The 248,089-nt window shown below is 40.9% G+C and overlaps 22 protein-coding genes, 4 long non-coding RNA genes and 1 other non-coding gene across 45 annotated transcripts; 13 read left to right on the top strand and 14 right to left on the bottom strand.

Annotated features, from left to right (window-relative positions):
• The first annotated feature begins 7,834 nt into the window (after nt 1-7,834).
• Nucleotides 7,835-40,201, top strand: LOC6573097. Of its 7 annotated transcripts, none has more exons than XM_001999152.4 (12): nt 7,835-7,940; nt 18,246-18,869; nt 24,885-25,007; nt 25,667-25,806; nt 28,971-29,112; nt 33,606-33,788; nt 33,849-33,992; nt 34,051-34,311; nt 34,776-35,171; nt 35,946-36,286; nt 37,734-37,950; nt 38,141-40,201. In XM_001999152.4, exons 2-12 carry the CDS (start codon nt 18,644-18,646, stop codon nt 38,449-38,451), a joined length of 2,484 nt encoding a protein of 827 aa, XP_001999188.2. In that variant the 5' UTR covers nt 7,835-7,940; nt 18,246-18,643; the 3' UTR covers nt 38,452-40,201. The 7 variants fall into 7 exon arrangements, with proteins under 7 accessions (XP_001999188.2, XP_043863202.1, XP_015022235.1 ...); XM_044007267.1 differs by having other exon boundaries at nt 7,841-7,940; nt 17,963-18,869; XM_032731928.2 differs by having other exon boundaries at nt 7,845-7,940; nt 18,069-18,869.
• On the top strand, nt 29,127-32,032 carry LOC122756784. Its single transcript, XR_006356639.1, has 2 exons — nt 29,127-31,470; nt 31,543-32,032. It is a non-coding gene; the product is annotated as an uncharacterized LOC122756784 (long non-coding RNA).
• Nucleotides 40,202-46,339: 6,138 nt separating the features above from the next.
• Nucleotides 46,340-48,354, bottom strand: LOC6573094 (phenoloxidase-activating factor 2). The gene is made up of 2 exons (XM_001999149.4): nt 48,171-48,354; nt 46,340-47,666 (listed from the first exon to the last, which is right to left on the bottom strand). The coding sequence occupies exon 2, from the start codon at nt 47,663-47,665 to the stop codon at nt 46,403-46,405; it is 1,263 nt and encodes a 420-aa protein (XP_001999185.1). The 5' UTR covers nt 47,666; nt 48,171-48,354; the 3' UTR covers nt 46,340-46,402.
• Nucleotides 48,355-51,794: 3,440 nt separating this feature from the next.
• On the top strand, nt 51,795-60,141 carry LOC6573093 (fatty acid synthase). The gene is made up of 10 exons (XM_001999148.4): nt 51,795-52,116; nt 52,478-52,995; nt 53,065-54,882; nt 54,941-55,364; nt 55,434-56,714; nt 56,779-57,391; nt 57,449-57,723; nt 57,796-58,145; nt 58,204-59,299; nt 59,356-60,141. Exons 1-10 carry the CDS (start codon nt 51,967-51,969, stop codon nt 60,028-60,030), a joined length of 7,200 nt encoding a protein of 2,399 aa, XP_001999184.2. The 5' UTR covers nt 51,795-51,966; the 3' UTR covers nt 60,031-60,141.
• A 294-nt stretch (nt 60,142-60,435) lies between these two features.
• On the bottom strand, nt 60,436-67,583 carry LOC6573092 (DNA polymerase epsilon catalytic subunit 1). Its single transcript, XM_001999147.4, has 4 exons — nt 67,391-67,583; nt 67,196-67,322; nt 60,860-67,140; nt 60,436-60,803 (listed from the first exon to the last, which is right to left on the bottom strand). Exons 1-4 carry the CDS (start codon nt 67,459-67,461, stop codon nt 60,500-60,502), a joined length of 6,783 nt encoding a protein of 2,260 aa, XP_001999183.1. The 5' UTR covers nt 67,462-67,583; the 3' UTR covers nt 60,436-60,499.
• Nucleotides 67,584-69,495: 1,912 nt separating this feature from the next.
• On the top strand, nt 69,496-128,188 carry LOC6573089 (ETS-like protein pointed). 2 transcript variants are annotated; one of them, XM_015166745.3, is made up of 9 exons: nt 69,496-70,809; nt 75,580-75,883; nt 78,297-78,393; nt 102,844-102,960; nt 103,304-103,507; nt 104,858-105,079; nt 125,681-126,636; nt 126,711-126,868; nt 126,942-128,188. In XM_015166745.3, exons 2-9 carry the CDS (start codon nt 75,593-75,595, stop codon nt 127,003-127,005), a joined length of 2,109 nt encoding a protein of 702 aa, XP_015022231.1. In that variant the 5' UTR covers nt 69,496-70,809; nt 75,580-75,592; the 3' UTR covers nt 127,006-128,188. The 2 variants fall into 2 exon arrangements, with proteins under 2 accessions (XP_015022231.1, XP_015022230.1); XM_015166744.3 differs by lacking the exons at nt 69,496-70,809; nt 75,580-75,883; nt 78,297-78,393 and adding an exon at nt 101,875-102,742.
• Nucleotides 84,496-84,568, bottom strand: Trnak-uuu. Its single transcript has one exon. It is a non-coding gene; the product is annotated as a tRNA-Lys (tRNA).
• On the bottom strand, nt 116,228-118,012 carry LOC122756841. The gene is made up of 3 exons (XR_006356682.1): nt 117,549-118,012; nt 117,352-117,484; nt 116,228-117,286 (listed from the first exon to the last, which is right to left on the bottom strand). It is a non-coding gene; the product is annotated as an uncharacterized LOC122756841 (long non-coding RNA).
• Nucleotides 128,189-128,276: 88 nt separating the features above from the next.
• LOC6573087 (glutamate dehydrogenase, mitochondrial) lies at nt 128,277-130,159 on the top strand. Its single transcript, XM_001999143.4, has 4 exons — nt 128,277-128,658; nt 128,714-129,306; nt 129,369-129,773; nt 129,834-130,159. The coding sequence occupies exons 1-4, from the start codon at nt 128,277-128,279 to the stop codon at nt 130,056-130,058; spliced, it is 1,605 nt and encodes a 534-aa protein (XP_001999179.3). The 3' UTR covers nt 130,059-130,159.
• Nucleotides 130,160-130,248: 89 nt separating this feature from the next.
• Nucleotides 130,249-132,411, top strand: LOC6573086 (glutamate dehydrogenase, mitochondrial). The gene is made up of 4 exons (XM_001999142.4): nt 130,249-130,706; nt 130,766-131,358; nt 131,417-131,818; nt 131,883-132,411. Exons 1-4 carry the CDS (start codon nt 130,325-130,327, stop codon nt 132,105-132,107), a joined length of 1,602 nt encoding a protein of 533 aa, XP_001999178.2. The 5' UTR covers nt 130,249-130,324; the 3' UTR covers nt 132,108-132,411.
• A 419-nt stretch (nt 132,412-132,830) lies between these two features.
• On the top strand, nt 132,831-134,869 carry LOC6573085. Its single transcript, XM_001999141.4, has one exon. It carries the CDS (start codon nt 133,018-133,020, stop codon nt 134,671-134,673), a length of 1,656 nt encoding a protein of 551 aa, XP_001999177.1. The 5' UTR covers nt 132,831-133,017; the 3' UTR covers nt 134,674-134,869.
• Nucleotides 134,870-134,950: 81 nt separating this feature from the next.
• On the bottom strand, nt 134,951-136,077 carry LOC6573084 (zinc metalloproteinase nas-4). The gene has a single exon (XM_044007423.1). It carries the CDS (start codon nt 136,067-136,069, stop codon nt 135,257-135,259), a length of 813 nt encoding a protein of 270 aa, XP_043863358.1. The 5' UTR covers nt 136,070-136,077; the 3' UTR covers nt 134,951-135,256.
• A 1,238-nt stretch (nt 136,078-137,315) lies between these two features.
• Nucleotides 137,316-138,594, bottom strand: LOC6573083 (hatching enzyme 1.2). Its single transcript, XM_001999139.4, has 2 exons — nt 137,762-138,594; nt 137,316-137,670 (listed from the first exon to the last, which is right to left on the bottom strand). The coding sequence occupies exons 1-2, from the start codon at nt 138,536-138,538 to the stop codon at nt 137,476-137,478; spliced, it is 972 nt and encodes a 323-aa protein (XP_001999175.2). The 5' UTR covers nt 138,539-138,594; the 3' UTR covers nt 137,316-137,475.
• A 716-nt stretch (nt 138,595-139,310) lies between these two features.
• Nucleotides 139,311-141,046, bottom strand: LOC6573082 (hatching enzyme 1.2). The gene is made up of 2 exons (XM_001999138.3): nt 139,741-141,046; nt 139,311-139,675 (listed from the first exon to the last, which is right to left on the bottom strand). The coding sequence occupies exons 1-2, from the start codon at nt 140,554-140,556 to the stop codon at nt 139,430-139,432; spliced, it is 1,062 nt and encodes a 353-aa protein (XP_001999174.1). The 5' UTR covers nt 140,557-141,046; the 3' UTR covers nt 139,311-139,429.
• Nucleotides 141,047-141,140: 94 nt separating this feature from the next.
• Nucleotides 141,141-144,143, bottom strand: LOC6573081 (cell division cycle protein 16 homolog). Its single transcript, XM_001999137.4, has 6 exons — nt 143,955-144,143; nt 143,382-143,892; nt 143,041-143,323; nt 142,721-142,978; nt 142,016-142,664; nt 141,141-141,949 (listed from the first exon to the last, which is right to left on the bottom strand). Exons 1-6 carry the CDS (start codon nt 144,048-144,050, stop codon nt 141,584-141,586), a joined length of 2,163 nt encoding a protein of 720 aa, XP_001999173.1. The 5' UTR covers nt 144,051-144,143; the 3' UTR covers nt 141,141-141,583.
• A 395-nt stretch (nt 144,144-144,538) lies between these two features.
• Nucleotides 144,539-161,847, top strand: LOC6573080. Its single transcript, XM_032729127.2, has 12 exons — nt 144,539-144,948; nt 146,580-147,244; nt 156,714-156,918; nt 158,369-158,697; nt 159,039-159,175; nt 159,256-159,463; nt 159,516-159,545; nt 159,606-159,705; nt 159,817-160,375; nt 160,439-160,619; nt 160,697-161,082; nt 161,153-161,847. Exons 2-12 carry the CDS (start codon nt 147,227-147,229, stop codon nt 161,583-161,585), a joined length of 2,586 nt encoding a protein of 861 aa, XP_032585018.1. The 5' UTR covers nt 144,539-144,948; nt 146,580-147,226; the 3' UTR covers nt 161,586-161,847.
• Nucleotides 161,848-166,273: 4,426 nt separating this feature from the next.
• LOC6573079 (peroxisomal membrane protein 11C) lies at nt 166,274-168,996 on the bottom strand. Its single transcript, XM_001999135.4, has 4 exons — nt 168,770-168,996; nt 167,335-167,699; nt 167,211-167,270; nt 166,274-167,101 (listed from the first exon to the last, which is right to left on the bottom strand). Exons 1-4 carry the CDS (start codon nt 168,836-168,838, stop codon nt 166,885-166,887), a joined length of 711 nt encoding a protein of 236 aa, XP_001999171.1. The 5' UTR covers nt 168,839-168,996; the 3' UTR covers nt 166,274-166,884.
• An 81-nt stretch (nt 168,997-169,077) lies between these two features.
• Nucleotides 169,078-171,788, top strand: LOC6573078 (transcription initiation factor TFIID subunit 5). The gene is made up of 5 exons (XM_001999134.4): nt 169,078-169,316; nt 169,382-170,703; nt 170,764-171,064; nt 171,127-171,473; nt 171,540-171,788. Exons 1-5 carry the CDS (start codon nt 169,179-169,181, stop codon nt 171,691-171,693), a joined length of 2,262 nt encoding a protein of 753 aa, XP_001999170.1. The 5' UTR covers nt 169,078-169,178; the 3' UTR covers nt 171,694-171,788.
• On the bottom strand, nt 171,718-176,450 carry LOC6573077 (transcription elongation factor B polypeptide 3). Its single transcript, XM_032733748.2, has 8 exons — nt 176,048-176,450; nt 174,328-175,059; nt 173,852-174,265; nt 173,562-173,782; nt 173,410-173,504; nt 173,138-173,337; nt 172,787-173,078; nt 171,718-172,708 (listed from the first exon to the last, which is right to left on the bottom strand). The coding sequence occupies exons 1-8, from the start codon at nt 176,126-176,128 to the stop codon at nt 172,632-172,634; spliced, it is 2,112 nt and encodes a 703-aa protein (XP_032589639.1). The 5' UTR covers nt 176,129-176,450; the 3' UTR covers nt 171,718-172,631.
• A 100-nt stretch (nt 176,451-176,550) lies between these two features.
• On the top strand, nt 176,551-178,067 carry LOC6573076 (programmed cell death protein 10). Of its 2 annotated transcripts, none has more exons than XM_032733754.2 (5): nt 176,551-176,843; nt 176,946-177,123; nt 177,243-177,384; nt 177,449-177,613; nt 177,954-178,067. In XM_032733754.2, the coding sequence occupies exons 1-5, from the start codon at nt 176,772-176,774 to the stop codon at nt 178,036-178,038; spliced, it is 642 nt and encodes a 213-aa protein (XP_032589645.1). In that variant the 5' UTR covers nt 176,551-176,771; the 3' UTR covers nt 178,039-178,067. The 2 variants fall into 2 exon arrangements, with proteins under 2 accessions (XP_032589645.1, XP_001999168.1); XM_001999132.4 differs by having other exon boundaries at nt 176,555-176,843; nt 177,252-177,384.
• Nucleotides 178,068-178,635: 568 nt separating this feature from the next.
• Nucleotides 178,636-204,293, top strand: LOC6573073 (RIMS-binding protein 2). 9 transcript variants are annotated; one of them, XM_015166740.3, is made up of 19 exons: nt 178,636-179,388; nt 184,885-185,050; nt 185,115-185,213; nt 185,281-185,535; nt 186,746-186,878; nt 186,968-187,413; nt 189,521-190,058; nt 190,126-190,237; nt 190,327-190,472; nt 190,546-190,746; nt 191,019-191,209; nt 191,287-191,959; nt 192,026-192,264; nt 193,466-193,546; nt 194,841-195,425; nt 196,089-196,385; nt 196,448-196,739; nt 199,650-199,717; nt 202,875-204,293. In XM_015166740.3, the coding sequence occupies exons 2-19, from the start codon at nt 184,907-184,909 to the stop codon at nt 203,661-203,663; spliced, it is 5,289 nt and encodes a 1,762-aa protein (XP_015022226.1). In that variant the 5' UTR covers nt 178,636-179,388; nt 184,885-184,906; the 3' UTR covers nt 203,664-204,293. The 9 variants fall into 9 exon arrangements, with proteins under 9 accessions (XP_015022226.1, XP_015022222.1, XP_015022224.1 ...); XM_015166741.3 differs by lacking the exon at nt 178,636-179,388 and adding an exon at nt 183,045-183,222; XM_015166735.3 differs by lacking the exon at nt 178,636-179,388 and adding an exon at nt 183,045-183,222 and having other exon boundaries at nt 189,551-190,058.
• Nucleotides 185,528-186,453, bottom strand: LOC6573074 (FGFR1 oncogene partner 2 homolog). Its single transcript, XM_001999130.4, has one exon. It carries the CDS (start codon nt 186,321-186,323, stop codon nt 185,610-185,612), a length of 714 nt encoding a protein of 237 aa, XP_001999166.1. The 5' UTR covers nt 186,324-186,453; the 3' UTR covers nt 185,528-185,609.
• A 3,780-nt stretch (nt 204,294-208,073) lies between the features above and the next one.
• LOC6573072 (sodium-independent sulfate anion transporter) lies at nt 208,074-213,541 on the bottom strand. 2 transcript variants are annotated; one of them, XM_015166734.3, is made up of 6 exons: nt 213,344-213,541; nt 209,746-210,410; nt 209,348-209,684; nt 209,018-209,280; nt 208,765-208,950; nt 208,074-208,696 (listed from the first exon to the last, which is right to left on the bottom strand). In XM_015166734.3, the coding sequence occupies exons 1-6, from the start codon at nt 213,372-213,374 to the stop codon at nt 208,373-208,375; spliced, it is 1,806 nt and encodes a 601-aa protein (XP_015022220.1). In that variant the 5' UTR covers nt 213,375-213,541; the 3' UTR covers nt 208,074-208,372. The 2 variants fall into 2 exon arrangements, with proteins under 2 accessions (XP_015022220.1, XP_043863304.1); XM_044007369.1 differs by lacking the exon at nt 213,344-213,541 and adding an exon at nt 210,492-210,612.
• Nucleotides 213,542-214,802: 1,261 nt separating this feature from the next.
• On the top strand, nt 214,803-223,254 carry LOC6573071 (ataxin-2 homolog). 2 transcript variants are annotated; one of them, XM_001999127.4, is made up of 5 exons: nt 214,803-215,749; nt 218,673-219,088; nt 219,164-220,172; nt 220,241-221,733; nt 221,799-223,254. In XM_001999127.4, exons 1-5 carry the CDS (start codon nt 215,676-215,678, stop codon nt 222,233-222,235), a joined length of 3,429 nt encoding a protein of 1,142 aa, XP_001999163.1. In that variant the 5' UTR covers nt 214,803-215,675; the 3' UTR covers nt 222,236-223,254. The 2 variants fall into 2 exon arrangements, with proteins under 2 accessions (XP_001999163.1, XP_032585143.1); XM_032729252.2 differs by lacking the exon at nt 214,803-215,749 and adding an exon at nt 218,574-218,596.
• A 291-nt stretch (nt 223,255-223,545) lies between these two features.
• On the bottom strand, nt 223,546-227,016 carry LOC122756763. The gene is made up of 2 exons (XR_006356612.1): nt 226,731-227,016; nt 223,546-223,768 (listed from the first exon to the last, which is right to left on the bottom strand). It is a non-coding gene; the product is annotated as an uncharacterized LOC122756763 (long non-coding RNA).
• Nucleotides 227,017-227,479: 463 nt separating this feature from the next.
• On the bottom strand, nt 227,480-241,548 carry LOC6573066 (putative uncharacterized protein DDB_G0279653). Its single transcript, XM_032728084.2, has 5 exons — nt 240,541-241,548; nt 231,734-231,827; nt 230,341-231,577; nt 230,052-230,261; nt 227,480-229,986 (listed from the first exon to the last, which is right to left on the bottom strand). Exons 1-5 carry the CDS (start codon nt 240,605-240,607, stop codon nt 228,541-228,543), a joined length of 3,054 nt encoding a protein of 1,017 aa, XP_032583975.2. The 5' UTR covers nt 240,608-241,548; the 3' UTR covers nt 227,480-228,540.
• LOC122756764 lies at nt 231,543-233,183 on the top strand. The gene is made up of 2 exons (XR_006356613.1): nt 231,543-231,776; nt 232,936-233,183. It is a non-coding gene; the product is annotated as an uncharacterized LOC122756764 (long non-coding RNA).
• Nucleotides 241,549-248,089: the final 6,541 nt, after the last annotated feature.

Consider the following 248,089-nt stretch of genomic DNA (forward strand, 5'->3'; position numbering starts at 1 on the left):
TTCAATGGACTCGCAACTTAACGTGATTATCATATTGCTTCTAGATTGCGGTCGGTGCAAACTTTATAACTGTTTAAGCAGTTTCGCAGAACTGCACATACGGCGAGACTAAAGTAATTTACGAAGTACTTGAATCATTCTCGAATGAGACAGCTTCTAAAACTCATAATCAAACGCTGCTGATTAGTATCAGCTGCAGCTTTGGGCTTTTATGCGAAAATTATGCGTTTCATGCGTCTAATGACACATCGAATGGGCGACACGGGCGGCAGAGAGAGAGAGCTAGCTAATATACCTATGTGCACATGTATGTATGCATGCGCCATTAGGACCACCTTGTACACATTGTTCCACCAATTTCTCAGCACGCCGTGGCGTGCTGGGGCTCGACTCTGCTGGCAAGCACCAAGTCAAACGCGAAACAGAAGATGTACGCCATTCGACAATGGCACCATGCATGGTGTTTCTGCCTACCTACCGAACACAGCTGGGGTAGGCAACTCAACCGAAAACAACGACTATTACTAGCAGAAGCAGAAGCAGCAGCAACACCAGCACCAACACCAGCACCAGAGGTGCGGCATGCCCCATAAGTAGCAAGTAGCACAACGCTCGCAGACCTACGACAAACCGCAGACGCAGTCATCGAATTCGCACCAGGCCACCACACTCCCCAGCTCAGCCCTCTGCCTCAGCTCTCGGTCCTGCTCCTGTCTCTGCCTCTAACTCTCCTACTTCGCTTGGCCAAACAAAGGGCGCTGACAACATTGGCGGCTCAAACAAAGGCGTGCGCGCCGGTTCACAGTGCCAAGCCCACGGAGGGCATAATATGATAGGGTGAAACACAATGTATGCAAGCGTAAATGCATGTGACTGTATATTACTATATATACATATATTACTCTATGTATCGGTGCATGTGTGTGCATGTGTAATGTGCATAGTGCACACTGTAAGCCACAACAGTTGCTGGCCGGCTAGTTGACAAGTGGACTTTATTGACGGCAATGGTGTCAGAGCGTGCTGATTAAACAGTTTGAATATGTGTAGGTCCATTAACATAATTATAAGCTTAATTTAAAAATATAATTAGCTTTAAAATAATTCACTTGAATCACGGCTAGGCAAATGCGACCGCCAAAATAAATCAAAATTGAAAAATTTGTTTTCAATTACAATTTAACTAAAATATTAAAATAATTTCATTGCTCGAATTTCAATTAAAATAAATAAATTATTGATAGCCATTGTTAAAATGATTTATATTTATTGATTTAAAACATCTTAAATCCTTGATTTGATGTGGAAATTTCGTAAATTTTCTGCTTTAGCTAAAAGATAAATCAGTTTTTCTTCTACAAACTTAACGAATCGCATAAATTGAAACATCAACTTTGTGTTAAATGAGACTCTATTTTTTGCTCAGTGCGACGCTCCCCGACCCATCAAATCAACTCTAAACCAATCTGTTCCACCCAACGAGCGCCACCACATTTGTTGGTGCGACAAAGAAACCGCGCTCACCAGCACCAATGCCCCACACACTCACCACACATAAGCGCACACACACACTCACACACACACATAATACAGACACACACACAGGCACACCGCACAATCACATGGACGTAATTACATAGGAAAACCAAGGCAGCCAGACGAGTATGCTCAAAGGGAAGCAGTGCTCTATGCCATGGATAGAGCAACAGAAAACTAACCGCAGCTGCACGTGTGGGCCAGACGATGGAAGTGGCAAGTTTGCCGCACGTGGCTTCAACGGAACAGCGGAAGGGAAGGAAAAAACGCCAACAAGACGCTCCCGCTCATGGTTACAGCGAAGCAGCAGAGCAGCGGAGCAGCCGAAACATGTTGGAAAAAAGTCAGCAGACAAGCCCACTGTATGTGGTGTCGCATTGTAGTGAAAGTGTGTCCCACACACAGACACACACTCATACGCACACTCATACATACGCACAGCCGCACCCTCACTCACGTGTGTGCCTTGTTTGCTGGGAAAGAAAAACTACATGGCATGCTTCAACGTCAAGCGTGTCCCGCCTTATCAACAGGCGGCAGGGCGGGACTGATATAAACGAAAGGAAGAGCCCAGACAGGCCCACAAAAATCTGAATTAGGCGGTGTGTCGCCACCATAGTCCGACGCGCTTCTGTGTCTACCTTCCCCACCGTCTCCCCTTGCTTGTCGGCCGTCCCGCGTCGCGCGTCTCTTGTGTCCGTGTCATGTGCCATTACCCTCCACGTCGATCGGCAGGATTCGGAGCATGTCGCCTTAGGTACACATACATATCAGTACGCATATGTGTGGGTATGTGGATGTAAAAAAGTGTTCGTTTGTTTCTTTGTGAGCGGTTGAGCGGTTGATGGTGTCGGTGTCGCCCTCCACAACGTAATTTATTTTTGGCGCAATTGCGGAAGAGAAGGCAGCGCCAGTCACATCGCTCCTGTGTTCAACGCATCAGGAATAGGGCCCAGGAGCAGGCAGGTCGGACCAGGAGCAGAGCCAGGACGCTGACTGTTGTCGACGTAGCTTTCGCACTCTCTGCCTCTCTCTCTCCCTCTGTATCTCTCTGCCTCTCTCTCTCTCCCCCGCACTCTGTATGGCAGCATGTGAGGACATTAAGTGTATTCCACATGAGTGGATTTGCCGAGATTCGCGATTCACAGCGTGTTAGGTGTTTAACTTGGTTCAAAGCGAAATCACTTGCGGCTGTCTGCTGTCCCTACTCCAAACTCCGTTTGACACTCCACCCTGGTCCTGGTAGGATGCACCTACGCAAAGAGAGCTTAAAACGTCAACATTAATGTCATTATCAATTCGCTTCGAATACCCATTGGCATTTTCTCTCTCCATTTTGTAAAATTCTCTGATTTACTTTAGCATATGTCCACATCCATCCCAATATTCTATAACAGATCAGTGCTAAAATTGGTGTGAATCATCGCCTGTTGTAGCAGTACTATTTAATACAAATTTCTACTATAATTGTAGATCCATTCTAAAAGTCTATCGTCCTTTTCTGGTATTAAGAGATTCTACTTATAGTTTTGATAAGTTTGTATACCAATCAGTGAATAGGAAATGGAGTCTCCTACTTTGCCTTTAGTTTCACGAATATTTTAAACAATTTTTATACTGGGTTTTATATTTTGCATTCGATATTGCAATTGAGAGATAGACAAATACAAATTACAGATTTTTCTATTACTAAAATTTTTATTGCAGAATATGAATTTTCTAGTATGATGGCCTTTAGTTATTTTTGCTGCGGATAAAAACCAATATCAAAATCCAATCAAATTAAATCAGCCAACGAACAAATTCGAGCTCTGTTGAGAGATAATTCGCTCTAATAGAAACAGATGCGCTCTTGAATAAAATGCAAATTATTAACTTTTGCATTATGATAATGAATCGACTATCGAAAATAATAAAAATAATATTTAAAAAAATAAATAAAATAAAAGAAGTGAACAGCTGGCAGACAATAGACGATTAGGTCGATATAATCGATATAATATAATTGTACGCTTAATATGCTGAATAAACATCATATATATACATATGCATTTATTTATTATTTATACATGGCCATTTTGTATGTGGTGGGACTTATCGTTAACAATGCATTTGGCTTGAACACGAACAGTTTCCAATTTGTTTATTTTATGGCTGCCAATTTGTGCGAAACGTTAAGTAAACATGAATTATTTGTCGACTATGTCATTGAGGGGCAGCAGCAGGAGAATAGCTCTCTACTCTTTGCTGTACGTGTTGAACTCCTGTTTAAATGAGGATATTGAGCGCGAGTGTTATATAGCTCTTGGCCAAATGTGCGTCCATTTTTAGAAAATTGAGCTGCACTCGATTCATCTTTTATAAAGTCCTTGGGAGTCGGGAGGGGCTGGTGACGGCATTTGTATAGGGAGCCTCCGGCGTAAGCTTCAATTTCATGCCAAACTTGTCGCGCCGCCAAGCCAGCAGGCAGACAGGTGCAAATTTGTGGCATAGTCGACTCTGATGCCGGCAGCAGCATCATTATCATTGCCAACGACACTGCGTCATTAAACGAGATGTTCAACAGCCGGAAAGTCAAATGTCCTTGCGCATCAACGAGCTGATCGCAGTCCCAATTGCTGTTTACCGTCAGCACAACCATTCGCCTACCCATATATGTGTCTCTGTGCCATGTACTTATGTGTGTGGCGCATGCAACACTAAAGCTCTAGCATGTAAACTCAACTGCGATTTCACTTGCCTAAACGATTCAGTATGCACGAGAGTACATTTATCACAAGTTCACGGCACGAGCTGCTGAGAGTTGCACAGCTGTAAAGCTATAGGACTGTCGAGCTCATCAGGACATACTTTCACTAATACTTTCACTGGCCAGCCACACGGACCGCACAATTGCCGCATGGCGACTGAGCTGTGAATTTATGGCATGCATTTGTTTTGCACTCCCCGATTTGATTAATGTTGTGACAGCTTTACAAGTGTCGCGCCCCGAGCAGTCGCTGTGCAGGCGAGGCCAAAGTTCGTAAAGGGATTCATCATTTACACAAACAGTTGTGTGAATGTCCCGCTTATATACATATATATACGGATGCGTGTAGCACACTAAAAGCTTGTTGACTAGGTAGACAGCACATAAATATCAAATATAACACTTTGGCATACGCTCAATTTGCTTGAATGGCAGACGTATTCCCATTGGTAATTGTTTCCTTAATCGAAATATGAAGACTTGTTTGTCCGTTGAAAGTAAAGCAAAGTTGTATATAGAGATGTGTGTGTGTGTCTGTTATTGTGTATTTGGAAGACCTTCAGTTATATTAAGCATACGATCTTTCTCTCTGTGTAAATCATTTATTTTACCGTCCGTCCATCCGTCTGTCAGTTGGTTTGCTTGACATTGCCTTGACTTCTTGTCGCGGACTCTACGCTCTGCCAGAATGATTGAGGCGTTTATATAATCCGTTTGTCATGCCCTCTGACAAAAGCTAATTGTCGCTAGTGTCGGCTATTCGACTAAGTGTGTGTGTGTATGTGTGGGTGGGTGTGGGTGTGGGTGGGCTCTGACCATGTCTATGGGAAAGGACTCGCAAATGGTTTTATTGTGACATTTCATTTTTACGCCCTGTGAATGCAGATGGTCTTGATTAATTATCGCCAAACTGTCGAGCTGACGGGCCACTGGCAAAGAGTTGGCTGCCTGATTTTGGCGTTCTGCGACAGTAGACGGCAAATGTGCCCGATGTGGGCTTCCATGCAAACACAGCACATACACACACACACACACACACATAGAGAGAAACTCATACAGATGCCTATGCCAATATAAATTCACTCGTATGTATGTGTGCGTGTGTTGTAAATTGGGTAAGCTATACTTGCAACTTGTTGTTGCCAGAGCTGGAGCTCACGGCGTGTCAGCGATAATCAGTTGGCAACAAAAGTTTTAAGCGTGAACTCAACCGCAATTTCCGCTTCACCAAGATAAACGACGAGTCGTCAACGGCAACTCCGGCGCCAGATTCAGAACCAGGACTAAAGGCACAGCCATAGACATAGCCAGAGCCAAAGTCAAAGAGCCAGGGCCATGGACGAGGAGAGTAGTCGAGAGTGCGGGTGTGGCTTAACGTGTAGGCGCCACATTCAATTGTTTACCAAACAATAATTTATTCAAAATGAACATTTAAATAGGTGGCTGTCGTTGAATATTCATTATATGAACATTTAAACATGAAATCACTCGATGCGATTGAGCGCTCAGTTTGGTCACAGTTTTCATTTGCTTCCCTCCACATTTAGGGCTGAGAATAAATTCACGCATCTGCTTAACTGGGCCACGACTCTCGACCTTCACTCGGTAAGGCAGTACGTTTCACATCCTATATATACATATATACACAAAAATATATATGTGTACAATTTGTATATATGTATCAAATGAAGTCCATGCATGCTTGCATACATATGTTATATGCAAATACATGTCATCCGAATTAAATTCGAAATAAGTGCATTTACTTCAATCAGAGCTTACACATATGTATATGTGTGTGAGGATGGTCAAATGAATGTTGAATCGCAATTAAAATCCGCATCTCACAATCACAATTGCCAAACCAATCACTCGAATGCATATCGAATGGCGAAATTTCAATCAGACGTAACACCGCATCGATTTAATCACCGATGCTCAATCGACCCAACAACACAAATAAACAGGCTAAAGGCTTGGCCTCAGGTTCAACAAACACATATGTGCATATATATGTATGTGCACGTGGCGGCATGTTAACCTTTAACCGGTCGATCAGCGCCTGACATTGTCTGTGGGTCGGCAATCGGAATATATTTATCTTGGTCTTATGCAAATGACCCGGAGCGTCTGATAGTCATGAGAATCGCCTGCTTAGACATGATTCAAATTCATTTTATCAAGTCCTCCACTTACACACACATACAGTCGCCCAAGTGCACATAAGGACATTGTTGTATAGCTCTGTTTACATGTGGCAGCAACAACGTGTGCGTAAGTAGTACTTACCATTTAAGAGTTATATTGAAAGCCAGCCAAAATGAAGTTTGCATTGATTCATGTGTAATGCGTGTGCAAGAGAAACACATTTTATTATGAATTATTACGAAAAAAACAATCATTGTCAACATCAATTGCTTAGCTTTTAATGCTCAACTGAATTATTTCATGGAATAAGGAAAACGAACAATGGCATTCCATTAATTTAATTTAATGAATGAAGACTTCAGCTCACATTGTCAGGCAATCGAAGCTCTTCATTTAATTCACATCGGTCCAATTGGTTGTTTACAGTTCACACATGTGAAAAGAGTTTCTCTTAACACCCTGTTGTTGTCAATAGTTACATAAATTAGAATTAAATTAGGTCTTCAAAACGTCTAATATGGCAAGTTGGAGTGACCGTTAGAAAATGTGTTGCGCATTCTAGTATAAGAGTCTCCAAATAAAGTCTCTCTCTTTCTGACACTCACTCGGCAACATGCTGCGCTTAGCAACATGCTGCGGGCAACATATGCAGTATTCGTGCTACAAGCCTCGTGTGAGTGATAGAGGGAGAGAAGAAAATAACAATTACCAAGCATATACGAAAGCTTAAAATACTTTATCTCTGACCTGCACAACAAAACGGGGCTAGACATGTTTATAATAGTCAACAAATTAGTTGTATTATTTATAAACTCAAAATGCCTGAGTATACAAATAATCCAGCTAATGAAGAAAGAAATATATATTTTAAATTTTATTTGCGCACTTTAGATTGCCATGGTGAGAGCGTTACTCGTACGAATTAGATACTTCATTTGTTGCTTCATACTCATACTCTGAAATAATGTGATAATATGAATAATATTAATATAATAGACAATTGGGCAAACATATTTAAATCCAGTTACGTTTCATTGCATGTCATGACTCCATATGAATATTGTTTGCTATTTCATTTATAATTTTAAATAATTTTTTGATAGTATGACAAATTATCTTTTAATTGGCTTTGATAAAAATAAAATCAATAATTAATTAACTAAACATACGACCCATTCATTCTCTTCACATAACAACTTGCTATTGATCTCCTGCTTTCACTCTTGGATCATAGCAAGCGTTGGCAGCATGTTGCCGTGTTGATGTTGCTGAGGGTTGAAATCGCCTTTCGACGCTCTCTCTCTCTCTCTCCCTCTGTCACACTCGCAGCAAGAGAGAACGAGCGCTGGCAAGTTTGTTGCCAGTATCGTACGGCTCATTGTACGTGCTCGTGAGGGAAGCGCGCCAGTCTAACGGGACCACTGGATACGTAGACATCGACGCGCGGTTGCTGCTCTTCTACTTGATGTGTTCGTAATGGGCGCCCGACGTTCCCATCGTTCGTACTGTAAGTGTTGAATGCCTATCGCTGTGCTGGCTGTGCTGGTGCTGCTCCTGCTGCTGGTGTTCTTACTTCTCTGTCGCTGCTGCTGTCGGCGTGACATCAGCATCACCACAGATGCTGTTGACACGTTCGAAGGCCATCGGCAATGGCTGTCGCAGCGGGGTGGCCAAAGCTCGTGAATGTTCGGCGTTCGGCGTTTTTGGCAAGCAAAGCGTTTGCGGTCGCGAAATTCAAAAGTAGAGCGCCAAAATGCCGTGAGAGCCGCGTATCTTTGCCCGTCTCTATCAGCATCTCCACATTCGCGTTCGCCTCCGCTCCGTGCCTTTCCGTTCCGGCGTCGCCTTAAATCCTGCCAATAAACGCAATGCGGCAACTGCCTTCGCCCCGGTACGGTGCGGTGCGGTGCGCCTTGCCGTGTTATTTGTGCAATGCGTATAAAATATGCCACTCGGCCCAGTGGAAACGTGCTAATTATAATATGCTAATGCGTGTTGGTGTGTGTGTGTGCCTGTGCCTGTAGCTGCGTCTGTGTCACTGTGTGTGTGAGCGCGCTATCTCCGCAGAGTGCAACTTGTGAAATTGGCCAAAAATTGTGCGACCGCAGCCCAGAGGCGTCCACCTAGACTGAGGCGCTGCCTGCTCAGCCAGCGACAGTGGCTGCTGCCACTGTGGCAGCAGCTGCGGCGGCAACGGCAGGGGGCGATGTATAAATATTTGGCACACAACGAGCGCCGAGCGTCGAGCTAAAGCCGACAAAACGAAAGCAACAAAAGCAATTATGCAAATATTGCAAAAATAACGGCAACAGAATGTTTCATTGTGCACGTGTGCGTGTGTGTGAGTGAGAGTGTGTATGCTTGTGCGTTCGCGTGTGCATGTGTGTGTGTGTGTGTAAGTGTGAATGTGAGCTCTCTTATATGCGCTAGCCAACTCGAATTGATTAGCATAAACGGATGCGGTCCTGCCTGTTTTTTTACCCCTGCCCAACGCACTTTAACAAATTGTATATGCAACACTCAAACACACACACTCTCACCCACGCATACACACAGCTGAGCTGTTGTGTGATTGCGTTGTGCACAATTAGCGCCAAAGTCCACAAAATCGACTAATCAAACAAAGGGACGCCAACAACGGGAAACTCAAATTAAATTGGGGGGATTTTTCACGCCTCTGCTGACGTTGCCAGCATAGAGAGGCATAGAGAGGCATAGACGCCGACGGCCGACAGCGTCTGCGTTGCTTCGTAGGGCCGCATCATTCGCAAAATACGCGCGTAATCTATTTTCATCGCTCGACTTATTTTAATCTAGATGCGGCCCTCCACCAAAGTTTATACTCGGGCCGAGTGGCTGGCTAACTGGCGGTACAGAGGGCTTCTTCTCGCTGTCTGTCTCAATCTCAGTTTCGCTGTGCACCGTGCAGCAGCAGGAGGGTGAAACGAGGAGGCGAAGAAAAAGAAGCCCCGTCTGGCTGTGGCATCAATTTGAGGCTTTGCATTCTCCGTTGCGAAATTAAAAGTAATTTTTAAGGATTTATCACGGATTTGCAGCATCATCGCCGGCATCCTGACTGTGCAAAAATTCGTTTTTTTTTTATTTCCCGTTCGGTTTTTGGATTCAGATTATAAATTGATATTAATACGCGTAATTTACATTGCTGCCACTTACCGCAGTCGCAAACCAACGATGTCACTGTCGTTGTAGCAGTAGCTGTAGCTGTAGCTATAGCGATGCCATGGCCACTGGCAGTGGCAGTGGCTGTAGCAGCAGCAGTGGCACTCGAACCACTCCCAGTCATGTCTCTGTCACTGTCACAAATCCCGACGGCCGCCCTCTTCCCCCTGTCGGCGCCATCGGCCACGCCTTCGACTGAATTTATTGCGGGCAGCATCAGTTTCGAGCTGCGCGTGTAATTAAATTATCGCAAGTTTATCGCGAAAGATGAGAAAGTATCCAACGGAAAATGGGGACGCTTGCCGCCAAAGCCAAAAAGTCTGGGCGCCAAGCTGAAATCTCAGTCAGTACTGAGTTAATTAGGTGCTTGGATTTTCAGCAACTTTATCATAATCATATCATGCTTTCCTAAACAATCTTATTACGGACGGACAAGCATTCCGTAGCTAAGCAGCAAGCATGCAGCATGCAACATGCAACATGCAACTTGCAACTATCTACTAATAAAAATGCTGTTTGCACTCAAACGACTTACAACTTGAACGTATATAGCAGCGCGAACTCATTAATCCACTTGATATAAGATATATATAGATAATACGGAACTTATCAAGGCAAGCAGTTAATATCGGTGAAGTAGAAGTGACTAGTGGCCAGGATACGAACCACAATTACTACAAATTATGCTTCTCCATAAACACAATAGAATCTCTGTCTCTCTCTACTGTCATATGCAATCAGGCAGCTCAAACATTTACGTTGAACGCATTAATTCCTTTGAAATATATTTGGCCTTTATAAATTGAAAAGCTACATTAAATGGAATTATTATTAAATGTATTTTTCCATTAAAATAAACTACTAAAGTGCATCCATATTTTATATTACAGTTCTTTAAATACTTTTTTGTTTTTAAACATGTTTTTAACCCGAGCTTAATGCTTGCATTGATACATGTGCAAGTCAAATACCCTGTCAATGCATTAAAAGCGCAGGAGGTAGTCCGATTCGCAATATGAAATATTAAATAATAAATAGCAAAAGTTGCTTTGATTCATACAAATTTTATAACTGTGATATCTTTGGCATATGACAAGATTGTTTTTATCTAGTTTTTGGGTTTTCTCATCTTAAAAGTTGCCAGAAGATCCTCTATCTAGACGAGCATCCTGCAGCAAAGATTATTATTGGCTTTGCTTTACGTATATATAAATATTTATTTGACTCTATCAAACTAATTCTCATATAAATCACTTAACGACTCTGAATCTCACCTCCAAATCTATTCTTTTTGATCTATTCTCTTTTTGATTGAGTCTCAATTTAATGGTTGTCTACAGCTGCTCAGTCTAGGGCATAAGCAATTTCACCTTCTACTTTCCAATGTCTCCACCAGCTTACTTTTAAAAGAACTGCCATCTACAAATCGAGCATAATAATGACAAAAGTTGTCCCATTCTAGGGTATCTTCAAGGCGAACACAATGTAGCATAGGCAATTACTTCCTTTCTTTTACTTATACACAGTTATACACAGTCACTGTTTTTCCTGCCCTCCTTTTAACATTGTTTTTCTTTCATTGTACATTTGCGAATGGTTTATTTACATTATTATTATTTTTTTTTTTTATATTTCACTTTTTTAATATATATACACAGCATGTGGATGCGTTCAGAGCGAAATAAAGGAGTCGCCTTCCAGCTCCTGATGGGCATTTATATACATTTTCCGGGGTTTTACTTGGCTTGCACTTTTCCTCGTTCGCCATTTACTCCAGTTTTTCATTTTTTTCTGTGCCTTCTTTATTATTATTAAACCAAAATAAATTGTTCGATTATTTGCTCGACACAGTGTTACTTTTTAAAGGCCTCCAGTGCTGGCCAACAGTCGCCGGATCCCACCAGGCTAAGGGGAGCAATAGAAATATGATGTTCCCCTTTTCGGTGGCAAGGAGGACCCGCAGAGTGTGTTCACATCGCATTGAACACATGTTATATTTTCTTTTTGTTTTCGTAAGCAGTTTCTTGTCCCTTAACCAATTCTATGCCTTCGCATCGCTCCTGCTCCTGCTTCTGTTCCAGCTACTGCTCCTACTCCTACTCCTGCTCCTTCTGCTGGTTCTGCTGCTGATGTTCGCCCCAGCTTCTAACAATCACAATCAGACCCTGCCGTCGCGACGGTTGGTTTGTTTGCTTGTTTGCACATTCTTAACTGGCAATCAGGAGCTGCTTACCGAACCCCTCCAAATTGTGAGCCTACCACGCATATGCGTGTGCGCGCGTGTGTGTGTGCGTGTGTGTGATTGTTGTAGAACTTTTGTCATTTTGCTAATTTACCATTATTTACTTGTTGTTTTGTTTGGCATCAGCCCAAACCATATTCTCTGCATAATTGAGGAAATCTGTCATAGACGAATATGCAACAGCCAAGGGACAGCTCGCACACATGCGATTCCTGTCGAAAATCTGCTAAATCAGGCCAATTGAAAATAATGAAATAGCTTGACATGTGGCTGGATAAGCAATACCGTAAATTGATTGCAGTTAAATCAATTTCAATTTAATTGCCATTCGACTTTTGACTTTTCCCTTTTCCCGTTGCGCTTTTTGCTTTTCACTTTTGACTTCTGACTTCTGGCCTCTGGCCATGTTTGCGATTTGATCAGGTTGTAATCAGCTGTTTATTTTGTGAAGCTCTGCTAATATTATATTCATGCACTTGATCTGATAGAGACTCAGCAGCGATTCCCCATCGAGTTGTCTGTGTGGGTGTGTGTATGTGCGTGCTGAGCCAACGTAACTAGGTCAGGGGATTAACTTTGTTAATAATAAAACACATAATATTGCTCCTGCAGCTGCCTCGAACGAATTTGTTCACTTTAATCAGCAGCTGGCTTTAAAATGTTCGTTAAGCGCCAGCGTAGAAGGTGGACGAACTTTGCTTTTAGATGGAGTAGCCGAGCAGAAGGCGGGGCGGCAGGGATGGGGTGTATTTGCGGGTCGTTCTGATTTCGTTCGCAACGCAGAGTTTTCGACGCTGCCAAGGAATCTCCTGAATTATTTATGACAATTAAGTTGTAATTTCATTTTATTGCCTTCAACAGAGCCAACATTTCACCGCCGGCTTCCCCGTCTGGCCCCGCCACAGCCCGCTTGCTGCTTGCCTCAGCTGTTAGCTGGCAGTTCGTGGTGTTTGTCCTCCACTCGGCGCTTTCGAATATGTAGTAGTTCGTCTGCTCCAGCTTTGGACTCCACCAGTGTGGCTGCTGGTGCTTTGTTCTTTCGCCATTTGACGCAGCTGCGCAGCGTCCCGTTCGCATGACCATCGCCTCACGCCATCTTATGGCCGTTCCGGGCCCCTTTCATTTTACTTTCGCCAAATGCCATCGTAAAGCGGAAAATGTATGTTTTTGCCCTTGATGCCACGAACCACTTTTTGTTAAGTTTCACTCGTTTGTTTTCCTTTGCTTTTTATTTTATTTCATTTTATTTCGTTTTATGTTATTTTGTGGCTCACGCACTTTATTATATGAGCGCGTATATTTTCATATAATATGTGTAAGATGTGCCCAGGTAAGGTAAGGGTAGGGGAACAGGTTGAGGCACAGGTACCGGTATAGGTACAGGTTGAGGTGGCCACGATGTTACATTTTTAGCATTAATAACATTTTGGTGCACTTGTTAGGATGAGTTTTTCGTTTTCTTGGAAATAGCAGAAAGAGATACCGAATAATTCAATAGATATGCCAGAAAAATTCCACCAAAAGAATTTCAGCAAAATTAATTACAATTGTTTGGAAATGAAGTAAAGCTCGTCGCTACCTTTATTGAAATATCATGCCAAAGCCCCGGCACACTTTCATTTGGCGTAGCGAGAGATTAATGCCTGAGCCCGTGCATAAAAACCCACGCTGTAAAAGTAATAAAGGACAAAGGCAATTGTGGTCAGCATGACTGGACTAACTATGCCCTCATCAAGCCTAAGCCCGGGCAGTTAGCTCGCTCCCCCACTCTCATGCTCTTCCGTTAGCCCCCTAGGCCGCTAGGCCACATTTAATATGGGACATATTCCGCACAGCGCAGATGCTCCGAGATTTGCACGAACCCTGATCAATTATTTAGTGTGTGAGGGCAGTGGAAGCGTCGTCTATGTCTCTGGTCTTGTCACGTGGCTGGTTTGTGATTTTTGTCTACGTGGAGCATGTACCAAACATTATTTAATAACACATTCTAGTTAGCAATGAAGGCTGTACGAGACCCGCTAACCAAATTAGTCAGTGTCCGTACTTTGGACACCTCCAATACCCCCAAACACAGTCGACTTTGGCGTTTTCGCTGTGCTCTGTGCCGTTTAATAGGCCCGCAGCTGGGGCCCCAAGTTGCAGCTGGCGGCTCCTTGAGTCGGAGAGGCATTGCACTGTCAAAAGTTTTTGACACGTACAACGACTAAAGTTTTCAGCGGTGGGCAGGACATAAATAAACACGCCCTTGTCGTTGGCTCATTCCCATGCCCATGCCCATGCCCACACCACCGCCCACCGCTCACCACCCACCGCCCATACCCACATCTACATCCTCGTGCCTGCGTTTGGAACTCGGCGTGGGCATGGAGGGAATGGTATAGGAACAGAGTTCCGTCGAGCGACCGGAACGTGACCAGAAGCCGGCCAGCGGTTGCTCACGTGGCCAATTGCCTGGGCCTGTTTCGTCCGATTTGTCCTTTGATGCTGCTTGGCTCGTAAATTTTTCAACAAGTTTTTATTATGGCTGCGTGTCCTTGCACAAAAAAGTAACAAAAAAATAAACAGAATCCAACGCCCCCAACTCACTCACTCACACACACATACACGTACGTCTTTTTCGTGATTGCGACGGGCTTTTTTCGTTATTTATTTAATAAAATTTAGGAATATGCCTGGAAATAATTTATGGTGCTGGAATTTGCACATTAATCCTGCAAAATGTTGCCAAATTATTGAGCCAATAAATATTTACCTTGCTCACTGCCCAGCAGCCCCATGCAACCACACTCTCTCTACACCTCTCTCCCTCTCTCTCTCTCTACACCTCTCTCCCTCTCTCTCTCCCTAGCTTCATCTACCTCTCTCTCTCTCGCACACACACACAACCACAGGCACTTTCTCTGTAACCACCTACCAAAAGTTTTCAATCCCCGTTGGGTCTGCTGACGTTAAGCCATAATTTTGATTTAGACCTCTGAAAGCCGTTTCAGATTCCTTAAGCGTGCATTTATCTCTTTCGAACACTGTTGTCGACAGCCGGCATAGCAAAAGGGTTCTGCTTCTTCTTCTTTCTATCTATCTAAAACAACGAAAATTACCATATTCGGAATCCTATCTACCGAGGCCATCAATCACAGTCTGTGAATATGAATTTTGTGTTTTGGACCAATTTGCCCAGTTGTAAGAGATTTATGAGCGCACTGAAGAAGAAAATACAAATACATATATGTATGTATATGCACGTACCTTTTCAGCCAACCATATTTTGGCCAAATCTAACTGCATTGCATAGGTAAATTGCTGTTGATGCGAACTAGCTTGGCCTTATGCCCAATTTCACGTTACATTCGAGCCAGCTGCAACGATGAACTGCATCAATCAGCGAACAGTGCACCGACTATAATTTAAATTTACAGTCGCATCACGTCCAAATTTCACACATTTTTCGATGTATTTTCAACTGGCTGCGGCCAAAAACCGCTGATGAGTTTTATGCCTCTGAATTTTTGTGTTCTGTGGCTAACTAGTTCAGCGCATACGAATGTGTTGAAAGCGCGATTGATTTCAATCGTCTCTATATACAAATCGCACGAACAAACAAACAGCAAAAATACCGACAGGCTGGCGATTGTCCATGGCATTTTGGTGGCGGCATTTAAGTTCGCTGACCGACAAATTTCAATATGAATTCAATTTTCCGCTAAATTGAACTGAGCACAAAAGATGAGCAAATTACGAGCGCAAGTTTACGCTTAAATAAATTCAAATAAATAAACTATACGCAGCTCGACTTGTTAGTGGCAACAGCTAACATCCGTCTAGTTCGTACTTACCAGTGCGCCGCCCTAACCACAAGCCCAACTCAATAAGAAAACAGAAAAAAAAAAAAAAAAAATCAAAAACCGACTTGCTTTGCCCTCAAGTGGACTTGCTTGCAGCTTGCGGCAGCGGATGCCGGCCAAGATGAAAGTTAAAATATTCGTATATATTAATTTCTGTAGTTGCAAAAAGAAAAACATGGAAAAGCCATAAACCAAAGTTCAGCGGAAAGTTCATCATCATGAGTGGTGGCTGCAACAGCCACTACAAAACCTTCAACAAGCACCAATGGCCAAAAGCAAAATCAACTAAAAACGCCTGCGACGGCACGTCAAAATCCGACAGATTCAGATACAGATACAAAGGCGAGCCAAAGACAAGCCCCGACTGCGCTGCCCATGCCCATGCCCGAGCCCCTTCCCCTGCCCCTGCCGCATCCAGTGCCTCGGCCCGATGCCGAACCGTTTGCAGCTGCAGCTCCTAGAAGGATCTATAATGGTGTCACTAGTGGCAGCAGAGGGTTCTATGGCCGGGGCCGGGCCGGGCACGAAGCACTTTCCGCTCAGTTTGCAAAATATGAAGTTTGCTTTCGAAAGTTTGCGGTTTTTGGGCTTCTTGCGGGCGAACAATAAGAAAACGTTGAGAAATACATTAAGCCAACATAAAGAAGCATTTGCCAGCCAAGCGGGGCCAGCTAAGCATATGCACGTGTGTGCGTGTGCGTGTGAGTGGGAGTGGAAGTGGAAGTGCGAGTATGAGTGTGAGTGCTTGTCTAAGTGTGTGCTAGTGTGTGCTTTCAGCCAACACACTCAGTCATAGCTCTCAGAATAACAAGGGATTTGTTTGGTCTCTACACGCTTAATACTCAACCCGTTCTCCTAGCTAGCAAACCCATTTTCTCGGGTTCGGCTTTCATCAGCTTGTGCTCAGGCGTCGCTCCTTCAAGTCGGGCATCAGCTTTCCGGCTTGGACATGTTTGGGCCTGACGTCCAAAAGTGTCAGTTAATGAATGTTTTGTCAAACAGCTCGCATCTTTTACAGACTTAACAAACACCCCTACTCGATGTAACCAGTACTTCCCAATACTTCTCCCCACAAAAAAAAAAAGAAGAAAACTAGCCAAACAACAAATACTGAGCCTTGCATTTTGCGGTGCGTGTGCTTTTTGTTGGGCATGTGTATGTATGGGTGTTTGTTAGATAGATGCCCATTACTCATCTCGTAGGGTTGTGGCTGTTGCTGGCTAGCCGCACATCACTGTTAGAATTTCATGGATAAATGAACACAATTGATACCTTTTGTGTACTTTTAATCTAGCCAGTGTAGCCACAGCCCACATATGGGCAAGAACTTTGAGTGTCCGTCGCCTGGGATACTGAACTAGATGGAAAATCACAAAAAAAAGAGCAATTTAGTGAACAGAATCTAACATAGTTGCCAGCTGACAAAATACAAAACTGCAACTAGCTAAAGAAAAATGTATATTTTTGTTCGGCTCAAACTAAAAACAGAAAATCTGTTCTAGGCTGCAGAGTGTAAAAAACACGAGAAAGCCGTAAAGAGAATATTTGCATTCTTGTTGAGAAGTGGAATTAAAAGTCTGCTTTTATTATTTCATTTAAATTGCGTACGTTAGGCAAGCCCTGAGCGAAAAAATCGCTTAAAAAGTTCAACTCTGAGTTCGGAGAGGTGATAAGCATGCAGCTTGTCAAGCAGAGATAATTTTAGACGAAATTGAGTTTTTATCTTAATATGTAGGTTATTAGTCAAGAAAAGTCTTGTCGCCATTAGCCAAATTAATTAGGACCCATTTCAACTGGCGGTTAAATTTGTATGATGAAACAAGCCCAAAGGGGATTAAACAGAAAGTGACAGAACCAGAAGGATTCTACCCATAATCCTGCTCTACTTATTTGCTATTATAATTGTTAACGAATCGCTTTCAGGTGCGCAAAATACAAAAAAAAAAAAAAAAAAGACAGAAAAAAATCAAACAAAAAAAGAGTTGAAACCAAACTAATTAATTGTGATTTCAGTGGCGAAATTTGTTTTAATTTCAAATTAATATCGAATTCAATAAATACCCTCAAACCCAATTAAGACGCGGCGGGCAATTGAAAAAATAAATAATTTAATAATTTATTCCATCGTTAAGCAAATAAAAAATGTTCAAAGCGAATGCTGCGGCTGCCTTTTTCGCTTGTTCAATAATCGAGTTATCATCAGTAACGAGTAATGAAATTCAGTTTATATTTTTTGTTTTCATGTGTACCACGTACATTGTGCAGTAATAAATTAATATAAACAAAAAATATACACTTTAAGCAAATAAATGAAAATAAAAACCAAACCACGCCCGAAAGGCTGATAAAATGCAATTAATTGTTTTGGCAGCAGGGCGAATAGCAGCTATCAAACGCGCTACAATTTAAAGCATATCGAGCATAATGCCAAAATCACACAATGAAGCGTCATACAATTACGCTATAAAATAAATATTTAATGGCTGGAAACACACATTTGAAAAGTACATAAAACAAAGTGTTATTCATTGCAACTTCCCACCGACAGCAGATGGTATTTGATCGATCCAGCGATGAGAGCGCCATGAATACGCCGACTATGAATGCCAATATGAATATGAGCATGAGCATGAATGGGAGCACATATATTGACCAGCCGTAGGAGCCAACATATATGTATGTACGACGCCATCGTTGATGATGATAACAATAAAATATGAAAATTCAAAAAATGCAAATTGTCAAAATCTGAGGGTGCACAATAAAATCGACCATAAAGAACATCAAATCAACAGCGAACGCTAAGCAACGATAACATACACACAGTCGACACCAACGTCAGCCAATAGCAGCGCAACAACAAATAGCAACAACTACAACAGCAACAACAACAGCAGCAAGAACAGCAACAACAAAGAACAAGCAAATCAGCTCTGGCCGGTGGCAATGGCCGAGCCGGAGTCAAATCCCGCACAGCATCTGCAATGGCAGCGCTGCCAGCATCCTGCTCTGGATCGACCACAGCTACAGCAGCAACCTAGCAAATGTCGGCACGTGCACAACGAGTGCTCCTGGGGCCATGGCTGGAGTAGAGTCGCCTGGCTGCTGGCTGCTGTGTGCCTGCTGACGCGGCCCGTCATGCCGGAAGTTATTTATCGAGTTGATCCTTTGGGTAAATGTTTTGTTTTATTCTCTTTTTTTGCGTTTCCTTTTTATTTTGTTCACATTTCAGCCACATCTACATGTAGAAATTCGCGTCGGTTTTGCGTTTTATCTGCAGCAATAACCGTCCGCTATCGCTCCGACCACTCCGCTCCCCCAGCTGGGATGCTGTGACGCTTTTTAGCTAATGCCCGGCAAATGCAGGCGCCAAGTTACCCCACCCACACCGCCTCCTCCCTGCTAGATGAACTCATCTGGCGATTTCCCGCTACCAGATATACATATATATATATATTTATAGTTGAATATATATAAATGTTTATGTATTTGTATATAAATCATAATTAAGCACAAATACGCACTGGAAGTGGCTGTTTATGGCCTTTGTGTATTTCTCGTTGTCCAGTTTGTGTTGAAAGCGGCCAAAACCAAACATTTTCCACGGACAAAGTTTCACAAATGATCTGAAAAGCGAGAGCGACCAAATATTTATGTTCGTCATTAATGATTAATAGGGTAGCCGAAGCAAACACTCATAAATTAAACCACATTAATTAACTGCCCGTCAAGAGTAGATACTTGAATAGAGATGCCTGCCAATCTTCGTTCCATTGTCATGAATGTTGAATCATGACCATGAACTACTTTGCGATTACCAATCTCAATACTCTTATAAGCCTAAATACAGACAGATTTATATGTATGTATACATAACATGTATGTATGTACATCTTCTAATTTGAATACTTTTCTTAAGGGCATTTTAACTTTTTCATTGAGCAACCTATTTCTAGATCAACAATCGTTTCCATTTTAAGATAGTTTTAAAGACATACTTTATAGTATCGAAACATTATTTCATATGCCGACTATAGGAATTATTGGAATTATATCTACATATATATATATATATATATATATATATATATATATATATATATATATATATTTTTTTTTTTTTTTTTTAAAGCTTTATAGAAAGAATCGATTTAATATTAGTTTTCAAATATCTTGAGCTAATGTTATATAATATTATAATTCTATGGTCATAAATACTATTTATCAAGCATCTATGTGTATTATTCATCTATTTACTTCCGAGTCCAGAGTCAGGGTATTTAATCTTCAGTGTTTGTTCATCCTAATGGAAACTTTATTAGCCAGCAACATAAAATTTATGTTTTATTTTCCATTTGCTTTATTTCCCACACATTGTTTGCACTATATATACCGAGTATAAAAACCCGCTCACATATAGGATATACTTAGCTATAAAATTCATTTTCTTTTTTCGCTGTCGTTGCAAAAGATGACGCACTTCAGCATCTTTGCTTCTCTGTCAGCAGCTTTCAATATGCGCTGAGTTTATCGATTGGAGCCGTCGTCAGATTGAAAAAGTTTCTCAAAATTAATTATTCGCACCATCATTATGTCGATAGAGATGGAAATGAAAATATTTAATCCGTTTATTTCATTATTATATACATTATATTTTATTCATTCGACACTCGCACAGAAATATTTAGTGTGAAGCATTGGCAAAAGGTGTACTGTGTCAACACGATTCTCTTATACTACGCGGCTCGTATAACTGCCTGTATAAGAGAGCTGGCAACAACTTTCAAGTGCACTTGGAAGGAACTCGCAGGCATCGACAAATTTCACGCTCACATAAGCCGAGCCATGAACTTGGCAACGCGTGTAATTAATAAATATTTTTACCAACTTTCTTTTTAAGTGCTTAACGGTCTGGATCATTAATTTCAAGGCCGAGGTAGATAAACATGTCAGCTATACCAACTCGGTCGAAACTTCCGATTTATGTGTTGTCGCAGCAGCCATTAAATGGCGCGTCGTTAATAGCGAACTTTAGCGTCTCGCACTTGCCATAAATATTCAATTGCTGCTCGGATGTACATATAATGTATGTTTCTGTGTGTGTATGGAGTGTGTGTTGATTTTGGTTTTCTTTATTTATTTTTTTAATATTTTTAGATAGATAAGGCACACGTAGGCATTGGTATTTGTATACATATGCCAGGGGGACCCGCCCACCTAATCATAGAGTCCGGCGAGCTAGGACGAGCCGCCGTACTTGCGAGTGCGACTGGCGCCTTGGGTCGCGTTGATAACGAAAACTTTCACGTCCTACGCGCTTGTTTCACATTTCCCAGCGTCGGTTCGCATTAAGATGTGCTTTAATCTTTCATCTGTGGCTGGGCTGGGCTAGGCGGCAACAGTAGGCCTGGAGATGGAGGTGTCGGTGGCATGTTGTTGTCCTTGTGCCTTTGTCATATACGATGCCTTTTAGTGTCTTGCTTGAGCTGTAAAATTTAACTGGGGGCGACAGAATGCTGAACACTCGCACACGAGTGACTCAACAGTCCTTAACAATGGCTGAGTAGGCGGCACCATCTTCAACTCTCAGCCGCTTCAACTCTATGGCCTCATACACGCGCACAAGAAGCCGCAGGGTCGTTAATACCCTTCTTTTGGTTTACTCCCCTCGTCATACCCTGTAAACAACAACAAGGAAGCAAACAAGGATATGCCAGATGTGAATCTAAAAATAGAAACAATAAAAAAAGTTTTTGATAAACTCTTTGTTCGAGGATATATTTAGATTAGGAAAATAATTTAAATCACTTAAAATGCTTTAGTGCTTATTCGAGTGAGATTTCTTTAGCTACAGGGCATGGTATCTCGCTGGTCGTCTTGCGTTGCTTGCTCTCAATATTAAAACACTTCTGTGTGGCTGGTGGCGGTAGCTGTCGAGGTTTGTTCAGCTAAACAACCAGGTAAATGCTTACCAAAATTATGAAAAGTGAAAGAGTTATTATCATTTTATGTCGCATAAATTTGCATGAGCCGTCCAAGTGGAGTGCCTGCTGGGACTGCGTCCAAGGTAGGGCGCTCCTTAGCGGTCGTAAACTGTTGAGCAAACGTCGCCCGGCTACTGCTGCTGATTTAGGGGGACCATAAACGTGCATACGTGTAATGCGTACTTTGTGCCCAGTTACCGATGCTCCTGCCGGTGGGACTGTAACTGCGGCTCCTTAACAGAAGCATCTCTGCCTCTCTAATGGCCGCAACCAGTGCGCAATTACAATTATTAAGATGCTCCAGCAGGATTGTGATTCCAGGTTGTCAAAGTGCTTTATAATATGTTGGGGGTACAATTATCAAGTTCAGATTGCGCAATATTCAAAGGATCCCCATTCAAATCGTATTACAGTTGCAGTTTTGACAACTTCATGATAATATGATATGGCCTTTGTTATGCGACTATTCGCAATTCAATACACAAAATCGAACTATATGCCAGAGCGTGTTTGGGGCGGAAAATTGGTTTTCAATAATAGAAATGCTAGATGAACGTATACAAATGAATACAAATACATACAAATATACGCAAATATATACAAATTGTATATTATTCATGTGTGTGCCGCACATGTGCTACATACACTCACACACACACACATATGCATACATGTACCGCCCGCCATGCCGTTGGCGTTTTCTACTCGAATTGCTAGTCGCACTCGTAGCACACATTGTCAAACCACCTTCTATCCCCCTAATGCCCGTATTACCCCCTTTTTTGGCAGCCGTTGTAAGGCATTTGTTTTGTAGTGTAAACACTTACTCATGCATACACACATTTTCGCACACTTTTGCACACACAAGCACACACAGACACACATGGGCAAACAATTTGGGTAATGAAGTCAGTGGCTCAGAGGATGCCCCATCAACGTTGTCGCCTCTAAAGTGGATAAGAGAAATGTACAATAAACAGAAACAAATGGCACACCATTTTTTTCGCTGGAAAAGTGAAATAAAAAAAAAAGAAAAACACTTGAAAAATAATTTCACATGAAATTGAATGTCTGAGTTTGCTTAGGTGTCAAGTGTCAGTTAAGTTAGAAGACTGAACGATTGCATAATGGAAATTCAATTTACTTCAAGACTATTTTTCCATTAGACACTGCGGCATTACCTGCCACACTTCAGTGCGCATCAATTCCATTTCGTTTAACGTTCATAACAAACACAATTAATTTACTCGCTGTTGTATTTTGCTGTTACTTAACCACCGACAAAGCAATGAATTCAAAACCATTGCTCCAAATGACATTTCAATTGAAAAATACAGTAGCATTCTGTAAGACTTGTGCATTGTATAGAGAAGGACAAAATGAAAAAGTATATATATTTGAAGAAAAAAATATTCACAATATTCGACATGTCGATACCACATCTTCTTGCCACCATGTGGAGCTATTATAATTTAATTTAGCTTCATACAGTTTATTAATGTCAAATGCAATTCTTTGAAAAATAATAAAATTCTTGAATGTGTGCCAAATTTAATTGAATGATTTTTCTGTTGCCTTAAAAATACGAAACGATAAAATTGGTTGAATATGTTGACAGAAGCAAGAAAGAAGAGCAAACTTGATGAAACCGAAATGTGGATGCCCTTTGAGAGTAATATGAGAAACAAAGACTAAGATTTTCTATTAATTTGCTATAGAATTCTTCACATTGATGCAGTAAAAATATATATAATTTAAAAAGCTATGCAATATTTTAAATGATATCTATATCTACTGCATTAATAAATGAATTAATATGAAGAATTCTCAATAATATATTAACTATTCTTTAATTCGCCGAAAGCGACGAATAGGGAGAGCGAGCACAGGGCGAGCGAATACAGGGAGAGTGACATTATATCTCTTTCAACTACAACTTCAAATGTTGTTATTACAAGTTATTAGTATTTATTTAAAATGATTTACGAAGCAAATCGATATTGACATGTTATATGACAAAATAAATCTAAGCCCATTCAATGCAGTCAAACGAATAAATATTTTTTTATCAATACACTCACATTGAGATTTTCTAAAAGAACAACATTTAATTTTTGTTAAATTTAGTTTTTAATCCATCCGAATTCGAGTGCCAAAAGCATATTGGCGCTCATACCATTGATTTCGCTTTGAGCTGGGGATCTTTACTTTAACTAACAGTGCGGAATCCTACATGTAGCTGAATCAATGTTTGCATTTGATATGCGTTTTGTGAATGTTTTTTGTTTTTATACCCTGAACCCATTGAAAATGGGAAATCAGGGTATAATGGTTTTGTGAAAAAGTATGTAACGGGCAGAAGGAGGCGTGGCAGACCCCATAAAGTATATATATTCTTGATCAGCGCGACGAGCTGAGTTGATATAGCCCTGTCCGTCTGTCCGTCCGTCCGTCCGTCCGTCCGTCCGTCCGTCCGTCCGTCCGTCCGTCCGTCCGTCCGTATGAGTGCGTCGATCTCAGAAGTTATACGAGCTAGAGAGCTGAAATTTGGCATGCATACTCGTGTGTACCATACGCAGTACGAGTTTGCTTTATTTTTTCGATAATTCATCCGATAACTTTTTTATCGAGAATAATCGAAAAATCGGCATTGTTTTTTCAGCCTAATTTGAACATTTTTAGACCTGTAGTCTTCAAATTTTCGTTGTATATAAAGTTAATCGATACAAAGATTTTTTAATTTACAGATTTTGGATACCACGCCCCCTTAGCCCCAAATTTGTAAAAAACGCATTTCAAGTACTAGAGACTTGCGCTTTGGAATGTACACACATATTCATCATATGATTACACTTTGAAAGTTTCATTAAGATCTTATGTCTACAAAAGAAATTATTCAACAAATAAATTCTCATAATATTGCCCACACTGCAGCGCAGCCCAAGCGCAGTCGCTGCTTACTGCGCAGTTAGCAGAGCGCATGCTTATGCGTGCGTGTGGATGCATGTGTATGTATGTGTGCATAAAAATGCAGAATGATTAGAATATCAGCTTAGAGGGTTCAGGGTATCTCCTAGTCGAGCAGTCTCGACTAGAGCCTTCTTACTTGTTTGTTTTTAGTTTCTTTATTTCTCTTTTTGACTTTTGCTTTCTGTCTCATTCATATATTAATGCAGCCTCACTTTGGCAATGTTTTCTTTCAGCCCTGCTGGCGGCCACCTTGCGGACGTACCAGCGTGCCGGATGCGATTCAGAACAGCTGTCACTCAGCTGTCCACGTGGCACAAGCATTTCCATAGAGCTGGCCCAGTACGGACGAGCGGGCGGTAAGTTCGATTGTCACGTACGAATCAGCGAAGTGAATGCTGGACTGTAAGTGGCGACCGGAGTGGTGACGGTGCCGGAGGTGCAGTTGGGTCCGTCCAGCGTCAAGTGAACAGAACAACGGATGGTCGGGCCCTTCGACTGACTAGAGCGACTGCCAATATCGCAATTGATTGATTGTTGCCCAAAGTTTGTCCGTTACACGCGTCGATTGTACGCATTGTATTTTACTTATTTGTGTGCGCACGTGGCCATGTTTTGGCTCTCTGTGTACTTGTCGACGCCCCCTCGAGTGGCACTAGTTGTGGCAGTAGTTGTAGTAGTATGCACGCAAACAAGCAGACAATCACAATGAAAGCAAATGAGAAGCGAGCCGTGCTTCGCATACGCCCATATCGAGTATACGTACGGATGGACGTCCGTGGCGATTTTCAGAGATGCTCGCAGATTGAGTTGCGTTTGCATTGAACGCTATTTCCACTCGGCTCTGACCACATTCCACATGCCACTCGACCTCCGAAGACCACTCTGACCCACTTCACTCCACTTTGGCGCTACCCACTTTGCACCGCTTCGCATCACTTCAGCGTGCTTCGAAAAATCGACGACAACAATGCCAACAATAACAACAACAAATTTGCCCTCTCGTCCACTTGAACAGATTTATCCGACCACAGCTTGTGTCCGCCTGTGTCGCAGGAGGACCTCACCACGACCGGAAGTGCCGGCGATGCTGTCATCCACAGCGGCACAGAAATCGAAGTCAAACCGCCGGAAACGTGTACCGTAAGCCGATTACAGGTAAGCTGAATCAGTATAATTGCAATTCCATCATCGTCGCACTCATCATCGAAAGAAGGCTCAGCCATGTTCAGCACACGGCTGGCACCATACAGCCACACACACACACATTTATATATATATATATATATATATATACATATATACCCATAAACGTCCACTTATTCATATACATATGTATTAAGCTACCTATTACATACTGCAGGGACATCAGGCTGCTTCAACGACTCAGGTTCGCCTCGGCTTACCTTTTTCCTAAATGTATTTTTCCCATTTTCCGCACGATTCCACAGTGTGCATTCAAAGACATTGCCGTATATACAAGCGCGATAAAATAGCTTCCTTTTGGTCAGAACACACACACACGCACATACATCCAATCACACACACTCACACACCTCCAGAGCACATGTGAAAGAAGGCAGTTCAAATAAATCAGTGAAGTAGAACGATGCCATAAAAACAGCAATAATTCATAATGAAAATCGATTCGATTCACTTTGGCCAAGCTGAAGGCATAAATCATATAAATTTTTAGTTACTTACCCAGTCAAAGCTAAACCAACCCAGTATAGTATTTATAACTGCACACATTCACACACACATACGTGCATTTATGTTGGCGAACTCTCAAAATCGTTTAGTCCAATCTTTTTGGGCCATCATTAGACTAATACATATGTGTATGATTTTTCAGAAATTCTTAGCAGTAATATTAATTATCCAAAATATTTCACTATGTACATATGTAGAACGTAATCAGGAAATCAAAAGTCCTTAACTAAAGAGTCATAAATAATGATTTATCGATTGAGTGAAAATTCCAATTTTGAAATGAATCACCATATTGGCTTGCTAGGGCAATATGAGAAAACTCTACCAAATACAGAAACCAGAAAAATTCCATACATTGTTCAACATAATTTAGTTCAGCAAAAGTTGCCACAACATACTTGTGTGTGCATTGTATATGCATGAGAGTGTGTGTATGGATGCATATGTGTGTGTGTGTGTGAGTTGTGTGTGCTTGTACAGTGCAATTTGTCACATTTATGAGGTCGTTAGGTCTTCGCATGGAACAAAGTTGGCAACTTTAGTGGAGCCATTGCTGGGGTTAATTTTTCATTGAACCATATCCTTCAAAAATAGCTTGTGCTACAAAGCTGGCCGCCCGTTGCGTTTCATTGCGCACATCAATTGGAACTAAGACGATGACTTTATGTCTCATGTGTGATGTGTGACATGCGGTCGAGAGTAACCGCAACGGACACACGGCCGGGACATGATACTCACGCTTCATTTCCGGTGGCTTCTTAAAGCGGAACTAAATTGTACCCTAGCCACAATCTCGACATTTGACTCATTGCAGTTAAGCCAGCTAACGACATTTGCCAAGTGCGGTTGCGGCTCACCCGTAGAGCACTAAACGAGCATTGCGTATACGCTCGAGCGAAAATGGTAGCGAGTATAAACATATTATTATGCCTCACAGCTTGCACTCGTACATAAGCTGCCCTTGTCGATACACACACACACACACACACACACACACAGATACACAGACAATTGAATTCCTGAGAGAGTAAAACCTCAAAACACAATTAAGGCTCTTGCACATATCTGTGTGCGGTGTTCGATTTATTGAATACCTAACTAATTAACCATAAATTGAAATGTTTGACATATACTTAACCATCTATTGCCTATGTGCGGTATATTCTGCCCAATAGGATTTTAACTTAACTAACCTCACAATATTTAGCCACTAGCTTTAGTATGAAATTTAACTTGACAGAGAAGCTAATAATTTGAATTTGAATCATATATCATATTTTAAAAGCATAAAAGGAACATTAAAAGATCTACTACTAGTTTACTATTATTATTTAAAATTCTTCTTATATAACTCATGTCAATTGTCATGGCTCTCCATGACGTGCGTAGGGCACAAGTCATCGCCAATGTCTACATTTGATTGCTTTCACATTGGAAATTGTCATAAACTTCAACATTTAAAAACATATAAAACTGTAAAAGTCTTTGACCACATATATTTATTTTCCAACCCCCACCGAGCTGAAGTTTGTGATATTTGAGCTCTTTGTAAACAAGACGGTTTCTTTTGACTTGAATTCTTCGTAAGTTTGTTGATAGATTTTTTGCTTGGCAAAATGTTCAATGCGTTTTCTTTAATTTAACATAGAAAATTCTCAGTCAGCATTTTCTAATATTAAATATCATGAACTCTTACATATGTATTTTACAAAAACGTTTACAAGAGAATACATATTGGCCATGATATCAAACATGTCTGACTCCTCGACACAAATCCTCTTGCCTCTTTACACATTTTATATTCAGAATATATTTTCAAGCTAAGTAGATCAATTTCTTATTTAAAAGTAACAAATAAGCTGCTTTAAAAATCGATATATGATGTCTACCCGCGACCTAATGACATTTAAAGCTGTCTCGGTGACCAAGTATTTGCCTGCCACTCACAATTGACTTTAACACTGCGTTTCTCATTTATTTCTTTGGTTCTCTTATTTGCTCGTGTTAATTAAATGTAAGCCCACAGGAAAAGGTTTTTATTTTTTTATAGTCGATTTTGTGAGAATCATCCATTAAGTAATTGCTGAATTAAATCCATCTCAAAGCAATTTAAAGCGCTTAATCGGATTATAATTATTCACCTATGTAGAGCTCTCACTGGCCGAGCAATTGCTTAATTCAATGTAAACAGATTCTGCAAATTGCGCAACAACACGAAAGCTGCATGCAACATTACAGACATACATACATATGTACATATGTATATGCAACATCTGAATGGTGCTGCCGGTTTTATGCGCCTGTGGAATTGTCAAGGCTTATACAAAATGCATTCATAGCTTAATCTTGTAGGCGGACAGAGATTTACGACCTGCAGCTGAGGTGGCGCCACGCTAGTGCCATCGTCGCATTGCACTGTTGTTGTCTTGGCTGTTTTGTTCGCATTGGCAAGGATGCGGCTGCAGCTGCCATATGCGCCCAATAATCTATCAATAGCACCCTCATCGACCCCCAGCCACAACCAGGACACAGCACACACACACACACACACACACAAACACACCTTCCAGCACGATATCTTACTTCTGTGTGTATCTCTTTTCTTACAGTACGCCCTGCTGCAGACTGTGGTGGATGCCTGCCAAAAGAAGAGGCACTGTAAGTTCGCTGCGAATTCCAAAACGCACACAAGCACCGATCCCTGCTCGGGCATTCGAAAATTCGTCGAGATTGCCTACAAATGCCGTCCATGTAAGTATGCCAGCTCTTTTACCAGGTCAGTCCAGCCCCGTCCATACACTGGCTCTTCATCCCCCTGACAAAAAAAATAAAAGCGAGTATGTGCTACCGAGGCGACCAGGTTGGCGCTTTTGTCCTTGCCGCGTTAACCATACCATGATATATTTTATTTGCGCAGCGGCAAAAATAAATATTTGCCAGATGCAAAAGTGCCAAACATCAATTTAAGTTCTCAGGCAAACAAACAAATTTATTTTTACCAAAAGAAATAAGCCGTCATTTATTGAAGCCATGTGCAGATAACCTTCAAGCGCTGCAAAAAATATATTGCAAAAATCTTCTTAAAAGTTACAGAAGTTTTATGGATTTTTTGTATTTTTTTTTTTTTTTTTTAAATAAATTTTTAGTACATCAATTGGAGCTAAATCAATTTATATTTAAGGCAACGCTTATGTGTGCAATGAAATATCAAATCCCTTTATATAATAATCTATTTATTTGAATTATTTCACTTCTGCAATAGATGGGAAACGAAGTGTTTGTAGCTCTTATTGAAGCCAAATATAAGTGGGCACAAAATGGTTGTAGGATAAGTTATTATGCAGAGAAAGCTACTTATAATAAAAGCCTACAAGCCAGTGAGCAGAATGACCATTAAATAATTCACATTTCAGACTAAAGAGATATTTAAACATTTAATCATGCACATGTTATAAGCATTTAAAGCAACTTTTATACAGAAGTCAATTAAGCCCTGACCAAACAAGTATATACAGACAGTAGAGAAGGGCCCCCTTCACAGGTCACTCGTAACTAGCACCTGCATTTATATTAATAATGATCCAAGTTGAACGGACTGCACAACAGAAGGCACAATCATAATGTACTAAAATCTCTCATCTCACACTTGCACAATGGTGGCAAAACACAGAAAAAAAAAATAAAATAAAAAAATAAAAATAAAAAAATAAAAATAAAAATAAAAAAAAACAACAAAATTAATGAGCACTTCAACTCAACTAGAAGTTCGAGGCGATAAGAGTGGGCGGCAATGAGAATTGGGAAATGGAAAATGTGAACTGGGAACTGGGAACTGGCTGCAAATTCAGCTAGAAGCATAATGAAAAATGCAGCTGCGCTTTTGCGTTGTTTTTTTGCCTCTGCTTTAGCTTTAGCTTTAGCGAACATTAAAAATAGTTGAATAAACTTTTTGCTGAGATATTTGCATAGTTTTGCACTGTGCATTTTTTAGCGTGGCATCGCGATGGGCGAACGCCACCGGCGATTGGGCTAATGACACTCGATTATTTACGATCCACTAAGCAATTCATGTTTAATCGTAATCACTCGACAAACATAAGCCGATAAGCGAGCAGATGAACCACCTAAGTGCTGCTTCTCATTCCGGGGCACTTGACTTTCAGATTCAGATTCCAATTCACCTGGAACAAAGCGGCGTCGAAATGGTGCTGTTGCCAATGGCTGCAGCCATTGGATGAAAGTCGTTAAACGAGTTCTTAATGCCTCGCTCAGACAGTTCAATTCGACGGTATTCAGATTCTAGCTGCCAGTGCACACAAAGCCCTATGCATTCCTTGTAATTCTTTGGTAATTTGCGTCAGCCTTTTATCCATTTCCAGCATTTTTGCAGCTATGCTAGAATACTTTTTACTACACTCGAGACTGGCATTATTCCTTTGCTACGAAATGCGTAACATTGCGGACAAGATACAAAAAGCAATCGCAATAAGTGTTTATATTCTTGACCAGATTCAAGTTGCTGGAGTCGCAGGCATCTGTTTCTTAACTTCAAATATATCCTTTTATTTTGAAGAAGATGGGCTGCATATTTTCACAGGCAGAAAATAGTAAATTGTAATTCCATCATATATGATATATATGCATATGGAAAACGAACTTGAATGTAGCTTGAAAATGTTAATTTGCCTTTGAATCAGCTGTCAATTTTATAAAATATTTATGTGACTATGGATCGGATCAATATCATTCTTGCATATCATACTAGTCTGTAAATTATATTGGATCTTAAGTTACGACATGAGAGGGTATTTACGCTTCGCATTAAAAAAGGGAGTTGTTCAATTCCATTTTTGTTTTTGTGCCGGCTTTTTTTATTTTTTTTTTTTTTTTTTTTTTGACAAGTGACGCAGATGTTATCTTGTTAAAAAGCACACAAACACACCAAAGAAGTGAAGCAAACAGGAGAGAGACAAAAGAGGAGCGCCGCATTCAAATTAGAAAAGGGAAATGCACAGCGGGTTGAAAAAGGGCAACTTGTACTTGGTCCGCATAGCTGAGTACACTGAAGCTAGCTGGCACATGGTGGCCTACAGCGGGGGCTTGGCTGAGGTAATATAATTAAGGAGAGCCGAGTTTTTTTTTCTAAATTGTCTGTTATCTTTTGCTCATTATGGACACCAGCGACAAGTAATAAAACTGCAAAGTACGAGTGGAAAACGTTGAAAAATTACGGCCTGGTTATGTGAGTGGGAGCAAAAGCTACAGCATGCCCCCAGGCTTGAAGCGCATGCCCATACCCATGCTCATGCCCATGCCCATGCCAAAACGAAGCTCGAGGCAAGCAATGCACAGCACGGCAAGCCCAGCTGGCGCATGGGCCATGGGCAGGAAGGCAGCCGGAGAGGCGCGTGCCAGACGGCACATTGTGGTCATAAAAATATGGCAATTTTCAACTTTTCTCACGTCTCTCCATAATAAAACGTGCACTCGCACTCTTAAGAGGAGCAAGGAATCACAGTACCCAATACGAGACCCGTGCACGTATCATGTGGGAGTCAGATCCGCAAGGCCGGGGCAATGCAGCAAATGCCAGAGGCCCAGGCCTGTAAACAGGCTATGCAAATATTTACCAAATTTATTAAAGTTCATCTCGGACCGAGCTTTCACCACAGACATTTCTCTTCCTATGCATCAAATGTACATCTATGCGTATGTATGTATGTACGTAAATATGTATCTACATATATATGTGTGAGCATGTACTTGTGTATGTACATACATTTCATATATTTGTTATGCGAAACATTTTAAGGTGGCTGTCAAAGTGCACAGCAGAAGAAAAAGAGCGCCGCCAGCCCAATTCATAATTGCTTGAGCTTCGTCCTTTTCTGCTTGCTTTGGGCGAAACGAGCAAAAGAAGGAAATATCTTGGAAATCTTAGTCGACTGTACCTCGACAATTGCAAATCTCAACTTGGCTGACTTCCAACAGTTTGCTTTGTGAGACGTTAGTATATACATATGTGCATGTTAGTGTAGTGGTAAATTACTGAGCATGTGTGCCATTGAGAGCACACATACATATACACATGTGTTGTGTCGACTATCCATGCTCGACAAATGCCTTTAGATATTGAGGATACATAGTCAAACAAAGTAATTGGATATTAGACTTTTATTTGATAAATTTCACCATGACATACGAGTAATTACTTTTGCACAATATTGATGCAAAAAAAAAAAAATAAAAAAAATAAATAAAAAAAAATGAAAACTTTGTGGCCGATACAAAGGACTCGAAATAACATAGAATTGATACTAATTAAATTAAATTATATTTTAGGAATAACCCTTCTGAAATTTGAGACGTGATCGATTTTAAATTCATTGTTAAAGTCATCTCTCTCTCTCTATTTGATTATGTATGTGTTTCATCAAGTGTGAAAAATATATTTCATTTATTATCTCATATTTAAATGAAAATAAAGAATACATTGACTTTCGTTTTGTATAAAAAGTGAATACACTTTTTTCGTATTAATATTTCGCGCATACGATTCCTGTCACATTTGTGCAACATTTCCAAGCCAGTGGATGCTTTATGTTTAAATTATCAAAATAACCACATTTGCATCCCTGATTTTATTATAGAAATTATTTTGAATTTAAATTGACAACTTAAGCTCGATGAAACGTGGCGTATACGTAATTAATACAAATGAAATACATATAAACTTTTGTGCTCGCAAAGCAAATATTTAGTTTTCTTTTTCACTTGTTTATTTTCACTGTTATAATGACTGTAAATTGAATATGGCAATTCGAGTTGCCAGCTATCTGAAATTTGTATTAATTAAATAGCATCGAACACAGAAATGTAAGCAATTAGTTGCATATGCATCAACAAATCTGTTAAAATGTCACTGAAGTCTCAAAAAAAGAGTTGCAAATGAAAGTTTGTTTAAAAGTTTTTAATATTTTTGTAAAAATATATATGTAAATTGCTTCCTTATTTACTTACATACATTTATTTAAGTACATATATATAAATTATTCATATATTGTATTTTTGAGAGCGTTTTTCACATGAATGCCACAGCCACAACTCCCCGTCTGCAAATTCCAATGAACGCATCACAATCGTGTTTTTCTGCTGGTGAACATTTTTTTCCGAATTATTTTAATGGCTTTTGCTGTTTTTTTTTTTTTTTTTTTTTTTTTTTGCATTTTCCATCATCCATAAAGACGAATTCCGGAGCAAGTTGGCCTGCGAAAATGACAACATGCCGCTGATGTGCAATCCATACTCACGCATCGCCATCTACAGTGCTTCCTTTGGACACACGGAGCGGGAGACTGTGCAGTGCGGTGGACCGGGGACGCCGCCCGGCACCGTACGGATCAATCGGGAAGAGAATAGCCAGCCCAGTAAGCAGCAGCCGCAAAAGCCATACATGAGTTCATTGATCCAGTTTTTTTATTTACCAGCCTGCCTTGTGTCCTATGCCACCGAGACTGTCATGCAAATCTGTCATGGACGACGACGCTGCTCGGTGGCCGCAGACGCCGGCACCTTTGGACGTCCCTGCAAGGCCGATGTGCGCATGTATCTGAAAGTCGTTTACACATGCAGTAAGTCCTTAAGCCTCACATTTAATTCAACTGTCAGCTAATTCACACTTTTTCGCAGTACCCCGCAAAGTACTGAAGGATCGCTATGAAACAGCTGCGGAGGCGGACGAGCCGCAGCAAACAGACCTGGACATGGACCAGGATGAACTATATGACGAGGATCAGTTCTACAAGGAGTCGGAGGCGATTCCACCGGCACCGAAGCTGCAGGGCGCCAACGTCGGTCGTTCCTTTGACTTTGACACCAACAACGTTGGAGAAGAGGCAACGAGCACACTTCTGCCCCCACTGCTATCGCGCAACGATGGCTCGTTAGAAGGTAAGTGTTTGGGGAGCGCAAGGTCATACAGAGACTCGCAGAGATTTCAGGAATCGGTGCCTGGGGCGAACTATAGGTCCATAATTTGATTTCACTTTGCGTGCTCGTATCACTTTTTAATGGAGTCTGTCGCATCGGTATGTGCCATGCCGTTCAGTTGCTGCAAAGTGCCTCCCCAGCGCATGGCGCATACATATTTTAAGAGCATGCCCATCCGTCTTCATTAGCCAGCTGAGTTACTGGCGTTTGAGCCAAACGCTCGTACGGCTCGCATCCATTCAAGCCGTGCATTATCTATAGTAACATTAAGTAACGTCAAATCATGTTTGCTGACGACGTTGCGCCCGGGATATTCCCGTTTGCCCCTGATGGATGCAAGCCCGCCAGAGCTGTCAGAGCTTTCGCCAAAAAAGTGAAAAAAAAAGTACACAAAATATGTGCTCACCCAATGGCATATTTCGCAGAGCGTCTGCAGGCATCAGTGCGACTGTTGAACCGCATAAAAATGTCATTCAACAAGCAATTGGTAACTGAGTCGGCTACAACCACAGCAGTGGCCAGTGAGCACATCAGCACAACCGCTGAGGGGGCTTCAATTATAGATAATGAGGATAGCACCATTGAGTTGGCGACCGAAGGCTCGGACATCGGTGCCGGGAGCGGGACCGGGACCGGGACCGAGACCGCCAATACAAAATGGAGCTATGAGAAGGGCAACTACTTCTATCGCCGCAAGTGCCAGATGGTGGATGACTGGGGTACAATAGGTTTGAACTGCACCGAAGAGGACATCGTCACTGAACGTGTCGAAGTGGTTGGTTTCTTGGCAAATTGGCTGCACACCTATCTGCACATTCGAAGTGAGTTCGAGATCCTGTCCTCTTATGCTATCCCTAGCATGCCGTTCGTACAGTTAAGGCTTTCATGTGTAACTAATCGAAGTTTTTGTTCGCTTACACACACACATACGCGTCCACAAAGTCACATTCACCGGCACACAAGTTCGCTGACTAAAAGAACAACAACAGCTATGTCACGTCTCGCAGCACTGCAGACGATGTTCGACAAAAAAATATATATATGTATATATATTTATATATATCAACATATATATACATCTTCCCGCTTTACCATTTCCATGTCTCAAAAAGCAACTCGGCTGTCAGCTCAGCGTCTGTCATCAACAGAGCCGAAGAGAGGGCAACAGCGTTTGGACTGTGACAGCGGCTGCGGCTGCAGTTGCGGCAGTGGCTGCGGTAGCCAACACAAAGTTGCATGTGCTGCACGTTGCACCCAGCTCGTTGCTTGCCACATGGTAAAGTTTTTGATTTCGTTTTACTCATAAACAAAGTCGCCCGATTAAAAGTTTAGCTCACTACTTTCCGCCCACGCAAATGCAGACAACGCGTTGACGAGCACACAAAGTCAGTGAAGATCAGCCATGTGGAAAACTCATCATGCTGCTCCGCCAGGCTTACACTAACTATGTACAGGCTACGACGCGCCGTTCGGCTGTTGTTGCTGTACGGAAATTAGGAATTTATATACCAAGCCTCAAAATAAGTTATTTACATTACTTTTTGCTTTTGCTTTTTCTCTTTGCCTTTGCCTTTGCCGCTCACTTTGGCATGCAGAGCACCAGGAACAGTTTTACCTGTATCTAATCATATCGGTGACAGCGGGCGTTCTCCTGTGCCTAACGCTTGTCATCGGCCGACTCACCCTGCAGCGTCGGGGCAGCCGTTTGAAGAGGAGCTCCAGTGTCAGTGGCGTGGCGAAAAACTTTGCAGAAACTCCAATCGATGGCACAGGTGGAAGCGGCGCTGCTGGCGGAGGGGCCGGCAGTAATTTCCAACAGATGGCAACAGGTGAAACCCATCTGGGCGACACTTTCGGTGACGACATCTCCGACATCGATGTCGACGTTGACTTAACAGCTCCGATGCCATTGTCTAGTCTATCATCACGGAACGAGGTGAGTTGCAATTGGAATTGCTTAACAAAGCATGGCATGACCATGATTTTCGAAAATCCTTCTGCAGACTTGGGCATGAAATGGGGTTCAACTCGGGTTTAGCTTAGTCGGGTGCTCTACTGTTTAGACGTGCAATTACAGCTAGCTAAGCATACGGTAATTAGTTAAATCACCTTTCAATAGCTGCTAGGAGCTCTACAAAACTCTATTCTACTCGACTCTTTTCTGCTCCAGCCCCGAGGTAGTGGCCTGGTCATTACCTGTAGTCATTACCTAAGGTAAATAAACATCTCTAAATATGGAAATTTCATTGTTCTGGCTTAAGCCAACAATAGACAACGAGGGCGCATCAAAAGCAACGGGCTTGTTGTGGTTCTGTTGAAAGGAAATGAGAGGAAACGGGCGCCATGGAAGTTCCCTTGCCATTTAACCCATTTTGGGCCAAACAAAAGCGAGGAGTCTTTAAATCGCCTTCTGCCCAAACCCTAAACACCCGACACGCAGCCCCCTTGTCTTTCAACTCCCACCTCCGTTGGGAAAAATGCTAGTAGCCTTGCTCCGAATGCTCGTTGCAACAATTTTTGTACTTTTTGTTGTTTATTTCATGGGATCTGGGCAGTAACAAAACCATTGCCGCCTTATACAACCATAAGTACAATGTATATATATCCCGAATATATATACACACGTATATATGCATGATGGGGAGAGCATTCTGATGGTTTGTCGGACTGAGTTGAAGGGTTGAAAATGAAAATTACTGCACCTGTACAGCTTGGACAGTCGCCTGAGGGACTTTTCCACATAAAAGATGAAAATACCAAATACAAGCTCAAATGCAAAGATGTTTGCAACAATACAGAGCCGTCGATTTCATGTACCGTCTGTAGATTATTTTTAAGTCGGTTTGATTGAAAGAAGTTTACACAAGCTCAACCATAAGTACACGAACTTAAATCGACGGACAATAAACAATTTACAAGATGAAAGATGGACGAGTCCTTGAACGTCCATAACCTATGTAGCTAGAGTCTTTACATTTATGAAATGCAACTCAAGGAATTATTTTGATTTAAGAACATTTACTCAACCTGAACTGCGCACTCTGATTAACTTAATATGAAGATTTAAAATGCAGAAAGCTGTGAGGGCCACTAAGGTTACATATTTGCTCGTATGCTACGTACATTTTTTCTGATGGCCACCGATTGGGGGGCGGTGAGCAAGGTGAGCAAGGTGAGCAAGGTGAACACGGTGAGCCAGGTATCTGGTGTCTGGGCCTGCGTCATTTTCAATTGCAGGAATAAATGAGCAGCAGCTTAACTTTACTTTACTGTGCTCTGCCCTTTCATATCCTTTGTCGTCACCGTCAACAACTCGGCATCTCATCTGCATGCGGCACAAAATGGCATTCGCAACCGTCGGGCATGGGCCAAACAAACAAAAGACCTCCTACATGACATACGCACCAACGCCCAACTGTAGCTACGCTGGCTTAACAGGCGCTCAACCACACTCGCATCCACTGCCAGTGCCACATCCACATCCACATCCACATCCACATCCATCCTCTACGGCAACCAGTGTGCTGATGGCACCGCACACGCAGCCCAACATTTACACCAGCATGGGCCACCCAGCTGTGAGCGGAGCAATGACCATAGGTAAGTAGCACAGAGTGTAGTGTATATTTATATTAAAGAGAATGCCGTTAACTGCGATGCATAATTAAATACGTAATTAAAGTGAATTTAATGTTCATTTGTTACATATAAATTTGTCGTGTTAATATATAATCGCCGTTCCCATAATATCCATATCTATATACATATATATATATGCGTCTCTTCACAGGTCCTCACATGCTGGGCCCCTCAAGCTTGGGCGGCGTATCGCCAGCTTATCTGAGTGGCACCATCATGGTGCCCGGACACCAACACACGCACGGCGGCACCCTGCGTCGCACTCTAATACCAACCAGCATGGGTCTGATGAGTGCGCCCTCGCCGCCGCCGGCGATGCTGGGCGCAGGAGGCGGCATGACGCTGCCGCCGCACTCGATGCCCGCCACCAGCGGCAGCGGCGTCTACTACGATAGCACAGTGCCACGCAGTCTGGCGCGCGGCATGTCCACGGAGAGCGGCGGGCAGTATTTCCTGGGATGACACTCGCTCAACCGCAAGGCTTCACTGCCCGTTGCCATTGCGGTGCGGCCTCAGCCGCACTTGAACTTTAACATGCTGCCAATGTCGGCGACTGTGGGCTTGGGCTCACCCTTGGTGACGGAGTCCAGTGGCAGCCGCGCGGGCACGCCCACCAATGCTAATGGTAACAAAACGGATATACCAGCAATCACTGTGACGGCCTCGCCAGGGCCGGCCTCCATTCTGCTGGGCAACATGAAACCGCCGAATTCTGGCACTGACACTCGTGCGACCACGCCCACCGGTAACAGCGGCATGCCAATGTCCTCGTCTGGACGGAGCCAATGTTTCTAGGATCAGCTTAACAGTTCAGCAATCGATTTCAATTGTCTCTCTGAAACTGATCGGAGCCAAGGACCAGTGGACGAAGATCTATTCTACTTGTAAATAGCATAAAGACTCAATTGTCGCCCTGTTTTCCAATTCAAGTTAGTAAAATTCGAAATAACAATTTAAGCATATTTCTGCGATTAACCATAAATGAAGACGTTCAGAGGCTACCCTGTAATCATAACCAAATCAAATTACCTTCAAAGGGCTAGAATAGGCATGGATACTCGACACACGAACTCGTGCAACCGAGCATTTCCAATCGTTTTAATGCATCTAGAAAATTCAACATATTTAGCATCAATTTTAATGCCATTGAACAAAACGTATATTGAAGTCTCTCAAATACATTGGTATACTTAGAGTAATACAGTTTATAAATATAAATATATATATATATATATATGATACTCATCTTTCAAGAATTTCTAGTCTTAAGCGCATGAGGTTACATTAAGAGCATGAGATTAATTTTATTTGCCTTAAAACCAAAAGTGGTAAATTATAGAAAAACCCAGAAAATACTCTAAATTTGTATATCTAAAGTCTAAAGTAATCAAAGTTACAAAGTAGAAGAACATCAAAACAGTAATTCAATATACGAATTCTACAATCCGAAAAATTAAACTCTGCAGTGTCAGCGCAATAGAGTTACATAGAGTATAATGAAGAAGAACAAATACTTTATATATGTATAAACTTGTGACTAAGAGATGATTTAATTTATTAATCCGCCGAAAAGGAAACGTTACTTATTATTCGTAATAATAGCAGCCTTGAAGGAATCTTTGAGATCCATCAGAGCCGTAACAGATGTATTTGGCAAATTTAATCGAGCGTCAGGTTTCAAAGACCAAAAGCTGATTTTCTAGAGAAATATGTGCTTCAATGCAAGTGCACAATAAATACATCAATTACTACAAAAGAAAATATCCGTTCACATAATGAATGTGCTATCAATGTTAAATATAATCGTTCATAGTGAATCGTAACACATACCAGAAAAAATAGTTGAGAAACTTTAGAGATTGTTAAACGTACACAAACGCAAACACACACACATACCCAAGAGCGCCAAATAACTGCGTCTCTTTGCATTGGAGATGGAATTGTTTCCCATTCAGTCCAAAACCAATTTAATTTATTGTTTATAGTTGCATAGAGGCAAGAGCATAACACTATCTTAGATATGCTCAATGGCAGACCAGATCAAATATTGTTTAATAAACCAAATGGGATTATTCAGTTCGTAAAACAACAAATTGAAACCAATTGTCAACAACTTTGTTATTAATCGTTTATAATTTTTGGGGTTAAGATGTGAAACAGGGTAATAAACGAATATACGTATTATTATTAAATAAATTATCTGTGTTCTTGATACGGTGAGTATGTGTCGGAGTGAGAAGGCGTCAATCGAATCCAATACACAAATCGAATCATAGAAAAGTGATTGGCAAATGTGAGTGAGTATATTGGTGTTGGGGTATGTCCGTCTGCCTGTGTGAGCACAGAGCAATTCGCCGCAATTGAAGGTAGAAAATTGAAATATGAAGCATATGCTGCTGTGATTGCTACTCTCGACTCTAACAGTGACGTGGCAAAATAGAAAAAAAATTGTTTTTTGATATACCAGGTAAAGCGCAAATAAAGCTAGAGATGTATGGGCAGAGTGTGGAATTTAAGCTATGGCAGACAGCCCCCTCTAAAAATATATAAAAGAGCGAGTCAGAGACGTGCAGCTCGAAATGAATACACATGATGAATGATTCCGACGAAAAAATATAAAGGCGATTACTATGTCCCTGTGACATAGTAGAAGCTAAGAGCCAGCTAAACATTTTACAGCTGAAATACTACTATCGGATAAAGCAATATAATCCCATATTTGCCAGCTATCCAGCTATCCAAATATCTTGCTTTTTTAATTAAGTGAATCCTTTGTGGATTGCTCATTCTCATTCAATTCATAATTTCATCTGCTGCAGCATTTCTCTCTTAAACACTCGGAGTAGAGCAACAAAATATATGTAGATACCGATATGCTGCATGACGAATAATAATACGAAATAAAAGGTTCGTTTTGTGTCTGACTCGTTTGGAGCCGAGTTCGATGATGTCTAATGGACTGCAATTGATTATGTCTGTCTATAATGATGAAGCAGCTCGACCAAACAATAAGTATGCCAAGTGATTGACTGCTCTCGTTATGAAAATGTATTCACGAGCATTTTCTTTCTTGGCAGTGGCACGGCCAAAGTTAAGGGTAATGACGACGTACCAAAACCCTCCCAAGCCGCCCAACCACCCTGCCACCCAGCCACCTATTTGGCAATAAGTTGTTAATGGCTCTGCGGCACAAGTGGACGATCCTTGTAAGTATATTGAGGGAAAACTTCACCATTTGCAGCACTAGCACAGGGCTAATTATGATAAGTGGCTGCAAATAGTTGTCGCTGACAGCCGGAGCAATTTGGAGTAACGTTGCCAGCAGTGACCAAGCTATCTTTCCACGAACTGTGAATCACGAACAGACGCTAGAAGGATATTCCCTGAGAGGCTGGCACCAGTCGACCAGCGACGCAAACAAAAGTTTTTCAATTAAAAACGTTAAATAGCCACAAGCACTTAGCAATAAATTCCTGCTGCGTATGGAGTGGAGTCGACAATAAAACACCTAATGAAACGCCATTGCCTAAAAACAACAATAATTATAAGTCGAAATTGAAAAACATAGACGTAGTTATAAACAAGGCTCTTAAATTACATCCAATCTATGTTGGCAGAAAGAATTTCTTATATATTCCGCTCTCTCTCTCTCTCTCTCTATCTGTCTCTCTCTGAAATTAGAGCCCATCGTAAATACATACATATGTTTATATGTATGTACTGTGTCTATTTCGTATATAGATAATAATATATTGTATGTTCAGAGTTTGATTCCGCGAACAGCGGGGCGTATACGGGTTTTATGCAACAATTTAATGAATCCGCTGTTTAAATGCTGACAAAACCATAAAACAAGATTTGAATGGCCAGCAATAACAGCATTCACAACAACAACAACTGATATATCTGCACATATTTTTATACACATGTATATGCGCGCAGATAGAGATATATGTATGCTATATGGCAGCTACATTCAGAGGCGTAGCAAGGACTTGCTGTAGGGGTAAACAGAAAAAAAATTCAATTTATTATTGCTTTCAAAGCGTATTGATTTTATGCGGATATGGCTTTGTTCGCCAAATATTAAATGCCAAATAAAAATCAACTTTATGGTGTTTTACAGCAATATTTTCTTTTGCGAAAAACAGACAACAACTCTACAACAACAAAAATCGAACTCCGCCTTATATTTGGGTAATGAAAGTTTATCAAGTTTTTTAACGGCTAGGTCGAAAGATACGCAAATTAAAATAAATAGTTTTTCTGTGTGAGCCCGACGCGGATACGAATAAATTTATTGTAAAATTTTTCAAATGAGAATTCGCATAGCTACGCTCCTGCAAACATTCATGCCAGTAAGTATATTTGCGAAACAACCGCTCGGCTCAGTGGGCGCGCACCGCCCATTGGGCATCTACAATGATTTTCCGAAATATTTCGTGTTGCGTTAAATCGTTAAATGAAAAACCAAAAATGTGTTAAAGCGTCCAGCGTTCCAACTTGGGCCGCACATATGTATATTCCTAAAAATGTTTGCTCTCCAAATTGGTTCATTGCTCGGGCGAAATGTGAATGTGCTCGCAGGCATTACTAATTAGGGTAAACCAAATCAATGAACGTGGAAGCGAATCTATGGCAGTAACAGCACCAGAAGAGCACTATTAATTAATATGAAACGTCGAGGTCCTATTTACCAATTTTGAAGTAATCAGTGAAATGCCAGAAAATTTCAGGAAAAATACTATTATGAACATAGTGATGTGTTGCATCGAATCGAAACCATTCACAACTTGTAAAACGAATTTCATCGCACGTTAACAAAATACATAGAATTTCATAAATAATATAAAAAAAAATTCAGTGAAATTGCAGAAAATTCCATTGAATTATATTACTTATTTTTAAAATGTTTATAACTTGTAAAGTTCAGCTCATGCCATGTTTACAAAATATATCCATAGTTTTATAATTATTTCATCGTTAACAGCTGTTAAAAACATGCAAAATTTTATAATTATTTTATAAACTAACTTTTTTATTGATTCTCGGAGAGCAACAACGGTTTTGAGCACCAGTTTTATAATTTATGCACAAAGAGTTATATAATTAAATTAGTTTAGATACCGTAATGTGTGGAAATGAAGGCTTCATCATGCTGTCCGACCCTTGACCTATGCTGCTTGGTCAAACGCCACCAAAAATACCCACATAATATGTATATACATATATACATATACATATATATATATATAGTATATACGTAATTTAGTTGGTTTCGCCTTGTTTTAGTCTGCTGCTGCCTCTGCTGCTGCAAATGAAAGGCTAGCAAAATTGTAAGCGACTGACAGGTCGGCTTATTCATGTATAGGGCAGCAAAATGCATCTCAACTATCTGATTATGCTTGTATTTCAAAGATCACGACTCGGCCAATTTCGAAATCAGGTGGCAAAACGAAAAGTTTCCCATTGATACGAATGAATAATTCATTTCGTAGGTCAATAAAATCGCATTTGATATGAACTGTTTTATGTGTTAAGCACCGCCAAGGGTATATCATCATCGGTGTGTTATAATTTATTTAATTTGAGGCATCCTGCACGTTCCTGTTGCTGCCCACAGCTCCCTTATATATGTACGCTTCTTTCTCTTTTTTTTTTACAAATTGTTTTAGATTCTCTGCACGTTCCCAACGACGCTTTTCAGCTTCAGCACCAGCACATTGCATGCTGTGCTGCAATAGCGAATCCGAATGCGCAAACTCCCACCTGAGTCCCAATTCATTGGGAGCCCAGCGCTGCCCGCACTCACGTCTGCATCCCGCCCCAGCCCACAGTAATTGGCGAAGTCACTACCGCTGCTATTCCTGTTCACGCCCACGACGTTGCCAGTGCCAGTGCCAGAGTCAACGCCATCGCCATCGCCATCGCCATCGCCAGCTTCAACGCCAGGACCAAGAAGCGAGCCACCAAAAACGCTGATTCAGGTCATTGTATGTAAAAATTAATGGAACATTTTCCAGCAACGAGAATTTCATCTTTTCTTTTCACGTATTTGTACACGGCAGCTTGTCCGTATTTTCCGTACAGCTTCTGTTCGCCAATCACTTTTTGCTACCAATTTGCGATAGTTCGCCTGAAAAGTTTCATTTATTTCATTTGTAAGTCTGAGCTCTAAGCGAACATCAACCCGTTAAAGGTTAAACTCTCAGCCAAAAGAAAAGAAACTATTGTTCCTATGAATCATAAAGTGGTACAAAAAAGTTATGTTTACATACATGCACATACACATGCATATGAATATACATATGCATACATGTATGTAGTGGCTTCGTTAAGGCTTAGCGAGATTTGCTGGCTTTAAGCTTCACTCAACTTTCTGGGGAAACCGCAAAAATTTGATTTCATCCTTTAACTCGTTCACATTGAAAGAGATAGACAGAGAGAGAGAGAGAGCAATTTATATTAATAGGCATTAGCGGCGGCTTTCAAAAACTGAGCGCCAACAATTGCATATATGCAAGCTATTTAAGCCCTCATTAAGTCAGAAAAAGTTTCTCAAATATTTCAACTATTTTACGACGCCTAAGCACCGGCATCGGCGCATAGGCCGCGAAGGGTCTATGGCCCAGGGAGGGCCGGATGGGCCGGAAGGGCCAAAGGGACGTGGCGGATGAGGTGAATGAGGTGGACGCGTGAAACGCTTGACGGTGTCCTTATGGAATTTATGCAGCTCGTGATGGCCTTATGCTGAAACTTTCGCCATCGCCTGAGTCATGCCCCGAGGCAGCAGCCTCGCCAGAGAATTGGCGAGGTAATGCTGTTATCTGTTTGTGTGTGGGCCATAGATGTGGGCACAGCCTGGCGTGTCTGTTGGTAAATGCTCTTTAACTTATTACAGACGCAGCTGCTGGAGCATCGTTATGCCAATCATTTCTATTCCGCACTCGAGTGCGTTGCCAGCCGTCAAAGCTAAACAGTTTACTGCTTAAGCCCGCACAACTATCAAAAGACGTCGCGCATTAAAGCCAATACCATCTGACACTTGTCTGCAAACTTCGATTGAGGGAAACGGCGGTATTAAACGATACGATAGATACGTATCGAATTGGTAGCAATTACGCTAGCAGCGGATTTAACTTTCTTAAGATGCGAATTTGAACGTTTGCATTTTAATGCTGCTCGCTGCGCGCTGCTCGATGCATGCTGCATGCTGCATGCTGCATGCTCTGCTGTGATAATGGGTATTTCATTTAAACTAACGCTCAAGCACTTCCCTGGAGCGGACATTCCCATAGCATAAAATATGCTGGCTGGCTGGCAGTTCGCATCCGCTACCCACGGCCAATGTGCGCTTATGCCCCTTTAAGCCCTTGTTACTCCGATGGCAAAGGCGCCTTTAAAATTCCATGACCCTAATTTTTTCGGAAGCAACTGCAACATTTGAAAAACTGCAATTAGGCTGTAACATGTCGGTGGGGGGAATTGTTGGGTGGCAGTCGGCCAGCTGGCGTGTTTAGGGTGATAGGGTGCGTCTGCTTTTGGGTTAAGCACATGTTATGTTACAGTTACAGTGACTCAGTCACCTTATACTTCGCACAGAGCACGCTTAGCGAGCAGCGCGGTAGGGCCGGTGCGGGCGGTCACAACTGAAATGAGACTAGTCGTAACCAGGCCTGGCCTGGTCTGGTCTGGCTTGGCTTGGCGTTGGCGCTGGCTTGCCTTGGCGTTGGCTTCGTGCCACCAGCTGCCGCAGCAGCGCCAACTGCAGCAGGCAGCTGGATGGATGCAGCAATTCAAACGCAGGTGCAGGCGTTGCCAGTGTCACCATTTCAACCATCTCCGGCTCTATGCTGCTTTTTGCTTTAGATACGAACGTGTGTGTAAGTGTGTGTGTAAGAGAGTATGTGTATATGTGTGCATGTGTGCTTTGCTGGCTACCCGCAGATGCTGTGCATGCATGACAAATATAATTGCAACACTTTGTGGACTTGTTTGAAGTGAGAAGAATTTTGACACCATTTCGCTCTAAGGACGCATTTCTTTGCATCTTTAACTTAATTTGCTGTCCCCGGAGCTTTTAATTAAAGCCAAATGCTTTGTCTGCAAAAGTTTGTGGTTACATTCAACAAAAGAGCCAAGAACCTTGCCGTCTGCTTCAGTTTACAGCTCAAACCTACTACTTTGAGGTTCAGCTTTAGAAACTAGAATTCGCTTCGGGTTTCTTTGCTTTCACTAGTGCTTGATGTTGTTGTTGGCTGAGTCATCTTACAATCTATTCAGGTCAACAGGAAAATTCGCTCAAGCAGTTCCTTTTCATTAACTTCCATTTGTTTCACACACAAGTATATATATGTACATATACGAGTATATTATTTCTTTAATTTTAATGAGATATCAGAGCTTTAGGCAGTTAGGCTGTATATGTAGATGTATCAAAGCCATTGCCCAACATTTGCTGATCAATCCAATCACGAGCTAATGCGACATTGGCGTAGGCAGCGGGCACCTCATCATTACATCCAATGCCCCAAGCGACAATGCCGCTTTGTTGATAGCGATTGTCCGACGATAATCCGATTGGGCATGCGAGCGGCGCACCGCCATCGCCTTGACAGGTGTCGACACCTCGCTGGCCGCCTGCACACATGAACGAGCGATCCAAGGCGAATCTGGAACCGAGTCGCGTGCTACGCAGCCGTGATTGGCAGCTGTTGAAGTCGACAACCGGCAGCGGGACACGCTTCATTATAACGCTGTACTTTCCAGCGGCACCAAAGACATCCTTGCCCCAGCCGGTGGAGAAGCAGGTGGTGCCAGCCGTACTGCTAGCGCCCTGGGGGGGTAGGCAAACCACATTGATGTGATCGGCCAGTGTGAAGGGCTGTGAGAGTATAACCAGCGCAAAGTCATTCGCAACATTCCGGATGTTGAATTGAGGATGCAAAATGATTTGCTTGGCCGTTTGTTCCTGGTATGGCAGACGCTCTCTGGTTGTCTGTGCGTCCCATTCACCTGCGCGGATCAGGAATGAGCCTGGGGCATGCGGCAGTAAGCAGTGCACTGCAGTCAGCACCACCTGCGGGTGGATGAGTGAGCCACCACAGAAGTAGCTAAAATTGTTTGCATGCAGCAGCGCAACAGTCCAGGGGAACTCGCCAAATCCGGCCTCATTCTGTGTTGTACTCGGCAATGTGAAATCCAATCCGCCGACATTGCGAATGCCACAGCCGCGTGGCTGATTTGGCCGCTTCTCCAAAGGCGTAGGATTTAGGACCTGTTCGCGTGTGCGATTGCCAGCACAGCAAACGTCCACGGAGGAGGGACAAACAGGATCATCATCGCCAAAGCGAATGTCAATGACACCAAAGCCATCGAATGCGCCGTCCTCGGTAATGCTGTTCGTGGATGGATCGCACATATAGTAGGGCACGCAATTGCAATTGGACGTCTTGCCACTGATCGAAGTGAAGTCAATCAGCGGATTTGAAGCGCCAATAGGAACTGGTGTAACCACCTCAGCAAACCCGCCGCGTGCCGGTGGTAGACTTGGGTTCGTATTGAATATATCCTGAATGTTTCTCTCCACATTTGAGGACTGCTGGGGAGCGGCGAAGACAGAAGAGTAGCTGATAATGGCTAGAATAGCCCATGCGAGATTCTGGCGTAGACCCATCCTGTTTGCAATTAGAAAAACTTGTTAATCTAGTTTTGGCTTGAGAAGGTCAACATATTAAAACATACATTAAAAGAAGACCTGATAAGGTCCAAATACATTTTTCATAATACAAGAATTCTTATCAAATTTCAATACACTACAAAGCAAAAATAAAATTAAAATACACATTTACACAGAGATTATATGATGATGCTAAACATTTGTAATTGGAACCTGTAGAGCATGTTTGACTTGTTTATAATCGCATTTGAAATAAATAGAACACAAAACATTTTTGTTTTGATTGCTAACTTTCATTCCTTACACGTTCCATTCTATGTAAACACACACACTTGAAAAAAAAAAAAAAAAAAAAAAACAATGACTACACTTACGACTAAATCTGAGACGGGAATTCCAACTAATTAATGACGTCAAGTTATATCACAGTCACTTACGGGCAATTCCTACCAGCGGAATTTTTGCCAAAAAAGTTTAAAAACCTTTAGATACTCTTACTAACCTTCAGTTATGTAGTTTCGGTAACCTTGACTTTCGGCCAACCACAGCGGCTGATTAATGCGTTATTTCTATTTAATCTCTCTTTTGTGGGGGAAGCCAGATAAACTTTTAAGCCCGTATTCCAACCAGTTCCAAGAGCTCTGAACGCGAACGAATTTAATTCAAGACTACCTCCAAAAGCTTTGAGCCAGCCAGATACATGCGAACAAGTGCACAGCGATGAGCTTTAAGGTGAAAGCTTTTAAGCGTCTTAGCTCTGCCTCTCTGTCCCTCTCTATTTCTCTCTCTCCCTCTCAGTCGCTGTCGCTCAACGCCTGACTCTGATAAGAGATAATCTGCAACTTACAATAAGCAAGCAGCGAGCTCTCTTCACTGCGCTCGCTCAGTCACACATCGTGAGCACAATCCAGCTTGTGATCGGCCCATTAAAGAAACCGGTTTAAGGGGTTCATATGGCACACGCATGCACGCACGCACACACACACACAGACACGCAAGGCAGCAGTTGTGGAATCTTCAATTGTGCATATGTCGGCCAATATATGAATGCACTTCATATTTATTGTTCTTAAAACAGCTGATTGAATGTAAACAAGTATGAAAACAATTTAAATATAGAAAACCAACTTAATTCCAATATAATTAAATTATAAAATAAAATTACAAATTAAACGACGCATCATTTTAATGAATAGCCATAAATTATGGAGGGGGTAGAAGCTAGAAGGCAGAAGAGGTGTAATAGAATGGTGTGGAATACTTTAAAAGAAGCTTATGTACAAACGTTTATTTTTGGGAAAATAAAATATATACATATATATAATTTTCCATTGTTTTCTTTTTTCTTCACTTTGTACAGCTTTAGGTTTGTTAGAAAGTTTTCAAACTAGGAAAAGTCAAGTACAATTCATTGTTACCAAATCATGTTGGCGAGTGTTAGAATTGAAAGTATTATTTTATTTTTAGACAATCATAATTTTAATGTGATACGTTTATTAAGCATCAAAGCATTTTATAATAGTTAATGTTATATTTTACATAAATAATACATTTTAAATAATAACTAAAAAATTACATAATCAATATACAAATTCAAAGCATATTGATAAGCTGTCAATTATTTAAATAAATTTAGGAGATTATGAGGCTACAAGTCTTGTGTTACCTTGTATATCTGTACCTTACTGAACAATGATAATATATATTTATCTGTTTATCATATTATATATTTATTTATTTATATATATTTTTCTATAAACTCCAGAGTAAATATATGAAAAAAAAAAACTTCCCTCTATTTGATAGGGTTCACTATAGCGAAAGCCAACTATGCTTAAGCTGAACCTTGATATTTGCATACCTAACAATGGTCTTTTACAAAATATTTGAATTGACACCGACGGCTAGAATGTGTTGCCCGTGGGCACATAAGTGTATGTATGTGTGAGTATACACACGGCCCATGCATGTGTAGAAAAGGTATGCAAAATCTAAAGCGTTTGATTGGCATTGATTGTGGAAGGCCCCTGGGGCATTTCCTGGCCGCAATCAAGCTACTTCGGCAAATTATTAGCAACAATGATTGCAAGATTATTTTTTTGTTTCACACGTAAAAATACAGATATGAATGTACTCAAATGTATACATTAACTTTTTGTTAAGCTAAGTATAATTGTTCGAGTGCATGTGTCTATATTTGAGAGAGGAGATGAGCATATGCAAATAAAGCAAACTTTGAGCCGCATTTGTTGCATCGGGGAAGACGTCGGAGAATAATAATTAAAATACGCCTATGCAAATTATATTCAAGGTCTTCAAGAAACAACAAGGATAAAGGCAACAAAGTTTCGCAATTATGCGCGGCAAAAAGTTGGAAGCAGGAATCACATGTTTTATTATTTCTGAATAAAAGATTGTCTGCTTCGCTTTGATTGTCATCTGGGTTTACTGCGAAAGTGTCGGGATTACATGTTTTCATATGTTAATTGCTTTCAATAGAATGTAAATCTTGAAATCCAAATATATAAATAGAAAGCATAATTTTTATGAGACTGAAGGCTTTCACTTCAAGGAAATAATAGAAAGAAAGAAACCTACAATGAAATCCAACTTCAATGTGCTGAAGAATCAACTGTGACAACTGTGCCATATAGTATATAGTATATAGTAGGAGAATTATATTGGGGCTCAGACACGCCTCTTTCTGCCGGCGGCACACATGTGCCGACAACAACAATGTATGAATTGTATTTGTAATATTCTAGTACATATATAGTTTTCATATGCAGCTTGTGTTTGCAAATTGTACCTTATGAGCATACATTGTTATAGATAGGCAATAATTATATATGCAAACGCATTCAATTTGATAAGTTCAACGAACGATTAATTGATTTGCATTTTGCCGGTGGAAGCGGTTTGTTCAAGTTCATTAACTTTAAAAGCATTACACAAATTTAAGTCTAACCAACTATGTATATATATAGTATATATATATATAATATATCTGCACGTATGTATATCTGGTTGCTGTGCTAAAAAAAAATAAAAGAATTGAATTACGCCATAAAAGAATACTCTACGTCTGTCGCATATATAAAAATCTTCTTGTATATAGATATGCAGGAAAAACTTGAAATCTAGTGTGTTGGTTCAACATTCCATCGAATATCAAATATACTTGATTTGCTGTGATAAATAATACAATCGATCTTTGGTGCTTTATCTTTACGTATTTCCAATTATTAGCTATATCATATTATTATGACTCTCTAACCTTTTAACCTTTCAATGAAAATCAGCTTTAATTATCAAAAATTTTGGGTTCTATACAAAGGCCGCTCTGTATAAAAGAAGCGGCTCTGTATATAACATAAAGCTGATTTTTTATTAAAATCCAATAGAGCAAACTTTTCCTTCACAGACGCGTCTCTACAAAGCTTTCTCATACTTTTGGCAAATATGTGAGAATCGTTTTGAAATGGTTAGCCAAAACATATTTCGCATTTGCTGCAAAGTTTCCCAACTCCAATAAAAAGTGACTTAAAAATCTATTTAAGCATTATTGCCTCAATAGTCTATGTAAATAAAGAAACTGAAAGGAAATAACATAGGCTCTATAACGAATGCTATAAATGACTTACGTAATAGAGTTGTTTCAGTTGTCTTGATGGCTATATAAATTCAAAGACAGAGAGAGTGAAACAGATACAGAAAGAGAGAAAGCCAGGAAGCGTTTAACTTATGCATATTTAATATAACTCAAAGAACTGTTACACTAATTTATATATACGTATATATATATATATATTATATACCAAAGCTGATGTTATATATGTATGTATATACAATATATTGATAAGGGAAAGTTTTTGAAGAATGTATAGCCAGAGTATATAATTTATTTCCCTTCATCGGCGAACCTTAAGTCTAGCAGCAGTTGAAATATCAATGCATGGTTAAATGAATTGTTTATTTATGGAATTCGTTGACTTTAATTACTGACAAGTGTTTGTGGTCAAAGTATTCGCCATTTTTTATTCCATTCCTTCTTGGAATTTGTAATATGCCCTAGCAAAGGTATATAAACAGCCAGTGGTAAGTTCTGGCTTCAATTGCTATTTGTCTGGCAATTCGGACACGCACTCTCGCTGGATTACGCAAGCCATCAACGTATTGTGATTTATAATAGTGTTACAGTGAAAATAATTCGTAAAGGATTCCCGTAAAGGACAATCGAAATAAATTGAACATTTTATCCCTTTTGCTCAAAATCAAGTGCTTAAAAACTCAGTGCAATGGCGTCCGAAATGTCGTTGAAAAAGAACAAAAAGTTCTCTCGGGCCTATCCTGAAACGGATGGCGATGATATTGTTATTTCTGGCATGGCCGGTAAATTTCCCAACTCGAAAAATATATCGGAATACGAATACAATCTTTATAACAAGGTTGGTAAATATCACGTGTTATATCAATAAGAACAAGTGCGGGAGAAAAATTAATACTCTTTAATGCAGTTGACAATAAAGTTATTCAAACAACGCGAGTTTGTCAAGCTTAATAAATATATAGCTTAATAAATATATTTATTACAAAAAGCGAATTCGAGAAAGTTCTATGAGTCCAGCAAAAACAAGAAATCATTAAAAAGAACCTTTAGTGAAAAAGAAATTTATAAAGAAATCCACTAAATTAAAATACACTAAAAGAAAAATTATTTTTAAAATTAATTTCTCAATCAGAAATTAAAATTTTCACATGAACTATTGGTTGATGTTGGAATAACCTTTAATTCCTTGCTGTCCTTAGATTGATATGGTCGATGACGATGAGCGGCGTTGGCGTCACTTTAATCCAGAGATTCCGAAGCGTTCTGGTAAAATTAGTGAACTCGAAAAATTCGATGCGACGTTCTTTGGAGTGCACTTCAAGCAGGCGCATACCATGGATCCGCAAACTCGCATCTTGATTGAGACGGCCTACGAGGCGGTGATTGATGCGGGTATCAATCCAAAAACTCTACGTGGCACTAAGACTGGCGTCTATGTAGGCTCTTGTATATCCGAGTCGGAGAAAACTTGGTTCTATGAGAAGGTTTCATCGGGTGGTTTCGGTATCACCGGCTGCAGTCGCGCCATGATGGCGAACCGTATTTCGTACTGCTTGGGATTGGAGGGTCCATCCTTTTTGCTCGACACGGCGTGCTCCAGTTCAATGTACGCTTTGGATAATGCGTTCAGTGCCCTTCGTAATGGTGAAATTGATGCCGCAATTATTGGTGGCTCGAATTTGTTGTTGCATCCCTTTGTAACTATTCAGTTTGCTCGGTAAGCATCTATTGGTGTTCAAAAATGTCAAAATAGAGACTAATTTTCAAATACATATCTTCTTCGCAGACTTGGCGTTTTGTCTCCGGACGGTTTCTGTCGCCCTTTCGACAAAGACGCAAGTGGATATACCCGTTCAGAGACAATTAACTGCATGTTTCTTCAACGAAAGCGAGATGCGAAGCGCGTCTACGCAAGTGTCATTTACTCGAAGACCAACTGTGATGGATATAAGCCAGAGGGCATTACCTATCCATCGGGCAAAGTTCAACAGAAGTTGTTGGAAGAGTTCTACAAGGAAATCGACCTCACACCAAATGACTTGGGCTACTTGGAAGCGCACAGTACAGGAACTGTGGTGGGTGATCCAGAGGAGTGCAAGGCAATCGATAGTGTGCTCTGTAGCCAACGGAGCGAGCCACTTCTAGTTGGTTCTGTTAAATCTAATGTTGGACACTCGGAACCTGCCTCTGGCATCTGCTCCCTCGTTAAGGCCTGTTTCGCTTTCGAGACCGGTTTGATTGCACCCAATATCAACTTTACTGAAGTGAAGCCCTCAATTACGGCACTTGCGGAAGGACGTTTAATCGTAGTCAAGGACCCTACTCCGCTGCCCAAGCCATACATCGGAATCAATTCATTCGGCTTTGGTGGTGCTAACGCCCATGCCATCTTGAAAGCCTATCCAAAGCCAAAGGTTAACTTCGGCATACCGAACGATGATCTGCCACGACTTTTGACATGGGCCGGCCGAACGGAAGAAGCTGTGAATGTGATTTTCAATGCCATCGAAAAGAAACCGTTAGATGCCGAATTTATTGCACTTTTGCAAAACATACAGGAGGAAGATGTGTCCGGCATGGTGTTCCGAGGCTACGGCGTATTTGCGAATAACGGCTTGGAACCCAGCAAGGCTCTGGTCAAGGATGTGCAGCATTACACTGGCCTTAAGCGACCCATTGTCTGGGTTTTCAGCGGCATGGGCTCTCAGTGGAACGAGATGGGCTCGTCGCTGATGATAATCCCACGCTTCCGACAGTCCATTGAGATCTGCCACAAGACTTTATCATCCAAAGGACTTGATCTCATTGATATACTCACATCGAATGATCCAGCTGTTTATAAAAATATCCTGAACTCCTTTGTCGGCATCGCTGCCGTGCAAATTGGCCTTACTGATGTTTTACGTTCCCTGAACTTGGAGCCGGACTACATCATTGGTCATTCCGTTGGAGAACTGGGCTGTGCCTATGCAGATGGAGGTTTGACAGCGGAGCAAATGATTCTCGCTGCCTATTATCGTGGACGAGTCAGCGTGGACACTGACAAAATCAGAGGTGCCATGGCCGCTGTGGGCATCGGCTACAAGGCGATCAAGAATATGTTGCCCGAAGCCATTGAAGTGGCATGCCACAATAGCTCCGACTCCTGCACAATCTCTGGGCCAATCGATGATGTTACTCGATTCGTGAGCGAACTGAAATCGAAAGACATCTTTGCCAAGGAAGTGCCCTGCTCAAACATTGCATACCACTCAAGGTATATTGCGGCCATGGGTCCGTCATTGCTCAAATACATGAAGGAAACAATTCCACATCCGAAGGCCAGAACCGAAAAGTGGCTGAGCACCAGTGTGCCCAAGAGTGACTGGGAGCAGCCCCAAAATCAGCAATGCTCAGCCGAATACCACACAAACAATCTGTTGAACAGTGTGCTCTTCGAAGAGACTTTCTCGCAGTTGCCCAATAATGCCTTGACCATTGAAATAGCTCCTCACGGCTTGCTAGGCGCCATTCTCAAGCGATCTATGCCGAACGGTGTTCACATTGCGCTGACAAATCGAGGAAACAAGAACAATGCGCTCTTCTTCATGACGGCGCTTGGCAAGTAAGTATTGTGGCCTTCTATTGTGAATACATTTATCTCATTTTTCTTTTCATTTCAGACTGTATCAGAACGGACTTATGGTACCAGTTGCTAATTTGTATCCCAAAATCGAGTTCCCCGTGTCACGGGGCACACCGTGCATCAGCTCCCTGATCCGCTGGGATCACAGTGAAGATTGGTTTGTGACCAAATATGAAAACATGAAGACCAAATCAAGTGGCGAACGGATGTTCGCCATCAACCTGGCCAGCGACAACGAGGAGTTCATGAGCGGACATGTCATAGACGGAAAAATTCTTGTACCGGCAACCTGCTATTTACAATACGTTTGGGAGACGTTCTCGCTTATGTACCATGGCCCCAGCTATATGGATGTGCCAGTCGAATTCGAGGAAGTTCAGTTCCTCAGGGCCACGAATATGTCACTCAATGGAGAGGTAGAGCTAAATGTTATGATTCACTATGGCACAGGTCACTTTGAGGTAAGTGAAATCTAAATCACTAAAAATGAGTAAGGTTATTCATATACATATATATTTATATACTCTCAGATTACTGAAGGTGGCGCTTTAGTGGTTACCGGTAAAATCAGAGAGATTGAAAATCCCCCCATACCAGATATCTATCACTTCGAAAAAGAGTCCAAGTTCCCGATGGTATCCAAAAAAGACTTTTACAAGGAACTTAAGCTGCGTGGATACCATTACAATGGAGCATTCCGAGCAGTAAGGAGCGCTCGTTCCGATGGACAGTATGGTCAAGTCGAATGGAACTACAACTGGGTAACCTTCATGGATGCAATGTTGCAAATCCATATATTGGGCACTGACTCACGCTCCCTTCTGTTGCCAACGAAAATACGTAAGCTGCGTATCAATGGCGTCCATCATTTCGATTTGATGACCAAAATGGATCCCGAGAATCGTGTATTTGATGTGTATGTGGATCATAAATATGATCGCGTTGTAGCGGGAGGTATCGAGTTGATTGGACTTCATGCCAGTCCAGTGCAGAGGCGCAGACCACCAGGCATTCCCGTATTGGAGAAATACGAATTCGTGCCCTATTTGCCGGCACCCCAAATGAGTCTGTCGAATGCAGCCCGCATTTGCGTGCAACTCGCTCTGGAGAACGTCCCCACGCTTAAGATGAAGCTCGTCGAAGTCGACACTGATGGTAGGGATACCGTGTTGGATAAGTTCACCGATGCTATCGAGGATCTGCCCGTCGTCACTGGAGAGTATATGTTCTTGACGAATCGAAAGGTTGAGGAAATGCCCAGCGTACATGTAGAAAATGGGAAGTTGGCTAGCCTAACAAATTATCACTTCGTGGTGGGTGGTGGCATTTGCGGAGCACTCAATGAAGATGTGATTACGAATGCACAGAAGGTGCTCGTGGACAACGGTTATCTTTTGATCCGAGAGCGACCCACAACGAACATCAGCAGCTTAAAACTACCTGAACAATTCCATTTGGTTACGGTGATTCCCATTGACGGCAACGAGGAAGTTCTCCTGCTGCTACAGAAGGTCTCTAAGAAGTTGCATATGGAACCCACTGTCGTTAAGGTTTCGGATAAAGACCCGAGCTTCGATTGGATTGGTCAGGTGCAGTCCGCTATAAGCATGAAGACTCCTGTCGTTATGTATGCATTCAAGGAGGAGCTGAATGGTCTGATCGGCTTGGTCAACTGTTTGCGAAAGGAGCCCGATGGCAATTTGGTCACCTGTTTCTTCATTGATGATCCTAGTGCACCAGAGTTCGACCTAAAAGATCCATTTTATGCGAGTCAGTTTGCACTGGGCCTGGCATTCAACATCTATCGTCAAGTAAGTAGCATCTTGGATATATTTTACAAGGATTATTAGAATACATATATGATTATTGATGTAGGGTGCTTGGGGCAGTCTGCGACATCTGCATCTGCCTGTGAATGATGAGGTCAAACCTCGAGTGGATCACATTTATGGCAATGTGATGCAGCGCGGCGATTTGTCGTCATTGCGCTGGTTCGAAGGTCCCCTCGATCCCCAGGACTGCAGAATTAAAATAGCGTACTCATCGCTGAACTTCAGAGACATAATGCTGGCCACGGGCCGTCTGGCCATTGAACTATACGGCACGAGTCGCATCGATCAAAGTTGTGTGCTCGGCTTCGAGTACTCTGGAATCGATAAGAAAACCGGTCGTCGAATTATGAGCATGGTAGTAAAGGGCGGTGTTGCGTCGTATGTGGAGAAACCCTCCAAGCTGATCTGGGACATTCCCGATCACTGGAGTCTGGAGGACGCCGCTACGGTTCCCGTTGTCTACATTACAGTCTACTACGCCTTCTTCATGGCCACCGATATTCGCAAGGGCAAGAGCATACTCATTCACGCTGGCACTGGCGGCATTGGCTTGGCGGCCATTCGAGTGGCTTTGGCCTACAATTTGAATGTATTCACCACTTGCAGCACACCCCAAAAGAAAAAGTTCCTATTGGATACGTTCCCACAACTGAAAGGTATACACAGAGTGCATCAACTTTTTGGATGATACATCTAATCGAATTATTATTTAGAATCCCAAATTGGAAACTCGCGTGATACGTCTTTCGAGCTGATGGTGCAGCGTGAAACCGATGGCAAGGGTGTTGATTTTGTGCTGAACTCTTTGTCGGAGGATAAGCTGCTGGCATCTGTGCGCTGTCTTGGTATGTCCGGACACTTCTTGGAGATTGGAAAGTTCGATATGGCCAATGACACAAAGCTGGGCATGAGCTGCTTCCTGAAGGAGCTCACATTCCACGCTGTGCTGGCTGACAACCTGTTGGTGGCACCCGATGAGGATATTTGGGTAATCATTGCCCCCATATACATATATATGAGTCCATGTATTTAATCTAACTAATTCAATTGTTATCTGCAGCACTTAAAGAAACTAATTGATATGGATATTGCCGCCGGCATTGTGCAGCCCTTGCCGGTGACCGTCTTTCCGGCGCACGAGCTCGAGCAGGCCTTCAGGCATCTGATTGGCGGCAAGCATATTGGCAAGGTCATAATTAAAGTACGTGACAACCCAGAAGCAGCCGAAACGCTGCCGGTGCGTGTCCTCAGCCAAGTGTACTTTAAGCCGCACATGAGCTATGTGATACCCGGAGGTTTGGGTGGATTCGGCATGGAACTGGCCGATTGGATGGCGCTCCGTGGCGCCCGTAAGCTGGTGCTTAGCTCCAGCCGTGGCATCAGCAAAGACTATCAATCCTATCGCATTGCGTACGTAAATGCATTTGAATACCAAACATCCAAGTAACGTAATTGTATTTCGAAACAGACTTTGGAAGACTTACGGCTGCGAAACTGTAGTTAACACGGCGGACATATCCACAATTGAGGGCTGTCGCAATCTGCTGCTGGAGGCTGCCAAACTGGGACCAGTTGGAGGCATTTTCAATCTGGCTGTGGCGTTGCGTGACGGCATCTTTGCCAATCAGACCGTGGAGCAATTCATGCAGAGCTTCGCGCCCAAGGCGATTGCCACCAAACACTTGGATCTGCTGTCCCGCATTCTGTGTCCGGACCTAGAGCATTTCGTGGTATTCTCGAGCGTGTCGTGTGGTCGAGGCAATGCCGGGCAAACGAATTATGGTATGGCCAATTCGATCATGGAGCGCATCATCGAGTGCCGTCACAGAGATGGACTGCCGGCGAAGGCCATTCAATGGGGTGCTGTGGGCGAGGTTGGACTGGTCGCCGACATGGCTGAGGATAAAATTGACATGGAAATTGGCGGAACGCTGCAGCAGAGAATCTCGTCGTGCCTGCAGGAGTTGGACACATTGTTCAATGCAAAGTCACCGATTGTCGCCAGCATGGTGGTTGCCGAGAAGCGTTCGGGTCGTTCCGGAAACGAAAGTATTATCGATACGGTAATGAACATTATGGGCATACGTGACCTGAAGTCCGTCTCCCTTGGCACAACCCTCTCGGAGATGGGCATGGACTCGCTGATGGCTGTTGAAATCAAGCAAACACTCGAGCGTGACTTCGAGCTCATATTAACGCCGCAGGATCTCCGTTCGCTCACCTTCCAAAAACTGCAGGAGTTTATGGAGGCCAGGGAGAAGGATAACACGGATGCTGTGAAAATGATTTTCGCCTCTGACGGCCAGCCCATCGGCATGGACCTGATGATTCGCAATCTGGGCGACGAAACTCACTGTGACCAAGTCATGTATGCTCTGAAAACCCGTGCTCCGCCTTCCAAGCAAAGTGTGCCACCCAATATCATAATTCCCGGCCTGGAGGGTACAGCAGGCCAGGCCTGGTATAACATTGGCGCAGGCCTGAATAGCAGGGCCAATGTGCTGCAGCTCCATCGATTCGCTCAAGCGGAGACAGTCAGTGAGATAGCTAACCTGGCGCTGGAGGTAAGTCAATGTGCCAATATTAACGCCATCAAACCCTAATCAAAATTCTTTTGCAGCATGTGAAAACGCTTCTGAAGCCGGCTGATCCATTCTACCTCATTGGCTACTCCTATGGCTCCTTTGTGGCACTACAGCTGGCCGCTTTGCTAGAGAATGCGGGCTTCCGTGGACACATCCTGCTCATTGATGGCGCCCCACACTTCCTGACAAGACTAACGAACCTCCACTTGGGTGCAGACTACACCGATAACGATCTATACGACTTGCTCTTCTCAAAGATCGTCAGTCAAATATTCCCTGACGAGACTAATGAGTCCGCAGCCCTTATGTTCCATAAGCTGGATACTCTCAAGGAGAAAATGGACTTGCTGATGGAGTTCGCGGAGAAGCAGAAGATTTACAGCAAAGAATACTGCCGAGTTATAGTCGAGGCCATGTTCCACAGGGTTAAAATGGCCGCCCAATTTGACGTGGACAGCATAAAGGACTTGAAGTCACCCATTACACTAGTTCGGCCCGCAGAGGTCTCTCTGCAGGACATCGAGGAGGACTATTGTGTGTCGAAGCTGACATCGGGCAAGGTCACGCTCAAGGTGATCGAGGGCAATCACACGACCATGTTGGACAATCCAGTGTTGCCACAGATTATCAATGGCTTCGATCCCGGACTATTGGACGACAAGAACTTCGAGGAGTATATCCGAGATGTTAAGCCAGTGACCGTGGCCTAAGCATTCCATATTATCTTTTATTATCTTCTAATTATTTTCACTAAAACGTTGTCAAGCTTGCACATCACATCTTATTACTGTAATACTAATAAAACATGTTTTCTTCACAAATTTATGGCGTTTCACATTTGAAAACGAACCCCAGACAGATTTACTAATTTAGCCTAATTGCTTAATATCAATGCTGATGAACCTTTTGCGTGTGAACGCTCTGAACTGATCTTCGATCAGGTACTCAAACCACAACCAGTTTAACAATTTATGACTATAGTCGAATGAATGTCGTCTCTTCAATAAAGCAACTCATTAAAGATTGTTCTTAAGTTCGGAACCCCCGCAGATTATATGATATGGTCATCTGATTCATAAAGAAGAGGTTCAAATTCAAAATTGAACCGAAACTAATTTGAGTGAAAAGAAAATCAAATCTATATTTAAAAGTTTCTTTAAAATATCCAAGACTTAAAATCTAACGCGGCGTGTTTAGTGCCTGCTGCACCGTTTGCTGGAGCAACTGCATCTTATGGTAGCTGGCGACATTGCTGAAGGTCTTGAGCAGCTTCTCAATTTCATTGCCACCGATAAGGGGCAAAAAGTTGCCAGCACAGGTGCAAAACTCGGCTAAATTCTCGCGTTTGATTTCGTTGCAGCGCGCACAGCGCAGGTCCTGCAGAACAAAGGACATCAGCTTGCGCTGAAGCACATCAATCATGCGCATCTCGATCTCCTCATTGTCATAGGCCACATAGCACTGCGCACAGAGCCAGACAGGACTGCAATAGAATGAGGATAAATACGAGTCATTAAGGATAAATAGTAAAACCCTTACATGCCGTCCTTCATGGCGCGATGTTTGTCCTTGCACAGGTCCAGATCGCGACAGTGATTGCATGCCTTGCATATGACCTCGTTGATGATGTACGTATCACAGGGATCTGTCCAATCGGCCAGATCGGAGAACTCGCCCACGCCAACTAGACGCAGCATATTGCGCCGCAGCTCATTGATTTGGTCCGCCAGTGTCTTGTCCACGCTGAGCACCTTGACAAGGGTGCGAATGAGCTCCAGGCCCGGACTAGGCTTGCCCTTGCCGTAGTTTTTATGCAGCTTCAGCACAAAGTCGAAGGCACAATGCGAAATATCCTTGATGGCCTGTTCAGTTGTTTTGCGTTCCGCCAGCGCTTGCATGAAGAGCGTGAGCAGAGATTCAAATTTCTCGCGGCATTCATTCTCCTCCGGCAGCTGCTCTCCAATGGTCCAGTTTAATTCTAGAGCCAGCTCCTCTTCCTCTTCGTCTTGCTCCAGCTGCACCTCATCAGCGCCAGCTTCGACCTCTTCTACATCATCATCATCATCATCATCATCGTCATCCTCGCTGCGTGGCTTCTTCCGGGCCTGGCTCTGATGCAGAGTTGTGCTGCCCGCCGCTATGGCCGAGACAGTCTCATCAATGCCCTTGGGCAGGCTGCCACGTATGCCTGAGAAGTTGGACTGATCCAGCCAGAGCATGAAGTTCCAGCACTGCTCAAAGCTCAGCTGTATGGAGTGAAACATCTCCTTGTTGCGCAGGCTCTGCACAATGTAGTCCACATAGCCCAGGGCATCCGAGACGTTCCTCTTGCCCGAGCTGAGTATGATCCGGTTGAAGTCAGCATAGACTATGGTGGCACCCAGGCGCTTGAACTCCGCAATGATGCGCAAGAACATCTTCCGCATCAGATTGTTAAGAGATCTGCGCAGCGCAGGATCATAGAGCAGGGCATTGCTGGAGCGCACCCAGCGATAGAAGTGCACGATTTGAAAGTCGGAGAAGATGTTCTGATTGATGGACACCTCACGGAGCCAGCCATTCACCATGGAGCGCATTACGCGAAAGGCGGCGGAGCAGAGAGCAGTCTCGTCATAGCTGGGCAACGTAGCGGCCGGCACCGTGCCGATCATTTCCTCGAGAGATGCCTGCGGCATCACGTCGAATGTGATGGCAGAGGAGGCGCCCTCCATTTCCTGAATCCTGTTTGACTGCAGCAATGCACTGACGGCCAAGCTGTCCAGAGCCAGCTCGACGCACACATCCGGATAGAAACCGGGTCGATTCTGCACCACCGTGATGTTCTCCTCAAACTCGGCCAGCAGACGGCTGTCGTCCGCCTCGCGGCCGCCCAGATCCGGACGCGTGCTGGCCGACCACCAAAGCACAAAGTTGTGCTTCTGCAGCAGGCGGGCAAAGAACAGATCCGCACCAAAGAGCACCGTATCCGGCGGCATGTTGCCGATGGGCACTTGGAAGTAACGGCACTGATCCAGCATGAGCTCCAGCACGTTGTTCAGATTCAAGAAATGACGCACCACTGCGCGCGCTCCCTGACGCTGCCAGTCGAGGCCAGAGAGCAGACTCGCATCGTCGGAGATGTGTATCTGGGCCTGCGGGAACTCCAGCAGCACCGGCATGGCTGCGCTCAGTTTTCGTGCCTCGTTGGCCGTCTGCAGACAGAGCATGGTGGGACCCGGCTGCTCTTGCTTGTAGGCAGAGAGGGCGCGCTGTATGTGCCTGTAGATCTGCTTGACGTCCACCTCGATGAGCACTTCGAAGGTGAAGTCGTCCGGTGGAAGCTTCTCGACCTGTGCGGCCTGCTGCAGATTCTTGATCAGAGCCAAACGCTCCGCCGTGTAGAGCTGCTTCATGTTGGGCATCTGGTTGGCTCGCACGGTGTCCAGGGCGAAGACGAAGGCCTTCTTGCTGGGCAGCAGGAACAGCGCCCAGATCTCCTTCTTGGCCGTGGGTATATTGTGCTGGTAGAGATAAATCTTGCGCAGCTTGGTGCTGGCGTGCTGCAGGTATCTGACATGCGACTGTGGGCGCTGCTCCAGCTGCTCAATGTTGAAGCTCTCCAGCTCGCGCGTGGACAACTGGGCCAGGCGACGCGCCTCCTCGCGCTGCACGCCACAAATGCAGCCCATGTCCATCAGGGCGCGGAACTCCAGCGTCATGTGCGTCTCGTAGATGCCCTCGATGTCGGGCGTAGCCAGATCGGCCAGCATGCCTAGACAATTGTCGCGGAACAGCTGCTCCGGCACGCTATACCGATACAGATTGTAAACGGGCCGGGAGCGGGGCAGCACACGATTCACCTTGCGCCACAGCTGCCCCTCCTCGGGCGGCGCTGCACTGCGCTGATTCACGTAGAAGATGCGCGGCACTGTCAACTTGATGCGATGCAGCTCCTCGCCAATCAGCGCCCAGACATTGAACTGGCCCAGATCGTTGACCGGCACCAGCTGCAGTATCTGCCAGGGCTGATCCAGCAGCGTGCGCTGTGCCCGCCGCAAGAAGCCGCCCAGCGTTGCGGTGGCCGTGGTTGCCCTGCTGGCGGCCTGCGCGGATGCAGCTGCAGCTGCGCTGTCGTTGCCACTGCGATGGCGTTTGCTCTGCTGGCGACAACGCTGACGCTGCTCCTGCTGCCAGGCCCATTTGCGCTTCTGGAAGCGCACCCATTCCACAATCGTCTTGCGCGTCTCGCCAATGGCAGGCGGCGCGCCCAGAGCCTGGCGCCACGTCTTCGGCTGAGGCGTGGACTCGCCACCACTGCCCTCCCCATCTTCGCCATCGAGATGCACGCGCTTGCGCTTGGTTACCATCGGCCTGCCAGAGCCGTCGGCATCATCTTTGCCCGCCAGGTCCTCCATGTCGCCTAGCTCCAGCTGCTTATCCTCCGTGGTCAGCGCTGGCTTGGGCCGCGCCCGGCTGGTGAACATCTCATTGATGCGCCGCTGCTTCAGCACATCGTTCTTCTCCAGCATCTTCTTGTGCAGCCAGTCCGGATGCTGCACGCGCGGCACCGGATTGGCCAATCCCTGCAGTGCAGCGGGTATGGTGATGATCTTTTGGATGGTGCCGCCCAAGCGCTCGATATAGTAGTTCCAGTCGAGCACATCCCGGATATCCGCATCGCCCATGGTGTTGTCCTTGAGCCAGCGGCGCAAGTGATGACGCCGCACACTCGGCTCCGACTGGAAAATGGCCAGCGGAATGGCTCGCTCAGTGACCGGCGCACCCTCGGGCTTTTTGGATATGATGTACTTGCAGGCAAGGCCCGCATCCTTGACCATCTGCTCGCCGAGAAACTCGGCCAGTCGCTTGGCCGTCGATATGGATGTGCTCTTCTGAGCGCCGTATTCCTCCAGCTTCTTCGACATGGATTTGTTCTCGGCAATCAGCTCGAAGAGCTCGGAGTCTGGCAAATTGGAGCCGCGACTATAGAGCACATCCAGCCAGTAGTCCGCCACCTTGGCCACTGAGGCATAGCACTCCTCCAGCGTGCTGCCGGCCAAGAACGCTTCGAAGACGGAGCTCTGGAAGTTTTTGATCAGCTGCAGTTCACCACGTCGCTTCACCTCGAAGCCCTTCAACTCGGCTAAGGAGCCATCGAAATTGAATACCGCATAGCGTTTCTTCAGCTTCTTGCCCTCCTCCTTGGCGGCGGGCAGCACCATGGCCAGATACGGACCGTCAACCTCAAAGAATATGGAGTTCTCATCGCGCACATCGTAGCTGGGCGGCTCGCCTTCCGCTGACTTGCGCAGCTCGTGGTACTGATCGTTGGTGAAGTGATCCTTGACCATGGTGTTGAGCACAGCATTGGGATACGAAATGTTGATCTTCTTCTTCTTCTCGTGAGTAGTATGCACCGTGAACTCCTGGGGAAAGGAGCCCGGCAATATGCACCAAATACCATCCGTGTCCAACTCCAACGGACGCCCAACGCGCTCAATAATCTCGCGCGCCTTGGTGATAATGTTGGAGCCTGTGAGACAGACAATGCCCGCCATGGGCATGGAGTGCCAGCGCGCACCCCGCCGCATCACATAGCCATAGAAGGAGTTCAGAATGCACTTGTGGGCCAGCTGCAGTGAGTCGTAAAGCACCTCGCGTCCCTTGGCCGCTTTGATTTCGGCCGCATCACCCGAGGCGACAGCGGCATTAACCGCCGCCTTCGCCGTCTTGGTCAGGCCCTTGTATTCGTAGCGGCGATCTCGAAAGGCGCGCACAGTGTCCACATAGAAGCTGTTCTCCTTTTGGCAAATGGTCGAGGTGCGCGTCTCCAGTTTGGTGATCTTGGTCTTTTTGTACGCCTTGCGGCAGTAGTCCGACAGACGCTTCTTCTCATACGCCGCCTGGTCCTCCTTGGACAGCTCGTGGAAGGCGCGCGTTGGACCGCCTGGAAAGAGCGGTGGGAACTTTTCCGTTTCTAGCTGCTGCTGAATGCGCTGAAACTCGTTGCGGGAGGCAGGCAGCATCTCGCCGCGCCAGAGCCAATCCATGGTACGCTTGCAGCGCACACCAGGCTTGTTGAAGTCACACGCGGCGCAATCCAGTTCGGTGACCATGGCCGATGGCTGCAGCCGATTGGTTAAAATGATGTTCGGGTACATGGCGCCCACATCCAAATGGTAGATGACCGGCTGCTCCAGCCGATTGGGTATGTCGTGCAGCCCCTGCAGCGCCTGGACAATCTCCTGCTTCACGTCATCCAAATTGCTGACCAACTCCAGGGGTATGCCCTCCTCCACCTCGATGGCGTGCTTCAGCACAGCGTCCACATGATCCATTAGCTGCTTGACCATGCTGGGATCCAGCCTGAAGCGGCATGGTATATCGGCGCGAAAGACGCCCGACTCCAGCGCCTCCACGTGCCCGCCCACATACGTCTCGGAGTCGAGCACATGACCCTCGTTGGAGAGCTTGTTGAGCTCGCTCTGGTGCTTGTTGGGAAACACAATGTTCGCATGATAGGCCTGCACCATGAGCAGCGTCTCGCACAGTGTGCCGGAGCCCTTGCGCAGTATCTCGTCCGGCTCCATGGGGATAATCGTGTTCAGGGCGAATATAAACGGATGCACATACTTCATGTACAGGTAGTAGGTGGCCACCGCATCGGAGACGGAGTAGTTGGACAGCACTTGTGGCTGCTCGACGGCCATGCGGCACATGTCCTCGGGATCGAGCTCGACCGGATCGTAGCGTAGCTTGGCCTTGGCCACCGCCTTCAGACCTTGGGAGCCGACGGGCAAATAGGAATCTCGCTTCACCCAGCACAGGCAATCCATGTGTATGGCGGGACGACTCAAGTAGTTGCCGTCACGCATCTTGGAGAAGCCAATCTCCTGCTTCATATCCAGGTCGTAAACAGCCGCACGCGTCTCCACGAACGGCCAATCGAAAAAGTCACCGTTGTAGGTGACCACAATATGCGGACGCACCTCCATGATGTGGTCAAAGAACTTCTGCAGCAGCTGCATTTCGTTCTCCTCATTGAATATGATGAAGTTGCCCTCAAACTCGGGCTTCGGCGTGTACTCAAAGTCCTCTATGTCGGAGGAGATGATCTCCCGATTGGTTATCAAATAGCCCTGGCCATCAATCATGTACGAGATCATCATGATCTGATCGGTCTGGGCATCGGGAAACTTGAGCGGCAGCTTTGTTGTCTCAATATCGAAGGCCAGCACCACGGGCTCCGGCCGGTCCAAGATATCCGGCCTGCACGTAATGATCGGCAGCTCCACGCCACTGCGGCAGCGTATATTATACCACTGACCACAAAAGATGCGCAAATCGATGGAGACGCGCACATGGTAGGGTACATCATGCTCCCGTATGTCCATGATGCAATCCATATAGTCCTGTTGTCGCTTGCCGCTGCCATCGTCCGCACCACTAGCCGATTGGGCCAGCGAATTGGCCAGCATTTGCATGTAGTATGTGTTGGACTTCTCCCGCTCCATATTGCGACGCACTGCAGCCATGAGCTCGCGACGCACCTTCGTCATGGCCGTCTGGTTGAGAAAGGAGAGCTTAATGTAGTGCTGCTTCAGCCCCGACAAATGATTAGCCAAATCTAAGTCTTCCTTCGTAATGTGCTCCAGGCTAGCAATCTGCCCCGAATACTTGCGGCCCAGGAAGCGCGCCACCTCCAGCTGCATATTCGTCTCCGGGCGTATCAACAGATAAGGCTGATAGGCCACGGTGCACTTGAAGCGCGAGCCATCCATTTGTATGAAGAACAAATCCAGAGCAGCCACCAGGCGACGATCGTCGTCCAGCACTTCGTTCTGTGGAAGAGAATATATATATTTCTGTTTAATTCTCATTTATTCAGTGCCTCACCGTGTGCATGTTGATGAGATAGCCGGTTCGCTCTTGACTATCCTTAACCCTGTCGAAGCCATATTTCGAGTCGATTTTATCGTTCTCCCGCGACTGCCGGTAGCCTGCCTCATTGAAAAAATCGTCGCTGGCAAAAACGAAAACAAATCACATTAGGCTTGGTGCTCCACAGCATTTAATAGCCTACACACTTACCCCTCGGCACGTGTTTCGCTCACAAACTTGCCAGTGTTTTGCAGCACCTTTGCCCTGCCACTTTCTGCCATTTTATAAATACTTTTAAATATTATTTATATGTTTATTTCACATTTATATATCTTAGTAAATTACGCCTTGGTTTGGCGCCATTTACTGCAGCTGATGATGGACGAACGGCTGGCAAATATCGATACATCGATATCTTTCGCACTAAACTAGCTCAGCTGACCTAAAGAATTGCGCAAAGTGAAGTTGGCTCCAAAGACACAGCGCAAAACTGAGTCGCGTGAGGCTGCTTGCGCGCCAACATTTAAAGTTGTCTCAGCTTAACGAAACGTTATTGTAAAATTCTATACTAAAACACAAGCAATTACAACGAATAAAATTCTATTTACTATTGATATATAAATAATTGTTGTGGAAAAATAATTTTTTAGTAATAAATAGTAAATTGATAGAATTGTAAAGTAGGGCAACAAGTCATTTGGGTTCAAATTAGTAAAATTTGACAGCTGTATGCGGTATGTTGACAAAAACAAAATTAATGACCGCATGCTGCTGCTTTGTTTTAGGTTTGGCCAGACACTTAAAAATAAATTATGTTATGTCCTCATATAATACTTCCGAATGCCCCACTGACGACCGACAAGTTTTATACCACTTAAGTTGGCTAGTATACCAAAATATTTGACTAAAAACAAACCATTATAAATTTTATATGTATATCTCTCGTTATGTTAATTCCAGCCAGTTTAGTTTGCAGTCCGCTGCATTGTGCATGTTTTTGTAGCCTCAAATCAAATTACATACGCACACAACAAAATTCATTCATAAAATCCGGCTCACCTACACGCGTAGTAAAAATGCAGTCGGCGAGCAACGCATACATACATAAGTACACACACATGCAACACCATTTTCACTCACTCTCTCACACACACACACACTGTGGCAACGGTGCAGTGTTGCGCGCAGGCGCTCTTTTCGTTTCTGTTGCTCTGGCTCATGCGCCCTTGCGCTCTTTGTCGCTTAGCATCTAGCTCTCTTTCGTTGAGTTCGTCCTGCTGCGCCGTGCACTTGTCGCTGTGTCGGTATTTAATTGCTACCCCTGCCACAAGTTGACAAACTCTTTGTTATGGGCAACGCTGTCGCTGCCAGTCAACCATATTGGTTACACGTGTTCGTTATGCAAGGCTGCGCCTAGTGGAGGGAACAGGAGCCGCTCAATCTGATTGCCCCTTCCTGAAGCGCCAGTGCTGCCTGACAACGCACACACACACAAATATGTATTTGTGTAGGTAATTTATGCGAAAAGCGTTGCCAGAATATAAACACACATGCATATGTATGGGTCTGTGTGATCATAAGCGTATGTATGTTTGTAAACCTGTTTGCAGCCTTTCTGGGAGCGTTTCGTGTGGAACAGTGGGCATATCCAGCAATACATTTGCTATTCTGTGTCACTGTGCATCGCTTGCTAAAAATGATTGCCGCACACAAGTATAGCTACACTCACTCAGTCGCATACAAACACACACACACAAACACTTGTACGGTTCTGACCACGCAGAGGTTTTTTTTTGTATCGTTGTTGTTCTTCGCGTAGAATCACTTTGTTTTTGTTGTTTGCTTTATTCTGATTTGCTTTTCGCTCAGACTGCACATCGATGGCTTGCGTGTGTGGGTTCTTGCTCTTTGGTTTGCGGAAAATTGTATCTCTTGCTGCTCCCACTCGCGGTGCTCTCTTCTTTAGAATCTTTACTGCGTACATTTGACAGACTTCTTTTGCATATGCTCATGTTGTGAATGTAAATCTGTGTGTATGTATTTATATATTCTATATTTATTCTTTGTGTATTGTGTTTCTGATTTTGCACACCCATGCCAGAGTAGCGCAAAAAAAAACTAAAAAAAATGACTCTCGCTTTTTTGGCGTTATCAGTTCGCTTTTCGCCGTTTGCCGTTCGCTGTTTGCCGCTCCTTCTTCTTGTTCTGCTTCGGCACTTGCTCCGCTCGCTCAATTCCCTCTCTTCGCACATGTGTGCATGAGCGCGTCGGCGTCGGCGTTCGGCGTGTTGTTGTGTCTGCTGCTGCGCTGCCTGCTTCAGTTTGTTGTCGACTCTCTTTGCGTTTGGACGCGACGACGTGTGTGTTGTGTCTCTTGTCCACACTGCTCAACGGTTATGTGTTTTGAATATATGAATGCTTCTTAACTATACTCAATAACAACAGCAACGACAACAACAATCACCACCCCAACCAACGTACACAATTTAATTAGCAAGAATTCTGCTCGCTGTGATCGCGCAACTCGTGAGTGCGTCGTCGTCGCCCATTGCCAAAGAAAAAGCGGCACACAGAAACGCCAATCGATAGCCAAATCTTGTTATTGTTGTGTCATCGAAATGAGTGCAATTGAAATTTGAAATTTGAATTCGAAACAACAACAAAACAGAAACAATCAATAACTGTTGCTGTTTTTGTTTACACAAATGTTATGCATATTTAGGATAGAAAAGTGGCCGGTGCAAATATTGATAGATCCAAATATAGCAAAAGAGCAGCTCAAAGCGGCTAAAACGTTAAACCTTTGTCGTGAATAAAAAAATTAAAAAAAAACACAAATCAAACAAAATAAACAGCCAGAAGCAACGGCAAAGATTCAAAAATCTGTCTACAAAACCACAAAATCGCTTAAAAGATCGTCTGTGCGTGCGCGTATGTTTATATATGTGTATGCGTGTGTGTAAGTGTGCGCGAGTCTGTGTGTGTGTAGTCGGATCTGTCTGTGTGGGTCGCTCTGATCCGTTGTCGTTCGATCTCTGCCGCGTCGTCGTCGCCGTCGCCGTCGTCGTCAGCTGCAGCGTTAGCGGTGCGTCTTATAAGCCGAACTAAAGCCAAGACCCGATCCGATCCGATCCGATTCAATCCCCGATTGACGATCCCAATTCTCTGCGTTTCCTTTCGTGCGCTTTGTTTCAGGCACGTACGTAATCTCTCTCGCCGGCCATAATCAACCTGCCTGCTGATCCACGCGATATAAACATAGTTTCACAGATACAGATACACACTTCAAACTGAAAGATACAAATATTCAGAACGAAAGATACAGCAAGAGAGACAGGGAGATAGTGAGAGAGAGAGAGAACTTAAGCTGTCGGCAGCTCCTGCTTTCTTGCCGTGCGACTGACTATGTTTCCGATCAAGATTATGCGCCTAATTTGAAGTTGTAATTAATTTGGATACCCTAATAAAAAAGAGAATAAAAACTCGTAAGAAGAAAACAAAAGCCAAAAAAAAAAAAAAAATATATATATATATATACATATATATATAAAGCGAAGCAACCAAATAGCAGCAGCTACCTCTTCCAGCATTTGAGGGGCGTTACGCGCCTCTATTTTATTGCCCCATCGGTGAGTGAAGTGTTGAAAACAGTAGTTGAAGTATTTTGATTCAGCTTTGGCTACCAGCTAGAAACCCTTTCGATGTGTGTGCGCGTGCGCATGCGTGTGTATGCGTCTGTGTGTGTGTTGCCTGTTTTCTTGAATGAATCTAGGAAAAACCAGTTTGAATCAAGCTGCGCTATCGCGGCCCTAACTCTTACAACCATTCAGCTAGCTACCAGGATTGCTGGCGATCTCTCAGACTGTTTGCCTGCCGATGGTTGGGGGCCGGGCTGGCTCTTTTTGAACCTTGAGCATAATTGAAATTACAACTGTTACAGTTTCCGGTGCTACCTTTGATTGCATTTCTTTGTTTTCCTCTTCTCGCTCTTTTTTTACGGCTATCGATTCCTATTTCGTTAATGGGAATGTGTGAATGTTGGTGGTTTTTGTTTTTGATTTTTTTATTTTCTTTGGGGCCAGTTGATAGCTTTTTAAACCGCTACTGTAGAGTTTCCCTAATGTGCCCAGTATGTGGATCAATGAACGCTCAAGATCATTTACGATCATTGATAATATGGGCCATAAAAACACTCAGCATGTACTTAATTCACCTGAGCATTGGCAGTCCGCCGTGGGCTATCCTCGAATATCGCTAATGAATTGAACATATAGGATTTTTATGTATTCATCAAGTAAATGAAAGGATAAATGTTAATCAATACAAAAGAGATCATGGCATCAATAGTCTATTCAATTGTGCCAATGAAAACTGATTGAATTATTGAATATACAGTTAAATGATCGTGGGACATGTCTACATAGAGAATGAGTAGCGAAGAAGGAGAAAGAGAGGGAAAGAGATGGGGTTAATAAAAGAAAATCCATATACGTGTTCAATGATTCCTTTTAGATCGATTAGCATTAGGAATTATGAAAGATCTGCCAAGTTTATTTCAGCTGATTTCTTCAAATTGCTCAGATCGTCTGACATTTGACCGATTCCAAAAAGTACATGTTCCTCACTTACAGTTCACTGCATTTGAGGGCTGGTTCGTTGCCCCATGTCACGTTTAATGATCTTGGTCCTTGCTTGTGCTGGATATCAACCTGCCGCAGACAGACTGAGCTCAAGATCGATACCATTAAACACACACATATACTCAAGAACACACACACATGCGACTGTGCGCAGCCTCTGTGAGGGACCAAGTGGAAGAGGAGACAATGGGACAGACAGACAGCCAACACATGTGCGCAGGCGCACAAGCAGATGATCTGTGAAGATCCCTTTCCCAAAAAAGAACAGAAAGTGTATTCTACCGTTACGTGCACACAAAAAATTGCACCCCTATTGTTGCATGCCACGTTGTGGCATGTCTGGTCCTCTGATTCGGAGTCTGCGCAAGGAGTGTGCACCATATCGAAATATCATATTCGTTTACAATCTGTTTCTTTAGCATCTGCTGTCCGTTGTCCCGCCGCACAGTTGGCTGGACCATTTTTTTTTTTCTTTCATCTCTTTTCTTCTTCATTATTTTTGGTGCCTTCCATCTCTCTTCTTCTTTTCTCACTGTCTGTGACTGTAGCTCTGACTGTGTGTGTGTGTGTGTGTATGCGTTCGAAATGCTCCATGCATATTACTTTGTACTTTTCTAGGGAAAACATATGCTCAGATTTTCAATTTTGACTTCGTAGAAAGTTTCTCTCGATTGCTGCTACGTTATCTACTGCGCTCTCAGATAAGATCGTGTTTTCAAGATACCGGATTGTGGGTACAAAAATGACGTAGTTTGGTTTGGTAATGAACGCTCGTGTCTGTTGCAGGCTTTCCAGATGTGTATCTTTTAAGGTCTAACCGCTATTTAATTAGTTGCAAAATCAAGAATAGATGGAAAGAAAAAAGTTCTTATAAAGTCTGATGTTGGTTATACAACTCATGGTTGATAATTAAAAGCTGCCAGAGAATTTAATTATAAAGAGAATTATTAGCATCATTGACATCAACATTATTGATAAGCTAAAATCTATGTTTAATTATTTATTTATTGGCCTCCAATCTTCTTCTTTGTTAATGTGTAATAAGAAAACAGTGTAAACCAATAAATACTGGAGTGTGCGTAATTCCAGTTAATTGGATGATAGCGAGCTCTTATGCTAACAGATCGAATCAAAGTGTTCTCGATAATCGTTATCGTTTATTTCTGCCACTTGACCAACTTGAGTTAATCAGAAGTCCATAAACACAAATATTTGTATATAATGTTTATGTAACTGCAAAGGATATAAGTATGTAACTAACAAATTTGCAATTCTTGGATATGTCGGAGTCGGAATCAGTAACTGAACTAAACCTCAAGTTGAGACATCTATGATATGGTCAATTTTTGCCTCTAAGTAAATTTCAAAGATCAAACTGATCAAGCTGAACAAACAGTTAACTCATTGTATTACTGTATTATATGTACAACATAGATTATGTTATATATATTACGATTGTGTGCATGTATTTTCTTTATGATTCCTCCAAAAATTGCTTAATGTAGCTCAAATCTGTTCGGAGCCTAATCGTAAAAGTATGCGGCAAACACGTAAAATCAATCTGAATATTCATTTGCTTATTATTTCTGCCAATTTGATGCGTTAATAAATTATTTTCGTGTGAAAAGTGTACTAAGTGTAGATGTGCCGAAAATATATATAGATACTTTTACATGAATCAACCAGATATATATAGTTGGATTTGCATATATTTATATGTATATATGCGCTTTATTGCGCTGTCAAAATCAATTAGGTGCATATATAGCATATGTACTTTGTAAATGTCATAACACTTTTCTTGTTGTTGTTGCTATTATTATTATTGCTGTTTTTTGTTCTGCATTGATTTGATTGCACTGCGAATTTAATGTCATTCGCTGACTGCACTCGTAGATTTTATTATCCATTTAAATGTTGATTAACTTAAATTCGTGTTTACCGCACTCAATCACACTTGCTGTGTGACAGCCACTCAGTCCGTCCGTCTCTCTGTCCGTCTGTCTCTGTGTGTGGGTGGGTGTAACTGGGGTAGCCAGTTGGCCAGATCAAACAGAAACTAACGGCCAGGCAAATCAGCAAAGCAAATGAAAATTGATTACACAAGCGAGTAAATAAAAGCAAAGCAAAGCAATTTATGCAGTTAGATCAATGCGAATCCGAATTCGCTGCCGAGTCGAAAAACAGTTTAACATATACTCGTATGCAAATGCCTGTATATATGTATATAGATATATGTATGTACTATACATATATACATATGTATGTATATAGAGCTGTATGCAGATGGCAGATAACGTGTGCAGATAACGGTATTTGTCATATATACAGACACCTTCAGGCGTCCACGTCACACTTCATTTGCATAACGTATCTAATTAGGCACTGCCTCTGACTGCCGCACAATTCGAATCCCATTCCCAATCAGATTCAGTTACCTCTGGCCAATGCATAACTTAGCCTACGCATCCAGCACATATATGAGTACAAGCTATAAGTACATATGTTATATATGGCATGTAAGATCTTACAATGCCTATCACAATTCAAAATGCGTATTTGAGCTCCAGAAGTTATCTTTAAGTTGTATTATTTATAGAGGCAACTAAATATTTATATATAACACTTATATGAATATTTGTATAGTATATAGTGCGGGTCTGACTCTAGCTTTGTACAAATACATTATTCAGCTTTTGTTTTCTTTATTAAAGCGCAAAACGTCACTTCCGTTTGATATAATCTTTTCTCTTTTGTAGTAAGTATATATAAATAAATAAATATATATATATTTTTTCGGTAGCTCATTAGAATAGAATATTAGGCCTAGCGATCTCGGCCAGCTTATCTGCTAGGCTGTCGTAGACGGCCTTTGTCAGATTGATAACAACCCCACCGGAAGCTGCGGCGACAATTTATAGTTATTTATATTTTGCTATTGGTAGAAACACTCGGAGATTCTAAGCTCGATAAACGGTCTGCTTAGGCAAGTGCACTTGACGGAAGTGTAGAGCTATCTATATAATTAGATACACCATATATTTTATTCTCCAAGTCTTCTGATACCTAGAAGTCCAAGAAACTAACTAAATTGTATTTCCAAGATTATGTAAGATCAAAGAAACTTTTACAAGCCGTTTGTGGCAACAAAAACTCTTTGTGGTCTTGGCAAATATTGAAGAACTACAGCAGAGAAATATATCCATTAGATATATACATACGTATGCATATATATATTTAGAAAATCAGGCCCCTCGTATATCGAACTCTATGCTATGATGGATGCTGTATAAACAAAACCATGTTTTATATGCAAACCGTGGCGGCTCCTTTTGTTGTGGCCTTGTCGCCAGTTGAGGGGCGGACACTTTGATGTTGTGCTTGCCTCGTGTCGGAGAGCAGTTCTTAAAACGTACCGTACCGATGATCTCTCATACTATGTATACACTGTGCCCGACTATGGACGCTGTCTCACACCGAAGCGTCATAATTGCTTGAGTCAACAACATGTCCGTGGCTCAAATTGAGCACAAAGGTGCGAACTGCGGCCATAGTTGAAGGTGTGAACGAGGTCCATTCAGACCTACAGCCTGCTAAGTAATGGGCCAATAATAATGTGGGAAATTGAGTGTGTAGCGCCAGGGCAATAGCTTATAGGCCCTCTCACTTGTTTGTTTATCGAGCACTTTGCGCTTTTACTAATTGTTGCTTAATTTATTTACCCACTCTCACACTCTGTCTCTCTGTCTTTACCCTTAGATGAGTGCACAATATGGAACTGGCGATTTGTAAGACAGATCTGTCTGCAACGAAATTTATGCTGCCACCCGCGCTGCCAGCCGCAGCGGCGATTGCAACAACAACGGCAACGGCAACTGCAACACACTCATTTCTCGACCGGGCGGCACAAATAAACGAGCTCTTCAACTTCAATCCAGGACAACACTTGTTTAAGACCAACAACTCCTTTCTGAACAACAACAACAGCAGCAGCAACAGCAGCAGCAGCAACATGCGACTCAAAAAGAACAGAAAGGTTACATTTCTGTCCAGCATAGTTGAGGTAAGTTTACGATCTATACATGCAAATGATCTTAAGTTGATTTAAGATAAACACATGGGATGAGGTGAGAAGGACACAAAGATGAGCCTTTCACAAATAAGTGTCCGTTAAAAAGTCTTAAATTCGATCAGATAATCCTAAAGATCACACAGCTTTCATATATCAGTTCAAATATGGCATGATCAACTGGTAGTTCCAGGCAAATTCGATGATATATATACATATATATATACATATGTATAATATATAATATATTCAACTATTTATGTTGATCAGATGTATCTATCAACTGTCGATCGTTTATACTGCACTAGCGCTAGCATTGTGAAAACTTGTATCTCTGATCGACGATCAGTTGTCGATCGGTCTGAGACTTGCTAAATTTATACGGCCATAAGTATTTATAGTCCTGATCGTCCCCATGGCTTGTTATGCCTGTCGATCAGCTCAGTCTTTTCGCTCCAATGTCCATCGGTTTAGACGATCTTGAGGCTATTTCGATATGCAGAACACGTCAACTTATTCTAAATTTGGCTGCCCAAACAGAACGCAATTATAATGTATTATGATATTGTGTCTTATGCACTTTTTATACCCTACACCCATGACATCAGGCATACCAGACAGATACTATAAATAGCAGGTTGGCATATCAATTAATGATGATCAATATGATTGATTATAGAAATATTGTGCTTACGTATTCTGTCATTTATTATCGAAGTGATATGAAATGCAGGGTATGTGAATTTCGTAATGCTGTTTCGGCTAGAATCTTTTGTTTATGCGCTATAAAAGTAATGAGCGTGCCACTTAATTTATGACACAAATAGTCAGCCCAGCGAGACCTGCCCGTAATGTAAATAATCAAGAGTCTATACAGAAGTCTACCAAAAACGGCAGACAATGAGCGAGGATACAATGCGTACAATATGTGGGAATTATAAGGCTTCGCCCAACTGCGTCATCCCGATCGACAATAGCTCGATAAGCCGCTCCATTCATGTTCCTATAAGTCTTCCTACATATATAATCGTATATATATGTGATCTTCTAACAATTGTTCTGGAACCATTTAAAATGGATCAGTTGAGACTGTAGCTACGATCTATTACATTATTTTGTTTCCTTCTCTCAACTCTCAATCATGGGTACACAAATTCTTAATAGGAAAAGCTTTTTCTGTAATTTGTCTGGCTTTAGGTATCGGCTCCTTTTTTTTGATTATGTAAAGGTATTTTTGGCATTTGCCGCTGCCAGGGCTTGCGGTTAACATATCCGTTGAGCTGACCACTTTCATCCGGTCATGTCGGTCAACAGCCTGGCCTGGTCGAGCCTGGCGGAGTCAAAGGACCTGAGTTGAACCTGGCCGCATGCGCAGTCGCGTGGAAAATGCAGTCAAGTAATTTAATCTATAGTCTGGCTAAAAGTCGTGTCTTAAGTTTCTCCTCTGTATATAGAGAGTATATAGTTCTTTTTTGTCGCCTCTTTCTTTCATTCTTTTTTTTTTTTTGTCTCTTGACATTTGAAGCTAACCACGTAACAGAAGCTGAACTTTTTTGAGCGACTGTCGTCCGCTGGAGCAACGAATCAAATTCCAATTCGAAATTCAAATTGAATTGTCTGTTTGGCGTCAATTGATTACGATATTTATGAAACATTTCATTTGACTACTGTGACCTCCATTATCATAAACGACAATAAACGACCGAAGCAGCAGCCACAGACACATCGCTAACATGACGATCCCACAGCACTACACACCCCTCCTCCCTAATCATCGCCTGGTCCAAAGTGTGTGTGTCTGAGTGTGTGTGTGTTTGTGTAGAAGTCAAATGTACAATTCAATTTATTAGAACGCGTTTAACATGATCAAAGCCTGTGGACAGCTTCAGCAATTGGGGCAGTCGCAGCGCTCGCAACCCCCTTCTCTCCTCATCTCTCCCATACAACCTCTGCAATATGTTTCGTATCGCTCTGATTGTACTACGTTCTATTTTTTTGTGGAGGGGACTCACAGCTCAATTTTACTAACTTTCCTGAAAGTGCCTAAGCTCGAATGCAACACAGTCCAATGCTAGTTCTTTTTTACATCATTCATTAGGGTCGGTGTATCCAATTTGCTAGGGCAATATTAATTATATGATGTCGAGGTAGTCAAACTGTATAAATAGTTTTAATATGGGTTGCGTATTTATTAATTTAGCAGCAGTATGGGAACTCAAATATGAAATGTAGAAAAAATGATCTAAGTTCATTCATAGATCTATTAGATATATAGCTTATAGCTACTTCAGATGAATTTAATGATTCGCTTTCAACTTGGTCGTAAAAAAATTTAATTTCCAATATAAAATTTTAGTTTTACGGTTGTAATTATTAAAATTTTACTTTGTTTCTTCAAATTTGACAGTCCACAACAAAATATATTAAAGAGGAACCAGTCAATGGCTGCAAGGATCTGCCAGTTTGCAGTTTATCGGATATTTCAGATCATGAAGCCTCCCTGGGTAAGTGTGAACCGTGAAATTTTATTTTTAATTTTATGTCACATCGAATGGGAGTTTTATTTATAATATTTCGGTATAAATGTATCGCATTCTATAAAACTACGCATTAAGCTTTAATTTTAATCCACTCCACTCAAACAGTAGTTCGACATTTATCCCCAAAGAAACGAAAACTTCTGTTATTTCCAGTGTACTCGAAAAGCCATGGTATTGCTATTAAACCGATTGGTATATGGGTTCCAGTCTTAAAGACTCATTTGAAGATAAGAAATTTCTTAGAAATGGAAATAATTAAATAGCAATATGTCGTGCGAATGTTGCATATTTTCTTATATATGATTGTACTCAGTTCTTGGGCGCTATCTTTGCACTCAGAAATACGCACATAGATGTAGATATGTATATGTATTTATATATGTATGGTATGGTGTATACATACATATACAAATTAAAATATATATTACAAACACACACACACAGTCATACACATGAAGAAATGCCATCATCAGTCATGTTCAGACTCTTTGGCTGTGGCCGATTTGTTTTTGCAATTTTGTTATTCGCATTTGCCTTTTGAGCGGAGCGATAAAAAATATACCAAATACAAATTATTCGCGATAAGATAAGCCGCAGACGCACTGGCACATGTGAACAATTGTGATTGGACTGCTGAGAACAAAGCGTGTGTAAGAAACAGTTCGAATAGATGGTGTTCTATATGGTCTCAAAAATGTTTAAAATAAGCACTGCGAAACCCGAAATGTGAATTCTTTACTTCGGCTTACAGTTTGAAGTTGTATGTACATATATACCCATTCCAAGTTTAATATTTAAAGAAAATTAATAAAATGGGATTCAACTCGATTTATTTTTCCTTTCATAACTAGCTTTCGATTCCATCTTCAATGTAGTATAAAAGTCTAAATTATATAGTTCGGTTAGAGTTTCGTTTGAATTCCTTATAGATAATCTAGAAATAAAAGGAATTTAATAGTCTTAATTCAACCTCTTATCGGATTAAAATTTTAATGAGAAATTTAAATAAATATATAAAATGTTTCGCTTCGCTTCAATTTGATTCGGGTTTTGTTTCGGTTATTTCCCTTCTTTATGGTTCGGTTCGTGTTGTTGAAATAACTATATTGAGAATTTCAATCTTGATTTAAACATCACATGAACTATGCATTTATGTACATATGTATGTACACATACACATACACGTAGTTGGTTAATATTTTTTTGTGTAAAAAGTCACGTCGTTTATTTCCGGTGTCCATTCAGTGGCAGCAGCAGCAGGCACCGCGCCCCAAAATACGGGCAAAGTGCCAAGCGAACTTACAGATTCATTCATTCATTCATTCTTTCATTCACTCATTCGCCCCCAAGTCAAGTCATTCAATGTGAACACAAAAAAAAAAAAAAAAAAAAAGAAAACAGTCACACATACACACATTTGCATTTCAAATATATGAAATAAATATATCTTAAATGTGCACTCAGTTCTTGGCCCCCATCTCCACCAACGTTTCTAGATCGCCCCCTCTGCTCATGCTCAGTGTTCTTTCTAGCTGTTGCTGCTGTCAATCAGGCAATGCGTCAGTCAGTCACTCACTCTCGCAAAATACCTTACGTATACGTTATGTGACAAAACGTCGTCGTCGTCGTCGTTGTCGTTCGTTTGGCTCGCGTCTTCTATACGTTTTGTCCACTACTGTGCGACACACAAACACACACACAGCTGCATTTGCATGTTTATGTTTTTGAATGTAGCTGACAGCTTAATGGTAATTTGTATGCATCTTCGCTGTGTGAATGCTGATGAAAATGTTTCGCTTGAGCCATAATTGTGGGAAGCTTCTCTAAAGAACAAAAGGGTCTCGAAATAGATTACATAACAACAATTGCTAACTAACTCTATTAAACTCAATTAGTTTTCAGCTAATTCATGTGATAGTAAGGGTATCTTTTAATCTGTAAATTAACTCGAAAGAATGACGAGTTTAAATAAGAAGTCTACAAATGTTTGTAAAACTCATACAATAGTTTCAACCTTTTCTTTTGTAAAACATTTTAAATATATTAGCATCGAATGTATCTTACAGATATTTTATGTATTTTTTTGTCTTTCATTCATAGCTAATTTAAACAATGCATTGGCAGCTGTTGAAGTGTCCGAATTTATTGTTGTATATAAAAACAAATCACAAAATGGGATATTTTAGTCGCCACACACACACGCATACGCACACTCGCTCATACATACATATACAGCGAAACGTAGCGCCTTATCGTTGCGTCGAAATCAACAACAACAAAAAGTAAAACCAAAACAATTTCAATGTCAACGCGACGCAAACGTACGACAAAAGTCAGTGGCCAACTATCCCCCACAGTTTGTTGTTTGGCCCAGCCCCAGCTCCAGCCCCAGCCGCAGCCCCTGTCTCAGTCCCTATCAGAGTCGGCAGGCCCAGAGAGCTCAGTGCTCGGCGCGCAACGCATGAACTTATCTTTTGCCGCTAGAAGATCGGCCATAAAAATGGCAAAGAAATAAAGAAACATGCAAAACGGCGACAACTGCGCAGATGCTGGATACTCATTGAAAGGGAACAAAAATAATAATAAATAAAATAAAGGGGGACAAAGAACGGGGCACGTAAATTTAGTTTACAATATGCAAGCACATAAGAGCGAGAGATACGCACATTAAAGACAGTGCTACATATATGTATACATGTACAATGTGTATGTGCATCTACATAAGTATATAAACATACAAGCACGCATATACATATATAAATGTATCCAGCCTGCCCTTATTTGAATTATATATGTATGTACATATGTATGTATATGCAAAAGTGTGTACACTATATACAATGTTTTTAGCGCGCCTTTAATCAGCGCATATTAATCAAAAACTTTGAAAATAACTGCAAAAGCCGCCACAATGCTGAAAAAATAACAAAAATGTAAAGCAAATATAATTTTTTTAATATGCTATGATTCGTATGAAATTATTACATGCGCGCCTGTATTAGTGAGAGAAGAGAACAGAAACCGAAAAGCAGGCGCAGGCAGAGACCGCAGACCGCAGCAATGGCAGCAGCGAAGAGAGCCAACACTACTTTCATTCATTTTCGGCGCTCAGCTCGCTGCTCGTTTCATTCATTCATGCGCTCAGCCAGTTGCTCTCGCGACTCTCTCTGGGCAACGTCAAAAAAGCAAAAATAAAACGAAGAGAAAAATACAAAAAAGCAAAAAAAGCAAACACGTTCGTTTTCATTCATACTTGCGGTGTGAGTAGAAAAGTTTCTGGTTCTGCCTGCCCATCGCTGTTGTTGTTGTTGCTGCTCGCTCGATCGCCTCGCGGCGTTGAAATGCAGTTGATGAATGGGGAATAGCAACAGGCAACAGAAACAGAAACATTGGCTCGCTTTAGCTTGATGGGGCTGGCTGGCAAAGTTTTTGTTTTTGGCTGGCCAACGTGGGGAACTTGAGTTGTTTTTGATATTTTTTTTTCTTCATTGGACTTGCCTGCTTTGTGGAAGTTCTCTACTTTGCGCTCGTCAGCCCTCTTAGCATGTGTGTGTGTGTATGCATGTGTATGTGCACTCGCTGATGCTTGATGGTTGTTTCCTTCCTTTTTGCGTGTGCGGCCCCAAAGCAATATTCCTGCAAACCGGCTTCTTCTTTGCCTGCGTCTTCGGGCTGCGCTTTGGCTCTTTCCTCTGCTGCCTCAGTCGACGTCGTAGATGTGGGCGCGTCTTGCAGCTCGGCTTGAAGTGCATGTGTGTGTGTGTTTGTCTCTTTTGACTGTATTTATTTTGATTTTAGCTGTGCCCCGCCGTCTCTGTTGCTCTTTATTTATTCATAATTGGAGTCGGACTCCCCAGCCGCCTAACGCACATTTGTGGACAGCTGCTGCTAAACCAGTTGCTGATGCTGGGGCTGGGGCTGGGGCTGGGGCTGTCTCTCGACACTTGCTCCGTGCTTTTGATTTAAGTTTTGTTTTAATTTAAGTTTTTACCTTTCAAATTTCATGTTCACAGATTTCTTGCTGTTGTCTTTTTTTTTTTTTTTTTTTTTTTTTTTTTTTTTTGGTTTTTTTTCGTGGAACTGCTGCGTTAACAACTTTTTGCCTCTTTTCGAGTTTACAATTTTTCATTCATTCATATAAATGCTTGTCGTTGCGCTTGCTACAAATTCATATGTAGATCTGCGTGCCTGTGTGTGCGTGTGTGTGTGTGCCTTTGTTGTTTTTGCTTTACTTGTATTTGGCTCGCCTGTTTTATATTTCGTTTGCACGTCACTTTTCACACACACACACACACATACATGTGAGTATGTGTCGTTGAGTATATTTGCTTTTTTTTTTACGATTGTGTTTGCTTATTCATTCATAAGTTTTTGCATAAGTTCTTTTTGGGTTACAATTATTAATTGCTTAGAAAATTATATTAGTGTTAAATTTGATAAAAGTTTCAGTTAAAACATTTAACAATTGTAAATACTCTTTGCATATATACTTGCTATCTGTACATATGTACATATATACATACATATATCTTCATGTATATATATTCACTTTCTATATACATATATAAATCGTTATATTCATTTATAGATGTAGTCAATAAATAATCTCAAATGTCTTTAATCACGTATTTTGGAAATATATTAATAATAGAAATATAACTTCCTATCTAATCACGTACATTCATAAATTCATTCATGAAATAAAAAAAACAGTGGAATAAAACGTAGTTTTGCTTCTAGTGCTTTAATTTTGTAAATGTAAAGGGTTGAATTTGTTTGAGTTGCTTTGGAAACTTCGTTATAATACAAGCTTATGTAGAATCACATTCTAGTGTTCAAGTTACAAAGAATGGAATCAGAAGATTAATATTTCTTTATATTTTATTTAAATTTAACAAGAAACTAAGCATCAAAGTGTATTCAATCTTCGCCTATACATTTTTCTGTTATTTGATTCATATATATATTTTTTTATATTGTAAATTTGATTTGTAAAAACGGAAATGACTAAATTGATGCATCCCCATAATTTGCGCAGCTTATACTGCGGGTGCCACAAAGCCCCGAGCATGGCTATTCAGCACGCACCGAGAGATAAAAGTAGATCGGGCAATGTCGCACTGAGACTGAAACTGACCCAGCACAATGAAATGAGTCTGGCACGTGTGTTAAAGATGAAGTCGAGGCCCGCACAGCGCAGATAATGCTGACCAACCAAATACATATATTGGCATACATATGCATGTATCTAAATTGTTATCAATTGAAAAGTTGTGTTCATGTCTGGCACGTGCAACCTTGCCCCATCTGCAACTCCCCCACCAACTCATTGAGTCGGATGACCTTCAGGTATTCGAACTTAGCTGTCGTCTGCTATACTGTTCAGTTCGGGGTACAACAATGAAGAAAACGCGCACAGATATTTGTGGTTTGTTCTGATAAGGGTCTTATCAGCACTTCAATATTATACTACCAAAGACATATTGTCATTTTATTTATTTTTGGAATACATAACATAAAACTTTATAACAATTTGACTATTTGATTTATAACCAAAAGCTGCACTTAGGTAATGAGGATATATATATATATATATATACATGTATGTATATTCTTACATACATACATAAGTTAAGCTGAAACTTCTGGCGTTAAGTTTACATCTAAGAATTTTTAAATGGGAAAAAAATTGTTTCATGTCTTATAAAGAAAATATATTTATATATATTTACTATAGATTCGGGTACTGCAATTTTCTTTGTAGTATGTGTGGCAAATGTGTTTCTAAAATTCAATAAACCTAATGTAAAGTGCACGTAGAATTGGAATGGTGTGTGTCTGTGCTAAATGACAATGAACCGTTCAAAAAGTGTTGTATACACACGGGCGCGCTCATTTATGAGAAGCCATTGCCTACTTTTGGCTGCAGAAAAAACCAAACTTTTAGGCTCTGACATATTTTATTTATTTAATGATGCTCATACTCACATTTAGTATAAATTTATTATTGTAAACAATTATGCTTGTTACAAGAAAAGTTTAAAAAATGTAGAAAAAAAAAAATCTCGCCCGAGCAGGGACTTGAACCCTGGACCCTTGGATTAAAAGTCCAATGCTCTACCGACTGAGCTACCCGGGCATTTACGATTGCGTGAAGAAAGTACTCTTTGATAGTATCTTCGGCATGATATTTTGATTTATTAAATTAAAATGTCAGATAAGGCAACCAATTTAAAACAAGGAATACATTAACACTATTAGCTGCACATATGAATTAATTATTCATTAGTTAGCTAACGGATACTCCAGTCAGAGGCAGCTGCATAAATAATATGAATTATAAATGTTTTTTTTTTTTTTTTAACTTTTGTATAGTCAGAGTAATTAAGTCCAAGTTCCAGTCAATGCCCATCTTAAGCCTAATTCAATTTATCATCTATGCCAAATTTGGCCACCCATTAAACGCATATTCCGTATGGCGTATGGCAAACGGAATGCGAAATGTTGCCACAAATATGAATCAATTAGTTAGGCAACATGTACTCACACACACAAACACACACACACACACAGAAAGATGTATACGTGTATAAAGATACCTGGATGTGCCAACTAACAACTGCCATAAATGCAGCAACAACAAATTGCAGATTGAAACTCGTTCTTGGAGAAGCATCAATTGGCCAAGTAGATTATATGCTGTCAACTGGGGAGCAAAGCCGGGCAAAGTCGGGTAAGGCTGGCCGTCGCGACGTCAGCGTGGCCAATTGATAATGCAATGGCCAACGGTCAATTGACAAACGAAAAACGATGAAATACGAAAACGTATCTAGAGCGTGTGTGTGCATGTGTGTATCAGTGTGTGTGTGTATCAGTGTGTGTGTGTATCAGTGTGTGTGTGTGTAGATGCGAGTATCTAAATATCAGTCATTGCTGCATTTATCATTAGGAAATATGAGACACCTGCAACACACTCGCAATATGATACCAAATCGACTGCACAATTTTCCAGATGCCTGCGCGTTGGCCAAGAACACAAGCGGAGTAATTGGCGTGAGGGAGGGTGGACAGTGGAAGGGGTTAAAATAAGTCAGTTTATGGTTTATAGTTTATAGTTCTTCAGGAGCTATTGATCAATTGAAGCGTGTCCGCCATGGGCTCAGCATGCCTAACATGCCCATAAGCCTTTAGGCCAATTTAACGCTGCTGCCCACCCCTGGCCAGTTTGCTTAAAGCCCAATTGATAATTTAACGCTTCAATTGGCCCAAAGAGTAAAAATAAATATCAAAATTAACTAACATACGTAATTCCTCTTCTTGGCCCAGTGCGCAGGCGTCGCTTGCTTTTTGAACATCTCCATTTGATGGGCCTCCTGGTTTTAGCCCTGTCATAATTTTGTTGCCCTAAAAACTGTGAAAACTAATGTGTTTAATTTCCAATTGTCATTCGAATTAAAAGCCATGGAGTGTGTGTTTGAGAGAGAGGGAGAGAAAGAGAGAGTGAGTGAGTTTTTCTGCATTAGCGGAAATGCAAGTCGGATGCATGCACTTAACTGAGTCCATTTTCACCGTGCACATTGAATATTTCATCTTCTAGGGCAGATTGCGAACTATTTCGTAAGACTTGACAAATCTCTCCCCATGCACAACATCTAGTACAGATTAATAGCAAATAAATTTTGCTTACTTTCAGTATACTCATTTTTCTCGTACAGTTGCGCACAATAAAAATCAGTTATCGATAAACTTCAACTTCATAGATTGAAATTCAGATTCTGAATAAAACCCTAAGATATCTATTATATTATTTGATATGATCCTGGAAATTGCTTACTAATTTAAAATAGTATACATAATCTTTGTAGTGTGTGGGGATATTATTATCGATAAAAATCGGCATTGACTGTAAATATCTGTACATAATGCATACAATCGTTAAAGCTATAGGCAAAAAGTTGTATATGTTACATATACAACTTGCTTCAAACTTTTAGAGTCCTCAAGGTATAAAACTAAATGAACTGCAAAAATCGATTTTTAATCGATAATGACTTAGAGCTTTTATATATAAAAACTTGATAGACCTAATGTTTTTCTTAGCTTTCAATCTATAAAAAAATCTACAGGAGCACAGAAGAACATAGGCTCATTGTAATGTAAACTAAGAGAATTGCTGACCTGGATTAATTAGCTTTGCCCGCAGGCCATTTAAACCACATACGAGAGATAAGAGCTCCGAATATAGCTTTTTATGCCCATTAGCCAATTCACCTGACATTCGCTGGCGCTTTTGTGTCTATGGCAAGTTGTAACTGATTCTCTCTGTTCAATGCTCTAAACAAAAACAATCGATAAATTTTCATAGCAGATTGCAAGTGGCTGTTGATGTTGTTGTTGTTGTTGTTGGTTTTGTTGGACTGAGATCGGTGTGGAGCTGGGGAGCGCCATCCACGCACAGTGGGTTGCCGTTTGGTTCGCCTTTGATGCTCGGCGCAATTTATCAACGCATTTTATTGAGTGTTTTTGTTGTTCGCCTGCATTTTTAATTGTTGCCGCCTGACGCTGACCATAACACCAGGTCGGGTCCCGAGAGAAAGATACAACCGGATCGAGACCGAGATACATGGATGTACGGATACGTATATATATGTGTACTCGTCTGTATGTATGTCTATGTGTACTCGCCTCTGTGACTGAGCATAAATTTGTATACATTCCATTAGTAGATCGGAAGTTAATTTATGCTATCCATGTGTATATACTTGTAGGATCATTTAGTTTTGTTTATTTGAGCCAAAAGATTTGTTGCTGGGCGCATAAATTAGTTTGTCATTGATCGCACTGGCGTCTTGTTGAAACAATTCCTTCCCCTCCCCGCCTTTTGCTTTGTTTCTAGTTTTCCTTCGTCTCTTCTTTTTTTTTTTTTTTTTTTTTTTTGGGCATGGGATACAGGTACTTGATGCTCGCACCGGATAGATGGAGCAACAAATGCATTCTAGTGGAAGTTGTGAATCTCTTGCGCCAAACAAACACTTCAGCACGCAAGCTGCAAAATCTCCAACTGAAACTCGGAGCAGGTGAAACTCTGAGCTGGCCAGACCACTTTTGCGTCCAGCTAACTGGCAAACTGGTCTCAGTCGCAGTCGCAGTCTCAGTATCTCTATTAAAAATAGTCTAATGATCAATGTGTTGGCCGGTGGGGCTGCTGGGGCCGCACCGCCCGCCCCGCTGCAAGGCATATGCAAATGCTCGGAGGGGGGCTGGTGGGGGAGCAGGTGGGCGGTCTAAGGGTGAGCTGGCAGTTGGAATTGAATGCAATTCAGCGACGCGCAATTCAAGAGCAGCTTCCAGTTTGATCAGAGTCTCGACAGCCATCATCATCAGAAGGAGCAGGAGGAGGAGTAGGCTAGGGCAGAACGCCAGGTGTTATGCTGTGGATGCTCCACATTGCACGCCATTCAGCTGGACAACACTTGATTGTCCAGTTGGTGTTGTTGCCGTTGTTGCAGTTGCAGTTGCAGTGTTCTTTGTGGCTCGCGTGGGCTTATTACGGAACTCAAATTGCATCTTGATGCGGAATTATGTTATATTTGCGCGCGCTGCAAAAGAAGCGATCACAGCTGCCCACTAACAATTTGTAGCACGGAAATTAAACTGATTTCGTTACGGGCTCGCTTCATTTGTGTAGCCCCTTCGCCCCATATGTGGGCAGCAGGCGCCAGATGACTGAGGTCTTACTTAAAAAACAATTAATATTGCTTTTTATCTCGCGCTGCTACCGCTTGGCGGGTCTCGAAATGTTTTCCGTCACACATCAGCATCAGCTTCACCATCAGCCTCATCATCAGCATTAGCATCACTGACGCCAACGTCTACGTCTTAATTGTTATCAACTAATGGCCACATATTTGTCAAACAAACCAAACGGCGCAGCATCCACAAATAACATAAAACAAATAACGTGAAAAGCAAAGTATCTCAAAGATACATTTGATTTAAATTTCTTAATTTATGCAATGCCGTTTCCAAATGGTTGTTAAGAGCCGCCACTGACTTTATAATGGCTAATCGCTTCTATTATTGCTTCATTTTAAGTGTGTGAAAGCTATTATAAGTCGCTCAGCGATGCTCGCCGACTAAAAACCTGAAGCTTCAATGCTTCAGCTTAAATATAATAGTTAAATGTTTGCTAGCAGAGTCTTGCTCAGGTATAATTACAATAGAAGTATTAGCAAGTTGAAATTTTGAAAAGTATTCCTCTTATTATTGTTATGAAAATTCAGATTTAGTATACATTTTATATACCCACGTTAAGCTAAATGTTAAAAAATTTCATATTTGAATGTGGCGCTATTCTATGAGATGCAGCCATATATTAATATTTTATATTAGTCTTATTAGATAAGCAAAAACAAAATCATAAGCTTGTAAACCATTTGTAAATAGCTGAAGCTTTATCTACAATTCCCTCGATGTAGCAAATACAAGTAGATTGTATCTCAACAAGTTGCTGATAAACAAAACAAGAAAAAGGCCTTTGTCACTTGTAGTTTGGCTTTAGTCTTTCAGTCCGTTTGCTAATGAATAATTATTGCTAATTGATGTTGATAAAAATGAATTTATGAATGTGTTATGCGTTCTGTGTATGTGTGTGTGTATGTCGCAGCCTCGACAAGTTCTATCAATTAAATTGGCCTCCCAGCCAGTGGGCATGGATGAATAAACCAGTCGATTTGTAAGTTGATTGGCAAACTCGACTGCCAACTGCCAACGGGCAACTGGCGGAAGTAGCATTGGAGTTATCTATCTAACTATCTGGCTGGGTAAACAGTTAAGCCTATGGATGCGTCACAGTATCACACGATTAGCAACCGAATAAGATAGTGGCTAGATTCTTGAAGTATTCATTCATAATTTGCGCTGTGGCTTGGCGTAGAGCTATCTATCTATATATAAATAAATATATATGTATGTATGTAGTGTATGTGTATATACAGGCCATAATCTGCGTATCTATGAAGTACACAGCTCACAAACAAAAGATACACAACGTAACTGCCTTTATGCGAGCTCGCATATATATATATATATATACACACACACACATATATTTATATACATCAAGCATATTTAATTTGAGGCAAACTAGCAATGATTAGGAACATCCGGTTTACTAACCGAAAAAGCAACCGAACGAACAACGTAGCATCCATCCACAACAGCCATTGAACAGTAGCAACAACTACGACACTCGAGTTGATTCGTTTTCGTTCTTATGTCTACGACGATGATCGTCATCATCATCAGCATCATGATGAACATCAATGATGATCGCTGAGTGGGGTGCCAGCTGAAGCGCCAGGCATTGCCTCTTGCAGCTCCATACATAAAGCAGAGATAATAATGTTGTAGCTGTTGTTGTTGCTGTTGCTGTTGTTCGGTGTGGATGCTGTGAAGTTTCTGTTTGGAGTTGGAATTGTGTGTAATTTGTTTGCCGGCTACTGCTGCGGCTACTGTATTTTAGTTGCTTCGCCTGCTGCTGGACAAGCAGCCCAAGCATCTACACACACACACACACAGAGATTCGTTCGCTGGTCGCTGGTGTTGTTTGTTGTAGCCGCTACTTGAGCGGCAGCAGCAGCAACAACTGCGGCAGCTGATGCGATCCGATCAGCATCCCAGCGAGTTTATCTTGCGCTTTAAAATGCGGCTCCTTCCTTAAGCTCAAGTTGCTGCCAGTTGTGTCGCGCCTCTCTCCCATCTGCCCAACCTCTCTCCATCTCTCTCGCACCCTATCTTTGTTATGTCGCAGCTTCCTTTCGCTGCCTCATTATGTTTGCTCTATGCAAGAAATGATTTTTTATTTTAATTATTAAAAATATAAAAAGAAATCTATAACTATATTTATAGGATTTCCAAGCAGTATTTATTTTAAGAGGAAAACCCTATAAATGTGATTTGCATTTGGTTCATAAAGCCATATCCGTTTTAGTTAGTCTTGGGTGATTGACCGCATTTCTTATTTCTAATTCTCGAAAATCTCAAACTCTCTTCCCACTGCATAAATTATGCCAAAGCTAAAAAACTTGTGAAAATATTAAAGCGCGCTTCCCGAATCGATTAAAAGCCAATTAACGCACAGAACTGGCTCTAGCGTTTGGCAACTGAGCTGAGAGTTCTATGCAAATGATATTGGCTAAAATAAATGGTTAATTAATAACTTTGATAGTTAACCGATTGGCAAGAAGAAAACAAAATCGAGGCCAAAAACTCGTTTGCCACGGAAGCATATCCTGTGCGCATTAACTGTTTTGCACATGCTTGGCCAACTTCCGCAGTTGAGGTGGGTGTGGGGTGTGGGGTGTGCTAGGGGGAGTGTAAAGAAAAGCAACAGCTTTTCCAGTTTAGTTGGCTATTTTTCTGCTTCTTTCTTTTTATTTTCTTCTCCTCGGCTGTTTTTTTTTTTTTTTTTTTTTTTTTTGCTTTGCTTATTTATGGCCGCTTCCTTTACGGTTGCGGATGCTGAAATAGGTTGACTTGGGCTGGTCACTTGTTGGCAAGTTTTCCAAAGCTGATTTGAATGCCAGATACAATCCTGAGCAACAGCTTTCGCATTTCATTTGACGCTGGCACTGGCTCAATATCTGGCTAAATGATCAGTGCTTGGAGTGCAGCTCGGGTAAAAAGAAAAAGTTGCATGCGTTTCGTGCAATGTCTATTTTCGCAGTGTGCTGTTGTGTATTTTTTCTCACATTGACCGGATGAGCAGCTGCTGGGGATCAGGTGAGGATGAATATAATAACATAAACCCCAATATCAACAACAACAGCAGCAGCAGCCGCAGCATCAGCAACAGCCGCAACGGCAGCAATCGAACTGACGAAACCAGTTTCATTGAGAAAACGTCCAAACGCTGGGGGCCTCCGAATGGTTGGGGCCGGCACTGACCAGAGATAGACAAAGAGAAAGAGCGAAAGAGACAGATTGAGAGAGTGAGAGAGAGAGAGGACCAATACATGAATTAATCACTTCGTTTGTTGTGGACCGATCGAGCAGGCGGGTGGTTGGCATTAACCCAGCATGTGCGGATGTGTGCGAGTTTCCAGATCAGCCGAGCTGTGTGAATGAATCGCCAGTGGGGTGTGTGTGTGTGAGTGGGGGCTCCCTCATGCCGTGCTATGCACATTTTATGAATGAAATGATCGACAGCTGAATTGCGAAATTGTTAAACAACAACAACAACAATAACAGCAGCAGCAACAACAACAACAACAACAAATCTGAGCAACAGGCCAAACAACTTGTATTGTTGCTACAACTGCGGCCGGTCCATTGATCCAACAGGTCGAAGATACATATTCCACTTCGACTTCAACGTCAACGTAGCGCCAGTGGAAACATAATTTCTCTTAATTATATTGCCGGCGATCTCGTAGAGTTAATGAGTGTTGATTAAAATTTTGTTGCTCATGCGATTTATGTAGACATCACCGACAGCATAAAACCATCTACAACAGAGACGATCTCAGCATGTATGTTGATATATGGATATTCTCTACTCCATCATTGGAGCTGCTTTTGTTTATATGGCATTTTTATTGGCTTAACTCTGATCGATGCTGATTCAATTAACTGACTGAAAGATTAGCCCAATTGGGTGATCAATCAATTTCGTTACACTTGTCGATTTCCGCATATTTCTGTTGTGATTTATTTAAGCATTGAAATTGTTTGAATTTATGATTTATTGCCATTTCGTATGAAATGAGTGGAGTGAATACAATGGAATGCTAGTGAAGCAATCGTATCGAGTACATTTTATATACATTTGTATAAATACTTAAGACAACTTGGATAATATTATGTCTAGAAAATTGAACTTTCGTAAAATTCAACTCAAAGTACGGAAAGGATCTAAATGAAGTCCTGGCAATCCCAAAGAAATACAAATACACAATTGTATTAAATTGAGACTGAATTTAAATATATTTAAAAACAGTTTTATTGACATAAGGAAGACTTGTCCTTCGTTAACTTACCATAATTTAAATATTATGACTTGAAATAATATAAAAGTAGTTCAACATTAAATACTAAATATGAATATGGAATAAAAGGGAGTTGAAATCTATCTAAAATTCATTTTTTTTTTTTTAATTAACACTAGCATAAATGTGATATAATATATAATACCTTGTTGGGTGGTTTTTATTGCATTTCACTCGTCTTATAAACTTGTCAAAAAATCTTTAAATAAAATATAAAAAATATCATAGCTAAAGCTAGTTATATTAATATTGTATGTGTCATATCAACTTCGAGCTGCTAATCAAACTTACTAAAAATTATTGCTGATTATAATGATTGGCGTGTAATGTGCCAAAGGCGGTGCATTTCCTCTTCCAGCACTTTTTATTGCATTAGACCCATTAACGCCTGCATGCTCGAGTGTCTGTGTGTGTATGTGTTTGAGTGTGTATACAATATGCAGTAGGTAATCATAATCTCGATGACTGCACTTCAAACAGTTGCCAATGTGTCTGTTTGATATCAGACACTCAGTTGCTTTCCGTTGGCCCGTTTCTTCGCACCTTCACCCTACGCGCTGCCGCCCACACTCCGAGCCATGCGAGCGGCCCAGACGCAGTGCAGCCACAACAAGTGCAATGGCAACAAACATGAAAGCGAATGCTTTGATCTATCGACTGCAATAACATCTCAGCCCCACTTCCCCTACCACCACCACACCACCACCATAACTGAAGCCGATCCAAACACCGAAACCATTGTGGAACTCAAAATAGTATGTTATAATTATTTAAGATTTTCATTGCGACAGAATCATATAGAGATGAGTTGGACAGGAAGAAGCTGCTGTTGTTATACAAAACATAGTACATATAACAAATCGTTTTCGAAAATCATAAAAATGCGTATTTGTTGGCTGTATTTTATTTTGTTTTCCGATTTTTTTTTTTGTTTTTTTTTGTTTCTTGTTTCTGTGCTTTTCATTTTGCGTTTTGTCGTTTGATGTTATTTTTCAACTGCTGGAAAATCGTTGGAAAATAAACAATGCGCTTTTCCCTCTCACTCTCTCTCTCTCTCTCTCTCTCTCTCTTTAGCCTGAATTTATTGTGCAGCAATTTTCTGGGCAAATCTATTGCCACATTTAGTTAAATACATGTACATATATATGTTCATATTAAGACTAAATATATTTGGCAATTTCTTAATAATGTGAGCTTTTGTTGTTTGTAAACATGACAAGTTCCGTCGAAGACTGCACGCGAATTCAATGAAACGCAAACGCCGCGCAATCTGTTTGTATTCTTTAATGTTGTTGTTGTTGTTATTAGTGTTGCTATTGTTGTTGAAACAAAATACCCATAAAGTTGTGCTGTACAAATATGAAAAACAATAATGCCTTGCCTATGGCATACACATATTAAAAATGAATTTATTTCGCTTTTAGCAAGAACCCAAAAGGAGAAAAGAATGAAATCGAAAAACGAAATCCAACTATTTGACGATTGATCTTAGTTCCGTTCGCATACCCCGCCCCCATTCACCTCGATCATTGCCAATGCATTCATGTGAGAGTTTTCGTTTGATCATCAATTTTATTACATAAAATGGTTTGGAGCTGATTGCTGTGCCATACCCTGTGTGGAGTCAGCTGATGGGGAGGTGTGTCCTGCTTTAATAGAGTTGATTTGAGCTACCTCTAAAATTAAGATGTTTTTCATAGAAGTTTGAATCATTTATCAGTGCGATTTGTTTTATGGATCTGTAAAATATCTTTTATATTTTCAATTTTACATACATAAATTAATAAGAAAATAAGTGAAACACTACTTCACTATTTAGCTCTAGCTATATTTTTTTTTTTAAGATTAAACTAGTCCATTTATTTGGCTCTTAAGTTCTTAGTTTCCACACGGCTGAGAATTCCTCATTTCGTGCCTTTTTACTATCTTTAAAAGTTCTATATAAAATTTCAAATTTAATTATATTTCTAACTCAACATTTTTACAGGGTATCTTCCTGCCCTGCATCTAGCCATGCTTCAACGCAATTGTTCTTTTTGTATTCCTGTGTTGTTTTTTTTTTTTCTCCATCTCTCTCATTGGGGATTTCCAGTGTTCATAAACACACGCTGCACACATACACACACAAAAACACATTCAATACCTCACTAGCTATCGATTGACTTTGGCCTGTCTATATAAATTGTATTTTGTGTTGATCGTTTGCTAAATAAACATTTTTTATAGGTAATGTTGTTGTTCTTGTTGTTGTTATTGGGCATGTTTTATTCCTGTGAATATTTAGTGAGCGTGGTTGTGTGTGTGCCATTTGTCTTTTAAGATATGGTTACCTACTTAGCTGGAAAAAGCGCTGTATTCAAAAATAACTTAATTGATATTAATATTTTGTAGAATTTGCTATGTAAAATTTCTGGGAAAATCAAGAAATTGCTTATAAAAGCATAAAATAAAACACAAACAGCAGAGCAGATTTAGATAATTGATAAATGGATTACATACAAATGACTCATCAATGTTATCTATAAGATTGGAATTGAAGAGCTTAAATATAATTTGAAGGCAGTAATTCAGCTGCAATATGAACTTAGTTTGCCTCGCCATAAATAATTATAATGCTTTTATTACCCTCAGTCAAATGCAATTAGACATGGTGTTTGTACCGCCTACCCTTAATTAAAGAGCTGACTGGCTGACTGACTGACGAGCTGATTAACTGACCAGCTATGCACAATTAAAGATGTCAACGCAATGCGCACGCGCACAGCTCTTTCGAAAGGGCTTCTTCTTTATTTTTTGTCAGATTTCCATAGGCTAATTGAATCAAATGAAAATTGAAAGACGACAATTAAAGCAGCAACAGCAGCAGCTGCCAGAGCAGAGGAATGTCGCTTGAAGATAGTTCCCCGCAAATTGGATTTAAATGCCTGGCCATTGTGAGTGCAGCCAAGTTCTAATGCTATGCGCAGACAGCGCGTTATTGGGACTTGTTTTGATGATAGCGCGGCATTAGTCACAGAAATGCAAGTAGTTCTTAGAAACAGAAACTGCTCTATCTCCGGTGTTATCGCGCTATATCTGAGCATAAATATATAAACAAATATATGGACTCGGGGGGGAAACCCTATGGCCAGGCTCGATAGCTACCCTCGATGGTGGCGGCCAGACATTGAGCGGCTTTGTTATCAGCTTTCGTCAACGGTCAAGCAATTACTCTCGGATTGCTACCTGGTCAGGTGACTAAGCAGTTGGCGGACGATTCGTTTTTACTGAAATTTTCGCACAGCCTTAGTGGGAGTAGCGCACTGAAGGCAGACAAAAAATGAAATGAATTAAAAGATTGAGGGGAGACAAGCACCAGAATAAGAGACAGAGGGAGAGAGAGACAGAGAGCGAGAAAAAGTGTGCAAAAGACCCAACTGAAGCAGCTTGAGAATTTAGCGCAAAATTAAGCCAAAGGCAAAAAGGAAACCAAAAATCTTCGTATTCCCACGACTCTTGGAGCCAGACGCCAAGCGACGAGTCCTTGATCGGGGCATTGAAATGTACTCAGGCAGCTTGGAGTAAGTGATAGTCGCTTCAGATTAAATTGTATGCATGCTGGCGGAGAGGTCGAGCATGCCGACCCAACAACAGCTATGCAGGGTATTCACCTCATCTACAATCCCATCAAGATGCTGGGATTGCTTCACTCCTTGGGGGGATTAGCAGGTAAAGGCTGAGCGTGCAGAAAGGACTCGACAAAAAGGACGAATATGTGTTTGTAATTCGAGTCGCTTCATTCTTCATTTTCGGTTGGTTTCTTCATCTTTTGCCAAAAAGCAAACAAACATTTCTTAGTACATATGTATGTAAGAAAGGATCGCCAATAAAAAGAAATTTCAAGTTCAAGTGCGTGGGAATTTCATGTTCTGCGAATTTCCATTGTCTCTGCGAGCTGATGGTCAAATGAGAGCTTAGATTTAGAGCGTAATTCGTGTATGTCTATACCAATTGATATTGCTTAAATGTTCAATTAACACACAACTCAGGTGCAGCATTTTTCCATGGCTTTTAACCCTCATCAAATTCGCAATTAATTTGATCATTTATTACGTTTGTTTTCTGTTCGCTTACACAAAAATATTCGAAACGTTCGATCGTTTTGCACCCTGTTTGGTGGAGCACGCACCGTGCAAGCCACTAGAATCTTCAGTGCAGCATGCAACATGTGAGAAGCACACACACGCACACACCGACTCACACACACTCACGTGTAGAGAGAGAGAGGCGGGCATACACAATTTAAGTGTTGAGTGTGTAATTTTATATTTCCGGTGTAGTAAGTTTCATACGACAACTCAGCTCTCTGCCAGGGCCACATCTTTGGCTGGATTTCTCTGTCTTTTGCTGCTGCTGCTTCTGCTGCTGCTTCTGCTGCTGCTGCTGTTGCTCCTCCTGCACTTGCTTTTGCTGTTTCAGCTGCTAAAGTGCAACAACAACTGCAACTGCAACTACAACAAGTATCTGTCCGTTGGTTGGCGCTGCTTGTCAGCCAAACGACGTCGTCTCACACAATTCCTGCAATTATTTTTATATCGAAATAAAAAGCAAAAAATAAAAAACAAAAAAAAGTGAGAAACAAAAGAAAAATGAAAAATATATAAAATTAAACACCCCACCGCACCATCAGACAGCCAGACAGCCTGTCATGCATACATATTTATTTATATATGTGTGTATAAACGCCTCTGTGTGTGCTTTGTCGTAATTTGGATGCACATTATTTGATTTATTTGCTTTCAATATAATTCTGAAGGCTCCCCGTTTTATCCAGAATTGATGTTGTTGTTGTATTTCTTGTCTGATAGGGCCACAAAACTTAACTGCATATAAGGTTTTCGTAGAAGCGAAGCGTCAAGGCAAAGTAAAAAATAAAACAGTCTATACTAAGCAAGTATTTGTGTTTTGATTTTAGCCATAGCCGAAACGTGAATAGTCTAGAAATTGTGGGAAATAACCATACAATAGTTTTAGTTAGTTAGTTAGTATACTAGTAATAGATATTTATTGATATTTTAAATTTGAAGTTCTTCAATAAAAATTTTATTATATTTTATTTTAAATATTATTTTGTTCAAATTATAACTTCAATTTTTATGTAATTATACTTATTTTGTGCACTCTTCAAATGTTTTCTATATACAAGTTAATTTTTATTTTTTACCCTTTTTTAGAGTAGTATTTTCTTAGTATTCTTGAATATAGAATTTTAAAATTCTATACTATAAAAGCTTAACAAACATTTTCATTTACAAATTCAACTTGCCATAATATTTAATGTAAGAGTATTCAATCTGTCGCTAATTATGTATGCCTTTGTGAACTTTTCCAAGAACTTGTCTCATTTTGCCTCACTTTCAATTCGTATTTACATAAACTTTTATTTATCGCTCCCTTATGGACGTAATTTATGTTTAAAGAGCTTAAAAGCACAATCCTTGAATGCCAGCGACTGGCCACACCTCCATTAATTGGCAGTTGTTGTGGTTCACTTCAATCGTCATGGAATCAAATTAGTTTAAAAATGTTGCAAAGTAGCCTTGTATAGCCCGAGGTGCCTTAAGCTGAAATCAAAGGACATTGATGGCACAGAGAACAGGACATTGAAGGCAGATGATGTGCTTGCTAAACTGATTTCAATTAGATGTGAGACAGATTCGTTGCAGTCGATAAGTGCAGCGTATCTTAGCTAAGATCATTTCACATTATATTATTATCCGAGAACTTTTACAATTTAATAAAATTGAGCACTTTGTCTTTACTTGTCTCTTTTGTGTGTGTGTGTGTGTGTGTCTGTTTGTGCAAACAGAAACCCCAACTTCGAGCCAACAGTTCCAGTTGACTCCAACGCCAGCTCCAACTCGATGTTGGTAATGAAATATCTAACGACCGGAAGTCAATAGCAAATACTTAATAATGTTGTTGATTTGCCTCGCTTTGTGGCTGGCTGGCTGTTCGTTCGCCTGTGGCTGCCATTTGGCTGTGGCATGGCTGCGTGTTGTCTGTTGCACGTTGCCCCACCTGTCGCTGGGCTGGGTCTGGGGCACATTTATAAGGATGTGCCCGCAAATGATTTAATTGATTCCAGTTGCTCCTACAACTAAATCAAAAGCAAGTTAAAATTCTGAGCAGTTAGCGAAAGAAATACTTTCCACTAAGGCCACTTAGGCCATTTGGCCTAAGAAGTTTATTTCACATATTGATACGATATCAACAAATATTGATTATAACTTCCGTTGTTAACTTTCAAATCTTCCGGTTATCGCGAATTCCTATTTGAATTTTGAGAATTTTTAAATCGCTCCAGCTGCTTCAAGTTGGGCTGAGAGATTTGCGCGCTGAAATTCTAAGAAATTGCCAATCACTATAAAGTGGACTTTAAATAAATTGCCAATGTTCCGTTATGTTAGATAACGATCACATTTGCCGTTTTTACAACCGGAAGTTAACTTGTTCACACGCGTGCCAAACACACACGCACACACGCACACATTCCAACTGAAAGTTCCCACAAGACAGACAGTCAGGCAGACATACAGATATCTTTCTCTTCCGCATTTTGATTAGACAGAAACTAATTTAGATGCATTTAACATTCAATGTTTCTATAGTATATTGAAGTTTTGTGTTTTTGGCCTACTTTCATTTGGTTGTTGCTCTTATCAGTATTGATAAGCACTAAAATAACCTGCACTAATAAATTTTTTGCAAGTACTCCATTTCCTTGGCGGCGCTCTTTCTTGGAATTTTGATAAGCGTCATAGGCGTAAAATGCGCATGTAGAAAAAATCGTATAGCGAAAACAAGAGAAATGAGAAGAGTAATAAGAAAATAAAGATAAGGAGTCAAATACTTAATGTGAATCATTGAGCACTGGGCGTAATTCAAGTTCATTCGCAAGCCTTGATTAGTTTGGATAAAGCTTGAGGATTATTTTTATGGACTACGTGATATTTTGAATGTAGACCCTATTAGTTATAGTGATGCCAGTAATTCTAGTAATTCTTTAGCTAAGATATGGCCAATCACCCATGACATTTCCATGCAGCTTAAAGATGATTAGGAGCTATTAATCGAGAAAGTCACAAGCTCACCAATACACACATGTATGTACATACACACACATAATGATATAATTGTATCAAAAGTCTGCCAAAGTTGGAAGCTAACCCACTTGAATGAAAATTCTGATTGGAGCTTCGCATCTTGACTTCTTCATCGTCGTGCTGCTTATAATGATTTGATTGACCTAGTTCGGAGCGTGAAGAGCGAACAATGAACACCTCATAAGTACAGATATGTCTGATGATTGCCAACCGCATCTCAGCTAGCATGCAAGCCATTGGCCATTGGCCAGGAATGTAGCCGTAGCCTGGCATAGGCCGCAACACCCAAGCCGTCTGATCGTTGTGGTGTGTGTGGCCCCGACCATGGAACTCCATCAAGGCATTGTATGATGGGCCAGTCAGCAGGTAATTCATAATGAATTTCAGACACGCACAGACGTTTTGTAATTTAAAGTTGTAACTACTGCGTTTTAAAGAGTTTTCCCTTTTGGCCAACTAGTCGCAAGACATGCCACATACAACATACATAAACATTTGCAATGTCAAATATGTGTAGCTACCTGTGTAAGTTAAGCTAAGCCATTTCTTGAACACGCAGATGCGCCCACCCCGAAGGCTCATTCTCACATAATGCACATTTTTGTACATTTGTATTCATATATGTATATTTCTATGTATCTGTGTGTGTGTGTTATTTGAGTGCTGCGGTGGGGTTTCCCCCTGCGTTTGTCGCCAATTATATGCGGTTTTGTGATAATGACCAAATGATCTCAGCGCCGCTGCCCGCTGCCCGCTGCCAGCCACGTCGCCGCACGTAATTTCAATTCATTCATAGACTCGAAACACGACGCCGCATCGGGCGTTTGTTTCATTCATAAATTTACCTGGTCGCGTTGTCATAATAGCTCTATCTTATGGCTGTTGTTTTCCTACTCTTTCTCCTTCTCCTTCCTTTCTATATACTCGCCTGTATAGTATATATCGTACTTATAATTTGTGCGAGTCGCTGCCGTTGGCAACGCCGTCGCCGTCGCCGTCTTCGTCTCTGCCTACGTCTCAACGTCTGCGTTTCGGTTCTCCTAGCCGTTTTGCTTTATCACATTCACATGCATTATTTACCACGGGCCTGTGTTCGATAGCGATACGAATGGAAGGCAAAGCAAACGGAAGCAGCGGAAGCGGCGACGCCGACGTCGATCATTGTTGTTTCTTCTGCTGCTGCCGCTGTCGCTGTCGCTGCTGTCATTGCTGTTGTTGCTGTTGTTGTTCTTGTATATATTTTTGACGTTAAGAAAACGAGCCGAGGCGTCGCTTCTTCTTCTCTTCTACAACTTCTTGTTGTTGTCTCATTGTCTGTGGCTGGAGTTTTTTTCGAACGAGAATGCGCGTGCAAGGCAACATAAGAAATTCATTCATAAATGCGATGCCGTTGCTGTTGTTGCCTTTGCTCTCTGCCTGCAATGTGTGTAAGGAAACTTGAGAAGGCTTGCCATATGTGAGGTGCACACGTACACACAAGCATGCATGTATGTACATCGTACATATGCACTCGTAAGTATGCATGTGTGTGTAGGAATATTGAGCAGCTACTTCGGTCACCTGATCTCGTTTGTTCACTTTGCCAAAGTGCTTTTCGGCAGTAAAAGATATGCAGAGAGAGATAAACGAAGAGAAAGAGTGAGAGAGAGTGAGGCCAGCTAGCAGTAGGCAGAGCTTTTGAACTTTGCACACACTTGCGGGTTGACTTTTGTGCACCTGTTACACCCTGTACGCAGTGTCACCTGTTGCCTGCCTTTGCCGTTCGCCTGTTTTTGTTTGTTGTTTGCTTTGGCTTTCATTCCAAGCGATTTTTTTTTCTCATTGCTAAACAAACAGCTTGTTGTTGTGTTGTTTTACTAGGTGTAGCTGTTGCTCTGCTGTTGTTGTTGTCGGCACGATGTGATGGCCGTTTCCGTTCCGCACACACACACACACGAGCACACACATACGAGCATACGCACGCATATAGCTAAACATGCCCTCTCCCAGTTCTTACGCTCGCACGTAGCACTGCTTAAACAGTTTCGTTTGTGAATGAATTCCACTCGTTTCGCCTCGCTCTCAGATTTACGACGCTAGCTCTGGCATTTCAATTCCACTTGTTGCGCACTCCGCTCTCACTCTCGCGCTCTGCGCTTCTGTCTGTGTCTCTCTGGCTCGTTTCTTCTCGTTGTTTAGGATACCCAACGGACGACCCGATCGTTTCGTTTCAGTTTGGCTTCACAAATCCAGCAATCCAATAGATACACAGAGAACCAGAGACCAGTTACAAAATTTATTTCAGTTTCGTTTTTTTGTTGTGCATTGTGCAACGTACATTTTTACTTAAATAAATTTAAATAAATCTTATCGCTCTGCGCGCGCGTCTACTATGTACGCTATGTGTGTATATGTGCTCAATTGTGTGCGATTGCATCTGTTTGTGTGCGTGCATGTGTGTGCGATCTCTATGTAAAAGACAAATAAAGCAACGCAACTGATAAAGCCAACACTCGTTGCCAAGGCAATAATCAAATCTCATAAGTTAATAGTAGTGCTGTGATGACTAATTAGTGTTTAATGCCAGCCAATCAATTGTGTTAAATGTGCATTGCAAACAAGAAGAGTAACCAACCACCAGATACATTTGTATCTACAAGATCCAACGAGGCGAAAGGGTCGCGACTTTCACTGACATTTCGGGTCAAATTTGTTGATGCTGCTTTGATTTGTACGCCAATAAATTGAATGCAATTGAATTGAGCGATCGCTGGCTGCCCACCCTTTGTGTTTGTGTGTGAGTGTGCGATACGAGTCATCGTTAATTGGTTTGACTTCTGACACCCAAGAGAGCACAGCGATACTTAACCCATAAACAAGATACTTACATATTCATTTAAGCAGTTCTGAACTGTTGTGACTGCTAAATTATGACAAACGAATGGATCGATTGGAATGATTGTCGTATGTTGCCGCCGCTGCGATCGGCGAACTATAACAGCAACAGCAACAACAACAATAACAACTACAACAACAATCACCAAACGATTCTCAGCAATAGTTATCAAAGTTTAACAAGCAAATTTCACCTGAAAGCCCACAAGCTGCAACAGCTGCACACGAGCAATGGCAAACTGCGAGGTAATTGATTAGATATAATTAGGATAACTATATAGTAGAGCCTTTGAATATATATTGTAGAATATAATTACTAATCTGTATTTCCTTCAATTGATTTGCAGATGTGCCCACAGCATTGCCGCCCCTCACGCCTGGCACGAATCGCAAGGTGAACGAGGTGCTGAAAGCCTCGTTTGCCTCCTGGGAGAAGGAGGTGCAGAACTGTAATATAACCAAAGGTAAGCAGCAGCTCAGTCAGCAGTTAAACTAACGAATTCATTCATTCCCATGCACTTGTGTAAACTTCAATTGGTTGCATTGGCAACGCCAATGAAATAATAATTTACAAACAGTCCCATTCAAAGACGTGATCATAAATGAATATTAATCGTTTCCCACAGCAATAGACTTAGAAATGAAATTTGGTTTACAGCGCTCCCACGCACAACAACAGCAACAACATCAATAATAATAACAATAAAAATACGAATAACAATTAATTAGACAAGCAATGAATGCGGCATTAGAAAATGTTTATTAATCGAATTACGTATTTTCATGTTGTTAATTTATTCATTTCAGATCCCCGCGAATGGACGGAGGAGCATGTCATCTACTGGCTCAACTGGGCCAAAAACGAATTCTCGCTGCTTTCCATGGACCTGGGCCCGTTCTGCAAAATGACCGGCCGTGAGATGGTCGAGCTGGGCAAAGAGAAATTCCTGGCTATAACGCCGGCGTTCACGGGCGACATTCTGTGGGAGCATTTGGATATACTACAAAAAGGTGAGCACGTGACAGGCATCCAACATCAAGTGCTGGCGCCAGTCACACATTAAGTCAATCACTCAGGCATCAGTCAGCTAGAAACTACTAAATATTGCCCTCTCCGAATACAATATTCATTCAATAATTGGCTGTTTCGAATATACATATGTATATGAAAACTATTATAATTTAATTGGGTTTGCAAGAGATTTGAAAGATATGTAGAATTATTCAATATTGAATTATAAATAGATTAGTTGAATATTAATTTTTAACGGGCATTTCAGAGAATTTATGGCACATAAAAAACTGAGACAAGATTTTAGTATCAATTAAAATAATGAAAAGGCCTCGCTTATTAGCTTTCTTATTGAAGCCAACATGATTAGAGTATCAATAATTAAGCTTCTGACCAAACAAATTAATAGTTATTATAATTTTATATAGTTTTGCTTTTAAAATATGTTAGAAGACTTGACATTTAATTATGAATTTATAGAAATTTTTGGAGCTAATTAAAATAATTTGTTGTCGCTCGAGTTTGTCATTTGACGTCGAATAACAAAGTAGACGTCTTGATTATTTTCTTAGAGACTCAAATCCTCAAGTCCTTAGCTTACACTAACAAGTCTATCAATTTGCTAGAGCTTACGCTATATTTTAAATAACTTTGCATATATAAAATCAGCATATATAATAAAACCAACATACATACATATATACAGCCAATTTTTTTTCTGGTTTTTAGCAAATACATTTAATATTTGCTCAATCCATATAAAAGAGCTAAATTAGGATTTTATATATTTGAACTTATTTTTATTAATAAAAAAAAATACTTTACCTTGTTTGATTTGCTCTTTTTCAATTCTTCTTATTTACACACCCTATTTATAAGAGTTAAATTTGTTCAAATATTTTAAAATATGTTGTACGCTTTTATTAAATCACAAAACCTCGCAGGTCCTTTTTATCGTCCTTTTTTGTGCACGCTTTAACAAACTAGGTTTACCTGGCCATAAAGCTACAGGCCAAATTGGCAGCTGACTGGGCGGAAGTCGTGGGGCAAACGCTAACGAAATCAGGGACTAAATTGATTTGGGGCGGAATGCTGGCTACTAACTTAGTTGTGAAAGGGGTTTGGCAAACCTTGTTGCCAGTTACCTGTTACCTGTTGCTTTTTGCCCGTTGCTTCCTGTCCGGTGGTGCTCGGTCCGTTACGAATTTGATTTGGCCGAGCTTAACAATTTTTTTGCTCTCATAAACATATTGAATTTAAAAACCTAAATAAAAAAGCTTTTAGTTTAGGTCGAGCCCCTAATAAGGTAATGAAAATATTGTTGAACTAATTGAATTTCCTTTCCACAGATTGTGAAAAACCAAATGAGGATATTGTGCATGGCAATTCCTTTGAATCGTCTGCCAGTAGCTCGGTCTGCGGATCCAATTACCAGGCAGCGACGCCGACCACAACGCCCGTCTCTAACAACACCATTGCAAGTCGCCTGTCCATGGATTATGCGACAACGGCGGCGAGCAGTGATAAGAGCAACAGCTACCACACACCGACACCTGCCATGCCACACAACGGTAAGTAAACCATTAGCCATAGGATACACAAGCCCATGCGATACGCAAACAGATTGTATCTGTAAGATACAAATTGAATATCGAACCATAAATATATAGAACAGATTTGTTGCCACAATTAGTGTCAAATCCATGACATGTGATGATCATTAAGCCATCCAAGTTGTTTATGGCACATCCTCCCATGAAATACAAGTATGTAGATATCTTCTAGATAGATTGGCATATGTTTAGTGCATCCGGCGGAATGTTATTTCGGCAATAATTTGCTGGAGCTGCCTACGACTACGACTATGATTTGTATTTGAATTTGAATTTGGATACCGATTACGATCGATGATTACGCTTATGTATGGCAGCAATGGGCATATCCAGATCTTTATTAATCGCTAATGCGCTCTGCAATCCATTGAGTGCGGAGTGCGAGCTGCTTTTATTTGTTGTATTTTTGGATTGGCTTTTAATTTATTTATGTGAAATTGAAATTGAAACGGAAATTAAATTTTAAAACAAATAGCTAAATGTTGTCGGTGGCGGTGTTGGTGCGACCGGCGCCAGCGTAGGCTGCCGGAGACCACGTCGACAGCATATCTAAATATCCATTTAATTTTGTTTACATATATGGCGGCAGGCGGCAGGCGGAGCATGCGGCGACCCCGCGGCACACAGCTTGAGATACATTTATTAAATGCGCTGCCTGCCGTACAAATTGGAGCGACAGCGTCGCATCATTAATGCATTGTATCTTTCGCATTGTATCTGTATCTGCATCTGTATCGGTGTATCAGCATCTTTAGCTTCATTTGCATCGGGATCGGCAGCGGCATCGACAGCGGCATCTGCTGAGCCAGTGTTAACATGATGTAGCATGCGCCATCGCCACAGATATTCATTTTTTTTTTTTGAAAACCCTCTGCCCACTGCCTAGCTGGAGCTGCAGTTACTGTTAGCCGACTGGCTGCTGCTGTTGACATTATAATAAATTAATTGAATTTATGGTCTTTGACACATTATGACCATAAATGTTATATATATTTATACACATATTTCCATATGCGTAGCCATAAGCGTGCGCAGCTAATGAAATAGTCAACCAATTTGACAAAAGACTTATTTTAATAAGTGCCTTTAAACAACTTGGACGACTTTAGCATACGCTTCTCAAAGTCAAGTTGAAGATATAGCAAACATAGTTATAGTATATATAGAAAAATGTCTATAAAGGAACCTATATTAATGTTAAATCAGATCATGTATATAATATTATTTCTTATATATAAATACTGGACCAATGATACTTAAGGTCAGGGCTAAGAAAACAATATATGCTATATATACACTTTCAATGGTTATAAGGTAACTTCGAGCATTATCAATTGTCGATCTTCAAGTTGCATTATACAGATTTGTGTCTGCAACTTACTCAATTAGTTAAGCAACTCTTCTGATCGTTAAATTTAGACTAATTGTAGCGCTTCTAGCCAGTCCAAGTTAAGTTCTATATTAATGCCTGTTCGTAAATCGTGGATAGTGCTCGGTCTTAAATGGTTTCTGTTAGTCGCGAACGTCTTCAATTTGATTCAATAATTTTGTATATGGACGTCGAGCCGCATGTGACTGTGTTTTATTTAATTTTTTCATTTTTTTTTTTGTCGACTCTCATCTTGCGGATCGTTTGCCCGCATACAAATTATGCGAGTCGGCTTTTCATCGTGCGGTGTTTGGGTCTGGAGAACCCTCCTGCTGGTTTTGTAGGTTGTTTGCTTAATTCGTTTCGATTGTCTTTTTGTCAGTCATTAATTTGCTGCATTTACATATTATTGATGTTCAAGCTGGCCCGCACACCGCACACCGCACTCCGCCGCCGTCGCCCCATCGCCCCATCTCTAGTTTGACCATTTGCATACATGAATTTATGTACACGTCTCCGTGAAACTCCAACTTAAGATTGTGTGAAAATTGTTTGGGAATTGAAGGGATATGTTAACTGAAGTGCCATTGCCCCGTTGACACTTGGACTTTGACTTGCGTCCTTGAGTGCATTGGCAATTAATGTTAATGAAGTCTTGATATTTATATCAACCAGGTGTTCGTCTGGCTGGCGGATCTCGGCTTGACATTCGCAAACGGCAATTAAAAGCGTCTCTCCACGAAAATCGTATATCGCCATCAAAACTAAAACAAATTATGATTAATTGTACCCATTAAAATTGAGTTTATGCCTTGCCAAGGGTTTTCCAAATTTAACAGTCGAAGAACCAAGAAACAGTGTCATGAACGCTCAGCTACTAACTTGAATTTATTTTTATGGTCGTTTCTTTTACTTTTCTTCTTCTTCTTCCTCTTCTTCTTCTTATACACTGTGTATTCTTTTGTGAAGTTTGTTTTAATTTGAGCTGCCGCTGCCCGCACCTACAGCTCTTGACTGGCATCCAGCAAAGTCAAGCAACACCTACAACCGAAACCCAGCGAAGCGCAAAAAAAGTTGAAAACGCTTCGAATTTCGTCATCGGGCAGCAATTTCTGAACACATGCACAGAGCCGATATACTATAAACTATATATATCACTCTCAATAAATATATAATATATATGTGTATGTATTTATATAATTCATGCTGAATGATTTACAATTACCGGCTACATTCTGGAACGCATTAGATTGAGGTGCTATGTGGCATACGACGACGTCAGAGCTCTTGCCTCAATACAGATCACTTTCGATGCAGCAACTCCCTTCTATGATGATTTTCTTTAGATTTTCTCGAATCAATTTTGTACAGCTAACGCTTAGTCATCAGTGTGTACAAAACGCCCAGATACAATAACTCACATATGATTATAGTTGCGCGTGTATTGGTGGCTGTATGGACAGCCAGGGTCTTTCAGTGTTTTGCTTGAGAGCGCATCTGGGCTAGTGTATCTTAGATATTTGCACGCAAAATTGTTTCGTCTTTTTTATTAGCGCTGCCTTCGCTTATTGTTCTCTCAGCGGATTGCAAAGATTTGGTCAGAATCATATGTTAGCTTGGCTTAATTGGAAGCCCTTACAGCTGAGCGAGGAAAGGCCAGCCACCTTTCGACACCCAAGCGACGCCATGCTTGCTTTCGTCTATTGTTAAACGAATGTTTTGCGAAAAATTTGTTCTATTTTCACTGCAGATTGTTATTGGTGGCATAGTTTATAGATATATATATATATATATATATATATACATATGTATAGCTATACATATATTTCTACACAATAAAATGCCTGATGCGTGAAATGTTTGTCCAAGCTTGAAGAGTTGCCATTGTTGCCGTTGTGTGTGGCTGTTGATTCATGTTCATCATCATCAGCAACAGCAGCAGCAAAAGCAACATCATGCCGATGTCGGCATATAACCTCAGCCCAGCCAGCCAACCGATCAGACAGACCCGAGAGTCAGTCAGGCAGTTTGTCAGTTAGCCTGGTGAGTGCTCCATTCGCTTTTCAGATCGCCTGGCCAAGCGAGCAGTGTCTTTGCTCGTGCCGCGCGTAGGTTGTTGCCACACGAAATGACACATTTAATGCATATTTGACTTGTAGATACATTCGAGTGCCCATTCAGACGTCCCATCTCCACCTTCAACTACTCCATGCCACGGGGTCAGAGTCAGAACTAACGCCTCTGATCGCCATATTGCGTGTCACACACACACACAGACACACACACGCATATACAACACATATTTATATCTTGCTGTGAACTCTGGCGACGATCGCGAATATAAGTACAAGCACTCGCGTGAGTGTATTTGTGACAGTTGTGGAGTCTTGAGTGTGTGCCAAGCGTTTTAGTTTAGTTACAGTTTGTTGATTTTGAAAGCGACAATGGAATTCTTTGCATGTGACAGATTACACGAGTACTTGTTTACACATGTCTACAAGCATATGTGTGCGTGTGTCTGCGTCGGTGTGTGTACGAGTGTGGGCTTATAAAAAGTTAAGGTCAATTTACTTTGCATTTGCTTGCCAGAAACGGTGTGAAAAGCTGAACTGAAAGATGTAATTACAAACAACTCATTAAATTGAAAGAGTATCAAGAGCTTCATCTAGACCTGAATAGTCAAAGAAGATTGAATTTAACTTAGCAACCATTGTGAATCGCGGAGAAAGGTGCACATATACTATATGCTATTTATTGTTTACCACAATATGCTTTCATATAAAGTACTATGGGTGTGTATAGAAGGGGCATTGCAATGTGTCAAAAATGAAATATTTGTTGGTCATATATAGTTGCAAACAAAGTCTATGATTGATGTAAGTAAACGAGGATCATATATACATTCCTCTGGGTTGAGAATCGGCGAGAAAAGCACATAGATTACTTATCTGTTGATTATTGAAACAGACTTGTAAACATGTGATCTATTTAAATGATTGATAGTCACGCCCTAGATAAATGTTGTGCTAATACCGACAATCGCAAAGAAGGGCATATACATACATTTAGATTTCATGATTACCTGTTGATTAGCATACAATGTAAGGCACATAAAATAAATAAAATGAACCTTTAGAGCCATCCGCCTATATTAATTACTCTAAATTCAGCCATTAACGCAAGACAATTTTCACCTCCCACAAATTATGTGGCAACGAAGCAGAACATGGCGACGGTCAGAAGACGAGATGGGACAGAGACAGATAGATGGATAGAAAGACGGCCGGCTAATATACGAACCACGCACCATGGCCAAGACGGAGCACATAGGGCCCTTCAGTCATAACAACTACGACTCAACAGAATTATGTTGATTGCAAATTTGTTAAGGTCATAAAATTAAATTTCGTTTTTAATTTTAACGCCATTGTTTCTGCAGCGAGGCAAAGCAAAGCTAAGTAGAGAAAAAAAAATTAAAATGGGAATTAGCTACTGGGGCATCCACTAGATGTTAGCATCGGACATCAGGCATATTATTATAGCATTTAGCGGAATTTAATGCGCCCACTTCAGGCCGTGGCAGAGGCTACACTTAGAATAGCATATTAATCATACTCTCGCAGCAACAATGGTTAGGGCCAGGCTGGAAGGCCTTCAAGCCAGAAATCACATTGCTGCTAATTAACATAGTCGCAACAGAGTTGAAGTGGAAGATTTGTACTGTGCGCCTGCGCGCTTCGTTGGTCAACTATTGGTGGTGCTGGTGGTGGTGGTGGTGATGGTGCTGCTGGTGGTGGCAGAGCGCGCCAAGCTGTGAAAAGTCAAGTGAACGGTTTCGGCTTAATGGTATTATTCAGTTTTTTTTTTTTTGTTTTTTTTCTTTTGCATGGTTCAAAAGCCGCACAACCTAGAATTTTGCTCTGCTCTCGCGTATTGGGGGAGTTGCAGCTATGCGGTTTCCCTTTTCTAGCCTTTTTTTCTCTCTTTTGTGGTTGGTGCGATCGGCAGTTAGTTAGCTACTGCCACATTGTAGTGTTCGCAGTGGATTTCGTTTAATTTATTATCATATATTCAGCTGAATCTGACGCGCGCCAAAGGCAACACCAAGCGCTGGCATTGGATCTAATATGTTCTTAGTGTGTGTGTGTGTGTGTTTGCTGCACCCCTCGACCCGGCCGGTTTTACGTATTCATAGCTAAAAATTCAAATGGGTTTCGAGGCAACGCGCTCGACTATGCTGGCAATATTCGTCTACCCAGTAGATTTTTCTATATACGTATATACCTTGGCTTTATATACCCATTGTTGATGTCGACGCCGGTGACGATGACGGCGTCTCCTCGATGTTGGGACTCAAGCTGCCTTTTTTTCAGTTTTCAGTTGTTTTTTTGTGCTCGTTTTATTTCGTTACGTACGTAGATGTAAATTTACGCCATAGAAAAGCGTTACGGTCGAGTTAATTTAAAACAAAGAACATTCAAAAGAACAACATCAACGGCAACTGTGAGTTGGACTTTTTGTTGCTAGTTGTTGTTGTTTTTGACTCGGAGAAAAAAATAAAACATTAAATTGTATAATGCGAAAGCCGCTAATAGCATCAACAACAACAACAACAACAGCAACATCGACCAGAGCCAAAGGCAATGAACGAAACGCAGCGACGAAAGATACGAATTGCCTTGCATAGCAGTATACATACATATGTACGAATACATTAATAGTTGCATTCATATGTAACACTAGCTGCGAATGAATAAGCTGTTAAAATCTATTCACAGTTGTGCTATGAACTACCCTGAACTTTGATTGCAATTTGTGATAAACTATATATATCGCCATACAAACTACTAACGCTCTATAAAACTAAAGAAAAAATTGAGTTAAAAATGCTTTAATCAAATAAGTATATTTAGAAGACGAAAAAAATATATATAAATATGTAATTAAAGTAATTTATATAAAACAAAAACAAAATTGGAATACGGGTTAATAAAATTAAATAAATATATAAATATTTATTTTATATTTTATATAAATATAAATATTAATTAATTAATATTAATTTGAATTTATGTAAATTTTTACCAAAATATTTCTATATTTCCATAACTATACTTTAATGAAAAAATTATTTATTAAATTTCCTATATAAAAATGTGATACTTTAAAGTATTTTTGCTTTACAGTTCAGTCTTGCTAAGAAAAAAAAATATATATATATATTACAATAATAACACAAAATTTTAAAGTCAAAATTTAGCACGGTTCAGTTGATTTTTCTTTAAATAAATTTCTCCGTTTTGCAGCTTGCAGTAATAAATAAATTCCGATTCCGGGTTTGAAGAACGTGTTTCCCGCTGTGCTTAAAATTTATATTATATACGAATAAATTTCATTTTGAATAATAGATCTATTTTTTTTTATATAAATATCTCGTCATTTCTAACGAAAACTCTTTTAGGCACTGAACCAGAGCGAAGCACAGTTTCTGTTGCAATGCGAATCATTGAAACGTATCCACAATAAGTTTGAAAAAGTTCAATTCAATAAATAGCATTTATTCACTCAACGCTTTAATCATTGTAATTATATAAATTAATTACGCAAATCACTTTTAATGGTAAGAAACATTAATTGTTTGACTGCATTTAAAGTGCACTTCGCATTCAATTAAAAACATGAACTAAAATTAATTTTCATAGTTTTTATTGGATGGCCTAAACAAAAACTTGCCACATGCGCAAATTAACCCATTTAGATTATGCATAGCTAATTGCAAAGATCTATTCGCTGTTGGCATTGCAAAAAGCGTTTGGTAAAACCTATCAAAGTCTTGCATGGGGGCAGCTTGGCAATTAATTTGCAATCAACTTTCAACATTTGATTTGCCAAGCAACGGCCAAAGAGCGACAAGCAAAGCACTTTATGCATCATTAAGAATTAGGCAAACAAAAACGACAAAATGGAGAAATATTGAGATACACACACACACAGAGAGCGAGAGAGTGAGATAGCGAGATAGACAAGCACATGCTCAGATATCTAAATGTATCTGTAACTTTTTTGCTGTTCAGTTGGCCAACATACGCCAATTTATAATTATTAACTCCGGCAAACGAATCAAAAATAAATAAAATCGAATTATGTTCGTGAGTGTGTTTAGTGGGGGAAATCGTCTTTGGGGCACCGATTGAGATTGAGAGACTAAGACGTCGACTGAGAGCTGTAACTGGAACTGGAGCTGCGGCTGGGGCTGGGGCTGGTGCTGGGACTGGAGTTGAGGCCCCCTAAAAGAACTACGCGAACATCCGCTCGATGAATGGGGCACCCAAAGCCGGTTCGTTGCACGATTGAATGAATTAATGGAAATGAATGAACTGTAACTTGTTTTAGATTTGCGCTTAACTAAACAACGGACAACGGGCCATCTGAGCAGACTTCAACTCCGAATTCAACTTCACTCTACGGCCGCCTCTATATACGTCTACATATGTACATATATCGTATATACTTATATCTCACTATTAGTTCGATGGTGTGTGTCTTTTTTGTGCAAGAGCTTCGTGTAATTTGGTTTACCTCTTTTTTTAATTTCTGCTTTATTTGTATCTTTTGCTGTTGCCACAAAAGAGTTCACATGAGAAAGAGAGACGGCAATGGCGACAAAATGTTGACCGGATGTGAGGCTGCGCTTTTTTCTGCCATTGCTCCTGTATGTGTGTGTGTGTTTCATTAATTATATTATTAATGCGAATTTCAAGTCTGAAGCACACAAATTAATAAATATGTTGAAAACAGCTTCAATTATAGCAAATTAAGTGCTTAAAGGCAAAAACTAGGTTTTGCTATTTGAGCAATACGAAAATCATTTTGTAAGCGCCTTCGTTTGCCTTTGTCTATGACATTTATTGTTTCTTCTATATAGTGATTCTTGAGCGTGTTTCAGGCTACTCATTCAGCAACGGCTTTGGCTAACCTGACTCTGCCAGCCACAATTTCCGGGCCAACTCCCCCAAATATCGACGTCCGGATTGTTGGGCCGCCCAACGTCTGAGAGCTGGCGCCCATCATTCAGTCAGCGTCTTTGCAATTTCCTCGCATATTTCCGCTGTTACAGTTTTCAACAGGCTTTTTGGCTTTTCCCCATTTTCAATGCATTTGTTGTTGTTGTTGTTTATTTGCAATTTTCATTAACGCAATTTCGTGGCCGCCATCTAATTGAATTGTGTGAATTTTTCATTTTTCGCCGTTTTCCAGAGAATCGCATTATTCGCTAGACTTGAATGGAAAATGCTTTGATTCAATAGTTTATTTGTACAATAAATGCAGTATAAACTGAATTTCTTTCCGATGCGCTTATAGGTTTGAAAAAGATTCGTATCTGTAAGATAGTTTGTATATTTCTTATAAATAAAGCTTGGCTGCTTTATATAGTAAAGTGATTGAATATCTTAAAGATATATTTGGATATTGTGCGATTGCTACTTAAAGATGTATTTGATCTATGAGATATAATCATATCTCAAGGATACATTCGAAACTTAAAGATTATTTTGTGCCTTGAGGAAGTTGTTTTGCGTTGTAATTATTCGACTGGAAGCCACAAATAAGTGTATCTTAAAGATACTTTTCTTTAAGATAAAGATAGTTTTATATCTAAAATATCTCACGAATGTTGCATAGTTCCTACTTGCACAGCTTTAAAGTGGAAATGGATAAAGTTTGTAAATACAGGTCGTCGGGTGACCTTGGTGCAGTGAACAGTAAACTACCCCCTGGCTAATTGTGCATAGTAGCACTCGGTTGATCCAACACCCTTGGGAACAGAAAGCAAAACCAAAGGCACTGAAAACATTTGATGCCAACACTTGTCACTCGACAGACAAATAACAAAATTATGTGGAAATGCAACAAATAAACGAAGGGAAACCAAACTTCAATGAGGGCCACTGACGCCGAGCGGCGAACTGAAGTTCGTGAGGGTGAGAGGGTGAGGGTGCGCCCCTCCAGTTGAATTCCAGCAGTGGCTGCAGCAAGTGCAACATTCCCTCGGGGTGGGTCACACACACACTTGATGGCTATCAGTAAAAGCAAAAAACAGAAAAAAAAAAAACAACCACCGACAGGTCCTGGGCCACTATGTCCTGCTCCTGCTACAATTTGTTGAACTGGAATATTTAGAAGGAAAAAAGTTGAAAAATGTTTTAATTTGTTTTTGGACAAATTCAACCAGCACCTGAGCGACTAGAGCGGGTTCGGGCTCGGTCACTCTGGACAACGTGGGAAAATTCTCATTCTCGAAAGCTAATGCAATTTGGGCTGCGGGCTCGTAAATTCAGTGCAAAAGTTGGTCTCTTGATTTTTATCAGTTTGCAGCCCCGCTAGTTGCCTATTTTTATTTTTATTTTCATTGGTATCTTTTTTTTCTGACTTTACTTTATTTTCGTTTTCTTTGCTGCCGCTGTCACTGGCTTTTACATTTAATTTTCACATCGTTATGCGTATTGTTGTTGCTGTTGTTGGCCTGCCTTCGTTTCATTTATTTGTTTTTGTTTTATTTTTATTTGTATTTTTTTTATTTAGCTCGTCTTATTTTTTCTCGCTCTCTTTGTTTTAAATGCGTCAAAGTGTAAATAAATTTGAATTTTCAGCTTGTTTTAGCTTTTAATTTTTTGTCTCTTTTTGTTTTGTTTTGTTTTGTTTTTTTTTTTTGCAATTTCAGCCCAGAGAAGTGCTAGAGCCCATCCCGTCTCCGCTTATTTTTTTTTCTGTCGGCATTTTACCTTTTGATCTGTGCGCTTGCGCAGCTGATTTGTTGTTGCCATTGCTGTTAATGTTGTTGATGTTGTTTTCGTATTGTTTCATTTGCAGCGCTTGTTGTTGTTTACCATACTCGCCACTTTTCTCCTGTTTGCCCAGACTCTAGTGCGCACGCATATGGCCCAGGCTATCCAGCTCATTTGCATAGATAAGGCAACAGGGTGGAAACACTTGGGCATGGCAGAGCAATTGGGTCCTGCAGCTCATATGTAGGCCTATTAGAGTTTATAGTAGATATAATTGAATTGATTTAATTAGAGTGTAAAAGTGAGCCATAAAAATCCAAGTTTCAGAAGTCTAGCTTTGGTTATTGAAGTGGATTTTCTAAGTCTCCGCTTTGTGAATAGTTTTTCTGGAATACCAGACTCTTAGTATATTATTTGTGAATATACAGTTTATGTTTCTAAAGCCATAGCAGAACACTTGAGCTGTAAAGCTATGCTATGCTCTCTCTCTCTCTCTCTCTCTCTCCCTCTCTACAGCCCTATATATGAGTCTTTGACAAACATATTAGCTATTGTCAGCATTCATATTTTGTCAAAATATATTTATTTATTTTGATGCAATTTTTACCTACTCGCAAGTTGTGTCTCCCACGTCACAATGTTATCCTTTGGCAGGACGAAACATTTAGGCGCAATGAGCTGGAACGCGAGTCGTGGGTTGTACATTTGTCGTGTAATTTATCAAACATGGCATTTTAGTTTATGAAAAAAAAAAAAAGAACATAGAACTTATGCTACCCTCAGCAGCCGTGGGAAAACATTGCGCAAAGCATGTCTGAGGTGGGCTATTAAAAAGCAATTGCATATGTGCAATTAATGAGCAGCCAAATATATATATATAAATATATATCCATGTCGTCAATGTGTGTGTCTTGATGGCTTGCCAAAAAAAAAAAAAAAAAAAAACTGAAGTAGAAGAAGAGGAACCGGCGGGCAAGGTTTATTATTGGTCATTTCATGCGAATAGCGTCAAGAACAAGAGAGAACCGAGTGAACGGCATGACAAATGAGCAAGGTTGTTGTGGGCCGCAGTGCACAAAAGCCGCAGGATATCTCGGTGAATCACAAAGAACAACAAGCAAATGAGAATACAACATCCGGTAATTTACTTCCTTTAGTTCCGTATCGATACCTTGAAGGCCCCGAGGGGCCCCTAAACACCATTCACCATTCAGTTCAGTGCCTTTTGTTTGTCAGCTCAAGCAAGTGGTAGAGATTTCAGTTTCATGAATGAGTGCCACAAGTGCAGCCGCCAGCAGCTGAAAAGAGACGGCAAACATCTGATTTGGCTGCAGTCCAGGACAATGCGTCGGCGCAAGTAAATTAGGCAAGCCGAGAATGCCAGCGCCAAAGTGGCCTGGCAGGTAGCTGCACCAGACCGAGGCGATCCTTCGCCAGCGCTCTGACATTCTAATATCCTCTATTCCCATATCGCCTGGCTGCATCTTGCGTGTGTGTGTGTGAGAGTCTATTTCGTCCAGGCAATACACAGTTTTCTCACAGCGTTCACAATTCGGAACCAGAACTCGGAAATGTGTGGGTGATTGCGTGCGTCTCTCTGCATGCATATGTCTGTGTGTGTGTGTGTAAGTGCTTGTGTGTGTGTGTGGCACACAATCTGGCTACGAATTGCGTTGGAAAAAAATGCGCAAACTCAGGCACACACAACAGTTGTCCAGGCCTCACTCAGCCTGGGGTCGCTGTCTTCCTCGCACTCTCTTACTCGCCGCAGGGCACATATGTTGTTCGAATTTTGTTGCTGCTGCTGCTGCTAGTGTTGTTGCTGTTGTTTCGTAGTCATGGTGATAGTTGGACAGGTGCACAATTTGACGTTCAGCCAGCCGTTGGAGTTGAGCTCTGGCAGGGTTCAGGTTCAGGTTCATTCGTTTATGCTTTACATTGCAGTTATTGTTGATGTTGTTGCTGTTGTTGGTGTTGTTGGCGTTGTTGCTGCTGACCGCATGCCACCTTCTGTGCTCAGTGAGAAACGGTATTAAATGAGCCATTTAGCGAGTCACTCAATTTTTAGGACTTACCAACTGTCCACAGTTGAAGGTCCGACGGCTGCAGATCAAGCCAAGCCAATCCAAGTCAAGGCAGATCCATAACTTACGAGCTGGCTCTGATTGAAAACTGATTGATTGATTGACTGACGACCACTTCCTGTCGCTGAATTTCAAATATACTATATGTAATTTGAGTGAGATTTCTTAGCAAACGAAATATATCTTACACAACTCCAAATGCAAAAGCAAATGAATGCAGATCAGTTAGTATTGATACGTGGCTGGCTTCCCACAATTAGCTGACTTTTCTTGCTTATATAAATATAGGATAAAACTGAAATTACAGTAATTAAAGTTTTTAAAACTGGCTTTTAGTTTAAGCTTGTGTGTGATCTTGGCTGTACTTGAATTCTAAGGAAGTTGCTTGGAATGCAACACATGCCCAGCACATAGACAACGCGACGTCAGCTTTCTGGTCAAGAGCAACGCTTCCTTTAGTAGTTGGCATTTGAGCCTAAGATCAACAATTTGCAGCAGCATTTTTAATCAAGCGGCTCAAGTACGAGCAAGTACGAAGATCAATAATATTTATAACCGAGCCTCATTTATGGCCAGATCATTACATTTTGCCTCATCAGAGCTGAAGATCAATGATGCTGCTGCTGCTGCTGCTGCTGTAGAGCGACTCCTTGGCAGCGCTCTATCAAAGTATCTGGTTTCATTTCCGCTCTACATGCGCGCCAAGGAGCTGCGAAGATAATGCAACACACAAGGCAGTCTCTCATAGGCATACGCAGACCCATTTCCATTCCTATTCCCATTCCCATTCCAATGACCATCCTCATTCTCATGCTCCTGCTGCTGCTGTTGCAGCTTCTCTTGTTTGTATATTGTATGTGTGTGTGTTGTTTACAAGTCTAACAATCAAAGCATATCTTTAGAGCTGCATCTGTTTATTTTGTTGTCAAAATGCAGGTACACAATCTCCAATAGTCTACGTACTCGTATCGCATGAGATGCTGCTCTATATATGTTGTTAAATTGCGGACGCATCTTGGCCAGCTTCACGTTTACGTAGAAAATTGATATTTTCTTTTGCCACCGCTGCACGGAAGCAGCAACAGGTGTGTGTGTGTGTGTGTGTGTGTATGGGAGTGTGTGTGTATGGGAGTGTGCGAGTATGCGAGCTTGTGTGGGGCGTTGGGTTGGTCGCTGCCCAAGTGCAGCTGTAATTATGATAGTATGCGTGTCAAAACATCAACAACAACAACTAACAACCAACAACTACTACGTTGTGTTTATGATTTCCTTCCGTTTTGCAGACTAACAGTTTATTTATTTATTTATTTAGCTTGGCTTCTAACAGGTTCTGTATTGAAGTGGATTCTCCACACAAGCATGCGCATGCTAGCCTGTTCTCTCACTCTCTCTCTCTCTCTGTCTTTCTCGATCACTCTGTCTATCTTTCCATCTTTCTCTTATAATTTATATACACATCACGCTGCATTGACATCCGATTTACATTAGTGCCACAAGCCGCATCAGACGAAGAGTGAGTAGTGAGTGAGAGAAGAAAGAGAGAGAGAGAGAGAGAGAGAACGAGAAGGAGACACGTGTGGCAGGCAGCGGAAGTGCTTACTCAAGTACAAAAGCAAAGCAGACCCAGAGCCAGGCCTTGATTGTGCTTCTCTCCAATTGCACACGTGTGCTCAGGTATATAGATCCAGCTTTAATTTGATATCAATTCATACCTTATTCACTCAGCTCAAGTGTCAGCGAGTGCCCTGCTCCAGCTCCAGGTCCTCCTCCTGCTGCTGCTCCTGCTCCTGCTCGTTTAAGGCATCTGAGCTCGTTGTCTCCGCCCTCAGCAGCTGCTACTGCTGCTGCTGCTGTTGCTGCTGCTGCAGCGAATCCTTGTGTTCTATAGCCCCTTTGGCTATTCGGTAGGCGCTTCCTGCAACTCCCCTCAGTGCCAGTGCCAGTGTCAGGAGCCTCGCTCAGTTGTTCATCTTTTCTTCGGGCGACGCGTTATTGCATTAAATTGTAATCCCTTTCTGTGCCACCAGGATAATGGTCTATTGTGCGCAAGGAAACTAGTTTTCTTTTTAATTGAAATTCAACAACATTTGCCGCCTGCTCCTGGGCCACGCCTCAATCCTTTTGGCACACACCAACCAACCAGTGAACCGAGCAGGCAACCAAGCAGCCTTTCCACACTTGGTATTCATTTGGTATACTCTCTACTTGCCTCTTCAGATACGCACATAATTATTATGTTCGGCTCGGCGCGTTTTTGACAAATTTTCGATTCAAATTTGATTTGAACGTGTGCGTTTTGGGCAAGTAGTTAGGATAGGAACCAGAGTTGTTGTTGCTGTCGCTGCTGCCGCTGCTGTTGTTGTCAGTGATTCAGTTTGTGATTGGTGCGTTAGTTTAGCGGTGGTTGCTTCAACGGTGGCTCCGTGTCTCCTCTTTAGTGCGCACGTGCTTCAACCGGAAATGGCCGTAAGCGAGGCGCATCAACAGCACCAGCAAAAACAACAACAACAACATCAGCCACATCTCTCCTTTTCGCTCTTGCAGCTCTACAGCTGTCATTGCCTCGCTCAGTTTTTTAACATTTCAGTTTGTTTTTTTTTTTTTTTTTTTTTCATTTTGTATTTCCGCTGATGCCTCCATTGTTCTTACCACAACAAATATATCGATATATATATATATATATATATATATTTACATGATTATTTGTTGTTGTTGTTCTTCGTCTGTTAGGTGGGTGTGCTACCAGAATATGTAAGTGGCCAAAAAATAAAGAAGAAAATACAAATAAAAATATGATTTGTGTATGAATCCATTTGGCGATCCTTTTCTGGTCAAATTTCATTAAAGCCAACACACAAATGGCCAACAGCTGTTAATAAAAATATTATTTTTCCACCGCTCAGCATAATGTTTTTTCTTCTTCTACATGTTTTTAGGTAGCAAGTTTTCTGCTTTATCAGCGGCATTTTCGTATTTTAACGCACAAGGTAAAAATTGAATGTACTTGCAACAACTTTTCCTGGAACTACTTGAACTTAACAACTCTGAGGCCATTGCAAATTTTTTTCATGCTTTATTTTTTATGTCATTTATTAGTCAACCAAAATCAATAACTGATAACTGATACAACGCGATAAGATGTACCGGCAAAACTTTTTTTAATGGCCGACAGAAGTGAAAATTATATTGAGCAAATATATATACACTTGTATATGTACTTCTATATTTTTTATTTTATGTTTATTTTTATTTATTTATATATTTATTTATTTTTATTTTATTTATTTTATTTATTTATTTTTTTTTTTTTGAGTTTTTCTGAATTTGCCGTTGAACGTGTCTTTTTGCATTATACGTAAATTGCGCTTCATTTTGTCATTGGCTGTAGCCACAAATTGCGCTTCAACACGTTCCATAAGCCACCATTTTTAGTGTTTTTTTTTTTCGGTTGCTTATAACAAATTATGCAACACAAAAAAATATGTTAAAGATTTGCTTTTTTCCCCCCATTTCAACAAATTATGGCAGCAACAAAAACACGTACGCCTTCATTGTAAACAAAAAAAAAAAAAAAAAAAAAAAAAAAAAAAAAAAAAAAAAAAAAAACAAAAAAATAAGAAAAATAAAAATGAAAAATAATAATAATCATAAAGACGGCAACTAATTTGGTATTGTTGAAGACTCGACAGCAGCTTTTCAGCGCAACTGGGTTGCTGGCCGATCGCTCGGTTGCTCGGTCGCTTGGTTGGCTGTTTGGTTGGTTGGTTGGCTCGCTGGCTGGACTATGATCTCATGCAGAAGGCAGTGATGGCCAATCCCAACTTTGTCTAATTATGTGCGTGTGTGTGTCTGCGTATCTATGAGATACTTTTTTCTGTGGTCCATCAGTGAAAAATGTTGGCGTTTGTGCGCCGATGAGCTACTACCCACACACATACACACACGCACACCAGCACACTCACTCAAATGCTGCTGACCAGTGGGCTATGGGCTGTGGGCTGATGCTGCTTCGGCTATTGCTGGCCATTTTGGTGGTCCACAAAATATTCAGGTTGTTGCTCTCGTGTGTTGGCGTTGGGTTGTTAATGATCTCGGCTGTCTAATTTGATAGCAACTGTACTGTTCAAATTAATTAGCGACCGTCGAAATACGAAATGTGACTACAGAGGACGCAACAAGTGGAGACCAATCGCATTTAGAAATTGATATAAATTTCGATACTCACACACACCCCCACACACACATATGCATGTGTATAACTATAAAAGTTTTTTTTTTCGATATTTTTACATACTCTTACTTAACCCAGAGGCAGAGAGTATCTGTGAGTAAGCGCTGGGCAAGTATGCCTTCCTCTTGATTATTATTATTGCCAAGTGCAACTGTGCGAGTGTGTGTGAGTGTGAGTGTGAGTGCGAGTGTGGCTCGTGTGGCTCGGCTAGAGCGCACGAAGTCGATGCGAGCACACGAGTTGCTCCCACACTGACACGCAGACACACACGAATGCGCGCACACACACAGATAGACGAGATACGAGAGCGCGCTACAAGCACACGCACACATGCAGACACACACAGAGACAGCGTCGCTCGCTGATACAATGGTGCCGACACAGGCAACAACACGACGCACAACTTCAACGCAACTTCAGTTCTTAAACGGATGTCGAAGGTAGAAGAGCTGCCGTCGCTCGACCGAACGTTCGCTCGTATATTTGATCAGTGATCAGTGATCAGTGTGTGCTAACAAAAATCGCGCATACGCGCCATTGTGCGAGCTACAACTCAAATAAAAATTAAACAAAAAAAGCAAACTCAACTCAATTATTACTATCGAATAATGAAAATGAGCAATATATTTACAACTATATGCGATATAAAATATGTACGATATGCGCATTAATTTATCAACTTACTTCTGTACATAAGTCGGTGCGTGTATATGTATGTGTGTGTGTATACAATGTAAAGCATCTGAACAGCGGCGAGAGAGATTTTTGTTCATGAATTGCCTTCAATTATTTGCCATTAAATGCGCGAATTGCCAGCAAGTGTTAAATTTTAATCTGAATTCAAAACGCGACGGAATTCGTAGCGCGCATGAAATAAACATAATAACAACAACAACACAAGAGCAACGAAGATAAATAATAACAATTAAGTAAAGATTTGTAAGAAATCTGAACAAGTGTGCAAATGTAAAAGAATTTCAAGAGTGCGATAGGTGCGAATCTAAAACCAAATTATAAATCCATAATCTGTAAAGAAAAAGCTAAACAAAAGGCGCTTCTTAACTAACCACAATCAAACCCATAACTAAAGATACCCCAAGTGCTAACAACGCCCACATGCCACAGAATCTATCTGCATACTTAAGCGCATGATATATTATTTTGATGAGAACCAATTCTAGAAGCCACTCAATTGATTAGAACCCGCATCCAGCAGCAGCAGCAGCAACAACTACAGCTACAGCAGAGGCAGCAGCAGCAAGAGCAGTGCAAAAATTAAAATACTCAAATATTAACCAAAAGTGAAATCAATTTTAATACAACTGCAAGAACCACCAGCATAAAGCGGCTGCACCACAATCCAATCCCAGCCAATCCACTTACAATTCGTATGCGTGCGCGTGTCTTTGTCTCTTTGTGGCGCTATTTCAATTGAGTTGACAGTTTGTGCATCCCGCAGATTTGATTTTGTGTAGAACATATTTAATATAACAACAACAGCAGCAACTACATAAGCAGCAGCAGCAACAACAACAACAACAACAGCATCTTTCCGTGGACCATTCGAAAAGTCAATGACGTGCATTTTTCATATTCAGTTTTTGACAATTGATCAATTGGAAAACGCGAAGAAATGCCGCCCTCTGCGTTCCTAGTTAATGCCACCATAATCAGTGCAGCAAACGCGTCGGATAACGACAAAGCAACAGCAGCAGGAGCATTAGCAGCAGCAACAGCAGCAGAGCAGCTACAATTCAGAAATTTGCACCATTATACAGCGAGCAGCAACAGCAACAACAGCAGCAACAACAACAACAACTGCCTAACGGCAACCAACTACAACTATTCAACAACGTCAGCAACATCGAAAAATATGGTGCTACAGAGCTATGAGAACTATTCGAGCTATCATTTGCCACAGCAAACGGTGCATTTGCAGCAACATCAGCAACATCTCTTGCCCGCGCAGCAGCAGCAACAACAGCAGCAACAACATCTGCATCAGCCTCAGCAGCAACAGCATCACCAGCAGCAGCACCAACAGCACTCACAGCATCATCAGCAACAGCAGCAACATACGCACTATGTCTCACCCGCGCAACAGCAACAGCAGCAGCAGCAGCAGCAGCAACATCGCTTGTCCGGCGGCAGCACTGGCAGCAATACGGCGTCCTCATCATCCGGCTCCAGTTCCAGCGCATCCTCGAACGCCTCCACGCACAGCTTTGCCAGCTCTGGGAGCGGCAGCGCCAGCGGCAACATTGGCGTTGGCAGCCTGGCGGGCGCCTTGAGCAGCTCCACGGCGGCTTCGCTGGGTCTGGGCTACTTTAATGATATGACGCCCTTTGTGGGCGACTATGCGCCGACATCGCATCATGCGTCTGGCAATGCTTACTACACGGACTCGGATGTGAACTTCTTTAGCTCAGGTAATAGGACTGGGACTTGTCAAATATTTGCGGACATCAAATGGCGCACAATTTTAATTACAATTGAGGTGACGGAGTGTGAAAATTGGCTTTGGCTCTGGCTCAAAGATGTGCGCACAACCCTCAACGCATAATTAAATTGTAATTCGTTTGCAAGTGTTTGCTTGTGCGACGCCCGCAAGCAACCGCAGCGACAGCAGCAACAGCAACAACAAACACGCAACAAGTTGACCGAACGAGGGGGGGCGGAGATTGAACTGGCGATAAATGCCCTCAACGCGACCAACAACAAAAGTGTTGGCTTGACTAACTATTAGATAGATAGATGGATGCTCGGATAGATAGTCAGATAGATGGATGTACATTGCTGTAGATACATTTTGTAGTGGCTAGAGATGCTGCGCCACTGTGTGGATAGACGTGGGAGGCACCTAACTCTTTGTTGTAGTGCCGCCCGTTTACTCAGCCAACGGGCAGCGTTTTGTATCTCTGTATCTGTGCATTACCACGTCGCCGGGCGAATGGGAAAGCGCACAAAGCTTTAGCCAGCGAGCGAGCGAGCGCGAATGTACGAGCAATGCGACTGCTCAGAGCGAGCGAGCGAGCCAGCAACTGGCGCGCATGTATGTCTCAGATTATATGTGTGTGTTTGTGTGTGTGTGTGTGTGTGTGTGTGTGTGTGTGTGTGTGTGTGAGTATGTGTGCAACAGGTTTTCGTATAGCACACATACATTTATAGCACACATACGCATTCGTCGAAACGTGTTAAATTTCGACGTATTTGCAATTAATGTAGCGTGCGCTCGCAAGCCACATTAGATTGAGAGAGGGTAGCTCAACTCGCTCACTCGTTCGCTGTGTGTGTGTGTGTGTGTGTGTGTGTGTGTGTGTGTGTGCGCTCGTATCTGTGTTTTGTATCTATTGGGCCGCGAGGTATTTGTATTGGTGTGCGCTTCGAATTTTGATTGGCTTCCGAAGCGATTGCGCTCGCATTCTGTTCGTGACAGAGCCGCCCCATTCGCTGCTCAAATATCCTCAGAACAAATCAGAAATTAAAATACAGTACTCAATGCATTCGAAAATGTATATCAACAATTGGAGATGCATCTGTCAGATACACATCACGACAGAAATAGTATATATTCAATATTCGATTTTTACTGGGGTCACTTTTAATATATTTTTTCACAATCTCAAGTAAGTTTAGTCAAAGTGAGTTTGATTTTACTATATTAGAACTCTAAAATAAATGAACAAAATTATTAAATGACTTGATATGGGATTTTCAAGAACCAACTATCCTGCGGTTTCTGTTATACAAATGTTTTCCTTTTCAATTTTATATAAAAGTTCAACTAAAAATTACTATACATTAAACATTACAAACAAGTTAATTTCTAGTTAATATAATTATTTATTAAGAAAAGTTTGACAAGCTCAAGATTTTTCATTCTTAAAGCTAAGGCTCTCACAAATAGTTTTTGTAATTTGGAGCGAAAATGTTTCTGAAAGATAAATGCAGCGGGAAGAATTTCCGATAGCAATAGCATGAATTCCATACTCTTAAATTTATATAATTGAATATGCAATCCCACATAACATTTTTTTTTTAATTACGACTAATCAATACAATTTTGCGTATTTCTCTCTTATCTTACAGGCTACAATAACAATAGCAATGCACATGAACGCACCAACAACAGCCCGTCACCGCAGCAATCACAACAGCATCTCAATGGTAGCAGCAACAACAACAATAACAACAACAGCATGATGCCGCCTGGTGTGCAACAGCAGCAGAGCTCGAACGATAACAACAACAGCAACGGCAGCAACAACAGTGGCAACAACAATGCTAATGCGGGCAGCAACAACAACAATAACAACAACAATAATAATAACAACAACAACAACAACATTAACTACATGACAGCCATGGCAGCGGCTATCTACCAACATCAGCTGAAAGAGGAGCCGGGCACTCAGTCAGGCAATGGCAGCAACGCCGCCTACGCATCAAATGCTCAGAACGATCCAACAGATCTCAGCAGCTACGGTCTGCCCGCACATCTGGCCGCAGCCGCTGGCCACTATAGCGGCGGTGGCGGTGGTGGCAACCCGGGAGGCGGAGGAGGCGGTGGAGTCGCTTCGGCTGCTGGCGGCGATGATAGCGACTATCACAGCACACTTTCAGCGCAGGAACATCAGAGCCAAGCCTCCAGCGGTGGCAACGGCAGCGGCAGCACCAACAGCAGTGGCTACATGGACAGCAGTTCCGATTTCTACAATGCGTATGGTCGGACACGGTTCCATGAGCCCTTCCAGTCAGAGTTTACGCCGTACGATGCACAGTTCCCAACGATGGGCGCCCAGCCGAACCTGGACCAATGGGGAGCACACGCCCATCAGCATCCGGCGGCATATATGACCACATTGGGTCTAGACAAAACGCTGCTGGGCGGCTATACAACGCAGGGCGGTGTACCGTGTTTTACGGGCTCCGGACCCATACAGCTGTGGCAGTTCCTGTTGGAGCTTCTGCTCGATAAAACATGCCAGAGTTTTATCTCGTGGACAGGCGATGGCTGGGAGTTCAAGCTGACCGATCCCGATGAGGTAGGTGTACAGCAAACGATTTGCAATATCAAAATCTTTACTAATTCCGATATATTACATCTACCTTTCGCTAGGTGGCGCGTCGCTGGGGCATACGCAAAAACAAGCCCAAAATGAACTACGAGAAACTGAGCCGCGGTCTGCGCTACTACTACGACAAGAACATCATACACAAGACGGCCGGCAAACGCTACGTCTATCGCTTTGTCTGCGATCTGCAAAATCTAGTTGGGTAAGTACTCGATGCGAATATTTGTATACCAAAATAAAAGCTAACAAAATCCTTTATTTTCATCAATCTGCAGACACACGCCGGAAGAGTTAGTTGCCAAGTTCGACTTAAAAATTGAGAAAAAGGACGTGGACTAGCAGTCGAGCAGCACAGAGGCTGCTTGAAATGCTCAGTGAACGGCTGAGCCATGGATATGATCTGCAGTGCGATTGAAAGGCCACAAATTATAGTACTCAACGGGAAAAGATGCTTTTGAGAATTATTGTTTCCAAGCGTGATGTTAACTTTTAAGCAGCAGCATTACCTGCGATCTTGCTACGAGATTAGTGTATGTGTGTTTAGGGCGTCGTAATCACTTTGTAATTATTATGTAAAAATTTAGACTTTTGAATTAATTTGAAATTAATTAAAAATACGCTAACATTAAGCTTAGCCATTAAGTAGACGTAGCTTTAGTCTCTAGCATTGAAATCAATGAATCAAGCAAACCAGTTTCGATATATATATATACATCATGTATATAAATATACAGCGCGATTTGAATGGAGCTAACATCCGGGTTGAACTCTTGAAAATATTTCAATTATTCTTTTTTGTTTTGTGTGCAATGCGATTGTTGTCCAATTGAAGTTCCAAATGCTTCCAATTGCAATCATCGTAAATGAGGCCATAAGAGAACGAGTGCATGTCCCCAAAGTGATATTAAAAGCTACATTTTTCAATTTTTACTTTTCATTTTGCGAACGGGGTCGCTTTTTTCTAGTTCTAAACAATATAGCAAACCTTGTGCTTTGTGTGCGTGTACATAGATAATCATTAAAGAGCTACAATTATATAATTAATTATAATATTAACGCCTATAAATAGATCTATCATATTTATGTGTAACCTGTGCTACTGGTACAACTAAGTTATATAAATATATATACATACATTATAGATACATATATAAAATGCAAAATGATCCCCGTATTCTATATATACCTTCAACTTATGCGCTTCCGGGCGAACCCAAAAACGTTAAACGGCAACACAAAAAAAAAAAAAAAAAAAAAAATAGCCACATGTGACCCATATATATAAATATATCGGCTCATATGTCCAATAAACTCTGTTTAAGTATAGTGCAACTCTACATAGCATACTCTTAGTTACTCTTGTTTCATATTTGGCTGCTTAGAGTTTTCCATCATTAAGAATTGACCATTCAAGATATGTTTACTTTTGTGTATAGCTATAAAATATTTAAGCCTAGCTCGTAGCCCGTAGCCACGTATTATGTAGAGCAATTTATACAATAAAAACAAAATCCAAAAATAATATAACATCAAGTAACATTATAAAATACAAATATATATACGATTATTGACAATTTTCATTATTCCTAATTTCGCTCAAAAACTTGAAAATGTATTGTCCGAAACTAAATATGTACCGCAATGGGTTTTACCGTGTACTGTTTACAGTGCCTCAGCGGCACGAGCACCAGATGCCCGAGAATCTGAAATCGGTAATAACGGACAAGGATCCCGAGTTCTCGAATATGGTTTCCTACTATTATCACAAGTCAGCTCAGATCATGGAGAAGAGTTTGGTCAAAGAGATGGACAAGTATCTTGACTTCAAGCCCGAGGAGAAACAGGCGCGTGTCTCTGCCATTCTGAACTTGATAGGGAGCGTGTGCACCACACTGGAGGTGAACTTTCCCGTTATACGCAAAGATGGTACCTACGAAATAGTCACGGGCTATCGTGCTCATCACGTTCGTAACCGTCTGCCTCTAAAGGGTGGTAAGTACCGAGCTCCAGACGCTTAAGTTAACTCCTTCAGTTCCACTTTATTTAGGAATTCGTTTTGCCATGGATGTGGATGAGCATGAGGTGAAGGCATTGGCGGCTATTATGACATTCAAGTGCGCCTGTGTCAATCTACCCTTTGGTGGCTCTAAGGGGGGTATTCGAATCGATCCCAAGAAATACACGACTAGAGAATTACAGACGATCACTCGCCGCTACACTATGGAGCTGTTGAAGCGCAATATGATTGGCCCTGGCATTGATGTGCCTGCTCCCGATGTCAACACAAGTCCGCGCGAGATGAGCTGGATCCTGGATCAGTATATCAAGACATTTGGCCACAAGGACATCAATGCAACGGCTATTGTCACTGGGAAACCTGTTCACATTGGTGGTATCAATGGAAGATTTGCGGCAACTGGCCGGGGAGTGTGGAAAACGGGTGATGTCTTTCTGCAGGATAAAAAATGGATGGATTTAATTGGTCTTAATACCGGCTGGGAGGACAAAAAAGTCATTGTTCAGGGCTTCGGCAATGTTGGCTCGTTTGCAGCGAAGTTTGTCCACGATGCAGGCGCCAAAGTAATTGGTATTCAGGAGTTTAATTTTTCACTGACCAACAATGATGGAATTGACATCAATGTGAGTCTGAAGAGTTTACCGTTTTAGTTTTAATTCTTAGCCAGAGGTTGCACCCCTATTAGGATCTCATGCAATATTTAGCAGATAAGAAAACGCTTAAGGGCTATCCGAAAGCCAAGGAATCCACCGAAAATTTACTAACAGCGGAGTGCGACATACTGATGCCATGTGCCACACAAAAGGTCATAACCAGCGAGAACGCAAAGGATATTAAAGCCAAATTAATTCTGGAAGGCGCCAATGGTCCAACAACGCCAGCTGGAGAGAAAATTCTACTGGATAAAAAGGTGTTGATCGTTCCAGATCTGTATTGTAATGCAGGCGGGGTCACTGTGTCTTACTTTGAATATCTGAAAAATATAAACCATGTGACATACGGCAAGATGACGTCAAAGAGATCATCCCAGCTCATTCATGAGGTTATTAATTCCATAAATGAATCGCTAAACTGCCAAATTGAGGAAATCGTAAGTAGTACAGCCGCGAAACCTAAATCAGGGACGTTCATTCAAGAACTTTTATCACAGCCCCTGGTCAAGCCAAACAAATCCCTGCAGGCGATTCGTGACTGCACCACGGAAGCAAATATTGTAGACGCGGCCCTACAAACTGTTATGGAAGCCTCGGGAACTGGAGTTAAGGCCACGGCCAATCAGTTTGAGTTGTGCAATGATCTACGCACTGCTGCCTACATCTGGTCCATATTCAAAATATTTCGGGCTTTGGAGAGCTCTGGTATATCACAGCAATAGTTCGTTGGTTTTTTCAGCATTAGTTGTATTATTTATATAGATCTCTTAGAATCATTTCGTAAATTTTTTAATAAATGTTAAGTACTTTTGAAAGCACGGCATACGATTATATTATCATGTTCCTGTCCTGACACCTGTATTTTAATATTATGCTCTAAAATTTATAAAACATAGTCATCTATGAAATATGCATATTTCATGAAACGTATGATATTTATATAGCGGCTAACAACAAATATTTTTATTTGATCTTTTTTATTGTCAAAATGATTCGGAGTATTAATAATATATTTTTAAGTATGCGTTCTGTTACGCCAGGACACCATAACACTCGGCAGAAACACCAGATGCCCGAGCATCTGAAGAAAGTGGAAACGTCCAAGAACCCCCGTCTATCAGATATAGTTATGTACAACTATCACAGGGCTGCCCAAATTATGGAAGAAGATTTAGTCAAGTCATTGGACCAGTATGCCCACTTCAAGCCTGCTGAAAAACAGGCACGAGTAACTGCCATTCTGAATCTCATAGGCAGTGTAACTAGCTCACTTGAGGTGAGCTTTCCCATTATTAAAAACAACGGCAGCTATGAGATCATAACTGGCTACCGGGCCCATCACGTGCGCCACCGTCTGCCTCTTAAGGGTGGTATGTATTGTGCGATAACACGCCCAACTAGTTTATTTTCTTACCCACCCCTTAATAAGGAATTCGCTTCGCCATGGATGTGGATGAGCATGAGGTGAAGGCATTGGCGGCTATTATGACATTCAAGTGCGCCTGTGTCAATCTACCCTTTGGTGGCTCCAAAGGGGGCGTTCGAATCGATCCCAAGAAGTACACAGTTAAGGAATTGCAGACAATCACTCGCCGCTACACCATGGAGCTGTTGAAGCGCAATATGATTGGCCCTGGCATTGATGTGCCTGCCCCAGATGTCAACACAAGTCCGCGCGAGATGAGCTGGATCGTGGACCAGTACACCAAGACATTTGGCTACAAGGACATCAATGCGGCCGCAATAGTTACGGGAAAGCCCGTGCACATTGGTGGCATCAATGGAAGATTTGCGGCAACTGGTCGGGGAGTGTGGAAGGCAGGCGATTTGTTCTTGCAGGATAAACAGTGGATGGATTTAATTGGTCTTAAAACCGGATGGGAAGACAAGAGGATCATTGTCCAGGGATTTGGCAATGTTGGCTCGTTTGCAGCGAAGTTTGTTCATGATGCAGGCGCCAAAGTAATTGGTATTCAGGAGTTTGATTATTCACTGACAAATAATGACGGTATTGATATTAATGTGAGTATTTCATATTGATGCCATCTTTACCGTATTTACCCAATGTGCTAATGTAAAGGATCTGATGGAATTCAAATCGACTAAGAAAACTATAAAGGGGTATCCAAAGGCTAAGGAGACAAAACAGAGTATATTAACTGCGGACTGCGATATATTGATGCCGTGTGCCACACAAAAAGTTATAACCAGCGAGAATGCAAAGGATATTAAAGCTAAATTAATTCTGGAAGGCGCCAATGGGCCAACAACGCCAGCTGGAGAGAAAATTCTACTGGATAAAAAGGTATTAATCATTCCAGACTTTTATTGTAATGCGGGTGGTGTAACGGTATCCTACTTTGAGTACCTGAAGAACATTAATCACGTATCTTATGGTAAAATGAACTTGAGGATAACTTCGCAGCTTATTCACGAAATTCTAAATTCGATCAACGAATCGTTTTGTGAGTGCCCTGACATCGTAAGTATCCCAAGTATTGATCACGTTCAGGGGAGTTATTAATAAAATTCGGACATATCCATAGCCTAAAGTCGAGCCAACCGAAAGCCTTCAGAAGCTACGCGACTGCGCCAAGGAAGCTGACATTGTGGATGCAGCACTGCAAACTGTTATGGAGTCATCGGGAGCTGGCATTAAGGCGACAGCAATTAAATTTAAGCTGCAGAATGACATACGTACTGCTGCCTATATTTTCTCAATATTCAAAATATTCCGTGCTTTAGAAAGCTCCGGCATATCACAGCAGTAAATAGCTAATTTCTTTCTAAACTTTTTATTCACGACAAGTATAAATATTCGCCGGTGTCTGACACCGGAGCACCGGACGTAATGGAAGATTTAAAATTGATGATGAATGAAGCATGCTAAACACACAAAATTAAACAGAAATATTATTCTACTCCTGATGTCTGTTTATGTAAAAATCGAAGATTAAAAATTTAATGTAAACAAAATATGACCATGTTCACATAATAAGCATGTAGTAGACGAAGATCGATGTATACAACTCTTATGCCAATAATCAATAAACAATTCTGCTTCTATGTAAAGTATATACTATTAAGATGTATGTGGTAAATGAAGATTATGCGAATCCCATTTAAAAAACAATGCTTGTTGAATAGCGCGTGTAAAACTTGAAAGTTCAGATGGCATGTCAAGCTCTATAAAAGAGATATCAATATTCTTGATCAGCGTCAGCAGTCGATGTAATCTAGCCCCATCTGTTTTATTACAAGTTATCGATATCATACCTTCATAAAATCGATTAAAATCGATATAAAATCGATTATTTTCTTATCCTATTTCATCATATTTAGTATATTTTCGGAAAATAAAAAAAAAAAATAGATAGCTACGATTTTGTGGTGTGTTTTATATTTGAATATTACCCTATTGAAGGAAATAATTATTTTATTTTTGACACAAGCCGTGTCAAATTTAATATTATCCAGTAGCTTTCGTTTTGTATGTAAACACAAAACTTGAACTCGAAATTTGAGTTTAGTCGAGTGAATGTCTTTAACAGCGTCAGAGCTACTAAAACATTAATATATACAATATAGAAATTCCATACAAACTTTAAGGGAGTTGAGAATATTATTTATGATTTTGGTTAAATTTCAAATTAAAGGAAGTTTCTCTATTTGAAAAGCAAAATGGACAAACCGGACGAGCCGTTCAATAAGACGGCTTTCCTCGAGGGTTATCTGCTGAAGCACCGTGAGCTCGGCAAGCGACAGCGTGAATATAAGAAATTGCTTTCGAGTAAGCTAAAGACACGTAATGAGACGATCATCGATGCCAGCTACGAGAATACCATTGATCGCCTGGAGGAGGAGAAGAATGATCTGCGTGCTCAGATCTGGGTGGCCGCTGGCTCTACGCATATGAAGAAGGACAAGCGCTACTTGGCCCAGATTCGTTGCCATGTGGAATGCCAAGAGAATCTAGCCGCGGATATAACCAAGCTGAAGACGTCCATAACCAACATGGAGCGCGAAATCAGTCGAGTGAGCAAGCAGATTTACAATCTCAATCGACTGACGGTGCCGGAGCAACAGCACCAGGCACACGTGGCCAAGGTGCGCAAGAAGATGGCCATTTTGGAGAACTCCTTGGAGGTGGGAATACGGCAAGAGTGCGGCTTTACGGCGGCAAATGCTGAACTGCGAGAACAGCTTATCCGGATTCTCAATCATCGCACATTCTTCAATGACTCCTACACTAAGATGGTTCAGAAGCTGAACAGCGACAAGAAGTATCTGATAGATCTCATCGAGTATGCGCTGAACACCTTCGACGGCTGCATTGATGTCTATGAGAAGATCGACAAAATTACCAAACGCGAGAGCAAAGAGCGTGAGTTGAGACGCATTGAGCTGCAGAGCATCATGCGAAAAGTGGCTGCCGATGCGGATAACTCTGCGTTCGTCGAGTGCAAGGGCAGGGAGCGAATTTTGGCTGATCTGCCGCCCAAGGAATATAGGCGACGTGACGAATTCCGTCGGAAGCACAACAAGAAGATCAATCTGTACAATTCGGTGTTGAAGAAGATACTCGACTACACCAACTCCAGCAATGTGGAGGAGGTGATCGAGAAGTTCCAGCAGCAGGAGAGTCTCTATTACTCCTTCTTCAACTATGCCAACGAGATGAGCTATCATATCACGTTGTTGAACAACTCAGTGAATCGCCTCTTCGAGGACATTATCGATTTGAAACGCGAGAATACGTCCACGCTGCAGGGACAGGTTGATTTGATTAGCTCTTTGGAGCAGCAGGTGCGCAAGAAGCAAGCCGCAAACTTGGAGCTGCATAAGACACGTGAAAACAACGATACGCGTCTCGAGAATCTTCTGCAGGGTGTTGAAATGCTTTGCGATATGTGCTCGGTGGATACGTCGCCTTTGTCAGAGCTGCTGGGTGATCATACCCATGTCAATCTCGTGAATGTCGAACGCTTTCTTCGGCTACTAGAGACGCGCGTTCAGGACATTGTTGCCAGTGTTTATGTATTCGAGCGCCAGGACGAGGGCAACATTGACTACGTGGTGAAGCAGATCGAAAAGATCTGTGAGCTGCCCACCGATCTCAACGACATTGTGCTCACCCAGCAATGTCCTGAGTGCGCCGAGGGCGAGGCCTTCAACATGGACGATGGCGGCGATGGAGTGGCCATACACACCATCAAGGAGGCTAAGCAGAAACTGTACGAGAAGATCACTCAGCCAGAGATGCAGTATCGCCTACACAGCATCAGCCAGTGCCGCTTGCCGCGCTCCAGGATGTTGGCTGCCCGACGAAATGTTTAGATCCGTTAACTCATCAATTGCACGTATGATTACCGTATTCTCCGCGCTTTAAACGCTTTAAGTCATGGCCAAATAAATTTGTGAAATGGAAACGAACGCGTTTATTTATGGAAATAAGCTTACGTGTTCCATAAAATGATAGAACTTATACATATAAAATAAAAAGTATTCATAATTCGAGCTCAGCAATCATAAAGTATACCCTGTTTTAGCCAATTTCGTTTAGTTCCAAAAACTTAGTTCACATTATGGGCCACTCAGCTCACTTCAGTCTTATACTTCTGGAATCTCTTCGAAGCTTCCTTTAAGACCCCAGCTGCTGATGAGTAATTCTATCCAATTATCAGGGTCTATACTAGAGCTGCTTGATGTTGTTACCATTGAACTTTCTGGCTCGGGAGTGGAGAATGAGACATCAGCAGGCGGAGTTGTTAAGCGAGAACCGCATGCATACATCCTATTTATTTTCTCTATGTCTTTATCAGAAAATGCCAAACGTTGACCCAGTCGAATGTTGTCTTTCGCTTCCTGTAAATTGAATATTTATTTTCTTATTTTCTTATATTCATGTATATTCTTATAATCAGTAGTCTCTATTGTTCAACGCCCAACTCACCTTTGTGATTATTGTCGGTTGCCCATTCCATGAGAAGGCTCGGGCTGAGTAGTGCATAAGGCTGTCGAAATCGTAGGGCACCCCGAATGCCTCAGAAATGTCCGCCTTTCTAAAGTTTTTCCATGCTCTAGGGCGTATATTGTCGTAATTAATCATCACATAGTCATCGCGCTCCATGCGGCTTTGCTCGTGCAGGAATCCAAGTGCATGCATCAGTTCGTGCAGCACAGTGCCGTAGCGTCGCAGGCATCCAGGTAACTGTAGATTGACTCTCTGCCTCCCGCCGATGCGACCCACAGCAGACCAACAGCCCGAGAAATCGCTGTCAATGGAAATGTAGTCCCTCTCGCCGCTATGTGGCACGAATCGAATGCAGGTGCGTTTGTGATAGTCCTCCATGGCAGTTTCGATAATGGACAACTCTTGTCTATCGAAATCCCCTTCGATTCGATAGGGCACCACGCCATTGGGCCACCGTAAGCTCTGTGATACCATGCCATTTCGCATAGTGATCGCCGGTTGTGGCACTAGAATATCACCCTCAAGGTAGCTGCCCAGCTCCTCGGGATTAACATCGCTGTCAGCACTTAAGTTAGCTACCCTAGCACCTGTTAGCTCCTGATCCGGCTTACCAAGCAAGGCAGCGCCATAGGCGCTCAAGTCTATGATGTCCGTGCTAGATTGCGTTGGATCTCCAAAGGACACTTCCTCCTGGGATACCAATGGTAGCGCCCAGCTGAGTGTGTACATGGAAACGAAGGTAAAAATTAGTCTCTGCATTGCTCGCCGCTTACTCAAACTTTGCTTAAGCTGCATTGAACTCTAGCTGCTTTTATATCTAAATTGAGGGAGGAATCACTCCGACAGCTATTATCAGCTTTTACATCACTATAGCAATACGGAACTAAATCATATGACAACTAATCAACTCTGATTTATGGCAATATAATTTAGATTAAAATTACACATTTTATCTATTCTCGTAACAATTAAGAATAGTAAGATTCATTGCATAGATTCCAGACTGGAAGCCCTTGCTGATATGGTGATAAGGGGTTCTTAACCCGAAAATTTTGTGAATGATAAACTGCTAAGCATATATAGACCCAAAGATCTTCAAATGTATTTACATTACTTTATACCGAACATGTGTGTTTTTTTTCCTTAAACCCATTGAAAAGGGGAAATCAGGGCATAGCGAATATATCTGTCTGAAATTGACTAAAGTAAATATAGAGCAAGTCCAGCCTCATAAAAAGTTTGTTGTAATATTACACAATGCTAATAGGAGTACGGAAGTGACATGTTTGGATTAAATTTAATCAAGGTCAAAATTAATTATTCAAAATGTAATACATAATTAAGCTATAGGAAAACGAATGATGATAATCGAATCAATTTTACATAAAAAGTGACTGAACGATGTTATAAAAGATGTGAGTGTAGGCTGGATCGAGTTAGATGGAAAAGGAATCTGTAATGAGACTGTTAACGAGAATCTTTGGACAAATGGATTTCGCAAGGAAAGAATGTGGTCTGGCAGGTGCTTAAGTTTGGCTCTTAAGTAGGAAGATGAGTGCTTAGAGCTTGAATTACATTAATGAGTTCTTTGAGTTTTAGTTTTTATACCCTGAACCCATTGAAAATGGGAAATTTAGGGTATAATGGTTTTCTGAAAAGTATGTAACAGGAAGAAGGAGGCGTCGCAGACCCCATAATGTATATATATTCTTGATCAGGGCGCTGAGCTGAGTCGATATAGCCCTGTCCGTCTGTCTATCCGTCCGTCCGTATGAGTGCGTCGATCTCAGAAGATACAAGAGCTAGAGAGAAGCTAGAAATTTTGCATGGAGATTCGTGTATACAAATTCATCATATTTTTTCGATAACTCATTCGATATCTTTTTATCGAGGATAATCGATAAGTTTATTTTTTTTTTTTATTTTTTTCAGCCTAATTTTAACACTATTCGACTTGGGGACTTCGGATTTACTGTGTGAAAAGCAAAATCATTAAACTATCAGCTTGGAGGGTCAGGGTATCTCGTAGTCGAGCAGTCTCGACTACGCCTACGCAGCATCGGCCAGTGTCGCATTGCGCTCGCCAGGATGTTTATTTATTCATTTACTTATGGAAATAAATTTACGTGTCCCATAAAATAATATATCTTAGATTAAACAATAATCTAGATTAAAGAATTATCAGGGTCCAGACTGGAGCTGACCGTTGTTGCCGTTGAGCTTTCTGGCTCAGGTGTGGAAAGTGAAACATCATCAGGCGAATTTGTTGACTGTTTGCATTTGTACATCTTATTAATTTTCAAAATGTCCTTTTCAGAAAATTTGAATCGTTGCCCAATTCGAGAGTTGTCCTCCGGTCGCTGTAAGTTAAAGATTGTTTTTCAGGATTAAATTAATTAACCTTATTCTTATATTATAACAAATATCTCTGCTGTTCTATGTCCCACTCACAATTGTCACTATTGTTGGTTTTTTATTTTTTGAGAAAGATGTAGCTGAGTAGTGCATTATGCTGTCGTAATCGTAGGGCACTCCGAAGCCCTCGGTAGGGTCCACCTTTTTAAAGTCCTTTTTGTGCTTAGGAATTATATTGTCATACATAATCGTCACATAGTTATCACGCTCCATGCGGGATTGCTCGTGCAGAAATCCAACTACATGCATCAGCTCGTGCATCGCTGTTCCAGGCTGTCCCACACATCCAGGTGACTGTAGATTGACTATCTGCTTCCCACCTCTGCGACCGACATAGGACCAACAGCCCGTGTTGCCATTCTGAATGGAAATGTAGTCCTTCTCGCCCCTACGTTCCACAAATCGGATGCAGGTGCGGTTGTGGTACTCGTCCATGGCAGTTTTGATGGTGGACAAATCCTTGCTACTGTAACCATCCTTGATAACAAAGGGCACCACGCCCTTTTTCCAACGATAACTTTTTTGGGGTAATCCATTTAGCGTAATAATGTCAGGCAATGGCAGCAAAATATCACCCTCAATGTAGCTGCCCAGTTCCTCGGGATTAACATTGCTGTCGACACTTAAGTTGGCTACCCTAGCACCTGTTAGCGGATCCGGCACGCCAAATATCTCTCTGCCATAGGCGCTCAAGTCTATGATACCCTCACTAGATTCTGTTGAATCTCCAAAGGACAGTTCTTTCTGGGATACCAAAGGCAGTGCCCAGCTGAGTGTGTACATGGAAATGAAAGTGAATATTAGTCTCTGCATTGCTCGCCGGTTACTCAAACTTTGCTTTAACCGTATTGAACTCTTGCGGCTTTTATATCTGAATTGAGGCTGGAATCTATCAGCTTTTACATTATTATAGCACTGCGGAACTAGAAAATTTAACGCCTATTTAACTCTGATATTTTAGATTAATATAATCACGCGTAACAATTTTTCTTTTTTTCTCAAGTGACGCGAAAAATTATTTATAGGAATATACATATATAAAACGATATAAAGAATAAAAAATAATAATGAAGTTTGATACACTTTTTGAATAGAACAGGTCTATCATTTCGTTTTCAATATCTATCGATCTATCCATCGATATTAATAATGAATTAAAAATTGATTTTCTAAAATTGACTAAAGTATATAGATAAAATTTACAACGGCTCATTAAAAGTTTACAATTTTTTTTTTAATTTCTGTGTTAATTTTTTAAAGAAACAAGAAATTAGGTTTTTTTTTTTTTTTTTTATTGCTATATGTTATTTTATGGGAGTGATATGTTTGGATATAAATTTAATATAGTCGAAAATATTTTTGAGAAATGCAATACAAAATGAAATTTGAAAATCGAATGCATTGTAGTTTATTTAGGTTTAATAAATAATAATAATATATATATATATATATATATATATATATATATATATATATATATATATTTTTTTTTTTTTTTTTTTTTTTTGATATATCATTATTTTTTTTTCAAAAGCGAAATAAAACACGTATTTCAATATATTTAAAATTCTTGCTAATTTATTTCTTAAATACTTTGATCAGGCAGAGATTCGTGATAAATAGTTCTAGGCTAAGGGTGTATGTGGAATGCTTTAAATAATTGTTCGCAGTGGGTGATCGTGTGAAGGGAGTGGGATCTTTGGTTTAGCTGCTGGCTGCCGTGGCCTTTTCATCATGGCCGTCTCCAAGGCCCAGCCCGCTGATGAGGCCGCTGAGGAAACTATCGACGATGGGATTGCTACCGGGAGCTGCCACTGGTGCTCCAGTGCCTGCACCGGGCACTGGCGCTGCTCCACCCACATACCCACAGTCGTACATGCGATTCAATTTCTCCACATCGAGGTCTGAGAATCCTTTACGCTGGCCCATTAGAGAAGAACCCTTCGATTGCTGTACGTTAAAGTAAGCAGATTGGTTTACAGTTAGTTTAAATTCAAGGTACTCCATGCACTCACCATGGCGACTATAGTCGGCTGTCCGTTGGTAGAGAAGGCATTCGCTGAATAGTGCATAACGCTGCCATAATCGTATGGCACGCCGAAAGCCTCCGTTGAGGCGGCCTTCTCGAAGTTGCTCATGGCCGAGGATTGAATATTCCTGTATTGGATGGCCACATAGCTATCACGCTCCATGCGATTCTGTTCATGTAGGAAACCAAGGGCGTGCATCAGCTCGTGTATGGCTGTGCCGGGACGGCTAAGACAGCCAGGCGACTGGAGATTCACCTCTTGCTTGCCACCGACGCGACCCACTGATGACCAACAGCCCGAGCTGCCGCTCACAATCGAAATGTAATCACGCTCAGTGCTGCGGGGCACGAATCGAATGCACGTGCGCTTGTGGTACTGATCGATGGCGTTCTGAATCGTTGCCATGTCGTGCGCATTAAAGCTGCCGCGGATTTCGTATGGCACAACGCCGTTGGGCCAGCGCGAACTCTGTGTGGTTAACCCGTTTTTCATAGAGACAGCCGCCTGTGGTATGAGAATGTCGCCTTCCAAATAACTGCCCAGCTCCTCGGGATTCACCGTGTCTGTTTCGGAACTGAAGTTGCCTACCAAAGCGCCGGTGCGATCTTGATCCGGCTCACCGAACAAGGCGCTACCATAAGAGCTCAGATCAATGGTGTCCTTACTCGGCGCCGGCGCCTCTTCAATCCCGTTCTCGGGCAGCTCAATGACCTCCGTGTCATCAATGTCGTCGTCGAGGGCCAATGGCACAGCCTGTGCACAAGCCAGGCCCATAAGTAGGATTAAAGCTAATCGGGACATGTTAGATGGTTTGGATTGTTTAGTTCTTTTGGTTGCTTGTTAAAGTTTGACTGTGCTTCGGTTTGGAGAGAACTGGATATATATACTCAATTCTGTACCGCGTGCCCGACTTTATCAGTCGGTAACGAGCTTTTATACACATAAACATATTTTTTACCGGCAGACCTTCAGTCGTGCACTCGACAGAGTTGTTGTTGTTATCGTCATCGTCTTGGCTCGTCACACTCTTTTATTGGTGGACAAATATTTGGTTAACGCTCAGAGCCAACCGTATTTCTACTATATAATATTGTTTTTGTTTTTAGGGCGAAATGACTTTCATAAATCGTATCAGTAGTTTGTTTGCATACACAAAGTTTAACGACATTTTCTTAATGTAGTTTTTTAGTTTTTCGCGCATAGCAATACCCGATAAGCATTATCGCCTTGACCTCTAAGCAAGATGGATTTATATGCCACAATTGCTTTATATAATGCCGCTGGGATTTAGACTGGAAATATCAACAGGCACGCTTAGGAAACACGTATTCATAAATAAACATAACACTTAGTACATCCTAGCATGAAATTAAAAAAGCTTGCGATTCAATTTAAGTAATTTAATTCAATTTATTGTGTATGAATTTTAAAATTAGCTAGAACTTTCCAATTGTAACAAACTGAAATTCTTTGCTTATAGGATATCAAATGAATTTGAAACTGTGACAATATTATAATGATCAAAATGTGATCAGTTCGCTTACTTAAATACTTTGTACAATGCGGCGGCTTAAAAAAATATGGGAAAAACGTCATGAAAAATCCCATGCTTCTTTTTGGCTCATTAGCTGGAACAGCTGTGTAAGCCGTGTGCGTAAATTGGGTTCAAGTGCAGATGGCAGCCGTCATCACCAAATTATTGTATTAGTACATGGGAAATATTTAATGAGACAGCGGAAAAAACATATATTCTCAAATATCAATCAAATTTTGACCTTTTTGTTAGTTTTCTCGTGTTTGGGTGTGTGAGCTTATTGCAGCTGATCCTCTATGCATCGAAGCTCATCTCGACAACCATGTTCGAGTCTGAATTTGAAAACTCTTCCTCCTCTTCGAATTTCAAGTTCATTTTAACACCACTCAACTTATCAGTATTCAGTACGCGTCGGCTGCTCGCCGATATAGATTCAGTTACATCGCTCGGTGCCTTGCTACAGATCTCATCGATGGTGCCGGGATCATCCATCAAGTCCTCGATGCAATCCTTTAATATTGTAGACGTAACAATGCAATCCCGATTAAGTGCTAAGCTCTTGTGGAAGTACTCAATGGCCTCGTCCAAGTTTCCAAGTAGAGCGTGTATAAAGCCAATGGCAGTGTATGTATTGCCGCTTTGGGGTTTCAACATAAGCGCCTGCAAACAGATTTACGCATTACTCATTGCGAGCATAAATAGAATAGAATCAAACATTGATCTTACGAATTGAAAATTGTATAGCGCATCCTCAAACTTTTGTATTTTACGATAGGAGTGACCCAGATTTATAAAGAGCGGCTCCCAGCGAGCCGAAACCTCCTCATTGTTGGCCTTGGCACGCTGCCTAACAATATCCACAGTGCATTGAAATATTGTGGCAGCCCCATCAAAGTACTCGTACTCGTATTTAATTACGCCCAGCTCGTGCAGCACATAAACATCCATGGGAGCAATTGTCATGGCTTGCAAAAAGAATTTCTCTGCCAATTCCAGGTTTTTGGTAAGTCCACACTCGACACCAATGTATAGTAGAGGCAAATGACAGCCGCGCATTAGTTGTGTGGCCTTGAAGTAAGCAGCCATTGCCTGCTCGTGCTCATTCTCATTGGCAAAGGAGTGTCCGTAGGCCAGCCAGGCGGGACCGTAGAGACGATCCAGGGATGTGGCCTTCGACAAGTAACGACGTGCTGGATCACTCTTGCCTATCATGTCATAGTAACAACCGACTGCATACCATGAAATGGCCTTGTCCGGATACCGATCAACCAACTTGTGGGCAACATAGAAGAGCTTATTGAAATCTCCATTTTCCACTAGGCAGGCAATTTGTATGGTCAGTGCGTTATTGTGAAACGGATCAACCTTCAACAAGCTATATGAAAAATATTACTGCAATATAAATATGAAATTAGCTCATGCAACAATTACCTATTTAGTATTTTCAGGCACTGCTTGTAGTCACAGTCATAGAAACATTTTTCAGCCTCAGCAGCAAGGAGATCTGTGCTGCGCTGCACCCGACTCAAGCAATTGTTGAGCGGCACTAAGCTGTCGCTGTCATTTTCGCGCGAGCCTCGGCGATGGGATGCATCAAAGAGCGAGCGGTGGGTGGCATCTATCATAGATGACGCACGGGACAGACTTGTTTGTAGAGAAAACGTTGGCGCTTTCAGATCATCCAGCACTCTGTAAAATTTGCACATTATTGATAAGAGCGAGGCATAAAACATTGCTTAATTAATACTCACTTCTGTGCGGGAGACATAAACTGACTTGAGGTCATTGGCACCTTGGACGCAGAGGGCTTGGGTACCTGCGTATCCGTTGAACAGGTTTGCTGCACTCGTGCTGTAAACTCCTTGATATACTTGAGCACGTCCGGATTGACAATGGGAGAAATCTCTTCCGCATTGCGCGCTGATATGAGCTCATAGTACTTTTTCAATCGGGACTCGTACAGTTTAAGGATGAACTTGGCATCCGCTTCGGTTGATTGTTGAGCCAGCGGCAAATGATGCATCAGCTCAAATTCTATAATAAAGTCAAATTGGTGTTTATCGGAGTATAGTGAGTTGCCTTGGTTATTTACCTTCCCAAGCCATGAGCATTTCGTGCTGCACCAACGCTTCCAGTGCCTCAAAGCAGTAAATAGATTTGTGCAGAGCCTGTACATAGAAATCCATGGCCATGCCGCGATTGTCCAATGCTTCAAATACTTTTCCCTTGATCAGGAATATAGAAGCCAGCAATTCGTTTCGATTGTTCTCTTCGCCGCCAAAGACACTATTGCTTTCCAAATAGATGCCGCTAGCTGTATCCATCGGCTGATTGATTAAAGATGTGGTCATTGTCTCCACCTCAACAATTTGTATTACATTTGCAGCTTCGTTGTATTGCTTGGCCGCATAGAGACTTTCGAGCAGCAGGTTCAAGCACGGCAATGAGGTCCTCTCTAGCTTGTAGTGCTGGATTGTATGAGCCGCGCGATGAAACTCGCCAAGTAGAAACATGCACTGTGCCTGGTAGTAAACATCCCGTGGCTCATGGCCGCTTAAGACAGACACCTTTTCTGCCCAAAACAAAGCAGATGAATATCGACGCTATTAAAAAATACATCGAAATTTTGTTTACGAATTGATTACAATATTTCACTTTCATTTACCATGTCTATAAACTGTCGAACCAGCTTTCTATACACGGAGAGGTCTATGTGATCATTTGTGCCTTCCGTATTGCTGCTTTCACTATCCCCAGCCATTTTATTAAATAATTTTAAGAATTCGAAACGTTTTTGACCAATTTGTTAGATTTTCTTTGCCGGCTAGCGTTGGACTGAAACGAGTTATCTGGCAACGCCAATGTCAACAGCTGATTATGGCATTCACACAAAATGAGCAGTGGCACTGCGAGAAATTTTTGGCTCGGCTTTTCAAAATTATCAAACCAATAGGAGAAATAGATTTTACTAATAAAATTATATATAAATGAATATTAGAATATATATTTGTAATAAAATAGTTTAATACATGTTTATAAGCTTTCTGTTAATAATTTAACCAATAACAAATACTAAATGTTCAATGGCCCTAACGAACCTCTTTGCAACTTGTATGTTGTCCTGCGCTTGATTTTGATGTTGGAGATGGAGATTAGGGCAGCAGCCAACCTTCATAGAGATTCGTTTGCGCTCTCTCAGCATCTGTCGTCGGCAGGATTCAGTGTATTTCAATTGCTCGTTAGGTGAGGTTATTGCATTTCTGGCTGGAGCGGCAACAAGAAAAAGTTGAGCCCAGAGGCAGTGCAAATAAAAACACTTCTTTTTTCGTTGCTGTTTAAAATAAAATAGAAAATATACAAAAAACGCCTTCATCTTGTAGCCTATTTTTACAAGTGTAAAGAAAGAGACTGCAAACTACACCAACAGCAACAACAGTAGCATAGTAAAATTAACGAAAACGCGTGCAAAGCACACAACACAACTTGAAGTAACGGTTAAAAGCCGGATGGCACAGTGTGCGAAAAAAATGTGCTTTGCATGCATGCAGTAGAACGGCAAAAACTGAATGCGCGTGTAAAATTGAAATTAAATTCCAAAAAATTTATGTGAGTGACGCGTGCAACAAACTAAACATAAGCTGCTACTACTACAATTTCGGGTATGTAAATACTCACATAAACACATTCATTCATATATACAGGCGTGCAGGCATACTTGCGAAATCGTAACTACTACGTGTATACAAACAGGCGTACATTTATGTATATGTATGCATATTTAAAAAGGTAAATGGGCCCGGCACAGCAATAGTCGGCAAATTTAATAGTTGTTGTGTGCGAAGAGTGTACCCAGAGGAGTGCTGTAAGGGCAAATCTAAGTCGCCGGATTGTGCAGAGTCTCGGATGCAGTTATACTCTCATCGAGTGCAGCTTCAATGCCCTTTTATAGTGCGTGTTGATTTCGTGTTGTTATTGCTGTTGCTGTTGTTGTAGCGTCGGAATCGTCGGTCCTCGTCACTGTCTTTTTACAACTTTCCGTTGTTCCATGAGTGTTTTACGTCGCGCACGCCTTGCCATACTCACGTCATTTGCCCAGCAGCTTCAGCAACAACAAATACCACTCTCCTACTAGTCGACCACTTTTTACAACTACGAATACGCACAGAGAGGACCACGGGCAAAAGCAACAAGAACAACGTCAATGACAACAGCAATAGCAACAGCAAAAACATTAGCAGAACAAGAACAAAAACTACCCAAGCTCCGTTGGCGCTCCGTTCCACTCGTTGTTGCTGTTGCTGGTTGTTGGCTCTGCGGCGTTCTGCTCATTTCATGCTGATTTATGGTTCTAATAATAGCTTCGCTTCCTGTTTCTCAAAAGGATTACAGCCGCTGGCACACGCACACGGCCGAGACGCATGCACATATACATAGACATCAACACGTCCTCAGCATAGCACAGGACTCTCCTCTTTTAAGTGCCGTGTCCATTTTGGCCCATCACCACATTTAGCTATACAAAAAAGAAGAAATAAAAAAATTAAAATAATTACTGTGAACGACAAAATTATGAACCAGTCGCTCGCACGAAAGCACTTGGAAAGAACTTGTCGTTGACTACGAAACGGGGGCATGACGGAAAATGGTTAATTACAGTTATGTTTGCGGGGATACGCCTTGATCGATTTACAGCGTTTAACGCTTAAGTGAGCTCATTTAGAATGGTTGAATAGTGTGCGTGGCTGTGTGTGTGCGTGCTTATATGTGTGTGTTTATGTTGTGCGTGTGCGTGTGCGTGCTTGTTGTGTGCCGACTTAGGGACTTATACGCATCAAGGAAACCGTTAAATCCTATTACGAATATACAGTAAATATTAAAATTGGTGTAAGCTAAGCTTAGTTTTCACAATCAATTAAAAAATATAAAAGGGAACAAATTGATAAATAATTTCGAAATATAGTTTCTTGTTTTTCGGAAAGTCAATACAATGTTGATAAAAGCTGCTTCCGAAATTTCCAATAAGAATTTTTAAACTTAAAAATGATTGATAAAATTTAAAAAAACCTGTGCTTTCAGTTATCAACTATATATAAAAAAGGCGAATCTTAGATTTATAAATACATGTTTTAATATTATACAATCATATATAACTACAATTTATTATAAAGATGTAATTTATTTTTATTAGATTAAACATATATTAACAAATTTTAATTATAAGCTATAATGTCTATTCTATTCTGTAGATAATTTAAAAAGTTTTTTTTTGTTTCTTTACCATTTACTTCAGGAGGGTGCAACCCGAGATTTTCATCATTGACAGGGAATAATGAATCGATGATTATTTAAGTCAGCTGAAACGGCCGCCGCATCTGCTTGCTGTCTGCGTAGTGAAGTGCCGAGTGGTGCCAAATCCTTACTACCAACAACAACAACAACAATAGCAACAACTATAAAAGCTAAGCATACCATTTTGGCCAGCAAACATGTTTGCCTGAGGCACGCCAGACAACATTTTTGGGCAGCCGCATCATCGAGTCGAACATTGCTCAAATAGAGGACACTCGCTGCGCAGCACAAACCATTGAGCGTATGCCCAGAGAGCGGCCACAGTGGGAGAGTAAAAGAGCGAGAGCGAGCGTCAGCGAACGGAGAGCGAGTGGTGAGGCAAGCCGTTTGGAGCTTGGAGCTGTTTGCTGTTTTGTTGCGTTGGCCGGCACAACACGAGGCCAAGGGGCGGAGAGGTGCGAGCATACGGAAGTGGCGACATCTGTTTTGCCGCTTTGTCAGCTTATCCGGCAGCCGATGGTGTAGCCGACGACAGGCGACCACAGCAGCAACAACGACGACGCCGACGCCGAGAAGGAGCGCACACGACGACAGGACTAACGGCAACGTGAAATACAAGTGTGGAAATTGGAATTTTTATTCAAAACAATGCCCCTGCTGCAACAGGTATGTAAATAATAATAAAACCCATTCGCACGCCTAGCCCGAACGGGCATGGCGTGGCGTTAGCCGTAATTGAGCCTCTCACGTACAACTCCCAGATGAGCAAGAGAACCAGAGCGCATCAGCTGGTTCCACGCCCTGCAAATGCTAACGGCAGCTGCTGTCGCTCCTTTCCCCCGTTGCTTTTGGTTTGCACCTTGATATGATTGTGTGTCTCTACGGCAGCCGTATCGGCTCAACTTTTAGCCACTGACTGATTGTACCTATGACAGTAGAGCCTGGGATGATGATCCTAATCAGATTAGTGCTTAACTTTATGCGCCTCACGGCAATGCAGTGTCAACTGCTGCTGCTCCTGCTGCTGTTGCTGCTGTTGTAGTTGCTGCCGCTGCGACTCCTGCTTCTTCATGATTTTTCGCATCGCACTCTGCAGCCGGCTCTTGTTGTCTGTTGCACATTATGAGTAGTTTAATTCGATTAAACTTGCGGCGTTTGTTCGTGGTGTCTGCCTGCTAGACAGTGCAACGCCTTCATCTAAGCTGTCTGTCAGTCGTGTCTGCGTGTGGGTTTGCACGTGTGGAAGGCGTTTAATTGTACTCTCTGTTGCGCAAAATAATTGCGTGATTTAATTTGCTGCGCTTTTATATATTTTTAATTCATTTAAATGAAAATATTAAATTAAGCAACAAGAAACTATGACAGCTAAAAGCTTAAACTTCTCTCTGTGGTTTCTACATGTATATAAAAAGGGAAAACAAGTACATATATGTCTGTATAACAAATTGAATTGTAAATTTATTACGATACTGCATTAGGAACTTATTTTATGATATTTGTCAGTTCGTCCTCTGACATTCTGCAAGTCTCAATAAAAAACATTTAAGAAGATTACGTTCTCGTGCGCATTGAATTGTGTTCGACATAATGCACTGACAAATGTCTAGCTGCGGTGATTTCAAGCATTATTATTAAAAGAACATTATATGTTTTCATGAACAATTTTATGTTCTCTATATTAATGCAGATTTTTCTCACTATTAGTTACAATGGGAATTTGAATACAGTAGGCCAATAAGTGTGAATCTATGTATTGTGGACCTATTAGAAATAAGATTTAGCTAAAATTATTATATAATACATTTAGGTTTAAAGGCTTCTATCACGAAGAACAGTCTTTGCCATAGGTAGGGCTACGATTTTCAACCAAACGAAACAGCTGAAATTTCTGAATTACATTTGGTTTTTCGTCGAGCTACGTCATTTAAGCATATAACTCTTTATTTTTACATATATGACCAAAATTTGTATTGTATAAAACCTAAATATTGTTAGATTAAAAAATAAAAAAGAGTATATATTTTTAAATTTTTAATTGGAGTTTTTAAATGTTTCGAGCTATTTTAAAACACAGTAATTACGCTCCCAACTAAGGCATCTCTCTCTTACTTTCTCTCCTTCTATCTCTCTCTCTCTCTCCTTCTATCTCTCTCTCTCTCTCTCGTTCTCTATCTCTCTCTTTCTCTTTCTCTCACTCTCTCTCTTTCTGTCTCTCTGTGTTTCCTTGTTACCCTTGTCATTTTTATGCTGATATGCTTAAGTGATATGTTCTGTATTTATTTAGATTGATGAATTAGCTGTTGTTTGAGCCCCAAGTCATATCAATCCATATATCCGATTCTATCTTTTGTGAATATCTTCAAAAAGTGTCATTTTAGTTCATATTTTGTCAGTTCAGTCAATTTTGTGGTAAGCCCATCCGCCCAAATTGTCACTTGTCTCGAAGGCTTCCGCCCGGGGGCGTTGGTTGTGTTTCCTTCTTGGCAGCGCTTAGTAAAGTGACACACATGTAATCATTATAATATGGTAGAGCTGCAGCACGGCTTACGCACATGTTACTCGCTGCTGTCATGCTTAAGCGATACCAAAGTCCTGTCAATATGTTTATGTGGGTGCGTGTGGTTACGTGTGTGTGTGTGTGATTGCACTATAAGACGTCTCCGTCCGTCCGTCCTCCATTTGCATTGCTATTGTTGCATGCGTAAGCGTCTCATCGCTTTCTCTATCTCTTTCTATCGTTCTCTCTCTCTCTCTCTGTCCGCCTACCTAACTGTTCAGCATCCTCCTCCTCTGTCATTCGAGTCGAAACGCCCAGCTACAATGTTACTCATTGTCGACTGTAAAGGGACCCGTCTATTGCTCATCATTCAGCCATTTAAGGAGGGCCGAGAGTTGCTCGTGCGGAGAGAGGGAGGGCTGGGGCTGTGCTGCGGCACGGCCTTACAATGGAGGCTGTGCATTTGTTACAATGTTTACACAAATATTTAAGGATAATCCGACCATTTCAAAGGGGTTATTATGCAATTTTTCTTCTCATTTTATTGTGGCTGCAAAAAAGTGTATAGTAAAAGTAAGTAAATGCAAAATGTCAATTTTGTCGTGTAAGCGGCATTCCCATTGATGGGAACGGCGGCTGCAGTCTGTGGGATGGTAAGGCGCAGCACGCCATTGTTGTTGTCCTAATATAAAAATGCATATTTATTTATATATGTATGTATGTGTGTATACATATATACATAAACATATTTAGTCTATACATATATACATTTATTTGTGTGCAATGTCTAAAATACCAACTCTGATTCGTGCAGTAATGCTTCCTGTGCCACTGTGGCGTATACTTTATATTATTTCATCTCCTTCACCCGTCGCTTTATTTATATGTATTTTATGTAATATATTTTATTTATGTGCCGTTAGCATGCTGTTAAAAACGCCTATAAATAAAGTACATTTGTCGTTTGTACAACATTTTATTTGCAAAAGTTCATTTTGCCCGCTGTGACACAGTTTATATTTGTAGTTCGACAAAATGGCTGGAAAAAGAGCAGGGCGCCTAAAGAATTTCTTATTATCTTCAGTTCAGAAAATGTTTAATGCATGAGAGCTAGGTGACTTCTCCGAACTCATTATGGTACATAAATGTTTTGGAGTTTCAGTCGAGCTGATAACGGTAGATAACGGTAAAAAATGCTAATGGTTGTAATGAGAATACTGGTGGAGCTTTAAATATATTTATCAATGCACAAAATCTGCAGTTTTTAATTTAATTACAAGAGAATAAAAAGCACTTGAAATGCTGGAAAGTTCCTCCTATTTTACACATTTACACCAATTCTGCCTATTCTTTAAGGTAGCTCCTCAGCGATCACCCGCACATGGATTTGTTTTATTTAACGCCTTTGATGGGTATTAGCACCTTCGTTAAGTTGAAAATCAGCTATAATCGAAATGCTTTCCTTTATTATTTATTGCTGGCTGCGATTGCCAGTTATTAGCCTTCTCGCTAGACGCCCGATAGGCAAATCATTGGCATTATAAAAGAAAACTCAAACGAAATGAAATGAATGAAAAATCATTTCAATAGCAAATCATTGCGCTAAGCATTTGCACTTGCAACTATATATATATGTACATACATACAAATATATAACAATATATACATATCTATATATATGGCAGAGTTTAGTTTTTATTTTATTTTTTTTAACAAAAGGCAGCCAGCCTGACAGCTTAGCGACTATGGCGTTGGCCAGCGGAATGCCTTGGAATGCCTTGCACCAGCCGGGCTCCTTCCCCGGTATCGTGCAATATTCAAGACGTCCGTCTCATGGAGCTCTCACAATGGCAGCGAAAGCGCCTCGAGGCACATCATTAAAATGTCGATAGCAAGCAAATCACACGCCCGCCGCAAGCCAGAAGGGATATAAAAAAATGCGACGCGTTTTGCGGTGGGGTGCCTGAGGTTCGTGGGATTCTTGGATTGCTGGATTGCTAGATAGATGGCTGGCTGGCTGGCTGGTTGGCTGACTGTTTGGGCTGTGAACTGGGCGTAGCCAGTGCAATATGCGATGCTAGCATTAAAAATTTCAGAAATTCAATTGAATTTACTTTAGCGCAGACATCGTCGCATCGCATCGCATCTCATCTCTCCCATCCAACTAGCACTTAATGCATGGGGCGTGGGCGTGTTATCATTAAAAACGCGCAAAAAAGTGCAGTCAAAGAAAACAAGAGGCAAAACAGCGAAGTACAAAAACAATAAAACCAACCATAAAAGGCCACGATGCAACAACGGAGTCTGTTGCTTTTTAAATAGGCATGAGCAACTTTTCTTCTTTTTGTTTACTACTAAAAAAAATAAATAAAAGCAAAGTCTGAATGTCGCATGACAGTATGCGTGACTGATAGATGTGCTGTGATAACTTATAGAAAAATATAGGCAATAAAATCTAAATAAAGTTTGGCTTCCAAGAGACTAGGAAGATCGCGAAAATTGGAATTTAAAAAATAAAAGTAGCTTATTATTTATTTATTTATATATAATAAAATATATATACTTTAAATGATAACTAATTCCCCAGAAAAATAATTTAGATATCAAATTTTATAATTTGAAAGATAGATAAATGAGGTCTCACTCTAGACCAATTAGTAATATTTTGATTAATTTTATTTTTGTTATATTGTTAATTGATATGCATTCTTTAAGCATACTCTACCTTGCCAATGACCTAAGCAACGAATATAGCCTTTGTACGTCATCTTGTGGGGTATGCAAATATGCATCATGCGCCCTGTTGTGCGCGATCCGAAGCAGCTCAACTCACAGAGATAATACAGTACGCAAAAAGCGCGTGTTTTATTTCCACTTAGCAGACACACACACATACTCACACACAGACAAACACACACACAATAGTCGTACACGCTTACCCACACACACACACATAACTATATTGAATGCCTGTTAACGGCTGTTTTTTTAAAAATGGTCCTCTCTTCGCTGTCTTTCTCACCCACCCCCACTCAGGCCCCACACACAGACGCACACTGAAACACACTGAAACAATAACAACGGCAGCAGCAACAAAAGCGCACAGGCATCGGAAATGTTGGCGTTGAAACTGAAATGTCGCCACGCTCGCTTCACGTTTGTTTGCAGCGGTACTCGGCTGGGTGGATGGGGCGCACTGCGTCCTACGTCCATGTAAACGGGATGCAGCTCTGTCACAGAGTTGCTTGAATTACGATATTGTTATTATGAAATGGATGCATGAGCCGGGAGCAGCGGCAGAGTTAGCTGCAACTGTTTGATAGTTCATTCAAAATACCATTTAATGCTTTGCACTTAAACTGCGTTTGTGTCTATGGGAGAGTGTGTGTGTTTGTGTGTGTGTGTGTGTGCTGGAGCATATATTTAAGCGACTTCGTGTCAAGGCACAAATCAAGTGGCGCTGATGAAATAACATTTAATATGCAACTCAATTTAATTTGCCCCGGCAATGGCGTCTCTAGGAAAATCACAAAACCGAAAGAAACACACACGCACACACTCACTCACACACGCCCAGACAACAGCTGCAGTTACAGCCCGAGAGTGCTGTCTGGTGTGTGGGCGCATGTTGCATACTTGTAGGCGCACTGCAATTACGTGCCACTGCCACTGCGTTAGGCCCGGCATTGTGTTCGTGTGACCTGCAGGCATTTGAATCCCATCCAATCGATTATACCCACGCTCATGCCCTCGCCCAGGCCCAACACAACACAACACAGCAGAACACAGCACGTCACGGCACAGTTGCCCTGTAACTTGGCTCCTCGGCATGGAGTAGCAGTATGTCCTTGTGCTCTAAGCGTGTGCACTGCAGCGCTGTGCTTTTTAATTTGCAATATTAAACGCTCAATTGTTGCCGGTCGCCTCGCACCTTCTCAATATTGAAAGCAGAGATAAGCGACAGATTTGCTTCAACGAGGGCTTTTCTCAGCCTGGCTGTCATAACAAAACGGCTTGCAAGTCATCAAATATCAGGTGAGCTGCTGCTGCACAATTGTTAGCGACTGCCACTTACTATAATGAAAGCACTTTCTTTTTTTCTTTTTTGTTTTTTTTTTTGTTGGAGACAAAGCAGTCAACAAAAAGTGTGAGTTCTATAACTCTGACGTTAAAATATTTAGTTTACTTCTTGACAATAATTTTATAGTAATTTTTGAATGAGCAACAGCAGAAATTGTATTAGTAAATAGCTTTTTTAGAGTAAGAGGGCTCCGGTTGAGAGTAGTCGACGGGGACATACCCGATAATCATTGCTGAATATAAAAATTTGTTATTTGTGTGAGAGGACTTAAAATGTAGAGCATTTTATATTTGTATTGACTCTGGGAACTCATATACAAAGATATTGTTATTCTGTGTCGTATGATTTTATATTGATCTTGATTACAAGACCGTCTTGTAGTCAAAGTCTACAATTCCTTAACAGTTCGCTATCGTAGACTTCCATTGCGCGAGAAAGACACTTTAAGGGTAGATCGATTCCGATTTAAAATTGTATCGTAATAATTCCCATTTAATCATTTAAGACTAAAATTCTTATTTTCAACAATTGCTTGGTATATAATAAGGATAGCTATTGCAATATGTGGCAGAGCCTGTTCAAGTCGGATGTACAGACTGGCTTAAAGCGTGGCTTACAAACCGTATACATTCGCTTGTTTCTATTACTTATCAACACGTCGGAGCCAACCCAAAATATCCATATTTCAAGCTTAAGTGCTCGTTATGCAAAGCATTCGCCTTCCAGACATTATCACTCACTTAAGAAGTTGCCATGGAACAGGGCATTTAAGATGTTATGTGGCTGAGCGTTCTATAAGCAAAGTAAATTCAAATGTATTTGCCAATAACTTTTATCCTTTATGGACTGCCGCTGTTCCCAAGTTTGCAACATGTAACCGACCATAAAAAATTACAACTGTGCATTAACCTTTTGCGCTTTGCTGGTCACTGGGGGCATCGCATCGCATCGCAGGGCATCGCAACGTATCGAATCGAATTGCATTGAGCTGCAAGGACAACAAGGAGGGCAGCTTCATTGGGCGCTTATCACTACATGCCATCAAATTTTAATGTCAAACCCTTTTTGGCCAGGCCAAGACATAGCCAAGCTGGGGACTGGGCCTGGGGCAGCAGCCTCAGCGGGCAGCAACATATAATAAGTGTTGTAAACGATGCAAACATAATAATTTGTAAGACTTCTGAAAGCGGAAACTTGTAATTTTCTCAAACAGCCAACAGAGACCCCCGATTTTCCCTGTCTGGGGGCATCTATCGTATGTATGTGTGTGTGTGTATGTGTGCTGCACATATGCACTAAAATGCAGCCCAGAACATTCCAGTTCCAGTCAAGCGGTTGCCAAAAAAGAAGAGAGAAAAATAAGAAATGCGAAGATGAAACCATCAAGCAAATGTACAGCAGCCAAGTCGAATGGACACTGGATAAATAACTACTGAGTTATACTGCCAGCTCGATGGCTGCTACTTGGCGTCCATGCTCTAGGAGCGCGGCGAGATTTCGAAAATATCTACATGGGACAATCAGAATCAGCAGGCAGGCAGGCAGTCACTCATTGGCAAGGAGTCGGGCACTGGGGAAAGCCACCACAAGCAGCACCATTGAATCAAATTTGAAAAATCCTTGACGTCAAAGACAAACAAAGGGCAATAGCAATGTGCTCGGACAGGATGTGTCTCTGGGTTGTAGTAAATGCTGCGGCACAGGGTGTGTTGCGACTCCCATTCCAATATATACACATATATTTATAGATAGACATATACATGTCTGTATGTCTGTGTGTGTGGCAAGTGGTTAAGATTTTTTGTCGTATTCAATTTCCTACTTTGTGGGGTTTATTGTTAGATCGAGGAGTACGTTAACTAGGCCTTGCTCTTGGCTAAGTTTATTGAATGTGTCTCCATATAGCATCCAATTTGGATGCCATTTGCATTTGAGCTTCTTTAAGAGTGGTTTCCCTTGCTTTCGTTTTAGTTTAAAGAGCATTCATTGTTCGTTGGGTGCAATACGAATATACATAAGTAACCCTAACTAGTCTCTTTTGACTTGGCTAAAGCCTCTCGGCTTTCGGCCTTTCGCAAATGCGGAAACGCAAACGCAAACGCAAACGCGTGGCCTCGACATTACAAAATATCTTGAAGACTATTTGTAATTTGCATTCATTGACGCCGTTTTTATCGCTGGCTGGAAACAAACTGTGAAATCTCCATACGTATGCCATGGTAAATGTGTCAACAGGCAACGACAATGTCGCCATTCAGCTGGTTGTCCATCGACTTACATTTCCACTGACTGTGGGCGTGTGTGGGCGTATGTGGGTGTGGGTGTGTGTGTGTGTGATATGAATGCGTCAGTATGTGTGGGCTTCCTGCGAGTGTGAGTGGATGTTCTTGCTATTTCCGACTTTTCACGTACCTTCATCAAGTTGTCATTCAATTTTTAAATCCATAGCAAGTTTTGTACTTAACATAGTTGTGACAAGTTGACAAAAAGTAAGTATGCCTCCGTTGACTTCCATTTAAAACTTGCCCCACACACGCTCTGAAAGAGACGTTGATAACAAGAGAAGCTTGCAGAAGCTTGCAGAAGCGCACTTGAAGCTTTTAAATGAAATAATTATAAATTCTGAAATGGAAATTTAATGATAGCATAATTATTGTGAAGAAAAACGTAAGTCTTTTAGCAATTCAGTTTAATATCCCTGTCGAGGAACCCTTAAAATATTCCCAATTTAATTAGTATTACAGATAAAGCATTAATCCTACTCTGACTTGCACTCATACTAGATATTAGTAAAGCACAATGGAATATAAATCTTGTAGCAATTGATTTTAATATCCCGCTCTCACCTAATGCCAATTGAGAAAGCTTACCATCTGCAAACGCATCTTGTACGTAATCCGCATATGGTGGAGCATTCTTGCAGCAGCTGAAAGTTGACTTTTACCTTTTGCTGGAGCAACTGGCGTCGGTGCTGCTCTGTCCTGCATTAATCCCCACGTAATGAGTTGTACGCCATTTTACGTTAAATTGTTTGGTGAGTGCCTGATAACAATATTTGCACTAATTTGGCATTTTTAAGTGTGCTCCACTGACACTTGATGCGCTTTTAATTGCGCCGAATGCTCAAGTGTGCTTTTGTCGAGCTGCTGCCGGAGAGCATGTCTGCTGGCGGCTATTGGGAGGGGGATGGGCGGGGGGAATGAAACTATAGCTATTGCTGTTACTGTGGCTAGGACTGTGCCTGTGTGTGGTTGGCAGTGCATCCAGCTGCCGGCTGGCTTGTGGGTGTCCCAGTGCTTGTGGTTGTCTTGCCAACTTGGCTACGTTGTTGCAACGACGCATCGCCTGCCGTCATGTGGCAAGAAATGCTAAAGATAAACGATTCATTAGTTGCCACAATATTGGGCTGCCTTTAATGACAGTGCACTGTGTATATGTGTGCATATCGTTCTCTCTGTCTGTGGGTGTATGAATATGTGCTCGCCACAATCAATGTTGCATGCCGCCAACAGATGGCAACTAAAATTTTATTACTATCCAAATTCTTATATTTGCAGTACGAGACGCCTGATTGCAACGCTGCCGGCGGCAATGTGCGTGCCTTGAGCGGCGCCAGTGCCAGTGATTTACTGCAGAAGCATTCGATTAGCTCAATACTGGAGCAACATCAACAACACCAACAGCAGCAGCAGCAGCAGCAGCAGCAAGATCTATTGGCCAGGCGCGCCGATGCCAGCGACGGGTTTATATCATTCATAAATGGTACGTTATAGACGTTACTATATAAACTAAGTTATACGAGATCTATATATATGTATATGGCAACGTTCACCATGCAACTGCAACAACAACTCACAACTACATAAAGTGATCTAGTTATGTTGCTTTCTTACTCTATTAACATTCAAGCAGAGTAAGCAGTATCTACTATAAGCATAAGATCTCTGTATGTCAGTTGCTTCAAACTACAGCTCTATCTTTGCCAAAAATCAGTTGCTTTCAGGCTACGTTCTCGAATTCAGTATTATTGGAGTGGCCATTGGGGTAATTGTCATAGTATAGAGACTATTTTTGTAATTGTGAAGTCGTTTTACACTGGCACTGCTGGCATTTTCTTGTCAACATTATTTGGAGTCTGGCGTACGGACGTATAAATTTCAATCATTTTTTACCTTTTGAAGTCGGCACACAAATATCCTTCGATAGTTAAATTATTATTATTCTTTATTTTGTTTAAAGTAGTTTAAACTAGGATCCAAGTTCCTTGTATAAATTGCATTATAAGTGTACACGCCCAATTGCCATTTGCAAAGGAAGCGCAATAAATTTTCAAGTAATAGTCAAATTTTAAATACCTAAATACCAAATTTCGTGTGTGGAGTACACGTAACCCGAGCAACAAAGCATTTGAGCATTTCAGCATTCCAGACCATCAGAACAGGAAGAAACTAGCGGCCATGTTGGGTATCGAGGAACTATATATGAGAAAGACGCCAAGTGCTCTGCCAAGTGGGTCGCCCACGCAGGAGACATTTGAATTTGGCATCAACTATGACGGCAAAACTATCGGCAATAATACCAACAGCAACACGACCACCACCTCCAACACCAACGGCAGCACCAAGACCAGCAGCAGCGCAACCAAATCTAGCATTACCATTGACGAGAACCTTGGCATGATGGCAGCTGGTGATGGCGATGGTCGGCAGAACTTGGCATACGACAATAATGCGAGCAACAGCAACAATAATAATAACAACAACAACAACAACGCAACCCAGTGCAATTGCAGTAAGTTGCTAAATGTGCAAAAAAAAAAAAAAAAAAAAAAAAAAATTATATATCGGCTTTCACATCGTATCGTATCATATCGCATAACATCGAGACTCGGTTGCAATTGGATCGAATATACACAGTATATATTTGCGCCTAATTTATTAGCAGCAGTACTTTGAATATTTGCAAAATGCTTGAAGGCGCACTTCGGCAGTGGTCAGTGTTGCACTTGAGAGTTGTAGTTGTTGCCAGTAGTTGCCGGTTGATTTATTGATGGCTGCGCCAAGTCAACGATAACTGTTGACATTATTCTCATACATATACATGCATACATATATATATATTTACTTATGCCTTAAGTATCTTTCTCTCTCTCTCTCCCTCTCCCTCTCTCTCAATATATATATCTATGCATTTTGTTTTTAATTTATTGCAGATCCAATCACACTGAACGATCTGCTTGGTTTGTGTGGCGGCAGCGGCCCTGCAATCGCAGCCCAGGCAACAACAGCATCAGCCCCAACAAAAGTAGCAACAACGGCAGCAGGCATTGCAAGCGGCGCCGGAGGTAACGGCAGCAGCAGCAGCAGCGGCGTTAATAACTTGCTACTTGGCAATTCGGCGACTGCTGCAGCTGCCGCTGTCGCTGCCACTGGCGATTGCGGTCAATTGTCGGCGACTGCCGTGTCCTATGCACCGCTAACACCTAGCTCAACTCAGTCCTCGGCCTCGCCAGGCACCAAGTCAAGTTTTGATTACTTTCAGGTAAGTTCTCAACGCACACCTGTGCTCAAGCTTCTTTTCGGCCTGTATCTTGTATCTTGTAATTGCACCGAATTTGCACCAGAAAAACAAAAACTATTCTCTAACTTTGTTGCTTGCTCTTTCTTTCTCTCCCTCTCTCTCTCTGTATTTCTCTTTCAATATATACCAACGCTCTTGGACTGTATACTAAACCTCTTATGATTTTTAACTGATTTAAATGTCGTGGGTGTGTGTGTGTATCTCTGTCTCCTTCTAACTCTGACTCTGACTCTGTGTGTGTTTCAATTTTTCAATTTATTTGATTTCTTTTCTTTCTTTTTCGGGTGAATTGGCGAACTTAGTTTGAAAATGTTGCACAAAGTAACCCACTTAAGGCTTTCCAAAGATCAAACATCAGCTTCGATTGCTCTGCACCCTTATCGCCAAGTACGCCTTCATCTATTTACAATCGCTCCTTTCACAGTTCACCTTTAGTCAGGTAACGAAGTGGCACCAATTAAATATATATTTATTTTAAGCCATCGCACATACTTGTATAATTACCAATAATATTTGCAGTGATAGCAGCAACTCCTCCAGCGCCAACGGCTTATCGCTAGATTCCATTAATATGCTTTATCAGCAGCAGAGCAGCTATAGCAACTTGAGCGGCAGCAATAGCGGAAATCTCGGACTGAATATCCAGAATGCATCGACGCGCTCCAATTCGCCGGAGAGTCAGAATAGCAATCAGTCCTTTAACGAGCCGAATTTGTTGGACATGATTGTGAGTGTTGCTCTAAGGAGATATTTAGATTCTGAACTATTTCTCTTTGCAGAATCTGCTCTCTGTCAATAGCAACAAGCTCGCTTACTTACAGCAACATCAGCAACATCAATTTCAACAGCAGCAACAACACCAACAGCAGCAGCAGCAACAGCAACAGCAACAGCAACAGCAACAGCAGCAACAGCAACAGCAGCAGCAACAGCAGCAGCAAAAGCAGCTGCAACAACAACAACAGCAACATCAACATCAACAGAAACAGCTGCAACAACAGCAGCAGCAACAACAGCAGCAACACTTGCAACAACAACAGGCCCAGCCCCATCATCAGCAGCAACAACAACAACAGCAACAGCCGCAGTTTAACAACCTAAACCGCAACTATGAGTCGCAGCTGTTAGGTGGATCGCAACAAAATTTCGATTTGAGCAACGATTGCCTGAATCAGTGTAGTCTAGAGAACTTTTCAATAATGGACATGGAGCTGGCCAAGTTGCAGAATTTGCAGCGGATCAATACGCTCAAGTTGCTGCAGGCGCAAACGCAACAAATGCCTTTGCTGAATCAACTGCTACAAAGCTATGCGAGCAATTTGCCAACTGCCGGCAGCTCAAACAGTCTGAACAGCTCTTCAGCACCCAGTTTGGGCAATCTGGTTGGCGGTACAGGCAGCTCTGTGGGTTTGACACCAAGTGTCATTAGCAATGCCAATGATTGGCATCTGGATCGCGTCGCCAAGTTCTATAAGAACTCGGCTTCAATATGTGAAGCAACATGTACTTGGAGTGGCCAACTGCCGCCACGTTCCCATCGCATGTCGAACTACTCACCCAAAGTATTCTTAGGCGGTATACCTTGGGATATCAGTGAGCAATCGTTAATACAAATCTTTAAACCCTTTGGTTCTATAAAGTAAGCATACAATATCTGAAGATTTATGTGAGTGATTACATCTATAATCAATTTCATTTACAGAGTTGAGTGGCCCGGCAAAGAACAGCAGGCTGCACAACCTAAGGGATATGTCTACATTATATTCGAGTCTGATAAGCAGGTGAAGGCGTTGCTTTCCGCCTGCGTCTTGCAAGTTGATGATTCGCACTGTGGCAGCAATTATTTCTTCAAGATTTCCTCACGGCGTATCAAGTCGAAAGATGTTAGTCGTCGCAATATATAAAAAAAAAAAACATTATTCTATATATTATATTATTTTAATCATTCTATTACGATCAGGTGGAGGTCATCCCTTGGATTATAGCTGATTCCAACTATGTGCGTTCAAGTTCTCAAAAGCTGGATCCCACTAAAACTGTTTTCGTGGGCGCCTTACACGGTAAACTAACTGCCGAGGGATTGGCCACAATCATGGAGGATCTGTTTGATGGTGTACTCTATGCTGGTATTGATACAGATAAATACAAATACCCAATTGGCTCTGGGCGTGTGACTTTCAGCAACTTTCGTTCGTATATGAAGGCTGTGTCGGCCGCCTTCATTGAAATTCGTACCACGAAATTCACGAAGAAAGTTCAAGTAGATCCGTATCTGGAAGATGCGCTATGTTCTATTTGCGGTGTACAACACGGGCCGTACTATTGCCGGGAACTTTCCTGTTTTCGGTAGATATGAATTAGCCATGCATAATTGCATTAAGTGCTCGTAATATTTACCTATGCATATCCATTGCAGTTACTTTTGCCGCAGCTGTTGGCAATGGCAGCACAGCTGTGAAATTATCAAAAATCACAAGCCTTTGACAAGAAATTCAAAGTCGCAAACCTTGGTTGGCATTGGACCGTCAACGTCATCATCTGCAATTTCATTAGCGTCGTCAAGCAATCGATTAAGTGTGGAACAGAAGCTGCAGCAATTGGGTCATCATAGTAACCAACAAGAGCAGCAGCAACAACAGCAGCACTCGCAGCAGCAGCAGCAGCAGTCGCAACAGCAACAGCAACAGCAGCAGCAGCAGTCGCAACAGAAACGTATTCAGCTTCAGCAACATGCTAATCAGCAGGCGAACAACTTGAATCTCTTGTCAACTGCAGGCAGCAACAATTCTGCAGCCAATTCATTGTACAAATATCAGCAACAGCAACACCAACACCAGTCGACGATTTAAGTGTGTGTCTCCCCTATACTTTGTGCGCACTTTTAGCGTACCGTTTTAAATAGTTCCATATATATGTTCATATTGGGATGTAATTTTGAATTTTAAGTAATACCAAAATTTATGCACTTTTAGGCAACAGGAAGCTAACCTTTCCGAATGGACAGATTTGGACGAAAATTATTTGTGTTGCACACCCAATCACAATGAATCTTGTAAAGTTACTCATTTATTTGATGTATTTACTTAAACGGTACGATATTAAGTATATGTACATACACATTCTTTTTCTTTTAGGCTATACACACGACTATTGCTCACATAATCAACTCGAATACATAATATTTTTTGATAATCATGCTTACATATCAGCATTTGAAGCGGGCATTCAAATGCTAACTGAAAAACTCCCCAGCTATATGAAATGGGTCATTTAAACTATCTTACTTTATTTTTTCATTTGAAGCTCAATCGAAAAGCTGTTCTACTTTGCATACAGTATTATCTAATTTAAGAATCTGCCATTCTGGAAACTGCAAAAGCATTTTTCTGTTTAGTTTTTTGCCCCATCCCCGTTTATTAGGTTTATATATATATTATAAATATATATATATTTCTTTTTTTTTGTGCTATTAATCAGAAATTTTATAGCTTCTTTTTTATTAGCCAAAGCAGAAATATATTTTTGATTTGTTTGTTAAGCGTTTATTAAAAATTCCACTTTTTAAATACGATTTAAAGGTTGTGAATTTATAAATTGCTCTTAAGTTTTTTTGTCACATTGAATTTGTGTTATATAGTTTAATGTTTATTTTGTTTTTCGCATAGATTTAAAAGATTTTGTTGAACATTTATTTTGATTGTTAAACTTTTGTTTTCTCTCGGCCCACTTTTGGCTAAAAACTAGTTTTAATGCTCACAACATTGTTCCTATTATTTATGTCTTTACATTATTATTCATGTATTTTTGAGAACGAATCTCGATGCTATGTATGTAACAACAAATGATTACATATTACGATTTAATTTAATACCCAAACATTATATTTTGTACACACGCTTAATATATACAAAAACACTCAAATATACTATTTCAAACATATATACATATATATATATCTTTATATATGTGAAGGGAACACAACTAATTGTTTTTTTGTTTTTTGTTTTTATTTTCTTTATTGAATTCCATTTGGTGGAATATGCTTAAGCAAATACCTAACACTGCGCTTCCCCATGCTGATACACTTGCCATTTAGTCGTATATCAAATATTAAATTCAAACGAATACAATCAAGTTATTAATTACTTTAATCGTTGCAACTAAATACTCCAAGGATATATAAATAACTAAGTAACTAATTAAGTGGTTTAACAGTTGTTAAATGTGCGCTATTAGGGCAATAATAATATTAATAATTATCATTATCATTCCAATCACAATTTTTGTTTCGCCAATTATTGTGTTTTGATGGATAAATGAAGATGAAAGAGAACCTACAGGGATTTTATGGTAGACTTCAAGTAGCGCAACAAAAGAAAAAATTAATAAATAAATCAAAATAAACGAAAACTGAAAAACAAATCTTAATATATAGCTGCCATGCAACTACTAGTTGAATTTGTTTTAGTTTTATTTAAAAGAAATACAAAACCAAAACAACAATTGGACCTACACAACAATAAGCAATTTTTAAATTAATTCAAAACTGAAGATGATACGCGGGTCTTAGGGTAAACTTGGATGCCTCTTAGTATAACGGTTTCTGTTGTAGCGCCTCGCTTAAAATTTTACGTTTTGCATAAGGCAACGGGTGGATCATCTACATTTAGTTAATGTACGGCAATAAGTAGCTACAAAATCCTTCAAATGCTTGACAATTATCATGCATAGTTATTATATATGCTTACTCAAGTCTAGAAACGCCTATATACATAAATATATATAATATATAGTTAATGCCTTCAGTAACACAGCAAGTCACCCCACTCAAATGAAATATAAAATCGCTTTAACGAAAACCACAAATCAAAAAAATGCTTATATAATATATATATACATATTTATAAAACCTTATACATAAAGTGCATTCCAAATAAATATATACACATATATATGTGTATGAATAAAATCAGGTGTCATCAGAAATTGGATTATGTATATATATATATATATATATAACCAAGTATTTACCAAGAAACTCATGAATACTTAAAAATATGATAAAGACAAAAAGGAATAATCAATCGAAATTAAAGCGAATGAACATATACATATATACACACGTATACATATAAAGAACATATACCTTTAACTAGATAATAAAATGTATATATGAATATATATATATATATATTGAAAGATATTTATACATAAAATGGTGCTTTAGCTGAATTATAATATAATTATATGTATTTTTAAGACATATATACTATATATTCCCCTAATATATTTAAAAAGGAAAAAAAAAAACTCAGAACTTCTTTGTCTTTATTGATTTCTTACTCGATATGAGTGCTGTGGCAGGCAGCACACTTTTATAAAACTAAAATAAAATGTTTTTAACTGCTAAACAACTAAATGCCAAATACTCAAAACATTTTTGGATTATGTAAACAGAATTGCTTGACTTTTAAATAACGACAAATTTATATACTTTTACTAACCACATTTCACAATGGAGAAGGTCAACTACTTTTAAAATAATAACTTTTTAAGGCTATTTCAGGGGAGCTCACCCAGCCCCAACAAATTAAAAAAACAAAAAAATTGGTACTCGAACTACTCAATGAAGATCATACATAATATATATACAAATATATATGTATATATTTTACTTTAATGTTTTTAACGCATTTTACGAGCAAACTAAATCGCGTTTTTAAAGGACAAAAACAATTAACGAAATTTTAAATCAATTTTCAAAAGAAGCTTTTCACATTATCATTTGAAATATTAGTTTTTATTTTCATTCAAGCTCTCGGAGTGTTAAATAAAAATTTATAAAAATTAATCAATCAATGAATTGAATAAAACGAAATGTAATGGAACCAAAATCGAACGCTTCCCACGCAATAACAAAAAAAAAAAAAAAATCAGATAATATTAAATTTTAGCAAACTTAAGAAAAAGTAAAAAAAAGAGGAAAAAGTAATATGTAACAGTGCAGCAAATACTTCTAAACATTTAAGCAAACAAAAAGATATATATGTATTTTATGAAAAAAATTAATTGATATGTTAATCTAGATTTATTTTTAAGCAATTTCACACTACACACAAACATATAACTTTTAAAGCTCAGCTAAGGTAAAAAGGCAGAACCCAGAACCCTTTCCTTAACTACTCAAAACAATATCTAAATACATACATTCGGCGAATATGTATATCTCTTACAGAACTATGCTAACTAAACTATATATATTTCTAGCTACATTTATGAACAATATTTTTAAAAGGCATAATATTACGATTCAACATACAATATACGACATTAAACATTGAGCAACATAAGCGACATGTGAGACACATTTGGGGGAACATTAGCAAAACAAAAACAAAATCTACAAAAAAATTTGCAAATTGAATTTTATACTAAAATGTTAAAAACAAACACATTATTTGAAAGGTTTTTAAAAAGACTTATACACACATACATATATATACACGGAAATGACGATGAAGAAGAATACGAATAATAATGAAAATTACCAAGCTTTTAAATGCAATAATCAAGTACCATATATTTTTAAATAATGGCTGACTTAAATGATAATTGATAGAGGGTGTATATGGGAACATATATACCCGATTTGAATGCGTTATTGTTAAAGTATAGCGAAAGCGATAGATCGAAAGATAGGTATAGGGCGAAGGTTATATTAAGAATTATATTTGGGGAATTTTAGCTTCGCGAAGAGGAGCAGAAGTGTTCTCACCCTATTTCTAATTGATTTTCCCACCTTATATATAGGAATATAAAAAAATTACTGCAGTGCCATTTTAAATAGCTTCCGATAAGTTAACTATGAAAGAAACAAAATTATATATATATGTACATATAATACAAATAAAAAGTATATCTATATACATGCAAACAATGCATAAAATACGTACATACCTAGTATATATATATACGCATACATACATAACTAATATAATATATATATTTATATATATTGTTATGAGCTAAAGTTCAAATTGCATTACGGTTATAATATTATATAAAATAAACAAAGAAAAAGCAAATGGAACAATGTTGAACATATTTTGAGTGCAGAAATTTTTTGAACTTTTTGAATGCTTTTTTTTGTACAGCATATAGATCGATGATGACTATGGAACAAATAATAAATATATATGAATATATATATACATAAATGTATATGTATGTATGTAATCCAATATAAACTGTAATCAATGAAATATATATATATATAAATAGTTAGGTAACTAATTAACAAATCCCAAAATATCTATTAATATCAACTAACAAGATTTTTAATGAAATAAAACCTTTGCGATAAACCAAGGTAAATAAAATAAAATAATGTATGCGCCTAAATAAGTTATGAATTATTATGCAAAAAATTCTAAAAGCAAAATAAAATTAAATTTTAACTATAAAAAATTATATTTATTCATAAATACTTATTAAAGAGCTTAAAAAGGTGGCAGAAAAGTAACAAGAAAAAGCCCAATTATTAAAATACTTGTTAATATGTATTTACATGCTTGAACAGCAACCAAATTTACTTTGTGTACAATAGTATATATCTATATATATACGATGAATAACAATAGTAGTAAATAACTACATATAACTTTGAGATAACTCGCTATTTACACACACAGAAGCAGAGAAAAATTCCAATGATCCCATGTATTATACTAAACAGAGAGATGTGTGAAATGATCCTTAAATAGCAAATCAAAAGCATACTTAATTTAAAACAATAATCATGACTGCTATCTAAACTGACAAGTAGTAATTTAAAGCCGAAAGCATTATAAAACATGATATACCCTCAAAGAGACGACAATATATAAAGGCCTGTAACATAGGTAAACCTTATGCTGAGTATGCAAACTAAAACGTGTAAATGTATATCAACATGAACATGAAGATGGAATAGATAATAAAGGACACAGACCAAAACATACAAACATCTTATACTTTCTAGCTAATAATTTATATATTTTGTGCTTACATATTTAAGAACTATACAATTTATTTTACAAAATTCTTGAAAATTCCACAATTTATCTTAACGACTAGCTACAAATAGATTGGATCTGATAACCCTAAGAATTATTTGCAAAGTCTTCTCTTGGCAAAGATTTGGTAGATGCCTAGCCCTGCTGATAGTGTTCCGATGGCGCCCACTTGAAAGGTGGACAATTTTCCACCCCACAAGTAGCCTTTGGGCAGGGTGCTGACGGCATGCACAAAGTCCAGTGAAATGCGGGCGATAGACATCAATTCCAGGCGATGTTTGGCCAGTGATTTGGCATCGATATTCGTAGGACTATATAAAAATGAGTTTAAATAAATATGAGAATGTGAGAATGTGTGTTTAAATAAATATGAGAATAGTGAATGTCTCAAGAGTGTTAACTTAAGTTGGCTTAACTGACCTGCATAGCTCATGACTGCGATTTAGCTTTTCCTGATTTAGCCAAAAGTTGCGAAGTGTGCTACAATAAAGAATTATTTCATATAGAATACATAGAAATCTATACCATTTCAACAACAACTAACCGCATTAGGTTTAAGTAAACCGAAAGCACCCAGAATACTGAATTGGCATTATCCCAATTGTCAGCGTGCTTTACGTCCACAATCTTATGCTCAGATAGCCAACAGATTTTCTCAATTGGATAGTATAGTAAGTCGACAATATTGGCCGTCACGCCAAGTATTGCCATAATGCGATCCGGTTCATTCTTTCCCAGCCCATATTCCAGTGCATATTGTATCATTGGTATATCATCGATAAGACGTAGTGTAGCTCTTGCTCCAGATATTTTCGAGCTGGCGGTCGCATAGCGCTTAGCCAACTCTGGATTCCGCTTCAGATGATAGCCAGCTACAAGCTTGGCGCTGTAGCAAAGCGCTTTCATCACCTTAAAAAAGAGAATAAAGAGATATAAATTGATAATATATATTTTTTAATATTTGCTTTTAAATATTTAAGTTGCTCTGGCGTTTATTTACTTAAACCTGATCTTTGTTTATCTTTTACGAAGTGAAAGGAGTATATTGGTTTTGTGCTATTTGTCTTCGTGAAACTTTGAGCAGATTTAGTCGAGTAGACTATAGTCGTAGGGATTCATATTTTTTTAATGCTACTAGATTGTGACTATATCTGTAATAATAATTAATATCTGCAAGTTTGGGAAACAATTTATTTTACATTTATAGAGCTGGGCGTACTATCGAATTACAATTATACTACTATTTTTTTACAATTATTGAATAAATTAATATATGTATTTCTTAATAGTCTTACTCTGTTTTCTTTTATTTGTCTTCCATTAAAGCACTTTCTGAAATTGTTTTTCACTTATAAAGAGATAAAAAATTATCAGCGATAAAAAGAACACCACGAATGCGACGAACATCTCAATAACTGCGTCTATACCAAAATGGTTTTTAGTTTTTACTTTCATTACAATTTCCGTTATAGATCGCATTCATGTTTTATTAACGCTAAATGGGGGTTGTCTTAGCTTACGATGTTGACATTGCTACTAAAAAGCAATCAATAGCCATTAATTAAATATTTCATGGGGTATATTTGTTTTGGACTTCACTTGTTACCCTAGGGACTTGTTAACTAGTTTACCTTTCGCTCATAGCCGATAATCTTTTTGATTTCTTGCCGGGTTAATGTTCTATGTGTCGTTATCTGTACCATTACTATCTTGACTTCTGTGCAGTCTGGCTTTAATATAACTGATTAAATCTTAGGTATTTGCAGAATCGCAACAAGAAGTAAGGCAAGGTTCAAGCATGGCGCTTCCGACTCTGATCAAGGTAACAAAAACCTGTTGGTGCGGTAGATAAAGACCCGCAATACAACAACAACGCGACTGCCACGCTGCATTTTTTAAACAACAAATAAGCCGAATTTTTGGAAAGGCGTTCACGTTTTTTATGGGCTGAACTAATTGAACAATTATTTATTACTCACCTTATCCCGCCCTCCATAGGAATCTATAATATCACAGAACTCAGCAACAAACTTTGTTGTACTGCTCATATTAAAAATGTTTTAATTATTTTTTAATTATAAATGTCTCAAGTTTAGGAACTTTGTTCTTAGTTAATCTACAACAAAAATAACAAAAATAAACAGACAATAGGAAAGCAACCGCGCGAACTACCGAATGACAACACAACAAAAAGAGTACTATTACTTTCGAACAGCTGTTCTGTTGGTATCGATGCAATGGTGGAATGAATCGATGATTTTAGCGGCTATCGTATGCAACACTAGCGAATATTTGGACGCTGTACAGTACTGCACATATACACAGCACGGATGCTTCAGCAAGTTGCAGGACGGGATTAGGATTCGTTAAAGGACCACGAGCGGAAATATGAGTTTGCCGAATGCGAACAACAACAATCATGCATCGTCGCCAATATTCAGCAATAAGTCAGTCATAAAGAAAACTTCAAAAAGCGATTTAATGCGGACCGCAGTTGGTTTGTTGCTGAAGCAAAAGAATTATGTTGTAAGTAAACTTGATATTACCTTCGTTAATTAATAAAACACAATGCGTTTTGCAATCTGTTTAAGGGCAACGAGAAGTTTCGCAAATCTGATTTCCTTCTAATGCAAAATAAAAGTCAATTTGCTGTTAATAAAATGCTGGAAACTGATCTACATGGCGGTAATAGCTTCACCTACTCGAACGTCCAGGTCATAACAAACAATCAACATATGGTTGACCAGCAATTTGGACGTTTCTCGCAGTTTGTGGAATCACAGCCAGAACCACTGCGTTTAGAAATGAAACGGTTCTATGCCCCGATGCTCTGTCATTTGTACATTGAGCTACTAAAAGCGCGCGAATCGAAGGGTGCCGTCGAGCTGCTGAAAAAATATGCGCATCTTGTAGCACCGGTCGACCTGTACGATGCACCATTGCCCACCAAGATAAATGGCTGTTCGGTGACGAACGAGTCGCAAATTTCGGGAGCAGCCGACTGTCACATCCGATTTGCTAGCGAGGCGCAAAATACTGGAGACATGGAACTGGATTACTTTATGAAATTAGTACAAATATTATCGGGCTGTACGAAACTGGAGACTGCGGAATCAGACCCAACTGTAGCGCATTTTCGTGCATCCAAATTCGAGTTGCATACAACAGCCCAGGTGGTTGAAAAAATTATCACCTATTTGCATCGACGCGGCCATGTACTGATTATGAATCTGATCTACACCTGGCTGCACATTCACATTGTGGACAACGATCAGCGTCTCTTTACAGACGATCATCTGCTGGGAATAACCGAAGAGCTTGATGTGATAGACGATTTGGATACTGATGAGACAGCCACAATACCAAGTACAACACACAACAGCCGAAGTGAGCACAAGTCCAGCAAGTCTGGCGACAAGTGTACTATTAAGAAACGTCCTGCCGAGGAGCCAATCGTTAAACTGGAGTTTGAAGTTAAAGCAGAAACTGCGATTACCGTGTCTGACCCGGCTCCAGTCGTAGATAAACAGAAACTCAACATTGACGCCTGCCTCGATTCAATGAAATTTTCCACAACGCAAATACTGAAAGCTCAAGCGGATCTGCCATGTTTTTATAGGGTTTGCGAGAGGTCGCGTGGGCTCACCTCGGCCCACTTGGATAACAACGAATGCCACATGCTGGCAGGTTTTGATAACTCCGCCGTTCAGCTGTGGCAACTGAACCAGCATAGCTGTAAGGGTAAGAGTTTTTACAGACGTACTCCACACTCACAATGCGCCTGGGAGCTCAACAATTGTACAGATGACGAACAAGAGGAACTGGACAGCGATGAAGAATCGTTCACATGCAGCGCTGAACAGCGTCGCGAGCATCAGAAAGCCGCACGCAAGAAATATCCAGATAACTCCTTGTAGGTATTCAAAAACTACTTTTGATAACACCTAATAATGAATGGGTTTCTCTACTTTAGCAACGAGTATGGAGGTGTGCAGATGCGAGGACACACCAAAGGTGTAACCAATGTCCGTTTCTCCTCGCACTACCCGCTCTTCTATAGTGTGTCCAAGGACTGCACATTGCGTTGCTGGCGGGCGCATAATTTTCAATGCGCAGCCATTTACCGGAGTCACAACTATCCCATCTGGTGTGTGGATGAGAGTCCTGTTGGACAGTATGTAGTCACTGGTTCCAAGGATTTGAGCGCACGATTGTGGTCCCTGGAGCGCGAGCATGCGCTGATCATATATGCTGGCCACACGCAAGACGTTGAGGTTAACAAAAATCAATCGATATTTTATACATTGGGGAGGTAATAAATCCGTTCTATTCACAGTGCATTGCCTTTCATCCAAATGGCAATTACTTAGCCACCGGCTCGGCGGATCATTCGGTGCGTCTGTGGTGCGCGACCAGCGGCAAATTAATGCGCGTCTTTGCCGACTGTCGGCAGGCAGTCACTAGTCTGGCGTTTAGTAATGATGGCAAAATGCTGGCTGCTGCCGGGGATGAGTCTAAGGTTCGTATTTTCGACCTGGCTGCGGGCGCTCAACTGAGCGAGCTGAAGGATCATCCGACCAGTGTTAGTTCTATAGCATGGGGTGCACACAATCAGCAACTAGCGACTGCCTGCATCGATGGCAGCCTAAGACTGTGGGACATTAAAAAGCTGGCGCCCATGAAGTGAGTTACTACATCTAAACATTCAAAATATATAAATATAAATCGGATTTTTTTTTCATATTACAGCGAGAGCAGCAGCAGCAGCGGGAGTAACTACTCATCATCATCAACGTCATCATCAGCTACAACGAATCGTCTGTTAACTCTAAATAGTTCCTGCCAGCGTCTGGTTGATGTATTTTATGGACGCAGTAAAACGCTCTATTGCATAGGCACTTAAAGGATGTCACAGTAATTAATGATATTTCTTGTTTTTAAAATAATTTATTTGTAATAAGTCTGTATAATAAGTATTACTGTTGCTATCAAGTGGAACAATGTGTGTTTTCTTGCTTTTCAACAATTTTTAAACTAGCATACCTTCGTATACTACAAAATGAATATTAAATAATTCGTGATGTCTGTCTCTGAATGCCAGAACATTGTATATACTCGTATATTACAAGGTATACATACATAATCATTCAATTGTTTTTGTAGATCTGCCAGCTGTTGAGCTATATCTATTGTACAGAACATAAATATACTTATAGCTACACAAACTGTTTCATTTCATTAATCTCTAATAAGTTGAGTACAATGTGTGGAACAGTATTCATGAATTATTAACTTAAAAATTGTTACATATTTTTACCGCTATTACAGCTGCGCAACTGACTTAATTATAATATATGTATGTATATATATAAGCATATGTACTCATAATCACGTGCTTACAATGATTTTGGACACTCGCACAGCCCATTGGAACAAAACACTTTTAACTTAGGTGAGACAGATTTGTGGTTTACAATCAATTATTTAACATTCACGCGCAATCCGCATGACTCTATAGTGAACAAAAAATATGTTTGAATGAGCAGTAATTTGGATGATATATATGCATTAATATAACAAAACTCTAAACTATTCGACTTTAAAAACTGAAACTATTTATATATATGTGAATATATATTTATACAAATAAAAGCGTACAACATGAGTAAATGAATTGGCATGTAGTGCGCATATTTTCTGTCACAGTTGAACCTAAGAACAGGCCAATAACCCTACAATTTGTGGAATATAATGTCAGTAGGCCTAACTGTGATCTAATCGATAATCAATGTTGGGTGTTATTCATAACAAAAGCTTGAATCCGCTGTTCGCTGGCTTACATTAGCGTCCTCGGCGTCCGCGTATCAATTGCAATGCCTTTGCCATCAGCGGCGCCTTCTTGTTACGCACTGGAGCAGCTGTGGATCGAGCGACAAATAGATTGCAGTAATATGTATATTATATGTCGTTTCACAGTTCATAAGGATGATACTTACAGACTTGCGCTGCGTCACGCCCCGAGCCAATCACACGAAGTCTAGCATCGCCCACCTTTGCCGCGTTGGGCGTGACACTGGACAAAGCGGCCACACGAGCCGCAGGGGTGGCTATGAGCTTGCCTTTAGTTCCATATTGTTCCTGCTTGCGCTGTACATTGCGCGGCGGCTTCACCATTGAGTCAACAAATGCCAATTGGGTCTTGCGCACCGGCGCCTCACTGATTTTCTGTGATGCTTTTATACTCTCGGCAATTGTGCTTAGTTTGCGCTCCTTTTCCTCCTCACAGCGCTTTAAATTTCAATTGTCACAGTCAAATACTAATCAATGAGTGCTAAAAGTATAATTACCAAAAACATTTCACGCCATGTTTCCATTTCCTCCCTGCGCTGGCTACGACAATGCCGCTGTACATGCTGCTGCCATAGGACATCACTGTCTTCCATCAGATAAGGATTGTATTCTTCAACGTTCAATAGTTGTTGTGGTGTGGCGCGTTCCAGAACTGGACGCAATACATCGAAGGGCACACCGCCCGTGTATTCCAAAGCTAAACGGTGTTTGTAGAAATTAAATTGATTAGAGGACTATTGCTGCAAGATTTAATGTATTTTTTCACTACCGTCAATGTTCTTTTGAAGCACACGCGTGCAAAGATCAAAGAGCGACGGCACCTGCAGTATCTGTCCAGTTCTAACACCTGAGTAGATCTTGGTGCTGCCAAAAAAATGCATTAAATTGCGGATAACTATTTGTCATAGACAATTAACTAACCGCATTGTCTTGGATGATATTCCAGCTGCTAGCGCTTCAGACTCATTGAAATTGCGAGGTTGCCTGGGGGCGGAGCTTCCCAGACCTTGATTGAAGACACAATCCATGACGGTTTGATTCAGTGGCATGGGTTTATAATTATTAGATATTGTAGGCAATTCCAACGCTATACTGGGATCGAGAGGCTCCAGCTTTGCCGTGGGTGCCAACAGCTCAGGTTTCTAAAAATTTATCAAACGATCATATTAAGGTAAATGTATGAAATCCATCTTTTCCTTATAGGTTTTTACCTTTGTACTAGACATCCTGTTGTTGGTGGAAGTTGTTGTTGTTGCTGTTGATGTTGATGTTGCCGTTGTTGGTTTTTTAACAGAAGTAGATGGAGTTGCTGTTGCTGAGGTTTTTGGTTTTTGGGGAGATTTGACCTTTCCAGCCACCTTCTTGCCACTCATTGGCATGTTGAGCATGCCAAGTACGTCGTCAAAGTTCGCGCCCATGCTAGAGTCAAACTCATTAGCGGTTTCCTTGGGCTCAACTGCATCCGCCATCGGCTTTGTTTTAGATATTTTAGCTTTGGGTGCATCATCTTCTTGTGTCCGCGGTGGACTGCGAGATCGTTTAGATGACTTGGTTGACGTTGAGGAAGACTTGTGCTTTTCCGATTTCTCTTTGGAAACTTTTTGCTCACTGCTTTGCGACTTGTTCTGATTAAAGAATGACGAAACTTAACTGTGGAATATTTGTAAGACATTTCAATTTCACTCACCTCATTGCTTTTATCATTTTTGGATTTGCTGTGCTCGCTTTTGTGGCTGCTTTGATGTCGGTGATGCTTACTGCTACTGCTGTTGTTGGTGCCGCTGGTGCCGTTATGGTGGCTGCCGCTGCTGCCGTTGTTGTGGCTGCCACTGCTACTATGATGATTACTCTCGGTGCTGCTCTTATGGTGATTGCTGCTGGACTTCGTCAGCGATTCCTTTGATTTTCGATGCTCGCCGCCGTTGCTGCTACTGCTTTTCGACTCTTTCTGGTGTCTGTCGCTACTGCTGTCCTTCGGCTTCGACTTGTCGTGGCTGCTGCTTTTGTGTTTCTTGTCGCTGTCAGATCGGCTTTTTGAATGACTTTTACTGTGGCTGCTGCTACTCGATTTGTTCTTATGCTCACTATCCCTGGAACGTTCCTCGCGTTTGGACTTCTGACTATGTCGGGCTTCTTCACCGCCCGAGGAGTTGCTGCCTTTGTTCTCCTGATCTTGATCCTCTTCGCTGGACCGTTGGCCATTCGATCTGTTTGACTCTTCCTCATTGCTGTGCGTATGTACAGCGGGCTCCTCTTCAGCAGCAACCATAGCCTTCCATTTTGTGACTAGTGTTTTCGCAGCAACGCCGACCTCTCCGTTAATCTTCCGCAGCGCATTGACCGTTTTGCCAATGCCCGTTTCCTGTAGGTGCTCGAATGTGATGGGCAGGTTAAACAGCTTTGTGATGCAGTGCAACAGCTGCGGGCAAAGGTAGCGGATAAAGCAAAGCAAATGGATCAATTAGAGGCATATCTTGTAAAGGTTGATTAGTAACATTTACTACATATTCTCATGCATATATACACCTATATGTATGCACTGTAGATTGGTACAGGTACAAGTTTTCATAAATTTGTGAATGTATCGCGTTGTCGACTAGGGGTATGTAAAACTTGTTTCTGTTGCCTGCTCGTCAGCTTACCCTGCACACAATGCAGGGTGATTCACCCTGACAAGCCTGTTTATATACCAAAATACACAAGCAAAAAAGATCTGCAACTTATTATGTGTGTAATCTAAATTAAGGATAATTACCATTGAATAAATGCAAAAAGGAAAGAAGTAAATTAATAATTAATAATATTATTTTAACGAGTATTCCCTTATTGTCTTTTTGAAAATTACATAGAAGGGCGATTTGTACGACAACACTTAGAGAGAGGGAGACATAAAAAGCTTTTAAATTGCGAGTATGCGGGCGGAATGAAAAATAAGAGAGCAGCAGAGAATGAAATAGAGATGAGATTGAGATGTGTTAAGAGAACCAGTTCATATATCATTTTATTTTTCAAATATACAAAATTCATATAGTTTGTAAGCCTTATTCGTTGTTATGAATGCACATTGAAGTCACAAAGACGAAATAATATATGTATTTATTCATATGCGGAAAACTATTGCGAAATGATATCTGAATGCTATAGATTCACTCGATTTTCTTTTAAGTGGTATAAGTCTTTAAGAGTATAAGTCCCCTGATCTATATATTGTAAATGTATATTTTTACTTCACGATTCTAAACACGTGTCTGGTAACGTTTTCGTATTTTGAATATCTGCATATAAAATGAACAAAAAATATGCAATTGGCACTGAAGGTTTTTTTTCGCAAATGTATTTTTTTCTTTTAGGGGGACAGTTTGAAATCCACAACACATTGCATAGCGGATAAAATGAGAATAACTTACGCGTGTCTCATCCTCGGCATGGCGTTCAATGCTCCGTTGGTAGTGGCGAACAACATCTACCAGATTGCTAGTGGACGTCATCACGATGAGGCTAGTGCACTAATCTTGCTTGGTTGTAAGTGTTCGGGGCTTGGGCTATGAAAATGGCACGCAGGCAGCCTCACACTTCGACTGATTTTAAGCGAATTGCATAAAATGTACAGACACAATATTCATTCACAATCACAAACATACACAAATGTGACTCCAATGGCGGAGCAGTCTTGTTTGATGTATTATCTAAAGGACATAGTGTCGCTAGAAATAACAATTTTATTTTGTACTTATTTTACTTAACTATGTGACTTTTCACTTTGGATTGTTCCGTTAGTCAACACTGCACAACAGCTGACAGCGTATGTTTGAGGTAAATTTCGCAGCTAACGCACATTGGAGTTGCGTTATGTTGGCTGCGAGCTCAGCTGTTTTTCACATTGCTCATAGTAATATCGATACATTAGGCAATCGATACTGCGTCAACAACACTACATGTCTTGCAGTGTTGGCAACACTGTGCCCATTTTGTTGTGAATTATTGTTAATTTTTTAATTTAATTTATACAAATTGTGCATACGCGTACAACAAGACCAAAACACTTCGGCCTGAGTCCAGAATGTGCCAGTTTCTATAAACGGCTTAAACCAATAGAAAATCTGTGCGCGCTCAATCGAAACGTGTTAAAAAATGACCATGGGCGAGCGTGAGCCAACTTCGTCTCTCGTTCTGCCCGTTATATTGAGGCCTATTTTCACACAGGTAAGCTAGTTCACATAGTCCGAGACTCCGTGTGTGCAAACGAGGCGGGCGTTGGCTGTCCCAATTTAAATGCAATGTTGCGTAAACGTAAATTGTTTCCAGCTCGAGCGACGCGACGTTGGCGCGGCACAGTCACTGCGTTCGGCCATTCTAAAATCGGAGCAGAACAATCCGGGCTTCTGCTATGACCTCGTTGCGTCGATCGTGAGACGCGCTGATCTAAATGTCAACCTAAATGAGGCCGTCTTGCGTTTGCAGGGCAACATTACCGAGGCAGATCGTAAGTAGAAACACCTGCACACGTCTGCATGTGTCACTCTATGTGCGCGTGTGTGTGTGGATATACGATTGTTTTCATTTCTGTTTATGTATTTAATTGGATTTTCTTTGTCCCAATATGTGGCGCAGTTAATGAATATCGCTTGACGCGCACAGAGGAGCCGTTCCAGGAGCTGAATCGCAAATCAGTAGCCCTGAAAGTGATACTCAGTCGCATACCAGATGAGATCAACGATCGCAAGACCTTCCTTGAGACAATCAAGTGAGTGATATATCCACTTATAACTAGATTAGATAAACATTTACATTATGCTTTTGTATTGCAGGGAAATTGCGAGCGCCATAAAGAAACTGCTCGATGTGGTCAACGAGATTGGTTCGTTTATACCAGGCGTCACTGGCAAGCAGGCTGTCGAGCAGCGCAAGAAAGAGTTCGTCAAATATTCAAAAAAGTTCAGCACAACGCTGAAGGAATACTTCAAAGAAGGACAGTAAGTTGGCTCCATTCTGAAAAGCAAAATTTTATTGGGGCCATATCTAAACAGTAGAATGATATGCCACTCACTATCAGCCAAATGCCTTAATCGTTCAGATATCAGGTTTCTTATCTAACCGCAATGGTGCTGACCGTGATGTCATCCCATTGGCGTTCCAAACTCGTTTATCTATATCACATTTATCAGTATAAAAGTTCGCTTGAGATTGTGAGCACATATATTGCACTTCGAGTTCACACTCAAAATGTGCCTAATGAACTAATGAAGTCAATTTGTGATTTGTTTGTAGAATAATTGATTTTTAATCTTGTTTCTTTTCTATTTCTATTTTCAGGCCGAATGCAGTATTCATAAGTGCACTTTTTTTAATAAGGCAAACGAATCAAATTATGCTGACAGTTAAGAGTAAATGCGAGTAGAAAATTAAATGTTTTAATTAATGCAAAAATTAGTGGCATTTTAATTTTATGTTTAACTAACTATTAGACAACACAAAACAAACTAATAAACACAAACAAGCAACAAACAGAAGCAAGGAACACAATTCGCAATAGGAATCCGTAGTCGCATATTAGAGATCCGTAACTAAAGCCTGCTGTAACTAAACAAACAAACACAAAAACAAAATAATAAATAGGCCTAATGTATTTAAATTATTGTAATGACAACTAAATTCCAATACAAAAGCAAATAGCAAGATCAACAACTTGAGAAGTTAAACGATTAGCAAATTCGAATTTGAACTTTATTCTTTTGTATTTAGTCAATTGCGCGAGCGTCTCTTTTTTTGTTTTGTTTACAATTTGTTGTAAATAATTCATTCGTTTTCTGTTAATCACAGCGATGAAAAGAAGATATTTTGTGTTTATTTAGGAAACGCGAACATAAATAAAAATAAACTTAAATTTAATGTTAGTAAAAGTAAACAAAGAAAAGAGAAAACGAAAAACAGGAAGGAACTATGAAAAAAATAAACACAATGGAATTTTTAACTGTTTTTAATTGTTGGAGTTTAAAATTTAAAACTATAAATATAAACAATACACTTACTTAATGATATGTTCAATTTGAAAAAAACAAGATTAAATAAAAACCTAAAGACAGTAGCAGAGAGGTCGCTAGAAATCGAAGATCGAAAAAAATTATTTTATTTTTAATAAATGTTATATGAAAATAATTACAAACGAGAAAAAACAAAAACAAAAAGAGACACAAAACTCATATTGTAGAAATAGGCAAACAAACGACAAATAAATGTATTTATATTCAAAAATTGCATATTTCCTTATTCCTAACAGAGGACCCCCAACTGTAACGTTAACAGTGACAGCGTAACATTTGTGACAATTAACATTTGCAACCCCAACAGAGTGAGAAAGAGGGAGAGCGTCGGAATGCTAAGCTCAGAGAAAATTTCCCAATTTTCAGTGTCATTTGACAGAAAAATCGATTCGTTTTCACACTGGGCCATTCTGGGCAGGCAGTTGGATAGAAATCAGAGTACAAACCAGCCGAGCAGCGCGACCGAGATGACCCACTTTTCGGTTTTCGCATTCAAATCCAACTGCTATACAAAATAAAGTTGCAATTTTTTTCTATACACTTAGCTTTTAGTTGAAATCGCGTTGTATATTATGTAAAACTAAAATCCGTTAACTAGTGTAAACTCTATGCATTTATGTAAATTCTCTAACGCTAACGTGGAAGTGGAAACAGGCGATCTGAAAAATCAGCAGTCCCAGCACCATTCAAGAAGCAGTAGCAAAAAGGTTCGCTAAATGTTCAAGTTAACGTTTATCTAAATGTTCAGTAAAAGTTTAAAAGATTCAAGAATCGAATGCAGTTTTACATTTTACACTTGCAAACAAAAAGTTTGTCAAATGAGTCCAGAAATTCAGGACGAGTACTGAAAAACGAAGGCTGCCAGTGGCAGTGGCTTGGCCTGGCCTGTGAGCGAACGGGCACACGAAAAATTCGCTATACACCAAATGGGAAAATGTGTTCTCAGTAGCAGCAGCAGCCGTCGAACTCGCCCCGCTGCTGGTGTGTAACGTTAAATATTTGCATTGTTTCAAATAAATTGAGCAGATTAAAAAAAATTAACAACAAAGAAAATTTGAATCTAATGTTGAGTATGTCGCGAGTGTCAAAAGCTTAAATATTCATAAATTTCAATGAAATATCAATTATCCAAAATTGAAACTCCAGTGCTTAAAAGTGCAATATTTATGAAATGTGAAATGGCAAAAAGGGTGTTGTGAAAGTAAAAGTGCTAGCGATTGCCACTCAGACTTCGGCACTGGCATATCGATGAAACGATAAAAAAAAAGCAAGCAAGCTAACGTAAAATTACACCCACACGCGCTTACACATGCCCACATGGACAAATACACACATACAACACACACACGTACAGAAGGCAATGCGAACAACAATTCAAATGCGAAAGTTGAGACAATGCAAACGGAATATTGAATGAAAACTGAACACAAATGTATATAAATATGTGCGCATGCATGTGCTGAGTGGGTCTGCTGCTGCTTATGCTAAAGTGCATTAATAAAGTGTGCCAAAATTGGCAAACAAACTGCATTTGGGCAAAAAGGCGCGCGCGCACAAGTCGCACACACTTAGGAAGCGTGGAATGGCCAGTGGAAGTGGAGCAGAGCAGCAGCTTTCGGCTCATATAGCTGGTCGGATGTATGTGTTTGTGTAAAATATATATACATATGTATGTATATATATATAATTATATATATGTGTATCTGTATGTGTGTGTGAGTTTCATATTCATAGCCGCAGCCGCAGTAGCCATGATAGCAGCAGCGGCGAAAGATAAATGAAAAGTGCCACATTTTGCTTTTGGGGGCGGTTTTGACACTTGGCGCGCAGCAGCAGCAGCAGGGGCAGCAACAACAACGGCCATGTGGGAGGCGTAAAAGTTGTTTGCTCCTCTGCGTGCGTAACAGAATGGCCCAAACAGATATGTACACACGCATATATATGTATGTATAGCAGCAGTAAAAGAGTGCCAGAGCAAGAGCTGCGACGACAGTTGGGGGAAGGTGTTTGCCATGCGGTTGTTTGTGTCACTCGCAGTTAGCTAACAATGTGTGCGTTTTTGTGTGTGTGTGTATGCTTGTGCGTGTGTAAACAGTAACAGGAGAGATAATAACAGCGCTGTCGACTGCGCCTAAACGCTGTAACAACTATTTTTGGCTTCATTCGCAATTTGTTTTTTATTTATTTTATTTGTCTTGTTGTTCTTATTATGCTCTGCCTAAATATGTAGATTTATGATTCGTTTTTTTTTTTGTCTTTCGTGAATGCAACGATCTAATGTCACGCGCTGCCAAAAAAGTCAATATATGAAATGGTATTCTCTTGCTTGCTTCTGTGCGAGAATTTATCGAGCAGCAGCTCAATTTTGACATGTGGCTATCATTCAATGGTCGATTTGCTAAAAACCATGGGATGGGGCGAGGGAACAGATTCGATTTTACACATTCCACAACTTTGCCCAAAAAACTATGCTACAATTTGTATGTGTGTGAGTGTGTACTTGTGTGACCCGCATGAGCTTCACTCGGTCTTTGTGTATGTGTATGTGTGTGTGTCTGTGTGTGTGAGTGTAGTTATAAATAGGCAAGATAGTTTTTGTGCTGTTTGGCTGCTCTTCTACTCTTTTGTGTGTTGCTATTGAGGTCAAACTGTCAGCAGGATAGTGAACTTTGTCAAAATTTAAACAAACTTAAAGAGGGCTCTTAAGTGTCTATTATACAAAAGCGTCTTTGAAGTTGATTTTATTTTTCATTAATTCTTGATATGAATGCTGTGCAATTTGATATAATTTAACATTGTTGAAGTTTACTTTGATTATATTTTAATAGCAATCAATCTATAATTTATTTTTAATTTAGAGGATGTATATCAAATTACAATACAACAATTTAGCTGTGTATAAATTACATTTGCAGCAAGTCATCTTTGAAATTGGCATTTTTATGTCATTCGCTCTCGCATTTCCATCAATAGACTCTAAAAAGTATGCAATGCAATATGGACATAAAACTACATCTTTCCATTCGTAAAAGTTGCTTCCTCCTTTTCCATTTATTTGTGTTTGAGCAAAAAATTCAAAACAAATACTGTATATTTATCTCAGAAAACTTCTGTGGCACGTTGCAACTTTTAAGTTTGTAACCTCAATTCTTTTTTTTTTTTCATCATTTTACTTTTTTTTTCAGTGAGCAAGGAAAGTTTTTAAATTACTTTCGAGTTGGTAAACACTTTAAAGTTTAACGATTCTTTTCTTTACTTTTATAATTAACCGAATTTCGACCATTCCGTGTTTGTCGCATACATCGATCAAAATCGCATGAATCGGAATTAAAATCCATGTGAATTTTCCATTTAATTTACTCCGATGGCAATTGCCAAACGAAATTGGGTTAATAGAGTGTAAAGCATCAGCCTGCAACCTACATTCGAATGGGACTGAGGATGGGGCTTGCCATGTGGGCCACCCATTAAGGAAGAGAAAGAGCGAACAGCTTGCCTTGTGTGCGGGTCGTTTGGCTAATCCGCATTTGGCGAACTGATTAAAATTTAAAACAGTTCACAACAGCTGATGATGCTGTTGTGTCTCTCGACATTAACTGTTGCTACATAGTTTTCGTGTGTACTAAGTTTATGGATTCAACTTAACATTTAAGTCAATTAGGTAACAATCATACAAGGAAATGGGAAAGCTCTGTGGAATATAGAGCCACATGCTATCCACTATCAGCCATGAAGAAAATGATGAGAAAACAAGTGCAAAGCAAAGAAAACTCACACGCACACAAACACACAGAGTAAGAGCTACTTAACGCCCACTTCATAATCATAATTAAAAAATTTTGAAGCCCACCGACTTAAGGACAAACAGCTCTGTTAACTGACTAACAGTTTGATGGTCTGTTAATTTTACAGCATGGCGCATGCGCCAGTGTTGGCTAACTGCAATCTCTCGCTGGGATATTTGCTCACACGCACCACACTCCTACACGCTTTCTCGCGCTCTCTCTCTCTCTCTTTCTCTCTCGCTCTCTCTCTAGTGATAGCTGGGCAGCTCATCACTCAATGACCAAAATTCTCTGGCTCTCATCATCAACACACAGACAATGCTGCCATCTTGTTCGCACACTCAAATTGCTGTGCATACTTTTGCAGTTAAGCTAAAGCTATAAACGACATTGTTGCTGTTGTTGTTGCTTTTGCAGTTGTACACACTCACACACACACATACACACGTGTACATACACTGTTACAGCGGAGCTGGGGAAGAAACTGCCGTAGCGCTGTGCACAATAGCAACTAGTGGCCGTAATGAGACTTTGCTGCTGTTGCGCTTCTCATTTGACTGCGCTCCGTTGTGCTGCACACACGTAACGCAATTATAACGGCATCAGTTTACCCACTCTCTCACACACACACATACACACACGCGCGCATTCATGCAAAAGTGAAGTGAAAAAAGTGCTACACTTACTATAAATAGACGCAGTTTTATTTTATGCATAAATGCATAAATGATGTTTTAAGATGATTAACCGATCGTTGTAAGTACTCCAGCTTAGATATCCAGCATCCAGTTTTCCAGTGTAGATAATATCTACTAGATATCAACAGCACGTTCAGGTAGGCAATTGCTTTGAAATTTTGCAGAAAATATGCAATCAATGTAGCTGAGAGCTGTTGCTGGCAACACCGGAAGGACGTGAAGTAAATGTCAAAGCCCACCTGCTGGATGCTGTCATGTCTGCCCACAGATGGGCGGGACAGTAGCGGGATAAACCTTGTCATTGCCTTTTAAATGTCAAGGGGAAGCGGGAGGGGTATAAATACAGCAAACATCGCCATTGACAGCAGACTGCAGTTGTATGCATGTGATTTGCCTGCCTGACTGACAGCCTGGCCTATCTGTGTGTGTGTGTGTGTGTGGGTGTTCTCCTTGGAGTTTGTGTGACAGTATACTAGAATCATCGCAGCATTCTGTATCCATTTTACTATAGATATTCCCCTAGCACATCATCGGACGCAAAATGATGCAAATTGAATTTCCTTCGCGATTTATTATTGGATTTCAGTTCCAACATAATACGGAAAGCTACTAAAGCAGAATCGTAGCCTGTCTAAGCCACGGATTTTGCAACTATTGCAACTTCAACAGTTTATATTGTGTGTATATATATATATATATATATATATATATATATATATATATATATATATATATATAAATTTACAGCTTGTAACTTTTGCTCTTTTAGCAGTTGTAGCGTCTTGCTGCCGTCTAGACAAACTGGCGCGTGTTGAATACCCTCTATACAGGGATAACAAAATAGTGGATTATCCGTGGTAGAAAACTTTCAAGCTATTTAAACTCGAAATAGACAATCATGTTTTTCTGATTGAGGAGAAAAGCTTTCATATAAATTTTTGATGGCAAAGAAAAGTTTTATAAAGAAAACAAGAAATATTTATAAAAATAGTTTGTTGTCATTAACATGTATGGATATGTATTCAATTTAATATTAAACTTTGGCTTACGAGGTATTTTAGTATCGGTCAGTTAGTTTAGTGTTCCTCTCATGTTACAGTTGTTTTTATACCGACACGCGTCTAACAAGGCGTATGAGTAATACAATTGACTGTACGTGAGTGTGAATAAGTGTGCATGACTGTAAATGTATCTATGAATAGAAGACTGTTTGTGTGTATGTGCTTGTTTTTGCAATGGCATACAGTGAAATCAAAGCGCTAGATTGCAGCCCAGGTGTCGGACGATTGAGAGGGCGAGGTGTTTAGCATTACGCACTTTTTCACACAACTACATGACGTATGAGTAATATGGGAAATGCGAAGGAAATGCTCAATGAATGCAGTCTTGAATCAGAGGCACAACAGCAACTATTGGGAAATGTTGTTGCATGAGCGTGCCGTTCCTTGGGGGTCAGACACGAAATGCGGTCACAACAGCAATTAACCCAAAGTTCAAAGTTCACACGCTTGCTTTCTGTGTGTGTGCTCCATGTTTCACAATTACAATGCGGAGCAAAGCAGTTGCCCCATTTTGTAAGCTCGCGCACATAAATAAATCAAGCCCAAAATGAGCAATAACCCTTCATTGGCCGCCGCCACCCACGGAGATTTTTATGGTCGAGAGTGGTGCAAAGATTGAAAGTCGATTTTCGATTCTGTTTTGTTTTATCCATTCGCAGACGTCAGAAGGGCAGCCACAGCATGCCGTACGAGTCGATGCACCATCATCAGTCGGCGGCCGCTGCCGTGGCCGCCGGCGTAGCGCCAAATAGCATGCTGGACTCGCTTAGCATGCAGCTGCGCGATGCGGAAATGCGGCGCACCGAGATCGAGCGGGCGCATCAGGTGAGTTCGCACTGCGACTGATTTGCAGCCGCCCAACTACAATTTCGAGTGGTTCCGTTGACAGGAAACTCTGGCACAAATACGCAATTTAAGCGGATGCGCTCGACCCGACACCGAGGCGGTGGAAAATCTGCAGTCGCGTGCTCGTGAGCTGGAAAAGAAGGTAAGCGCCAGCGGCGCATCAAATATGGCCCACAGGACCTCAGTTATTCTTGTGCAATGCATTTCAGGTGGCGCTGGAGAATGTGCGCTGCGAGGAGCTGCAGATCGAGTTAACCGCTGCACTCAAAGCCAAGGCAGGGCGGCCCACTAACCAGAACATGGCCAATTGCCCCCCAACTTCAACCGCAGTAGCGCAGCATGGCCAATATCCATGCTCAAGTATACCAACTTCTGCGAGCAGTTCCACCGTCACATGGGCACCGACAATCAGCCACCAGGACCAAGGCTCCGAGATCGATATAATAATGGCCAAGATTGAGCAGGTAAATGACAGATGTTTATTATAGAACACAATGTGAGCTAACGTGAATGAATTAATGTGCTCCAATGTCCCCTCTCAATCGACATCGCTTTTGGTTGAGTTGTCCGTCGACTGGCATTCGTTGGTGGATGAGAAACAGGTCACGAAACTACTAAAGCTCTCGATGCTGCATGAGTCCGATTCCTCAATATCACCCAGTTCGATCTGTGTGCCGCAGTCCTCCTGCCCCGGCAGACCCTGCTTGAAGTAATCCTCGCTTTCACCCTTGGAGCTCTTGTATATCTGCAGCTTGCGTCGCATCTCGTCATTTTCCTTGGTCAGCTGTCGGATGATGCGCTGATTCTCGTTGCTGTTATGCTCCTCCACGCTAATGCTGCACAGCATGATCAGGGTCATCTCCTCGATCCGCTTCTCCAGATTATTGACCATCTCCTGCAGCTGGCCAACGTATCTGCGGCGCAGATTGAATCTCTCGCCGAGTACGTTCTGCTGGCAATGCTTTCTGAACTTCTCCATTATTATCTTGACGCCCTCCTTGTAGTCCTCCACGGTCTGCTTAAGCTCCGCATTCTCGAGCAGCTGCTGTATGCGTTCATCGTCATTGCAATATTTGACCAAGTTCTTCAGCAATTGATCTTCCTGAACGCCACATGAGTCGAAGAACTTCTTGTCCACACTTTCACAGTCAGCCAATAGACACGTTGTCTTTTGTATCAAATCATTGAAGTCGCTAGACACTTTCTGCGCCTTGATTATCAGCCCAGTCACCGCATCAGCAACGGGAATCATGTTAATAATCGAATTTTTCAATTAAGTCCAAGTTTTCAATTTATGGCAGCTTTCCGAGAACAGAGAACAGACAGTGAATAAATATTTTCTCTAGACCAGCACAGTAAATTGGTATTCCTCGCCCCGCTTGCTAGGGCTATACTCGAAAAAGGAACCAAAAATTAGTTCAATGGGAAATATTTAACAGACATAAAAAATATATAACAGAACAACAGATATGAATAGGAAATACCCTGCATCCAGCGACATGTTCTTTTTACTCAAAATGGTTTTTTAGTCTTTATATTCATCTTTTGATACCTCCAGCTTCAGTTATATCTTAATAGCCTCGTTAAAATATCGAATTTAATATAGACAATATAGACACAATATATCATATCCATATTTCCCAAGTTCCTCATATTCCTCATATTCGATTCCAGGACAATCGCGTTTTGGCCGAGCTGGAGCAACCGCGCACCTCGGCCAGCGCAAGCATGTCAGCCTTGCAAAGCATGCCGCCCAGCTCCATGATGAATACGGGAAACAGCGAATTTAGAACCATATCAAAGAGTGGTAAGTCCCAAATTTATCGAATTTGCATGCGATTTTGTATTTCATTTATTTGCTCATTTTGCTATTTGTTTTTTCTTTTTTTCGTAAAGAACTTGAAGAAGAACTGAATCGATACAAACGCGCCGTATTGGGCGGCGCATCGGGTGGCGGAGTTTCCGCCCTATCGTCCGGCTACTCGAGCCTGCCGCAATCGCTGGCCTCCACGCTGGGCAACGGAGCTAGCACCAGCCTGAGCGGCACGAGCGTTGGCTCGCAGAGCGCTGCTGCCGCCGCCGCGGCGGGTGTTGGTGGTGGCGGTGGTGGTGTTGGCGGCGCTGGTGGTCTATCATCCATATCGGCCCTGATGCCCAACTCAATCAGCGGCATATCCTCGAGTCTGAGCAGTCATGCCCTGCAATCAATGAACGCGTCTGCCTACGGCGGCGGCCAGACCTCCGTTGAGAAGCTGCTGAGCGGAACTAGTGGAATAACTGGCATTCCACCATTGCCGGTAAATATTCACACGATGAAGGCTATGCCAACGGCATTAAGTCAGGTAAACCAACTATTTTCAATTGCAATGAACTACAAGCAACAAATGAAAAATATACTATATAAAAAAAAAAAAAAAAAAAAAAAACCCAACAAAACCAAACTTTATAAAATGCAATTAAATTAGCTTTTTTTGATACCAAAACAAAATCCGCTTTGAAGCCTTTGTTTGGCACTTGGCGACATTGCTTTGGCTCTCCTTTTGGTGATCATCTGCTTAAAGTAGCCTTCGTATTTAATCGTTCATTTAATTGTTGATCATACGCGCCGCGCCAACTGGCTCTGCGACTGATAATCACATTTTGTGCTTTGTTGTAGTTTCATTATTGAAAATAATTACATACATGCTCACAATGTTCACATACATACATGCCCACATACATACATACGTACATACACACAGACTAACATAATTTCGAATACTTGCGTAGCTAACACAGTAATTGCTACTCAGATGCAACTCTTGGTATTTCAATGTATTCCCAAAAGGAATTTATACATATTTTTGTTTTCTTATTTATTAATTTATGAAAATAAAGTATATAAATATATTTAGTATTTGGTTTGGAATCTTCAAGAATTTAGAAATGTATTGCCTCATATTGAGCATATTAATTGCATGCATAAGAAGTCTTATCAGATTATCTCATCTTTTGGTCTATGTATTTTTTTAAGGAGTGTGGAACCATACTCTTGTTTTTTTTTTTTTTTTTTTTTTTTTTTTGAAAAAGTAACATTTATAATTCCCTTGCGGTAGACGAAAACAGTCAGCCTTTCATATGGACATTAATATAGTATGAGATTTTACGATACTGAATAATAATCTACTGCAATCTCAGAGTCTTGAGTTTCTATAAGTACAGGTCTATAGGCCATACACTAAATATTTTGGTAATAACAAAATACATTGTTTTAATTTTAAAATTCGTTCAGAAAGAATAGTTAGTTAGTACCCTGAGGTACCTTAATGATCTTCATAAAAGCATCTCAACTGTAGCCGAAAACGTTTATAAAGTTTGTGATATATATATATATATAAAAGAAAATCTCTTCAACAAAGGAAAGCTTTGCCTAGTTTCATAGAAGCTGAGAGTTGAGACTTCAAAGATATTCAAAACATTAATAATTTATATACAACACATTAAATTAAGGAATTCTTCACTTTTCCGCAAGGGTATATAAATATATTTGATTTTTTATCCTTATTCGAATCGTATTAGCATGATGCCATTTCACTAAAATTTCAACCATGTCGCATTCGCATTTTTCTCCATGCACAGCACATTATGTATACCGACTAAATGCCATATAGCAAACACATGCATATACATACCAAGAGTTACAAGACATATATATAATCTACTATATCCATATATCTGTAGCCAATCAACATAGAGCATTTCGACGCTTTCCGTTTCGATGTTTAAGTACTAATCTAATCCATTGTTTAGGCAACATTGTTCATATCAATTGCTTGGAAACGGCTTCAGTTCACATAGTAACTAGCTCAATATTCATAACATATGTATATCTGCTCTCGTCTGCGTCGCTAATCACAACATGTTCGATCAATTCCGATTTTCAAATACTTTCTCATTGCTAATATATAATGCTGTTACTAGTTGGCTTCCTGTTAAATATTGACCAATAAACGTCTACTCTGTGATCTCTTTTCCCGTTTTATGCGTTCTCTCTCTTGTCTCCCCTCTCTCTCTCTCTTTCTTTCTCTCTCTTTTTTCTCTATATGTTCTCTTTTTCTCTTCATGTAAAATAACTCGTGTTTCGATTCGTTCTCTTCCCAATGTGCTGAAACTTGCGATTCGAAATGAAATCATCTGCAATCCATGTCTTTCAATGTCTCTCTGTGTGTGTGTCTGTCTGTGTGCCTATGCAATAATTGTCTGTATGCGTGCCCTTGTAATCCTCGCCTGTACTAATACACTAACCGAAAACAACAACAACAACCACAACAACAACAATGTAAATTAAAACCCCCCCCTCCCCAAAAAAACAAAAAAAAAAAAAAAACAAAACAAAATCAAAATTCGCACACAAAATTGAACTTGAATTGAAATTGAAACTGAAATTGAATATGAAATTGAAACGAGAAGCGCGGAACAATACAACTGTACAATTTACAGAGCACAACCATGCCCCTCCTGTCACTCAACTCGCATAATCTGCCGCCTGGCGGCTCAACCAGCTACTCGGCCCTGGGCCTGAGCGGCGGCAGTGGCGTAGTCGGCTCCTCGCTGACCCATCCCACCATGAGCAACATCAACATGCTCGACACGAGCGCCCTGCTGGGCCTCGGACCGACTGGCGGTGGCATCACGGGCGCCACATCCCTCTACGGTCTGAGCGGTGGTGCCACCGGCGCCCTGGGCAGCGCGTACGGTCCGCCGTTTATGGATGCTGCATCGAGCGCCTCGTATCCATTCACGTCGGCCGCACTGCGCCAGGCCACCAAGATGAAAATGCTGGACGAGATTGATATTCCGTTGACGCGCTACGGCAATCGCAGCTCTCCGTGCTCACCCATTCCCGTAGGCCACAGCAGCTGGGGCCTGGACGAGTTCACCGATGGCCTGGGCGCCTCCCTCATGCACAATCGCAGCGGCCTGGCGCTGGGGGCCCTTGACCTGGATAGTAAGCATAGCAATCGATGCTCCATGGGCTTCCCGCATTCTAATGTTCCTTTTGCTCTATCTTTCAGCTCGCAATCATGGGCTGAACGGCGCCAGCGAGCCGCAGGTTGACATGTTGGACATACCGGGCAAGGGACGCTGTTGCGTCTTCATTGCGCGCTTTCCCTACGATCCGCCAGAGTGAGTGACCTTGAACTTGGGTTACATTCTCATAAATTAACCTTCCATTTCTCTCTCTTTCTCCCTCTCTCACCCTCTCACCCTCTCAGGGAAGCTGAGGGCGAGCTGTCCCTGTGCGCCGGCGACTATCTGCTGGTGTGGACCAGCGGCGAGCCGCAGGGTGGCTATCTAGATGCTGAGCTCTTGGATGGACGACGCGGCTTAGTGCCCGCTTCGTTTGTGCAGCGACTTGTGGGTGAGTAACTGAACTGGAGCAATCAATCGACCCAATCGAATCCCACTTACTGTCGTCGGTTCATTTCGTTTAGGCGACGATTTGCTGGAGTTCCATCAGGCGGTGTTGTCCACATTGCGCGACGCCGAGGATGGCTCCATGCAGTGCGACACAACGTCGCTGCCTTCCTTGCCGCCGCACAACCCATTGCTCACACACACGCACGAGGAACTGGCACGTTTGAGTGAGACGCACACCGATCTGGAGCACGACCAGGACGACATTAGCGATAATGGTAACTATATACGCTCCCATTGCTGCCCACGCCCCATTCTTTAATCTCTTTGGTTTGGTTTGGTTTTTGTGGCCACTCGAATGCGTACTCTGCGTTGGCAAATGTGAGCATAACGACCTTTGAATACCCTAACTGTAGAGACGCACTGGACTAGGCTAGCAGCAATAGATCAATAGGTTTCAATGCATACACTCAAATACTAATCCATATATTACTCTTCTCGTCCGGTCTGCTCTCTCTCCATCTCTATCTCTCTCTTTCGCCCACATCAGTTCCAGCTCCGAAGCACTTGACCCTGGAACGGCAGCTTAACAAGAGCGTGCTCATTGGCTGGTCGCCACCGGAGCCGGTGGGCTACAATCTGATTGACAGTTATCACGTCTATGTAGATGGTGTGCTCAAGGTCACGGTGAAGGCCAACGAACGCACACGCGCTCTGATTGAGGGCGTCGACTCCACGCGGGTAAGTCTCGAGTGATGCAATGCATCATCAGCCTCTGCTCTTCTTCTATATCTTCGATATTCTCTGCTTTCGTTTAGCCGCATCGCATCAGCGTGCGGAGCGTTACGCAAACCCGTCAGACGTCCAGGGACGCCGCCTGCACAATGATCATTGGGCGAGACACTTCGCACTTGGGCCCCTCGGCGGTGCGCGCCTCGCACATAACGTGTTCCTCGGCGGTTATCTCATGGCTGCCAGCCAACTCCAACCACCAGCACGTGGTGTGTGTGAACAATGTGGAGGTGCGCACCGTCAAGCCGGGCATGTATAGGCACACAATAACCGGGCTCGCGCCCAGCACCCAATACCGGGTGACTGTGCGCGCCAAGCACTTGCGTGCGGTTGGCCAGCAGACGCCGCAGACACCAGGCCGACCCGGCCAGGAGGAAGCACCCGGCGCCTATGCCGATTTTCGCACACTGACCAAAGGCTTGCCTGATCCCCCACAAGACATCCAATTGGAGGCTGGTCCTCAGGATGGCACCATTCTGGTGACATGGCAGCCGGTTAACCGACCCACGTCCACGGGGCCCGTAACCGGCTACGCTGTGTACGCCGATGGTAAGAAGGTGACCGACATCAACTCACCTACGGGCGATCATGCACTCATCGACATCGGCAAGCTGGGCGTCTTCAATCCCCGGGCCGTCACCATACGCACCAAATCTCGCGATTCACAGTCGGCGGACAGTGCACCCATCTTAATACCAAGTGAGCGTCCCCAAGTAATCTCAATTGGAATTTGAGCTACTAAGCCTTCTCTCTCTCATTCTGTAGACAACGTGCGCAATGCTGTCGCTCGCCGGGGACCAAATCAAATGGGCATGGGTCCGCAGCTGCCGCAGCAGGGCCTCCACGGCATGCCCATGCAGCAGCACCAGGGCATGCCCGGACAGCAGCCGCACATGGGCGTCGGCCAGCAGGATCACACGCAATACGATCCCAACCAGATGCAGCAGCAGCAGCCAGGCCAGCTGCCAAACCAGCAGCCGGGTCAGGCCCAGCCGGGCCATCAGGTTAGTGTGGGTGCCGCACCCAAATGTCAGCCAATTGGCCAGATCTGCGTGCAGATCTTCGCTTAGCTCTGGCATTCACTGTATATAAATAATGTTCTGTGAACTCGTTTTATTTTTCGTCTAACTGTACTTATTATTTCAAATGCAATTGGTTCTGAGTTTCCCGAAATTTCTCATTAACCATCCATCCTCTATAAGACTGTACATAAAACTCTACTGAATGTAGATCGTACTCTATCTGAATTTGAATGCCGATCCCATACGCCCCATTATGATTTGTACATATGATATTCAAATGGAAAATCCAAAGAAAATATCCTATACATACATATCATACTATAAACTTAACCAACTGTTCAGTTTGTTTTTGGTTGAAACGAACATCAACTTGATTCCGACTTCATAACGGATACTTTGAAAACATAAAAAAGAAAACCAAAACAAGGAAGAGTATTCTATCAGATACATATATACATTCTATATATTTCTATATCTATTTTGACTTGCCTTTACTACTCTACTTCTCTCAACCTATTTTCTATGAATTGTTTTGCAATATAACCACATTATATACATACACTATATGAAATATTAGACAATCGCACAAAAATTCACACACAAAATTTTGTAAAATGAAAAAAAGAAAAATAATGAACTGCGTTGCCGAGATCTGTGAGAAAGTATATAAATATATATAATATAAGAACCAAAGCAATTTGAATTGAGACCCACAACTAAATATCCCTAAAATACAAGAAAAAAAATTAAGAATTTGTATGTATGTAAATTGATTATTATTAATTTGGTTAATATTTCGGTTCTCTGTGAGATGACGTATGCCGATTTCTTAATGCTAGTGTTTGATTTGAGTTTTGATTTTGGATTCATGAATCTTGATTTTCGTTTGGTTTTTTGTTTATTGATTTTGTTTTAGTACAGTTCACAAATAGCATGTTCCAAAAACTTTTGCTGCCAAATGCAACAAACTTAATTGAGTTACTTAGTTTGAACAATAGAAACTTTTCTTACTTCAATAAGTATTTTGAGCGGAGTTTGATTAAGGAATCCCCTAATTTAAAAATCAAAATACGCAATGCAACGAACAATTTTAAACCAAAACAAGTTATACATATTCATTTTCATTATATGAAACGATACCGTTAACCCGTTACCATACCGAATCGAATCGAATCGATAACAGCCCGACGGAAGCTCCGGCTTGTTAGGTGGCCTGCTCGGTGGCCTCTTCTCGAAACCCACACAGAGTCAAGTGAACCAGAATGTAAGTTATACCCACAACATCTCTCACATACGCATTCGTATTAAACACATACACACACATACACACGTATATACACACACACACACACACTAACATATAAGTTGTTGCCTAGAGTAAAAGCTCATCTTAAGAGTTCGCTGCATTTTTAGTAATACGTATCTCAATTACTGTAGCTTATACTAATTATACTTATAGTACTATAATTATCTAAAAACAAAACAAAAACTAGTAGAATTATGCTTTCTTAAGCTTAAACGAAATGCTAAATGCTACGAAAATACTGAGTTATATTATATTTGAATCATTTCAATTCTTCAGTTCATCGAATTTTTCGTTTAGCAAATTTTTTGTTTGTTTTTGTTAATTTATTGAAAATGTATTTGCCTATTTTTGAGGGCAAACTTTTGTCTTTAGGGAATCTGTAAAAGTCGTGAATGAAGTGTTAAGCTTTTGCATGGTTAGATGGGATACTTGAACACTATCTAATCGATCGTATCTCCATACTAAGCAATTACCTTAAGACTAGTTGAAAATGAAGAAAATGAAGAACTTTTCAAGTGACATTCACTTATGTATATAAAATCGACTTGAAATGCTTCTTAACTGGGATAGTCTCAGCGCCTACTAACTATATACGAAAGTCATCAACTATAAATAAACCTCTTGCTATATATGATATGAGTACATATGTGTACATGTATATATATCTATATATATGTATATATATGTGTGTAAGTATGCAAGTATATTAGTATTCAGTAGTAGGTTTGCAGTTCATATTAGCGACATACAATCCACAACACTTACAACAGAAACCGCATCTTACATCTACCTAGATACGTTTTCAACTCAAACTCGTGCTTTCTTATTTCCAACAAACACTTAACAAACTAGCTTCGTATCTGCCTTTGACCTATCAGCCATAGCATTATGATTTCCCAGCTGTCGTATTTAGACTCCTGCTTAATGCGCCTCTACATATATCTATATATATTCACACACATACACACACAGCTATATATAGCTATACTTAATACTACTTAGTCTATATACATATGTAATTAAATAACCTCTTTAGTTGTGTCGAGCCTTAACGCTATACGCAGACGCCCGCACATCGCTAAAGAACTTACCTCTCTATAGACAATGTGAATGAAAAACAGAGTACAATCTAAGAACAAACTTTGCAAAAATCTAAAAAAAACGAAAAAATGCTAACAAAATTTCAAATTCATTTAAATTAATTCAAATTCATGCGCGTGCTATCCGCGATCGATAACTTATCGATATGCAGGGCTATCCGCCGACTGCACCACAGCGCGGCATGGTGCCAGGACGACCCCAGGGACCACAGCAGCAGCAGCAGCAACAGCAACAACAACAGCTGCAGCAGCAGCAGTACGGAGCACAGGGAGCACGCTTTCGTGGCCCAGTGCCGGGCCAGATGCAAGGTCAGATGCACGGCATGCAAGGTCAAATGGCCGGGCAAATGCAGGGTCAGATGCCTGGCCAAATGCCTGGCCAGATGCCTGGCCAGATGTCTGGGCAGATGCAGGGGCACATGCAGGGTCAGATGCAGGGTCAGATGCAGGGTCAAATGGCGGGCCAAATGCCTGGCCAAATGCCGGGCCAAGTGCAGGGTCCGCGTGGTGCACTCACCCAGCAACAGCAACAACAGCAGCAGCAGCAACAGCAGCAGGCGCAGCAGGGTCAAATGCTGCCCGGTCAGCAAGCGGGTCAGCAGCAGCAGCAAATGCCCGGGGCACAGAAGAAGCCGCGCTACTTTGTGGCCATGTTCGACTACGATCCATCCACAATGAGTCCTAATCCAGATGGTTGCGACGAAGAGCTGCCCTTCCAAGAGGGCGACACAATCAAGGTAAGCTCTTTGCAATTTTGCCGTTACACAGAACCACCCAAAACACTTTGCAGCCGCGACGCACCAAGCCAACTGAGAACTCGTGCAGTTTGATCGTCGATGAAACACGAAGGGGTAAAGCAAACAGAAATCAGAAATCAGCAATCCAGCAATCTCTATCTATATCAACAATCAGCATCAGCTACTCTGGAAAGCAGCTAAAGCAGCGCTTGCTCTGAATTGGATGCCGAATTGGAACATTGCCAAGAATTGGCTGCGCGCTTGCCGCTAATTGAATGAATGAATGTTGTGCATGTTTTTCCTTCGACACTAAATATATTATACGATCAGTCTATCCCTAACATAACCAAACATACTACAGTTGAGATTGTTATCGATAAGTTTAAGCATATCCACATCCATACCCATGATACTACCACCAATAATCCCCGATACAGTAACTACCATATTTCTATTACCCAAACACTAAGTAGACGTTGTTCTCTTCTATCTCTCTCTAATAGTTCCATAACTAAGCGTTAAGTTAGCAATATGCACATATACATACACTACCAAATAGCATTATACTATATATATATATACATATACATATGTATATATGGGAATGCTCGACTCTCGATCTTGCTAACAGTCGCACCTTCTCTTTTACGGTCTGTGGCGCAGGTGTTTGGTGATAAGGACGCCGACGGCTTCTATTGGGGCGAGCTGCGCGGCCGTCGCGGCTACGTGCCGCACAACATGGTCAGCGAAGTGGAGGACACCACTGCCCAGATGACCGGCGGGCAGCCAACTGCAGGAGGCACCGGTCAGGTGATGCCCGGCCAGAATGCGCCACAGCAGAGCATGCGCAACGTGAGCCGCGATCGCTGGGGCGACATCTATGCGAATATGCCCGTGAAGCGAATGGTCGCCCTCTACGACTACGATCCCCAAGAGCTAAGTCCGAATGTGGATGCCGAGGTGAGTGAGCGGCAAGCGACAAAACTCTCTGAAAATTGAGCATCATCTCAACTCTCCCTTAGCAAGTGGAATTATGTTTCAAGACGGGTGAGGTCATACTCGTTTATGGTGATATGGATGAAGATGGTTTCTACATGGGCGAACTGGACGGTGTTCGGGGCTTGGTGCCATCCAATTTTCTGGCCGATGCGCCCGATCAGTACAACAATCAAAAGGGACCTGGCGGCGCCGCCGGGCGTGGCAGTCTCGCTCAACGGGGCAGGGGTCAGGGGCCCGGGGCCAGGGGACCGCCGCCGCCGCCCCGCGACAACATGATGCCCGGCGTGGCTGGGCAGCGTGGCGCACAAGGCAAAAGTAAGTAGGCTTTGTGCCGATCAATTCGATCCATCAATTTAATTGCATTCTTTTGTATTTGTTTTTTTTAAATTAATTTCCTTATGATTTCAATACAATTTTTACTAAATATGATACTAAAAAAGAAACAAATTATTCGACAAGCAATTACAGGCTTAATATTTATGATTTTCATTTTTCGTTTCAATTCAAAAACAAACCAACAAAAAAAGATGAAAAAGAAAGAATATCTCAAAGCAAAAAATACATTATACACTTTTAAAGACAATCAAATATGCAGGTTTTTCAGACAACACAAAAACAAGCAGGATGATATACATATATATAGTATATAGCAACTATTCTGAAACCAGCCAGATTCAGTTGCTTTTTTTTTTTTTTTTGGTTATATACGTAATATCAATCTGGAATCAGCGAATTTTAATAAACACGATATATTGTCATACTCCAAAAAGAAACAACCAAAGAATACAAATTTCGTGACGACACAGAAAATTCTTTCACTCTTCTCTCTTTCTGTCTAAATCTTTCGCAAAAAACTTCAAAAAAAAGAAAAAAAAAAGATATATTATTAAAACTATAAATATTTATAACAAACAGTTACAGATGAATAACTCAATACAATTTCTGTTCTGAACGCCGCTAATTTTTTTTTTTTATAATATATATAAATATATATACATATATATTTATTTTGAATCTGTTATAATTCCGCAGAACTTTTTATAAATTATTCCAACATTTCTTTATAACTAATTCAATTGATTAAGATAATAATAATCTGAACTTTTCCTTTGACTTTGTAAAATATTTCATAATTTCAGCACCAGTCAGAAACCTATTTTGATTTGTTTGATCTTTTTGTTTTATTTTCATTTTTCGGTTCGAAATCGAATTATATAATCCTTAACAAATACAATATATAGATACATAGTTGTTGTTCTTGTTGTTGTATACACAATCTTGATATTAACTTTCTCGCTCTCGCTTTCTCTTTTGTTCATTTTCTTTCTCAATATGATTTGAAAATTGAAGAAATTTTTCTTCTCTTTATGCACATAAAATTTCTTCCATTTGCGTTTTTGTTGTTGTTGCTCTTTTCTAATGCTGTCTATACACAATCTTTCTTAAACTCAACTTTTGTCTCTCTACTTTTGTCTCTTGTCTTGCGTGACTTTCTCTAGCCTTGCAATTTTCTAGATGGTCTCTTGCATGTCAGTCAAATCCAATAAACTTATAAATATATTTTCAATTGTATTTATTCATATAAATATATGTACATATAATTTATTTATTTTCTCTTAATTTATTTTAACCGTTTATTTGCATCAAACAGAGACTAGTTTCTTGCACCTGATTGCCGAATGAATTGTAATTCCTTACTTGTTCACCGATCAATTAAATAGAGTTTACAATGAATGAAATAAACGTCTACTACAACCCGCGATGCTGTACATATTCACGAAACTAGTTTTAGGATCCAATTTCAATGTAATACATATGTATGCGTATGTATGTATGTTTCCAGTCACGCGATGAACCCCCAACTGCAATACATTCGAGTATATATCTTTCCAGCCAGTCTATATTATATTTCAGAAAAGATGAGAAAATATTTCTTGAAATCGAGTTTACTAAACATTCTTTCCGGTTTCTATGCCCCTTATGTGCTTTTTACAACAGTTATATATATGTATATATCTCTTTAGTTAATTTTCTTCTTCTTAATTAATTATATGTACTTATATCTACTTTTCTACTGGTTTTGAATGTTTGCTCTTGTTTGTTTGCCATTTAGCCTATTTCAATATTTTGGATAAACATTCTATTAATTTTGTTTTGTTCCTTGGTTTCCTTAGAGATATAACAACAAAAACAACAACACCACCGCAGGGGCTTAAAGCACATATACCATATATACAACTCTATATATATATCAAAATGATTTTCAATTGAATGACGAGCATTCTCTTTGTAATCTATGTACATTTCTTCCGTGTAAAATATATTTTTTAAAACCGTTTTTAAAGTCTTAACCCTATAAATATAATCATATACTAATATATATGTATCTACAATATCATGCGAGCCATCATCTAAGTGGCCGTAATTGTTCAATGTGTAATTATTATATTCATCAAAAACCTAAGATACGCTGCCCCGAGCAGTTTTTTATGGGGATTTGATTTTCGTAAGACCAGACGCCATGCGCAAAAGGTAATATAATTTTTAATGCTACTTACATACATATGATGTTCATCAGATTAAGTAACTACTACTACTACTACAACGTATATACATATATGTACAAAAACTCTTAATTAAATTGAATACGATTTTGACTCTTGCCAATGTTCCTAGCGATCCATTACGTTTTGGCGCCTTTTACTCCGTTTTGTATTGTGTTTTCGAGAAACCGTTTTGCAAGCAACCAAAATTTCTATTTCGATTTCAATTTCAATTACCATTTTCAATGCCCCCCGTAAAAATGTTTCAATTTCATTCGATTTTATTCTCGTTTGAATTTATTATTTGGATTTTCTGATTGTATTTTTGGATTTTTGTTTTCAAACTGCGGTGAATTATGTCAAAAACAAAAAAAAAACTACTTGAAACTCATTCTCGGACCCACGCGATTACGATAATGATAACGATAACTTGAATCGATATATTCTATATAAGTAAGAGTAAACCTTACCAGGCAGCAGCTGTAACTCAACTTTGAGACTACTACATTCAATTAGAATTGATTTGATTTTCTTTCGGTTCGATTTTGGTTTATTTTCATTTTTCTTTTTATTTTTATTTTTTTCCTTGATTTCATTTACTACTACAACTTCTTTCAAATAATTTTTTGTAATGGTCTGCTGTGGTAAATGTGAAGTCTTTATGTTATATTCGTTGCTATAGATGCTCGCCCTGCTTCCCCTACACTGTTAGACAACACGGGCCACCCTGCCCCCGATCACCAAACGCAGGTAAATACTCTTTTCTCTTTTGTTTTCTTTTTTCGTTTCATATAAATACTTGAAGAAAATTTAATAGAAAAAGAATTAAAATAAAAGCAAAACTAAACAAAATCTCCTTTTTAAATAATTAATGCTTAAATGAAAAATACAAACAAATACTCAAAGAAAAATTAAGAAAGCGCAAAAAAAATATTTATATATAAATAACAACACCTCATACGCAACAAAAACTATAATTATTAATACTACAACAACAACTACTACTACTACTACTACTACTACTACTACTACTGCTACTACTACTACTACTACTACTACTACTACTGCTACTACTACTGTTAATACTACTGCTATTACTACTACTATTACTACTACTTACTATTTCTACAGCTGCTATCTCTGTCGCTCATTTGAATTCGACTCTCTTTCTTGAAAACAATCGATTGTGTTATACAAATTTCATTCATAACACACACACACCCACACAATACGTTCTAGAGAACACACACATTATATCAATGTTGATCAGTTCGAACACTTTTATAATCATCTGCCATAGCTAATACTTAGAGGACAACTCAATACCTACACGGGTTCATAAGCTTATTTTTGTAAATTCTTTTTAGCATATATATATATATATATATTGATCGTCCATTCGCTCGCTCGCTCGCTCAATCTACCTTAATTCTGTCTAACTCTGTCTATATACATATATCAAAATATATTTGTCATTATATATATACATATATACCCATTCACTATCTTTAAATATACTACTGATCTATGTTTGTGCGTATATCCATTGCTCTGATAATCTATACAAAACGCTTACAGTACAGTACATGAACAATAATTTGCTTACCATATAGAAGCGCGATATATATAATACAAATGTATATTTGAGAAACAATCTGTATGTATATGTATAGCTAGCAACATGTTTATAGAAACCCGTGTAGTACAGTGTATAAATCCAACAGAACAACAAAGCCACCAGAATTCCACATTGAAAGCATTATAAATATATATATATACGATACGACATACATCTGTATAGCAATCAATCAGTCAATCAAAGAAGCTCCTTACCTACATTCTGTATAATTGTTCAGCAAGTACATATACTTAGCACATGATATTAGCGTAAAATACAATATCAACTAAATGTGTGTGTGTGTGTAACGGATCCTCAGATCTTAGCTTCAGACATCATGAAAAACTCCAACAGCACCAACAGTTAATCAATCACATTTACATACTTATGTTATTCACTTCAAATTTTAGTTATTATACCACTTATTTGAATATTTTGTTTTGTGTAAAAGTTTCTTCAAAGTGATTTTTCGAATAACGTTTCACACTGGTGCCAATATCTCTAACCAAAAAAAAAAAACAAAAACTTTCTTCAACTAAAACATGATTTAGGCATACATCAGATCTCTAGCTTTGAGTCTTGTTTTCGTATTATTTCCTATGTTCGGCTCAAAAGATATCGATTGTATATATATATACTGACAATTGCTGAAAGTACTCAAAACACCCACAACTCAATGCATAATATACCAGATACGATATTTACATATGTATATTGCTGATAAGATGTAATAACCCGTATACTCAACACTCAAAAATCGAAACTCTCGTACTCGTACTTAACTTTATCTAACAAAAAAATATCTTCTGAATTTTTATGTTGGTTTCTTTTATTTTTACTGCGTATACGCTACTAATTACATATATATTAATTGCTACTATTACTATATGAAATATTGGATGTGATGTGTAAACAAATTTCTATGTGATTCACTGTATGTGTAAACTATTCGATTTTGATTTCGAATCATTAAATATTATTTCGAATTATCGCTTCCTTTCGTTCTCTTGTATGCTTTTTGCTTTACCCTCCATTGCCACATCGATAATTTTCTGTTTCGATTCACTAAAATGTCTGCTTATATTTTGGTTTTGCTTAAGGCTCTTTTTGTTTATCGGGGAAAATGAAGAAAAAAAAATGTATGGATCTTGCGAAAGATTGAAAGGAACTTCAATTAAAAAGTTTCTAATGGGGTTTCAACAGCATTTTGAACACAGACACACCCACACTCGCACACATACAGAATGGCTATCATTTAAATATTAAGGTAGTGTACATAACTAGAAATCGCTAAAGTCAATATTTTTGAATAGAGCTCGTCGTAGGTATCTTTTCCCTAAATTTATAATTTTTCCCTAGCTTCGAGTACTCAAACCAAGTTTATTCGAAAGATATATATATATATACTAAATATATATATATATATATATATATATATATATATATATATATATATATGTTTTTTTGTAATTTCACTATTTATTTTTTTTTTTTATTTCGTTTACTGCAAGCGTATGCCGTGGGCATCATTATTATATTTTGTTTTAATTGAGAAACGTTGCTAGTTCTACATAAATTTTCAAATTTCAATCAAAAGATCCCGAGCACAACCAATGTTGACAAACTTGTACTGTCATTCGTTTTGATTGAATGGAGAAAATTGCCAAAATGAAAAACAAGAAAATCTCGAGAATGAAATGGAATATTAAAATCTTACGATCTAATGAGATCTCAATCCATATATACACTATGTGTTGAATGCATTGAATTTCTGGGCAAAGTTTATATTTTGAGCTCATTTTGTAGCGATTACCGTTGTTCCGAGATTGACTGAACATATTCTCAACACAATTTTGATGAGGTTTCTGCCACATATATGCTGACATATATCTATACCGTATACCTAAACTAGCATATATATACGATTCGTTGCGTAGTAGTTGAACGTAGCTGCAATTATGTTATTTACTAACCAACCAAATCCAACTCCTCTCTCTCTCTCTCAGCGGCAACTACTACTAACTAAATACTTAGAATCATATCAAAAATGTTTTTTTTTTTTTTTTACATATATATTATTGTTAAATGAATACGCTAAACTCATGACAAATTTTGATAAAGATCGTACGAAAAGTATTACGAATATAATGCGAATACCCATAAAACCCATAAAATACGTTTATTTAAATGATTAGTTGCCATTTATTTGAAGATCTATTTAACGAGATTGGAATCACTCGACTAATTCAATATATTTTGGTATATATTCCAAAAACCGACAACTTGCAGATGATCGGTCGCGTTGGTAATGTTGGAATGCAGCAGCAACAACTCCAGCAGCAGCAGCAACAGCAACAACAGCAACAACCTTATGGTCAGCAACAGACGCAAATGGGACAACAGCAGCAGCAGCAGCAGCAACAACAGCAACAGCAACAAATGGGCATGGGACAAAGTGGAATGATGGGAATGGGCCAACAGCCGATGGGCATGATGGGCGGACAGACGCAGCAACAGCAGCAAATGGGACAACAGATGGGCGGCATGGGCGGCATGGGCGGCATGGGTCAAATGGGACAGATGGGACAAATGGGACAGATGGGACAAATGGGAATGGGTCAGCAGCAGCAGCAGGTGCCTGTGACGACGCAGGCGCCAACGGGCGGACTCTTCTCGGGGGCAACTAGCCTGCTCTCTGGTGCTACTTCGGCTGCCACCGGTGGTCTATTTGGTTCGAAGCAACCGCCCAAAACGGATCCAATGCAACCACCTGGCGGTGTGCAGCCAACGCAGCAACAAGCAAACGCCTTCGGTGCCCAGCAGATGACGCCGGGCATGCAACAGCCCGGGATGCAGCAACAGCCTGGCATGCAGCAACAGCCCGGCATGCAGCAACAGCCCGGCATGCAACAACAACAACAACAACAAGTGCCACCGCAAGCCCAGCCGCCGCCTCAAGGACCGGGCGCCGGTCTGCTGGGCGGCCTCAAGGGCATCGCAGCAGCGGCGCCCGGCGGCGACGTCCTCTCGAAAGGCAAAGATCTGTTTGGTAAATTCGGGTTCGGCTTTGGCAAATAACCCTGGTCATTCCATAGGGTCCTGTTATATTATTCTTAGATTAGATCTATTATTATGATTATGCTATTGATTACGATTACTAAGCTAATATATACATATATGTATATATATACATATACGTATACACAATTATACAAAGATAAAGTTAAAAGAAAAGTGAAAATGGAAATGGAAATGGAAACAAATCAAAGAATCCCCCAGTCTACTGTGGGCCTGTGTAAATGATGTTGTACTGTTGATATGATGAATGCAACTAATAGAGCTAATGATAATATTTTTTATTAATACAATTGATAGAAATATTGATAATACTAAAAAGCTAAACACAGACAGGGACAACATCTACCAGGAGAAAATGCATAAATTGTTGTATAATTGATTTAATATACATATTAACAAATTTCCAATTTAAGTAAATTGCTAGCAAAGATAATGAAATTGAGATATATATATATGAATTGAAAAGACAAAAAGATGAAAAATATACAAATGCATGAAGAGCTCCATTGCGACTTCACATACACCCACACACAACCACACACACACACACACACACACTTATATATATATATATATATACATCTAATAAGGCAAATGCTAAAGGCGGAGAGGAAAAATACATATATTATATACATACATACATACATTATATTTACAAATTATTTGTTAACGCACATTGTTAAATTTGCTACTGTTGCTGACCAGTTTATAAATAAATACAAGTAAACATAAAAACAAAACAACTTAAAAATAAATTAATAAATAAAAACTAAAAGTGAAATTCAGAAAACATACACATATTATACATATATATATATTTAAAATATATGAAAACAAAAAAAAAAAAGAAAAAACTACAAAAAAATGAATAAAACATTTAAATGCAATTTATAAATCAAGGCCTAAGAATAGGAATGGAAAGTTGAGCAATATTAAAGGCGATGGACACACCAGAACTATGCAAAAAATAAAACCAAAATATAAAAAAATAATAATAACTATACATAAACAAACAAGGTAAAGGTAAACGAATTATGAACTAAACATATATATACGCATATACTACATATACATACATACACATGCATACACATATGCAAATTTATATATACACATATATATCTGAACCTTAATTTCACATGCCTCTAAATTCCTTCACCTTTTATTGGAGCAGCAGAAGAACTAGCCAAAAGCGAAAATCTAAATCGAATTCGATATCGAAAATTGAAAATTGAAAGCCAGCCACAAACACCGTCTCTCCGTTGCCCAAGTCCTGCAGCTCTCAAGCGTATATCAACTAAACTATAAACAAAGAGCAAAATAGAAAATATAAAGTAAGATATGTGGCATACAAATATATAAACATATTAAATACAAATTTCTGACAAGATGCCTGACTTACATAGATATACATATATACGCAATACATGCAACATGCAACATGCTTGGCAAATTCTTTCAAGTTTCTACTACATTTTCTTTCCTTATTATCAACTCTACAAATCAAACCTTCCAGCTATTTACTAATGACTATCCATTAAAAAGCAAAAAAATCTAAATACCTACACATATACATATTTACCTTAAAATTAAACAAAAAACAAAACAAAACAAATTGAAAATTTCATGATTGCTTTACTTAAATATTTAGATATGACTTAGCTAGTACAGTCCGTCATGTCAGTATGCGTACGACATTCCTTTTCATAATTGCTTTTACCTGTTCGACAAAGACATGTTTCCTAATGTTTAACAGTTGCTTTGGTAACACATCAAGAATGAAAACACTTAAAAAACAAATACAATGCGTACCTCTTGCTTTATGAAAACAGAAAGTATAAAGAAAAATACAACTACAAAAAAATATATATATAAAAAAAAAAGCAAAAAAAAAAAAATGCAAAAATATTATCATAAAAAGTAAAAGAAACTATAAACGTATATAAAAATGGAAATGGAATATTGAATATGTGCAAAGGCTTTTGAGAGAAATTGTGAATTGTGAATTGTGACCGAATCATTACTTTAAAACAACAAGAACGTTTCTTTCAGTGCTGGAATCCTTGACAGTGAGAGAGGCAGAGATAGAGAGAGGGTGTGGGAGAAAGAACGACAGGGAGAGGGAGAGAAGCTCAGCGAGACCATAGCAACAACTACAATAACTAAATGTTATCACACAGCACAACATAGTACAGAGCCCAAAACTGTAAATTGTTAACTGACAAAAGTAGTCAGACCATAGAGATATCCTATGTATATGTATGTGTACATCGGCATAAAAATAGTTGAATACGATTCCAGTCGATAGGCGACAAATCCACATGTTATATTTATACAACTAACACACACAAGCATACACATCCTTATATATAGTATATACATATAAAATATCTTTAATGTAACAAGCGTTAACTTTTCCCACGTAAATAATTTTTACCTTACAATCAAATCATTGTATTATTTAGCCAGACAGCAGGAGAAAATAAGCGTTTTACACAGTTTGAGGCGGCGACATGGAACTTCGGCATATCCGACGTTTCTATACCCTTGCCCATCAGGTATAAGTGGGAAAACCATCGAGAATGATTCGAGAGATCCGTTTATATTTCTTTTGACCTTGGCCAGAATGAATGCATATGTACATATAGTCTAGTACGATTCAGCTATATCGAGGGGGGACGTGCAGCAAGGGTATACCTATGTCAACCAAACACACACACAGACACAGAGACAGACACAAACTACTTAGACAAAGATTTACAGAAAGTACACAATTTATTTAAAAAACAGTTTAAATCAAAAAGCTGTTTAACACAATTCAAGATAAACGATAAAGGCAAAGCAAAAAGAAAAAAGAAAAATTCAAATGAAAATGAAAAACTACGCATTACGGAATGATAAACAAAATACAAACTAAATTGTTATATATATTATACTTTTTCTATAAATTATAATTTCCTTACTGAATAACGAAACAAACAAAAAGATAAACAAAATAAAACAAAACAAAACAAAAAAGTGAAAAGAATAAAAATTAAATAACAATTTAAAGAAAATGAGATATTTAACTCGACCTAGGCGTGTGCATGAGAGAAAAGAAATTGAAGAAACTCGGGCGCTATATATTCTGATTGAACCGCTCTCGTATTGTCTGTAATATAGAGAATCTCTTTCAGGATTATCTCTTATTGTAAGAAAATGGAAGTCTCCTAGAGACATGGATAGTATTTGGTTTACAAAACAAATTATTGTCACAAACGGTTTTATAGAGATCGTCAACTTGATTATACAACACTGATGTGATCTAGGAAACACAACAAATAAACAACTAGAGATCTGCTTAGGTCCTTCTCGTCCAACAAAGGCAGGAAATCTTTATAATCATTACCTGTTGAGCACTCAAGCAAGTCTCATTATCTATTTTCTCTCTGTGGTTTTCTTGTTCTATGCGAGATCAGTTTTGTTTCCTTCTTTCTAGCTTTATCACAATCGTCTCAGGTAATACACACCGACCAAAGAGCAGACAGTAGTATGCAAAATTGTTATTCGCTGCTGGAGCTCGAAATGACTAAAATCTGAAAATGTGCAACTTAATAGTTTTGAAATAGTTGTTAAAAGAAGATTTTGTGTTATCATGAATCATCACGAATGAAATACGTAGTACTCTACCCGAGCTTAAAAAATGTTAATTTTTTAAAGTACTACATTAGTCCACGTACAGTCCGTAAAACTAATTAATTCGCATACAATGAATTTTGCGAAATTTTGTAAACAAGTCTCTGGAACAGATGACTAGAAAATAGGCTAAAAGAAATACTAATATTTATTTAATACGTGTGATGAGTTAAAACATCCCATTAAAATAAGTTCCTTATTGAGCCACTACATTAGATAAAAGATAATATTTTGATTCATCAATTTTGAAACGAGTGAGAATTGGAAGTACTAATGTTTAGGGTAAAATATATTTTTAGATACATACCGCTTGCATTCCCAGACTCATTCAAACCTGATTCAAATCAAAATCAGAAATTTTTTATAAACTTTTAAGAACGCTTCCTACACCCACAACTTCAAGAAAAGCAGAGAAATTCAAGATAAGCTTATTATGAACTCGGTAAATAATTGAACTAGTAAAAATGGACATTTATATATATCTAGTTTATCAACCGAGAGCTATCGCTGTGTAGCTGCGGCCTCCGCTATATGGAATTAGAATAGAAATGTTGTATGCGTTACTCTCATTTTTTTTACGACTTTTTTTATATATATTTTTTTATTATTTATTTACGTTTCACAGCTGACGTAAGAAAAGGAACTACGCTCGCTTGCATACGTTCACTTGAGCCGAGAGTAGAGTATTTAAGCAGAATACAATCAAACAATAAAGCGCTATTAAGTAGTAGAAGATTTGTTTGCCGAGTGGCTGCTGCGATAAACGCCAGAGGTTGACTTTAATTTATACATCTGAATTGCTATACGGCGGCTCATATAAGCGCAGAGTTATGAACAACATGCGTACGCGAGCCAGCGCCGACCGGGCACAGGTGGACGGACACTCCTCTGACGCCAGACCAATTAGAGCAATAAAACTAAAATGAAACAAACGAAGACGAAAAACAAAAACAAATTGTGACGTGAGTCAACATGCGCAGCGCCACACGAGGCCTGATACCGCCAGGCGGATGCTGGATATTGGAGATGTTTGACTACTGTTTGGACTCCTGCGGGAAGAGCTCCTGGTCTTCGTTGCAGAACCGTATGTTGCTGGTGACGGGCAGCAACTGCTGCTGCTTGAGCGACATGTGCTGCAGCACCAGCACCACATTGTCGTTGGCCAGCTCCTTGGCCACGGCGATCAGCATCTCCACAAAGGTCGCGTCGAACTGCATGAACCGTGAGCATTGCACCACAATGGGAAAATCGTTGCGGTACAGCTGACTCGCGGCGACAATCTCCGTGCGCAGCATGTCCACGCCCGTGTAGAAAATATCCGACTGCGGCACAATATGCACGTAGTACTGCGACTCCCACTGCAAAGCAAATAGGATAAACATGATAAGCTATAGAAATGCCTTCGGCTGGCTTATGCGGTACGCACCTGCTTCAGGCTGACCTCAATTCTGGGATTTCCCAGGCGCAGCAGAATGCAAATCATGCTGACCACGATGCCAAAGAGCAGACCCATCTCAACGCCAGCGACCAGGCACATGATGAGACTGCCCGTCCAGCTGAAGAAGTCCTTTTTGTTGGTGCGCCACAGCTCCTTGATGGGCGTCAGGTCAATCTGGGCAGAGCAGAAACATATATGTATATACTATATTTACCTTATAGAGTATATTCGTTTAGCCTACCATAAAGACGACTGCAGCAATGAGCACAGCAGCCAGCGATGATCTGGGTATGTACTGAAAGTAGGGCGTCAATATGGACAGGGCGGAGAGCACAATGAGACCCGTGTAGATGCCAGCCATGGGCGTGCGTACGCCCGACGCCTGACTCACGGCGGAGCGAGTGAAGGCGCCGCAGGTCGGCATGGCGCTGAAGAAGGAGCCGGCCAGATTGCACAGGCCCAGTGTCAACATCTCCTGCGAGGCATCCAGCTTGCCATCCTTGACTAGAAGACGATTATACATATATATGATGAGCAAATCAGTTCAATTGCTCTTATTACGTATACGCACCGAAGGCCTTGGCAATGGCCACATTCGCCAGGACGGCCACAATAGGCACCAGAATAACGCCGCTGCCCAGCTCGTGCAGGATGTCGGTGAAGACATAGGTGCGATTCTGATGCTCAAAGGCGAAGGGCGGCAACTTGATGCTGGGCATGGCCGAGGCGACCTTCGAGGAGAGCGCAAAGGGCACTGCCTCCATTGAGCTCTTGTGCACCCATATGTACACCATCAGACCACTGAAGAAGACAATCAGGGCATTGCGCGAGATGCTGATGTACCAGAGCACCTTCTTCAGGCGCTGCGTGAGCGGAGTATCCTGCTTAAACTTGACCTGGGACAGCAGCTGCAATGGGAACCAAAGCATCCCGTTAGACCCTCAATCAGTCTCGACCGATCCGACTTACCCGCAGTGCAAGCAGCAGACAAATGCAAGTGATGCCCAGAATGGCGTCCGACAGGTGAATATTGGTGAAGTAGTCCCCGATCGAAGGCACCTTCTTCAGGCGAATGCCGAGCAGGCTCTTGATCTGCGCCAGCACCACGATCACGGCGGTACCGGACGTAAAGGCCTTGGTCACGGGCGACGGTATGAAGCTTACAATGAAGCCCAGCTGAAAGACGCCCATGAGCAGCTCCACAAAGCCAGCCAGAAAGGCCAGCACGATGACTATCTGCACGGGCTTGTCCGCGCAGAACTGCAGCGTCATGATGGCCATCAAGCTGGTGGGGCCGATGGACACCTGCGGTATGGTGCCAAAGAACACATAGATGATGGAGCCAATGAAGGCCGAGTAGAGGCCATACTCCGAGGAGAGGCCCGCCAGCGCTGCATAGGCAATGCTCTGCGGTATGATGGTCAGGCCGAGGGTAATGCCCGCTATAAGATCCGCGAAAGCCTGCGATCGATCGTAGCTGCGTATCCAGGTGAGTATGAAAATGCGACGCAGCAGCCAATGCGCTTGCTTTGGGGCACTGTATCGGCTCTGCATGTCCATCTCGAGGCTGTGCGAGAGCTCGTAGCAGTCGTCGCCATTCTTTTCCGTATACTTGACCTCGCCATCCCCATTGGCTGCAATGAGAGTTGAACAATAAATGTATAGATATACATATCTAGTATCTGTCAGATATATCTAAAGACTTTCGTACGAACGATCGTAAATGGTGGCCACTGTGGCCACTGCCGCCTCTGGCCGTTTGCCGGCGGCTCCAATGCGGCCCTTTGCGATGCTAAACGTTCGCTTCCACGGCCAACGCATTTCGTACTGATTCTCGATTTTTGCCCAATGGGCGAAGTATAAACGTTTTAAGCCTCATTTTATTTGTTATTCGGCCAGGGGAATTTTTAGCGCTAAGCAAGCCGTATAGCCGCTTCGGAAGTGCGATATTGAACCCGGCAGCCGAGCTCGGACTGTTTCGCGTTGATTCTGCTTTTTTTTCTGCTTTTGTTTTGCTTTTTTCAATTGTGTGAAATCGTAATTAAGTATTGGTCGTCATGCACAGCACGATTGTAGGATCGAAATACACGCCGCAGACTTTATACACTAACTAGATCACACGGAAATCTAGCTTAAAGAAGGCGCTGCTGCCATTGGATGAATCTCTTATAGATTGCATATAAATATCTTAGTACTACTTATGGAGAAAGTATGAAAAACATGCAAATATTACCTTTGAAGAGCATTCTTCTTATGCTTATGTATATCGATCATATAGAATATTTTATATGGGAATATACAACATATAAAATGCTGAGATCCTCAATCTAGCTTGAGAGACGGAGGGTGGTCTTTAACAGGGTCTGTTAACCACATTTATTTAGTAATAATGTAAAAAGTTAACCTATTTGCTTTATGAGCAATATGGAATGAGCTGTAATAGCTTAAGATAGAGATAAATATGAGAATCACAAACATTTATTTTTGTATACTTTGACCTAATGTTACACGACATATAATAAGCTTAAACTAATATAACTTTATTTTTATATAGCTAGTATAATAAAGCCACAGTTACGATATGATATGGAAATATAGGTTAGCTAGCGTAGAAAGAGCCAAGTGTATGAATGATCAGCTATGTAGTCTTAGCTCATCACCTATGAGCTAAACTCCCCTGTAGTGTATATCAAGTAGAGCTGAGTTCAAGCCGCATTGGGACAGATCTGAGTACCAATTGAAAACCTGTTCCAGACGCCCGCTCATTAAATTTCATGCAAAACTAAAACTGAGAGTTGTGTAGAAAGCGACCGTGTATGATATTGTTTATAAATTTGTTTACATAATTCGATAACTAGTTGTATTTTACACTTGTACCTTAGCTACGACAAGGACAGCTATAACTAACGATATTAGTAATAGGCATATTTGATTGTTTGATAAAATATTCACGCTGTGTAAGCAATGTGTCACCCGATGTTAACCTTAATGCAAACTCACTTCATGTCTGCATTGTTTAACTAATAGATTAGCAGTTGCTTCTTTTTTCTGTATTTGCTAAACATCACACATTCTTCATGTGAGCTTATAAATAGAGTTTATACACAAATTATTGGGTTGACTCATCAAATTTGGTGTTAATAATTGTGACAAAAAAAAAAAAAAAAAAAAAAGTAAAATGTTCTAACAACTCATGTGTGTATTTTAGATATATGGATAATTATTCATATGTATTTATATATGTTTATGTATGCATATACATAAATCTGAACTTGATCATGGAACTAATTCAATTCCTAGCCCGGACATGCTTAAATCACATGAATTGCAATACACCTGCTCTAACTCGTTCTCTCTATCTCTATCTCTCCCATATTGTCATTTCATATCTCTCCCTCTATATCTCTTTAATTGAAGCTAACAGCCGACCTTTAATTATATTTGCCAATTAAAATTAATTTATTATTTCCGTTTGAATATTTGTTGAGCTCCACTCGTGATTAGACTATAATATAGTTATATAAATATAAATTGATATATGGCTTTTAATAAATTTTTTATTGAAATAAAAAGTTTCTAAAATTTCCAATTATTCTTTCTAAAATCGTCAAAAACATACACTTATGTACACCTATTACTATCGTAAGGTAATTACCAAATTTTTTTTCTTTTTGTACAATATTAATGAAAATGAGATTCTAGCATGAAAATCAAATTTATGAGAAAGGCTTTAATAAACGAAAACAATTATATAAATAAAAACACGTATTAAAATGTTTGGTTGCGAATCTTATCAAGTCTAAGCTTAATATTTACGTAAATAAAAATAAAAATCTTATTTTGTTACCTATTTTCTTCATTCTATGACAGTTTGATTTAGCTTTTCAGGCTCTAGTTATGAAGTTGTGGAATAATACAGCAAGTAAACTTGGCAAAATTATTTAAGTAATAGTTCTTAGCAGCTTTGTCTGTGTGTACCTTATAGATATGCTAAGCAAAAGTAAAGATCGATCACCTTTTAAAGCGATTAATAAAAAGAGATTCTATATATCTATAGATAAAGACATTATTTATTCATAGTTGCAAGACACGAAAGCTGAGTTTTATATTTCTATTCAGACTCTGCTTTTATTGCTTGCCAGACACGTCTTTAACATATAACAATAAAAGATCATAAATACTTTATCTAAAGTCTTTTCATTGTTTATAGACAACACATATGTACTTGAATAAAAGCGAAATTCAATTTAAATTTAATTCAATTTAAATTGTCACAAAAGTAAAATCAGCTTTGAATAGTTAACGCCGTAAGCCTTGAATTAAATGGTAGCTTAGATTAGATTCTAGTTTTTAACTATCTGAACTCAATTTAATCAACAGTTTATTTACATATGACCAAAGTATATTCTTTGCTATAAAAGGTTCTTGCACAAAATAAACCGAAAGATAAACTCAACTCAGTTCCAGGAACATCTCATTTTAGAGCACTTTTTAAATTTTTTTTTATTATTTATTCATGAATATTCATTAAACGAGTCACTTTTTATGAATATTTCTTGGAACATACCATCAAAGGATAGTTTTTTCTTAAAAGGCATTGTGGCTTTATATGTATAGAGATATTATCCTTTTATCTCCAGCACAATTAACTGAATACACTTGTTAAGGATAATCTGATTTTTTTGATTTTTCTAATTTTTTGATAATCCGATTTTCGGTATCATATGTTGGTCCTTGAGTGCGCAACGCTTCGCAAGCTAAAGAAAACTGCCGAATGCGTGAATTTTGGAACGATAAATAAGTGAGAATCTCGAGTAGATTTCTTTGATAAACAAGAAAAATGAAAAGAGTCAAGAAAACGGTGACAACTTGTGCCCGATAACAACAACAACAACTACAACAATGAGACACTTAACGCGCATTAGGGCAGCTATACGTACACATATGTATACATATGCAGATGGGATGGATAGTAACGAATACATTCGTAAGCCAGGCGCTCTTATATCGACGATCTGTGTGTGATAAGAGTTAAAGTAATCCAAAAAGCGAGTCTATCTTAAGCATGCCAAGTACTTTTCCATCTGCCAATCAAGAGTCAATTTCAATATTTGAGCTACAGCTTAGGCTGATAGACATACTTATTATTATATCAAAATTTATTAGTTTTGACACACGTTAATCAATTGCTAACATCTTGTGACAGCACAAAAGTCTGTCCTGTCTCGCCAGTCATTTCAGTTGTCAATAGTATTAATTGGGGTGACAGATTCTATAAAATGATCTGCTTCCGGTAAGGTTTTAACTAGATCTAAAGAAATGCATATCTTTATTATTCATAACTATGGACTACTACGAGCTGTGTTGCCAGCGTTTATCTTATCTGAGGATCAGGTATCTTTTCTATTCCCCGCATTGAAAATCTTCAATGAATTTATATCTCTATAAATAGACACAGATTGTGCAAAGAAGTTAACACATTAAGGTCACCAGGTGGCTGGGTTACTGTGCATGATGGACAATTGATCTACTTTGTTATCGCATATTTGTTGAGATAAATAACTAGCATCGCAGTGTGTCAGCAAAAATTAAAAATTAAAAACAAAACAAAAAAAACAAAAAGCAATGGTAGTAATTATAAAACTAATAAATACATATTTTTCTTTCATCATTAGAATTTTTCGATTATTATCAATAAAGTCATGATTTTATATGCAGAAATTTGAACAAGAAAAATTAGCGCCAACATTAGTACATAAAGCTGCTCAGGTTAAGTGCTGTAAAATATTGAATTGTATTCGATAAGTTCATGAGTATCGATACGTAATATAGGTCCACTGACCAGAGAACAGTGATAGGTCTTAATTTGTTATTATCTTAATAAATTGTTGTTAAAATAACAGCATATTATGTATAGAATATTGTATATAAGTTTCATTACAAATTACCGAAAATATGCAAAAGTATCGATATATTAGTACCATCTCTTTTCGTTTTAGGGTTGCAAGTCAGATATCGATATCTGCCCGCAGTTGAACCAAATATGCAGTTCAGCTAATTTTTGTGCAACCTTGTTCGTTTATCGCAGCGAATAAAAATATAATTAGGAACAGAAATATATTTATCTGACGTTAAACAGCCTAATCGCCGTCGCTAATGCTCGTTTTTTTTGCCAAAAGAAAACAGCCCGTGAGAAGCGCAGAAATTGCAGACGAGGCAACCATTGAATGAAATCAAAAATTCGCAAGATTCGACCAGCGAGTGCGAGTGAAAGAGAGCAAAGGCAGAAGAAGAAAAGAAAGGAGGAGGTAAAGCGTAAAGCAGAAAACGACCAGCCACAAAGCACGAAAGGCTAACCCCCAAACAAAAAGAAGTGCGTGAATATTTAGAAAAATTAACGCCAGACCGCCATTAGTGTTTTTGTTATCGTCGACGTCTTCAACGTTTTATTTATTGTTGCTCACGAAAAGTGTTGAATGCTGGCTTCGGGTAAGGCGAAAAAGATCGGGCGACAACTTCTCCATTAAAGCGAGCATATTGTCGACATCGTACCGTTCGTTCCCGTCTCCGTTTCTCCCCCGTTTCCGTTGTGCATCGTGACGTCGCTAAGCGAAATTCAGATTCAGCCACCCAGCCAAAGCCAGCGAGAAAGATAAAAAGAAAAGAGCCAATAGACAGACAGAAACAGAAAGCAGAAGTATTTAAACAAGAAAAGAAAAGTACGAAAATACAAAGGGAAAAAAACACACAAAAGAGCAAAAGTAGACGCAACCGAAGAAACGCATAAAAATAAAATTGAAATCAGAAATAAGTACAACTGAAAGCAAAGTACCCCGTGCGTTCTTCGACTCTTGGTGCTGGCAATTGGCAATTGGCAATTGGCTTGCCCATCTTCTATTATGAACAACAATAGCAAGCGGAAAAGTCGACCTAGTGGAGGAGGAGGCGGTGGTGCCAGCGGCGGTATCTCAAGGTAAGAAGAAGCGCTTCTGCTGCTGCAATTGAAAAAGCACGAAGCAAGTGCAAAGGCAAACGAACGAAGAAAAACACGGGGCAACTGCTCGTTGTTTTCGTTGTTGTCGTTGCTATTGCTGCTTGCAGCCAGTGTAAAAAAATAATAAATAAAATAAAATAAACGAAAAAAATTAACATCGCTCCAGGTTCCACTGTCGTGAAAGGTGAAAGCGCGCGCTTCATTTTTAGTGTGTTTAAAAAAAAATGGTGTTTTTCTTTTGTTTAAATATTCTATTTGACTGCAAGTATAATTTCGTGGAAGTTGTTAACTTGTAATTGCAACTAAATCAGAAAAAAAGGGGCACAAGCAATCAAGGCAAATTGCAATTACTTATATAATACATTGTTCATGAATGTAGTTGTGTGCGTATATATGTGTGAGTCAGTTTGTGTTGGTGTTGGATCTGCCGATGGCGGTGGCAATGCACACAAACACAAAGACATTCTTATACGTGTATGCAGGCATGCAAGCATGTATGTATTTGCGTGGTGTCGTTTTGTCATATTTTAAGCTTTGTTTACATTTCCCTTTCACATGCCAACCCCAAATAAAAAATAAAAAAAGAAGAACAACAATAAAACAAAACGACAGAAAATAAATAATCAAAGCACGACAAATAATTTGTTTAAAGTCATCCAATTCCCCAGCGAAGCACCCCACACAAACACACACGCACAGCAACACACACGGGAAAGAGACCTCGATCAATGAATATGTGTATGCTGCCCACCCTCTCCGTGCCTAGACCTTTAAATTTTCAATTGAAATATGACGGCAATACATTCATACATATACATATGTTTGTATGTGCATACCTCCACATTTGCCTGCATTTAGCCATGCACACTTGCCTCGTGTGGTACAAGTGTACCACTTGGTACATATTATATTCAACGCTACACTGGTTCGTTGTTATAAACTTATCAATCTATTAGCGGGGCATAAAACAAATTATTATTCTAGAGAAATTTTTAAAAATGATGTTCCATATATTTGTAGTTAATTTGATTTCTTTTATAATATCACAAGAGTATAGGATATTCAAAATCTTTAACATTTGTAGACAGCGCTACATACAGTGTTACCATGCCATATCACAGCGATGCTCACTATTTTCGACTATTTGGAGCCCACTGTAAGGCACGCTCACGACGCGCACGTATCGTATTTTTCTTTTTCAACTTTGCTTGGCTCGTTTTCGTATGCATTTTTCTTGCATTGTCAGCATTTTGCTGCTTGCTGTTTGTTGCTGCTGCGACTGCTGCTGCTGCTGCGCCGTGTGACGTGTGACACGACGGCGGCTGCCGCTGCTTTTGTCGCTGCCTTGGCACACTTCGTCTCCCGCCGGGCGCACAAAATTTGGGTCACTTTACAATTTGCTGACCGAACATTTGGTATAGCTTCGTTGTTCTTGTTTTCCTTGTCCCTTCTCCCTCTATTCGGCATTCGGCCTATGCCCACTTGCATTTAAGCCCCGTTCGTTGCAGTCATCTACATATGTATGTATGTATGTATTGCATACGTCTGTTTGTATAAATTTGCGCCTCGGCCTATTTAGCCTGCTTATTATATATATTTTTTTTTGCTGCCTGCTTCGTCTAGTTATGCTAGAACAGAATCGCTTTAATGCGATTCCAGTTTCTCGGACCACCTTATCAATGAACGCCTCTTGCTCTACGCATGATTCATTTTAAAACGCATATCAATTCTTTGCTTTCATTGACGAAAAAGTGCGCAGTGCAGGAAAAGCAATGAATCAGCCTCAATGCTGCCCCACCGCACCCGCTCGACTGTAAGTTCTGGCAGCGACAGTGTAGATTATTAATAATATTACTTTTATTATTGTCGTTGTTGTTGTTACTGTTGTTATTGCTTTCGTTGTTGTGTGCATGTGTCTGAGTTCATTGTGCGCTGCGAACTGTAAACTAAGGAGCTGGTCATTTCACGGTCGTCGATCCTGCACGCAATCAAAACAACCCCAAAACTCGTTCGTCCGCATAAATTTCATATTTCAAATGAACTAGTTCTAAAAGTATTTCTTTTTTAATTCATATTTTTCAAAGATAAACATTAATATAGGTGTAAAAAAAAACTGCATTTAATAAATCTACTTGATTATATTATTATATATACTTTATATTATTATATATATTATATATAACCTTTGTTGTAATTAGTTAGAAGAAACAAAAAATGTTAATAGTAAAAAACAATCTAGCATTGGTATATATTGATTTTTAAAAAATTATACAAATTTTGTGTTAGCAAAATTTTCTAATCTGGTTCTTATTTATATTTAAACCCCTCTTTGCTTGAGACGTACCAATAAGTACAGGCATTAGCCAGAGTAACACAGGTGTATGCATATTTCATTTAGTTCATGAACAGGGAAGAAGTTTTAAAATTGAGTTCACTGGACTGAACCAAAGCGCATACACACTCCCACTCTCAATCAGACTCCCACTTACACTCACACTCACATATACATAATATGGCCAGCATTTATTTGCTTTCGTGGGCCGAGCTGGGCGTGGCTTGGTGCAAAGGGCCACAGGCCCACCAGCGACAAAAGCAACAACCAGAACCACAACAACGATGGCGATGGCGAATCGATATCGCAACGCAGCGCAGCGCAGTTTAAACATCGTTGTCGACCCTGAGCAGTGTTCGGGCTCGATTGCTTTTGCTAACCTCGGCCGATTTGCCTTTTGCTGTTGCTATTGTTATTGTCATTGTTTTTGGCAGTGCTTGCTTAGAGAAACGAGCTGAGTTGCGTCGAGGCTTGAATGATGTGTGGATGTGGGTGTGGGTAGTTCATCTATTTAGTTAGCTGCACTAATTGCTTATGCCACGGTTCTCCGGCTGTCCGGCTCTCTTGCAGATACAACGCCAACGATAACAGTCTACGGCCAGCGAATAATAAGGCGGGAGGGGTCGGTAGCGTTGGCGGTGGCAGCGGCGGAGGAATCGGACGTTCGTCGGCGCCGGGCGTCTATAATAACACCTACTTCATGCACTCGGCTACGGCGTTGGTCGGCAGCGTAGTGCAGGTCCGATTGCGCTCGGGTAATACCTACGAGGGCGTATTTCGCACATTTTCGGGCAATTTTGACATCGCACTGGAGCTGCCCGCGTGCATAAAGGCTAAAAATCAGCCCGACGAAAGCAAAGCAGTGCCCAGACACATCATATTCCCGGCGGATACTGTTGTCACCGTTATAGCCAAGGACTTTGATTCTCAATACGCGACTACGGGCGCCTTTCAGACCGACGGCGCCATATCGGACAAATGCAACGGTAATTTCAATAATTTCTCTGGTGCATTTTGCAATGACGTTGTTATTGTTATTGTTATTGTTGTTTTATTTATAGGCACTCGCTTTGATGAAAAAGAATTGGAGCCATGGGACTCTGGAGCGAATGGCGACGTTGACATCGAGCTGGATGGCTCAGCCAACGGCTGGGATGTAAATGAAATGTTCCGCAAGAATGAGAATCAGTTCGGTGTGACCTCCACGTTCGATGACTCGCTGTCGACGTATACAGTGCCTTTGGATAAGGGCGACTCACTAGAGTTCAAGGAAGCGGAGGCCAAGGCTGAGAAATTGGCAGCAGAGATCGAGAACAATCCCACGTGCCGAGAACGTTTGGATTTGGAGAATGGTGATGAGGAGGCACTTTTCGCTGCCGTGGAGCGGCCACCGCCAGATCAGGAGCAGGAGCGCGAGCGTGAGCGCAATGAGCGGGAGAGGGAACGCGAGCGAGAGCGTGAGGAACGTGAACGCGAACGGGAACGTGATCGAGATCGTGGCAACAAGCCACGTGGTGGTGGTGGTGGCGGTGGCGGTGGATCTGGTGACTATCAGCTGCGTGAGACAATGAGCAGCGATCGCTATATCACCAAACAAACACGCAACAACAATGGCCCGCCTGGATCACATGCTGTCATGTCGTCCCAATCGTCCACTGTAACTGGATCCCGCGATCGTGATAACCGCGATTCGGCTATGATGGGTCAACAGGGCATGGGCCAGGGCGGAGGCACACAGTCGCAAGCAGTGCTCATTCTCGCTGGAAGCTTGAAGAATACAGGCCAAACCTCGTCCTCTGGCAACGCATCAACAGATACGGGCACTGGCGGCAAGTACGGTGGTGGTGGCGGCGGCAGTGGCGGGGGGCCAATGATGAAACGCAAAACAGTGCCGCAAGGCGGCAAAATAATGCGAGGTAATCCGCCCAATAGCGTCGGCGCCGGCAACACATCTAATGTTTCGCAAGGCAACAATAACAATAACGTGGGCAACAAGAGTGGAGGCTACCAGTCCTCGATGGGTATACAGAACCAGTATTCCTACCAGGGCAGCTCACAGATCATACACGGGTAAGCCAAAGCTATTTATGATCACCAAATGTCGAGACTAAACTTACTTTATTTACTCGTATTCTTAGCTCCTCCCAATATCGGAATCAAGGGCATATGAGTGGTGCGTCCAAATTGAACGGTGGCGACTCTGGCTCTAATTCGGGCAAGCCACTACCCCAGCGCCAGATGCGACAATACCAGGGCTCTCAGAGCAACTCGTCGCTGAATTATGGCGGCGAATCGCAGCCGCTGGGCAAGCCCATGCACGGTGCTCATGTGCATGGTGGCCACAACAGTAACTCGCCGCCCCTACAGGCTGGCGGGCAGCAGCAGCAGCAACAACAACAGCAGCAACAACAGCCACCACAGCAGCAGCAGCAGCAGCCGCCGCAACAGCATCAAAGCCAGCCGCATCAACAGCGTCAAGTGCGTTCACGCGATAATCAAATACAGGAGCTGCGTCAATTTGGGCAAGACTTTACGATGGTGTCGCCGCCGCAGCCACAGCAGCAGCAGCAGCAGCAGCAACATGCACTGCAGCGGAGTGGTTTGCAGCCATCGGCATCACCGCCTCAGCCGCAGCAACAGCCGCAACTGGTGGCCATGCAACATGTACATGTGCCGCCGCCGCATCATCACCAGCAGCTGCCACCACAGCAACATTATGTGCCTCAGCAGCAGCAGCAGCAGCAACAGCAGCAGCCACCGCCGCCGCAGCAGCAACAACAGCAGCATGTGCAACATATGCAACAGAAGGCGCCACCGGCGCAACAGCAACAGCAACAACAACAACAACAACAACAACAGCAGCAGCTAGTAGTAGAAAGTCAGCACCAGCATGTGCCCAAGCAGCAACTGCATCAGGGCCAGCCTCAGGCACAGCCAACACAGCAACAACAGCAACAGCAGCAGCAACAACAACAACAATCAGCTCAATTAGATCCAAGCCAGCAGCAGCAGCCGCTTTACCAAATTGTGCAACAAGGTGTGCCACTGCCTGCCAACGTACAGCAGCCGCAAACTTCGCCCGTGGTTTTGAGCTCACCAGGTGTCATGGAGCAGCAGGCGCCTACGCCATTGCAGGCAACTCCAAAGACGGATGCATCGCCAGCGCCCAATATTGGCGTAGGGTCCAGCAGCAGTAGCAGCGTCACGCCCACTGGCATTATTGCTAACACATCCACATCCACGGCAGGCACAGGCAGCGCTGCTGCTGGGTCAGACAAATCGACGCCAGTGGCCAGCGCTACTGGCAACGGATCGACCACAGCTGCTGGCGCAGGCACAGGCACAGGCAACAGCACTAGCACCACTCCGAGCAGTGCAACGCCAGTCGTGAAGAAGCATGTGCTGAACCCATCGGCCAAGCCATTCACGCCGCGTGGACCTAGTACACCAAATCCATCGCGGCCACATACGCCACAGACCCCGGTACCCATGCCGGCCATCTACACGACTACGGGCGCCCACATGGCGCCGGCTAATCCACAGATCTACATGGTGCAGCAGCAGCCGCATGCATTCCAGGCACCCACACATCCAGGCGGCCAGGCGCAGCGACTGCGTCGCAATAATTATGGTCAGTGGTTAATTTTGGTATATTTATGTATAAGATGTGGATAATCAATTACGTTTGTCTTTTAGGTCAAATGGGTGGATCGCAAATGCATGTTGCAAGCGCAACGGGACAGCCACTGATGGCCGCGGCACCGTTGCAACAGTTCATTCAATACCAGCAAACTCCGCATCCACCACATTTCCAGCCGCCATATGGCGCGATGCCGATACGCATGTATCAGGACCAGCCACAACAGTTACAGTTTTTGACACAGACAACGCCATCGACGACGCCATCGCCGGGTCAACCGCATCCGACGTTCCATCCGCCCCCACAGCCTTCCCCTGCTGGCGGGGGACCGCAGCCCGCAGGATTCCCAGGCCAAGGACAGCCAACGTACCAATTGATGTGCGTACATCCCCCGCAGATCATGGCCAATCCCTACTTCCCAGGAACAACGCCGCAGAATCCGCCGCAGAATCAACAGTATCAGATTGTAATGCAGCCGCATATCACGCAGTAAACTGCACGATTCTCAATGGAAGCATTCGCGGCTGACGTCACAGTGGAATCGAACATCAGCGTCAAAATCTCATAGCCCCTTTTCGCCTTACACCAACACCAACACCACATTCACACTCAAACTCACGCCAACACCCATACATGCACAGCAACACGCCACGTCAGATACACACACACACACACACATAAACAAAGCATATACACGAAAATTCACATATACACATTTCTGCATCGCCCTCTGCAACCAAACTGATGATTCTTTGGGATTGCCTGGACAGATTGAGCTCCGATCAGTTGTATACATCACGCCAAGCCATTTATACTGGCACTGTCAGGTGCTTCACCCTAAAGCAACCATTATACTTATATGCATCGCAAGTGAAACAGCAACACAAACAACAACTAGGAAATTCTACAATATATTTAACAAACAACAAAAGGGAAACTAGTGAATTTGTCTACAGTGCTCGATAGCCAAACAAACAAACAAAGACAAGTCAGTACATAGTTATCAAAGAATCAGCTGGAATAAAGCTGCATTTAGAGAAGCTTAATAGTTCTCATTACTGATTTCTGTATATCCAATCCCATATGCGTCTCCTTTGGCAACGAGCTTCCTGTACCAAGCCCCGTAAATTAACCAAATCCAATTGATTGAAAGTGTGCAGTAAAACAAAACAACAACAAAGTGAAATGATATGAAATGAAATCAATTCGGAAATCTGAAAACTGAAGATAAACACGTGAAGCCCTTTTAAAAACAGAAGAACAAATTAGTCCGAATTTTTTGTAAAATTTGCTTAAAGCGAATCTATTGAATTTTCTTCGGTACTAAAAGAATGTATGCCTTGGCGTACACGTATTTACAGAATAGAGATGTCCACGGAGCAAGCAATCGGTAACACGAAGACACATTAAGATCCAAAGTCCTCATTCCAAAATTCCAAACAATCCAAGCTAAGTGTTAAAAACTCTGTAATTGGTATATTATATAGTACATACATAGCATTCATTGTGGAATTAGTACTTTTTTTTATATATATATCTTATCAGATTCCACTTTGAATACTCTACACAACTTTTGCTTGGTTTGATGACAAAAAAAAAAAAAAGAAAAAGGAAAGAACGTTGAGAAATGCAGAGCGACGAATGTGAATTGAAGAGTCGAACTTTTTATTTAAATACTATTGTAGAAACTGATTAATTTTGTTAAAATTTAATTTTGTTTTCACTTCTACATTCTTAACTCTCCCAACTCTACAAAAAAAAAAACTGAATTCAAACACTCGCGATTTTTACTGATAATATTTATTCTGAAATTCTATTAAAATTTTTCTCGTTGCTTTATGCATTATTTGATAAATATCTTGGAAGCGTGCGAGATTCTGAATCAGGCTTTTGGGTTTTTAGTGCCTCCGTTGTCCTTCAGAGAAAACGATGAAATCCTTTGCCGCCGGTCATCAATCAGTTCGATTCTATTCAGTATGATCAATATTTGCATCTGTTGTGGTCCTGTTTTGTTTTGTAAAGTTTCCTTAAATGAAAATGAAAAGAAAGAGAAAATAATAACTATTAATTAAAATAAAAAATTAATAAAAGTAAAAAAAAAAAAAAAAATCAAAAACCAAAAAAAAGAACAAAAACAAAACATCTAAATGGCATGTGTATTTATTACCGTTTAGTCGCGAGGACTTGGCCTGACTTCATTCCAAGGGATCTGGAATATAATTAGTACAACATACATGTCGGACGCGTAACGCGAGCTCTGTTGAGATTTCTTTACCCAAACTCGTCAAAATGGCTGTGATATGATAGTGAATACATACGGTCACAGACATTTTAACGACATGGTATAAGAAAATTGCAATTCGAATGCAAATGAAGATGGAGATTGAGGTGGATAATCCAGTGACACAAAACGGATGGGACAATGCTGAAAGCAATTCACACGAAACTCATCAAAATGGCTGTGATATGACTTGATAATGGCTACATTTCACAACCCCTTGAAGAGTTACGCAAGAATTGAATGGGCGGAGATCGTTAAGTGTCCCATATAATGAGATGCAAACACTTGTTGGTTGTGTTTGTTGTAGTCCTGTTTACCGGTGCGGCGACTCAACACCTATAAATTTTGTTTCCGTTTTTTTTTTTTTTTTCTCTCTTACTGTTAATGTTACTGTTACTTCGCCCTTCGCAGTGCCCATCAAAGCTGGCTGTGATACAATTCAATTACAGAAATATCATTCTCAGCCCTTTTTGATGACACTGAAAGTAAGACCAAGCATGTACACACAAACATACACACTCACACATACACTGGCACACCCGTGTAAACGAACTCTAATACAATTCACGTAACCAAAGACGTTAGCCGGCAGTAAGGACGACGTAAACGATTTGGGCGTAACGTAAAAAACGTAAAACTCAATTTGGTTTTAATGATTGTGTATGTTTGTCAGTATGCTTGCATGCGTGCGTGTGTGCGTGTACATGTTTGGCAACCTTTGTGTACCGTTAATTCTACTAATTGAAGCATATCCCGGCACTTGCTTATGCATTATTACTTTTATTCTTTGTAGGTTAAGTAGCTACGAATCTGCTGCATGTTGCATGCGTACCACACACTGGGTGTATGTGCATGTATGCATGTGTGTGTGTATTGCTAGGCAGCAAAATGGCAACGTTGTTGCTGACTGCGACGGCGACCACCGCCCTCTGCAGCAGCTTAAATGTCTGCCAGTCAGTCTAACTGTGAGCTGCGCTGTCTGCATCATTTGTGAGTGTGTGTGTGTGTATGTACGCATGTGTGAACTGTGAGTGTGTGCATGCGTGTGTGTGTGAGTGTATTTATACACCCCTATCTCGCGCCTCTTCTAGTATTCAGCGGCAGCGGCAGCAGCAACAACAACAGCAACCACCATTCGCATTTGGTTCGTGTTTAGGCAGAGTTACGAAAGATTTTCGAAATTCGAACATCGAACTTGATAGGCTCAAATTGAAGCATTCCATTTGCCTGTTCAATTTTATAACATTGATGAATTTGTATTATTTTTTTTAGAGATCTGAATTTGCACCCTAATCTTTCGTAAATTTTCAGGAGATGCAGCAGTAAGTACATTAATTGTACATACATAATAATGTGTGTATATGGAATTGGGTATGTATATGTTTATAGGGTGTTGCCCAGTCGGCTTATTGATCTGTGCGCTAACTGTTGTTGCCGCTAACGCTGCCGCTGCTGCTGCTGCTGCTGCAATCCTGCAACCGAATTGAGCCAATATACATACATAAATATATACATACATGTACGTATGCATGTATGCATGTGTATTTATGTATGTATGTGCACACGAGTTGTGAAAAACCGACGAAATGACGAACCATCCCTTATTTGGCACGTACCCGGCACATTGCTTTCAGCCCCTCTCTAGCACAGTCGCTCACTAAACACACACACGCTTTTTCTCTCGCTCTTCCTCTCACTCGCACTGGCTTCGTCCCTTTCTCGTTTCATCTTTGTCTGTTTGGTTCTGTGCTTCGGCTCTTTCTCTACCCACCAGCTGCCATGCATGTGTGTGTGTGTATGTGTGTGTGTGTGTGTATTACTACTGTCGCAGACGTCGGACTGCCACCCACCCTATTTCCAGCAGCAAGAACAACGACGACAACAACAAACACAACATCATCATCCTCGTCCTGGTCGGCGTTTCTTGTGTGTATACTGAAATACGCAAAATTCATTTATGGCTCGTATCCTTTTTGTTGTTGCTGCTGGCACTGGCGTTGGCGCTGCTTCTACTACCGCTGCCGCTGCCGCTTCGACTGCTGCCTCTGCTGCTGCTGCTGCTGCTTCTGCTTTGTTCCTGTTTCGGGGCGACGGCCGCTTTGTACTCGTCCTGGTCGTTGTCTTGGTTTCAGCTTCTGCTCTGCGCCCACTTTCTGAGTGCCGCCCGTTGCCCGTTTCCCGTTACCCATTGCCAATGGCCCGCTGCCCGTTGCTGCTACGCATTTCATGTTATATGCAAACCTTTGTGCCTTTCATTACGGGAATCCTTGAAAGTCCCAGATCGCATTTTCTCTACAAAGCCGATTACTGATGTGCGCCGGGGGTGCTGCTCTGGACAGTTGCATTTTCTCGATTTTCGAGGCTCCGCATTTTTGTTGTGTACGACCATTGAATCGGGCATCGGTCATATATTCCTCTATATATGTAGTAGTTTTTCAGATCCAAAACTTTTTTCAAATGTCGTGTGGTACCTAGCGTAAAATGTTTTTGCGCAGTTTACAAATGGCCGCAAACACTGAACTGAACCGCTATGGTCGGGGGAGGGAGGCGTGTAAAAAGCAACAAACGCCATGTACTGCAAAATTTTCATCATTCGCTTTCACTTGAGTTTTTCACTTGTTTAGCACATGAAATATATGTTTTATACACAATTCCTGGGTCCGTGGCAGTTGCACTATTTTTAATATATTTATTCACATTTATTTACCGTACATTTCCCATTCAAATGGCAATAATTTATTAACCGGTTTTTCTCGTGACGTTTTCGCCTTTTTACAACCACACATAGAGAACAGAACGGACAACCAACTGCTGTCTGTTAGCTGCCTCTGTTAGGCCGCTGCCTGCCTTTCGCTTCGTTTCGTTTCGTTCGTTTTCTACGCTGTACACACGCTCGTGAGAGTGTGCGCACGCCTGTGTATGTGTGTGTGAGTGTAGCCGATTGCTTGCGTGTATGCCGCTTGCTGTTTGGGCAGGACTTCGTGTTGACTTCGGCCGCTCAGCTAACGCTTCGTGTTTCAGTATAGTTTTCAGTTACATGCCTTGGATGCGCGCGCGAAAAAAGGGCAAAAAAGGCGCGCCCCCATCCGTCAACCACCGAAATGACAGAGAATGTATTCCGTGTTTGTTTCCTCCTATGCTTTCGCTCGCACGGCGAGCGAGATAGCGCGATGGCAAGTGAGCGAGCAACTCTCTCTCGCACAACATCCTGTCGCTGCTGTAAGTGGCTCTGTTAGCTAACAGGCGTATTTGTGAGCAACCCTGTAGGCGAAGGACGCATACGCACACACACACGGAAAATACCCCAAAGTAACGGTCACAAATGGAAACACCTTGTGATTTTAAATGTGTCAATTTCTTTATTTCATTCATCCGTGTACACAAGCAAAAAAATGTTCAACAGCATGAAATACTACACAAATGTTGTAAATGTAAACAATGTTAATAATAAATATTGTACGAGTCACACTGTGCATGATTGATGTGCGGGTCATGTTTGAATTTTCTTTGCAATCGGGTGGTTTGTCTGGTATATATGTATGAGGTGTGGGTTCCAGCCGCATCAGCATGTAAACAACAATTAACAAGTTCCGGAACCATTCCAGGGTTACGTGACGCAGCGAAGCAGCTGAACATATGGAACCAGCGCGCAACATTCAAAAGGAGTTGGCAAGTTAAAACTAAAAACGAGATGCATTTATAACTAGTTCTTTTTTTGTTCATTTTTGTTGTTGTAGTTTTTTCCTTTTTTTTATGTGTATGTAAGTAGTAATATGTATGTTTGTAATTTCATAGTATGTGAATGCGCATGTATGCATGTGTGTGTGTATGTGTGGGTGTGATATGTATGCATGATTGAGATACTTTAAATAATCATAAAAAATACATATTGCAAAAGTTGTTGGCAATTAATCAAATAAAATTCAGGTGCTCAACACTTCTCAAAGCAAACCTGCGATACAGGATTCTATTCCTGTATATGTATATGTATGTATATACAATACAAACATTGTATGTCATATATATTATTGTTTATAAAGACCTTAAAATGTATTGCAACAGGGCCACTTTCCAAATGCTAATATTAGATTTCCTCTTTTCATTTTTTTTTTCTTTTTTTTAGTATGTGTTAGTATATGTTTTATATGTATTGAGAATCTTAAGAACTAGTTGGGGAATTCTTGATCTTGAGTGCTGAAGAAACGCTACGCCTAAATATAAACCAAAATGAAAATGTCTGTGTATGCATGTGTGTGTGTGAGGTGTGTGTGTGTGTGTGTGTGTGTGTATCTGCCTGTGTATGTTTAAAATTATATTAACGATATTAAAATGTATAATAAATAACTATAAATAGCATACATAGATGATTCGCTACATGTACTATATATCCTCGCTAAGTTAATCAAATGCATATGTTCACATATATATGTATGTATATATATATATATATGTGTTTGTATATATCTCTATATATATGTATATATATTTAAGCCCCGCCCCTAACACACCCTGTTGCATCAATCGGCATTTTTAATCTCGCTCAGACTGCGACAGGCTTCTCTCTCGCGCTCCCTCTCCCTCTCGCGCTCTCTCTCTCGCTCTCGCTCACGCTGCTCTTCCTCCAGCTTGAGCACTTTGCTCTTTAGCCCGCATAGGATCTCTGCCGTGGCTATATTCTTGATGGTGCTCAGGTCTAGATGTTGGCTGTGATTGTTGTTGTTGTTGTCATCGTTGTCATGCTCTCCATTGCTGCTGTTGTTGTTGTTGTTCTTGCCTCCATCAGCAGCATGTTGCTGCTCCAGTTCCAGACTTCGATTGATGGCATTTAACAGCTTGTGCTTGCCCAGCGCCAATGCTAGTCCGGCACCCATGCTATTGTTGTTGTTGTTGTTTGTCTCGTTGTTGCCCTTGTTGTTGTTGTTGTTGCCGCTGCTGCTGCTATTGTTGTTGTTCGAGTCAGTTTCTATATCCAGGCCGCGATTGTTGTTGTTGTCGTCGTATTTGTGCTCATAGGCGGCGAGATCTTCATCGTGTCCATCGTTGTTGTTGTTGTTGCTGTTGTTTGTGGCCTCACCTGGCGACGCCTCAAGCTCCACTTCACGCTTCACCAACTGTATATCAGGCGGAGGTGTTGGTGTTTGTGGGCGTGCCCGATTGCCATTGATATTGGGCGTTTGTACCAGATTCAAAGCCTCCTCATCATCGGGCTGGCTATTATTATTGTTGTTATTGTTGTTGTTGCCGGTGCTCTTGCTGTTATTGTTGCTGCTGCTGTTGGTCAAATGGTGACTATCCACGAGTCGTATTTTGAACGAGTTGTTGTTGTGCGTCGATGGCGGCGGCTGCGGCTCCGGCGTCCTTGGCACAATCGTTGTGATGGGCTCCAAAATGTCCTGGCTAGTGGCATAGGCGTGATTGTTGTTCAGTGCATCGTCGTTCAGCTCCGCGCTGGGGTAGTGCTCGCGCTCCATCTCCTTCAGCCGCTTCTCGCCGCCCAGCTCTGCGTTGTAGTGCATCAGGATCTTGCGCTTGGCCAGGTACTTGTGCTGCTTGCGTGCAGAGTCGAGCATTTTCTTGCTGTTCGCCTGCAGGATCGCAAAGGAGTTGCTCTCTGGGTCGGCCACGGTCGGATTGCTGACAGTGTTGTTGTAGTTGTTGTTGTTATTGGTGCTGTTGTTGTTGTTGTTGTTACGATTCAGATTCTTTATAAAGGTCTCCGCTAGCGTTGCCTTCGACTTGATGTGCTCCCGGAATCCCGCATAGCCCGGATCCTTGGTCAACGACAGGGGCGTCGGGCAGCGGCTGGGTCCATTCAGCGCCGCCTGCTCCAGTGCTGTGGCGCCATAGCCAGCGGCATGGCCACTGGTGATGTTGACGCTGTGCGTGCCACGCTCGTAACGGCACTCGGTGCCGTCGCTTTCTAGGGGCGAGCCAATGTCGCTCGCATCGCTGTCCAAATTTTTCTAGAAGCAAAGAAAATTGAGTGCTAAAGTAGTTCCCAATGGCAATGGACTTAACCAAAGTATACCTCTGTGTGGAGTCCCTTGATCTTCATGGCCTCGGCCACCTTGAGGAAGACCGGCAAGTCCTCATACTTGACATTCACCTGGCCGCTGTACATGAAGTCCAGCAGGCCGGCCATGTGGCTGGCCTCGACGTCGGCCATCAGCAATATGGGATGACTGGATGGATTCTCCAGGAAGATCTGCTGGAAGTAGGGACTGCAAACGGACAACACCTGCAAGCAGAGCAAGAGAAGACAATGCCGAGAGGCAAGTGTTAGCGGAACAGTTCCACCGAGTGCTCAGTCAGTTTACCAGTTTGTGTGCCTTGAAGATCTTGCCTCCTGCTGCTATGGTCACGTCCACCATCTTCTCGTCCTTCTGCAGGGAATGGAAGCCGCGGCACATGTTGCCATGGAAATTGTTCCACGACAGCAGATACTGATCGATGGTGTTGGGATCGGTGTAGGGCTGTTGCTGCTGCTGTTGCTGTTGCTTGTGTTGCTGCTGCTGCTGCTGTTGCTGCTGCTGTTGCTGTTGCTGCTGCAGCTGCTGCTGGGCTGCCTGATGCTGTGTGGCAGTGATGTGGATCTGCTGAGCGGTCGTTGGCGGCGAGCTGGGACGCGGCGTGGGTGGCTGATGGGGATGAGCGAGCTGATGATGATGCTGCTGTTGTTGCTGCTGCAGCTGAGCCTGCTGCTGTTGCTGCTGCAGATGCTGCTGTAAATGTTGCTGTTGCTGTTGCAATAGTTGCTGCTGCTGCTGCAGCGCATGCTGCAGTCCCGGTGGCGTCGACGACGAGGACATGCGATGCGGATGCGGCGAAAGGGACGGCTGGTGGCTCATGAAACGCTGCTGCTGTTGCTGCTGAGCCTGATGATGTTGTTGCTGCTGCTGCTGTTGTTGTTGCTGCTGCTGCTGTTGGTGCTGTTGCTGTTGTTGCTGGTGCTGGTGCTGCTGCTGCTGTTGCTGTTGGCGTGCATGCTGCTTGATCTTGACCATGTTCTCCTGCTGCTCCTGCTCACGCTGACGCATCAGCTCCTGCTTAAGCTTGTACTGTTGCATGGACAAGTCGTCGACGCTCTTGGAGAGCTTCACCATATCGCTGTTGCTGTTGAACTTGTTGCTGCTGTTGTTGTTGCCCAGCATCGGCTTCAGATCGTACTTATAGTCGCCACTGGCGCTGCTGGCGGCCGCTGCCAGCTTCCGCTCGGCAGCCAAGGCGGCGCGCTCCTTCTGCCGCCGGATGAGCTCATCGATCTCCATGTAGGCGCCGCTGGTGGCCGCCGCAATGGCCGAGGCAATGATTGGATCATCCTCGAAGACGCTGTCGTCCAGTGTCTCCTTCAGCGTCTTTGTGGACGAAAAGAGGCGCAGCGAGGGATCGTTCACCTGGTCGCTGAAGTACACGTCCATCAGTGTGAAGAATGGCCACTCCCGCCGCTTCGGCTCCTCGGACATTTTGATGGCCTTGTACTCCTGCAGCAGATTGTTCCACTTTTTGATGATCTTCGACAGCGGCAGCGGCACATTGAGCTCACGCTCGACCACGCTGTGAACGAAAGGGAATGTGTTGAATGACTCGATTGCGATATAATCACGGATTAGGCGTTGGTGTTTCAAATTTCAAATTTCAACTTGATTTTTTATTTTTATTACTAAAAATTGTTTATATTTTGTTTGTATTTCTTTTTTTGTTGGTACTTACGCCCAGGCATATTTCGAGGCGTTTCTTTTGCCCGTGAAGAGTGGTGAGAGTTCAGCTCGTAATCTGATCAATGATTTGACTTTTTCAGCTTCCCCTGCAAAGGCGAAAAAGTAAAACATAATAAATGAGTTTCAAATTAAACAATTGCGTACATTATGCAATCGGTTGGGTAACCCAACACGATGGATTGCCATTCGTAAATGCTCCAGCATGAAGAGAGAAAAGAAATAACGATCGAGCGTAGGCTCCAGTCATATCTAAGTGTTATTACTGCCAATGTGTTGTGTGCCCTAACCCAGTTATGCGCAATTTGCAGAAATCACAGGCAAATAATCATTCGGTAGATTTTCAGAGTCGAAACTGAGCTGAACTGCACCGAGAGTGATCGACGCGGGGCATTGATCTGACTGGCCGAGTGCAACTTTCCACTTGCCGCGCTGCAATTCAAGTTTACGCTGCATTGCCGTTAAAGACCTCTGGCAAGGTTTCAATGAACCCGTCACATGGCCACAGCTGAATTCAATGCGAATCAATTCGCTTCGATGCGATTCGATTCGATTCGATTTGAATCGCTCTGTAAATCATTGTAATCTGTAGATTGGCTCTAAATTGGCTGCCGGTTAATTGCTATGGCGAATCTAGCAACTTTTACCAGCCAAGTCCAAAAGAGTCGAAATCGAAACCGAAACCAAAGCCAAAGCCAAAGCCAAAGCCAAAGTCTGGTAAGCCAGGCAGTCGCATCTTACATCTATATATTGTAGATACGACAGACATATATTTATGGCATCTGTATGCTCATCAAGTATACGCCATGAGCAACAGCAGCAACAACAACAATCCACTGGCAGCCATAATGACTGAAAACTATTCAACGTTGAAGAATTCATTAGCAGATTTCACTTTCGCTTATGACGACGTTCGCTCATTTCTTTTTGCCGTCTTTCTTTATTTATTTACCGTAATTTCTACTCGCTCACTTTTTTCTTGCTTCACTGCTAGCCCTCCCTCTCTCTCCCTCTCTTTCTCACTTTTGATTGTATGTGTGTGTTTCACGTTTCTTGAGCTTTGCTGCGGCTGATTTCTTGTTTCAGCCAGGCCAAGAAGCCAGCTACAAGCTGCGCGCCTGCTAGCCCGCTCGCTGGCTCGCTCGCTTACGTTTTTCTTTCTTTCTTTTTTAAAGTTATTTTTCTTTTTCTTTTTAGCCAAGAGAAAATGACTTGGCGCAACCAAAGCCGGATCTAAAGCCGCTTCGCTGCACAACAGGAGACGAAAGTGAAGGCGAAGGAGAAGCAGCAGGCGAAGGCGACAGCGCAGGCTGGGCCGCCTGCATTCTAGCTGAGCCCACGGCCCGTTTACTTTCTAAACTTAAATTGGGTTATTTAAACTCGGCAAATACCAAAATTACTCACATTTTAATCAAGAAATAAAAATAATTAAAATCAAATTTTAATTAAAATGTATGGAAATTGAATATGAATTAAGTCTCAAGTCTTTGACCAGCTCTCCAACAATCCATGTCTAAAGAAAAGTTAAGCCTTAGTCATTTCGAAATCCAAATAATAAATGTGTGGAAATTTTAGAGACTTTGAAAATATGTGAAAAACTTAAAACTTTTTTGAAATCTCGAATAATCCATGTTAAAAGCAGAGTTAAGCCTTAGTCAGCAACTCATTCCAAATATATGGAAATTCTATAAGAAATGGCTTATTGAAACTTTGAAAATATATGAAAAACTTAAAGCTTGACCAAATTTCGAATAATCCATGCTGAAGGCAAAGTCAAATCGAAGTCATTTCGAAATTTTCTTTAAGCTAGCAGCAAAAGTTATTATAGCTCTGCCAAAGATCTATTAATATAATGACATTTTATTAGTTTTAAGTTTTTAAGTTACACCCCAAAGATATTATATTTAGTTCATCGTGAGATGCATCTGGTTAGGGCAAGGCCAGGACAGCGATATCGATCTGTGGACAGTTTTATGAATCCCCAGCCTCTGCTTGATTCATTTAATTGTCTAGCTATAACCTAGCCCAACCCAAAGCTATGCGCGAAACAATTTGCAAAAAAAAAAAAAATATATATATATATATATATATATATATATATATATATATATATATATATATATATATATATATATATATATATATATATATTTATATGAGTATATATATGTATATCAGATTTGCTAAGCATAATTGCAAAGGCTTGTGTAAAACAACCTCAACCTTCTGTTCGTGACATGCTGAGGTTCCACGTTTCCCATGCGCCGATGTTGGCAAACCCAGACAACAGCAGCATAAGTGTGCGTGTGTGTATGTGTGTGTGCTAGGGGGCGTGCGGGTTGAACGGGCGCCGCAGCAGAAGTGGCGCAAATTGTTGCCCGGGGGAGCGGCACACAAAAGTTTCACTTTCTTTGCAGCAAGTTTTTCGTGCGTCTGCGCGCCCGTTCAAGCAGTGCGTGTGTCGTGTATACAACTCACGTCAGACAACTTCTCACACACACACACACACACACACACGCACGCACACAGGTTGAGTATCGTCTTCTGGTTTCTACTTTCCGTTCGCGCCCTTTTATGTAACCCAAATCATCTGAGCTGTTGCTGCTGATCTGTTTCTCTGCCGCTGCCGCTGCTTCTGCTGTTGCTGCTGCTGCTGCTGCTGCTGCTGCTGCTGCTGCTCTGCATACGAACTGAAAGGTCTGTCTGTCAGCAACAGCAGCGGCGGCGGCAACAACAATAGCAGCAGCATTTACCGTTAGTTTCTCTTTTGACCTATATTTGACCAAAGACGCGCCGCTGTTGCTTTTGCTGTTGTTGTTGTTGTTTATCTCAGTGCACGCCATTGGTTCTTTGTCAGTTGCTCTCCATGGCCTCTTCTTCTTCATCTTTTTCTTTCTCTGCTTCGTGCTCAATGTTCACTTCCGTTTGAAGCACTTTCGTAGCCACAGAACCGGTTCTCAGGCCTTACACTTATCACCCATGAATCAACATTTGCATTTCTTTTTCTTTTCTTTTTTTTAAGATTCTCTTTTTCTCTTGTCATTTTCTATCTCGTCTAGATTTGACGCATAATTGGCCATGGAATTGAAAACGATTTGTTGTGCTTCCTTTCGTTACGGCCCCTTTCTTTCTTTCAGTTACGCTGATTGCACGTCCCTCCCCCTCTAGCGCACGGCCCCTCTTGAATTGTTCTTGCTTTGTTTTGGCCAACTCTCTGTTTGTTTGTTTGTTTACTTGATGAAATGCGAAATTGTTAAGCGTGACGTTTCGCTTTTTCACAGCTTTATCGCCGTCTCTCTCTACCTCCCTCCTTCTCTCTCTTGCGTTCGCCTCGTTCTGGCTATACAATCTGTTCTTTGCGTGAGAACTTCTAATGAGGTCAGTGGGATTTTTAGTGTCTGCATTGCATATATAAAGCCGGTGGAAGTCAAATCAAGCATTCAGCCTGCCCTACTCTCGTCAATAGTGCTAGGGGCGTGGCACGGGCCAGGCCAAGCGATTGACACTGCCAACTTCTGATGGTGCAGAAAGGGGAGAGCTATCAAATGATATGCTAGTAAATGGTATAGATAATATTCTTGTAGTTGTATTAACTAACTTCTAAGTTAGTATTATTATTATTATGTTGCTATGATTTATATCTATAAATGCTTAACTATGTACTCGAATTTCTCCCAGTTTTTTGCTATTGTTTGCTGTTGTTTGAAATTCTGAGCTGTAGAACTTTTGGGGTCACCTTTCCAAATGCTACGCAAATAGCTCCAAGGCATACTCCATAGCAGAGCATCCATCAGGCAGTTAAACAATCTCCTCTTGAGGCTAAAGCTGCCCATGAATAAATACAATGTGAAACTTTTGCGTGAATGCAATGCGATGCAATGCCAAGGCGAGTGCAAGAATTTCGACTGCGTTACTGCTGTATTTTGTGCACTCACTGCAACAGCAACAACAACAACGGCAACCAGACTCCAATGAAATACGAGACGCTGCTGATGCGGCTTTCCAACGACAACGACAACGACAACGCCAACGACTTGCAGCTATCTCGGTTTGCAGTCGGTTTTCTACTTTGGCTGCATTTCTTGAGAGTTTTCTCCGCACGGCACGGCCAGGCCGCAGAGCACAGACAATGCGCATACGCCCCGTGCGCCGGCGTTCCGTGTAAGTCATCGACCAGCCAGTGAGCCAGTCAACCAGCCAGCCAGTCAGCCAGCTAGTAATACCCAGAGGCAGCCACAGCCGCCAGGCTGGTATTTAATTCTCGGCTTTTACTTTCTCCCAAATGATGCAGAAATGCATTTATTTTTCTATTTTTTCAGTGTTTCCACAGTGAGCAGCAAATTGTATTTGTTATACATTTTCCGACGAGCATTTTAGAAGAAAGGCAATGCCAGCAGCAGCGGCAGCAGCAGAGATAAAAGTCAAAAGTTGCTAATTAACTAACATTTCAGACCACTTGCTATGCCCGCTCGCGACTTTTCTCTTTACAAATTTTTCATTTTGCAGTTGAATGTACGCTAAGCGACTGTGGAAATTCCGCACTACTTATAAGCATGGCCAGACAGACGGCAGGCAGGCAGCATTTCCATCATCATCATTGTGATCATTACCAGCCATCCATCATGATTATATATTATTGTAATCATTGACGTTGTCAGAAGTAATTTAGGAAGGAAAACAGTAATACATGTATATACACATACATACGAATATATATTGTATATGTGTATATATAAATTTATTTGCTCGCTTTGCTGAATTTCTCTGCTGAATTGGAAAACTTATGGCTTTTCATGTTGCTTTAAGTAGAAGTTGAAACTCGTTGCTGTTGTTGTTGTTGTTGTTGTTGCTAAAAAATCGCCTGTTGCATTTGGCTGTTGTTGCCGTTGCTATCTCGTTAGTCGCTTTGTTCGCAAGAAGGTTTATGAACTTTAACAAAGATTTTCTTTCTGACTTCCCGCTGTTTAACATGCACTTGAGTCGTTGCTTTTCGAAAGTGCAACGCGGCGTATGAGCAACGCCAACTAAACAACTGTGTGTGTGTGTGTGTGTCTATGTTTGTTGTCTATTTAATGTTTGCATTTTCTAATTGCTGTTATGATTGCCGTATAACGCTTTGATTATCGAAAGCAAAGAAAAACACTTTTCATTTCAGCTCAATTGATATTCTTATCAATTGTTGGTTATATTTGTATATCACATATGTAAGTGTGTGTGTGTATAGTATTTCAAAACTCTTGATGAGCTTATGTGATGCGTCAGCTTAGCTTCGTTGAGCTAAGCTCGGTTCAGCACACACACACATACGCGCGCACACACACACACGCACACACACATAGAGCTTACAACTTTCACTTTGCGCTGTCAGAAGCAGCAGCAGAAGCAGCCGCAACAACAACGAAGCAAAAGTAAAGCTCTAATGTTAATGTAAATAGTGGTAAGAGTCAGGGCACACACACACACACACACTCACGCACAGTTACGTGCCATAGATGCGATCGCGTAGATAGAGATTGACAAAGGTTCAAATGACTTTGGCGCGTCTCGCAAAATTGCAAAATAGAAACAAACAAACAAACGAAAAAAATTTAAAAAATATATATTGCAAAAAATATAAAAAATAAGCAAAAATAATAGCAATGCAAAACAATAAAACAAAATCAAATCAAATTGTGGCATCTTACATAAAAAACAAAAACTTAACCTTCGCTGCATGAAAGCCAAATAGTTTCATAAAAATTAGATTTGATTTTTATAATATTATTTTTTCTATATTTCTGCATAAGCAATTACCCACTTGGCTGTCAACAAAAATTATGTTCACAAAACTATGTTAAGATTCGAGCATTCATATTGAAATTCCGCCGTTGACACAGTTAAAGATTTTATGCTGATCCTATTATACAATTGCCATTGGAGGGCTTCCAGTGGGGCGAACTTAAAGTGAAAGTTCTAATAGTTAGGCGAGCCAACAACAACTGCTGGCAAGTACTTGCCAACCACCAACCACTGCCAGCCGCCAACCATGCGGGCCAACCGCTCAATTGTGGCGGTGGTGGTGCGGGGCGAGCCACTGTTGCGGTAGTCCAATCGTCAGCCGAGCCAAGTGTAAGTGAGCATGGGAAAGAAAGAAAGGCAAGCGAATTGCTATATGACAGCAAAAAAAAAAAAAATAAGAAAATAGTAATAAAAAAATTTTTATTTGCGGTGGTGTGGATGGCATTAGGCGTTTCTTTTGTGCGCCAAGACAATCAATTCCAGAGGCACAAAGAGAGTCTCATTAAGATGCTGTTTAATATTGATAATGATAATGATTAGCAGCAAACTTCTGCAATTACAAATGCAAGACTTTCCGGCGGCGATTGCTTTCTGATTCAGCTAATTGCAGAAAGTACTCCATTATGCTGGCCCTTTCGCCTGGTTATGCAAAAGAGTTGCTTGTTTTATGGTCGCATCTTCTATCACGTTTGAGGGCCAATTAAATGTCGTCGTGTAAAATAAAAGTTAACTTTTATAGAATTAATAATCATTGCATCACGAATGCTACGTGTGGCGATTAGCCAGTTATATATATATGTATATACAAACATATACGTATATATATATAACTCTTTAACTAGGAAGCAAAAAGAGTTCCAACTGAAAATGTGTGAAACGCACGCAAGTTTTTTTTTTTTTTTTTTTTTTTGTGGGTTGTTTTTGTGGCTGGCGGATTAGTGAAGTTAGAAAGCAAGACCAAAATATAACCATACATAAGATTGCCTCTTTCGCTTGAAACAATGCGAAAAGTGCTAAAAATCTAAATGAAAAGATCTACTCAAAGTTCTTTTAACTTCTATTTACATATTCCTTTTGTGAATACTTCTAGATCTATTTAAAATTTTATCAAATTTTGAGCAGAGAGTGTGGTGCAGTCGTGTACACTCGTCTTCTGCAAAGCAGCAGCAGCATATGCAGCATGCCATTCTACTGATATCCCAACCAGCGACATCTCTTCAAAATTTCTCTTTTGACAATTGCAGAGGGTCTGAGCCATGGGTTGCCTAATGACATGACTTTCATTCAGATGCTACAGCGAAGCGACAAGAAACGAAGCGAAGCTCAAGCGCAGGTTGCATAATCGCATTCAAAACGAAAATAGAAAACAGCCGAAACACCAAATGTCGGACGGACAAGCAGACAAACATAAAAAAGAAACAACATATTGATGTATAGATGGGCATCGATAGCTGGCGGATAGGTGGTAGTATGAATGTATGGATGTATGGATGTATGCTTGTGCTGGTGCTTGTGAGCAATATAATTTGTAGCGGTTTATCAAGCAACGGTATTATTGAGCAATGGCCACTCGAAGCGACTCCAACACTCGCCAACATTTAAACTATTTTCTTGTTATGCACTTCAAAAGCAAAACGCGTGATACAAAGCGCACACAAACACACACACATACACCGAGTTTTTGGCAACACAATTTTGACTTGGCCAACAGAAAACCCGATGAGTCATTCTTAATAATTGCGCGTACAAAAAAGTGGCAGCAATAATATTTATAAAACTAAATATCAATGCATAGAAATCGAAACGAACATCAACATTAAAAACAAACTCGAAAACAGCACAAAATCGAGATCGAGCTCGAAATCGATGTCGAATTTACGAGCCTAAACCAGAAATTGAAATGAGACGAAAGCATATTGCGCATACGCCATGGATTCCAGAGAGATCCATACGTGTCGCCCAGGAGCTGTTGCAATCGACGGATAGACCCAACAACAACAACAGCCACAACAGCAACTAGTTGGGACATTGAACTCGAAAAGCGAACCTGCACACACGACGTCAGCAGCAGCAGCAGCAGCAGCCGCAGCAAAAATTTGTAAACAAAACTTGATTATGTAAGAGCTTAATTATGATGGAAATGGAAATGCCAAAGCGACAAAGCCAGGCCACATTAACAGGCCGAGTGACTCTAGAGCTTCAAATTGGATTTATTGTCAACAACAAACAACAAACATCAAAGAGCAGCAACAACAATAACGCCAACAATTTTGAAGGCTGCACATTGCGAGAACTCATATCGAGCAGCAGGAAATTTTCCAAAACATTCGTCACACTATGCTAATGCTGAGGCTGCGGAAAATGGGTCAGGACTAAAGCACCTGAGCCATTCAAACAAGTTTGCTGCGCGCAGTGAAAAGGCAACATACAGAAAAGAAAGGAAGCATAAATTGTAAAACAACTAGCAAGGGTCTTAGAGCTCTCGCAGCAGCAGCAGCAGCAGCACAATCAAGCAGCAGCTGCAAAAAGAAACAGATATATGAGTATGAGTGAGAGACAGAGAGTGAGCGAGAGAGAGAGAGGGAGACAGAGACAGAGACAACAAATCCAAGCAACAACTTTCACCTATTAATATTCGACTCGCAGCAGCGGCAGAAGCCAGCGAGCTGCCAAAGCTTGCAGCGAGTCGAGCAGAAGCAGAAGAAACCAATTTGAAGTGCGGCGCAGTTGTGGCCGATGCTCAACAGGGGCAACAACGTACGACGGCTGCTTGGGTGACTGCAGCTCAGACGATGCTAAAGAGACAGACACACACACACACACACAAACATCAACACACTCGCACACTCATGCATGGTATCTGACAAAGAGCGTGATCTCTTCAGAAACTTTCTACAAAATGCTGTGCGGGAATTTATTCATTTTCTTTTGCTTTTACTAGCTGAGTGAACCAGCTATACTTTACGACTTGGCTCTGGCTCAATCGAGTATCCTTTGATCTAGAATAAATGTTGGTCAACTTACAGCAATAACGGGTCGAGTACTGACAGTTAGCATTGACTGTCGGCGCCATTATCTCGTTGGCAGCCATATCCAAATTTGTGTAATTGTTGAAGATCTCCTCGTATATCCTTTCTGTGGATGTCCTTGTCCTCGCTGTTGCTGTTGTTGCTATTGTTCCTGTTGTTGTTGTTGTTGTTGCTTATGGTAATCCAATGTTGTAAATTGTTGTACACACACACTCACACGCACATATGCTTTTGGCTTGATAGTTTCTCTTTGATTGGTGCTGCTTATTTGGTAGTTTGCCTGGTTTCCATTGTAAGATATTTGGAATTCAAGAGGCACTCACGCACGCCGAGCGCCCAAAAAAAACGCCAAAGCCCAAGCAGCGGCGCACCGATAAAATACACTTTCACTTTTCTCTTGATATGCAGAGAACACAAAACAGTTTAATGCGATGGTAAATTTGGTTTAGTTGTTGTTGTTGCTATAGTTGGTGTTATAGTTGTTGCTGTTGTTGGTTTTTCTTATTGGTGAAAATTAAATTTCAAGTGCACCAAAGTCAGGAGTAGTCAACATTTTGTCGCGGCTATGTTTCCTTGGCTTTGCTCGTGGGAATTATTAAAAATATTTTCAGAATCTTGTAGAGTTTCAAATTTGATGCACAAAACACACTTTTTTTCTGCAGCCGAACTGTAAAAGTTTTTCGATTTATTTATTTTTTTATTTTGGCTTCTCCAAAAGTTTTTCTTCTTTTTTTTTTAGAGTTCTGCACGCAGCCGCCTGTTGCTCTGGCTGATGTTGTTGTTGCTGCAGTGGCTATTGTTGTTGTTGTTGGTGTGGCTTTAATTTTGTAACTACTTTTGGTGGCGATTCTTGCGCGCCGACCGTTTGAACGTAACGTCTGCCTCGAACCACTGTAGACGTCTGTGCGGCAGCGCGCAGTGAAACCAGCGCTTATCCTCAAAGATCGCTAAGAAATTTCATGCCATTCCATTTTGTTTCATTGCTTGCGACGCTTTCGCTTAACACACACACACACACACACACACACACACACACACACACACACACACACACAGACACACACGAGCACACACATACACACACACACACACGCATTCAAGCTGTAGCTGTGGCTTGACTTTGGTTCTGTGTGCTGTTAACATTACCATTTCTTTCTCTGCACACTCACTCACTCACTTGCTCACTCACACACTCACTCACACACACTTAGACGCAGACAAGTTGCTGCTGAGCGTGCGCTCAGTTCAAGTTTGGTTCTTCGTTGAAGTCTTTTGTTTTGGTTCGCAGTTTGGCTTTGCCATGTGCGCGAGCTTTCAGTAAGAGTTTCGCCTTGGGAGCATGCACACACACACACACACACACACACACACACACACACGCTCACATACAGACAGAGACGGAGAGCGACTATCCGGCAGCGCTTAATTATTTACAGTTTATGGCTGTTCCATTGCCATCGCGTTCCGAATGGACTTTTATAACTTTAACTTTCTTCGCTATCGCAGCGAATGCCGTTTGCTGCCAACTGCCTTCTAAGCGCGCTGCGGCTTTTTTTTTTATGTTTTCTTTCTTTCATTTTCTTTTCTTTTTTCCATTTCAGCGTTTCGTTTCGTTTGCTTCTGCGCATTTGCCGTTGCTTAGCTGCAAATTACAACTTTCGTCTATTTTCGTCAAGATTTTTGTTGTGTTCCGTTTTTTTTTTTTTTGTTTTTTTAATTATATAATTTAAACTTTTTTCTTTTGTGCATTTTTGTTGTTGGCTTTGTTTCGCTGTAACTTCTGCGTAAGTAATTTGCTTTGCCATTGTTGCTTCAGTTTTACTTTTATTTGCATAAAGCCAAGCTCACGCCTAATTATGCGCGAGAAGAGAAGAGTGAAATTTTCAATGGATTCTTAATTATCATTTAATTGACTGCTCACTGAAAGCATCAACTAGCCAGAGCCAAAAAAAAAAAAAAAAAACAACCAACACAAGCAGAGCACCAAGAAAATCAAATGTATCTCAATCTATACGTATGTGTGTGTGTGTGTGTGTGTGTGTATGTGTTGCTTGCATTTGGTAAAATCTTTTCAGCTGCAGTTTGCTGGTCTGGTCTGGCCTGCTCAGCGAGCGTTTCAAGATCGGGGCTCGACCATTTGCAGTTACAGTCAGAGTCTTAGTCTCCGACTACGACTACGACTACGACTACGGCTTCGAGTCAGTTAAAAGTATCTTGATGTTTAGGCTCTTTTCTTTCGCTGTTGTTGTTGGCTCTGCACTTACAGTTGCTTCTTTTGTCGTTTGTGCGGCTGGTGTTACTATCTGTGTTGTTGTAGAAAACTTTCTAATGCAGAAGCCGTCTGCTGTTTCATAGCTCACATTTCTCCACCCCTTCATTACTCTTGCTTGTGCATCTCTCTGGTTCTCTCTCTCTTACTTCAATTGAATTTTCCCAGTATTTGATAGGCCTCTTTTAATACCCTGTACGCATTTCAAGTAAAGTTGTTCAGTATTCTATTATTGTTGAGAATTATTTGAACAATATCAAATTCTTAGGTATACATTTTTTTCAGACCAATAAGTTGTTGAGTTCAAACTGTTATAATTCTCTCCAACAGATACTTTTTTATCTCATGTCTATTAATACATAATAGATACAGATACTCTTGTATATATTATGGAGACTATTAATGTTAAAAATAGTGCCATATAGATAGGAAATATCAATTAGGTTTTTATCTGGTAGATGCAATTGCTTTTCTAACATACTTTGGTAATTTAAAGGAGACTTTCGCACTTACGTGTGCGATGTGAGAGTTACTTTTCATCTACTTAGCAAGAAACATAAAAGCCATTCATAAGACTTTAAGGCAATAAAAACTATCGAGTGAAAGAGCTACGATCAGAGGTACAGGGTATTATTTAGTCATGCAGTGCCAACTAAAGCACTCTTACTTTAGTTTTGTTGGTCTTTCGTTAGCTTTTTCTTTCTTTTGAGATTTTTCCCAAGCTCGTGAAATCGCTGGAGAATTTCAATCGAGTAAAACTGTTCAAACTACAAGACATTTTCAATTCTATGCACATGGCACAGCGTCCATGTGCCCGCATCTGTGGGTGTGCACGTATGTATGTGTCATACACGTGCAGGTGAGCTCACATAAGTACTTGATAATCCGCTGTGATGCATCAACACATTATGATGCCAGTGGTCAGCGGCATCCGTTGGACCGATTGATGGTAATACCGATGCCGTTATTCCGCGCTTACTGCCATCTGGGTGAAAGTTATGGTTTAAATACGCTCACAGATCAGTCACCATAGAGCCTCTTCACCCAGCAGCGCGAGGTTGAGCAGGCCAAGCCGAGCCATTTGTAATCTTACGTCTTCAATATTAATCGATTCATACTTAACCTGATTACTTGTAACTTGCCAGCACCAAGTATTTCGTATTTCTGATAATTAGCACAAAGCACCATGCGAAATGGAAACGATCTCAGTTGGCAAATATATGATTAATTAGCAGTCAAGCCATACATTATATAAACCCCAGCCAGAACTAATGAATCACAAAATCACAAGACATCGCATTAAGCTCGAGACCCAAAAACGTAAGTATAAGAAAAAAAAAAAAAAAACGCTATTTTCACTTTTTAATAATTAACATAAAATTATTAACCACCAGCGCAAAGAAAGAGGAAAGAGAAATGGGTAAGAACCAAAAGAGACACCAACAAAAACCGAAACCAAAATCAAAATCAAAACAATGCCAAGCGCATTAAAGCAGCACCAAATGCCAGAATCCGACAAATGTAAGAAATAAGCCACGAAAGTTGTAAATTGAATCGAACGAGATTTCAGACCTCAGATTTCATAAAGTCTCGTAAAGAACTGCCCACCGGCGAGTGACTAAAAATCTTAAAATAAGAAAACATTAAGCTTGAAGAATTTTAAGTGAAATGAATTTGAAAGCTTTTCCCGTCGAGAACTGACCCAATTACCCATTTTGGCCCCATGCCCCAAATGGTGGTGGAAGCCACAAAATGCCGAAAAGAACAAGAAGATGGTGAATGTGACGGAGCAACAGTTATGTGACGAGCCGACCCAGTCAGACAATCGAAAGTTTATGTCATGCAACAGCGACAGCCGCAGCAGAAGCAGCAGCAGCAGCTGGTAAGCAACGCACAGTGGGGCAAAATGACGGTACATATACATATGAAGAGATTGAAGTTTATAGGTGATCTAAGAGGAGCAAAGAGCTGCTCCTCCACGGCCTTTAGAGTCTTGCAGCGACAGCTTTAGGATAAACCACAGCTTTGAGACGCTTGGAGAGTGCTGGCAAAAAGTAAATCGTCTCGAGTTTTGCAATGGTACACGCCCAGTTAACAAGACGGAGAATTCTTTTTATGGGAAAGTAATTGAAGAAAATGTATAAATACTCATATCTATATATATCTACATGCGAACAGTACAGAAGCGAGTGAAATTCTGTTACACATACAGACGTAGTTACGCATACATAAAACTACGAAAAATAAAATACAACGAATTTTTTGGAAAGTCATGGCATGAAATGATTCTCGTGTATCTTTCATAGGCCTACCAAACAGCATGAACAATTGAGAGCAGCCAAAACGCAAGAAAAGAAAAAGTAACTTCACACCAACACACACTCGCACACACACACACACACACACACATGCACATATAAATGGACAGCTTGCTTAACGTCTGGTGGCCAGTAAATCGAAAAGATACACGAAACGAACACTACACAAAAAAAAAATAAAAATAAAATAAAATAATAAAATCGAAACATAAAACATTCTGATTGTAAGAGCGTGGAAGTAGGTCAGCGTCGCTGCTGGCGTCGCCGTCGTCGTTGTTGTTGGTGGTGTTGTTGTTGTCGTTGCCGCTGCCTTCACCTTCGCCGTCGTCGTCATCGCCAACGCGCTCTCGAACTTGGCTTTGGACTCGACGGCCGCTCGGCTCAGACACCAAAAATGAAGGAAAAATAAGCAAACCAAGCAGCATAAAATAAGAAGAATCAAAACTACAACACACACACATACACACACACGCACATGCACGCAGGCAGAGCTACGCTGATGGAATACTTAAAGCATCCGCGTCCACTTGCACTTTCTTTTTCAAGCGCTGCCGCAGCCGCGGCTGGCGTCGCAGTTGCTGTCACAAAACTTGATTTGGCTTTTGCTTTGGCTCATTCTACTTCTGCTTGGCTCCCAGTGCGAGTCCCACAGCGCAAGTTCGTGGCTTAAGTCTTTCGTTTGGGTCTGGCACACGTTCGCTTCGCTTAGCTTTCGCTTTGCGCTTTGTGCTCTGTGCTCTGTGACTGCTCCATTGTCTTCGGCTGCCCTGCTGCTGCTGTTGCTGCTGTCGCTGCCCAAAATATTCTCTTGCGGTTTTTCAGCTCGTATATTATGACCAATTTGCTTTTAGGCCTCAATTTCACCAGCTTGTATAACCATTTCAAATTGTGTAAGGAATCATTATTGTTTCGCTGACAGTTACATATTATCACTCGCACTAAATATTTATGCTTTTCACTTAGTCATGCGTTAAGTAAATATAAAATACTAGCTTTTAGTTAAGGCACTGAAGAGCTCACTAATTTAGCAGCTTCGAAATTCTTGTATTTAGCATCACAAAACGAACAAAAAGAATTTTATAGTTCCGCTTGAATTGAACGTAGTTACATTTTTTTTTTTTTTTTTTTTTTTTTAATATAGTTTTATTGCAACTTTTGTCTAAACTCTGTAGCGCATTTATAAGGATACCTTAACTAATGAAGTGGCTAAATGCCTTTATTGCTACGAACTACGTTTACTAATTTAGGCCACTTCTCGGGTCCAGGGGGTGTATTCTTTTCAACCTTCTGTTGATGGTGTTGGTGGATAAATTGACTGCAAGCTGGTTTGGGTGGGCGGATATTTTGTCCGCGTACCTAGTGCTATGTCGGCCAATGAGCTCAGCAATTGTCGGCATCTCGAGGTCGGTGTGCAGGGTTTCATTTCTGACGAACCATTCGGCTCCGGTCCAAGTCCTTAGTGCTTTGTTTTGTGTGGTTTGAACTTTCTTAATGTGAGTTCTTGCAGCGGACCCCCATAAAGGCGTTGCATAGGTAAAGACAGGAGCCACTATTGCGTTGCTTATATGCTATATGCTTATATGCTCTTACTTCGTAGTGACAAGTTACATTTAGTTCTAAGTTCTATCTATATTAAGATTCTTTAGTCTTTTGTAATTTTAGAAACCTTGCATACTTTTAGGCATAAATTAATTTTTATTTCTATGTGTTAATTAAACATTATTTTGGCAATTGCAATTAGAAAAAAAAAAAATTAGAGAGATGTTTGAACTAAAACTTAAATGTAATCTACCTTATGCTTAGACTATTAAACTAAATTAAACTATTGCTTTTAGTTAGTTTATATTTATATGTCCATATTAGATGCTCTAGAATAGCTTATAAATGCTATTATATTAGTTTTATTAATGAGCTTGGAAAACTATCATTAGTTATGCCTTTTAGCTTGCGACGATTATATAATAATATAATACATATATGAAAAGTATTTTTTTCACAGTTAACTGTACTATTTTCCAAATAACACTTTAACGTTTTTTTTTTAAATTATTATTTTAATATTGAGACTTTTAAAAGATGAAGCAAATTTCATACCGTATTTAATATATTGTATAAATGTATACTCAGACAAAAATTTCTATGACTTGTATTATACATTTCATTTACGACAATGCTGTAATAAATGCTCAAACTCTAAGTGCAAGAAGTCTTTAATGATTCGCTATTTTATAGGCTAATGATATTTGTATAAAAACAAGCAATAAATAAATAGTTTAAATAACTTATATACTATAGTATATTGAAATAAAGTATAAAACAAGTGAATCACACACACTACAAAAAAAGAAAACATACATAGAATATACTAAACCATATTTTTTGAACTTAATAAATATTGAGAATCGAATCGTCAACTTAAAGCACGAATTATGATGCCGAAAGGTCAAACCATTCATTTCAGATAGAGCATTAAGTGATCCCAACTAATAGTAAATCAATTAAGTGACGGATTGGGGGGAATTTCATTAAATCACTTCCGAGCAATTGACATTTATTTTAGGATCACTTGTGGCTATATATAAGTATTCATTGTAAATTTATATAAATATCTTGCCACGCAACAAAGAAAACGAACGAAGCAAAATCTGCATAAAAGGACAAATTCAAATGGCACGAGTAAAAAAGAGCAGAAGAAATCTATGAAAAAATGCAGTGAGAAATTCAAATACCTAGACAATAAAAAATGCATTCAGATGCATCTCTCGGCGCTCTGTGGCTGATTTTGGTAAAATTCAATTAATTGGCATGCAGATGCGCGACGCGGCTATTTCGCAACTTCGTCGAGCCGAACCAATGCTTCCTCGAGAAGCTCTCGCGGATAACAACCTTGATGTTGATTTATAGTTGTCTATGTGCAGTGACGGCGTCTATTTTGGTGCCGTTGCCGTTGCCGTTGT

Source organism: Drosophila mojavensis, unplaced genomic scaffold (assembly GCF_018153725.1).
Source record: "Drosophila mojavensis isolate 15081-1352.22 unplaced genomic scaffold, ASM1815372v1 contig_16, whole genome shotgun sequence".
Lineage (NCBI taxonomy): Eukaryota > Metazoa > Arthropoda > Insecta > Diptera > Drosophilidae > Drosophila > Drosophila mojavensis.

Excerpts from the sequence above, each read along its gene's own strand:
- LOC6573097 (XM_001999152.4), top strand. The coding sequence starts at position 18,644 with ATGGCCGAGCCGGAGTCAAATCCCGCACAGCATCTGCAATGGCAGCGC. Across the intron at positions 25,008-25,666 it reads CCAGTACGGACGAGCGGGCG|ATTTATCCGACCACAGCTTG; the intron begins GTAAGTTCGATT and ends CCACTTGAACAG. Across the intron at positions 37,951-38,140 it reads GAGCGGAGCAATGACCATAG|GTCCTCACATGCTGGGCCCC; the intron begins GTAAGTAGCACA and ends GTCTCTTCACAG.
- LOC6573094 (XM_001999149.4), bottom strand. The coding sequence starts at position 47,665 with ATGGGTCTACGCCAGAATCTCGCATGGGCTATTCTAGCCATTATCAGC.
- LOC6573093 (XM_001999148.4), top strand. The coding sequence starts at position 51,967 with ATGGCGTCCGAAATGTCGTTGAAAAAGAACAAAAAGTTCTCTCGGGCC. Across the intron at positions 52,117-52,477 it reads AATACAATCTTTATAACAAG|ATTGATATGGTCGATGACGA; the intron begins GTTGGTAAATAT and ends TGCTGTCCTTAG. Across the intron at positions 52,996-53,064 it reads GTAACTATTCAGTTTGCTCG|ACTTGGCGTTTTGTCTCCGG; the intron begins GTAAGCATCTAT and ends TCTTCTTCGCAG.
- LOC6573092 (XM_001999147.4), bottom strand. The coding sequence starts at position 67,461 with ATGGCAGAAAGTGGCAGGGCAAAGGTGCTGCAAAACACTGGCAAGTTT. Across the intron at positions 67,323-67,390 it reads AGCGAAACACGTGCCGAGGG|CGACGATTTTTTCAATGAGG; the intron begins GTAAGTGTGTAG and ends CGTTTTTGCCAG. Across the intron at positions 60,804-60,859 it reads CGCGCCATGAAGGACGGCAT|TCCTGTCTGGCTCTGTGCGC; the intron begins GTAAGGGTTTTA and ends ATTCTATTGCAG.
- LOC6573089 (XM_015166745.3), top strand. The coding sequence starts at position 75,593 with ATGGAACTGGCGATTTGTAAGACAGATCTGTCTGCAACGAAATTTATG. Across the intron at positions 103,508-104,857 it reads TTTGGATATACTACAAAAAG|ATTGTGAAAAACCAAATGAG; the intron begins GTGAGCACGTGA and ends TCCTTTCCACAG. Across the intron at positions 126,869-126,941 it reads GATCTGCAAAATCTAGTTGG|ACACACGCCGGAAGAGTTAG; the intron begins GTAAGTACTCGA and ends ATCAATCTGCAG.
- LOC6573087 (XM_001999143.4), top strand. The coding sequence starts at position 128,277 with ATGTATTGTCCGAAACTAAATATGTACCGCAATGGGTTTTACCGTGTA. Across the intron at positions 128,659-128,713 it reads CCGTCTGCCTCTAAAGGGTG|GAATTCGTTTTGCCATGGAT; the intron begins GTAAGTACCGAG and ends CACTTTATTTAG. Across the intron at positions 129,774-129,833 it reads ACTGCCAAATTGAGGAAATC|CCCCTGGTCAAGCCAAACAA; the intron begins GTAAGTAGTACA and ends CTTTTATCACAG.
- LOC6573086 (XM_001999142.4), top strand. The coding sequence starts at position 130,325 with ATGATTCGGAGTATTAATAATATATTTTTAAGTATGCGTTCTGTTACG. Across the intron at positions 131,359-131,416 it reads ATGACGGTATTGATATTAAT|GATCTGATGGAATTCAAATC; the intron begins GTGAGTATTTCA and ends GCTAATGTAAAG. Across the intron at positions 131,819-131,882 it reads TTTGTGAGTGCCCTGACATC|CCTAAAGTCGAGCCAACCGA; the intron begins GTAAGTATCCCA and ends ACATATCCATAG.
- LOC6573085 (XM_001999141.4), top strand. The coding sequence starts at position 133,018 with ATGGACAAACCGGACGAGCCGTTCAATAAGACGGCTTTCCTCGAGGGT.
- LOC6573084 (XM_044007423.1), bottom strand. The coding sequence starts at position 136,069 with ATGCAGAGACTAATTTTTACCTTCGTTTCCATGTACACACTCAGCTGG.
- LOC6573083 (XM_001999139.4), bottom strand. The coding sequence starts at position 138,538 with ATGCAGAGACTAATATTCACTTTCATTTCCATGTACACACTCAGCTGG. Across the intron at positions 137,671-137,761 it reads AACCAACAATAGTGACAATT|CGACCGGAGGACAACTCTCG; the intron begins GTGAGTGGGACA and ends TTTAACTTACAG.
- LOC6573082 (XM_001999138.3), bottom strand. The coding sequence starts at position 140,556 with ATGTCCCGATTAGCTTTAATCCTACTTATGGGCCTGGCTTGTGCACAG. Across the intron at positions 139,676-139,740 it reads AGCCGACTATAGTCGCCATG|CAATCGAAGGGTTCTTCTCT; the intron begins GTGAGTGCATGG and ends TTTAACGTACAG.
- LOC6573081 (XM_001999137.4), bottom strand. The coding sequence starts at position 144,050 with ATGGCTGGGGATAGTGAAAGCAGCAATACGGAAGGCACAAATGATCAC. Across the intron at positions 142,665-142,720 it reads TGCCTGAAAATACTAAATAG|CTTGTTGAAGGTTGATCCGT; the intron begins GTAATTGTTGCA and ends TTTTTCATATAG. Across the intron at positions 141,950-142,015 it reads CGCTATACAATTTTCAATTC|GCGCTTATGTTGAAACCCCA; the intron begins GTAAGATCAATG and ends ATCTGTTTGCAG.
- LOC6573080 (XM_032729127.2), top strand. Across the intron at positions 159,176-159,255 it reads CACAGTTCACCTTTAGTCAG|TGATAGCAGCAACTCCTCCA; the intron begins GTAACGAAGTGG and ends TAATATTTGCAG. Across the intron at positions 161,083-161,152 it reads CGGGAACTTTCCTGTTTTCG|TTACTTTTGCCGCAGCTGTT; the intron begins GTAGATATGAAT and ends TATCCATTGCAG.
- LOC6573079 (XM_001999135.4), bottom strand. The coding sequence starts at position 168,838 with ATGAGCAGTACAACAAAGTTTGTTGCTGAGTTCTGTGATATTATAGAT. Across the intron at positions 167,700-168,769 it reads CCTATGGAGGGCGGGATAAG|GTGATGAAAGCGCTTTGCTA; the intron begins GTGAGTAATAAA and ends CTCTTTTTTAAG. Across the intron at positions 167,271-167,334 it reads GTTTACTTAAACCTAATGCG|CACACTTCGCAACTTTTGGC; the intron begins GTTAGTTGTTGT and ends TCTTTATTGTAG.
- LOC6573078 (XM_001999134.4), top strand. The coding sequence starts at position 169,179 with ATGAGTTTGCCGAATGCGAACAACAACAATCATGCATCGTCGCCAATA. Across the intron at positions 169,317-169,381 it reads TGAAGCAAAAGAATTATGTT|GGCAACGAGAAGTTTCGCAA; the intron begins GTAAGTAAACTT and ends AATCTGTTTAAG. Across the intron at positions 171,065-171,126 it reads GCCACACGCAAGACGTTGAG|TGCATTGCCTTTCATCCAAA; the intron begins GTTAACAAAAAT and ends TTCTATTCACAG.
- LOC6573077 (XM_032733748.2), bottom strand. The coding sequence starts at position 176,128 with ATGACGTCCACTAGCAATCTGGTAGATGTTGTTCGCCACTACCAACGG. Across the intron at positions 173,783-173,851 it reads ACAGGATGTCTAGTACAAAG|AAACCTGAGCTGTTGGCACC; the intron begins GTAAAAACCTAT and ends ATAAATTTTTAG. Across the intron at positions 173,505-173,561 it reads ATATCATCCAAGACAATGCG|CACCAAGATCTACTCAGGTG; the intron begins GTTAGTTAATTG and ends TTTTTTTGGCAG.
- LOC6573076 (XM_032733754.2), top strand. The coding sequence starts at position 176,772 with ATGACCATGGGCGAGCGTGAGCCAACTTCGTCTCTCGTTCTGCCCGTT. Across the intron at positions 176,844-176,945 it reads TGAGGCCTATTTTCACACAG|CTCGAGCGACGCGACGTTGG; the intron begins GTAAGCTAGTTC and ends AATTGTTTCCAG. Across the intron at positions 177,614-177,953 it reads GAATACTTCAAAGAAGGACA|GCCGAATGCAGTATTCATAA; the intron begins GTAAGTTGGCTC and ends TTCTATTTTCAG.
- LOC6573073 (XM_015166741.3), top strand. Across the intron at positions 191,210-191,286 it reads AGGGCGTCGACTCCACGCGG|CCGCATCGCATCAGCGTGCG; the intron begins GTAAGTCTCGAG and ends GCTTTCGTTTAG. Across the intron at positions 196,740-199,649 it reads GCGTGGCGCACAAGGCAAAA|ATGCTCGCCCTGCTTCCCCT; the intron begins GTAAGTAGGCTT and ends TCGTTGCTATAG.
- LOC6573074 (XM_001999130.4), bottom strand. The coding sequence starts at position 186,323 with ATGATTCCCGTTGCTGATGCGGTGACTGGGCTGATAATCAAGGCGCAG.
- LOC6573072 (XM_044007369.1), bottom strand. The coding sequence starts at position 210,597 with ATGCGTTGGCCGTGGAAGCGAACGTTTAGCATCGCAAAGGGCCGCATT. Across the intron at positions 209,685-209,745 it reads GTCTGCTGCTTGCACTGCGG|CTGCTGTCCCAGGTCAAGTT; the intron begins GTAAGTCGGATC and ends TTCCCATTGCAG. Across the intron at positions 208,951-209,017 it reads TTGCTGCAGTCGTCTTTATG|ATTGACCTGACGCCCATCAA; the intron begins GTAGGCTAAACG and ends TGCTCTGCCCAG.
- LOC6573071 (XM_001999127.4), top strand. The coding sequence starts at position 215,676 with ATGAACAACAATAGCAAGCGGAAAAGTCGACCTAGTGGAGGAGGAGGC. Across the intron at positions 220,173-220,240 it reads AGCTCACAGATCATACACGG|CTCCTCCCAATATCGGAATC; the intron begins GTAAGCCAAAGC and ends TCGTATTCTTAG. Across the intron at positions 221,734-221,798 it reads ACTGCGTCGCAATAATTATG|GTCAAATGGGTGGATCGCAA; the intron begins GTCAGTGGTTAA and ends TTTGTCTTTTAG.
- LOC6573066 (XM_032728084.2), bottom strand. The coding sequence starts at position 240,607 with ATGGCTGCCAACGAGATAATGGCGCCGACAGTCAATGCTAACTGTCAG. Across the intron at positions 231,578-231,733 it reads GCCTCGAAATATGCCTGGGC|CGTGGTCGAGCGTGAGCTCA; the intron begins GTAAGTACCAAC and ends TTTCGTTCACAG. Across the intron at positions 229,987-230,051 it reads TCAAGGGACTCCACACAGAG|AAAAATTTGGACAGCGATGC; the intron begins GTATACTTTGGT and ends CTTTGCTTCTAG.